Genomic DNA, 288,358 nt, shown 5'->3' with positions numbered 1-288,358 from the left:
TTTATAGGGTTCACTGCAAGACAACTCTTATGATATTTAAATTTTAAAAATTAAATGTACAGTAAGAAACACTCACAAAACCTCCAGGTGTCAGAAGTCTTTTCAGGTTACCAAGCCATAGTCTGATCAGAGTCAACCCTGCATCATCTCTCAAAGACAGGTCAAACTTTGAAAAAGGATCAGGATGCAATAGGGTTCAGTTATATGTTTAGGAAGGAAAAATTTAAATTTTATTTATAAAATAATAATATTTGAGTTTTCTGTTATTTCCAAGGACCATCATTATGACTGACATCATTAATCAAAGGGAAATACATATCAAAACCACAATGAACCCTACCCTCAGGGAAATTAGTTGGCTAAAGAGACCTTCAGAGTCTCAGGTTACAACAATCGCATTCCTGGATACAGTTTCAAGGAAGCCCCTACTGAGATCAGTAAACAAGACTATCACCTGTTAAGAAAACAAACAAATCAAGACTTCAAAGCTGCCCAAATCTAAAAGTGGATTACAGATAACAGCTGATACCAACCCAAGAAGACCTAAAAATAACACAACTGAAAACTGGAGGGAGACAACACCAAGCCTAGACTCAACCAACTCTACAAATAAAACACCCCAAAGCAGATAATGAGAAGACAAAGAAGTGCAATTCAAATAAAACCACAAGAGACACCTTCAGGAGATGAACTGAGTGATATAGAAATAATCAAACTTCCAGATGCAGAGTTCAAAATAATGATTGTAAGGATGCTTAGGGATCTTAGAACAACAATGGATGGTCATTATGAACACCTAAATAAAGAAATAGCAAGTATAAAAAAGAATCAGTCGGAGATGAAAAATACAATATCAGAGATAAAGACCACAATGGAAGGAATTAAAAACAGGATAGATAGAGCTGAGGATCGAATCAGCGAGTTGGAGGACAACTGGAATGAAGGCATGAAAGCAGAGAAGAAAAGAAAAAAGAGACTCAAAAAGTCAGAGGAAACTCTTAGAGAGCTCTGTGACAACATGAAGAGAAATAACATCTGCATCATAGGGGTTCCTGAAGAAGAAGAAAAAGAACAAGGGATAGAGACTTTGTTCAATCATATCATAACTGAAAACTTCCCAACATTAATGCAAGAGAAACTCTCACAAGTCCAAGAAGCAGAGAGGACTCCATTAAAGAGAAACCCAAAGAAACCTACAGCAAGACACATCATAATTAAAATACCAAAGCTAAGCGATAAAGAGAAAATATTAAAAGCTGCAAGAGAAAAAAAAGTTATCACCTACAAAGGAGCCCCCATAAGGATGACATCCGACTTCTCAACAGAAACACTTGAGGCCAGAAGGGAATGGCAAGAAATATTCAAAGTAATGCAGAACAAGAACCTACAACCAAGACTACTTTATCCAGCAAGGCTATCGTTTAAAATCGAAGGAGAAATAAAAAGCTTCCCAGACAAAAAACAACTCAAGGAATTCATTACAACCAAACCAATGCTGCAGGAAATGTTAAGGGGCCTGTTGTAAACAGATCAAAGTGGGAAAAGAATATAGCAAAAAAGGAATACACCTTTAAAGAAGAAAATGGTAATAAACAACTACATATCAATAATAACCTTAAATGTAAATGGATTAAATGATCCAATCAAAAGACATAGGGTAGCTGCGTGGATAAGAAAACAGGACCCATACATATGCTGTCTACAAGAGACACACCTTAGAACAAAAGATACACATAGATTGAAGGTAAAAGGATGGAAAAAACACATTTCATGCAAATGGAAATGAAAAAAAAGCTGGGGTAGCAATACTTATATCAGACAAACTGAACTTTAAAACAAAGGATATAGTAAGAGATAAAGAAGGCCACTACATAATGATAAAGGGAGTAATCCAACAGGAAGATATAACTATTATAAATATTTATGCACCTAATATAGGAGCACCGAAATATATAAAACAGACTTTGATGGATTTAAAGGACAAGATCAACAGCAATACTATAATAGTAGGGGATTTCAATACCCCACTAACATCACTAGATAGATCCTCAAGAAATAAAATTAACAAAGAAACAGCAGACTTATTGGAAACACTAGATCAACTCGATTTAATAGATATCTTCAGAACCTTTCACCCTAAAGCAACAGAATATACATTCTTTTCAAGTGCTCATGGTACATTCTCTAGGATACACCACATGTTAGGGCACAAAAGTGCTCTCAACAAATTTAAGAAGACTGAAATCATATCAAGCACTTTCTCCAATCACAACGGCATGAAACTAGAAATGAACCACAACAGAAAAGCTCAAAAATTCTCAAACACATGGAAACTAAATAGCAGGTTGTTAAATAATGAACGGATTAAGAATGAGATCAAAGAAGAAATAAAAAAATTCCTAGTAATGAATGATAATGAGCATACAACAACTCAAAATTTATGGGACACAGCAAAAGCAGGGCTGAGAGGGAAGTTCATAGAACTACAGGCACACTTTCAGAAGCTAGAAAAAGCTCAAATAAATAACTTAACCCTGCATCTAAAAGAATTAGAAAAACAACAGCAAGTAAAGCCCAAATGTAGTAGAAGGAAGGAAATAATAAAGATCAGAGCAGAAATAAATGACATAGAGGCTAAAGAAACAATACAGAGGATCAATGAAACTAGGAGCTGGTTCTTTGAAAAGGTAAACAAGATTGATGCACCTTTAAGTAGACTCACCAAGAAAAAGAGAGAGAGGACTCAAATAAATAAAATTAGAAATGAGAGAGGAGAAATAACAACTGACACAACAGAAATACAAAATATTGTAAGAAAATATTATGAAGAACTGTATGCCAAAAAACTAGACAACCTAGATGAAATGGACAAATTCCTTGAAACATACAATCTTCCAAAAATCAATCTGGAAGAATCAGAAAACCTAAACAGACCGATTACAACAAATGAGATCAAAATAGTTATCAAAAAACTCCCAACAAAGAAAAGTCCAGGGCCCGATGGCTTCACAACAGAATTCTACCAAATATTTAAAGAAAAACTAACTCCTATCCTTCTCAGACTATTTCAAAAAATTCAAGAGGAAAGAAGACTTCCAAACTCCTTTTATGAGGCGAACATAATTCTGATTCCAAAACCAGGCAAAGACAACACAAAGAAAGAAAATTATAGACCAACATCTCTGATGAATATAGATGCTAAAATACTCAACAAAATATTAGCAAACCGGATCCAACAATATATGGAAAAAATCATACACCATGATCAAGTGGGATTTATTCTGGGGAGGCAAGGCTGGTACAATATTTGTAAATCAATCAATGTGATTCATCACATAAACAAAAAGAAGGAGAAAAACCATATGATAATTTCAATAGATGCAGAAAAAACATTTGATAAAATCCAGCACCAATTCATGATCAAAACTCTCAGCAAAGTGGGAATACAGGGAACATACCTCAACATGATAAAAGCCATCTATGAGAAACCCACAGCCAACATCATACTCAATGGGCAAAAATTAAAAGCAATACCCTTAAGATCAGGAACAAGGCAGGGGTGCCCCCTTTCACCACTCTTATTTAACGTGGTCCTGGAAGTCCTAGCCACAGCAATCAGACAAGAAGAAGAAATAAAAGGCATTCAAGTTGGAAAAGAAGAAGTAAAACTATCATTATTTGCAGATGATATGATATTGTATATAGAAAACCCTAAAGTCTCAGTCAAAAAGCTACTGGACCTGATAAATGAATTCAGCAAAGTGGCAGGATATAAAATCAATACTCAGAAATCAGAGGCATTTTTATACACCAACAATGAACAGTCAGAAAGAGAAATTAAGGAAACAATCCCCTTCACAATTACAACCAAAAAAATAAAGTACCTAGGAGAAAACTTAACCAAGGAGACTAAAGACTTATACTCGGAAAATTACAAAGCATTGATAAAAGAAATCAAGGAAGATACAAACAAGTGGAAGCATATACCGTGCTCATGGTTAGGAAGAATAAACATCATTAAAATGTCTATATTACCCAAAGCAATCTATAAATTCAATGCAATACCAATTAAAATACCAATGACATACTTCAAAGATATAGACCACATATGCCAAAAATTTATATGGAACCAAAAGAGAACACAAATAGCCTCAGCAATCTTAAAAAAGAAGAATAAAGTGGGAGGTATCACACTTCCTGATATCAAGTTATACTACAAGGCCATTGTACTCAAAACAGCCTGGTACTGGCATAAGAACAGGCATATAGATCAATAGAACAGAACAGAGAACCCAGAAATAAACCCACAGTTCTATGGACAACTGATATTTGACAAAGGAGGTAAGGAAATACAATGGAGTAAAGACAGCCTCTTTAACAAATGGTGTTGGGAAAATTGGACAGCTACCTGCAAAAAAATGAAACTAGATCACCAGCTTACACTACTCACAAAAATAAACTCAAAATGGATAAAAGACTTAAATGTAGGCCGTGAAACCATAAGCATCTTAGAAGAAAACATAGGCAGTAAGCTATCCGACATCTCTCGGAGCAATATATTTGCTGATTTATCTCCACGGGGAAGTGAAATAAAAGACAGGATAAACAAATGGGACTATATCAAACTAAAAAGCTTTTGCACAGCTAAAGACAACAAGAATAGAATAAAAAGACAAACTACACAATGGGAGAACATATTTGACAATATGTCTGATAAGGGGTTAATAACCAAAATTTATAAAGAACTTGTAAAACTCAACACCAGGAAGACAAACAATCCAATCCAAAAATGGGCAAAAGAGATGAATAGACACTTCTCCAAAGAGGACATACAGATGGCCAATAGGCATATGAAAAAATGCTCAACATTACTAATCATTAGAGAAATGCAAATGAAAACCACAAAGAGATATCACCTCACACCAGCCAGAATGGCGCGCATCAACAAAACAACACAGAATAAGTGCTGGCGAGGATGTGGACAAAAGGGAACCCTCCTGCACTGCTGGTGGGAATGCAGACTGGTGCAGCCACTGTGGAAAACAGTATGGAGATTCCTCAAAAAACTGAAAATCGAACTGCCTTTTGACCCAGCTATCCCACTTTTAGGAATATACCCCAAGGACACCATAGAACGGCTCCAAAAGGAGAAATGCACCCGCATGTTTGTGGCAGCATTGTTCACAATAGCGAAGATCTGGAAACAGCCCAAGTGTCCGGCAGAGGACGAGTGGATTAAAAAGCTTTGGTACATATATACTATGGAATACTACTCAGCCATAAGAAATGATGACATCGGATCATTTACAATAACATGGATGGACCTTGATAACTTTATACGGGGTGAAATAAGTAAATCAGAAAAAAACCCCAAGAACTATATGAATCCATACATAGAAGGGACATAAAAATGAGACTCAGAGACATGAACAAGAATGTGATGGCAACAGGGGTGGGGAGTGGGGGGGAGGGGGGAGGGGTGAATAAGGAGAGAGGGGTTGGGGGAGGGGAGGGGCACAAAGAAAACCAGATGTGACAGAAGACAATTTAACTTTGGGGGAGGAGTATACAGCACAATCAAATGTCAAAATAATCTAGAGATGTTTTCTCTCAACATATGTACCCTGATTTATCAATGTCACTGCATTAAATCTAATAAATAAATTTTAAAAAATGTTATCAAAATATATCAAAAACAATTATAAAATATAAATAAATTGTGGCTTGTGAAAAAAAAAACCACAATGAGATACCTCAGTACATCACCACCAGTATGCAACCTAGAAGTTACATAATTTAGTTCAATTGCTAGGCCAAAACTATAGTAAGTGCTTTTGTATGTTAAGGAAGGATGTTGGAAATCAAAGTGCATGTGCAGTATGACAATGACACCAGTAATGATAATGATGATAATAATAATAGAGGATGAAAGGTAACTCTTATTGTGCCAAAAATGTATATTCCACACTCTAGGGAAAGCACATTGGGGTTAAATGGAAGCAATGGAGTTAAAACAACAACAACACTAGAATACTTATTATCAAGTTTCTGGATAGAAACAAAAAAATCAAGACTTTTCACTTTAGAGAGACAAAGCCTACAGTGATTAACATTTGTAAAGCTGTAAATATTTTTCCAGGCTTCATATAAAAAAAAAATTGAAGGAGCTTATTTTAAAACATTATAAAATAATTAAGTAAAATAAAAATACATATTAAATTTAAAAAGTAATTCCAATAGTGTGATATTAGCATAAAGACAAACATATAGATCAATGGAACAGAATAGAGAATTTATACATACAGGGGGTTCTTAAGTTACAACATAGTTCTGTTCCTATGACAGTGACTTAACCTGAATTTTGGTGTAAGTCAAAACACACCCTAGAGTAAGTCACTTACCTATCCTAACACAGTTGTAAAATCATAATCTAGAAAATAAAAATACAACTAAGCCACAGAAAAAGAAAAGGACATAAGTATAGGAGCCACGATAAGGGTCAAAAAGTTGCCAAACAAAGCCACACAAATGGAACACTTGCACTTTTAACAGTCCAAAATAGCGTAGGTAAGCATACTGGAGAACACTAACTTCCGCACTCATATGCAGTGTTACTACATATTCTTCCACTGTGTGCAACCAAACTAGTTTGCCAACATAGTTCATAAAGACGAGGCTAACAGCTAAGCCAAAACACTCATGTCTCAATTTCTTAAAGTTTTTGTGGGAGTGAGCTTCGTAAACTCAAAACATCATATGTCAACAAAACTGTAGTAACCCAAAGACCCCTGTATGTGGTTTATTAATTTTCAACAAAGGTGCCAGTGCTTTTCAATGAGGAAAGGATAAAATTTTCAACAAATGCTGCTGAAACATCTGGTTAGTTCTACATGAAAAAAAAACAAATCTCAAAAAAAGAAACAAACAAAATAAAAAACCAAACCTGAATCTTGACACTTAACTCATACCATAGATAAAAATGAACTCAGAATAGATAATAGACCTAAATATAAAAACTCAAACTATAAAAATTCCAGAAGAAAACCTAGGAGAAAAATCTTAGTAACTTTGAATTACTAAATGGGACACAGTTAAGAATTATTAAAGAAAAAACATCAATAAACTGGATTTCATCAAAATGAAATTGTTTGCTCTTCAACAAATACTGTTATAGAAATGAAAAGGGCAAGCCACAGATTGGAAAAACAATATTTGAAAAACATACATTGGACAAAGCACTTGTATCCAAACAGTGAATACTACTCAGCAAAAACAGGAATGACCTACTAATACATACATGGATGAATCTCAAAATACTTAGCCTGAGTGAAAGAAGCCAGACCAAAAACAGAGTGTTAGAATCCATCAGAGCCTGAAAAGAACAGTGTAACAGGCTTTATTGAAAGGAAGAAAGGAACCCTGCCAGGCTGACTAGCAAGGGAGAGTTGCGCAACAGGCAGAGCCTAGGACGGGGTTTTAAGAATTTTGGGGAGGGGGAATGAGAAGGGTTGTGGACATCATTGAATTGGCTGCTGGACAAAGGATTGTCTTTTATGGAAATTTGCCAGGACTTCTCGGCTTGTGACATCAGACATTCCTTTGCGGTTGGTCATCTGCTGCAAGCCTGAAACAGACTTACTGGCAGGGTTAAAGAGATGAAACCTAAGATTCCCGACTATTTGATATATATATAAAAAAAAGGAAGAGAGTGGTGCCTCGAAAGGCCTCAAGGGAAAAGGGATGGAGGTCATTATCTTCTGTAACTTCTTCCTGCTGAATAGGAGCGTGAAGGGGTTATGGCCTCTCTAAGGATCACTCTCAGTGAGGGGTAGAGAGATGCAGTGTTTCTTGTCAGGTAGGGGTGTATTTACAGGGTTCCAGATTTTTCTGTTTCACGCGGGCAGGTTTGAGGATTGGTGTGTAGGGTTAGGTAGATTTTTCCAATTTTCTGATTGGCAAAGGTCTGCATATGGTTCTGTAAGAAACCAGTGAACAAATGTAAGAAGCAGGGTCCAAAAGTTAAAAAAATAAATAGGAGAGTGAGTAGATTAATGAAAGGCAATAGTCAAGAAGACACCCAGTTTGTGCAAAACCACTGATTCCATGACTCGGTTTGTTTTTCATTAATTCGCTGGGCTTTAGAGAGAGAGATTGGGAATAAGACAGGGCAGTGGTCAGTCCCCCTGCCCTTAGACCGATTTTTATAGAAATTCTTAAAACAACAAGAAGAGGAATTACCTGTATAGCTCATTTGGTCCTTAGATTGACGGGTAGTATACTAGGAACTGGAAGAGGCTCATGGGGTGGGATTAGGTTAATATTTTGGGTGAGATATATTAGGGTACAGGTTTCTGTCCAATTAGTAGAAAGACACATATAAGTGTTATGCCATTTTTCTACTTTAGCAGCAGTGGAAATTGCCAGGATCACGGTGTGTGGACCTGTCCACGTTAAAGTCAGTCCTTGGGTGATGTAATGCTGGAAGCACCTCTTGGACAGTCTTTGAACAATTTGCTGAGTAACCTGTACATCCTGCAAGTACTTAGGGAAAGGGTGATTATATTTCTTTTACTTTGCAGCTAGAGTTTAAGTCCTATTGACCACTACTTCTAGCTGGTATTAGCAGCAGATCCCAGCCTACAATAGGCATGGGGCATTGAGACAAGAGGAATAAAGGAGAAAGCAACAAATCAGACTGTCAATACCCACAGTAGAGATCTTCAAGGAATAAATAAAACTCAAATATTCAGGCAAGGCATAGTAGATGGCCCTTGTGTTTACAAAAAAAATTAGATCAGTTTATATGCTACTTGGAAGAAATACCTTAGGCTTGTGAATGATGTCCTTGGGCCTTCAGTGGTGATTTCCAGCATGCTGGGCAAGGTCAGGTTACAAGTAGTTGGAGCAGGGCTAGAAGAGACTGAACCCTCCCTCCATGGAGCAAGGGGGCAGCTTACCTTCTCATGCCCCTCTTTCCATAGCAAAGACGTGTCCCTTGGTGAGGCCAAGAAGCCTTGCAGGCTTCAGTTCAATGACCTTTCTTTCCACTCTGGAGCAGGGCCCTGATGGAATTCTATGAAGACCTTTAGGGTGCTGAAGCCTTTAAGAGCATATGCCAAAAGCTGTTATTTCCTGACCTCTTTTGGGCCTTATTTGCCTTTTCTGTTACTCCCTTGGCCATTATAGATATTAAAAGCCATGCTCAGGCCCTGGCCGGTTGGCTCAGCGGTAGAGCGTCGGCCTGGTGTGCGGGGGACCTGGGTTCGATTCCCGGCCAGGGCACATAGGAGAAGCGCCCATTTGCTTCTCCACCCCTCCCCCTCTCCTTCTTCTCTGTCTCTCTCTTCCCCTCCCGCAGCCAAGGCTCCATTGGATCAAAGATGGCCCGGGCGCTGAGGATGGCTCCTTGGCTTCTGCCCCAGGCGCTAGAGTGGCTCTGGTCGCAGCAGAGCGACACCCCAGAGGGGTAAAGCATCACCCCCTGGTGGGCAAAGTGTCGCCCCTGGTGGGCGTGCCGGGTGGATCCCAGTCGGGCGCATGTGGGAGTCTGTCTGACTGTCTCTCCCCGTTTCCAGCTTCAGAAAAAAACAAACAAAAAAAAAAAAAAACCATGCTCAGAAGATCTCACTGAGGAGCTTGACTAAGATAGAAAAATTGGGAATCCAGTGTCTAAAGAAGACTATTAGACCAAGGAAAGAAAGGATTTGATCTGCAGTGGTAGATGGTTGGAGACTGCGGAGGGTCTGAGTTCAATTTAGGGTGAGACCCCAGGTGGTGGGGGTTAAGGCGATGCCCAGATAGACTACAGACTAAGAGTAAAGTTGAGCCTTAGTAGAGAAGACACATGATATCCCTTCATGGTGAGGAAGTTAAGAAGGGTGGCAGTATGTCTCCTTGAAGCAGGCAAGGAGGGGCTGCAGAGGAGTAGGTTATTTACATATTTTAAGAGAGTACTAGTTTCAAGATTGCATGCTGCTAAATCCTGAGCTAATGTCTGCCCAAACAGGTGTGGGTTGTTTTTGAACCCTTGGGGTAAGACAGTCCATGTAAGTTGCTGAGCTGCATTAGTGTCCGGGTAAAGGCAAACAGAAAGTAAGAGTCAGGGTGAGAGATCAGGGATTACTGGATGGAGGGAAACTACCACCTCATTGATTAGGCATAAGTCTTGTACGAGGCGATAAGCCCCTGAAGGTTTTTGAACAGGAAGATTGGGGGTATTGCAGGGAGAGTCTGTGGGGATGAGTAAGCCTGGTTTAGGAGGCAGATAATTATTGGTTTAAGGCCTTAGAAACAGACACAGTTATAAATTAAACAAAGATTTTATATACAAATTATGAATTAAGGAATTTAAATGAGTGTGCTTTACTGTTTCAATTAAAATTATATTAGAGATATTTTCTGACAAACAAAAAGACAAAACAGATTACTCACTCACACAGCTCAATAGACAACTCTGCTTTTTTAAGCTTTTCGAGATGGCAGGGAGTTGTCAGCATAGAGGAGAGGAAGAGAGAAAGCAGACGGATGAACAGTGTGAACAGCTGGATGGAAAGAAGTAGGGTCAGAATCTGCAGGAAGAGGAGGAGGAGGTTGAAGTGCTTGTGGTGGTGCTACATGGTCAGAGGAGTTAAAAAAGATTAGAGCCTGTGAGGAGAAGGAAAGAGAAATAGGAGGAGTCGGAAGGCTCAGTTGCAGTCTCTGAGGAGGGAGAATGGATCAAAGAAGAAAAAGGGACAGCTGAAGCTGGTGGGGAGGGGGAATGAATAAGATACAGCCAAAGCCGGTGGGGTGGAGGGATGGGTCAAAGAAGAAAAAGAGACAGAGCCGCCGTCTGTAAGGAGGGAGGAGAGGTTTAACAACACAGTGGAGAAGGGAAGGGCCCTTGGCCAGCAGGGGAGGAGAAAGAGAGACTGATATTTGCAGGTGAATGAGAAACAGGATCCTGTGAATGTAGGGGACTTTCTGGATGGAAAGAGATTTGCAGAGGAACCAGAGAGGGGTCCCGAGAGGGGGGCGCCCCCAAGGGTCAGGCAGGAGGGGAGAGAGTTGGGAGTCCACAGAGAAGGAAAGATTAGGAGCGGAGGTTTTAGGTGAGGTTTCTCTGGCCAAAAACGGCCTGCATAGAACAAGCGGCACAGAGATTAAGGACGGGAGCGAAGGGAGAAGAAAGCTTGCACATAAGGAATTTCTGAGGCTTTCCCAGTCTGGTGGCAGAAATTATCTAGGTCCTGGAGGATGTTAATATCAAAAGTTCCATTTTCGGGCCAGTGGGAGCCATTATCTAGTCTGTACTGAGGCCATGCCATATTACAGAAGATTAATTTTTTTGATTTGAGTTCTGAGAGACCAAGTTTGGTGAGGTTTTTAAAGAGGCATCCCAAAGGAGCAGTCTCTGAGGGTCGGGACTGGGAGGAGCCCATGAAGGCGGAGAATAGAGAAAGAGAAGAGCGTCCTCTGACTCTTTCAACTGTCCTTTATACTGAACGTGGAAAACGAGAAGGCAAATCGTCACCGGGAATCTCGCTTTCAAAGAGAGTGGAGCAACCTGGCTAGGCGCCTAGACTTTTGAGGAAAGCCCAGTTACAGGTTGCCCGGAGTAGAGACCTCCAAATTAGCGACCCCGAGAGGAGAGAGAGTGAGGGTGAGGAACGAATAGGGACCTACCGGAGATGGGAAAGAGCAGAAATTCCTTACCTTCTGGTCCAGCAGGGGTTCGAGACAGGGTGGGATAGCTGGCCAATCAACCTAAGTTCACACAGCCAAACAGAATCAGGGAGTTAGCCCGGGACAAGCTGCTGCTGTCCCCTGCTTCCCTGGTAGTAAGTTTGGCTGGTGAAGGGGATCGTCCAGGCATCCGGTACCCTGTCCTGGGTTTTAGCACCAAATGTTGGAATCCATGGGAGTCTGAAAAGACCAATGTAACAGGTTTTATTGAAAGGAAGAAAGGAACTCTGCCGGGCTGACTCACAAGGGGAGTCACACCAGGCACAGCCTGGGACTGGGTTTTAAGGGTTTGGGGGAGGGGGAGTGAGAAGGGTCATGGGCATCATTTAATTGGCTGCTGGACAAAGGACTGTCTTTTATGGAAGTTTGCCAGGACTTCTCGGCTTGTGACATCAGACATTCCTTTGTGGTTGGTCATCTGCTGCAAACCCTGAAACAGACTTACCCTGAAACAGACTTACTGGCAGGGTTAAAGAGATGAAACCTAAGACAGAGTATATATCATATGATTCCATTTAATTAAAATTCTAGAAAATATAAATTAATCTGCAGTGATATAAGGTAGAGCAGCAGTTGCAAGGGGACAGGGTTGTGTTAGGGATTGGGGATATATTACAAAGGGGCACAAGGAAACTTTTAGGGTAATGAATTTATTCATCATCTTAATTGTAGTGATAGTTTCATGGGTGTGAATATATGGCAAAACTTTTTATTCTGTACACTTTAAGTATGTATAGATTATTGTATGTCAATAATACCTCAATAACACTGCAAAAAAAATTGGGTCCTTTAGAAGATTCTACAAGGTAGTCCTTTGAATAAATGAAAGAATTACTATGCTTTACATAGTTAATAAGATAAGTAAACTAAGAAATTCTTAACATCAGGTTAAAACTATAAATACCTCAGAAATGTGAATTAGTACATTTTTTGTTCTTAAGGGGAGCTTAGAACTGTTACTCCTTCCATTTCAACCCTTTATCCCCACTGATGCCATGAAAGAAATGGTACCCTAGAAAACAGTGGCTGTTGCCAAAGACAATATTAAGATAGACAAAGGTCCACACAAAACAGGCATCTATTGCAATTTTGTGGATTTTCTTAGCTCACAGTGGCAGATATTATCTCTTGCACAAGGCTCATAGGTCAAAGACTCACCATTTTATGTATTGTAACCAAGGACATTACAAATCAAAAGAAATATCTCACTTGTCATGTTGAATTGCTGCCAATCTCTCAGCTATCTTCTATGTACTCTCAAAAAGCCATTTCACTACATCTTGTTCTGGACATGGGGATCCGTATGAAACCTGAGACATTGTTTATGAAGACTAGAAGACATATATATTTTTAATAAACCTAGGTTTATTAAAGAATTTAAACAGTTTCAGTCGCTGGGGTCAAAACTAGAATAAATGGTTTTTTCTTCTCCTTTTCTCCATTGCTATGTAATCACTTCTGTTTGTGGGGTCAGCATTTTCCAAGTCTACTCCAGTGGTGGGATTCAAATAATTTAACAACTAGTTCTCTGCCCTTATGACTGTTTTAAGTATAAAAAAAGATATACCAAAAGGTAATTTAATATTTCATACATTTAATACTTAAATAAGAACAATAAAAGAGGTACACAAAACTAGATTATGTTATAAGAAAGTCTTAAAATATTAATGAAAAAATATTAAATTATTATTTAAAACAAAACAATAAAATTGTTGACAAAAACAATAAAATTGTTATTTAAGATATTTCCATATTGCTTCTTTTTTTATTTTCTTCTTGATAGAGACAGAGAGAGAGTCAGAGAGAGGGATAGATAGGGACAGACAGACAGGAACAGAGAGAAAAGAGAAGCACCAATTTTTCGTTGTGACACCTTAGTTGTTCATTGATTGCTTTCTCATATGTGCCTTGACCATGGGCCTTCAGCAGACCGAGTAACTCCTTGCTCAAGTCAGTGAGCGACCTTGGATCCAAGCTGATGAGCTTTGCTTAAACCAGATGAACCCACGTTCAAGATGGCGAACTCGGGGTCTTGAACCTAGGTCCTCCGTGACCCCGTCTGATGCTCTATCCACTGCACCACCGCCTGGTCAGGTTCCATATTGTTTCTTGATTGACAACCTCTCAATTTTTTTCACCTATAGATGGAATGAACATTATTACTACAGGAACTTAGAATACACTGTTGCACAGATGAAAGTTAAAAAAGAGGAATGTAAATTTGTGATTTTCACATTGGGCAGCTGCCCAGGCACCCACCTTAGAAAGAACCCTAATTACAAGCGCCATTTTAACAATCGGTTCACCAAACTCAACAAAATATTAGGTATTGATTCTGTCGAACTGGTGCAAACCAGCTGAATCCCATCACTGGCTTTAGAGAAATGCAGAAGGCAAAAGGCCTGTAGCCAAAGGACACACTAACTGAGTCTAAGGCAGTAGAATGTTTGATATTTTCTATTTAAGTCATCACAATCTTCTATAGTTTCTAAAAGTTCCACAATCATATGTATTAATATGATTTTTTTTTTTTACAGAAACAGAGAGAGAGAGAGAGTCAGAGAGAGGGACAGATAGGGCAGACAAACAGACAGAAAAGGAGAGAGATGAGAAGCATCAATTCTTTGTTGCAACTCCTTAGTTGTTCAGTGATTGCTTTCTCATATGTGCCTTGACCAGGGAGCTACAGCAGAGTGAGTGACCCCTTGTTAAAGCTAGCAAACCCTTGCTCAAGTTGGTGAGCCTGTGCTCAAACCAGATGAGCCGTGCTGAAGCCTGAGACTTTGGGGTTTTGAACCTGGGTCCTCCACGTCCCAGTTTGACACTCTATCCACTGCACTACCGCCTGGTCAGCCTGTATTAATATAATTTTTAAAAGAAACTCTGCTACTTGGATGAAAATAAAGCAAAATCATGTTCTGATTTTCAACTTCAAGCCCTATGGGGGTAATTCACAGGATTTCCTGTTGAGCTGAATAATTGCTGAATCCCTTCTATGCCTATAGAGGCAGAAAAAGAGCCCTAAACTTATTCTTGTGGAGGTGAAGAACAATATTCTACTCCTTATTCTTATATTCCATGGTGCATACAAAGACATTTTGTGGGGGCCCTTGAATGCTATTCTTTGGAAGCAGAGGTGTTCCTGCCCTGAAATGACTTGGGGAAAATGGCAGCGTCCCACACAGCCAGGGTTTGGTGTGTAGGTGTCTGCTGCAGCTGTTCAACACACATATGCATATTTTATCCATTTTCTGGAGTTCTGCAGGGTAGAACTTAGCTCAGAATAACTAAGGAGAAATGCAAATCAAGAAATAAGCTTGGTTATAGTTTAATTCACTGAAAGAAGACAAAAGTAAAAAGTGGTATAAATTCTATTTCAACAGAGTTGATTTCTTGAAAGATGTGACTGATGAACATTTTTCTTAAGCAAATGACCTTTGAAATAGCTTGTGTTTTTGAACAAGTCAAGTGTATTTACTCTATCTGGATAATAATTTTGACCATAAGGCTTCAATCCTTCACTTACCTTTAGTAGTTAGTGCCAGAGAAAACGTGCTTACCAATAAACAAGCTCGGTGGGAGCTTCTGCTTGAAGAACCTGAACATTTTTTCCCCTCTGAATTACAATCCAGGAGCCTTTTGGTGATGGCCCTCGAATTTTCCACTGAAGAAAAGCGGGGGGTTGGTACATGGTGGTTCTGAATTGTGAGAAGGTAAATTATGTTAAAGAAGAACCAAAACCCTATCTGATTTTCAGACTTCACTTTCAACTGCTCACTTTGTATGAGGCCCTAAGCTAACATCAGGGTATTCAGAGAAAATCTCTCTTACTACAGCAGTCCTCCACAGCCAGAGATCCTAGAGTCAGCCCCACAGTCACGCCCCCATCCCAACCTCCCCTGGTTATGCTGATCTTTGAGTTCTCCCAGGGAAGGCATCAGGCTGCTTTTTACCTCCCCACCTTTATTTTCTGTCAGGAACACTCTCCTCCTGGCCTCTCAATCCTCTCAATATGGCCAGCTTCTATGCAGCCATCAGGTTTTAGCTTAGATGTTTCTTCTAAGAAAACGACTTAAGTCCTCCCAAGTTCCTCTGCCTACATTCTCGTTTAGAACTTTCTTTCACTGACTTAACTTAAAAGGCTACAAGGAGACAAAAATAAAATGACATTTATGACTATATCTTAGAAGTCTTACTTATTCAAAATGCTAGTGACATAAAACTAACAGTTATTATTATTTGGTCACCCAAACAGATTTGTTCTCCCCCTACGATGGCACCACACGATTCTACTAGCCTAGATGCTGTGCTACAACTCCCTGTGGGCCTGTCATGGCCTCCTCCAAGGTAGGGATTATGTCTTATCATCTTGTTTCCCAGCAAGGATGGGCATGGTGCTGACATGGTAAGCATTCAATAAAAATATATTTGTCAAATATAGTTAAATTTAATGACATTGAATTAACTCTAAATAAAACTGGGTGCCAAGCTTGCCCCATGAAAGACTTTCTATTCAGTCTTCCCAGTGGGGTTTATAAAATCTGATTCAAGTTCATAGTAAATATGGAGACAATACACACTTTTCCGTGACAAATTGAATAAAAACTCTAGGCCAAATAGTAAAATTGGTATCTTTAAAACCAAAGAATTTTTATAGAAATGAAAACTTGAAATCAATTGGGTATCATTAATGGACTGGCTGAGTAGCTTAAGATACATCTTTCTGGTGGACATTAAAACGGTGACACGAATCTGTATTTGTTCATGACGTAGATTTAAGTGACAAAAGCAGATTGCATAACAGTGATATTATTTGCATTTTTGAAAGGGTGTGTGTGTCTGAAGAAAAGAACAGAGGCCCTGGGAGGGCACACACCAAATATGAGCATCGGTTCTCTCTGGTTGGGAAGATTAAGGTTAATTTATCTTTTGTTCTAAACACTTTTCCTGAATATCTGTAATGAGTAAAAACAGGAAAATATTAAATTTTCATTGGAATTACAGTGGTCATGGAGAACATAACTACACCCCTGTATGAGGGCATTGTAGTGTTCTTTTTTTTATTTTAATTTATTAATTTTAATGCAGTGACATTGATAAATTAGGGTACATATGTTCAGAGTAAACATCTCCAGATTATTTTGACATTTGATTATGTTGCATACCCCTCACCCAAAATCAAATTGTCTTCCGTCACCTTCCATCTGGTTTTCTTTGTGCCCCTTCCCTCCCCCCACCCCTTCACTCTCCCCCCCCATTACCATCACATTCTTGTCCATGTCTCTGAGTCTCATTTTTATGTCCCATCTATGTATGGATTCATATAGTTCTTAGTTTTTTCTGATTTACTTATTTCACTCAGTATAATGTTATCAAGTTCCATCCATGTTATTGTAAATGATCCAATGTCATCATTTTTTATGGCTAAGTAGTATTCCATAGTATATATGTACCAAAGCTTTTTAATCCACTCGTCCACTGACAGACATTTGGGCTGTTTCCAGATCTTTGCTATTGTGAACAATGCTGCCATAGACATGGGGGTGCATTTCTCCTTTTGGAACAGTTCTGTGGTGTTCTTAGGGTCTATTCCTAAAAGTGGGATTCTGAAGAATGCACTAAGCCCTTAATCATAGTAAGTCCCTGCATTACAGCTCAATTAATAATAGGTAAAATGTTTGCTATTGTTATATGCCACTCTGCTAAGAACTTTACATACATTAATTCTTTCATTTATATCTCTCACAACAACCCTTTCCTGCTATTTTCCCTGATAGCACTTATCCTTTTCTGATACTATCTCCTTTATTGCATGTTCCCCTCCTGAGGCAGTGGTATTTGTTTCAATCACTGCCTGACACCTTACTTAGCACTGGAATCGAACAAATGAATATATGAATGAACAAACAAACGAATGAACAACCTTATGACATAAAAGCTAGTACAATTCCTATCTTAGAATGAAGACTCGAAAAGGCTGAGCAATTTGCCCAGTCATGCAGCCATGAAGGAGCAGACCCATGCCTTGACCCAGATCCACACAACTTCAGGGTCTGTGTTCTGAATCACTCTCTCATCAGTCATAACAAAGCCTCTTCCCACATGCAGTCAGCCCATGAAAGAGATAGTGAGTTGTCACAGAAGGTATAGTTTTTTTCTATTAAATTAATAAGATTGTCACAAAATGGATGATGTTCCATCATCTGCACTAGTCATCAGTGCAGGCATGATATTCTTCATATCAAAAATAGGAGGAACAGGGCCTAGAAATCTAATCAAGTGTTCACTAAATGAAGAAAACTATAGCCTGAGAAATAGTCTTGAGGTATTTATTTCTTAAATGGCAGTGTTCCCTCACAGTTCCGCCCTAGGCTGGTCTCAATGGTCGTCAGCAGGGGCTGCTCCCCTTAAAGCAAGAATTGAGTAGAGTCACAGAATTCATGGACAGAGCTGAGAAGGGGACAAAAAATGACTTTTTTTTTTCTCTCCCACCTACACTAAGCCCTTTCTTTGCACGAGCTGAGAGCTAGCAGAGGGCCAGCCCAGGGGGCCTTTAGGGAACATCTTGTTTAATGTTGAAAAGCATAATACTGCTTTTAACATTTCAAACATGTGGAAAGTCAATTCTTTGAGACTGCCATTGAATCTACTCTTCATACCTGTTGTTATTTATTTATTTTTTTATTCAACCAGAACATACCCTAAAATCCTTACTTGGCCTTTAAGGCCATTGTGAACTGGTCCCCAGCCACTCTCTGACTGTATTCATAGCATTCCCTCCTTGCTGCTTATTTCACTCTAGCCCTGCTGACCTCCTCCTGGTCCCCTATATCCCACCCCCACCTCCCCCGCTGCTGCCTCAGGTCCTCCACACTTGCTGTCCCTTCTGCCTGGATCCCTCTTTCCCCAAAGGTACTCACAGGCTTGCTCCACACTTCAGCTAGTTCTTTATTTAAACACCACTTATCTGAGCTATTTTGCCATACTACCTAAAATATACAGCTACCCCTACTTCCTATTATTTTTTATCTTTCCCTAATTTATTTTAATTTTTTATTGAGAAAGAGAGGAAGAAAGAGAGAAACATTGATTTGTTGTTCCACTTACTTATGCATTCATTGGATGATTCTTTTATGTGCCCTGACTGGAGGATTGAAATCACAACCCTGACATATCAGCAGGAGGACACTCTAATCAATTGAGCTACCTGGCCAGGGCATCTTAACTTGATTTATTTTTTTCCTAGTTCTTATTCCCCACTTATGTCGGGAGCCGATCCACAACTGCTGGCTGACAAGGTCACAGCAGGAGAAGACCCACAACTGCTGGCTGACAAGGTCACAGCAGAAGAAGACCCACAACTGCTGGCTGACAAGGTCACAGCAGAAGAAGACCAAAAACTGCTGATTGACAAAGTCACAGCAGAGAAGACCAATGGCTGTGGGATGACAAAGTCACTGCAGTGAAGACCAATGGCTGCGGGGTGACAAAGTCACCACAAAGGATAGGCACAACGATACTTCCCCCTTTGACTTTTTGAATTAATCTGGCCTTATATCCCCCCTTTTCTGGGTGTGTGCTATTATTTGTGGCACAGGGATAATAGTACCGTGCTTTCCCTGTAGATTTGTAGTAATTTCTTTGGAAATGAGACAGAAGGTGTAAGTTCCACAGAAAAGCCTGTAAGCCCCTTGAACTGGGCTCATAAACATAAGAGGCTGGCTATGATATCCCTCGTAAAGGGTTAAGTTTGTAGGAGAATTTCTTCTTAATCATGTTAGAAAGAAAAGATTGTGACTTGTGAATGGGTAGAAGGCAGTGGCTGTGTGCAGAGCACCTTTCGGCCTTCACTTAATTCATCATTTTTCCTCCCTAGCCTTTTCATGTGATAGAGTAGAGAAACTTTCCTTTCTTCTTGCTTATTTGATCTGCAGATAGTGGTACACTCTAAGAAGAATATAGCTAGAATTTACTAGTGTGTGAATATAGTAAATAAATAAAGTTTAACTAGACATTAGAATCTTAGGTAAGGTGTAATGGAATGGCCCGTTGCATGGCTTGGGATGGGAACGCAGTCAGCAAGAAAAGAATGTTTTGCTAAGAGAATTGTTTTATGACTGAAGGCAGTTGCTGGGCTTTCTTAGTGAGACACTCTCATGAGATTTATATACTTTCCCAAAATTTCTTTCTTCAGATAATGAGAGGTATGGGGGGGCATCCATAAAAGCAATAGCAATTAATGTCTTCTGAAATTATGTTGCTACTAAGCTATCTTGTGAGTGCACTCTATATATCTTTAGGTAAAAGTTACTCTTAATGTTATGTCAATTTCTTAATGGGCAAGCCTTTTGTTATCTTGTGAGAAAAGTTAGGACACTGCATAAACTCAAGGCCATTTGCCTGAGCAAGCGGTGGTCCTTTGCTAGTCCTTAATGATTTTGTCTGTTAATCTCTCTCTGCCCCTTGACTCACAACAACAGTAAAGTTGAGTTGTTAGTTAGTACTAATCCTTTAAAAGCTTTTACCGATGTTATCGCTATTCAAGTTATTTTTTAATTGTACTTTGAATGATTTGCCACCTGATTTGTAGTTTATAGATATAAATTAACTGTTATCTGGAAACATGTAAACATAGTGAAACAGAAGCAATGATTAATACCATGTAATTGTAACTTGGTGTGTGTGTATAAAAAAGGAACTGTACTAGCATTTGGCAGAGATGCCTGGCAGTAAATGCTAACCGGAGAATAAAGAGAAAGAAAAGAATTCGGCTCTCTCACTCCATTTTCGCCGACGCCGTCTCCTCCTGTGGGACCCCTGGATCCCCCCCGGGGCTGGACCCCGGCACACTTACATACCATATTCATATTTATTGTCCTCGAGAATATAAACTCTTTGAAATCAGGGATTATGTCTGATTTGATGACTTCCATTTCCCCAGGACCTAGAATAATGCCCAGCCCATAATAAGTACTCAATAAATATGTGTTGAATAAATTAATTGTGCTTATTCTTTCCTAGTTTTCTTTTTTCTAATTAGTTTATCCCTTGCTTCAGAAGTGATAAAATCTTCAAATAATACATTGACTCTAATAGGATGTCATTCTCCTGGCAGTGCCTGGCATGCAGTCAAGTCCAACACAAACTCTGGGAGCTCCAGTTAGGTTTAGAAAGGCAGTTAGAAGCCCCAGGCTTGCCCAGTCAAGGCACATATGAGAAGCAACTACTACGAGTTGATGCTTTCCACTTCTACCCCTGCCTTTCTCTCTCTCCTCTCTGTAAAATCAATAAATAAAATCTTTTAAAAAAAGAAAGGGTGCTCAATCAGTTGGTTCTACAGAAACTCACTAAAAGAAAGACACTAATGGCATTTTAAAGCCATTTTAAAGGGAGAGGAGTGTTCTTTGTTTTAGAGAATTGATTTAGTAGGCTGTTTAATTTTATAAAGAGAGGCCTAAGCCTGGGAAGGCTAGGACAGGCAGAGAGAGAATGCTCTCATTCTATTATTAAAGGAGTCTATATTGGTTAGAGAGGTTTTATATGTTGACATTTTATAGTTCCCCTGCCTGGTTTTGAAAAAAAAAAGTTTGAGCAGACCTCCTAGAAACTTACAGAATAAAGGAGAATGGAGAGATCAGTCTATTCAATATGGCAGGAAGACTGGGCTGACTCAGAGGTCAGAAGGGGTTCCTGGTAATGTTGGGTGTCTCATGTTCAGCTTTATTTTGCTTCAGGTTCTATGAAGAAATTTCCCTCATAAACCCCAAGTTTTCAAGAAAAGCTGTGTTAACCACTACCAAGGCCAGCCTTGTGTTAGCACCACCTTAAGGAATCAAAGGAGCACTGTGTCCGTGTTTTGGGATGATGGAGACAAAGTGGGCCTAGGGAAGCATGGAGAAGTATGTAGTGGTGAGGTGGCTGAGGTGATGGAGGAGAATTTAGAAGCAGGAGTTCAGAGATGTCAACCAGGAGAATGTAGCCATGTACAGAAATTTTTGGAAATTTGAGGTAAAAAACATGTCTTGCAATTAATATATCAGTGGTTAGATAATAAAGGAAAAGGGACTCTGAAATAATGGAAGATTTATGGACTCTTGGGTCATCTTGCATCACAGAATTCAGATCTGAACCTTAGTTATCTAGTTTTCTTTTTTTTTCTTCTTCTTTTTTTTCTGAAGCCAGAAATGGGGAGAGATAGCCAGACAGACTCCCGCATGTACCTAACTGGGATCCACCCGGCACGCCCACCAGGGGGCGATGCTCTGCCCCTCCGGGGCATCGCTCCACCATGATGAGAGCCACCCCAGCGCCTGGGGCAGAGGCCAAGGAGCCATCACCAGCGCCCGGGCCATCCCCGCTCCAATGGAGCCTTGGCTGCGGGAGGGGAAGAGAGAGACAGAGAGGAAGGAGAGGGGGAGGGTGGAGAAGCAGATGGGCGCTTCTCCTGTGTGCCCTGGCCGGGAATCGAACCCAGGACCCCCACATGCCAGGCCGATGCTCCACCACTGAGCCAACCGGACAGGGCTGTTATCTAGTTTTCTAACTTTATTTAACCACAGATACATTTTCATCAAATGAATTATTATTATAAGAAACTTAATACAGATAACAGCTGATACCAACCCAAGAAGACCTAGAAATAACACAACTGAAAACTGGAGAGAGACAACACGAAGCCTAGACTCAACCAACTCTAAAATAAAACACCCCAAAACAGATAATGAGAAGATAAAGAAGTGCAATTCAAATGAAACCACAAGAGACACCTTCAGGAGATGAACTGAGTGATATGGAAATAATCAAACTTCCAGATACAGAGTTCAAAATAATGACTGTAAGGATGTTTAGGGATCTTAGAACAACAATGGATGGTCATTATGAACACCTAAATAAAGAAATAGCAAGTATAAAAAAGAATCAGTCGGAGATGACAAATACAATATCAGAAATAAAGACCACAATGGAAGGAATTAAAAACAGGATAAATAGAGCTGAGGATCGAATCAGCGAGTTGGAGGACAACTGGAATGAAGGCATGAAAGCAGAGAAGAAAAGAAAAAAGAGACTCAAAAAGTCAGAGGAAACTCTTAGAGAGCTCTGTGACAACATGAAGAGAAATAACATCTGCATCATAGGGGTTCCTGAAGAAGAAGAAAAAGAACAAGGGTTAGAGACTTTGTTCAATCATATCATAACTGAAAACTTCCCAACATTAATGCAAGAGAAACTCTCACAAGTCCAAGAAGCAGAGAGGACTCCATTAAAGAGAAACCCAAAGAAACCTACAGCAAGATACATCATAATTAAAATACCAAAGCTAAGCGATAAAGAGAAAATATTAAAAGCTGCAAGAGAAAAAAAAGTTATCACCTACAAAGGAGCCCCCATAAGGATGACATCCGACTTCTCAACAGAAACACTTGAAGCCAGAAGGGAATGGCAAGAAATATTCAAAGTAATGCAGAACAAGAACCTACAACCAAGACTACTTTATCCAGCAAGGCTATCGTTTAAAATCGAAGGAGAAATAAAAAGCTTCCCAGACAAAAAACAACTCAAGGAATTCATTACAACCAAACCAATGCTGCAGGAAATGTTAAGGGGCCTGTTGTAAACAGATCAAAGTGGGAAAAGAATATAGCAAAAAAGGAATACACCTTTAAAGAAGAAAATGGTAATAAACAACTACATATCAATAATAACCTTAGAGATGACGTCAGAGTAATGGCGGAGTAGGAAGCGATACCGATAAATCTCCCCCAAACCTCAACAAGATCTTCAACCAGAAACAGAAAAACCTATCCTTGGAGCCTCCAGATGTTTCGCAATACACCAAAGGTATGATCGAGCGAAAAATTGGCTAAATATATAACCAAACCCCGAAGGAAATAGGGAGTAAGAAATGCTCTGCCTTCCTCACTAACCTAAACAGGGCGGCTTTCTCTGGTAACTGTGAATATAGAAACTGAGGCGGGCAAAGGGGGTGAATAGATCCAGGCCGCGGCACAAACAGCCGAACCAGGCTGTGGCACAGAGATCCAAGCCAAGGAAAAACTGTTCCTGTGACAACCTGGGCAATACAGCTAACACTCGCGCCAAACCCAGACAAAGAAAGACAAGTGGAGCAGCCATTTTACCTGATCCCCTGGTAGCCGCATAGTGGGCGAGAGATTCCTTCCAAAGCCCCCAGAGGGTGCACCCGTGTTACTCCACAGAGAGGCAGAGTCAGAGGCCTTTGTGTGGGCCGAAAGCCTCCAGGCCGCCCCAGCACCCGGAAAGAGCCGCACACGGGGAGGAAGCAAGAGCTAATCCCAACACTGGAATTTTTCAGTGCGGGCGGGAGGTTTCACTCAGAGGGCGAGACTCCAACCTCACAACCTGGTCTATGCGCACGGAGAGTGGGAAGGAGACTCCTCCCAGCACCTCCGGAGTGGGAGCCCATGTTGTCCCACAGAGGGGCAGAGTCGGGGGCCTTTGTGTGGGCCGAGGGCGGAGTCACGGGTTGCCCCAGCACCTTGAAAGAGCGGCACATGGGGACGAGCGAGAGCCAATTCCAACATTGGAACTTTTCAGTGCGGGCGGGGGGTTTCACTCAGAGGGCGAGACTTCCGGTCTAACATCCTGGTCTGCGCGTGCAGACCCGCCCGTGTTACCAGACAGAGTGACAGAGCCAGAGGACTTTGAGTAGGCGAAAGCCCCGGCTGATTATGCTAGCAGCTCTGACTGACTGAGCCTTACCCAGAGCCCTGTGCTGAGTGGAAATAAGAGTGGGGAGTTGACTGCTCTTTGAGCCTCTTACTATCCAGGCAGAGGCAGCAGGAACCCCATAGTTGGATTCTCAGGCTGCTGGTTGAGGAAGGAAAGACTAAGAGAGAGGCTCCTGGAACACGGACTCTCTCACTGTTGGAGCCTATAAACGCTAATGAGCCTCGACTGCCAACAAAACTGAAGCACAATACATGACATCGCCATAGAGACTTATCAACTGCAAACCTCTACCTGAGCGTGCCAAAGGGGGCAGAAACCGGGGTAAAGAGTCGCCGACCAGGAAGAGAAAGAGAAAAGAAAATGCAAGAAGATAACCTCTCAAAATCAGAATAATCCACAGACTTTATAACCTATCCCATTTTATTATATTTGTTCGTTTGTTTCTCTTATCTTCATCCTTGATTTTTTTTTCTTCTTTTTTTTCCTCCTCCAATTTGGTCGTTTAACTCCCTACTGGTCTTACTCTCTCCTCTCCTTGAACTACACTACCCATAAGTGTTACATCTCCCATTATCTTTTCTTTCCTCTTCCTTTCTCTCTCTGAGGGTTGCACTCCAAAACCCTTAACTCTCTCTCTCTCTGTCTCTCTCTCTCTCTCTCCTCTTTTTTCTTTTTTCTTCTTTTAGTGATTCCCTCTTTTTTTTCTCTCTCTCTCTTCTATTCTCCCTCTATATTAGTTTCTTCCTTTCTTTTTTACATCTCCTCTCATTCAAACCTCAAAAACAAACAAATTATTTTATCTGGGACTCAAACTTATATTTGTGGCATTTTGGGGGGGTTTTACTTCACCTTTTTAACTCACTAGCAGTGCTCCCATCCTTGGCTCTCCATTTTATCAAGCTCTTGTTCCACTAAATACAATAATAATTTTTTAATTTGTCCCCCCATTCTCCTGTTTCCCTCTTACTCCTCTCATCGTAACTCTTAGTCAACCAACACCTAAATGCAAATCATTTTATTCTTGATCCAAATTTTTTCATTATTTGCTTTTTGTGGGTCCATACTACCGCCCCTTTTATTTATTTATTATTTTTTTTCTTGCCCCTTTATTACTTTTCCCCAATTCAGGCCCTCCATTACAGGCATTGTTTGTTCTATTAAATACACTATAATTCACAGTTCAACACAAGATTTTCTCAAGAAAGAGGGGAGAGAAGAGGAGAGAAAAAAAGGAGGGGGGGAATAATTTTCTTTTTTTTTTAATTTTTATTTTATTTTATTTTTCTTTATTTCATTATTAATTTTTTTAAAAAAACAACTTTTTCCAATTTTTCATTTTTTTAACTTTTTATTTTTTATTAAATCTCATTAATACTATCAATAAAACCACCCTAAGATGCCATTAAGGAAGAGAACATCGAATATCATGGATACAAAAGAAAGAGAGGTAACACAGATAGATGAGGAAAAATCTATGGAGAAAAAATTTAATATATTGGAAACCTTGGAGTTAAATGACAGAGTATTCAACATAGAAATCCTAAAAATACTCAGAGATATACAAGAAAACACAGAAAGGCAATCAGAAAACAACTCAATGAACACAAAGAATATATTTCCAAGGAAATTGAAACTATAAAAACAAATCAAACAGAGATGAAAAACTCAATTCACAAGCTGAAAAATGAGGTAACAAGCTTGGCTAATAGAACAGGCCAGATAGAAGAGAGGATTAGTGAAATAAAAGACAAGTAACTTGAGGCACAACAGAGAGAGGAAGAAAGAGACTCAAAAATTTAAAAAAATGAGATAGCCCTACAAGAATTATCTGACTCCATCAGAAAGAATAACATAAGAATAATAGGTATATCAGAGGGAGAAGAGAAAGAAAATGGAATGGAGAACCTACTCAAACAAATAATAGATGAGAACTTCCCAAGCCTGTGGAAAGAACTAAAGCCTCAAATTTATGAAGCAAACAGAACTCCGAGTTTTCTTAACCCCAACAAACCTACTCCAAGGCACATCATAATAAAATTAGCACAAACCAATGGCAAAGAAAAAATTCTCAAGGTAGCCAGGGAAAAGAAGAATACAACATATAAAGGAAGGCCCATTAGACTATCATCAGATTTCTCAGCAGAAACCCCACAAGCTAGAAGAGAGTGGACCCCAATATTTAAAGTCCTGAGAGAGAAGAAATTTCAGCCACGAATACTATACCCATCAAAGCTATCCTTCAAATATGAAGGAGAAATAAAAACATTCACAGATACACAAAAGATGAGGGAATTTATCATCAGAAAACCCCCACTCCAGGAATTACTAAAGGGGGTTCTCCAATCAGATACAAAGAACAAAAAAAAAAACAGAGCCACAAGTAAAAGCTCCAAGTAGAACACAATAAAACCAAATTTAAACTGTGACAACAACAAAAAGAAAGGGGGGAGAGGATGGAGATTAACAGTAGCAAAGGACAATGGAGTGCAAAAGTACTCACAAAATAGTGCGCTACAATGAACAGGGTAGGAACCCTTTTCATTACCTAAAGGTAACCACCATTGAAAAAACCACCACAGAAGCACATGAGATAAAAAAGATAGCAACAGTGGAAAGATGTATGGAATACAACCAAATAAAAACAAAAGATAGAAAAACGAAAGAGAAGGATCAAACAAGACAAAAAACTAATAGAAATCAATCTATAAAATGGCAATAGGGAACTCACAAGTGTCAATAATTACACTAAATGTAAACGGATTAAACTCACCAATAAAAAGACACAGAGTAGCAGAATGGATTAAAAAAGAAAATCCAACTGTATGCTGCCTACAGGAAACGCATCTAAGTAACAAGGATAAAAACAAACTCAAAGTGAAAGGCTGGAAAACAATACTCCAAGCAAATAACATCCAAAAAAAAGCAGGCGTACCAATACTCATATCTGATAATGATGACTACAAGACAACAAAAGTACTCAGAGACAAAAATGGCCATTTCATAATGAGTAAGGGGACACTGAATCAAGAACACATAACAATTCTTAATATATATGCACCAAACCAAGGAGCACCAAAATATATAAGACAGCTACTTATTGACCTTAAAACAAAAACTGACAAAAATACAATCATACTTGGAGACCTCAATACACCGCTGACGGCTCTAGATTGGTCATCCAAACAGACAATCAACAAAGATATAGTGGCCTTAAACAAAACACTAAAGCACCTGGATATGATAGACATCTACAGGACATTTCATCCCAAAGTGACTGAGTATACATTTTTCTCCAGTGTACATGGATCATTCTCAAGAATTGACCATATGTTGGGCCACAAAAACAACATCAGCAAATTCAGAAAAATCAAAGTTGTACCAAGCATATTTTCTGATCATGAAGACTTGAAACTAGAATTTAACTGCAAAAAGGAGGAAAAAAATCCCACAAAAATTTTGAAACGAAAAAACATACTTTTAAAAAATGAATGGGTCAAAGAAGAAATAAGTGCAGAGATCAAAAGTTATATACAGACTAATGAAAATGACAATAAGACATATCAGAATCTATGGGATGCAGCAAAAGAAGTGATAAGAGGGAAGTTCATATCACTTCAGGCATCTATGAACAAACAAGAGACAGCCCAAGTGAACCACTTAACTTCACACCTTAAGGAACTAGAAAAAGAAGAACAAAGACAACCCAAAACTAGCTGAAGAAAGGAGATAATAAAAATCAGAGCAGAAATAAATGAAATAGAGAACAGTAAAACTATAGAAAAAATTAATAGAACAAAAAGCTGGTTCTTTGAAAAGATCAATAAAATTGACAAACCCTTGGCAAGACTTACCAAAGAAAAAAAAGAAAGAATTCATATAAACATCCAAAATGAAAGAGGAGAAATCACCACAAACACCATATATATACAAAGAATTATTGTAGAATTCTATGAAAAACTTTATGCCACTAAATTCAACAACCTAGAAGAAATGGATAAATTCCTAGAACAATACAACCTTCCTAGACTGAGTCAAGAAGAAGCAGAAAGCCTAAACAGACCTATTAGTAGAGAAGAAATAAAAAAAACCATTAAAAACCTCCCCAAAAATAAAAGTCCAGGACCTGACGGCTATACCAGAGAATTTTATCAAACATTCAAAGAAGACTTGGTTCCTATCCTACTGAAAGTCTTCTAAAAAATTGAAGAAGCAATACTTCCAAACACATTTTATGAGGCCAACATAACCCTCATACCAAAACCAGGCAAGGATGGCACAAAAAAGGAAAACTACACACCAATATCTCTAATGAATACTGATGCTAAAATACTAAACAAAATACTAGCAAATCGAATACAACAACATATTAAAAAAATAATACATCACAATCAAGTGGGATTCATCCCAGAATCTCAAGGATGGTTCAACATACGTAAAACGGTTAACATAATACACCATATCAACAAAACAAAGAACAAAATCCACATGATCTTATCAATAGACGCAGAAAAGGCTTTCGATAAAATACAACACAATTTTATGTTTAAGACTCTCAACAAAATGGGTATAGAAGGAAAATATCTCAACATGATAAAGGCCATATATGATAAACCATCAGCTAACATCATATTAAATGGCACTAAACTGAAGGCTTTCCCCCTTAAATCAGGAACAAGACAGGGTTGTCCACTCTCTCCACTCTTATTTAATGTGGTACTAGAGGTTCTAGCCAGAGCAATCAGACAAGACAAAGAAATAAAAGGCATCCATATCGGAAAAGAAGAAGTAAAGGTATCACTTTTTGCAGATGATATGATCCTATACATCGAAAACCCCAAAGAATCCACAAAAAGACTACTAGAAACAATAAGCCAATACAGTAAGGTCGCAGGATACAAAATTAACATACACAAGTCAATAGCCTTTCTATATGCCAACAATGAAACAATTGAGAACGAACTCAAAAGAATAATCCACTTCACAATTGCAAAAAATAAAATAAAATACTTAGGAATAAACATAACAAAGAATGTAAAAGACTTATATAATGAAAACTATAAACCATTGTTAAGAGAAATTGAGAAAGATATAATGAGATGGAAGAATAATCCTTGTTCTTGGTTAGGAAGAATAAATATAATCAAGATGGCTATATTACCCAAAGCAATATACAAATTTAATGCAATTCCCATCAAAATTCCAATGACATTTTTTAAAGAAATAGAGCAAAAAACCACCAGATTTATATGGAACTATAAAAAACCCCGAATAGCCAAAGCAATCCTAAAGAAAAAGAATGAAGCTGGGGGCATTACAATACCTGACTTCAAACTCTATTATAGGGCCATGACAATCAAAACAGCATGGTATTGGCAGAAAAACAGACACTCAGACCAATGGAACAGAATAGAAAGTCCAGAAATAAAACCACATATATATAGTCAAATAATTTTTGATAAAGGGTCCAAGAACATACAATGGAGAAAAGAAAGCCTCTTCAATAAATGGTGCTAAGAAAACTGGAAAGCCACATGCAAAAGAATGAAACTGGACTACAGTTTGTCCCCCTGGACTAAAATTAACTCAAAATAAATCAAAGATCTAAACATAAGACCTGAAACAATAAAGTACATAGAAGAAGACATAGGTACTCAACTCATGGACCTGGGTTTTAAAGAGCATTTTATGAATTTGACTCCAATGGCAAGAGAAGTGAAGGCAAAAATTAATTAATGGGACTACATCAGACTAAGAAGTTTTTGCTCAGCAAGAGAAACTGATAACAAAATAAACAGAAAGCCAACTAATGGGAAATGATATTTTCAAACAACAGCTCAGATAAGGGCCTAATATCCAAAATATACAAAAAACTCAGAAAACTCAACAACAAACAAACAAACAATCCAATAAAAAAATGGGAAGAGGACATGAACAGACACTTCTCCCAGGAAGAAATACAAATGGCCAACAGATATATGAAAAGATGCTCATCTTCTTTAGTTATTAGAGAAACGCAAATCAAAACTGCAATGAGATACCACCTCACACCTGTTAGATTAGCTATTATTAACAAGACAGGTAATAGCAAATGTTGGAGAGGCTGTGGAGAAAATGGAACCCTCATACACTGTTGGTGGGTATGTAAAGTAGTACAACCATTATGGAAGAAAGTATGGTGGTTCCTCAAAAAACTGAAAATAGAACTACCTTATGACCCAGCAATACCTCTACTGGGTATATACCCCAAAAACTCAGAAACATTGATACGTAAAGACACATGCAGCCCCATGTTCATTGCAGCATTGTTCACAGTGGCCAGGACATGGAAACAACCAAAAAGCCCATCAATAGACGACTGGATAAAGAAGATGTGGCACATATACACTATGGAATACTACTCAGCCATAAGAAATGATGACATCGGATCATTTACAGCAAAATGGTCGGATCTTGATAACATTATATAAAGTGAAATAAGTAAATCAGAAAAAAACAGGAACTGCATTATTCCATACGTAGGTGGGACATAAAAGTGAAACTAAGAGACATTGATAAGAGTGTGGTGGTTACGGGGGGAAGGGGGAAAGGGAGAGGGAAAGGGGGAGGGGGAGGGTCTCAAAGAAAACTAGATAGAAGGTGACAGAGGACAATCTGACTTTGGGTGATGGGTATGCAACATAATTGAAAGACAAGATAACCTGGACTTGTTGATCTTTGAATATATGTAACCTGATTTATTGATGTCACCCCATTAAAAAAAATAAATTATAATTTAAAAAAAAAGAAAGAAAAAAGAAAAAAATAATAACCTTAAATGTAAATGTATTAAATGATCCAATCAAAAGACATAGGGTAGCTGTGTGGATAAGAAAACAGGACCCATACATATGCTGTCTACAAAAGACACACCTTAGAACAAAAGATACACATAGATTGAAGGTAAAAGGATGGAAAAACACATTTCATGCAAATGGAAATGAAAAAAAAAAGCTGGGGTAGCAATACTTATATCAGACAAATTGAACTTTAAAACAAAGGATATAGTAAAAGATAAAGAAGGCCACTACATAATGATAAAGGGAGTAATCCAACAGGAAGATATAACTATTATAAATATCTATGCACCTAATATAGGAGCACCGAAATATATAAAGCAGACTTTGATGGATTTAAAGGACAAGATCAACAGCAATACTATAATAGTAGGGGATTTCAATACCCCACTAACATCACTAGATAGATCCTCAAGAAAGAAAACTAACAAAGAAACAGCAGACTTATTGGAAATACTAGATCAACTCGATTTCATAGATATCTTCAGAACCTTTCACCCTAAAGCAACAGAATATACATTCTTTTCAAGTGCTCATGGTACATTCTCTAGGATACACCACATGTTAGGGCACAAAAGTGCTCTCAACAAATTTAAGAAGACTGAAATCATATCAAGCACTTTCTCCGATCACAACGGCATTAAACTAGAAATGAACCACAACAGAAAAGCTCAAAAATTCTCAAACACATGGAAACTAAATAGCAGGTTGTTAAATAATGAACGGATTAAGAATGAGATCAAAGAAGAAATAAAAAAATTCCTAGTAATGAATGATAATGAGCATACAACAACTCAAAATTTATGGGACACAGCAAAAGCAGTGCTGAGAGGGAAGTTTATAGAACTACAGGCACACTTTCAGAAGCTAGAAAAAGCTCAAATAAACAACTTAACCCTGCATCTAAAAGAATTAGAAAAACAACAGCAAGTAAAGCCCAAATGTAGTAGAAGGAAGGAAATAATAAAGATCAGAGCAGAAATAAATGACATAGAGGCTAAAGAAACAATACAGAGGATCAATGAAACTAGGAGCTGGTTCTTTGAAAAGGTAAACAAGATTGATGAACCTTTAAGTAGACTCACCAAGAAAAAGAGAGAGAGGACTCAAATAAATAAAATTAGAAATGAGAGAGGAGAAATAACAACTGACACAACAGAAATACAAAATATTGTAAGAAAATACTATGAAGAACTGTATGCCAAAAAACTAGACAACCTAGATGAAATGGACAAATTCCTTGAAACATACAATCTTCCAAAAATCAATCTGGAAGAATCAGAAAACCTAAACAGACCGATTACAACAAATGAGATCGAAATAGTTATCAAAAAACTCCCAACAAAGAAAAGTCCGGGGCCCGATGGCTTCACAACGGAATTCTACCAAATATTTAAAGAAGAACTAACTCCTATCCTTCTCAAACTATTTCAAAAAATTCAAGAGGAAAGAAGACTTCCAAGCTCCTTTTATGAGGCGAACATAATTCTGATTCCAAAACCAGGCAAACACAACACAAAGAAAGAAAATTATAGACCAACATCTCTGATGAATATAGATGCTAAAATCCTCAACAAAATATTAGCAAACCGGATCCAACAATATATGGAAAAAATCATACACCATGATCAAGTGGGATTTATTCTGGGGAGGGAAGGCTGGTACAATATTCGTAAATCAATCAATGTGATTCATCACATAAACAAAAAGAAGGAGAAAAACCATATGATAATTTCAATAGATGCAGAAAAAGCATTTGATAAAATCCAGCACCCATTCATGATCAAAACTCTCAGCAAAGTGGGAATACAGGGAACATCTCATGATAAAAGCCATCTATGAGAAACCCACAGCCAACATCATACTCAATGGGCAAAAATTAAAAGCAATACCCTTAAGATCAGGAACAAGGCAGGGGTGCCCCCTTTCACCACTCTTATTTAACATAGTCCTGGAAGTCCTAGCCACAGCAATCAGACAAGAAGAAGAAATAAAAGGCATTCAAGTTGGAAAAGAAGAAGTAAAACTATCATTATTTGCAGATGATATGATATTGTATATAGAAAACCCTAAAGTCTCAGTCAAAAAACTACTGGACTTGATAAATAAATTCAGCAAAGTGGCAGGATATAAAATCAATACTCAGAAATCAGAGGCATTTTTATACACCAACAATGAACAGTCAGAAAGAGAAATTAAGGAAACAATCCCCTTCACAATTACAACCAAAAAAAATAAAGTACCTAGGAGTAAACTTAACCAAGGAGACTAAAGACTTGTACTCGGAAAATTACAAAGCATTGATAAAAGAAATCAAGGAAGATACAAACAAGTGGAAGCATATACCGTGCTCATGGTTAGGAAGAATAAACATCATTAAAATGTCTATATTACCCAAAGCAATCTATAAATTCAATGCAATACCAATTAAAATACCAATGACATACTTCAAAGATATAGACCACATATGCCAAAAATTTATATGGAACCAAAAGAGAACACGAATAGCCTCAGCAATCTTAAAAAAGAAGAATAAAGTGGGAGGTATTACACTTCCTGATATCAAGTTATACTACAAGGCCATTGTACTCAAAACAGCCTGGTACTGGCATAAGAACAGGCATATAGATCAATGGAACAGAACAGAGAACCCAGAAATAAACCCACAGTTCTATGGACAACTGATATTTGACAAAGGAGGTAAGGAAATACAATGGAGTAAAGACAGCCTCTTTAACAAATGGTGTTGGGAAAATTGGACAGCTACCTGCAAAAAAATGAAACTAGATCACCAGCTTACACTATTCACAAAAATAAACTCAAAATGGATAAAAGACTTAAATGTAGGCCGTGAAACCATAAGCATCTTAGAAGAAAACATAGGCAGTAAGCTCTTGGACATCTCTCGGAGCAATATATTTGCTGATTTATCTCCACGGGGAAGTGAAATAAAAGACAGGATAAACAAATGGGACTATATCAAACTAAAAAGCTTTTGCACAGCTAAAGACAACAAGAACAGAATAAAAAGACAAACTACACAATGGGAGAACATATTTGACAATATGTCTGATAAGGGGTTAATAACCAAAATTTATAAAGAACTTGTAAATCTCAACACCAGGAAGATAAACAATCCAATCCAAAAATGGGCAAAAGAGATGAATAGACACTTCTCCAAAGAGGACATACAGATGGCCAATAGGCATATGAAAAAATGCTCAACATTACTAATCATTAGAGAAATGCAAATGAAAACCACAATGAGATATCACCTCACACCAGCCAGAATGGCACTCATCAACAAAACAACACAGAATAAGTGCTGGCGAGGATGTGGAGAAAAGGGAACCCTCCTGCACTGCTGGTGGGAATGCAGACTGGTGCAGCCACTGTGGAAAACAGTATGGAGATTCCTCAAAAAACTGAAAATTGAACTGCCTTTTGACCCAGCTATCCCACTTTTAGGAATATACCCCAAGGACACCATAGAACGGCTCCAAAAGGAGAAATGCACCCCCATGTTTTTGGCAGCATTGTTCACAATAGCGAAGATCTGGAAACAGCCCAAGTGTCCGGCAAAGGACGAGTGGATTAAAAAGCTTTGGTACATATATACTATGGAATACTACTCAGCCATAAGAAATGATGACATCAGATCATTTACAATAACATGGATGGACCTTGATAACTTTATACGGGGTGAAATAAGTAAATCAGAAAAAAACCCCAAGAACTATATGAATCCATACATAGAAGGGACATAAAAATGAGACTCAGAGACATGAACAAGAATGTGATGGCAACAGGGGTGGGGAGTGGGGGGGAGGGGGGAGGGGGTGGATAAGGAGAGAGGGGTTGGAGGAGGGGAGGGGCACAAAGAAAACCAGATAGAAGGTGACAGTAGACAATTTAACTTTGGGGGAGGGGTATACCCAAATTGGGTATACAGCACAATCAAATGTCAAAATAATCTAGAGATGTTTTCTCTCAACATATGTACCCTGATTTATCAATGTCACTGCATTAAATTTAATAAATTTAAAAAAAGTATCAGAGTTCAAAAAGGTAGATATGAAAAAAAGAAAAAGAAACTCAATGTGTAAAACTGATCAAAATGTGGTATGGGTCCAATTTATACATACTAGGCTTTTCATTGGATCCCACATTGACCATCAGGCACTTCTATGGAATCCCAGTACTCCAGTTTAAAAAACTATAGATCTAGAACAAGGCACAAGAATCTGCTCTTTAAGAATCCAGACAGTTGATTATTCAGCCTGACTTTGAGTGCTCATTACCTGCAAAGTAGCATGCCCCTGAGCCAACAGTCACTGCTGGGGTGTTCTTCCTTCTCTTGAATCAAATTCTACAACCTGGGACTTCTACCCACTGGTCCTAGTGGAAAATCAAAATTAGCCAAATTCCTTCCACATAACAGCTCTTCACATCTTTGAAGATCTCTTATATCCTTTCCTAAGATGTCTTTGTTCCAAGTTAAACATTCTTAATCATCCAACTACTCTCAAGCTACTCTTACAGTTCATATACTATTTAGGAGTCTGAAACTACTGACATCAATTGGAAAAGAAAAATAAACTCAGCATAGAAAGAAATTTTATTTCATTTAAGATCAAAACAAGTTTACATAAAAGAGGGGCATAACCACATATATTTTGAGAGTAGTAAAGGATAGAAAATGAGAGGTATTGATCTTCTATTCTGAAACCAGCCCCAAAAATATGTTCCCTCCTGAGCACTGTGAAGAGGATTAGAAATCAGGTCTAGAGATGACGTCAGAGTAATGGCGGGGTAGGAAGCGATACCGATAAATCTCCCCCAAAACTCAACAAGATCTTCAACTAGAAACAGAAAAACCTATACTTAGAGCTTCCAGATGCTTCGCAATACACCCAAAGGTATGATTGAGTGAAAAATTGGCTAAATATATAACCAAACCCCGAAGGAAATAGGGAGTAAGAAATGCTCCGCCTTCCTCACTAACCTAAACAGGGTGGCTTTCTCTGGTAACTGTGAATATAGAAACTGAGGCGGGCAAAGGGGGTGAATAGATCCAGGCCGCCGCGGCATAAACGGCCGAACCAGGCTGTGGCACGGAGATCCAAGCCGAGGAAAATCTGATCCTGTGGCAACCCGGGCAATACAAGCTAACACTCGCGCCAAACCCAAACAAAGAAAGACAAGCAGAGCGGCCATTTTACCCAATCTCCTGGTCAGTGCGCAGTTAGTGGGCGAGAATTTCTTCCTACGCCCCGAGAGTGGGTGCCCATGTTGCCCCACTGAGAGGCAGGGTCAGAGGCCTTTCTGTGGGCCGAGGGCAGAGTCTCTGGGCAGCCCCAGCGCCCTGGGAAAGCCACGCACGGGAGGGAGTGAGAACTAATTCCAACGGTGTAGATTTTCCGTGCTGGAGGGTGTTTCACTCAGAGGGAAATGCGGCCGGCCTCATATCCTGGTTTGCGCGCGCAGATAAGGAGTGAGCAATTCCTCCGAGTGCCTCGGCAGTGCGCGCCCGTGTTATCGCACAGAGGGGCAGAGTCAGGGGCCTTTGTGTGGGCCAAAGCGGAATCTCGAGCCGCCCCAGCGCCTTGCAAAAGCCGCGCACGGGGACGGAGCGAGACTCAATTCCAACGCTGCAACTTTTCCCTGCGGTTGGGGGTTTCACTCAGAGCGTGAGACTGCTGGCCGGATATCCTGGTCGCAGACAGTGAGTGAGAGTTTCCTCCAAGCGCCACCAGAAGTGGGTACCCGCTGTGTTACCGGACAGAGTGGCAGAGCCAGAGGTATTTGAGTGGGCGGAAAGCCCGCCTGATTATGCTAGCAGCTCTGACTGACTGTGCCTTACCCAGAGCCCTGTGCTGAGTGGGAATAGAGTGGGGAGTAGCCAGCTCTTTGAGCCTCTTATTATCCAGGCAGAGGCAGCAGGAACCCCATAGCTGGATTATCAGGCTACTAATTGAGGAAGGAAAGACTAGGAGAAAGGCTCCAGGAAGACGGACTCTCTCACTGTCGGAGCCTATAAATGCTAATGAGCTTCGACTGCCAACGAGACTAAAGCACAATACATGACATTGCCATAGAGACTTATCAACTGCAAACCTCTACCTGAGCGTGCCAAAAGGGCAGAACCCAGGGTACAGAGTCACCGACCAGGAAGAGGGAGAGAAAAGAAAAAGCAAGAAGATACCTCTCAAAATCAAGAATAATCTGCAGACTTTATAACCTATCCCATTTTATTATATTTGTTCATTTGTTTCTCTTATCTTCATTCTTGATACTTTTTTTTCCTCCTCCATTTGGCCAATTAACTCTCTACTGGTCTTACTCTATCCTCTCCTTGAACTACACTACCCATAAGTGTTACATCTCCTATTATCTTTTCTCTTCTCTTCCTTTCTCTCTATGAGGGTTGCACTCCAAAACCCTTAACTCTCTCTCTCTCTCTCTCTCCTTTCTTTTTTCTTCTTTTAGTGGTTCCCTCTTTTTTTCTCTCTCTCTCTTTCTTTTCTCCCTCCATATTAGTTTCTTCCTTTCTCCTTTACATCTCCTCTCATTCAAACCTCAATAACAAACAAATTATCTTATCTGGGACTCAAACCTATGTTTGTGGCATTTTGGGGGGGGTTTTACTTCACCTTTTTAACTCACTAGCAGTGCTCCCATCCCTGGCTCTCCATTTTATCTAGTTCTTGTTCCACTAAATACAATAGTAATTTTTTAATTTGTCCCCCCATTTTTCCGTTTTCCTCTTATTCCTCTCATCATAACTCTTAGACAACCAACACCTAAAAGCAAATCATTTTATTCTTGACCCAAATTTTTTTCTTATTTGCTTTTTGTGGGTCTATATGCTCTTTTTTTTTTCTTTTTTCTTTTTTTTTTTTTTTTTTTTGGCCCTTTATTACTTTTCCCCAATTCAGGCCATCCATCACAGGCATTGTTTGTTATAATTCACAGTCCACCACAAGACTTTCTCAAGAAAGAGGGAAAAGGAGAGGAGAGGAAAAAATAAGGGGGGTAATAATTTCTTTTTTTTTAATTTTTATTTTATTTTATTTTTCCTTATTTCATTATTAATTTTTTTTAAAAAAACAACTCTTTTCGATTTTTTATTTTGTTTATTTTTTTTAACTTTTTATGCTTTATTAAATCTCATTAATACTATCAAAAAAACCACCCTCAGATGCCATTAAGGAAGAGAAAATCGAATATCATGGATACAAAAGAAAGAGAGGTAACACAGCTAGATGAGGAAAAATCTATGGAGAAAAAATTTAATATACTGGAAACCTTGGAGCTAAATGACAGAGAATTCAAGATAGAAATCCTAAAAATCCTCCGAGATATACAAGAAAACACAGAAATGCAATTTAGGGAGCTCAGAAAACAACTCAATGAACACAAAGAATATATGTCCAAGGAAATTGAAACTATAAAAACAAATCAAACAGAGATGAAAAACTCAATTCACGAGCTGAAAAATGAACAAGCTTAGCTAATAGAACAGGTCAGATAGAAGAGAGGATTAGTGAAATAGAAGACAAGCAACTTGAGGCACAACAGAGAGAAGAAGAAAGAGACTCAAAAATTTAAAAAATGAGATAGCCCTACAAGAATTATCTAACTCCATCAAAAAGAATAACATAAGAATAATAGGTATATCAGAGGGAGAAGAGAGAGAAAATGGAATGGAGAACATACTCAAACAAATAATAGATGAGAACTTCCCAAGCCTGTGGAAAGAACTAAAGCCTCAAGTTCAAGAAGTAAACAGAACTCCAAGTTTTCTTAACCCCAACAAACCTACACCAAGGCATATCATAATGAAATTGACACAAACCAACAGCAAAGAAAAAATTCTCAAGGCAGCCAGGGAAAAGAAGAATACAACATATAAAGGAAGGCCCATTAGATTATCATCAGATTTCTCAGCAGAAACTCTACAAGCTAGAAGAGAGTGGACCCCAATATTTAAAGTCCTGAAAGAGAGGAACTTTCAGCCACGAATACTATACCCATCAAAGCTATCCTTCAAATACAAAGGAGAAATAAAAACATTCACAGATACAAAAAAGATGAGGGAATTTATCATCAGAAAACCCCCACTCCAGGAATTACTAAAGGGGGTTCTCCAATCAGATACAAAGAACAAAAAAAAAACAGAGCCACAAGTAAAAGCTCCAAGAAGAACACAATAAAACCAAATTTAAACTGTGACAACAACAAAAAGAAAGAGGGGGAGAAGATGGAGATTAACAGTAGCAAAGGACGATGGAGTGCAAAAGTACTCACAAAATAGTTCGCTACAATGAACAGGGTAGGGACCCTTTTCATTACTCAAAGGTAACCACCATTGAAAAAACCACCACAGAAGCACATGAGATAAAAAAGATAGCAACAGAGGAAAGATGTATGGAATACAACCAAATAAAAACAAAAGATAGAAAAACGAAAGAGAAGGATCAAACAAGACACAAAACTAACAGAAAGCAAGATATAAAATGGCAATAGGGAACTCACAAGTATCAATAATCACACTAAATGTAAACGGATTAAACTCACCAATAAAAAGACACAGAGTAGCAGAATGGATTAAAAAGAAAATCCAACTGTATGCTGCCTACAGGAAACTCATCTAAGTAACAAGGATAAAAACAAATTCAAAGTGAAAGGCTGGAAAACAATACTCCAAGCAAATAACATCCAAAAAAAAGCAGGCGTAGCAATACTCATATCGGATAATGCTGACTACAAGACAGGAAAAGTACTCAGAGACAAAAATGGCCATTTCATAATGAGTAAGGGGACACTGAATCAAGAAGACATAACAATTCTTAATATATATGCACCAAACCAAGGAGCACCAAAATATATAAGACAGCTACTTATTGATCTTAAAACAAAAACTGACAAAAATACAATCATACTTGGAGACCTCAATACACCGCTGACGGCTCTAGATCGGTCATCCAAACAGAGAATCAAAAAAGACATAGAGGCCTTAAACAAAACATTAGAGCACCTGGATATGATAGACATCTACAGGACATTTCATCCCAAAGTGACTGAGTATACATTTTTCTCCAGTGTACATGGATCATTCTCAAGAATTGACCATATGTTGGGCCACAAAAACAACATCAGCAAATTCAGAAAAATTGAAGTTGTACCAAGCATATTTTCTGATCATAAAGCCTTGAAACTAGAATTCAACTGCAAAAAAGAGGAAAAAAATCCCACAAAAATGTGGAAACTAAACAACATACTTTTAAAAAATGAATGGGTCAAAGAAGAAATAAGTGCAGAGATCAAAAGATATATACAGACTAATGAAAATGACAATACAACATATCAGAATCTATGGGATGCAGCAAAAGCAGTGATAAGAGGGAAGTTCATATCGCTTCAGGCATATATGAACAAACAAGAGACAGCCCAAGTGAACCACTTAACTTCCCACCTTAAGGAACCAGAAAAAGAAGAACAAAGACCACCCAAAACCAGCCGAAGAAAGGAGATAATAAAAATCAGAGCAGAAGTAAATGAATTAGAGAACAGAAAAACTATAGAAAAAATTAATAGAACAAGGAGCTGGTTCTTTGAAAAGATCAACAAAATTGACAAACCTTTGGCAAGACTTACCAAGGAAAAAAGAGAAAGAACTCATATAAACAAAATCCAAAATGAAAGAGGAGAAATCACCACGGACACCGTAGCTATACAAAGAATTATTGTAGAATACTATGAAAAACTTTATGCCACTAAATTCAACAACCTAGAAGAAATGGATAAATTCCTAGAACAATACAACCTTCCTAGACTGAGTCAAGAAGAAGCAGAAAGCCTAAACAGACCTATCAGTAGAGAAGAAATAGAAAAAACCATTAAAAACCTCCCCAAAATTAAAAGTCCAGGCCCTGACGGCTATACCAGCGAATTTTATCAAACATTCAAAGAAGACTTGGTTCCTATTCTACTCAAAGTCTTCCAAAAAATTGAAGAAGAAGCAATACTTCCAAACACATTTTATGAGGCCAACATAACCCTCATACCAAAACCAGGCAAGGATGGCACAAAAAAAGAAAACTACAGACCAATATCTCTAATGAATACAGATGCTAAAATACTAAACAAAATACTAGCAAATCGAATACAACAACATATTAAAAATATAATACATCATCACTTTTTGAAGATGGCAGCGGAGTAGGCGGACACACAGACGCCCAGCTCTCAACACCAAACTGGAATACAAATCAATTTAGGAAAAATCAGCATGAAAAACCAACACTGAACTGCAAGAACAGCTCTCAAAAACCAAGGAGCAAAGAGGAAGCCACAATAAACCTGGTAAGGAGTGCCTGAATCTCCTCTGCTTACAAGAACAGCAGGGGGGGGGGTGAGGCTGAGAGCCCAGAGAGGATTTCACAGAGGAAAAAGAGCAGAAACTACTGCTCACAGCCACTTACCTGGTGACTAGGGTGCAAGGTGGGTTGAAAAGACCAGCTTATCTCCCAAGTGGAAAGGACAAGGAGAGGGACAGACTGTGAGGGGCTAAGGTATGCAAGAAACGAAATAAAAAAGCTGACTCATTCGTGCTAGAGGCGGCCATAGCTGGGGGAGGGACTGAACCTTTCACAAAACAGAGCTGAAGTGCTTCCGGATCAGAGATCTCCGGACATCTATCCAGCTCCAATCAGCACAACAAGACACAGCTGAAAACAAGAAGTGGGGAGGAGGGGCAGTAACTCAGGTCTCCATGGAGATCTGAGATACACCTCCCCCTACTGAAGCTGAGAAAAAACCCTGCCCCCAGTGAGATTAGTTGGTGGAAGAGACCTTCAGCGTCTCAGGTTACACCCAAAGCATTCCTGGTTACAGTTTCAAGGAAGCCCCCTGCTGAGATCACTTAACAAGACTATCACCTGTTAAGAAAACAAACAAATCAAGACTTCAAAGCTGCCCAAATCCGAAAGTGGATTACAAATAATAGCTGATACCAATCCAAGAAGACATAGAAATAACACAACTGAAAACAGGAGGCAGAAAACACCAAGCCTAGACTCAAGCAACTCTACAAATAAAACACCATTATGAGAAGACAAAGGAGTGCAACCCAAAAGAAACCACAAGAGACACCCTTGAGAGATGAGCTGAGTGATATGGAAATAATCAAACTTCCAGATGCAGAGTTCAAAATAATGATTGTAAGGATGCTTAGGGATCTTAGAACAACAATGGAGGGGCAGTTTGAAAACCTAAATAAAGAAATAGCAAGTATAAAAAAGGATATTGAAATATTAAAAAAAGAATCAGTCAGAGATGACAAATACAATATCAGAAATGAAGACCACAATGGAAGGAATTAAAAACAGGATGGATACAGCAGAGGATCGAATCAGTGTGTTGGAGGACAACTGGAATGAAGGCATGAAAGCAGAGAAGAAAAGAAAAAAGAGACTCAAAAAGTCAGAGGAAACTCTTAGAGAGCTCTGTGACAACATGAAGAGAAATAACATCTGCATCATAGGGGTTCCTGAAGAAGAAGAAAAAGAACAAGGGATAGAGACTTTGTTCAATCATATCATAACTGAAAACTTCCCAACATTAATGCAAGAGAAACTCTTACAAGTCCAAGAAGCACAGAGAACTCCATTAAAGAGAAACCTAAAGAAACCTACAGCAAGATACATCATTATTAAAATACCAAAGCTAAGCGATAAAGAGAAAATATTAAAAGCTGCAAGAGAAAAAAAAGTTATCACCTACAAAGGAGCCCCCATAAGGATGACATCTGACTTCTCAACAGAAACACTTGAGGCCAGAAGGGAATGGCAAGAAATATTCAAAGTAATGCAGAACAAGAACCTACAACCAAGACTACTTTATCCAGCAAGGCTATCGTTTAAAATCGAAGGAGAAATAAAAAGCTTCTCAGACAAAAAACAACTCAAGGAATTCATTACAACCAAACCAATGCTGCAGGAAATGTTAAGGGGCCTGTTGTAAACAGATCAAAGTGGGAAAAGAATATAGCAAAAAAAGGAATACACCTTTAAAGAAGAAAATGGCAATAAACAACTACATATCAATAATAACCTTAAATGTAAATGGATTAAATGATCCATTCAAAAGACATAGGGTAGCTGTGTGGATAAAAAAACAGGACCCATACATATGCTGTCTACAAGAGACACGCCTTAGAACAAAAGATACACATAGATTGAAGGTCAAAGGATGGAAAAAAACATTTCATGCAAACAGAAATGAAAAAAAAGCTGGGGTAGCAATACTTATATCAGACAAATTGGACTTTAAAACAAAGAATATAGTAAGAGATAGAGAAGGCCACTACATAATGATAAAGGGAGTAATCCAACAGGAAGATATAACTATTATAAATATCTATGCACCTAATATAGGAGCACCCAAATATATAAAACAGACTTTGATGGATTTAAAGGGAGAGATCAACAGCCATACTATAATAGTAGGGGATTTCAATACCCCACTAACATCACTAGATAGATCCTCAAGAAAGAAAATTAACAAAGAAACAGCAGACTTATTGGAAACAATAGATAAACTCGATTTAATAGATATCTTCAGATCCTTTCACCCTAAAGCAACAGAATATACATTCTTTTCAAGTGCTCATGGTACATTCTCTAGGATACACCACATGTTAGGGCACAAAAGTGCTCTCAACAAATTTAAGAAGACTGAAATCATATCAAGCACTTTCTCCGATCACAACGGCATTAAACTAGAAATGAACCACAACAGAAAAGCTCAAAAATTCTCAAACACATGGAAACTAAATAGCAGGTTGTTAAATAATGAACGGATTAAGAATGAGATCAAAGAAGAAATAAAAAAATTCCTAGTAATGAATGATAATGAGCATACAACAACTCAAAATTTATGGGACACAGCAAAAGCAGTGCTGAGAGGGAAGTTTATAGAACTACAGGCACACTTTCAGAAGCTAGAAAAAGCTCAAATAAACAACTTAACCCTGCATCTAAAAGAATTAGAAAAACAACAGCAAGTAAAGCCCAAATGTAGTAGAAGGAAGGAAATAATAAAGATCAGAGCAGAAATAAATGACATAGAGGCTAAAGAAACAATACAGAGGATCAATGAAACTAGGAGCTGGTTCTTTGAAAAGGTAAACAAGATTGATGAACCTTTAAGTAGACTCATCAAGAAAAAGAGAGAGAGGACCCAAATAAACAGAATCAGAACTGAAAGAGGAGAAATCACAACTGATACCTCAGAAATACAAAAGATTGTAAGAAATTACTATGAAGAACTGTATGCCAAAAAACTAGACAACCTAGATGAAATGGACAAATTCCTTGAAACATACAATCTTCCAAAAATCAATCTGGAAGAATCAGAAAACCTAAACAGACCGATTACAACAAATGAGATCGAAATAGTTATCAAAAAACTCCCAACAAAGAAAAGTCCGGGGCCCTGATGGCTTCACAACGGAATTTTACCAAACATTTAAAGAAGAACTAACTCCTATCCTCCTCAAACTATACCAAAAAATTCAGGAAGAGGGAAGACTCCCAAACTCATTCTATGAGGCCAATATTATTCTAATCCCAAAACCAGGGCAAGACACAACTAAGAAAGAAAGCTACAGGCCAATATCTCTGATGAACATAGATGCTAAAATTCTCAACAAAATATTAGCAAACCGGATCCAACAATATATTACAAAGATCATACACCATGATCAAGTGGGATTTATTCTGGGGAGGGAAGGCTGGTACAATATTCGTAAATCAATCAATGTGATTCATCACATAAACAAAATGAAAGAGAAAAACCATATGATCATATCAATAGATGCTGAAAAAGCATTTGATAAAGTGCAGCAACCATTTATGATAAAAACTCTCAGCAAAATGGGAATACAGGGAACATCTCATGATAAAAGCCATCTATGAGAAACCCACAGCCAACATCATACTCAATGGGCAAAAATTAAAAGCAATACCCTTAAGATCAGGAACAAGGCAGGGGTGCCCCCTTTCACCACTCTTATTTAACATAGTCCTGGAAGTCCTAGCCACAGCAATCAGACAAGAAGAAGAAATAAAAGGCATTCAAGTTGGAAAAGAAGAAGTAAAACTATCATTATTTGCAGATGATATGATATTGTATATAGAAAACCCTAAAGTCTCAGTCAAAAAACTACTGGACTTGATAAATAAATTCAGCAAAGTGGCAGGATATAAAATCAATACTCAGAAATCAGAGGCATTTTTATACACCAACAATGAACAGTCAGAAAGAGAAATTAAGGAAACAATCCCCTTCACAATTACAACCAAAAAAATAAAGTACCTAGGAGTAAACTTAACCAAGGAGACTAAAGACTTGTACTCGGAAAATTACAAAGCATTGATAAAAGAAATCAAGGAAGATACAAACAAGTGGAAGCATATACCGTGCTCATGGTTAGGAAGAATAAACATCATTAAAATGTCTATATTACCCAAAGCAATCTATAAATTTAATGCAATACCAATTAAAATACCAATGACATATTTCAAAGATATAGAACACATATTCCAAAAATTTATATGGAACCAAAAGAGGACACGAATAGCCTCAGCAATCTTAAAAAAGAAGAATAAAGTGGGAAGTATCACACTTCCTGATATCAAGTTATACTACAAGGCCATTGTACTCAAAACAGCCTGGTACTGGCATAAGAACAGGCATATAGATCAATGGAACAGAACAGAGAACCCAGAAATAAACCCACAGTTCTATGGACAACTGATATTTGACAAAGGAGGTAAGGAAATACAATGGAGTAAAGACAGCCTCTTTAACAAATGGTGTTGGGAAAATTGGACAGCTACCTGCAAAAAAATGAAACTAGATCACCAGCTTACACCACTCACAAAAATAAACTCAAAATGGATAAAAGACTTAAATGTAGGCCGTGAAACCATAAGCATCTTAGAAGAAAACATAGGCAGTAAGCTCTCCGACATCTCTCAGAGCAATATATTTGCTGATTTATCTCCACGGGGAAGTGAAATAAAAGACAGGATAAACAAATGGGACTATATCAAACTAAAAAGCTTTTGCACAGCTAAAGACAACAAGAACAGAATAAAAAGACAAACTACACAATGGGAGAATATATTTGACAATACGTCTGATAAGGGGTTAATAACCAAAATTTATAAAGAACTTGTAAAACTCAACACCAGGAAGACAAACAACCTAATCCAAAAATGGGCAAAAGAGATGAATAGACACTTCTCCAAAGAGGACATACAGATGGCCAATAGGCATATGAAAAAATGCTCAACATCACTAATCATTAGAGAAATGCAAATTAAAACCTCAATGAGATATCACCTCACACCAGTCAGAATGGCGCTTATCAACAAAACAACACAGAATAAGTGCTGGCGAGGATGTGGAGAAAAGGGAACCCTCCTGCACTGCTGGTGGGAATGCAGACTGGTGCAGCCACTGTGGAAAACAGTATGGAGATTCCTCAAAAATCTGAAAATCATACTGCCTTTTGACCCAGCTATCCCACTTTTAGGAATATACCCCAAGGACACCATAGAACGGCTCCAAAAGGAGAAATGCACCCGCATGTTTGTGGCAGCATTGTTCACAATAGCGAAGATCTGGAAACAGCCCAAGTGTCCGGCAGAGGACGAGTGGATTAAAAAGCTTTGGTACATATATACTATGGAGTACTACTCAGCCATAAGAAATGATGACATCGGATCATTTACAATAACATGGATGGACCTTGACAACATTATACGGAGTGAAAAAGTAAATCAGAAAAAAAAAAAAAAACTAAGATGAATCCATACATAGAAGGGACATAAAAATGAGACTCAGAGACATGAACAAGAATGTGATGGCAACAGGGGCGGGAGGTTGGGGGAGGGGGGAGGGGGTGAAGAAGGAGAGAGGGGTTAGGGGAGGGGAGGGGCACAAAGAAAACCAGATAGAAGATGACAGAAGACAATTTATCTTTGGGGGAGGGGTATACAGCACAATCAAATGTCAAAATAATCTAGAGATATTTTCTCTCAACATATGTACCCTGATTTATCAATGTCACTGCATTAAATTTAATAAAAATAAAAAAAAAACTGAAAAAAGAAAAAAAAAGAGAAAAAAAAAATAATACATCATGATCAAGTGGGATTCATCCCAGAATCTCAAGGATGGTTCCACATACGTAAAACGGTTAATGTAATACACCATATCAACAAAACAAAGAACAAAAACCACATGATCTTATCAATAGACGCAGAAAAGGCTTTCGATAAAATACAACACAATTTTATGTTTAAGACTCTCAACAAAATGGGTATAGAAGGAAAATGTCTCAACATGATAAAGGCCATATATGATAAACCATCAGCTAACATCATATTAAATGGCACAAAACTGAAGGCTTTCCCCCTTAAATCAGGAACAAGACAGGGTTGTCCACTCTCTCCACTCTTATTTAATGTGGTACTAGAGGTTCTAGCCAGAGCAATCAGACAAGACAAAGAAATAAAAGGCATCCATATCGGAAAAGAAGAAGTAAAGGTATCACTTTTTGCAGATGATATGATCCTATACATCGAAAACCCCGAAGAATCCACAAAAAGACTACTAGAAACAATAAGCCAATACAGTAAGGTCTCAGGATACAAAATTAACATACAGAAGTCAATAGCCTTTCTATATGCCAACAATGAAACAACTGAGAAGGAACTCAAAAGAATAATCCCCTTCACGATTGCAACAAAAAAAATAAAATACTTAGGAATAAACATAACAAAGAATGTAAAGGACTTATATAATGAAAACTATAAACCAGTGTTAAGGGAAATCGAAAAAGATATAATAAGATGGAAGAATATACCTTGTTCTTGGCTAGGAAGAATAAATATAATCAATATGGCTATATTACCCAAAGCAATATACAAATTTAATGCAATTTCCATCAAACTTCCAATGACATTTTTTAAAGAAATAGAGCAAAAAATCATCAGATTTATATGGAACTATTAAAAAACTCGAATAGCCAAAGCAATCCTAAAGAAAAAGAATGAAGCTGGGGCATAACAATACCTGACTTCAAACTCTATTATAGGGCCACGACAATCAAAACAGCATGGTATTAGCAGAAAAATAGACACTCAGACCAATGGAACAGAATAGAAAGTCCAGAAATAAAACCACATATATATAGTCAAATAATTTTTGATAAAGGGGCCAACAACACACAATGGAGAAAAGAAAGCCTCTTCAATAAATGGTGCTGGGAAAACTGGAAAGCCACATGCAAAAGAATGAAACTGGACTACAGTCTCTCCCCCTGGACTAAAATTAACTCAAAATGGATCAAAGGTCTAAACATAAGACCTGAAACAGTTAAGTACATAGAAGAAGACATAGGTACTCAACTCATGGACCTGGGTTTTAAAGAGCATTTTATGAATTTGACTCCAATGGCAAGAGAAGTGAAGGCAAAAATTGATGAATGGGACTACATCAGACTAAGAAGTTTTTGCTCAGCAAGAGAAACTGATAACAAAATAAACAGAAAGCCAACTAATGGGAAATGATATTTTCAAACAACAGCTCAGATAAGGGCCTAATATCCAAAATATACAAAGAACTCAGAAAACTCAACAACAAACAAACAAACAAACAATCCAATAAAAAAATGGGAAGAGGATATGAATAGACACTTCTCCCAGGAAGAAATACAAATGGCCAACAGATATATGAAAAGATGCTCATCTTCTTTAGCTATTAGAGAAATGCAAATCAAAACGTCAATGAGATACCACCTCACACCTGTTCGATTAGCTGTTATTAGCAAGTCAGGTAATAGCAAATGTTGGAGAGGCTGTGGAGAAAAAGGAACCCTCATACACTGTTGGTGGGAATGTAAAGTAGTACAACCATTATGGAAGAAAGTATGGTGGTTCCTCAAAAAACTGAAAATAGAACTACCTTATGACCCAGCAATCCCTCTACTGGGTATATATCCCCAAAACTCAGAAACATTGATACATAAAGACACATGCAGCCCCATGTTTATTGCAGCATTGTTCACAGTGGCCAGGACATGGAAACAACCAAAAAGCCCATCAATAGATGACTGGATAAAGAAGATGTGGCACATATACACTATGGAATACTACTCAGCCATAAGAAATGATGACATCGGAACATTTACAGCAAAATGGTGGGATCTTGATAACATGATACGAAGCGAAATAAGTAAATCAGAAAAAAACAGGAACTGTATTATTCCATACGTAGGTGGGACATAATACTGAAACTAAGAGACATTGATAAGAGTGTGGTGGTTACGGGGGGGAGGGGGGAATGGGAGAGGGATAGGGGGTGGGGAGGGGCACAAAGAAAACAAGATAGAAGGTGACAGAGGACAATCTGACTTTAGGTGGTGGGTATGCAACATAATTGAATGACAAGATAACCTGGACTTGTTATCTTTGAATATATGTATCCTGATTTATTGATGTCATCCCATTAAAAAAATAAAATTATAAAAAAAAAAAAAAAAGGGGGATGACGTCAGAGTAATGGCGGAGTAGGAAGCGATACCGATAAATCTCCCCCAAAACTCAACAAGATCTTCAACCAGAATCAGAAAAACCTATACTTGGAGCTTCCAGATTCTTCGCAATACACCCAAAGGTATGATTGAGTGAAAAATTGGCTAAATATATAACCAAACCCCGAAGGAAATAGGGAGTAAGAAATGCTCCGCCTTCCTCACTAACCTAAACAGGGCGGCTTTCTCTGGTAACTGTGAATATAGAAACTGAGGCGGGCAAAGGGGGTGAATAGATCCAGGCCGCCGCAGCAAAAACGGCCGAACCAGGCTGTGGCTCAGAGATCCAAGCCGAGGAAAATCTGATCCTGTGGCAACCCGGGCAATACAAGCTAACACTCGCGCCAAACCCAAACAAAGAAAGACAAGCGGAGCGGCCATTTTACCCGGTCTCCTGGTCCGTGCGCAGTTAGTGGAAGAGAGATTTTTTCCTAAGCCGCGGAAGTGGGTGCCCGTGTTGCCCCACGGAGAGGCAGGGTCAGAGGCCTTTCTGTGGGCTGAGGGCAGAGTCTCTGGGCAGCCCCAGCGCCCTGGGAAAGCCACGCACGGGAGGGAGTGAGAACTACTTCCAACGGTGGAGATTTTCCGTGCTGGTGAGGGTTTTACTCAGAGGGAACCGCGGCCGGCCTCATATCCTGGTGTGCGCGCGCAGATAAGGAGTGAGCGATTCCTCCGAGTGCCTCGGCAGTGCGCGCCCGTGTTATCGCACAGAGGGGCAGAGTCAGGGGCCTTTGTGTGGGCCAAAGCGGAATCTCGGGCCGCCCCAGCGCCTTGCAAAAGCCGCACACGGGGACGGAGCGAGACTCAATTCCAACGCTGCAACTTTTCCCTGCGGTTGGGGGTTTCACTCAGAGCGTGAGACTGCTGGCCGGATATCCTGGTTGCAGACAGTGAGTGAGAGTTTCCTCCAAGCGCCCCGGAAGTGGGCGCCCGCTTGTGTTACCGGACAGAGTGGCAGAGCCAGTGGTCTTTGAGTGGGCGGAAAGCCCACCTGATTATGCTAGCAGCTCTGACTGACTGAGCCTTACCCAGAGCCCTGTGCTGAGTGGAAATAGAGTGGGGAGTTGCCAGCAATTTGAGCCTCTTACTATCCAGGCAGAGGCAGCAGCAACCCCATACCTGGACTATCAGGCTACTAATTGAGGAAGGAAAGACTAGGAGAAAGGCTCCAGGAACACGGGCTCTCTCACTGTCGGAGCCTATAAATGCTAATGAGCCTCAACTCCCAACAAGAATAAAGCATAATACATGACATTGCCATAGAGACTTATCAACTGCAAACCTCTACCTGAGCGTGCCAAAGGGGCAGAACCCGGGGTACAGAGTCACCGACCAGGAAGAGGGAGAGAAAAGAAAAAGCAAGAAGATAACCTCTCAAAATCAAGAATAATCTGCAGACTTTATAACCTATCCCATTTTATTATATTTGTTCGTTTGTTTCTCTTATCTTCATTCTTGAGACTTTTTTTTCCTCCTCTAATTTGGCCGATTAACTCTCTACCGGTCTTACTCTCTCCTCTCCTTGAACTACACTACCCATAAGTGTTACATCTCCCATTATCATTTCTCTTCTCTTCCTTTCTCTCTATGAGGGTTGCACTCCAAAACCCTTAACTCTTTCTCTCTCTCTCTCCTTTCTTTTTTCTTCTTTTAGTGGTTCCCTCTTTTTTTCTCTCTCTCTCTTTCTTTTCTCCCTCTATATTAGTTTCTTCCTTTCTCCTTTACATCTCCTCTCATTCAAACCTCAATAACAAACAAATTATCTTATCTGGGACTCAAACCTATGTTTGTGGCATTTTGGGGGGTTTTTACTTCACCTTTTTAACTCACTAGCAGTGCTCCCATCCCTGGCTCTCCATATTATCTAGTTCTTGTTCCACTAAATACAATAGTAAGTTTTTAATTTGTCCCCCCATTTTTCCGTTTTCCTCTTATTCCTCTCATCATAACTCTTAGAAAACCAACACCTAAAAGCAAATCATTTTATTCTTGACCCAAATTTTTTCCTTATTTGCTTTTTGTGGGTCCATACGCTCTTTTTTTTTTCTTTTTTCTTTTTTTTTTTTTTTTTCTTTTTCTTTTCCTTTTTTTTTTTTTTTTTTTTTTCTTTCTTTCTCTCTTTTTTGCCCCTTTATTACTTTTCCCCAATTCAGGCCCTCCATCACAGGCATTGTTTGTTATAACTCACAGTCCACCACAAGATTTTCTCAAGAAAGAGGGGAGAGGAGAGGAGAGGAAAAAAAGAGGGGGGGAATAATTTCCTTTTTTTAAAAATTTTTATTTTATTTTATTTTTCTTTATTTCATTATTAATTTTTTTAAAAAAAAACAACTCTTTTCGATTTGTTATTTTTTATTTTTTTTTTAACTTTTTATTCTTTATTAAATCTCATTAATACTATCAACAAAACCACCCTCAGATGCCATTAAGGAAGAGAAAATCGAATATCATGGATACAAAAGAAAGAGAGGTAACACAGCTAGATGAGGAAAAATCTATGGAGAAAAAATTTAATATATTGGAAACCTTGGAGCTGAATGACAGAGAATTCAAGATAGAAATCCTAAAAATCCTCCGAGATATACAAGAAAACACAGAAAGGCAATATAGGGAGCTCAGAAAACAACTCCATGAACACAAAGAATATATGTCCAAGGAAATTGAAACTATAAAAACAAATCAAACAGAGATGAAAAACTCAATTCACGAGCTGAAAAACGAAGTAACAAGCTTAGCTAATAGAACAGGTCAGATAGAAGAGAGGATTAGTGAAATAGAAGACAAGCAACTTGAGGCACAACAGAGAGAAGAAGAAAGAGACTCAAAAATTAAAAAAAATGAGATAGCCCTACAAGAATTATCTGACTCCATCAAAAAGAATAACATAAGAATAATAGGTATATCAGAGGGAGAAGAGAGAGAAAATGGAATGGAGAACATACTTAAACAAATAATTGATGAGAACTTCCCAAGCCTGTGGAAAGAACTAAAGCCTCAAGTTCAAGAAGCAAACAGAACTCCAAGTTTTCTTAACCCCAACAAACCTACTCCAAGGCATATCATAATGAAATTGACACAAACCAACAGCAAAGAAAAAATTCTCAAGGCAGCCAGGGAAAAGAAGAATACAACATATAAAGGAAGGCCCATTAGATTATCATCAGATTTCTCAGCAGAAACTCTACAAGCTAGAAGAGAGTGGACCCCAATATTTAAAGTCCTGAAAGAGAGGAACTTTCAGCCACGAATACTATACCCATCAAAGCTATCCTTCAAATACGAAGGAGAAATAAAAACATTCACAGATACAGAAAAGATGAGGGAATTTATCATCAGAAAACCCCCACTCCAGGAATTACTAAAGGGGGTTCTCCAATCAGATACAAAGAACAAAAAAAAAACAGAGCCACAAGTAAAAGCTCCAAGAAGAACACAATAAAACCAAATTTAAACTGTGACAACAACAAAAAGAAAGAGGGGGAGAAGACGGAGATTAACAGTAGCAAAGGACGATGGAGTGCAAAAGTACTCACAAAATAGTTCGCTACAATGAACAGGGTAGGGACCCTTTTCATTACTCAAAGGTAACCACCATAGAAAAAACCACCACAGAAGCACATGAGATAAAAAAGATAGCAACAGTGGAAAGATGTATGGAATACAACCAAATAAAAACAAAAGATAGAAAAACGAAAGAGAAGGATCAAACAAGACACAAAACTAACAGAAAGCAAGATATAAAATGGCAATAGGGAACTCACAAGTATCAATAATTACACTAAATGTAAACGGATTAAACTCACCAATAAAAAGGCACAGAGTAGCAGAATGGATTAAAAAAGAAAATCCAACTGTATGCTGCCTACAGGAAACTCATCTAAGTAACAAGGATAAAAACAAATTCAAAGTGAAAGGCTGGAAAACAATACTCCAAGCAAATAACATCCAAAAAAAAGCAGGTGTAGCAATACTCATATCGGATAATGCTGACTACAAGACAGGAAAAGTACTTAGAGACAAAAATGGCCATTTCATAATGGCTAAGGGGACACTGAACCAAGAAGACATAACAATTCTTAATATATATGCACCAAACCAAGGAGCACCAAAATATATAAGACAGCTACTTATTGATCTTAAAACAAAAACTGACAAAAATACAATCATACTTGGAGACCTCAATACACCGCTGACGGCTCTAGATCGGTCATCCAAACAGAGAATCAACAAAGACATAGTGGCCTTAAACAAAACACTAGAGCACCTGGATATGATAGACATCTACAGGACATTTCATCCCAAAGTGACTGAGTATACATTTTTCTCCAGTGTACATGGATCATTCTCAAGAATTGACCATATGTTGGGCCACAAAAACAATATCAGCAAATTCAGAAAAATTGAAGTTGTACCAAGCATATTTTCTGATCATAAAGCCTTGAAACTAGAATTCAACTGCAAAAAAGAGGAAAAAAATCCCACAAAAATGTGGAAACTAAACAACATACTTTTAAAAAATGAATGGGTCAAAGAAGAAATAAGTGCAGAGATCAAAAGATATATACAGACTAATGAAAATGACAATACGACATATCAGAATCTATGGGATGCAGCAAAAGCAGTGATAAGAGGGAAGTTCATATCGCTTCAGGCATATATGAACAAACAAGAGAGAGCCCAAGTGAACCACTTAACTTCCCATCTTAAGGAACTAGAAAAAGAAGAACAAAGACAACCCAAAACCAGCCAAAGAAAGGAGATAATAAAAATCAGAGCAGAAATAAATGAATTAGAGAACAGAAAAACTATACAAAAAATTAATAGAACAAGGAGCTGGTTCTTTGAAAAGATCAACAAAATTGACAAACCCTTGGCAAGACTTACCAAGGAAAAAAGAGAAAGAACTCATATAAACAAAATCCAAAATGAAAGAGGAGAAATCACCACGGACACCGTAGCTATACAAAGAATTATTGTAGAATACTATGAAAAACTTTATGCCACTAAATTCAACAACCTAGAAGAAATGGATAAATTCCTAGAACAATACAACCTTCCTAGACTGAGTCAAGAAGAAGCAGAAAGCCTAAACAGACCTATCAGTAGAGAAGAAATAGAAAAAACCATTAAAAGCCTCCCCAAAAATAAAAGTCCAGGCCCTGACGGCTATACCAGCGAATTTTATCAAACATTCAAAGAAGACTTGGTTCCTATTCTACTCAAAGTCTTCCAAAAAATTGAAGAAGAAGCAATACTTCCAAACACATTTTATGAGGCCAACATAACCCTCATACCAAAACCAGGCAAGGATGGCACAAAAAAAGAAAACTACAGACCAATATCTCTAATGAATACAGATGCTAAAATACTAAACAAAATACTAGCAAATCGAATACAACAACATATTAAAAAAATAATACATCATGATCAAGTGGGATTCATCCCAGAATCTCAAGGATGGTTCAACATACGTAAAACGGTTAATGTAATACACCATATCAACAAAACAAAGAACAAAAACCACATGATCTTATCAATAGACGCAGAAAAGGCTTTCGATAAAATACAACACAATTTTATGTTTAAGACTCTCAACAAAATGGGTATAGAAGGAAAATATCTCAACATGATAAAGGCCATATATGATAAACCATCAGCTAACATCATATTAAATGGCACTAAACTGAAGGCTTTCCCCCTTAAATCAGGAACAAGACAGGGTTGTCCACTCTCTCCACTCTTATTTAATGTGGTACTAGAGGTTCTAGCCAGAGCAATCAGACAAGACAAAGAAATAAAAGGCATCCATATCGGAAAAGAAGAAGTAAAGGTATCACTTTTTGCAGATGATATGATCCTATACATCGAAAACCCCAAAGAATCCACAAAAAGACTACTAGAAACAATAAGCCCATACAGTAAGGTCGCAGGATACAAAATTAACATACAGAAGTCAATAGCCTTTCTATATGCCAACAATGAAACAACTGAGAAGGAACTCAAAAGAATAATCCCCTTCACGATTGCAACAAAAAAAATAAAATACTTAGGAATAAACATAACAAAGAATGTAAAGGACTTATATAATGAAAACTATAAACCATTGTTAAGGGAAATCGAAAAAGATATAATGAGATGGAAGAATATACCTTGTTCTTGGCTAGGAAGAATAAATATAATCAAGATGGCTATATTACCCAAAGCAATATACAAATTTAATGCAATTCCCATCAAAATTCCAATGACATTTTTTAAAGAAATAGAGCAAAAAATCATCAGATTTATATGGAACTATAAAAAACCCCGAATAGCCAAAGCAATCCTAAAGAAAAAGAATGAAGCTGGGGGCATAACAATACCTGACTTCAAACTCTATTATAGGGCCACGACAATCAAAACAGCATGGTATTGGCAGAAAAATAGACACTCAGACCAATGGAACAGAATAGAAAGTCCAGAAATAAAACCACATATATATAGTCAAATAATTTTTGATATAGGGGCCAACAACACACAATGGAGAAAAGAAAGCCTCTTCAATAAATGGTGCTGGGAAAACTGGAAAGCCACATGCAAAAGAATGAAACTGGACTACAGTCTCTCCCCCTGTACAAAAATTAACTCAAAATGGATCAAAGATCTAAACATAAGACCTGAAACAATTAAGTACATAGAAGAAGACATAGGTACTCAACTCATGGACCTGGGTTTTAAAGAGCATTTTATGAATTTGACTCCAATGGCAAGAGAAGTGAAGGCAAAAATTAATGAATGGGACTACATCAGACTAAGAAGTTTTTGCTCAGCAAGGGAAACTGATAACAAAATAAACAGAAAGCCAACTAAATGGGAAATGATATTTTCAAACAACAGCTCAGATAAGGGCCTAATATCCAAAATATACAAAGAACTCATAAAACTCAACAACAAACAAACAAACAATCCAATAAAAAAATGGGAAGAGGATATGAATAGACACTTCTCCCAGGAAGAAATACAAATGGCCAACAGATATATGAAAAGATGCTCATCTTCTTTAGCTATTAGAGAAATGCAAATCAAAACGGCAATGAGATACCACCTCACACCTGTTCGATTAGCTGTTATTAGCAAGTCAGGTAATAGCAAATGTTGGAGAGGCTGTGGAGAAAAAGGAACCCTCATACACTGTTGGTGGGAATGTAAAGTAGTACAACCATTATGGAAGAAAGTATGGTGGTTCCTCAAAAAACTGAAAATAGAACTACCTTATGACCCAGCAATCCCTCTACTGGGTATATATCCCCAAAACTCAGAAACATTGATACATAAAGACACATGCAGCCCCATGTTTATTGCAGCATTGTTCACAGTGGCCAGGACATGGAAACAACCAAAAAGCCCATCAATAGATGACTGGATAAAGAAGATGTGGCACATATACACTATGGAATACTACTCAGCCATAAGAAATGATGACTTCGGAACATTTACAGCAAAATGGTGGGATCTTGATAACATGATACGAAGCGAAATAAGTAAATCAGAAAAAAACAGGAACTGTATTATTCCATACGTAGGTGGGACATAATAGTGAAACTAAGAGACATTGATAAGAGTGTGGTGGTTACGGGGGGGAGGGGGGAATGGGAGAGGGATAGGGGGTGGGAGGAGCACAAAGAAAACAAGATAGAAGGTGACAGAGGATAATCTGACTTTGGGTGGTGGGTATGCAACATAATTGAACGACAAGATAACCTGGACTTGTTATCTTTGAATATATGTATCCTGATTTATTGATGTCACCCCATTAAAAAAATAAAATTATAAAAAAGAAAAAAAAAAAAAAAAAAAGAAATCAGGTCTAATGTCATTCAGTTCAAGGATGTGCCCAGGATCACTCACTAACAATCACCAAATCAGGGAGGGCAGAGATGGTATTGGCAACAGATGCTCAGCTCTTACTATAAGACATTAAGTGCCTAGCATGGGTTCATTTTGACAAGCCTTAATTGACTAGATGTGTATCCACAGAGCTACTGATCCTTACCCAATGCCATGGGGTCTATTAACTAAAGTGACATTCTGTAGCCATGGATCCATCAGCTGTTTCAAAGCAGGATTATTAGTCTGTGAGTATCATTTAGTGATAATCATTGGTTTTAAGATTTGTACTGGTTTTGGTGATGCCTGTGGGAGGCAGCGAGGCTAGTTTAAAAGGTTAGGGCTAGTTGCATAGCTAGAAAGTGCCTATGTGAGCAGCTCACTATGAGAGCCCCACAACACCCACTGCCAAAACCAAAATTTGGTTCTCGTTTGCTCCAATAGAAAAATATTTCCACCTTTGACAAAGAACAACATATCTATGCAGGGTTGCCCTGTGTGTATGCTAACAGAGAGAGAAAGACCACAGTGTTAATCCACATTTGTTTTTCTTCTTTTCCCCTGCAAACTCTTTCATTTTTCCCATGTATCTCTTTGAAGTATTGTCATATGAAACTCTTTTCTCCATAAATAGAATATTATAAACTCTTCTGAATCCTAACTAAGGTCATTGCTACTGAAGAAAGAATCAAGGGGAATCCCATGGCATCAAAAATAAAACAGATTCTCATAAAGGATGTCAGCTCTGGAGGGAAGGAAATGTACTATATATGAATGAATCTATGCATGCACCTGTATGTGTGCGTGAGAGAGTACCTATGTGTATCACACACATGTAATTTTTACATACTACATGTGTGTGGCAAACATGATCTGTGAAACAAAATGAAACAAAATATAATCATTTCATTCTCTTAGCTCAGGATTCGAGCTACAAATATTGATCGACTTATGACCTATGCAACTTACTACCATTCAACTTTACGACCACAATCGCTAACCACGACTACTCCACATCTGGCAGCACAAGCGTTGCCCAGCTGGGCGTAGGTCAGTGAGGACCAGCTTCCGGCAGCACTACCATCTCCGCGTGCACCATTTCAATGTTATCCCAGACTCAGTACAGCAATTTGTGTTTTGTGTCTCGGATATTTTTCATCAAACCCCTCCCAAAATGTCTACCAAGAGGAAATTGTCTTTGCAAATATTAAACCAGTGTACTGGTAATGCAGTGTTTTACTTAAACCTGATGAATGTAAAAATAAGAAACAAAATGGTGTAGAGATGATACAAATGGCATAAAATGAACAAAGAAAATTATGATATATAACAATAATGAAAGCAAATTATAATAAAATATGACTTAAAGATTTTTATAACATATTTCACAGTACTGTACATATAGCCTACTCAACTTCCGACCAAATCATGTTACAAACAGTCTGTCAGAACCAATCGTGGTCGTAAGTGGAGCACTAGCTGTAAATCCAAGCTCTGCCACCTGCCAGCTGTGACTGTGAACAAGTTATTTTAACTGTTCTGAGATAGGTTTCCTCATCTACAAAATGGCAACATTTTTTACAGTGCAAGTTTCTGATGAAGAGTAGATAGATAATGCATGTGCTATATACAAGTTACTAAACTAATAAACACTACTGACAGATTTCCAGAAAAGCAATTTTGATCAAAATTTGCTGACATCTTTTCCTCTCTCTGAGGGTATGTGTTATATGAAGATAAATGACAAGAAGAAAGAACATGGATTCAGAGGAGGACCTGGGAGGAAAGAATTTCTTGAGGATGTGGGGAAATAGTATTAACTTTACTGTACTTGTCAGTCCTAGAATAGTTCCCAGGATCCAACCAAGAGACCTCATCTCAGTCAACAGAGAAGGGTAGCTGAAACATGGGTCTCCTGACCCCGGAGTCCTATCTTGGCACCATCCACTTGCCATGAAGTCAGAGACAGAATCACCACTCACTGGGGGTGTGGTGAAGGGTTGGTTTTAGAGGATTTCTGGAATCCCTTGTCAGGAAGTTTCAGAAATTACAAAATGCTGTGCCATTTCACATGCTTTTTAATCTGATGTTTACAGTTATTCTGAGAAAAAGGTATAAAGAATCTGAGTTACCCAAAGTCATGACCTAGCAAGGGCTGAATCAAGATTCGGGCATTTGTATTTCTCATTTTCTTTGAGGGCTTTCTTGGGACCATGGGAGCCTTCAAGGAACACAACCTGGAAAGTGGGAGATGGGAATTTAATGCCTTTGGGGGAAGTACTCAACCAGTAGTTGTTGGACAGGAGTACTAAGATCCTAGCCTCTGGTTCCCATAGGTGCTCCCAGCATGAGTAAGCCCCAGGTGCTCACAGCAATAATACCCACTGGTGAAACATGTCCTTCGCCGGCTCTTCCCTTTCCTCTGTCACTTTCCCCACTTCCTGTGTATGCTTCCCATCTATGCAAACAATCAGAACTAGATCTTGTGTTCTACTTTTGGAAGAGCCCAAACTGAGACTAATTCTAAAATTACCGTTATTGTTTTTAATTATACCACTTTTTTACCAAACCCAGCAATACTGACCGTAGGTTGCTGATTATTCAGAACCTGATAACATTTTTAAAGCTTGAAAAAAGTAAAGATAACATAAAGATAACATTTTTGACAAAGCAGCAAATTATTCCTTCTGCTCCCCTAAGTACCCACCTTGCCAGCAGCTGCTCTAATTTCAGAGAACTGTAGTGATGGCTTTGAAGGGGCTCCATTAACACAGTTACAGATCCAGTTTGGATTTTCTAACTATTAAACAATAGATTTAAAAATATATTCCCAGGTCCTAGCTGGATAGCTCAGCTGGTTACAGGTTTGACCCCCCAGTCAGGGCACTTACAAGAAAACCAATGAATGAATGCATGAATGAGAGAAATAACAAATTAATGTCTCTCTTTCTCTCTCTCAAAATCAATAAAATATATTCCCACAGTAAGATAGTAAGATATTCTTCTTTTCTTTTTCTTTCTTTTTCTTTTTTTTTTTTTTTTACAGAGACAGAGAGAGAGTCAAAGAGAGGGATAGACAGACAGGAACGGAGAGATGAGAAGCATCAATCATTAGTTTCTCGTTGCGCTTTGAGACACCTTAGTTGTTCATTGATTGCTTTCTCATATGTACCTTGACTACGGGCCTTCAGCAGACCGAGTGACCCCTTGCTTAAGCCAGAGACCTTGGGTCCAAGCTGGTGAGCTTTGCTCAAACCAAATGAGCCCGCACTCAAGCTGGCGACCTCGGGGTCTCAAACCTGGGTCCTCGGCATCCCAGTCTGACGCTCCATCCTCTGCGCCACTGCCTGGTCAGGCCTTTTTCTCTTTTTTTAAATGTCCTAACAGGGGATCAAACCTACAACCTTGGAATACTTGGACAATGTTTTAAGCAACTAAGCTACTTGGTCAGGGCTAAGATATTATTTCTTGATCCAGGAAAACAAATTACTGAATTCATGCTCAAAACTATAAATATGATCCATATATTATAAAAAATAAGAGCAATCATCTAAAAATGCATTCTGGATTTATCAACTTTGCACACAAAGTTTAGGAAAATTTTGAGAAAGTTTTCAATATAATATTTAAAAATGACCTAGCACTTTCTTTTAGTAAAAGGAGATTCCCAGATTCTGGTAAGTAATTAACTCTGAGCCAAAAGAGTTTACTTTAAAATATACATGTATAAACTTATCCTGTGAAAATGAGTCACAGCACCACCCACTACAATGGGGTGTTATTTACCCTGAAGTGCGTCCCTGTCCAGAGAGGCCGGCTGGTAAGTTAGATAATAAAGTTCACATAACATGTGTTGTTTTACAGACTCTAACCATTTATTTTACAAAATGGCAATTTCTAATATCCAGCAGTCTTCTACATTTAAAATTAATTTCAGGGAAAAGGAACTCGTGTTCTACAGCAATATAGTATTGTAAAAGAGTTCATTATCAACTTAGAAGGGTTAAAACACTTTCTCTAGTGATTAGGATTTACCATCTTTCAGTGAAATGAGGTGACACTTTTCTTGTGCTTCTTGTCAGAGAAGAGGTATTACAGGCACAATCTTCTTTCTTTACTCAGACCTGTCCTCTGAGGGTTCCTTTTACCAATAGATACAGCAGGTGGATGTCCATTTTTCTATTTTGGTTCCCAAGTCTGGAACAAATCCTTTTAATGCCAGGAAGGACTCAAACATATGTGACCCACAGGGCAGAGCTTGTGTTTCCCTTCCTCTTTACTCACATGCTGCCACAGAAAGACAAGGCTTTCTTTCTTTTTTTTTTTTTTTTTTTTTTTTGTATTTTTCTGAAGCTGGAAACGGGGAGAGACAGTCAGACAAACTCCCGCATGCACCCGACCGGGATTCACTCGGCACGCCCACCAGGGGGCAACGCTCTGCCCACCAGGGGGCGATGCTCTGCCCCTCCAGGGTGTCGCTCTGCTGTGACCAGAGCCACTCTAGCGCCTGGGGCAGAGGCCAAGGAGCCATCCCCAGCGCCCAGGACATCTTTGCTCCAATGGAGCCTCGGCTGCGGGAGGGGAAGAGAGAGACAGAGAGGAAGGAGAGGGGGAGGGGTGGAGAAGCAGATGGGTGCTTCTCCTGTGTGCCCTGGCTGGGAATCGAACCCGGGACTTCTGCACGCCAGGCTGACACTCTACCACTGAGCCAACCGGCCAGGGCAAGACAAAGCTTTCTTGGTGGCTTTGCTCACGTGCTCATTGCTGTGCATGTAGATATCAATAGTGCGAATGTGTGGGAGATGTTTTGAATAATGTATAGCACCCAAGGGGAAAGAACAACAGACCCCCAACATTCAAATTATTGCTCTTTCAGATTTTGAAAGCTAGTGATCACTTGTGTCTTGCAGAATCTGGGGGCTCTATCCCCAGGTGCAAAGTACATTTTCCAGGTTTCTCCAGGGCGAAGGCAGGGTGAACACCCTCATTAAACTTGTGCCTAATGATGAAGATCAACTGTCCACTTTCAGCATTGATGAACAGAAGCCTCTGGTGGTGGCAGTCCAGCAGAATGCCCACTCTGGTGGGGTGCTCGGTCACATGGACATCGCTCACAATGCCACTGTAGAAAAATGTGTATCTGAAATGAAGCAGAATGGAAAATTAAAAGGTGCAGAAATCTTGAAGGACTGTGATAAAGAAAATCAATTGGAAATAATCAATTTTCATTTTTTAACTTCAATTCACAACAATTAGTTGCAACAACGTTGTCCCAAGTACTTTAACCAGGTCCTTCCTGATGCTAAAATGCATGACTCATTCCAACAGATGGGCATTTTTAATAATTTTTCTCCTCTACATTAGGAAGCCGTCCCAGAATAACGTATGCCTCCTCTGTGATTTTTATCAACATTCTAATTCTCTCCCACGTTTTAACTCCGCATTCATGGTGTGTCATTCTTTTGAATAAAATTCCTTTGAGACTGCCATGTATTTTTAAAAGTACTGCTGGCTTGCCTTCCATAAAATGAATTAATTTTACAGTTTAAAGATTTCTAATAACTTACATAGGGCCTTTATACAGTTTAAGAACTATTGTATTATTTTTGCCCAGTTTTACCATTTGTATAAGCCCCCTTAGTCCAAAGCAACTCTCTTTTTCATCTTAGTGTTTTTGCGGGCTTGCAGCTAAAGAGGTTGCCTGTGATTTACCCTTTCACTTGAAACAAATTTAATTCAGCGAGTAATCATTTGGGCATCTCTGTGTATCCAGTACTTTACTAGGCCCCCTGAAGGATATGAAAGGCCAGAGTGCATTGTCCTTGACCACCAGGAACCTGTGCTCCACTGAACAGGAAGGAAAACTTGATGACGACTTAAACACAGGCCAAGCTGAGACTCCAGCTCAAGGTACAGATTGGTGAAGTGTTTAGTTAACATATATAATAAACCTGTCTTGGTTGTGAGAGGAAAGGCCAGGTTGGGAAGGAGGGATTGTCGAACAGAAGAAGTTAAATCTGGAGGTTTTGCAGCCAATCATAGCAATGGAAGGTGGGCCCCAAGAGCAGGGTCAGGAGGAAATGAGGGATGGAGAGGAGGAAGGGGGACGAGGGAAAGTTCTGTGGCTATGGAAGGTCTGAGGGATGGGGCAGGACAGACTGGGCCCTTAGAATCTGGGTTAGTGACTCTGGTATGGCAGAAACGGCAAAGGACATTTCAGACCTTGCAATGGCTCTGAAAGGTCCCAAAGCTTGAGTGCGGACATACTGGGGGAATGGCAAATTGTCACCTTCATTGCAGGATGAAGCTCATGTGAAAGGGTGCACATTCATGGGAACGGGAAGAGAAACAAGACTTCTGTGATGATAAGGGAACCTGTAGAGCAGACAAAGGCTGTAGGGGGCAATGATGGGGACCAGCAGTGTGGGCTGGGGCTCTTATAGCAGGCTTGGGGGGGCAGATGGGCTCATGCTCAGCCAGAAGAATAGCCAGGCTAGATAGGCAGAAAAGAGGAAAGAGGAGACCCAATCAGTGGCAGCAGCAGAAGCAATGATGAGGTGGCAGAATTAGTCTTATGTTGTGGAAAACATCCCCATTTGCCTGATGGGTTTGGAGGGGACATGTGAATGACTTTGAGGACATTTCATGGATAAGTAGTCAGGAACTAGACTTTCCCTATTCAATACAGTAACCACAAGCTACATGTGGCCACTTAAAATGAATCAAAATGAAATAAAATTCAGAACCCTGTTGTTCAGTCCTGCTAACATATTTCAAGTGTTCAGTAGCCATACCATTTTTCTATTTTTGCAGAATGTGCTATGACACAGCATTGGTCTAGAAGGTCCTTAGTCCAAATAAACATTATCTCCAACCTTTCATGGAAGGCCGCTGGTGCCCACAGGCCCAGCCCTGGCCAGTCCCTCCCCACCATGGAGGCTAAGGAAGTAAAGATAGTCCTTGAAGATGTGGCTCTACCAGTTCCACAGGGCCTGGAATATTCTTTGTCCTGTTCGGCTTCTTCTCTAACCTGAACTCTGACCTAAAACCAATTCTGTCTGCGTGGGGCCTGACTTCTTGTCCAGCCACCGCCTGTTCCTCCTTGGGACTGTTGGTTCCAGTTCAAACAAGGATCATCCAGAAGCCTGACTCTAGGCACTTGTGTGGCCCCAGAACTGCCTTGCTAGGGCTCGCACCCTGAGCTGGATGCATCCCCGTGAATCTCAGTACTGGCCCAGACTGAGCCCACATCCCTTTCGACCCTTGTCGTTGCTCATTGCTCTGCCTAGTGACCTTCTTTCTGACTTCCCCTCTTCACTGCGATCCCACCTGAATTCTGATACCACTGTAGATGTTTGTAGATTTTGAGCAGAAAAGAATGGGATATGATGAAAATGATACTTTAGCAATAACTGCCTACTGTGACATAGAATAGCTCGGAGTGGGTGGGAACTAGAAGGAGGCTGCAGGTGTGGGGCTGTGGGTGAAACTAGTCAGGGATGTGTAGGAGCCTCGGACCAGGGTGGTAGAATTAGGAATGGACAGATTCTTTTTCCTTAAACTCTCTTCATTTTTTCCTTTCCGATGTGACTATTTAAAGCTTAGACTCTATGCAAGAAGAATCAAGAGTGACACTACTTGGTTTAAAATCATGAAGCCAGAGAAAGTGGAAAACATATCTACTTGCTCTCAGATATGAACCAAAAGTGCCATAGCACTTTTCTCAGCATCCTCAAGGCTAGTGATGCTCTATCTGAAGCATGGAATGCAGGCACGTGAGCCCTGAGCTCTCTGTGCTGTGATCACACAGGTGGGTGCGCTCTTCCTCCCAGGATTGACTGGACCTACCCTGGGCCTGAAGGAGCTAAAGACCAAAGGTGTTGAAACTGTTGAACAAAACATACAATTCTGTTTTCTAGAATCTGGAAATCATTAATGGAGGCTCGTCTTTGGTTTGTATTCTTAAGAGTTCAAGTGTCTAAGGACCTTTTCATAAAATCAATATCCAGTTTCAGCTCAATATCTGATTATAAACTCCAGGTTTGAGTAATTTTTAACTTCATGCAGGGGTTGGGCCTTTAAGCATTGCACAGTGCTTAATCCTAATTGCTCTGACTTGATGAAATGTGACTTTAAATAGCTCTTGGAGATGGCATCCTTATGAACCATGTCAGAGAATCATACTGTCAAAAAGGATGCAGGGAGAAATGTGCAGAGAGAGATGTGCAAAATCCCAACCTTTGGGCCTTTCTCATGGAAGTTGCAGGCCCTAAAGGCTTTCTTTTTAAAGCATTACATTTGAAAAATAGCCCACAATTCAAAGCTCTTCCCTGTATCTGATTTCATGTGATCCTCATAACCTCAAAAGGTAGCAGACCACACCACACATCAATGTCCCTTGACAAGACAGATGAGGCATATGCTCAAAGGGTTAACCAACTTCAGGTAAGTAGCCAAGAGGAGGATAGAACCAGGACTAAAATCAGGTTTCTGGCTCCCAGTTCATTGCTCCTTTATTAGACCATCCTGTGAGCATATTCAGATCTAAGCCCTCTGAGATGAACACAGGCTAATGGCTTTTTCACTTCAACCAACTAAACAACACTAATAATGTAGACCAGAGGTTAGCAAACCTCTTTTGTAAAAAGCCAGATAGTAAATATCTTAGGCTTTGGGGGCCATTCAATCTCTGTTGCAACTAGTCAACTCTGCCATTGTAGCACAACAGTTGCCATAGACAATTCGTAAACAAATAAACATGGCTATGTTCCAATAGAACTTTATTGTTATAAACAGGTGGTGGGTCATATTTGCCCTGCGGGCTACAGTTTGCTAACCCGTGCTATAGACCAATGTGGGAAGGGCATTAGGGTCCACTTCTTACTCACTCCTTTTGATTCCTTCTCCATGAAGGGAGCCCTTTTAGCATTACTCTGTGTCATCTCCTCAACTCCAGGGTGAGTTTAGAAGGAAAAAACTGGCCATGCATGTTCTGACATTCCTGTTCTATTCCCTATCTTTTGGTTATAAGCTTCCCAGGGAGACATGTATCCTTCTTTGCTTCTCTAGGGACCAACTTTGACTTGCAGGGTGGGGAAGATGGCCTGGCCAAGGCTCTGGGTTGGTGTGTCCAACTATTAGTAGGATTTTATATATATATTAAACCCTCTTGCTCTCAGATATGAACCAAAGTCTCTGGCTTCCTCAGTAATAAGAATAATAGTTTAATCTCTATATACTTTACTCTCTTGTTTTCTTTCTTAGTTGGATCAGAACTTGGGCAGGAAGTAGAATGCCATTTATTAGGCCCTCAGAGTTCTCTGCCTAAGCATCAACTCATGACACTTTTATGAAGGGGGGCAGAGGGCTCCAGCTTACCTCTGTGGCTCAGAGCAGTGCATGTACCATGAGGTCTCCCCTTGGCCCAGTGCACCGGCCTGCACAGCTGAGCTGGAGCAGATGCCGAGTCGATAAGCTGGGCAGTCTGTGACTGTGGTTTCCCAGTAATGCTGGCCACAGGCAGGCAGCTCCTCACCCAACACTGATGGGATTCTGTAGGCAAAATTAATCAGGATTTTCCAGGCTTTATCTCATAGACATAAACATCCACAAACTCACACACAGTCTAAGCAGGATTCTAATCTTGGGAACTGCTGGAATTTGACTAAAGACATCCATTGTTCATTGTGCCCCCAACACTGATCTGATTGCCACAGAATTCCCTAAACTCTCAATATGCATTTGACATATTTTCACTGCCACATACAACATGCATTTACTGCACACTGCATCTCTTGAAGAAGTTGGGAACCAGAAAATAACTAGACTAATGCAAGACAAAAAAGAAATGGCACAATCTCTGATTTTAAAAAGATTGAGAACCTACAAGGGGGGCTGGTGGGGAGTTCCAAGAGAGCATGACTTGCAGTTTTTTTACAGAACTCACAAAAAAAGAGTCTCCAAACGTTTTTTAACAATGAGTTCCAGTGTCTGCTGACCTAACTAGGCACAGAGACCAGTGAGGCACTGCTCTTGAACAGCAGATGGCTGGCAAGGCCAGAGTGGAGCCGAGTGTGGAAATAACCAGAGCGGTGGACGTGCTTTCTAAAAGCTGTGTCAGCACTTTTCGGGACTTGAGTAGGTGCGCCTGAGAGGTTGCTGAAAGGTCTCTTTTTGTTTCACCTTTGCTGTTTTTATAAGAGTCACAAGGAAATAAACCAAAGCTATTTCAACTGCTGACGGGTAATTTTGCTTGTATGAATTGCTCAATTTTGCTTTAAAGTGGCTGAGACAGCAAGGAAGCACTTTTAATTTAAGCAGTGCTACTACTCAGTCAGCACCTCTCCCTCTCCCCTTCGACAGAGGAGAAAATGATTAATGCAAGGGAATGTGTTTTCCTTCCTCATGTCTTGACCCAATCTCATTTCAGAGAGGTGGCAGGTTGCTCTCTAGAGCAAAGCCTGCCTGCCTCATAGCTATGAGATCATTTTTAGGTTATAACAAATAAATAAAATTCTATAAAATATATTACAGTTACCATTAGTTGTTACGTATGAACTCTCACCAACCAGTCTATCTTATTGTTGTTTTTTCTTTTTTGAGAAATTCACCAAAAGACAGAAAAGACCAATCTATTCAATCTATTTTTTAAACACTTTTTTTTCTGAATTCATTCATTTGTGTATCTTTAGCATCTCGAGTGTCCTGGGCCCCATGTTGAATGCTGGGGTTTCCAGGGTGCAGAATATAGGGCTGTCGCTCAAGCGTTATTCAAGATCAAGTGCCTCAGAAACGGCTCCACACAAGTTCTGACCTTTTCACAGATCCAGTGAAAGGCTGCCAGGGCCCAAAGAAGGCTCAGCCATTTACAGGAGCAGATAACACCTGAGCTGGGCCAGAGACAGGTGAGTAGCAACCTGATAGGAAAGCAATGCAAGTCACTGCTGGTCAGCTCAGTGCTTGGTGGGGAGAGCTTGCCAGTAGCCCACGCCTGCGCCAGCAGCAGCCTGTGTTTCATGTGGGTCACAGTTTTCAAGAGCCTCTCATGTATTTTCTTCCATTTGACCATTTTGACCATCAAAATAACCATGAGAGATTGCAGGCAAATGGCAGAGAAGTCTCTCCATGGTGCCGTCAGCTTTTGGCTCTTCCTCGCTTGGATGCTTCTTTTTGTGAGTGCTATGGGGGTTAGGGGTGAGCAAGAAAGTCTGAAAGTCCTATATGTGGCCAGAGTTAGAAACTCAACAAAATGTCATTTTCCTCTATTGCTTTTCAAGTAGATGGATGCAAAATTTGTCTTGGTATTGAAAATAATAGAAGAATTAACCCAGATTCTTTTTTTTTTTGTCCCATTAAGTCAGAGATAATACCTTAAAATAGCCTATGTTTTAAACAAACCATCTGTGCTTATATATCCAGTAAAAATATTGATACCTGCCCCAAGTTATGAACTATCTCTTTCATTTTCCCCCAAGTAATGAACCCCAACCAAACTGCATGCGTATGCACACATTTGTATCTGATAGCACACATCCAGGCATTCTCATTAAACCAAAAGGGTGCACAGTGAGGCCACAGAAAAGTGACACACCCTCAGAACTTTCTACTGCAGGGACATCTTGTATTTTCTTCTACTCACTCTGTCAGCCGTCTTCTCTCAGCGAAGCTGATCACTGTCTCATCTGAGGAAATCTGCAGAGCAGGATGAGCTGTTTCTCTCAACAAGCGAAATCTCGTTCCTATTGCAATTTAAAAGAACAGGATTATAACATTGCCACAATGTCGAGTGCTGTCCCTAGGCCAAGTTCCATACTTCAGACCTTAGTCTCCGTTTCTTCTGATATCAGTATACCCCAGTGTTCTTAAGTCCACAGTGAAAAACTTCATACGGCATGAACGAATGCCAGTGGCTGCTCACCACCGCTGGTGTGCCTCCTGTCCTAGGACTTGTGTGCTAGGCATGCTGTGCTCCTGGCATCAGCAGCATCCATGTCACTTGGAAATGCGTTAGAAATGCAGAATCCCAGTAACAACCTCAGACCTACTGAATTAGAATCTGTATTTTAACAAGATTCTCAGGAGATTCATGTGCACATTAAAGTCTGAAAATGCACAGGTGTGACCCAGAGGAGTGGTTCAAACAGTGGAAGGTACAGGCACCGTAGTGGCATTGTAGGAAATCATCTCTGGGAAGGCACCCTTCCTGTCTTCTCTTTATAAATATCAGTTGGTGCCTAACTACATCACAAATGAGGCACGTGCACAAGTTTTTGCTGGTTAAGCAACTCACTTCACATGCCACACTCAATCTTGTGCCATCTTTGGGCATAGGATAAAATAATAAAATTATTTGCCTTTCTGTTCCTCAGTTCTTTTCACAATAATTGAGAACAGCCAAACATTTTTGTTAGTATCATCTGAGTATTTTCTCCAAAATGTCATTAAACAGTTTTATCACCTCCCTGAGTTATACATTTGTTCAACAAACATTAATTGGCACAAACAATGTGGTAGGCACAAATACTAAACAAAGGAATAAGACTGAAAGCTTGTTCATAGAGTTCACAATGTTATAAAATAAGAATATCCCCTTCCCACACACACTGAAATCATAGCCATATTATCATAGCTATATCACATTGTCAGGCAAATAAGAGTCACTTAGGGAGGTTAAATACACACATCAGAGCCCTCTTCAAATTAAATAGGTCAGGATCTCCAGAGGTCAAGCTTGGGCATCAGTATTTTCAAAGTACCCTGACAGATTGCAAAGGGGTGGCCAAGGTTGTAACCTTCTAAACCAGAAAAATAAAAGAAACATGTTAACCCCTAACCAATCTTGGGTCCTCATGTCAAAAACCTAGCCCTGGCAACAGGTTTGTGTCTTTAAGAAGTTGCCTTCATGGACGTTTTCTCTGGGTGGTGGAAGGGAAAGAATGAGGATGCTTGGAAATATTTCTCTGTGTACAAAGGAGAAAGTACCTCTGGTGGAAATGAGGGCAGCTTCACTTTGTTCACTTGTTCCAAATGTATTGATGGCTCTCACATAGAAAAAGTAATTATCATTAGGCTGGAGGTTAACCTTCAGCTGGAGTCCTTTAATTCCAGAGAAAGATCTAAATACAAAGGGAGAATAATAGTTTTAAATGTAATGTCATTGCTAAAAAACTCATCATATTTCAACCTTATAGTGAATGAACATGTTTTATTAACAACAAATAACTTAGTTTTTTCTCTTTTAATGACCACTGGCATTAGCAAGCAAGATTCTACAAGATGATCATTGTTCACTAAGATTACTTTATTAAATCATTTCTACCTCTGTCAACTTTTGTCCAACAGATAGCTTTCTAAATGCTCTTTGGAATAAAATCAGACAAACTTTTTTTTTAATCCAGAAAACAGACCATCAATTAATGAATCTATTATTTTCTTCATCAATTTTTGGTTCATGGGCACATTTGGATTAAGATGATGTTGAAACAATCTTCAATACAAAGGACACTAATTATCTCATTAACAGATCTGAAATTGTGGAAAACTTAAGGTAAGTGATGATTTTGTACCTAGCTAACATGCTAAAATTATAGAAACTGAGATCTTCAAAGAAGACAATTATCTTTTAAAGCATGCTTAATCTTGGCGAGAAAAGAGAATTCTAATTGCCAAGTAAAATCCCCAAAACTCTATTCCTAAATCTCCCTTTTATAGTAAAAGAAAGTGATGGTAGTGGTGTTTTTATTTGGCAATAGGTTTGGCAAATGCACTGTAATAGCCCAACCATTTAAACACATAGGGACTTGCTGGATTTGAAGATGGAACTGTGAAGTTGCCAGGGAACCAGGACAGTTTTGTATCTTTTTTCAGTTCTCTCTAATCTGTTCGATATCATGGCCCAGAGCATTTATACAAATATATATTTGTAAAATAAATAAATAAATCACGCAAGTACTCTTCTTTTGCCTTCCATCTAGAGAGGCTTTGGAGAGAGCTACAAGTTAGGTTTTGAAATACTAACGAAAGAATTCCTAACCCAAGTGCTAAAGAGCCACGGTCCTGTTCCTGGGAGAGGTGTGTTAGACAACAGTCAATGAAAACAACACAATAGCTTTTATGTTCATATTCAGAAGGATTTTTTAAATCTCTTTTTTGCTTTGTTTTTGTATTTCTTTCTGTTTGTTTTGTTATTAATGAAGGTATCATAAAAGCTTTAGGATCAAAGAGTGGCCACTATTCATCTACAGACAGATTTTTTTTCCATGTCATATCTACTTCTGTTGATTTATTTCACTTTTCACTACCTACCTCAGAAAATAACATAAAGAACCAGGAAAAAGAAAAGGTATCATCAATCAGAAAATAAATAAATTTAGAAATTTTTAAAAGCATAAAATCTGTACAGAATAACAAATTCCTCCCACTCTATTTCTAAAAGCACAAAAAATATCAGCATGTTCTTCAGAAGGAAGGGGGGAGGGAGGGGAACACCCGGTCTACATATATATATGCTAGTTAGTGCCTGTGTCTGCAGAAGGTCAGTGTAAACCCTCAAATGTCACTGGTTGTTATTTCAGAACCTACCACTTGACCAGAACCTCCCGAGAGTCTATCTTTAGATGTGCCGAGAATGGGTCTATGCAATTGAGCCACACGTCCACAGACAACGCTCAGTTCACAACAATGCTTCAGTGAGTTAATTAAAAATAAGTCCCATAATTGACAATTTAATCCCCAACTAATATCTAGAATATTATTCTGGGGTAGATATATTGCTTATCTTATCTTAATTGATGACTGAAGAGATTAATTATAGTAAGCAATAAAATTATTGTCTCAATAAACACACTGGACTCTGACCTGCATTTCAGGACTCACTCATTAAATAAATATTTATTGATCACTTACCATACACACAGGCTCCATCTCTTCCAGAGGGGAAAGTGGCAGGGATAAGTGAGAAAATTTCATCTATAGAAACTAGATAGAACATACTGACCTCGTTTTGTAACAATGAGCAATGAGGTTGTTAAATGCTAAGGATGCTGCTTGGGGGGTAAGTATTTGCTCTTAAGTTTTATGAAGTCTGTCAGGGAGGAAATTCCATATATATAGTCAACTACATGCTATGTGTCTTATCACTCATTTAAAGAATAAAGGTTTACAAGATAATTAAGCCAAATATAGGAACAGATCCTGCTTTCAGTGCCTGAACAGGTCATGCAGACTTGACAAACACGCACAATACCCTGACTGAGTCTGTGAAATAAAAGCAGCAGGCATGAAAATAAAAGTAATACAAGATGTGGTAATGTCTTATTGTTTATAAGTTGCCATCCTATGCTCAAGAACCAAGAAAAAAGCAAAAAAACTTAGATACAAATGGTTCATTTCCATGTCTATTTATTTTGTTTAATCTCACTTAAATGTCACAAAAGTTTTCATGTCAGCTGCCCTTGCTTTTTAGCCAAATGAAGACTTCAAAAAATTTTGGAATTTGAAAACTGAAGAGTGGCATCCTCCCATAGGTTAAATTTTGAATTTTGTTAATTTCAAAAACTTGTCATAATTGCAACCAAATCCACATGAATTATAATGAACTTGCAGTTTGTAGAATTCAAATTCACCAAATATCCAAACTAAGGTAAGTGATTAGGCAGCAAATGAAACCACGGCAAGTTGCTGGTGCTTAGGAAAGAAGGAATTTTATAGCCTTATTATTAATGTGACTGATCTGACTGTTAGAAGTCTAGGGCCAATAATAAAATTCAAAAGGTAGTAAGAAATATGACTCAAATGGTCTCACTTTGAGTCATAAGTATGGGATTCTCCCTACATGTGTCACAGTGCAGTGGGAAAGGATGGCTTTTTATATGTGCAGTTTCCAGGAATACGAGGGCAAGGAAGCATCTAGAAACCCTGACCCCATCAACAGATTAGCTGATGGAGAATACAATCACAGAGCTCTGAGCCCAGTGGGTCTTCAAAGGACACTCCACCTGCTCCTCTCTCCATTGGTAGGACAAAGGCCATTTGTTAAACTCCAATTCTGTAAAGCAGAGAGAAACAATTTAAAGACCAACTGTGTCCTTGGAAGTCTGAAGTGCCACTATGTGGATGAGACTGATCTCTTATGGGTTTTTTCCCCCCAGAAGGCAAATGAGTGGGAGCCACTAGAAGGCTAATATCTGCCCAATATAATGAGTACCTTTCTAGCTTGAGCGCTTTCACACTTTAGTTTTTGCAAGGAATAATCAAAACTTTGTCATAACCAACTATGAACAATGGGGCAAGAATCATTTTACATAGACATTATAAAGAATCTTTATGAAGTAAAAAAATTAGGGACTTAATGTTTAATGGGAAAATATTAAAAGCATTTCCATTAAGTCAGAGAGACAGATAAAAGATTTTAAAAAACTGGAAGATAAGAGGTAAAATTGATACCATTTGCAGATGATATGACTTTATCTAGAAAACTCAAGAAAATAAGGTGAGACCTCTTACATAATAAGAAAATTCTGTAAGATGGCTAGGTGTGAAACATAAGAAGTCAAAAGCCTTCATATACAAATAACTAAAAAAGGATAAGAGAAAAAGCTTATTCAAATAGTGGCACCACAAAGACCCTAAATAGCCAAAGCAATCTTGAGAAAGAAGAACAAAGTGAAGGTATCACACGCCCTGATTTCAAACTATACTACAAAGCTACAGCATAAACAGTATGGAAAGGGGCACAGGATGCCCTTGCTCCTTGGCTAGGTTGGTTGTTCTCTAGGGCTGTGCCCACGCTGGTGGATGGGCTGCTGCTTGCAGTGTAGCAAGAACCATACTCCACTGGGATTTGCACAGGACAACCCCTGTACCCCCTGGCATCAATAGGGGCACTCCCTGGGCCTCAATGCCCAGCCAGGAACTCTGGCCAGGAAAGGGCTGAGCCTGAGCGACCCCTAGGTTTTCCTGTGCCCTCTTTCTCCACCCTATTTTATTTCCTACCCTTTCTACTGCTACCACTTCAGTTCTCCGTAATAGAGCCGCCATCTCCCCTCTGGCTAGAGATGACTTGTGCCCCAGAAATATGGACCCCCACCATGAGCAAGGATGTCTCCAAAAGCACCCCAAAACTGGTGGGCTGCAGGCTCCACTTCCTCAATGGCTGCATGCTCTCTCGTATCAGATGACCAGGCACATGTACAGAAAAGATAAAGTAGGTATTTTCCAACATCCAAATGGCACAGTTTTGAAACAGCGATAGCCACCTCCAAGGGGTCCAAGAGATCTAGAATTCTATAATATGGTTTATGCTGATGATTATACTGCCAGTGTTCTTTTCCAGTTATAAAAAATATTTGCCACAATATTATGACATCTGGTCACCACCTACTACACCAAATGATTTATATCTAAAACTTGAAGAGGTGATCCATAAATTAAATAAGCCCTGTATAGGCCCTGGCCATTGGCTCAGAGGATAGAGTGTGGGCCCAGTGTATGGACGTCTGAGGTTTGATTACCAGTCAGGGCACACAGGAGAAGCAACCATCTGCTTCTCCACCCCTCCCCTTCTCCCTTCTCTCTATCTCTCTCTTCCTCTCCTCCAGCCATGGCTCAGCTGGAGCAAGTTGGCCCTGGACACTGAGAATGGCTCCATGTCCTTGCCTCAGGTGCTAAAACAGCTCAGTTGCTGAGCAACAGAGCAGCAGCCCCAGATTGGCAGAGCATCACCTCTTAGGGGGCTTTCTGGGTCAATCCCAGTTGGGGCACATGGGGGAGTATGTCTCTCTGCCTCCCCACTTCTCACTTAATAAAAATAAATAAAAAAAGAAAGAAAAGATGCTGTTGCTGCCAGTATTCAGAACATTGGGAGTATCGTGCAGTGGTTTGAAACCTAGAGCAGCTTAACTTTTTTGCAAGTTCATTACTGTTTTGCAGGTTCATCTCAGCCAACTACTACAAAATCAAATGACAGAACTTTGGCAGAAAAGTTTTGTCCAAAGGACAACTCTCAAACACAGACATACTGGAGTACAATAAAAACTTTGGAGTGTTAAGTTTCACAATGAATGGAAAAATAGAGGCTTCAGTAGACAAAGCTCGTCCAAGATGTATGCTCATCACAGAAAAATATACCCAAAAAATCATCACAGTCAGATTTCATTGAAAATATAGAGCAAGACAATGGGTGGAAAAGCTTGTCATAGAAACAATTAAATGGAAATGTACTTTTCCAAGTGGAAAATGTTTTCTACCATCTTCCCACTGGTTACCAAGAGATTGCAGAAGTAGAAGTGGAAACGATAGATTTTGCTCATGTTTTCCCTAGAAACACAATAGATGAGGGATATGTTTATGGGATGAAGCATTTAATTACTGTACTGTAGAGTATTTTTGACAATTGAATCCTTTGCTGCAGTCTTTTTAAGGGGTGGAGCAATCATTGTGAAGAGCAGCTGTCATTATCTCTGTGCTTGTAATGTGATATAAAAAATTATATTGTGAGTCTACATTTTATTTGTCTTTATACTTTTAGTAGAAGGGTTAACTTTTTTATAATCTTACAAGAACTAAGTTTTTGTTCATAAGACAACTATAAAAAAATAAAGAAACTTTGGAATGTTAAGCAAGGAATGTGGTGGCAAAACAAAACAAAAGAATATGGTATGGGCACAAAAACAGCCATATAGATCAGTGAAACAGAATAGAGAGCCCAGCAATAAACCCACACTTAAATGTTCAATTACTCTACAACAATGGAGGCAAGAACAACAATGAGGAAAAGATAATCTTTTAAATAAATGGTATTAGGAAAACTGGACACCTTTATACAAAATAAATTCAAAATGGATTAAAGACTTACTTATAAGACCTAAAACCATAAAACTCCTAGAAAAAAACACAGGCAGCAAACTCTACAAAGGCAACAAAAACAAAAAATAAAATAAAAGAATGGGACTACATTACACTAAAAAATTTTTGCACATTAAAGGAAACCATCACTAGAATGAAAAGCCAATCTACTGAATGGAAGAAGTACAAATGATATATCTGATAAGGGATTAATATCCAAAATATTTTAAGAACTCATACAACTCAACATCAAAAAAAGCAAACTATCTGCTTAAAAAATGGACAGAGGACCTGAATAGAAACTTCTCCAAAGAGGACATACAGATGGTCAACAGACACATGGAAAGATGCTCAATATCACCAATCATCAGAGAAACGCAAATCAGAACTACAATGAGCTATCACCTCACACCTGTCAGAATAGTTATTATCAAAAAGTCAATAAATAACAAGTGTTGGCAAGAATATGGAGAAAAGGAATTCTTATGCAATGTTGGAATTATAAACTGGTCAAGCCATTATGGAAAATAGTAGGGAGGTTCCTCAAAAAATTAAAAATACAACTACCATAGAACCAGCAATTCCACTTTTGGATATTTATCTAAAGAAAACAAAAACAGTAATGCAAAAAGATTTATGCACCTCTATATTCATTGCAGCATTATTTATAATAGCCAAGATATGGAAACCACCTAGGTGTGTCCATCAACAGATGAATAGATAAAGAAGATGTGAGATATATATATAATATTACTTAGCCATAAATATAATGAATTCTTGTCATTTGTAACAACATGGATGGACCTAGAGGGTATTATATATGCTAAGTGAAATTAGTCAGACAGAAAGACAAACACTTTATGATTTCACTTACTTGTGGAATATAAAAAAATAAAATAAAGCAAAACAATCAAAACAGAAGCAGACTCATAGATATAAAAATTAATCGTTGTCAGAGACGGGTGTAGAAAGTGCTGGATGAAAAAGGAAAGGAGATTAAGAGGTACGAACTCCCAGTTCTAAAATAAATAAATCACAAAGATATAATGTACAACACAGAGGATGTAGACAATGCTGTAAGAACTTTGCACAGTGACATATGGTTATTAGACTTATCATGGTGACCACTTAACAAAGTATACAAATGTTGAATCATTATGCTGTATACCTGAAACTATAAATATATACCTTTAGTATTTTATTATACAAAATATATTGTATGAGATGACGGCAGAGTAATAACACGGTAGGAAGCGATACCGATAAATCTCTCCAAAAACTCAACAAGATCTTCAACCAGAAACAGAAAAATCTATCCTTGGAGCTTCCAGATGTTCTACAATACACCCAAAAGTATCCTCAAGCGAAAAATTGGCTAAATATATAATCAAACCCCGAAGGAAATAGGGAGTAAGAAATGCTCCGCCTTCCTCACTAACCTAAATAGGGCTGCTTTCACTGGGAACTGAGAGTATAGAAATATAAGGCAGGCAAAGGGAGTGAATAGATCCAGGCCGCGGCACAAACGGCCGAACCAGGCTGTGGCATAGAGATCCAAGCCAAGAAAAAACTGCGTGTGCCAACCCAGTCAATACAACCTAACACTCCCGCCAAATCCACACAAAGAAAGACAAGTGGGGCAGCCATTTTCCCTGATCTCCTGGTCGCCGCACGCAGATAGTGGGTGAGAGATTCCTCCGAAAGCCCCGGTAGTGGATGCCCGTGTTACCACACAGAGAGGGAGAGTCAGGGGCCTTTGTGTGGGCCAACAGCGGAATCTCAGGCCACCCCAGTGCCCTGAAAAAGCCGCACACTGGGAGGGAGCGAGAGCCAATTCCAACGCTGGAGCTTTTCTGTGCGGGCGGGGGTTTCTCTCAAAGGGTGAGAGATGGCCTGATATTCTGGTCTGTGTGCACAGAGAATGAGCAAGAGTTTCCTCTGAGGACCCTGGGAGTGGGCGCCCAACCACCCGTGTTACCAGACAGAATGGCAGAGCCAGAGGTCTTTGAGTGGGCGGAAGCCCTGCCTGATTATGCTAGCAGCTCTGACTGACTGAGACTTACCCAGAGCCCTGTGCTGAGTGGGAATAGAGTGGGGAGTTGACAGCTCTTTGAGCCTCTTACTATCCAGGCAGAGACAGCAGCAACCCCATAGCTGGATCATCAGGCTACTAATTGAGGAAGGAAAGACTAGGAGACAGGCTCCAGAAACACAGACTCTCTCACTGTCAGAGCCTACAAATGCTAATGAGTCTCCACTGCCAACAAGACTGAAGCCCAACACATGACATCGCCATAGAGACTTATCAACTGCAAACCTCTACCTGAGCGTGCCAAAGGGGCAGAACCTGGGGTACAGTCACCGACCAGGAAGAGGGAGAGAAAAGAAAAAGCAAGAAGATAACCTCTCAAAATCAAAAATAATCCACAGACTTTATAACCTATTCCATTTTATTATATTTGTTCGCTTGTTTCTCTTATCTTCATTCTTTTTTTTTTCCTCCTCCAATTTGGTCGTTTAATTCTCTGCCGGTCTTACTCTCTCTTCACCTTGAATTACACTACCCATAAGTGTTGCATCTCCCATTATCTTTTCTTTCCTCTTCCTTTCTGTCTATGAGGATTGCACTCCAAAAACATTAACTCTCTCTCTCTCTCTCCTCTTTTTTCTTTTTTCTTCTTCTAGTGGTTCCCTCTTTTTTCTCTCTCTCTCTTTCTTTTCTCCCTCTATATTAGTTTCTTCTTTTCTCCTTTACATCTCCTCTCATTTAATCCTCAATAACGAACAAATTATCTGGGACTCAAACTTATGTTTGTGGCATTTTGGGAGTTTTTACTTTACTTTTTTAACTCACTAGCAGTGCTCCCATCCCTGGCTCTCCATTTTATCTAGTTTTTGTTCCACTAAATACTATAGTAATTTTTTCATTTTTACCAATTTCCTGTTTCCCTCTTATTCCTCTCATTATACCTCTTAGTTAACCAACACCTAAAAGCAAATCATTTTATTCTTCACCCAAATTTTTTCCTTATTTGTGTTTTGTGGGTCCATACTCCCCTTTTTGCCCCCTTCTTACTTCTCCCCAAATAAGGCCCTCCATTACAGGCATTGTTTGTTTTATTTAGTACAATATAACTCACAGTTCATCACAAAACTTTCTCAAAAAAGAGGGGAGAGGAGAGGAGAAAAAAAAAGAGGGGGAGGGAATAATTTCTTTTTTTTCCTTTAATTTTTTTTAATTTTTATTTTTTTTAAAAATAAACTCTTCTATTTTTATTTTTATTTTTTTAACTTTTTATTATTTAATAAATCTCATTAACACTATCAACAAAACCACCCTCAGATGCCATTAAGAAAGAGAAAATCGAATATCATGGATACAAAAGAAAGAGAGGTAACACAGATAAATGAGGAAAAATATATGAAGAAAAAATTTAATATATTGGAAACCTTGGAGCTAAATGACAGAATTGAAAACAGAAATTCTAAAAATACTCAGAGATATACAAGAAAACACAGAAAGGCAATTTAGGAAGCTCAGAAAACAACTCAATGAACACAAAGAATATATTTCCAAGAAAATTGAAACTATAAAAACAAATCAAACAGAGATGAAAAACTCAATTCACGAGCTGAAAAACGAAGTAACAAGCTTAGCTAATAGAACAGGTCAGATAGAAGACAGGATTAGTGAAATAAAAGACAAGCAACTTGAGGCACAACAGAGAGAAGAAGAAAGAGACTCAAAATTTAAAAAAATGAGATAGCCCTACAGGAATTATCTGACTCCATCAAAAAGAATAACATAAGAATAATAAATATATCAGAGGGAGAAGAGAGAGAAAATGGAATGGAGAACATACTCAAACAAATAATAGATGAGAACTTCCCAAGCCTGTGGAAAGAACTAAAGCTTCAAATTCAAGAAGCAAACAGAACTCTGAGTTTTCTTAACCCCAACAAACCTACTCCAAGGCACATTATAATGAAATTGGCACAAACCAATGGCAAAGAAAAATTCTCAAGGCAGCCAGGGAAAAGAAGAATACAACATATAAAGGAAGGCCCATTAGATTATCATCAGATTTCTCAACAGAAACTCTACAAGCTAGAAGAGAGTGGACCCCAATATTTAAAGTCCTGAAAGAGAGGAACTTTCAGCCACGAATACTATACCCATCAAAACTATCCTTCAAATATGAAGGAGAAATAAAAACATTCACAGATAAAGAAAAGATGAGGGAATTTATCATCAGAAAACCCCCACTCCAGGAATTACTAAAGGGGGTTCTCCAATCAGATACAAAGAACAAAAAACCCCATAAAACTACAAGTAAAAGCTCCAAGAAGAACACAATAAAACCAAATTTAAACTGTGACAACAACAAAAAAAAAGAAGGGGGGAGAGGATGGAGATTAACAGTAGCAAAGGATGATGAAGTGCAGAAATACTTATAAGATAGGGTACTACAATGAATACGGTAGGTACCCTTTTCATTACTTAATGGTAACCACCCTTAAAAAAACCACCACAAAAGCACATGAGACAAAAAAGATAGCAACAGAGGAAAGATGTATGGAATACAAACAAACAAAAACAAATGATAGATAAACAAAAGAGAAGAATCAAACTAGATACAAAACTAACAGAAAGCAATTTATAAAATGGCAGTAGGAAACCCACAAGTGTCAATAATTACCCTAAATGTAAATGGATTAAACTTACCAATAAAAAGAAACAGAGTAGCAGAATGGATTAAAAAAGAAAATCCAACTATATGTTGCCTACAAGAAACACATCTAAGCAACAAGGATAAAAACAAATTCAAAGTGAAAGGCTGGAAAACAATACTCCAAGCAAAAAACACCCAAAAAAAAGCAGGCATAGCAATACTAATATCTAATAATGCTGACTACAAGACAGAAAAAGTACTCAGAGACAAAAATGGTCATTTCATAATGATTAAGGGGAAGTTGAATCAAGAAGACATAACAATCCTTAATATATATGCACCAAACCAAGGAGCACCAAAATATATAAGACAGCTACTTATTGACCTTAAAACAAAAACTAACAAAAATACAATCATACTTGGAGACCTCAATACACCGCTGACGGCTCTAGATCGGTCATCCAAACAGAGAATCAATAAAGATATAGTGGCCTTAAACGAAATACTAGAACACCTCAATATGATAGACATCTACAGGACACTTCATCCCAAAGCGACAGAGTATACATTTTTCTCTAGTGTACATGGAACATTCTCAAGAATTGACCATATGTTGGGTCACAAAGACAATATCAGCAAATTTAGAAAAATTGAAATTGTACCAAGCATATTTTATGATCATAAAGCCTTGAAACTAGAATTCAACTGCAAAAAAGAGGGGGAAAAACCCACAAAAATGTGGAAACTAAACAACATACTTCTCAAAAATGAAAGGGTCAAAGAAGAAATAAGCGCAGAGATAAAAAGATATATACAGACAAATGAAAATGAAAATACGACATATCAGAATCTCTGGGATGCAGCAAAAGCAGTAATAAGAGGAAAGTTCATATCACTTCAGGCCTATATGAACAAACAAGAGAGAGCCGAAGTAAACCACTTAACTTCACACCTTAAGGAACTAGAAAAAGAAGAACAAAGACAACCCAAAACCAGCCAAAGAAGGAGATAATAAAAATCATAGCAGAAATAAATGAAATAGAGAACAGAAAAACTATAGAAAAAATCAATAAAACAAGGAGCTGGTTCTTTGAAAAGATCAACAAAATTGACAAACCCTTGGCAAGACTCACCAAGGAAAAAAGACACAGGACGCAAATAAATAAAATCCAAAATGAAAGAGGAGAGATCACCACAGACATCATAGATATACAAAGAATTATTGTAGAATACTATGAAAAATTATATGCCACCAAATACAACAATCTAGAAGAAATGGATAAATTCCTAGAACAATACAACCTTCCTAGACTGAGTCATGAAGAAGCAGAAAGCCTAAACAGACCAATCAGCAGGGAGGTAATAGAAAAAACTATTAAAAATCTCCCCAAAAATAAAAGTCCAGGTCCAGACGGTTATACTAGTGAATTCTATCAAACATTCAAAGAAGACTTGGTTCCTATTCTACTCAAAGTCTTCCAAAAAATTGAAGAAGAAGCAATACTTCCAAACACATTTTATGAGGCCAACATAACCCTCATACCAAAACCAGGCAAGGATGGCACAAAGAAAGAAAACTACAGACCAATATCTCTAATGAATACAGATGCTAAAATACTAAACAAAATACTGGCAAACCGAATACAACAACATATTAAAAAAATAATACATCATGATCAAGTGGGATTCATCCCAGAATCTCAAGGATGGTTCAACATACGCAAAACGGTTAACGTAATACACCATATCAACAAAACAAAGAACAAAAAACACATGATCTTATCAATAGATGCAGAAAAGGCTTTTGATAAAATACAACACAATTTTATGTTTAAGACTCTCAACAAAATGGGTATAGAAGGAAAATATCTCAACATGATAAAGGCCATATATGATAAACCATCAGCCAACATCCTATTAAACGGCATAAAACTGAGGACTTTCTACCTTAAATCAGGAACAAGACAGGGTTGTCCACTCTCTCCACTCTTATTCAACGTGGTGCTAGAAGTTCTGGCCAGAGCAATCAGACAAGACAAAGAAATAAAAGGCATCCATATCGGAAAAGAAGAAGTAAAGCTATCACTTTTTGCTGATGATATGATCCTATACATCGAAAACCCGAAGGACTCCACAAAAAGATTATTAGAAACAATAAACCAATACAGTAAGGTCGCAGGATACAAAATTAACATACAAAAGTCCATAGCCTTTCTATATGCCAACAATGAAATATTAGAAAACGAACTCAAAAAAATAATCCCCTTCACGATTGCAACAAAAAAAATAAAATACCTAGGAATAAACATAACAAAGAACGTAAAGGACCTATATAATGAAAATTACAAAGCATTGTTAAGGGAAATCGAAAAAGATACAATGAGATGGAAAAATATTCCTTGTTCTTGGATAGGAAGAATAAATATAATCAAAATGGCCATATTACCCAAAGCAATATACAAATTTAATGCAATTCCCATCAAAATCCCTATGAGATTTTTTAAAGAAATGGAACAAAAAATCATCAGATTTATATGGAACTATAAAAAACCCCGAATAGCCAAAACAATCCTAAGGAAAAAGAATGAAGCTGGGGGCATTACAATACCTGACTTTAAACTATATTATAGGGCCACGATAATCAAAACAGCATGGTATTGGCAGAAAAATAGACACTCAGACCAATGGAACAGAATAGAAAGCCCAGAAATAAAACCACATATATATGGTCAAATAATCTTTGATAAAGGGGCCAACAACACACAATGGAGAAAAGAAAGCCTCTTCAACGAATGGTGTTGGGAAAACTGGAAAGCCACATGCAAAAGAATGAAGCTCGACTACAGCCTGTCCCCGTGTACTAAAATTAATTCAAAATGGATCAAAGACCTAAATATAAGACCTGAAACAATAAAGTACATAGAAGAAGACATAGGTACTAAAATCATGGACCTGGGTTTTAAAGAACATTTTATGAACTTGACTCCAATGGCAAGAGAAGTGAAGGCAAAAATTGATGAATGGGACTACATCAGAATTAAAAGTTTTTGCTCAGCAAGAGAAACTGATATCAAAATAAACAGACAGCCAACTATATAGGAACTGATATTTTCAAACGACAGCTCAGATAAGGGCCTAATATCCAAAATTTACAAAGAACTCATAAAACTCAACAACAAACAAACAAACAATCCAATAAAAAAATGGGAAGAGGACATGAACAGACACTTCTCCCAGGAAGAGATACAAATGGCCAACAGATATATGAAAAGATGCTCAGCTTCATTAGTTATTAGAGAAATGCAAATCAAAACTACAATGAGATACCACCTCACTCCTGTTAGATTAGCTATTATCAACAAGACGGGTTAATAGCAAATGTTGGAGAGGCTGTGGAGAAAAAGGAACCCTCATTCGCTGTTGGTGGGACTGTAAAGTAGTACAACCATTATGGAGGAAAGTATGGTGGTTCCTCAAAAAACTGCAAATAGAACTACCTTATGACCCAGCAATCCCTCTACTGGGTATATACCCCAAAACCTCAGAAACATTGATACGTGAAGACACATGTAGCCCCATGTTCATTGCAGCACTGTTCACAGTGGCCAAGAAATGGAAACAACCAAAAAGCCCTTCAATAGAAGACTGGATAAAGAAGATGTGGCACATATACACTATGGAATACTACTCAGCCATAAGAAATGATGACATCAGATCATTTACAGCAAAATGGTGGGATCTTGATAACATTATAAGGAGTGAAATAAGCAAATCAGAAAAAAACAAGAACTACATGATTCCATACATTGGTGGAACATAAAAATGAGACTAAGAGACATGGACAAGAGTGTGGTGGTTACCAAGGGTGGGGGGGAGGGAGGACATGGGAGGGAGGGAGGGAGAGAGTTAAGGGGAGGGGGAGGGGCACAGAGAACTAGATAGAGGGTGACGGAGGACAATCTGACTTTGGGCAAGGGGTTTGCAACATAATTTGATGACAAAATAACCTAGACATGTTTTCTTTGAATATATGTACCCTGATTTATTAATGTCATCCCATTACCATTAATAAAAATTTATTTTAAAAAAATGGCTATAGGGAACTCACAAGTGTCAATAATTACACTAAATGTAAACGGATTAAACTCACCAATAAAAAGGCACAGAATAGCAGAATGGATTAAAAAAATCCAACTGTATACTGCCTACAAGAAACTCATCTAAGCAACAGGGATAAAAACAAATTCAAAGTAAAAGGATAGAAAACAATACTCTAAGCAAATAACATCCAAAAAAAAGCAGGCGTAGCAATACTCATATCTGATAATGCTGACTACAAGACAGAAAAAGTACTCAGAGACAAAAATGGCCATTTCATAATGAGTAAGGGGACACTGATTCAAGAACACATAACAATTCTTAATATATATGCACCAAACCAAAGAGCACCAAAATATATAACACAGCTACTTATTGACCTTAAAACAAAAACTGACAAAAATACAATCATACTTGGAGACCTCAATACACTGCCGATGGCTCTAGATCAGTCATCCAAATAGAGAATCAACAAAGATATAGTGGCCCTAATCAAAACACTAGAGCACCTGGATATGATAGACATCTACAGGACATTTCATCCCAAAGTGACTGAGTATACATTTTTCTCCAGTGTACATGGATCATTCTCAAGAATTGACCATATGTTGGGCCACAAAAACAACATCAGCAAATTCAGAAAAATCAAAGTTGTACCAAGCATATTTTCTGATCATAAAGCCTTGAAACTAGAATTCAACTGCAAAAAAGAGGAAAAAAATCCCACAAAAATGTGGAAACTAAACAACATACTTTTAAAAAATAATGGGTCAAAGAAGAAATAAGTGCAGAGATCAAAAGATATATACAGACTAATGAAAATGACAATACGACATATCAGAATCTATGGGATGCAGCAAAAGCAGTGATAAGAGGGAAGTTCATATCACTTCAGGCATATATGAACAAACAAGAGAGAGCCCAAGTGATCCACTTAACTTCATAACTTAAGGAAATGGAAAAAGAAGAACAAAGACAACCCAAAACCAGCTAAAGAAAGGAGATAATAAAAATCAGAGCAGAAATAAATGAAATAGAGAACAGAAAAACTATACAAAAAATTAATAGAATAAGGAGCTGGTTCTTTGAAAAGATCAACAAAATTGACAAACCCTGGGCAAGATTTACCAAGGAAAAAAGAGAAAGAACTCATATAAACAAAATCCAAAATGAAAGAGGAGAAATCAACATGGACATCGTAGATATACAAAGAATTATTGTAGAATACTACGAAAAACTTTATGCTACTAAATTCAACAACCTAGAAGAAATGGATAAATTCCTAGAACAATGCAACCTTCCTAGACTGAGTCAAGAAGAAGCAGAAAGCTTAAACAGACCTATTAGTAGAGAAGAAATAGAAAAAACCATTAAAAATCTCCCCAAAAATAAAAGTCCAGGCCCAGACAGCTATACCAGTGAATTTTATCAAACATTCAAAGAAGACTTGGTTCCTATTCTACTGAAAATCTTCCAAAAAATTGAAGAAGAAGCAATACTTCCAAACACATTGTATGAGGCCAACATAACCCTCATACCAAAACCAGGCAAGGATGGTACAAAAAAAGAAAACTACAGACCAATATCTCTAATGAATACAGACACTAAAATACCAAATAAAATACTGGCAAATCGAATACAAAAACATATTAAAAAAAATACATCATGATCAAGTGGGATTCTTCCTAGAATCTCAAGGATGGTTCAACATACGTAAAACGGTTAACATAATACACCATATCAACAAAACAAAGAACAAAAAACACATGATCTTATCAATAGACGCAGAAAAGGCTTTCAATAAAATACAAGACAATTTTATGTTTAAGACTCTCAACAAAATGGGTATAGAAGGAAAATATCTCAACATGATAAAGGCCATATATGATAAACCATCAGCTAACATCATATTAAATGGCACAAAACTGAAGGCTTTCCCCCTAAATCAGGAACAAGACAGGTTGTCCACTCTCTCCACTCTTATTTAATGTGGTACTAGAGGTTCTAGCCAGAGCAATCAGACAAGACAAAGAAATAAAAGGCATCCATATTGGAAAAGAAGAAGTAAAGGTATCACTTTTTGCAGATGATATGATCCTATACATCGAAAACCCCAAAGAATCCACAAAAAGACTACTAGAAACAATAAGCCAATACAATAAGGTCACAGGATACAAAATTAACATAAGGAAGTCCTTAGCCTTTCTATATGCCAACAATGAAACATTTGAGAACGAACTCAAAAGAATAATCCCCTTCACCATTGCAACAACAACAAAAAATACCTAGGAATAAACAGAACAAAGAATGTAAAGGACCTATATAATGAAAACTATAAACCATTGTTAAAGGAAATCGAAAAAGATATAATGAGATGGAAGAATATTCCTTGTTCTTGGTTAGGAAAAATAAATACAATCAAGATGGCCATATTACCCAAAGCAATATACAAATTTAATGCAATTCCCATCAAAATTTCAATGACATTTTTTAAAAGAAATGGAACAAAAAATCATCAGATTTATATGGAACTATAAAAAACCCCAAATAGCCAAAATAATCCTAAAGAAAAAGAATGAAGCTGGGGGCATTACAATACCTGACTTAAAACTATATTATAGGGCCACAACAATCAAAACAGCATGGTATGGAAAAATCCAGAGATGACTTCAGAGTAATGGCACAGTAGGAAATGATATCAATAAATCTCCCCCAAAACTCAACAAGATCTTCAACCAGAAACAGAAAAACCAATCCTTGGAGCCTCCAGATGTTTCACAATACACCCGAAGGTATGGTTGAGCGAAAAATTGGCTAAATATATAATCAAACCCCAAATGAAATAGGGAGTAAGAAATGCTCCACCTTCCTCCCTAACCTAAATAGGGCTGCTTTCACTGAGAACTGAGAATATAGAAACTAAGGCGGGCAAAGGGGGTGAATAGATCCAGGCTGCAGCACAAATGGCCGAACCAGGCTGTGGCATGGAGATCCAAGCCAAGGAAAAACTGTGCCTGTGGCAACCCAGGCAATACGAGCTAACACTAGTGCCAAACCCACACAAAGAAAGACAAGTGGGGCAGCCATATTCCCTGATCTCCTGGTCGGCGCGCGCAGATAGTGGCTGAGAGATTCCTTCGAAAGCCCCGATAGTGGGCGCTCGTGTTACCCCACAGAGAGGCAGAGTCAGGGGCCTTTGTGTGGATGAAAAGTGGAATATTGGGCCACCCCAGCGCCCTGAAAAAGCCACGCACGCGGAGGGAGTGAGAGCCAATTCCAATGCTGCAAATTTTCCGTGCGGGCGGGGGTTTCACTCAGAGGGTGAGAGAAGGCCTGATATCCTGGTCTGCGTGCACAGAGAGGGAGCAAGAGTTTCCTCCAAGCACCCTGGGATTGGGCACCCACCCATGTTACTGGACAGAGTGACAGAGCCAGAGGTCTTTGAGTGGGTGGAAGCCCTGCCTGATTATGCTAGCAGCTCTGACTGACTGAGACTTACCCAGAGCCCTGTGCTGAGTGGGAATAGAGTGGGGAGTTGACAGCTCTTTGAGTCTATTAATATCCAGGAAGAGGCAGCAGCAACCCCATAGCTGGATTATCAGGCTACTAATTGAGGAAGGAAAGACTAGGAGAGAGGCTCCAGGAACACAGACTCTCTCACTGTCGGAGCCTACAAATGCTAATGAGTCTCCACTGCCAACAAGACTGAAGCCCAACACATGACATCGCCATAGAGACTTATCAACTGCAAACCTCTACCTGAGCGTGCCAAAGGGGCAGAACCCAGGGTACAGAGTCACCGACCAGGAAGAGGGAGAGAAAAGAAAAAGCAAGAAGATAACCTCTCAAAATCAAGAATAATCTTCAGACTTTATTACCTATCCCATTTTATTATATTTGTTTATTTGTTTCCCTTATCTTCATTATTGATTTCTTTTCCTCCTCCAATTTGGCCAATTAACTCTCTACCAGTCTTGCTCTCTCCTCTCCTTGAACTACACTATCCATAAGTGCTACATCTCCCATTATCTTTTCTTTTCTCTTCCTTTATCTCTATGAGGGTTGCACTCCAAAAACATTAACTCTCTCTCTCTCTCCTCTTTTTTCTTTTTTCTTCTTTTAGTGGTTCCCTCTTTTTTTCTCTCTCTTTCTTTTCTCCCTCTATATTAGTTTCTTCCTTTCTCCTTTATGTCTCCTCTCATTCAATCCTCAATAACGAACAAATTATTTAACTGGGACTTAAACTTATGTTTGTGGCATTTTGGGGATTTTTACTTCACCTTTTTAACTCACTAGCAGTGCTCCCATCCCTGGCTCTCCATTTTATCTAGTTCATGTTCCATTAAATACAATAGTAAATTTTTAATTTGTCCCCCCATTTTCCTGTTTCCCTCTTATTCCTCTCATCTTATCTCTTAGTCAACCAACACCTAAAAGTAAATCATTTTATTCTTGAACCAAATTTTTCCTTATTTGCCTTTTGTGGGTCCATACCCTTCTTTTCTTTTTTTTTTTTTTTTTTTTTTTTTTTTGCCCCTTTATAACCTCTCCCCAACTCAGGCCCTCCATTACAGGTATTGTTTGTTCTATTTACTACAATATAATTCAGAGTTCACCACAAGATTTTCTCAAGAAAAAGGGGAGAGGAGAGGAGAGGAAAAAAGGAGGGGGGAGGAATAATTTCATTTTTTTAATTTTTATTTTATTTATTTTATTTTTCTTTATTTCTTTATTAATTTTTCTTTAAAAAAAACCTTTTGATTATTTTAAACTTCTTATTCTTTGTTAAATCTCATTAATACTATCAACAAAACCACCCTCAGATGCCATTAAGGAAGAGAAAATCGAATATCATAGATACAAAAGAAAGAGAGGTAACACAGATTGATGAGGAAAATTCTATGGAGAAAAATTTAATATATTGGAAACCTTGAAGTTAAACAAAAGAGAATTTAAAATAGAAATCCTAAAAATACTCAGAGATATGAAAGAAAACACAGGCAATTTAAGGAGCTCAGAAAACAACTCAATGAACACAAAAAATATATTTCCAAGGAAATTGAAACTATAAAAACAAATCAAACAGAGATGAAAAACTCAATTCATGAGCTGAAAAACGACATAACAAGCTTAGCTAATAGAACAGGCCAGATAGAAGGTAGGATTAGTGACTTAGAAAACAAGCAACTTGAGGCACAACAGAGAGAAGAAGAAAGAGACTCAAAATTTAAAAAAATGAGATAGCCCTACAGGAATTATCTGACTCCATCAAAAAGAATAACATAAGAATAATAAATATATCAGAGGGAGAAGAGAGAGAAAATGGAATAAAAAACATACTCAAACAAATAATAGATGAGAACTTCCCAAGCCTGTGGAAAGAACTAAAGCCTCAAATTCAAGAAGCAAACAGAACTCCGAGTTTTCTTAACTCCAACAAACCTACTCCAAGGCACATCATGATGAAACTGGCACAAACCAACAGCAAAGAAAAAATTCTCAAGGCAGCCAGAAAAAAGAAGAATACAATATATAAAGGAAAGCTCATTAGATTATCATCTGATTACTCAACAGAAACTTTACAAGCTAGAAGAGAGTGGACCCCAATATTTAAAGTCCTGAAAGAGAGGAACTTTCAGCCACGAATACTATACCCATCAAAACTATCCTTCAAATATGAAGGAGAAATAAAAACATTCTCAGATAAAGAAAAGATGAGGGAATTTATTATCAGAAAACCCCCACTCCAGGAATTACTAAAGGGGGTTCTCCAATCAGATACAAAGAACAAAAAACCCCACAAAACTACAAGTAAAAGCTCCAAGAAGAACACAATAAAACCAAATTTAAACTGTGACAACAACAAAAAAAAAGAAGGGGGGAGAGGATGGAGATTACAGTAGGAAAGGACAATAGAGTGCAAAAGTACTCACAGAATAGTGCACTACAATGAACAGGGTAGGAACCCTTTTCATTACTTAATAGTAACCACCATTGAAAAAACCACCACAGAAGCACATGAGACAAAAAAGATAGCAACAGAGGAAAGATGTATGGAATACAACCAATTAAAAACAAAAGGTAGAAAAACGAAAGAGAAGGATCAAACAAGACACAAAACTAACAGAAAGCAAGATATAAAGTGGCAATAGGGAACTCACAAGTGTCAATAATTACACTAAATGTAAACGGATTAAACTCACCAATAAAAAGGCACAGAGTAGCAGAATGGATTAAAAAAGAAAATCCAACTGTATACTGCCTACAAGAAACTCATCTAAGTAACAAGGATAAAAACAAATTCAAAGTGAAAGGCTGGAAAACAATACTCCAAGCAAATAACATCCAAAAACACAGGTGTAGCAATACCCATATTTGATAATGCTGACTACAAGACAGCAAAAGTATTCAGAGACAAAAATGGCCATTTCATAATGAGTAAGGGGACACTGAATCAAGAACACATAACAATTCTTAATATATATGCACCAAACCAAGGAGCACCAAAATATATAACACAGCTACTTATTGACCTTAAAACAAAAACTGACAAAAATACAATCATACTTGGAGACCTCAATACACTGCCGATGGCTCTAGATCGGTCATCCAAACAGAGAATCAACAAAGATATAGTGGCCCTAATCAAAACACTAGAGCACCTGGATATGATAGACATCTACAGGACATTTCATCCCAAAGTGACTGAGTATACATTTTTCTCCAGTGTACATGGATCATTCTCAAGAATTGACCATATGTTGGGCCACAAAAACAACATCAGCAAATTCAGAAAAATCAAAGTTGTACCAAGCATATTTTCTAATCATAAAACCTTGAAACTAGAATTCAACTGCAAAAAAGAGGAAAAAAATCCCACAAAAATGTGGAAACTAAACAACATACTTTTAAAAAATGAATGGGTCAAAGAAGAAATAAGTGCAGAGATCAAAAGATATATACAGACTAATGAAAATGACAATACGACATATCAGAATCTATGGGATGCAGCAAAAGCAGTGATAAGAGGGAAGTTCATATCACTTCAGGCATATATGAACAAAGAAGAGACAGCCCAAGTGAACCACTTAACTTCACACCTTAAGGAACTAGAAAAAGAAGAACAAAGACAACCCAAAACCAGTCGAAGAAAGGAGATAATAAAAATCAGAGAAGAAATAAATGAAATAGAGAACAGAAAAACTATAGAAAAAATTAATAGAACAAGGAGCTGGTTCTTTGAAAAGATCAACAAAATTGACAAACCCTTGGCAAGACTTACCAAGGAAAACAGAGAAAGAACTCATATAAACAAAATCCAAAATGAAAGAGGAGAAATCAACACGGACACCATAAATATACAAAGAATTATTGTAGATTACTATGAAAAACTTTATGCCATTAAATTCAACAACCTAGAAGAAATGGATAAATTCCTAGAACAATGCAACCTTCCTAGACTGAGTCAAGAAGAATCAGAAAGTCTAAACAGACCTATTAGTAGAGAAGAAATAGAAAAAACCATTAAAAACCTCCCCAAAAATTAAAGTCCAGGCCCAGACGGCTATGCCAGTGAATTTTATCAAACATTCAAAGACTTGATTCCTATTTTACTGAAAGTCTTCCAAAAAATTGAAGAAGCAATACTTCCAAACACATTGTATGAGGCCAACATAACCCTCATACCAAAACCAGGCAAGGATGGTACAAAAAAAGAAAACTACAGACCAATATCTCTAATGAATACAGACGCTAAAATACTAAACAAAATACTAGCAAATCGAATACAACAACATATTAAAAAAATAATACATCATGATCAAGTGGGATTCATCCCAGAATCTCAAGGATGGTTCAACATACGTAAAATGGTTAACGTAATACACCATATCAACAAAACAAAGAACAAAAACCACATGATCTTATCAATAGACGCAGAAAAGGCTTTCAATAAAATACAACACAATTTTATGTTTAAGACTCTCAACAAAATGGGTATAGAAGGAAAATATCTCAACATGATAAAGGTCATATATGATAAAACATCAGCTAAGTCAGCTAACATCATATTAAATGGCACAAAACTGAAGACTTTCTCCCTTAAAGCAGGAACAAGACAGGGTTGTCCACTCTCTCCACTTTTATTTAATGTGGTACTAGAGGTTCTAGCCAGAGTAATCAGACAAGACAAAGAAATAAAAGGCATCCATATCGGAAAAGAAGAAGTAAAGGTATCACTTTTTGCAGATGATATGATCGTATACATTGAAAACCCCAAAGAATCCACAAAAAGACTACTAGAAACAATAAGCCAATACAGTAAGGTTGCAGGATACAAAAGTAACATAAAGAAGTCCATAGCCCTTCTATATGCCAACAATGAAACATTTGAGAACGAACTCAAAAGAATAATCCCCTTCACCATTGCAACAAAAAAAATAAAATACTTAGGAATAAACATAACAAAGAATGTAAAGGACTTATATAATGAAAACTATAAACCATTGTTAAGGGAAATCAAAAAAGATATAATGAGATGGAAGAATATTCCTTGTTCTTGGTTAGGAAAAATAAATGTAATCAAGATGGCCATATTACCCAAAGCAATATACAAATTTAATGCCATTGCCATCAAAATTCCTATGACATTTTTTAAGGAAATGGAGCAAAAAATCATCAGATTTATATGGAACTATAAAAAACCCCGAATAGCCAAGGCAATCCTAAAGAAAAAGAATGAAGCTGGGGGCATTACAATACCTGACTTCAAACTATATTATAGGGCCACGAGAATCAAAACAGCATGGTATTGGCAAAAAACAGACACTCAGACCAATGGAACAGAATAGAAAACCCAGAAATAAAACCACATATATATAGTCAAATAATTTTTGATAAAGGGGCCAACAATACACAATGGAGAAAAGAAAGCCTCTTCAACAAATGGTGCTGGGAAAACTGGAAAGCCACATGCAAAAGAATGAAACTGGACTACGTTTTTTCCCCCTGTACTGAAATTAACTCAAAATGGATCAAAGATCTAAACATAAGACCTGAAACAATAAAGTACATAGAAAAAGACATAGGTACTCAACTCATGGACCTGGGTTTTAAAGAGCATTTTATGAATTTGACTCCAAAGGCAAGAGAAGTGAAGGCAAAAATTAATAAATGGGACTACATCAAACTAAGAAGTTTTTGCTCAGGAAGAGAAACTGATAACATAATAAACAGACAGCCAACTAAATGGGAAATGATATTTTCAAACAACTGCTCAGATAAGGGCCCAATATCCAAAATATACAAAGAACTCATAAAACTCAACAACAAACAAAGAATCCAATAAAAAAGGGGGAAGAGGACATGAACAGATCCTTCTCCCAGGAAGAAATACAAATGGCCAGCAGATATATGAAAAGATGCTCATCTTCTTTAGTTATTAGAGGAATGCAAATCAAAACTGCAATTACATACCACCTCACACCTGTTAGATTAGCTATTATTAACAAGACAGGTAATAGCAAATGTTGGTGAGGCTGTGGAGAAAAAGGAACCCTCATTCACTGTTGGTGGGAATGTAAAGTAGTACAACCATTATGGAAGAAAGTATGGTGGTTCCTCAAAAAACTGAAAATAGAACTACCTTATCACCCAGCAATCCCTCTACTGGGTGTATACCCCAAAAACTCAGAAACATTGATACGTAAAAGACACATGCAGCCCCATGTTTACTGCAGCATTGTTCACAGTGGCCAGGACATGGAAACAACCAAAAAGCCCATCAATAGATGACTGGATAAAGAAGATGTGGCACATATACACTATGGAATACTACTCAGCCATAAGAAATGATGATATCAAGGCCCTGGCCGGTTGGCTCAGTGGTAGAGCGTCGGCCTGGCGTGCGGAAGTCCCAGGTTCGACTCCCGGCCAGGGCACACAGGAGAAGCGCCCATCTGCTTCTCCACCCCTCCCCCTCTCCTTCCTCTCTGTCTCTCTCTTCCCCTCCCGCAGCGAGGCTCCATTGGAGCAAAGATGGCCCAGGCGCTGGGGATGGCTCCTTGGCCTCTGCCCCAGGCGCTAGAGTGGCCCCGGATGGGCAGAGCATCACCCCCTGGTGGGCAGAGCATCGCCCCCTGATGGGCATGCCAGGTGGATCCTGGTCGGGCGCATGCGGGAGTCTGTCTGACTGTCTCTCCCCATTTCCAGCTTCAGAAAAAAAAAAAAAAAAACAAAAAAAGAAATGATGATATCGGATCATTTACAGCAAAATAGCGGGATCTTGATAACATTATACGAAGTGAAATAAGTAAATCAGAAAAAATCAGGAACTGCATTATTCCATACGTAGGTGGGACATAAAAGTGAGATTAAGAGACATTGATAAGAGTGTGGTGGTTACGGGGGGAGGGGGGAGAGGGAGAGAGAAAGGGGAGGGGGAGGGGCACAAAGAAAACTAGATAGAAGGTGACAGAGGACAATCTGACTTTGGATGATGGGTATGCAACATAATTGAACGACAAGATAACCTGGACATGTTTTCTTTGAATATATGTATCCTGATTTATTGATCTCACCCCATTAAAAAAATAAAATTATAAAAATATATATATATTATATGTCAAGTATACGTGTATTAAAAATGGAGTAGAGGCAAATATAATAAAAATGCTTAAGATTTATATGAAAAACAATTTTAAAGATGTTACTGAGGCGAAACACACAAACATCTTGAATAAAGGGAAGGCATATCAGTTCTCAGATAGGAAAGTACAACATCAAAATTTCAATTCTCCCTAAGTTAACCCATCAATTTAACATAATCTTTAAATACCAAATTTTCAGGGGCAGGGAGGTCCCAGATTTAAAATCACAATATGATTCTAAAGAATATATTTAAAAATCAACTAGGAAATAGGGAAAAAAAAGTCATAAAAGGGCAACTTAACCCTGTAGGAATTCTAAATTATAAAATTATAATAATGAAAACAGTAGAGTACTGGGGCATAAATAGATTGATGAAACAGGTTATAATGGTCGGGAACAGAGCCAGTAGAAAGTATATAATAAGGGAAGCATTTCACATCAGAAGGGGAATAATGGGTTCTCCTGCTGGGACAGCTGGCTAGCCCTACCAGAAAAATAAAATAACGTTGGATTCCCTATTTTATACTTTCTGCTAAAATAAATTCCAGATTATAAAAACTAAGTTTTTAAAAACAGGATAATTAGATACTACAAAAAAACATAAGGAGATATGAGGATTTAAAAATGTTTTAAATGTTTAAGTTTTTAGTTTAGAAAATTAAAAGCTATTTTAAAAAGAAATGTATAAATTCAACTAAATTAGACCCTGTCTGGTTGGCTCAGAGGTAGAGTGCCAGCCTGGTGTGTGGAAAATTCAGGTTTGATTCCCAGCCAGGGCACACAGAAGAAGCTTCTCTACCCTCCCTCCTCTCCTTTCTCTATATCTCTGTCTTCCCCTCTTGAAGCCAAGGCTCCATTGGAGCAAAGTTGGTCCAGGCACTGAGGATGGCTCCATGGCCTCTGCCTCAGGCGCTAGAATGGCTTCACTTGCAATGAGCAATGCCCCAGATGGGCAGAGCATCACCCCCTAGTGGTGGGCATGCTGGGCAAATCCCGGTCAGGCGCATGCGGGAGTTCTGTCTCTCTGCCTCCCCATTTTTCACCTCAGAAAAATAAAAATAATTTAAAAATCAACTAAATTAGCATTACAAAATATTCATGGGAAAGTATTTGCAACTGATATCATAGATGAGAGCTAATGTTCTTTAAAAAGCAAAGTGCCTTTCCAAATCAAAAAGAAAAAAATACTACAATTCAAGAGGATAAAATGTGTAAAGAATTTGAACATTTGCCTGACCTGTGGTGGCACAGTGGATAAAGCATCGACCTGGAAATGCTGAGGTTGCTGGTTCGAAACCTGGGCTTGCCTGGTCAAGGCACATATGGGAGTTGATGCTTCCAGCTCCTCCTCCCTTCTCTCTCTCTGTCTCTCCTCTCTCTCTCTCTCTCTCTGTCTCACCCTCTCCTCTCTAAAAAATGAATAAATAAAAAATTAAAAAAAAAGAATTTGAACATTCATCAAAAGGAAGTACATAGCTCCAAAACATATGAAAAAATGTTCAACCTATTAATAGATACACACAGTTAAAGTATAAGAAGAATTTATTTTCTGCCTACCAAATAGTCAATGACCAAAAGTTTGATCACACCCCCTGCAGACCGGGGTATGAAGTGCCAAGCACTCTTATGTGCTGCTTAGCTAGACTACCCACACCAGCAGACTCCATGGAGACAGTTTGATAATAACTATCAAAATTCAAGTTGTACACAACTTTTTTAAAACCAATTTTTATGTATGGATTTTAGTGAGAGAGGAAGGAAGAGAGAGAGAAAGAGAAAGGAACATCAATCTGTTCCTGTCTGGGCCCTGACCAGGGATAGAACTGGAAACTCCTGCGCTTTAGAATGCTGCTCTAACCAAGTGAACTATCCAGCCAGGGTAAATGTAATAGCTTTTACCCAGTCATTCTACTTCTAGGAATTGCTACTGAAGACATACTTAGACAAATGTGAAATGATAATATGCACAAGGTTTTTTCTGCAGCATTGTTTGTGATAGGAAGAGAATAAAAACAACAAGAATACCTCCTTACTGGTAAAGTAAGTTTAATAATATTCTTAAAATAGAATAGAATGAAATTGTTTTCAAAATGAGGTCATTCTATAGGTACTGACATGGGACACAAACCAAAAACTATTTTTAAACAAGAAAAGCAAGGTGTTAGAAATATCTAGTATGTTGAAAAAATATTGATACTTGTATGTGCACAGACTATCTGAAAGGATGAGTAAGAGTCAGGTACTAGCAATTGTCTCTGGCAAGGAGCACTGAGTAGGTGAAGTATAGGTAGAAGGGGACTTAATTTTCACTGCATTCCCTTTTGTATCTTTTAAATTTGTACCTCATCTATCCAAAATTAATTAAATAATTTATTTTTTAGAACGATATTATAAGCTCAGGAGTTCAGGAGTTAACTATGTTAGCAGAATACACATTAATTTGAACTTGGTAAAGTAGTTTCTCTAAATTTTGATAGTTCCACAATTCGTGTGGAATGGAAGGAAGGGATGTGAATGTGCTTATTTAAGGCAACCTGAGGGGCTCATCACATGAGGAGTGGCTGTTGTTGCACTGCCATGTCTAACACCTGGATCTCAGCATATTTTTCCCGGAGGAAGGGGGCAGCCTGTGTACAAACAATATGGAAGGATCCAGGGCTGTGACTCCTGGAAGCAGCTTAGGAGAGTGCAGTCAAAGCAGTACACAACAGATGGCCAAGTAAAAATTGTTTTTAAAAAACACAGTGGGCTCTTACTGGCATTCCTGTTGGCAGCACCAACATTCAGCCAGTTGGTCAACACCATTTAATGTGAATTGTGAACAGAGCACACTGCTGGGCCCTATGAGACCTACCAGGAACGAAGTGTTTCCCAGACCTGCCTGGGCACACTAGACCTTCTGAAGCAAGATCTCTTAAGAGAGGCCTGTGAATCTAAAGTTTAAAAAGCTTTCCAATTGATTTTTACAATCAGCTTGGTTTGCAAAACATAATCTTAAGAAGTGCAAGGTGAGAAGGGATGAGAGGGAGAAACAGAAGAAAAATCCATGAGAACATAAAGCAACATCAAATACGAAAACACTAACTAAATAATTCTAGCTGTTGAAAGCCATTTATAAAACCTTAAGTAACTGTAAATATGGAACTTTTAGCTTATGAAAAATTTTGGTTAAATCAAGATTAGGAAGAAAATTCTTTATATATTGATTCTCATTCTTTTTAATTTTGTAAAATAAAAATATTTAAACAGGACTGTTTTTCTTCTGATAAATGAGATTATTATGAAATAGTATAAACATCAATATTTGTTCATATTAGTGTAGAAACATAGCATGAGGTCTGAATGCTGCTGACCATGGGATTCAAGCTTTCCCGTAATTAGAGTTCTTGCAAAATCAAGTGAGCCAGCAGCTGGGCTCCAGCAGAAGGATCCTGGATTTTTGTTTTCTCTATAGTTACCCTCCAAAGCCCCAATGGCCCATTTATATTTTAGACAGAGAATCCCAGGAGCCTTGTAGCATTCATTCCTCTGGAACCTCTCCTCTCCCCTTTACCACTCCAAGGCCACATATATGACAGTTACTGGAGCTACCCTAGAACTACCTGCACAGATCGGTGACTTAACATTATGCTTTCAGATCCCATTTAAAAAAATGGTTACATAGGGAATGTTTTTCCATCTTTTGTAAAACTGCTCTTAAAGACAATCCCTATTATCTTGTTCAATAGCCCTTATATAAAGATCTGCATGAAAAATTCATCTTAGAGCTGACTGTCAAGAAATATAATTGTCTCTCTTAGTGAAATGTTGTACTTGCTTTTTGAAAAGAGATGAATTATGTAATCCCTTTCTTTCTTCCTCTTGCTTCGCCCCACACACACCTCCTGTTTCCATCTTGGCTGCCAGGAAGTACAGATTTAAATTTTATGTTCCATTGAGGTACTGTTCTTAACCTGCACTTCTGATACACTCTCCTCACCCCTGCATTATCCAGCTCTTGTTCTTACAGGTTTGTTTGTAAGGGTTCTATGTCTGTGTCCTTTATGCAAATACTTTTGGAAATTGACAGAACATAAGTTAGAAGTAAAGGAACAGGTTGGGTTTCCAATGACTGGAGTTTTACTATATACAACTAGGAGGTACACAGGATTTTAAATGATCATGTTAAATCCGAATCATTTGGAAAGAAAGACTTAGGAAAAGCTGAATGCCAAAAACAATGGGGATGGAGAGGGAATCATCTTCTGATTACTCACTTTCCCAAGGGCTCCTTGCAGAGGGATGTTACAACCTGGGTCAGGAAACCAACACTATATAAAGATTAGCCATGAGCTCATAATCACTTAATGAAGTTTGGCCCCATCATGTCAGTGACCCTCCTGTCACCCTGTGAAGCAACTCCTTTATCCAATGGTTACAGAGGTCAAATCACCATTGGTTACTCAGCTTAGTTAAAAGTTAAAACAAAACAAAACAAAGAAATGCTGGGATTTTTACCTCGTTCGGGCACTAAATTTATTAGAAAACTCATCCTTATTTGTTGTTATTATACAGATGGAGCAGCAAGTGGCCCCAGCTGGAACACCCTACAGTGACAGACAATTCTGCTCCTGCTCCACTACAGGTGGCCTCCAAAGCTAGAAGTGGGAGGAGTGTGAGCTCACAGGCCTAGCACCCAGAGTCCAACACCCCTTCCCCTCAAGGGTCTCCCCACAACAGCCTTGGTCAGGGTTGAGAGCAAGAAGTTCACTGCCAACTACTTTTGTGGCATACTGACTCTCAGATTTGCCATTCAATGCACAGCTTCTCCATGCAGCCCACACAGCTAACCCTGTACTATATTTCTCTCAGTTTTCCTCCACCCACAGCTCTGCTGACTTCTTTCCACACAGGAGAGACAGAACAGCTGAGGAAACAGCCAAGCAGTGGAAAATTTCTTAAAGTGTGTTGAGCCCACCCAGCCTGAGGAGAGCATTCAAAGAAAAACAGGAAAGGGTGAGTAGGAGCTCCCTCAGCCTCCGCAACACAAGCCAGGGATTGTCACTCCCGCCTACCCCACATCCCAACAGGGGCCATCTGCTGGGATGAGCCGCTGGTGCCCACACACAAAAATATGCAAATGTGTTTTCTGTGAGGGTTATGGAATGAGGCGATGGCTCAGCTATTTCAGAGACTGCGTCATGGAACTTGGGGGCACAATAGGCTTATTCCATCCACGCACCCATCATAAGACTTGAACCAGCACCTTTGGTCTTAAATTGGAATATCCTAGAGGACATCGTACTGTGAGAACAAATGCAGATCTGAAGATGAATGTTTCTGTATGTTTGTGTGTGTGTGCGTGTGTGTGTGTGCGTGCACAAGTGTCTTTTCATATTACTCATCCTTCTAATTTCCTTTTTACTTCTCTTTCTATTCCAGAACAGAGCTTTTAAGGCTGTCTTTTTAGGGTTTGGGCATGAGAAAGAGATATGAAGTCATTTAGCTCTTAGTTCTCTCTAGCTCTCTCTCTGCTAGAAATTCCAGCCAGTTAGATGACTTAGAGTTGGCAGAACAAAAGATTGGCTAATCCCATCATTCATTACTCATTCATTTATTAAACAGATGTTTGTTGAATATCTACACAGACAATGTCCCAGTCCTCACCTAGTCAAACTGAGTCGCATCAAAAGGAAGTAATCTTTGATCCCCTTACTTTTCTGCAGTTGCCTCTGGATTAATCTTCAGATCTGGTTTAACATAGGGCTTTTGCATAGAAACTAGAACCTAGGTAAGGGCTATATAACCCATGAATAAACAAGATTACAAGTGCCCTTCACTATCAATGACCCATGAAAAGATTTCCAGCCTACAAATTAAACTAGTCCTGTTTCCTAGTTAAGTATCTAAGCACTAAAATTAACTCATTCACCATTTTTCTTTGTTGGCATAATTTTTTCCTTATTTTTAAAAAAGACTTTAGTTATTGATTTTAGAGAGAGGAGAAGGAGAGAGAGGGAGGGAAAGGCTGGGAGGGAGGAGCGAGAAGCTTCACTACATAGTTGCTTCTTATATATGCCTTGACCAGGCAAGCCTAGGGTTTTGAAACAGTGACCTCAGGGCTCCAAGTCATTTGGAAACTTCAGTGGCTTTACCCACTGTACCCCCACAGACCAGGCTTTCCCCCTATTTTGAATAAGAGATTATTTTCAAAACTGGCCTAACTTTCCTTGTTGGCATCAGAATTATGTGTGCAATGCTAATTGATATTTACCTATTCAAGTAACACATATTAATTGAGTAGCTATAACATGCTAGTCACTATCCCAGGAACTGAGGTGGCAATAATGATCCCTTCACAGAGCCAACAAGTGAGTGGGATCAGATAACCATGGGCTTGCTGTTTCTTCCAAGACACAAAATAACTTTAATTATGCACTACTGAGCAGAAAACCAAAGTGAAGAACAGGGTTCTAATAGAAAGGAAAAGTAGGGATTGTTTGCTTTTGTTGACTTGTGGTGATCAAGTTTTAAGGTTCTTTATTTATCAATTCTACCGTCTGACTAGGTGTTTATGGCTGACATCTTAGAGACTGAGGAATATTATAGTTAACGTTTTATAGAGTGTTGAGCCATCACACACTGTAAGGAATGTTTTAAAGTGGTTGTAAGAACCAGATGGTCAAAAGACCAAAGACACATGGCTGTCCCAGAAGAGCAGAATTTTCCTTCCCTCCATAACTCTTAAATTGGAGAACCAAAAAATATACAGAAAAGTTCTGTAGCCCTGGGCCTCCTGGATTAAGGATGAATTATTTCAGTTTGTGGATGCCTACCTGGGGTATAAGGCATGGAGGCCTCTTAATCAATGAAGGATGACTCTATGTGGTACATCAGCAAAAGACTTAGTAAATGAGCAGTGCAGTGATTTCTGGCCAACAAAATTTTACTTGCTTCAAAAAATTATCTATTGTCAGACCAGCAGGCATGCAGAGTCATCCCTGGGCTGTTGATTGGACATACCATTCCCCCTTCTGGCACTGACAGGTCTTTTAGCATCTATTTGGAAAACAGCTCCATATTCAACACAGCTCCAAACTATCAACAAGGCTCTACATGTGGTATTTACCTTCATTTCTAAACCTGCTGGACTATATCTATTCAATAATAAAGGATGTTTGTATTGTTCCATAACTACTATAAACTTCTGCTTATCCAGCCTCTCAGATACTCTCCTTTAATGAGAAAAATAAAAACAAACCCATTGGCAAAGTCTCAAATAGAATAAATTAATGACAAATCTTATGCTTTAATAACCTGAACTTTTGTCTTAATGAAACTGGTGGGTGGTCATTGCTCCCCTATAAATGGAACCTGTCATTTCTTTCTTTGGCTTTGATAGAAAAACTTGTTTGGATTGCATTATTCATCATTAATACCAAATGAGTTTTGTTTTTGATTTGAGGACCCCAGAATGATTAGAGAAAGGAAAAACACTAATCAAAGGGGGTTTGAATGGTACTGCATTCTCTCTTTACATCTATGTTTTTCATGTGACAAAGGAAACTAAGGATACACAATAGCTGCCAGTCATGAGGCTGTTGAGGTATGCTAATTTGGTCTGCATAAGCATACAACTTTTAGAACTAATGAAAAGAATAAGACAGGTCTAAGTTTGAATGATGACTCCAAACTCTCACTGCATCATTTAACAACTTGGCCAAATCATTTAACCTTCCTGAGTCTTAATGAACATAAATCATTTCCTTCTGCCTAGGATTGTTGAGAGGGTTAAATGAGATTTAGCAAGTTCCTGGCATGCTGAAGGCCCCAGTGGATGCTGCTTCCCTGCCCACTTCCTTTCCCTTCTTCCTGTAGGCACATTTATGAGATGGCATCACAGTGCCCTCAGTGACATAGCTACTGGGTCTCAGAGTTTCCAGAGTTCTGCCAATTTAAGAATCCAGCTGTGCTGATGTTATTTATGCAAATGTTATCTAGGGACTGATGCCATAACAAGGATGAGTCATTTCAGAACATTCCTCAGAGAAAACTGGATTTTCCTCACTTATGGTAGAGAATGGTGGGAGAGATGGCCCCGATACTCAAGCACTACTGACATTATGTTCTCATAGCATCAAAAGTTTTTTTGTAGAAAGGTCCAGGACTCTCCTAAGTCACATTAAATATTAAAGGTTAGCAGCTTAGAGTTTGAAATCTAACAAAGCAGGATTTGAATAACAATTGCCACTTACTACCTCAGTAGCCTCTCAAAGCATCTGTTTTTCTGTCAGTTCTTCTGAAGGTTAAATAAGGCAACATACATAAATCATCTAGGATATCAACTTGGCACATAGTAAATGCTCAATAAAAGTCAGTTATACTCTTTCTGTGTGTCTCTGTCTCTATCTCCCCCAGTCTCTCTCTTCCTTTTCACTCTCCAGCCTCCTCCTTCTTCCCATCTCTGTCTGAGCCTGTGTTCAGTTCTCAGCTATTTGCTTCCAGCATTCAGCTAGAATAGAGAAAACTTACTCTATTCTCACTTCTGCTGAAATATCTGCATCCCACCCATACACACCCCACTCAACATGAATTCATCCTCTGATCATTATTTTGTGAAGCCAATCTTCACACACTTGAAAGAAACTATAATTATCTCTCAGTTGTATAAAAACTCACATCATAACTAAATAAATAGTTGTTGATTGGTCATGAAAAGAAGAGCTTAATAAAATATTTTATTGAAAGCTATCTAATTTTATACTATTATTTCTAAATTCCACACCTACAATAGTTTAACTCAGCAAATTTTCTTTTTTAAAAAAAGCTGCGGCCTGACCTGTGGTGGCGCAGTGGATAAAGCGTCGACCTGGAAATGCTGAGGTCGCCGGTTCGAAACCCTGGGCTTGCCTGGTCAAGGCACATATGGGAGTTGATGCTTCCAGCTCCTCCCCCCGTCTCTCTCTCCTCTCTCTCTCTCTCTCTCTCTGTCTCTCTCTCCTTCTCTCTCTCCTCTCTAAAATGAATAAATAAAATTTGAAAAAATTAAAAAAATTTAAAAAAAAAAAGCTGAAAATGACTCTATCAAAATATATTAATAATAATGATCTGAATATTCATCATGGAATATGAAGTTGTTCTAGTGCCATGGAGTGGAGGTCAGGAAAACACAGGTTCAGTAAATGAATTAACATTTACCAAATGCCCATTGGATGCACAGGCCTTTATTGATAAATTTAGCTTCATAATTTGAGTGAGAAAGCTTAACATTTTTTTTCCTGCAAAAATCTCCAGATTATTCATGTCCTTGGAGAGGCAATCTATGTGATTATATATATATATAATTACCTCCTTTAACATTAGCAACATATTACAGAGACATTAAAATTTACATTTTACATTTTTATATTATAAATACATATTTACATTGTATATAAGCTCACCATTAGTTTCCTGAGTTAGTTGGTACATGTTCTGGTAAAACTAAAATAATTATACTAAAGTTAACATAAAATATGCATCAATCCTGGCCCTGGCCGGTTGGCTCAGTGGTAGAGCGCCAGCCTGGTGTGCAGGAGTCCCGGTTTGATTCCTGGTCAGGGCACACAGGAGAAGCGCCCATCTGCCTCTCCACCCCTCCCCCTCTCCTTCCTCTCTATCTCTCTCTTCCCCTCCCGCAGCCAAGGCTCCATTGGAGCAAAGTTGGCCCAGGCACTGAGGATGGCTCTGTGGCCTCTGCCTCAGATGCTAGAATGGCTCTGGCTGCAACAGAGCGACGCCCCAGATGGGCAGAGCATCGCCCCCTGGTGGGCATGCCGGGTGGATCCCGGTCGGGCGCATGTGGGAGTCTGTCTGACTGCCTCCCCGTTTCCAACTTCAGAAAAATTCAAAAATATATATATATGCATCAATCCTGTCTGATGACTCAAGTTAAACATATTACAAAGTATGTTCTCTTATTAAAATTCATGTAATTTTTCTTATAAGGAAGTTATTATTCTTCATTGTAGTATGTGTTTTATTACAAACTTGAAGTTCACTGATGAACAATGACGAAGTTGAAAATCAAGTCAATTTAATTAGCTTAATGGGATTTTACGAAGCTTTTCTCCCTCTGTGACCATAAGCTCAGAAGTTAGCTCTGGCCCCTGAGTTGGGTTCCTGGAAACCCAGGTTCTCTCCGTGGGGTAGTGGGGTCTCCCCATAGAGAAGAATCCTTACCTGAGGCCGTCACCCTCTAGAGAGTGCTGTCTGCAATACTCTAGAGTATAAGTCTCTGTGACCTCAGGGTTGGCAGGCCGCCATCGGATGGTGGCCATGTTCCAACACACTGTGCAGTCCTCAACATGGATCACAGGGGTGGAGGGTGCTGTAGAGAGAGAATCAAGTCAATTGTGGAGCAATCGATGCCAGCTCTGTGTCTTTGAAGCCTAGGAGGAATGCTTGGTTATGATTTTATTTTAATTTTTAATTAAAAAACACATTCTGGGTTGAAAACCCCCAAAATATAAAATTTTATATAGTGAAATATCTTCCTCCCATCCTTGCTTTCCAAGTTGCCCAGTTTTCACCCATCTCAAAACAGCTTCCAATATTAGCTTCCTATAAATCTTACCTGCATTTCTTTATAATTATACAAGCAAATAAAAATAGTTTTGTCCCCTTCCTATATACAAAAGTTGCCATAATCTTGCCTTCAATAGGTGCTCAATAAATACTTGTTTCAAAAGGCAAGAAGAGGCTGACCAGATGGTGGTGCAGTGGATAGAGCGTCAGACTGGGATGCTGAGGACCCAGGTTTGAGACCCCGAGGTCACCAGCTTGAGTGCCGGCTCATCTGGTTTGAGCAAAGCTCACCAGCTTGGACTCAAGGTCGCTGGCTTGAGCAAGGGGTTACTTGGTTGTATGTAGCCCCCCCTCCCCGGTCAAGGCACATATGGAGAAAGCAATCAATGAACAACTAAGGTGTCACAACAAAAAACTGATGATTGGCCCTGGCCGGTTGGCTCAGCGGTAGAGCGTTGGCCTGGAGTGAGGGGTTTCCGGGTTCGATTCCCGGCCAGGGCACATAGGAGAAGCACCCATTTGCTTCTCCACCCCCACCCCCTCCTTCCTCTCTGTCTCTCTCTTCCCCTCCCGCAGCCAAGGTTCCATTGGAGCAAAGATGGCCCAGGCGCTGGGGATGGCTCCTTGGCTTCTGCCCCAGGCGCTCGAGTGGCTCTGGTCGCAGCAGAGTGACGCCCCGGAGGGGCAGCGCATGGCCCCCTGGTGGGCAGAGCTTCGCCCCTGGTGGACGTGCCGGGTGGATCCCGGTCGGGCGCATGCGGGAGTCTGTCTGGCTGTCTCTCCCCATTTCCAGCTTCAGAAAAAGAAAAAAAAGAAAAAAAAAACTGATGATTGATGCTTCTCATCTCTCTTCGTTCCTGTCTGTCTGTCCCTATCTATCCCTCTCTCTGACTCTCTATTTGTCTCTGTAAAAAAAAAAAAAAAAGGGCAAGAAGAAATTATAAAACTGTAGGAAGTCATTTAATCCCCTGAGGTAGTTACAATTATCTTTAAGGCAATTCAAACTTGGTTTATGCTATACCAGCTTCAGCCCCTTGTGAAAAGACTCCCTCATGAGAATGTATTCTTAGCTAATACCATTGCTAAAAAACCTTTTGGGGTCTCCTAGCATCCACATGATAGATAAAGCCTAAGCTTCTTACCTTAGCAAACATGAACTCTGTACACACTAACTAGTCTTTTTTACCTCATGCCTTTCCTCTTTGTTCTGAAGTCAAGAAGATAATAAATACCAAATTTATTTTTGTGTCCTGCACACTCCACGCTCTTTCTTACCTGAATGCTCCTGTTCATAGAATTTCTTCAAATGGGATCCATTCTGTTAACACTTTACTTCCTTAAAATTTATCCAGGCATCAGTTCTAGGAAGCCTTTTCTGATTCTGCCCATAACCCAGGCTATTTCTGATAGCCCTCTGGAACATTCTCGTAATTATCTGTGTATAACTGGATCATCTAATTCTTTAGAATCATGTTTTGTATCTGTCCCACTTGATTATGAGCTTCTTGAGAACAAGAACTCAGCCTTATTCATTGTTGTATACCCAGCATTACTCAACACCCAGCATACAATAGGTGCTTACTAAATGATTATGGGTTGATCTTAATAGTCTGTGAAAAACTGAGTGCTTCCTAACACCGCCTTAACATCTCCTTACCTGTTCTAAAAATTACCCTTTCGCTAGGCAGGCTACATCCAGTGAAGTTCACAGCCATTACCCATACTTGATAGAATCGGTCAGGTTCCAAATCTTCAAAAATGCAGTAGCTTTCTTTTACTGTAACTCTGTATTCTTCTACCAAATCTAGCATAAAACACAATCATAAGCTTTAGGGTGTCTTTCAAAGTTAGTTAAAAGTTAAAGTTATTGGGAAAATTATCTATGACTTTTTTCAGTTAAAAACCCAAACCACTAAGTTTACAGATATGTGATAGCTATCACCTTAGAATACATAAGAAAGCAGTAACATTCTGAAAAGGGATCTTTAGAATGACATAGTATTACTTGTGGATATCTGTCAAAAAATTATAGCATATTAGTAAGATTCTGAGCTTCATATGCTACAATTAAAGTAACATTTCAACAGCAAATATTAAAATTGCAGAGTTTATGTTAGTTTAAATCTCAGTAATCCTTTCTCAAGGTAATTCCTGAGAAGCAATGCCAATATATTAGGAGTATGTTATAAAATAGGACAACCTCATTTTTCCTAAACTTATGATGATATAAAGCATTTTTACAGACCAGTAAATCATTTTGGTAACTCAGTATGATCTTTAAGTTTCAAATCCTAGTTCCTTCTCATGAATTCCAGAATTCTTTCAACTGAGTATTTCCACAATTTATGTAAATGCTTAAATAACTCTGATAGGTCATAAACTATTCTAAAAAGTAACTTTGTTCAATCAACACATTTTCTAAAATTTGTTATTTTACTCTCAGTATTTTAGTAGTGAATATTACCCAATACCATTCTTAACACTGGTCCCTTTGGGCCAATCTGATTATTTTTACTGATTTTTTTTTCTCCTTAAAAAGAATTTTAAAAAATTAGCCTATGGTATTTCAGTTATCCTTTCTTATTCTTGAATGTCACATTTTCAAAACAGCTTCAGTAAAGAAAACCAAACTGCTTCTTTTTAAAGGATATTTAGGAGCTTTTCAACTCAGCAATTTTCTTTAATTGCATCTATCTTTCCCAATGAGTTATACTTTCTGGAAAGAATGTTTGGTTTAAATAATGTTATAAGGATGTATACACTGAAAAACATTTCCCCTATAGCCTATTAAATGTGACTGTCATTTTCAATAAAATCATTCTTTCAGGATAAGTTCTGTTACCCCAGTACTTGTAAACAATGTACATAATGTTACTGGCCACCTATTTCACACAGCATAGTGTCACAGTGTAGCTCATCAGGTTAATTAACTGGCATTAGAAGAATTAAAGGCACTGAACAGAATGAATGAGACACAGTATAAGTGTTTGGGAATGGTGAGGGCAGGTGAAACACTTAAAGAAAATACTCCAGGCAATAGTTGCTAAGAGGAATGTTGGAGATCTATGAAGTTCCTTGATATAACTGGGTATATAGGGAGATGAAGTGTGGTACAGTAGTCCACCACTCATCCAAGGGGAATATATTCTAAGTCTGCCTGAAACTGCATATAGTACCAAACCCTAATATACTATGTTTTTCCCTATACATACATAACTATGATGAAGTTTAATTTATAAATTGGGCACAATAAGAGATTAATAATAACTAATAATAAAACATAACAATTATAACCATATACTGTAATAAAAGTTATGTGAATATAAATGTAGTCTTTCTCTCTCTCTCTCAAAATATCTTATTGCACTATTACTCACCTTTTCATCTAAAGTAATCACTTTACAGTTTCTCTTTGGCATATCCAAATTGCCACCATTGCTACTCTTGTGCTTTGGGGCCATTATTAAGTAAAATAAGGCTTACATGAACGCAAGCACTGCAATATCAGGACAAGCAATTTGATTACCAAGACGGCAGCGACTATGTAACTAAGGGGCAGGCAGCATGTGCAGCCTGGAGACTAGGACAAAGTGATGATTACCAGGCAGGTTGGATCAAAATAGCATGAGATTTCATCACATGACTCAGAATGGCACAACCTAATTTGAAACTTATAAATTGTTGATTTTTGGAACTTTTTATGCAATATTTTCAGACTGAGATTGACTGTGGGTAACTTAATCTGGATAAGGGTGGACTACTTTGTATAACAAAACAAATGGAGTCATCAAGCAAACAAAAATGCAAGCTTTGTAGTCTGAAAGATCTGTTTGAATCCTGCCTGTCATGTATAATTTATGTGGCCTTGGGCAAATTATTTCACCTCACATCAGTTCTTTCATTTGCAAATTGGGATAATACCTTGCTGTGTTATCACAGCTATATAGTAATAGGTTCCCCAAAAAACAGAAAGTTTTTTAGAGAAAGCCAACTTTATACTATGTCAGTGATTGCTTTTTTCACTTTTTCTTAATTTAAATAAAAATCATATGATATCTCAAAAGACTTACATATTAGCAACAGCGAAATATATTATAATTAATTCTTTATTACAAATTGGGCTCCTGTGGCATGTCAGTCCTATCATATGATCATCTGGTTTCTAAAATACAGGGTGGGACAAAAGTAGGTTTACAGTTGTTTGTATGGAAAATAGTACACTAATAATAAATAATACAAGACTAAACTCTATTTGGAGTACTCACAACTGTACACTTTCTTTTGTCCCACACTGTACGTTGGTCTGTCTATAACAAGCAACACAGAATGCCAGCACTTCCAGCTCCAGTTGATCAGTAAGTACACCCTCAAACTGCTGGGCTGTTAGGTCTTGTTAGAAGTCCTACTAAACAGAGAGATACTACAGAGGCTCAACTGTAAGACATACCATCCACTCGCCCTGTTAAGCTCTTTCACTTCTATCTGCCCCTTAACATGAAACACTAGAAGACTACACTACATCTAGGCCCATGCAATGAGAAGTGTGAACTCTGAAGTAACCTTAATAGTTTATTTATAGCTTTTATCAAAAGTGGATCTGAGAAAATGCCAACCATGACATCCAATGGTGCATTTGCATTAAAACTATTGTGGAAGTCACTATCCTGTATAGCTCATTTCTTCTCCACAAGTGACAAACTTGTGTTTTGACTTCAGTACTAATTGAAACTTTTTTCTCTCTGAAACTCTTGTATGTTACTTCTTTTCTGCAAATGAGAATCACTTAATTGCTCCTGTTACCCTGAGAGCTCAAAGGCTAATTTAAACCTCAATCACAATATTTATATTGACCATTGTGATGATGTTTATGTATTTTTGTTTTCCTTAACTGGATTTCCAAGTTTTGCTTCTATGTTATATCGTTATACAGTTGTTGGTTTGTTATTGTTTTTATAAGTGGCTATGAATGCTTTATGCAAAGAGCCATAATATGTATACATTTAAATACTTCACATTAAGATGCAGAAATGTACACATGCACCTGCATTTGTATTAGTAGTCATACCGTTTACTTCTTGATCATCTTGTGGCTCTTCCATGCAGTAAACCTGGAATGAGTCAATGACATCTTCCTTGTTTATGCTCCAATAAACCGCAATTGTTGTGCTAGTGGCAGAATTTGGTTCCTGGGGTTCTAATCTAGGAGGCTGTGGAACTGGAATATAAGCAAGATTTATTATAACTGATGCTGTTTTTATTGATAGATTTCTTTTCTTTTTTCAAAAGTCACAAAAAATTCAAACAATACATAAATACACTGAATAAAATGGGGAGGTCTCTCTTTCCCCAACATACTCTCTTCTCCAACCTCAAGGATATTCTACTGCTACACTGAGTACACATCCTTCTAAAATGTTTTCTATGCATTTGTATATGAGTACATATAACACACATAGAAATAAATAAAAATAGATCCCTAAATAAGATCACTTCAGAATTCTTCTATACTCCTATATTTCAAGAAATTAACTTATATAGATTAGTGACTTGGCTTTTCTTTGAAGCAAAACCTTGAGTAGGCTTTGCTAGAGAATTAATGCTGTATCCTTCTATATCATTATAGAGTCTATATTCACAAGAGACAAATGAAGCACGTTTTAGCTATGGGTTCTATATATATGATATAAAGGCTGAAAAAGACTAGCAGGAATAAAATAACAAAATATACTTTTTGAACTACTATCTTATTTTCTCTTTCCAGCAATGACCATACCTACAAATTAAAAAGAAATTTAAACAAAACACAAAAATTACATAGGGAAAATGTACCATATTAACTGACTCAAATATAAGGTTTAGATATCTAGTATAAATCTTAGTACTCTGAATATTTTTAATTTAATTTTTTTTTATTACAGAGACAGAGAGTCAGAGAGAGGGACAGATAGGGACAGAAAGACAGGAACGGAGAGAGATGAGAAGCATCAATCATTAGTTTTTTGTTGCGACACCTTAGTTGTTCATTGATTGCTTTCTCATATGTGCCTTGACCATGGTTCCTTTAGCAGACCGAGTAACCCGTTGCTCGAGCCAGTGACCTTGGGTACAAGCTGGTGAGCTTTGCTCAAACCAGATGAGCCCACGCTCAAGCTGGTGACCTCGGGGTCTCGAACCCAGGTCCTCCGCATCCCAGTTTGACGTTCTATCCACTGCGCCACCACCTGGTCAGGCAGTACTCTGAATTTTAAAGACAGCAATATTCTCAAGTGTTTCACTAAAGATTTTAATGTTTATAATTTTGAATACTGAACATTAACACTACATACAACACCATAAATCAAGCTCCTACGTAATTCTCTCTCAAAATTTTTGATATACAAAAGCATTACATATCTTTTACAAATTAAAAGAAAAGATGCTCCCATAGTTGAAAAGATGTCATGCTTTCATTTGTTTTATTTTTTAAAGATTTTATTTATTGATTTTACAGTGAGAGGAGAGAGAGAATGGTGGGGGAGCAAGAAGTATCAGCTCATAGTTGCTCCCTTTAGTTGTTTATTGATTGCTTGTCCTATGTGCCTTGACCAAGCCCAGGATTTCGAACTGGTGACCTTAGCTAGCATTCCAGGTCAATGCTCTATCCACTGCACCACTACAGGACACACACACACACACACACACACACACACACACACACACATGTCATTCTTTCATGTTTATATTTTTTACTCAACAATTTCCTGAGAGATAAACTTACTAAAATAGTGTGAGGCAAATTTTGTGAAATTACTTTATTTAGAATCAACACTGAATTAAAAGAAAGCAAGGTTAGGTCAACAAGGTGTTTAAAATAAGGAAAAATACATGGGCCTACAGAATAGAATAAAAAGAGAAATTGAAAAGATTCAATAAAGAGATAAAGAGCTGCAGAAATACACAGTATAAAAAATGAGAAGCAGGATAGAAGAGTGGTCAAGTTCATGGGCTTGGGGCAGACTGGCCTACAGTAAAATGCCAGATTCCTCTCTTATTATTGGCTGTGTTATTTTAGCCTCAGTTTCCTCATATTTAAATTGTGAAAACAATGATAACAACAGTAATCCTATTTTCTCCCAGGGTTGTTTCTAAGAAGCAACATAATGTGTATTAAGTGCTGAGCAAAGTGTTCGACACATAACCAGTACGTAACTAACATTCAAAGGCAAATGGCCTTGGCAGGAGCACAGGGGATGGAGGGGAGAAGGCAAGAAACCCCTTATAACAGGGATGAACTAGGGATCCACCATGTGGTAAATCACAGAGGGACTTCAGAGGTCAGGCGTGCTGAGCAGGCTGCATGATGAGACAGGAAGTCTGCTGGTCAGAGCACTCCCCAGGGACTGATGATAATGGTTCAAAGATCCCTATGCTGTCTTTGACTTCACTGTTTTTCTTCCCAGCAGGATGTCAGTGTCACATTCTAAATGAGTCCATTGAAATAAATGCAGTGAAGTAAATTTTCATGTGCCTAGGTTTACTGAAGAGCCAAGCAGAATGTTTCAGCTATGGTTAATTGTCTCTGAAACAGCATTGGAGAACTCCTTGAGGCATGAACAATGAAATGTTCCTGACTTTTTTTTTTTAAATGAATTATACATTGAGCAATACCTGCTTTTTTAAAAATGGTAACATCTTTTCAAAATCACTCTGTAGCTTAACTAACTTAAAAACTAATAATTGACCCCCAATCACCAAATTTTAAGGAAGAAGCAGTTGCAGTGAATTCAGCAAAACATGTAGGCTAGGAATAATTTTGTTCTTAATATGCAGAACAACATTTTTCAGAAACAGGAAATGCTCTTACTTTTCAAAATATTCTAAAATTAAAAAGTGAATAAGAATATTTTATAGATGTAATCTAATAACAATGGCTGGATTTACAATTCCTGTGAGAGATGAACATCAGAGAACTAGATTTTATATGTTAGTAACTCTGTTTATACCTTTTTTTTAAGTGAGAGGAGGGGAGATAGACAGATTCCTGCGTACGCCCTGACCAAGATCCACCCAGCAAACCCATCTAGGCCCAATGCTCAATTGTTGAGCTATTTTTAGCACCCAAGGCTGCTGCACAAGGAAGAGGGAGAGAAGGAGGAGATGGGAAGGGTGAAGCAGATGGTCGCTTCTCCTATGTACACTGACCAGGAATCAAACCTAGGAGATCCATATGTGGGCCAACACTCTATCCACTGAGCCAACCGGCCAGGGCCTATACTTCTATTGGCCTTGAATAGGAGTAACGCCTAAAAAAGTCAAAATTGGATTTTAAGGCTTCTTTGCAAGAGGCTAAGGAATTGGTCAGAGGAACTACCCCCAAGGATTTCCTCTGTCTGATGAAGTGTCCCATAAAGAGCTGTCACACTAAGGAAAATCTAAGCTTTAGATCCACTTGGACTTCAGGACCTGTAGCCAGAAACAGATTCCCATTCAAGCTAGCTTTCAAAAAAGTCCTCAAAAGAGCAGTATTATTCACAGTAGCCAAAGGTGTACATGGATGGATGGATGGATGGATGGAAGGACAGATGGATAGATAAGCAAAACTCACTATAGACCTACAATGGAATATTACTCAGCCTTAAAAAGGAGAGAAATTCTGACACATGCTACAATGTGGATAAGTCTTGAGTACATTATGCTAAGTGAAATACGCTAGTCACAAAAGACAAATTCTATATGATTCTACTTACATGAGGTGCCTAGAATAGTTAAATTCATAGACTGAAAGTAGAATGGTGGTTGTCAGGGGCTGAGATGGAGGATGGAGAGTTACTATTTAATAGGTATAGAGTTTCAGTTTTGCAAGATAAAAAGAATTCTGGAGCTAGGTAGCAGTGGTTGTACAACACTTTGTGTATACATAATACCACTAAACTACATACTTCAAAATAGTAAATTTTGTATTGTGCATATTTTACACATTTTTTTTTTTAAAAAAAAAAGGACCTCAGGAGCCACAGTCAAGGAAGCCTTAGTTGTCACTAATCCATGGTTACCTCTCCTTTCATAGCAATGCACTCCACCTCTTTGGTGTAGAGCAGTGGTTCAAGGGTGGGCTCCGAAGCCTAACTCCCTCCCTCCCAAATAACTGTGTATCAAGAGCAATATGACAGACATTTTTCTGTTCCTCTGTCTCCTTACCTGTCAAATGGAAATAAAAATAAAACCTACCTCCCAGGGTTGCTGTGAGATTCAATGATAGGATGCGCTTGGTAGCCTCCACAGAGCAGGCGGCATGTAAGTGCGGAATAAACATTAGTGGGAAAATCGTATCCTTTTCTATTATATCTTTCATTTATGGAGAGATTCAATGAGCTTTTCAGGCACTAGGTGAGGACTTTATATCTGAGAAGTGTCATTGATCACAAAATGGGCCAAAACTATTTAGGAGCAAGTAAGCACCCTGGGTTCCAAGCTTGTGAAGCAGATTCACAACCTGCAGCGTTTACCTCTCAGAGATCAGTTTCCTCAGCACAGCGTTGAACTACTGAGCCTGCCATGGCACTATTTCAGAATAAAAACTGAACTCTGAATACCAGCATATAATGAACGCCTTAAAAGCAAAAGGTCTACTCTGTTTATCAGAATTGTTCAGTTTGTGATCACTGCTCTATTTAAATGCCTCTTATAAGACATTATAAGAAAACACTCTTTTGTTTTGAGATATTTCTATATAAGATTCATAAGGATAAATGCCTGCGTTTTTCATTTTCTATAGGGATGATAGTTTGGGGTCTTTTTTTTTTTTTTTTTTTTTTTTTACAGAGACAGAGAGAGAGTCAGAGAGAGAGAGAGATAGGGACAGACAGACAGGAATGGAGAGAGATGAGAAGCATCACCTTAGTTGTTCATTGATTGCTTTCTCATATGTGCCTTGACCGTGGGCCTTCAGCAGACTGAATAACCCCTTGCTCAAGCCAGCGACCTTGGGTCCAAGCTGGTGAGCCTTGTTCAAACCAGATGAGCCCGCACTCAAGCTGGCGACCTCGGGGTCTCAAACCTGGGTCCTCCGCATCCCAGACGCTCTATCCACTGCACCACCGCCTGGACAGGCGGGTTTTGGGTCTTGTTAGGACACAGTAGCCTTTCCCTAAGCTAAAACTCTGCTTACAGGAATGAAAGTTACTTGTCAATTGAAAAGCAGCAGGTGTCTTTAAGGTGGTTTTGAAAGAACATTAGCATCTTTTAAGAGGACATCTGCATACATTTTACAGTAAATGACACTTGGCAACGTAAGTGAAACAGCAGCTTTGAGAAATTTAAATTTTTCATTGTCTGTTTGTTAAAATAGCACATCAAAAAATATTTTGAAGAGGTGAAAAGATGCTTCTGACAGCTGAATGGGAGGCTCCGAGTTACAGAGCATGATGCCAGTGGTTAGTTCTCTAAGCTAATCTGTTCAGTTTGAAGAAAAGAAAAAAAAAAAAGAACTCAATTGAAGAGGGGAAAACTACTCATAAGGAAAGATTTGTTCAATACATATGAAAATACTTGATTTATTTTTCCTTCTCTAGCTGGCTGCTGGCATGAAGCACATCATCTCTAGAAGAGAGGGAAAGAAATCCTATTTGACAAAGAAAAGGAAGAAGGGACCTTTCAGTCCATTACTACATCCCCCCACCACCTCAGTATCCCAGCCCAGTCATAAGGCTTCAAATGGAAATGCAGATTATATCTGAAATGGTATACTAGTCTCAGGCTTTATTTCAGAATCTAGCTTTAAATGTCTACAAAGACCTTTCCTTTCTCCAGTTATATTTCCTTACATTCAAAAACTTTAGCCCTGGCCGGTTGGCTCAGCGGTAGAGCGTCGGCCTAGCGTGCGGAGGACCCGGGGTCGATTCCCGGCCAGGGCACACAGGAGAAGCACCCATTTGCTTCTCCACCCCTCCGCCGCGCTTTCCTCTCTGTCTCTCTCTTGCCCTCCCGCAGCCAAGGCTCCATTGGAGCAGAGATGGCCCGGGCGCTGGGCATGGCTCTGTGGCCTCTGCCTCAGGGGCTAGAGTGGCTCTGGTCGCAATATGGCGACGCCCAGGATGGGCAGAGCATCGCCCCCTGGGGGGCAGAGCACCGCCCCTGGTGGGCGGGCCGGGTGGATCCCGGTCGGGCGCATGCGGGAGTCTGTCTGACTGTCTCTCCCTGTTTCCAGCTTCAGAAAAATGAAAAAAAAAAAAAGAAAAAAACTTTACAAACCAAACATGGGAAAATCACCAAATTTCATCAAGCTATTTAATATATTAAAATTCCTACCAGCCACTTGTTTTAACATCTGGTCACTTCTTGACGAGCTGTCATCATAATGTTCAAAAAGTGAAAATGCAGCAGGCATTTTCTCTAAAGAAGCAGTACTCTCCATTGCAGAAAGCAACCTGTTTGGGGAAAACATTTCTATTTAAGTCAAGAAATTATTAGCGTACAGAATTAAAGCTAAAACAGTTGTTCAAAATGAAGTTGTTGGTGGTAGCTTTTATGAGGCAGTGTATCCTAAAAGGATTTAAATTATTTCAAAGTCTAGAAATATATGTCTAAAATCTATTTATTCTTGGGATTTTTTGGTGTAACTGCTAATATTAGAAATTCCATTCCCATATCATCAAGTCTGAATAGATTCCACCAAATTATACAATTTTTCATTTTGCATTTATAAAACTAGTCCTAAAAATTGCTACATTTTAATGATTGTCTTTTGTTTGTTTTCAAAGCTATAAAGGTTCAGAACCAGTCTGGAAATTCACACACTGTATGATGTCCTTGCTATTCTTCATCCTCATTGTTATGCCTCTAGATGTTTAGCTTTTCAAAAAATGTGTTCACTTACTATGTGCCAGACACTGTTCTGAGTAGCGGGCCTACAGCACTAAAGAAGGATAAAGTCTATTCATTCCGAAAACTAAACAAGCCACAACTTATAAATTAAAGCTTCTATAAATTCAAGACCCTCTAAGGAGAGATGCCAACAAATACTAACTTTTCACATTTGTACCTAGGTGAAATCTGGGTGTTTTAAAAAAAAAATCTTGATTCTGCAGAGGGCAAAAGATAGTGCAGAACATTTATCTTTAGAGTGAGAGCCTGAGCTTCGGTTAGGAGCCTCTTCTGTGCACCTGCCTCACAGAGGACTGGAATTCTCTCCCAGCAGCTGAACAGCTTCGAGAAATTCCATTGGCTTCAGCATCATGGATTTTTTGGGTTTGCTGGCAAAAAGCCACAGTCTTTGCACTCACTGTTGGAACCTTCATCTTCTGTATGCTTTGTATGAACTTTCACCTTCTCCCTTCACACTTAATTTAGATCTCTGTTCAAAGGTCAGCTCTTCAGAGAGGCCAGCTCTGAGCACGCTGAACACTGTGGTTCCTGCCCCTCTACCCCTGGCTCTGATGTTTTACTTCCTCCATCTTTCACGACCTACTGAATTGTGTCTGTCTTTCGAACCAGAATATAACTACATGTAGGAAAGGACTTTGTTTTGTTCCTTGCTATATTGTAACATGTTACCTGGCACACAGTAGGCATTTAATACAGATACTGTGAATAAAGAGAGTAAATTTTATTTGGGTGGAATCTGAAGATCTCAGGTCTGGTAAAAATTTTTATCAAGGTGAGGGAAAAAATTACAAACTATAACTGAAATATTTTTAAAAGTGCCTATTAAGCTCACTAGTGTTAGGAATAATCAAATTCATTATCATTTCCTTTAGGGAAAATGGTTCCAGTAGGGGCTTCAAAGAGGAAGTGACATTTGGCTGAGTCTTAAAGAATGAATAGGCACTTCCTAGGCAGACCAGGCGAGAAAGGAGGCTGCAGATAGAACAGCTTGGATAAAGGCACAGGGTATGAAACGGTATGGCACATTCAAGAGCCAGAAGTGACCCTGGGCTACCTTCAGAGTTCAGAAATGGAGACAGAGAAGAAACAGAAAAGTGGTTTGTGGTTTGATTGTAAAGAGCCTTTCACATCCACCAAGAGTTTCCATTTTCCCTTTTAAGGCACGGAGAGCCACAGAAGTGCTCACTCAGGGAAGTTTAGGAGAATGCCCAGGCACAAGTCTGAGGAGGATCAGAGCACACAGCTGGAGAGGCAGCAAGGCTGGCTGAGAGGACCCACAGTGCTCCAGCTGAGGGAGAACACGCAAGCCTAACTTAGGGCTGTGAGATGCAGAGGGACCAATGAAAATCTCGGAATCCTCAGACAATGGTGACTAGTATCTATGCTAAGGCCACTCAACACGTGTCACTAGTGGAGGGCTTTTTGTAGCATAAAAACTCTGTTTGAAGATACCAAAAGTAAACTGTTTGTGTGTTCCCTTATGCACTGACCTGTTCAATTTTAACATCAATATATAAAAGGGCAAGTAAACATCTTTTCATGAGCAGGCCCTACAATGGTTGTGAGCTCCTTTCTCATTATTAAGACACAAAAGAGACAACAGAGAAAAAGAATGCATCTTCTCAACAGAACAGCATTAACTAAACAAATGTGTTTCTCAAAATATGCAAAGTTTGAATCTAAATATGGCTGACAGCATTCCTTAATTTACATACTTTCAGTGTTGAAAAAATAATTTACTATGCCTTTAGAGATACAATGTAAAGGGAGAAAAAGTAACAAAGTAAAAAAAAACCCACAATAAAAACCAGATAATTAGCACTTCTCATAGAAAGGAACAGCGGTAACATCGACTGAGACCTTGAAGTACAACTTGTCTTAAGGACGTGAAACGTGTCTTCTTAGTGGAACAATCACGCTTCGTCATGTATACACATGGACGTGCATGTTCAACAGGGGGCTTTTAAATCATTTTCTTTACCAAATCCCAATTTTTGCTGTCTTTTTTCTTTACAGAAAAATAATGGTTAACCCAAGCATAACCTCCTTTAGGTGACATGCAGCTTTAGCAAAAATTAGTTCATTATCCAAAATTAATTTTAAAATCACACAGATGAACAAGTTCAAGCACAAAACCAAAGAAATAGTAATTAAAATTAAATTGATGTCAATTTATATTATTGGCAAGTTAATAGTCTAATGTTTAAAAGAGTAAAAATGTACTAGAGCATTTTTTCAGGTAAAAGCATTTGCAAGTTTTCATTCAGCAAATTTTCCTGCCTATCCGTGTTTCCCATGAGTGGATAAAATATAAATAAGCAAATATGCATCGACACTGTCCAGTGTCTAGGGAATGGCACTGTAACTTCATATTATTTTTGGATAAAAATAAATATCAATAGTATGTAGAAGCTATGTATAAGTTTGGTTTTTTTTAACAAGAGAAACTGGGTATCAGTTTCTAGATCTGCCTGGTGAGCCGCAGGCTCCTGCGTAAATAGACAGATGCCTGGGCCCACCCTGGACTCTCACGCAGTAGGCCTGGGGGGCTTCCGGAGCTCCGCTTGCACCACCTGCACAGCTCACTCAGGCACAGCCAGTCTGGGAAAACCACTGAGCCAGAGCACAGATCGTTAGAAACCAGAGGTTCTCAACTCTGGCTGTGCATTAGCATCACCCAGGAAGCTTTAAAAATGCCCAGGCTACCCTTAGACTAATTAAACCAGAATCTTAGGAGGTAAGATTCAGGCATCAGCATTTTTTAAAACTCCCTAGCTAATTCTATTTATAACAGAGTCATTATAATAAAACTATTATTGATTAATGCCAATATTAATGTACAAATTATTTTCTTAAAATTTATTGGCAATATTCTGTTGAATAGATTTTTTAAAAAAGATAAACAAGGTTATCTGTACTGTTTTTATTGTCTAAAAAATTAGGTTTCTAATCCAAACCCATTTTTCCATATTTTAATATATCACAAATATAAATTTCTGATTTTACTTTATGGTAGTTTTACAATCTGGCACTGAAGTAAACTGAAGCTAATATTTACAAGTTTAGAAATTTACATTAAAGGGGTAAAAAAAGATAAAACATTAGGCTCAGCCAGTAGGAAAGGCCTCAGGTCTTGTTATGGGCCGAAGGGGAAGTGTGTCAGGCCAGCAGAAGCATTTCAGTAGCAGAGGCTCCGAAAGGATAAACAAAGATCTGGATGTTTCCATAGACAACATTTCTTAATTTCATGTTGATACTTTGACTTTTAAAAGAATAAAGACTTTCTCTTATACTGACTGCTAAGAACAACAGCAAAACAAAACAAATCAAAAGAGGATGATTCTTTTAGGCTAGCTGAACACAAAGAGAAGATAAATACATGCCTATCTTTTGAAGAGAACATGAGGAAACATTCCATTACTATTACATAAAATCATAAAATTACTCAAGGCAGATATGAATGATTTTTTCAAATACTCATATTTAACTAATGAGTCTAAATATCTACAAAATGTTCAGTATGAAGTGACAGGAAAGATAGTCTAGATTAGTTTAGAAATACAGATAATATCTCAAGAAAGCAGTTAAAAATCTACTTTATGATAGTTGTTATTTAACTAAAGCACATGCAATTTTCTTTCAAAGCTATCATTTAGCTTTTAAAAGCACTGTGTCTAAGAGTGAAAACCCAGTAGCTCACTAAATGTATGTATTTTTTAATTGGCAGCTCATTTTCTATAAAGCATCAAAATATTAAAAATAAAGCATAGTCATGCTATTCTCAGGTGCTACTACATTGTGCCATGTTTTATATACCTTTCATTGATTTCCTCAAACGACTTATGAGGGAAGGAGAAGGAGAGGAGGAGGAGAAGGGGGAGTAGGAGGGGGAGGGGGAAGGGGAGGGGTAGAGGAGGGAGAAGGAGAGCAAGAGGGGAGGGGGGGGGGAGAGAGGAAAAAAAAGAGCAAGAATTAACCACAACAGAAAGCCAACCTAGAGCATAAGGCTATGCATGTTCTAAAATCTTCACTCCGCATTTACCCCTGAGGCTGACTCTCTTGGGCAGCAAGGAGATTAGTGCTCAGAGGGATGGGGAGGGTGGAGGTCAGGGCGGGGCAGAGGGCTTAGTGTACAGTTCTGCTCTGATTCCCCTGAGAGCCAGGCCCCAGGAGCTGCTTCTGTTTAGCTTCCCTCTATTCATTAACAAATGGACTCCAGAATAAGTTCTCCAAAGTAATAAAAATGACTTAAATTTGTTCAATGTGGGATATATCCCAAAAATGTAGTCAGTAGTTATCTTTGGGTGATAACATCTCTGGGCTTTTCTCTCTCTTCCAAATTTCCTAAAATGGATATATGTTGCTTTTATAAGCAGAAAACAATTCTTTCCTATTCACAATTTGTTCTTCTAGAGAGAAGAAAATATTCTTATCAAACAAAAGTAAGATTCATCAGGAACACAAAACACTTTGCAAAAGGCGCCTAATTTTAAAATATTAAAACTTTGCCTTAATTGAACATAAAGTGACTGAATGATTTTCATTTTGTTTGAGTATGCCATGTCTACCTCACCCACATTTGCCCTGGCTGGAGGTGTCCCCAAAAGCAAATGAAAAGCCTAACATGGGCCCATTTGGCCTTGTTCCAGCTGCAAACCGTACTAGCAAGCTGAGTGGACTGGGGAGCTTTGAGAGGGTGTTCCCCCTCCTCACGAGATGGTGCTTTCATTTGCGTTGACAATTAGGTTTGGGACTGCCCTCCAGGAAAATACCTCCATTACTCCTGCTTCCTCCTGGCTCCAGGGGGAACCAGTATCTTACTGGAATCTGTATCTTGGGGATCTGCGGTGCAATTTGAGAAGTACCCAAGGGACTTTCAGTCCACAAGGTACTTGTCTCAATTTAGGAATCTGGTCCCCAGGAAGACCCTTATAAAAAACATCAACTTGTCACCCAAGGGAGTTTCACATCATGCCATCTTGTTGCCTGCTGAAAGTGGACCGCATGTTGCTGTCAGCCACCTGGCCAGGGAACGGTGCGGCTGAGAGGTCCCGTCAGATTAGGGAGTGGCAGTGGAGAGCGCAGGCCCAGGGGCAGCATAACAATGCCAGGCAGTGGAAGACCCCGCTGGCCCCCAAGGGAGCATGGCAGAAGACGGTTTTCAGGCTGCTATTCCTTCCTCTTTCTTAGAGGTGGACCAACCCTTTGTGACAGAACAGATGGCTCTGTGCCCTCCCTTCCACCGGTTCTACAGCTGGACCTGGGAGCTGAGGTTTGCTGGGCCTTTCCACAGGCATCAAGCATGCCCAGTAATTTTTCAATATAGAAATTATATTTTTTTAAAAATCCACACAGGTATATAAACGATTTCGGGAATATTGAAAAATAAAATTTGTAACGCAGACTTGGGCCAGAGTGAGTGTGAGCTGTTTGGGCTGCTGCGGTCAGTGCTTACACTCAGAAAAACGGTCTCATCGAGCTCTTCCGCCTCTCTCACAATAGTCTCCAGGGTGTCCTTGGCCGCGTCCATGCTCTGCAGAAAGTGGACCATCTGGTCGTGCAGGAACTCCATCTTCTTTTTCTTCACTTCCTCAAAGGTCTGGGCCTTCTCATCATACTGGGCCAAAACCTTCTTCATCATTTCTTCATTCTGTTCTTCCAGTTTTTTCTCATTTTTACTACAATTTTCCTAAAACAAAACAAAAAAAATCTTCTAAATGAAATGAGAAGTGCATGTTTTTTTGGTTTGTTTTTTTTTCAAGAGAAACACCATCCTTTTAAATAACTGACCTCTGGCCTCCTGATAAGAGAATCACAGATTATGTGTACAGTCTAAATTTCCAACCAACCCCCTTTGACAAAGTTAGCTTTGCAACAGAATTCACTCTAAGAGCATTGTCAAGAAGGATTTCGTTAATGAAAGCACAAAAGAAGATATTTATACAGAATTCTTTCTCACCTGCACTCCCATGTGATAGAACTTGAAAATGGCCTCACAGTGAATGAAGATTTGTGGCCTTCAGGCAGAGGAGAGGGTTTTGTGCCATTTTTGCCACTCCACCAAAATCACAGCGTGAGGAAGGGGCAACTAGGATATTGGACACAGTGCTACATTCATAAATGTTCACCAGGGAGGGGGAAGCTTCCCCATAGTAGGAGAAGTTTTATTGCCTATCTGGAAAAACCCATGCCTGGTTACCCTTACCAGAGACCTAGTGATAAGGTGCTCATATAATTTACTACCTAAAGGGGACACTTTGCTGTGTGCGTAGGGAGGGGCTAAAAATAATTAGCAGGTGTTAATTGAGCTATAATTGGAGTTTAGCACCCTCTCACAAGCAAAGTAGGATGTAGAGTTGCTCTTGTGTTAAGGACCTGTGCACCAGCTTTCTGTAGGGGCCCTTGGCCACTCCTTACTGACAAATGAGGATGCCAGGGCCACCTCAGTATATGAATGGAGAGTTGCTATGCCCTCCCTTCTATGCAGAGGGAGCAGGGGCCAGCAGCTAGGAGGGCACAAACTCATCAAAGACAGTGGTACCATGAGAAACACTTGCTTGTCCTGGGCATGGGACACTGGGCAATGACTTAGAGTTTCTGCAGGGCAAACTCAGTGAAAGGCAGCATGGTGGAGCAAGTAAGAACTCATATCTGAATTCATATCTTGACTTTCGATGTACTATGACCTTGGGTAACATACTTAACTCTAAGTCTCAGTTTTTTATCCATAAAATGGGAACAATAATAATCTATCTCATATGGTTATTATGAAGATTAAATTGGATAAGCATGTAAAGCATTTGCCTTATTATAGTAAGTGCCCAATAAATGTGTATGTTTTTAAGGGCTGGTCATTTATCATTAAATAGAAAGTAGTCTCCCTGATTATAACAAATGGAAAACTTTAAGGATCTTCCATTCTAATGGAAATATCCTTTAATGGAAAAATCAAAAATGGCGAACCACACTGCACACACAAACTTCCCTTCAATTCTTTTAGATCAGAATCATTTACTTGTGATACCATGAACAAACCAGGTAAAAGTGAAAGGGATATGGAGACTTACCTCAATGGTATTAAAAAATGATTCTATCTCACTAACAAAAGCTTCAATCCTCAAGGACTTCTCTTGTAAATTTTCTAGAAATTCTGCTAACTGAACCTGAAGAAAAGAATTAAGATATCTTTAGTATATGGCATTTGAGGAAAAAACTTGAAGGAGTAAGCTCCAGTTTCCTTATAAATTTAGTATGTTCGGTAGAGATTTGTTATACCATGTTCACTAACAAGTCAGTCTTTAAATTTTCTTTGCTGCTTCACCTAAACTGACTGGAAATAATTCTGTACAATGAACAATTAGGAGGTCTGTGAGTGAGAGCAATACAAAGACAATTTTTCTCATAAAGAGGAAGGACTTCTTGGTAAGTTGGTGAGTTCAAAGAATACCTGTTTTCATGGGCCATAGATTTGAATTATTTCTCCTTAGCAAGACATCGATTTTTTACATATTTTCTTTATTCTAAAAGCATGCTGTTTGCTGAACTGGTCCAACATACCTGAATAGTCTCCTCATATTTGTGCCAATGGCCTCAGGCAAGCCTGGAGCCCCTGAACCTGAGAGGTGATCAAAGTGTCACCAGGCCAGAAGTCTAGCATACAAAAATGACAATAACCATCTACTAAAGAGACATAAAGGTCCTAATGATCTTCAAAGGATTAAAATATTCTAGGGGCAACAGTCAACCAGAAAATGCATGAGTGGTAGGGGAAGATGGTGCCTACTTTAGCTATAGTTACAAACCTAGCTGTAATCTATCCTGCTGAACTTCACAACGAACAAAGAATAACAGAGCTTCAGCTGCCTGACTCATTACTCACGGAATGATGGAAAAATAAACACTGATGGAAGTCCCTTCAGGATCTGGCCTCTGCTTCCCTGTCCAGTCCCTGCTTCTCCATAAGCGCCCAGGCGCCAGTCACACAGCCCCATCTTCCCTTGGACTCTTTCTTACCTACGTGCCTTTTCCCATGGTATTCCCTATCTCTAGAATGACCTTCTTGCCCTTATTTGCTGAAGAAACGCTATGTCATTTAAGGCTCACCCATGCTTCCACTTTAAGACACTTCCCCTAGCGCTCCCAGTCTTATTCCACCATCCCACCCACTCCCAAAAGTTCATTCCTCAGAACACAGTTCCCACAATGCTATACTGATTTGGGGGAGCTACAAATCCATCTTCCTTTTTTGTTGTTGTTGTTTTGTTTTCATTCCCAATGATTCGCACAGTTCCTAACAGAATTGGAGGTTAGTAAACAATGAGAAGAAGGAAGGGAGAGAGTTAAGAAAAAAAATCAGTGACAGACAGAAGATAAACCCCCACAATGGAGATGGAGCGGGGGCAGAAGCAAGGACCTGGCTGATCTGGAATTGCGGCTATCAGTTTCTAAATCATCACAAATGCCCTACTCATGAGATGCTAGAGAACTCCCAAGTTATAACTTTTAAAATAATAGATCTCTAATTTTTAAAAGTTGTCAACCAACGCTTTATTTCCACACTTGATTTAATGAAACAAAGATGCCACTTTGGCTTTAGTCAACTAGTTTTCTACTTTCTCATACAGTTTGGAAAAGATCAGGGAAAGGGAAAGCATCTTTTAAATGGTTTTAAAATAGGAGACATCATATCTTTCTGCTTTTGAAATGTTTTAAATTAAGAATATTTATACAGGCCCTGGCCAGTTGGCTCAGTGGTAGAGCGTCAGCCTGGTGTGCAGGAGTCCTGGGTTCGATTCTTGGCCAGGGCACACAGGAGAAGCACCCATCTGCTTCTCCACCCTTCCCCCTCTCCTTCCTCTCTGTCTCTCTCTTCCCCTCCCGCAGCCAAGGCTCCATTGGAGCAGGGTTTGCCCAGGCGCTGAGGATGGCTCTGTGGCCTCTGCCTCAGGTGATAGAATGGCTCTGGTTGCAACAGAGCGAGGCCCCAGATGGGCAAAGCATCGCCCTCTGGTGGCCATGCTGGGTAGAGCCCGGTCGGGTGCATGCAGGAGTCTGACTGCCTCCCCGTTTCCAACTTCAGAAAAATACAAAAAAAAAAAGAATATTTATACAAAATAACTTTTTAATTTCTAAAACTTACAGAGATAAACAAAACATAATTATGAAAAATGAAAAAATCTAATCTTCTTTTTGCTAACAGTACCCAGTAGTGGTTACTTAACAAAACCAAGTGTCATCAAAGAATGGGGCAGGTATCAGTGATGCTAATGCATCCACTGCCTGAGATTTTATAAAAGAAATAATTCCATTTCCTAACCTCAAACTTTACCAGGTGAAGTTTAAGCAAAGTTTCATCCTAGAGAAATAGAATCAGACAAGTTGAGAAGAATTAATTTTCTAGTGAAAAAAGGCAAAAGGTCCTAATATGTTATCTCATTGGCTCAAAATGAGCCTGGCAATTACTTAACAGTGACCTAGCTGAATAATCATATTGAAAATTGCTACAATTCGGAAGTTACTGAGCCCAGCAATATGGATATACAGTCAAGAGTGTAAACTCTGGCGCCAGACAGACCTAGGTACCAATTCTACTTTTATCTTCCACGACCTTGGGCAAGTCACTAAACTACCTGAGCCCATTTCATGATCTGCAAACTGATGATAATGATAGGGTTGTTGTGAAAATTAAAGATTTTTTTATATAAAGAATACAGTGCCTGGCAAAGAATAAGTGCTCAATTCTTATTCTTTGCATTTTTAGGTCATTCTGGCAACTGTATGGAAGATGGATTGAAGTGACAAGAGTGAGGCTTCCAGTTAGAAGGTGACTCACAGGTAGAGGGGCATCTCAAAAACTAAACGGTTGATCTCCAATAGCATCTGTGAGGAAATGGAGTTTTTATAGTCACATCCATGAGGATATGCATTGTGACTAACTTTCTAACATTAGGAGTGTTTAGCCATAACCAGAAAGAATGCAAAAATTTTCCATTTCTAACATCAATTTGATAAATAAAAAGAAAATATGGAGTAAACCAAAATTCAAAATCTTACTCTCTATTTTATAAAATGCAATAAAATTGCTCAATGTAATGTAAATGTGTATTTTTAAAGATAATATTGCAGATAATAGAAAATAAATGTTTTGGCCCTGGCTGGTTGGCTCAGTGGTAGAGCATCGGCCTGGCGTGCAGGAGTCCTGGGTTCGATTCCCGGCCAGGGCACACAGGAGAAGCACCCATCTGCTTCTCCACCCTTCCCCCTCTCCTTCCTCTCTGTCTCCCTCTTCCCCTCCCACAGCCAAGGCTCCATTGGAGCAAAGTTGGCCTGGGCACTGAGGATGGCTCTATGGCCTCTGCCTCAGGCACTAGAATGGCTCTGGTTGCAACAGAGCAATGCCCCAGATGGGCAGAGCATCGCCCCCTGGTGGGCGTGCCGGGTGGATCCCGGTCAAGTGCATATGGGAGTCTGTCTGACTGCCTCCCAATTTCCAACTTCAGAAAAAAACAAACAAACAAAAAAAAAGAAATGTTTTTATGTTCAAAAATATTTTTTTAAATTTAAAACTACTTGGATTTTTTGGATAATGTTAAGGGCTAGTACCATAAGATAAGATCCTCAAAGGCAGTGACCCTCTGTTAGTTATGCTGGTATATCCAGAATCTGGAAAAATACTTGGCACATAGTATTTACATAATAAATGTCTGTCAACTGATCTTAACTAAATGCCTGGGGAAATGTGCCTAGTTTTCATTCAGACTAATTGTTATGCCTAAAGATGAATGTATAAATATTGATCATTTTTTAAATTGAGGAAAACAAATGTGTACAGAGATGGGCAAAAGTAGGTTTAAAGTTATAATACAAACATACAATGTAGTCTTCAATCTTTAATATAATCTTCAAATAAGCAATAATACAAGAATAAACTATTTTGTATACTCACAATTGTAAACCTAATTTTTCCCACCCCTGTATGTATTATTACATATTTATATGCTTTTAAATCTATTTACCTTTACAGCCTGACCTGTGGTGGCACAGTGGATAAAGCATCATGCTGGAACGCTGAGGTTGCTCATTCGAAACCCTGGGCTTACCCAGTCAAAGCACATTTGAGAAGCAACTATGAGTTGATGCTTCCCACTCCACCAATCCCCCCTTTCTCTCTCTCTCTCTCTCTCTCCTCTTTCTAAAAATCACTAAATAATATCTTTTTAAAAAAATAAAATAAAGTCTATTTACCTTTACAGCACTTATAGCTGTATCAAGTGTTGAAACCTCATGGTCCTTGTGGGTACCAAACATCTTGTCAACAGCAGAAATTGGGCTTTTGCAAGTATAGCAATATGTGTCAATCTGGGACTTTTTCGGTTCCTTTTGATCCTTCTCGGTTACTAACTCTGATGATAATTGGTCTTCTGTCCTCTCTCTGTCCAACTGTTTCTGTTCAGCAGATATACCTTGTTCCACCTCACTCACAAATTCATTTCCACTGACGTATTCAAAGGATTCCTTTCCCTGAGATAACACATCTTCAGGGGTGGATTCTGAATACAGTTCTTCTGATAAAGTATCTTGAGTAACTACTTCATAATTCAAGGATTCAGCAAATTCATATTCATCCTGAACAGGACTACTGCAGAGCCTATCTTCACTTGGCTCAGGTGGGACCATTATTTCAGGTTCTACTTGCACTGTTTCTTGAACACAAGTTGCTTCAGATGCAAATTCTTCCTCTGGGATGGACACTTGTACTGGGACATTCAGACTGACCTCTGGAGTTGCATTTGCTGCTTCATTACTCTGGCTGCTTGTTTCATCTACTCTCTCCAGAACATGAAGGGTGTCTTCAAATGGAACTGCATAGCTTATCTTCTGGGTAGCCACGTTGATGTCCTCAGTGATGGGAGCTTTCTTCTGCGCAGCTACATTGTCAAGTGTCTCCACATGGCCTACTGATTCTCCTTCCTTATAAGCAGCTTCTTGTTCCTCTTCCAGATTCTTCTCCCCTAAAATAGTTCCAAACCTCCCCCAAATTTCTCTTTCTGCTGCTATTGGTTGGTATGAATCATCTTTACCAACAGGTTTTTCTTCTAGACCTTGGCCTTGGTCCTTTTCAGCTACAGATGTGCCATGGAGAATGTCATCTTTGAGAATGTACTTCTCAAAATATATTCCTGTTCCATCATCAGTGTCAGAATTCCTGTTTGGAAATGATGCCTCAGAATTCATACTGTCACCTTCAGAAGCTGTCTCCGCTTCCTTCTTTTTCTCTCCAACTGCTTCTTCATACAGGTCCTTATATAAAAACGCAAGTGCAGGTGGTTCTTCCAGAAGTTCAGGATTAATGGCTTTGGCAGTTGTAGGAAATATCTGGGTTCGTGACAAAACTCCTTCCTCAGTATCAAATAAAGGCATCCCAGATGACTTTGAATCTACATCTAGATTTGTGCTCTTTGAAGCATCTCTGTCAGCTGATTTTTGGGTAACTAAAAGCTTTTGGGTCTCTGGGTAAAATAATTTGCTGTAATCCTTTTCCGGTCCATAAAAGCTTTCATCTAATTTCACCAAGTGATGTTCATGTTCTAGGGCACTGTCCTCTGAACTTTCTGGGAAAGAGTTAATATCTACTGTAACTTTCTTTGAGAGTTTCATGTCAACATTTACTTTTCCTGGAGCTTTCTGTTTTTCTGGGTCTGGGCAGATGTTATAATCAATCAATGTATATTTTTCAAAATAATCCTCTTCACTGGGAATTGTGGACTGATTCAAGTCTAAATCACCAGTTTCTGAATCTGTGGATATCTCCTCTTTTGTTTTATGAGTTTCCTTTTGTTTATTTTCTATCAATGATGTAACTTTTTTAGCAAAATCTTCTAACTTACTCTTTAACGTTTTATGGCCAACAACTGCCTCATTATCACCAGGGAAGGGCAAGGCCTTCTTTTCCAAATATTCCAACTTATCTTGCATTTGTTCACTTTCTTCCTGATCAGCTGAAGATATAAACGCAGGATCATGAATATTCAATATCTCGCAGCCTTCAGAAATAATACAGAAGGCACTCTTTTGATCTTCTGAAAGGCCAGCTGGCTTACTAGTCATTGTAAATTCTTCACCTTTAGGCTCCTTGGCTATTTCTTTAGTAGAAACCATTTTATCAGCATTGGTTGTTGAGGCACTTGTTATAAATTGAGCATAGTTGCTGCTTAACAAAGAGTGGGGTTCATTTACATGGGAAGCTTCTACAGCCTCCAAGTGGTGCTTTGAAACAAGTACAGATTGCTTAGACATTTCGGAGGTTTGCTCCTTCGACGTTTGAACAGTATGAACTGTGTGCCTATCTGGGGTAAATTCTGGAGTGGCCCCTGAAACAACTGTTTGTGGTCTCACAGATGACAACAAATCTGGCGGTGTTTCTAAGCTCTTTGTTTCATCCAAAGGATGGTCTAAAATCCTATCAGATTCTTTAGATGGAGGTCCTTGTTTGATACTGTCTTTTGTGGTATCTATTGAGCCACCTTTTGACTGCTCTGACACTGTAACCTGTCCCTTTTCTTCATTATGACTTACCATATCCCTACTTGGTTTTTTCAGTACCAGATTTCCTGTCTTGGGACAAGAGTGGCCATCTATTTCATCATGGTAAGGACGATCCTCCGGAAGGGAAGTCTTGGTTTTCTCCACCAACACTTGATTTTCTTCTAATACAGATGGCTGGGTTGCTACTACTTTTGTTTCCCTGATTTCTGGGTGAGCCTCTGAGGTCAAGCTTTCTGATTTTTCAGTAGTTGATGTAGTTTTAATAAGTGAAAATGGCTGAGTTTCACCCAGAGAATGACTTAAAGAGACATCTGATTTTTCAGGCATAGACCCGGCTACATTCACAGAATAAGGCGGAATCTCCTGCTGCTTCTCTCCTTCTGAAAATACTTGCAGCTGCTTTTTTTTTTCTTTTCCTTTCTCTTCCTCAATAATTTTGTGTCTTTCTTTGTGGTATTCATTTTGATAGACTTGCTGTACAGCAGGAGCATTTGATCCTTCCAATTTATCAGGGTGAGATCCATGTGTAATTGGTGCCTTTCCTATTTCATTATTATCTCTTAACTCTAATGGGGCCACAGTGTCTTGTTTTTCTGCCAGCACCTCCTTTTCTGCCAAAGAATGTGATCTGATTTCCAAGTTATCTTTCTCCTCAGTTGGGCTAACAGACCCGAGTTCTACTTCCTCTTCAGAAATTTTCAAGGAAGTAGGTTTTGGCATTTCTTTCTTTAGTCTGTCTTCACCAAGATCAATTAAACTGCTCTTAGATTCTTCTATTGGCAAAGTTATCAACCCTGACTTCCCTGATTCCCTTGTGATATTTTCACTTGTGAAGCTAGATGAAGCTGACTTTGGCTGTTGTGGTACCTTATCTACTGCAGCAAATGAAAAGAGTGACTTTTCCTTTTGATCACTTCTTGGCTCCTCATTAAGACTAGAAATTCTCAATTTAGATGGAGGCAAGATTTCTGGCCTCTGGGCTCTTTCGCTATCAGTGACAGGAAGAGGAACAGCATTTCTGGCTTCTTCCATAATGGAGTTCACACCCAAGGGAGAGTAAGATTGAGTTCTAAAATGTTCCTCACCATCAGCAGAAGTAACTACTGAGTTTAGGCCCATTTCCTCTGAATAGTCTAGGATTTCTTTCTTCTCATGATGGTCACTGGACACCTCAAAGTTGGACTTTGGCTGTTGTAAAACTTCTATATTTGATAAAAGTGTAGGTTTGTCCTTAAAATGTTGACTTTCACCAGGTTTAACTGAAGTACCTCTGGGCTCTTCCACAGTGAAGAGTCTTGCCTCTGGCCGATGGCTGGCTGGTCTCTCGGGGGCATTAGCATCAGCTGGAGCTGTGCCTTCAGGCTCTAGCACAGTCACTGCTTCTTCTACAGAGGGGCTTGGCTGAGTTTCTAAATCTTCTTTTTCAGCAACTTTGTTATCTAGAGTGCTTGATTTAAAAAACAAATTGGACATCCATGACGTGAAAGATGAAATGCCTTTCTTTCCCTTTGCCTCAGAAAGGCCTGGTTTAACTGCCTTGGGCTGCTCAGGCAGCTTTTGTGTCACTTCAGGTGACTCTGGGGGTTGAGGTGTTTTATTTTCTTGGATTGAGGAGAGGGGTTTTATCTGTGTGGGTATTTTCACTTCAGATGCTGGCTTCCCTCTCTCATGAGCATCATCTACAACCTCTGACTGAGCCATTTTTGACTCTTCTAATGGCTTCTCTGCAGGTAAAGGAGATACACTCCTGTGTGCTTCCTTTTTATTGTCCACTGCAAGTTCTACATCTTCCGTCAGGAAAAGAGCTGCTTTGGAACAAGAGGGAGGAGTTTCTGATTTGACCTGTTCCATCAATGAGCCAGACACTGGTTTCTGGAGGACTCTTTCAGAAGGTGGAGTGACTTCGTCCTGGCTGCCTTCTTTGCAAGGCTTGGAAAATTCTCTGTTTGCTTTCTCCATTGTTGAACTTTCACTCCCCATGAAAGAAGATACCTGTTTCCCCTCTGCTTTGTTTCTCTCTACATTTTCAGCTGGAACTAAAGACTTGGGTTTGGGGGCCAGCTTTATTTCTTCAGAAGGAGATATTTTGGTTGATAAGGTCTCTACCTTAGCACTGGGGATATGAGTAGGTCCTGGTTCTTGTAATGACAAATGAGATTCTTCAGCAGAATGTGACCGAGCCTGCTTTCCGATCTCATAGGTATGGTCCTTCTCCCACAGTGCAGCCTGGAGTGGCTCCGTCAGCAGGCTGCTGCTGTCGGAGGGGCCCAGCTGCACAGACCCCAGTGCTCTCTCTCCATGATGACTTGCCAGGTCTCTTTCTGGCTTTTCCAACACCCAGTTTCCATCCTCTGGAGAAATAAGGGCCTCTTTCCTTTGTGTTTCTTTCATATCTGCAGGCTCAGTTGTTGAAAATGATTTTGATTTTTCCAAAGGCAAATTCTCTTTCAGAACTGAAAGTTGTTGAATACCCAGATCTTGTTTATCCACAAAAGATGTGCTTACATCAGGTAATTTAACAGCCCAATCTGAAGAAAGGGTGTTTTCAGGCTTCTCTTGTTCCATAAGGAGGTCAGAAGAAGCAATCTTCGGTGGTTCGGTTATACTCTGGGGTAGAGGGAATGAATTTATTTGGTCTATTTCTTCTTTTAGTGTAGTTACAGTAGCTCCTGTCACTTGTGCCTTCACATTTCCTGTTGGCAGTAATGAGCTTATTTCTTGTTTCTCCCCTCTTTTTAAGTCAACTGAATGGCCCAACTCTTTTGATAATCCTTTTAAAGTAAAAGTATATGGCTCAACTGCTTCAGTATTGTCTCCTTCAACTAGAGAAGTGAGTGCTTCTTTTGACCCTAAGCTAACTATCTCAGGAGAGACAGGTTTAATTTCTTGGTTCTGAGGTCCCCCCATAAGGCATGACGAAACTACTGAGATTGCAGGCCCTGTGGTGGACACATGACATTCTTCTTCTCCTTCTCTGCTTCTAACCTCAGCAAGGCCCTTTTCAAACACAGAACCCCCTCTTTTGGTTATGGGAGATTTTCCTTGTTTTGTGTCTACAGATCCACTTTGCCTATCTAAGCCACGGATGAGTTCCGACTCAGCAGTTGGTAATTCTGATGCTTTGTGCAGCTTGTCTTTCTTCTCAGGTCCCAAAGAGGGCTCTGCCAGAGCAAGCTCTTGTTTTCCTGACAGGCAAGCTCCCTGAGCTGCAGAGGATGTCTCCACGGCCTGTTTGCTCTTGTCATCACTGAGGGTTGGTAATGTTGGTGCTAAATCTTCTGACACTAAGTTTTCCAACCTGGGAGAAGAACTGGCCGTTTTCTCAGTTTTGCCTTTTGGAACTGCATGTTTGGATGCAGGTGACACGCTTTGTGAGAAAGGAAGTTCAGTTTCTTTTTTCTCTATCTCACCATCTAAGTTGACTGAAAACACATGTTGGGGCCCTGACACCTCTGAGGCAGACACAGAATTCTTTTCCTGTGATAAAGCCAAACATTCAGAGTCAAGGGCTGTAGAAAATGAAAGACCTTGTTTGTTTTCCACCCTTGTTTCCATAGAAACATCTGCATGCTGAGAAGATGGTGTTTTGGTTATTGGCAACCTAGGTTTAACTTCTTCAGTTTCTACCTTTGACAAAATAGAATGCTCTGATATAAAGGATACACTTGGAGATGAACTCAACCTAATTTCCTTCTCTGCTTCTGACCATGCTGGATGTTTGGATGCAGCTGTTTCAGTGGGAGAAGAGCTAGCTTGATCTGCTACCTTTTCTTCTTCTTTAAGTAGTACATGCTCATCCACAGATGTTACCAGTGGAGACAAACCACTTCTAAATCCACTCTTTCCTGCTTTTAAGACTGGGTGTTCTGCAGGGGTAGTAAGAGAGAACTCTGTTGGGATTTCTTCTTTTGTTAATTTAGTTAAGTTTGAATCATGCTTAGCTACAGAGATTGTGGTTACTGAAGAACTGGATTTAATTTCTTTCTCCGTTTCTTCTGACAAAGCTGAAAATTCTGGTGAGGATGGTCCATGTTCAGCTCTCTTTTCCACTCCAGGTGAAGCCAAATGCAGCAATCTCGGTGTACCAGTAATTTTGGAATCATGTTCCACTTCCATCTTCACTGCTGATAAAATCTCAGGTCCAGATAAAGATGTTTCCTTTAGAGGTGAAGATGGTTTTATCACTTCAGGCTCATTCTCTGACAACATTTTCTGTTCTAGTTCAGATGTCACAGTTGGAGCTAAACTGAGTTTGACACCCTTTTTTGGCTCATCTACCAAGTCAGACAGAACTGAGTATTTCATTCCAGACCCTGGAGCACTTAGAGGCTGAGGCTCCATTTCCTGATCCCACGACACATGTGCTGTTGCTTCTTGAGGATCAGGCACAATTTCTTCCTCACTTTTAACTTTTAAGAAAGCCACCTGTTCATTTGCAGCTTTTGGAGTGAGCAATGCTTTGGGTTCTTGCTCTTTCTTAAGAACTGAATCAGGTGCAACTGAATGCTGAGATGAAGGTGAAACAGGTGTGGTTTTTTCCTTTACCACGGATGATTGTGCAGGCACAGAAACAGGCGTTGCCACTACTGACGAACTACTCTTCATTTCTCCCTTCTCCAATTCACTGGTTAAATATGGCAAAATTAGGTCTTTAGACTTAGGTTCTAAAAATGCTCCAGTTACCTGTTTTTTTGCTGAAATGAGGTATTCAGATACAGATGCTGAGGTTGTTTGACCATTTGCTTTCTCTGCTTTATTTGCTGCAGGCAGCAGACTCGAGTCTTCAGGTGTGGACCTCGGAGCAGAAGGGTCAGCTTGTTGTTTCTGAGATGAATTGAGGGGTTCAGGTGCTGGGGTAGCAGCTGTTGGTTCCATTTCTTCCTCCTCTGCTTCTGAAAAGCAGGAGAATCCTGAAGCAGACACTGCTGTTAACAGTGAATAGGGCTCAATTTCATCTTCGTTTGTTTCTGGGGTTCTATATGGTGGGACTGAAACTTGTGATGCTGAGTCTGGAGAAAAAAGGTCAGCTTCTTCAGTGTCTTCCTCTGACAAGATAGTGTGTTCCGATGGTGATGTTAAACATATTGGAGAATCACACTCAAACTCTCTTTTCTCGGTCTCCTGAGTTGTATAAGGTGGGAATGAGAACTCTGACACAAATGCAGAGTCTGGAGAAAAAGGCCCAATGTCTTGCTCTTCTTCTAAAAAATTCATGGATGAGGAGGCACCTTTTAGATTTAAAGGGGATCTACGAACAATTTCTTCCTCCTGTGATTCTGGTGCTGCATATGGTGGTACTGAAACTTCAGAAGCAGAGGTGGAAGAGGGTGTGTACCGCTCCATGTCTACTGTTTCCTCTTCTGATAGCCCCACGTGTTCTGACGGGGCAGCTGGAAGTGCTGGGGCGTGGGATTCAAAAGTTGTCTCAGTTGTGCTTAGGGGGAGAGAGTTTTCAGCCTCAGAGGCCACATCTGGGGCATGTGGCCTGCTGTCTTCCTTCTCGTCTTCTGACAGAATCATGTGCTCAGGAACACCTTTTGATTTTAAGGGGGACATATCATCAATTGTTTCCTTTGGGGACTCCTGTGTTGCACTTGGTTCAATTTCTTCTGCATATTGGGAAATCGATGTAGAATCTGGTATGAAATGTTCACGTCCTAGGTTCTCTTCCTTCTCTTCTTCAGACAGAATCATGTGCTCAGAAACATCCTTTGATTTCAATGAGGACTTATGGTCACTTTTTTTCAGTAACTCCATTGTTGCCTGTGATGGAATTGAATATTCAGAAGCAGATGTGGAATCTGGTGTGTGACGTCCACTTTCTGAGGCCTCTTCTCCAGACATGGCCATGTGTTCCAATGCAGCTGTGGAAAACAGTGGGGATTGGCCATCAGAAGTCTTCTCGGTTACAGATGACAAGAAAGAATGTTCAGAAGCAGAGGTCAAAGCTGGGGAATAAGGCCTGAATTCCTCTTTCTCCTCCTCTGAGAAAACTGCATGTTCAGACATAGCTTTTACAATGGTTGGAGAAACTTGCTCAACCCCTTGCTTTTCTAGTTCATGGTTCATATCGTGTGGGACTGAATACTCTGATATAAACGCAGAGTCAGTAGAAACAGACTCATTTTCCTCTCTTTCTTCCTCAGACAAAGCAACATGTTCAGGTGTTGATGTTATCAGTGATGGTAGCACAGTCTCCTCTTCATTCTGCTCCACTTCAGGGGCCATACGTAGTGGGAAGGGCTTCTCAGAATCAGGACTTTCTGCGTAATCAAGTTCTATGATCTCTTCTTCCACTAAATTAGAATCTTCAGGTTCAGGGGTAGCAGCTATGGGTAGAGAAGTTTCATTTTCTTCTTTCTCTGACACTAAAGGTTCAGAAAGAGAAATGGATGACTCAAGCACATTTGCTTCCTTCTCTCCCTTGACATCAAGCTGAGGAAAGGTCAGTTGTTCAGAAACTGGTTCTAGTCTTTCTAGTGAAGTCAGGTTCAGCTCTTCTCTCTCTGGGCCAAAATCTTCCTGAATAGATGCTGCCAGACCTGGTGGACCTGTTTCCAGGGAATCCTTCTCGGCCCCTAGTGAAATGGAATGGTCAGCAGAATACATGTCTTCCTTCTTTACCGCATCCACTAGAGGTGGGGAGACTGAAAATTCAGGCTCTGAAGATACCGTTTCTTGTGAATCAGGCTCAAATTCCTCCTTTATTGTTTTCAGGAACACGTTTGCAGATGTATCGGGTGTAAGAGAGGAAGGCTCCAGGTTATGAGGTTTTGCTTCAATGCCTGGCTGTTGCAGCACTGACCGTGGGAGGCTGAGCTGTGTTTCTTGTTCTGCTGCGTCATTACTTGTATAAGAAGAAACTGTGTGCTTCGTGGCAGAAGCGGCCTTTAGAGGAGAATCAGCATAAATTTTCTTTTTATCTTCACGACTGAATAAGGAACTAAGGGGCTTTGATCCTTTGCAGAGTGCACCTCCCCAAGATGAAGCAAGCTCTTTTACTTTATCATCTTCTATGCTTTGGGCTACTGATTTGCCTGTTTTGAAAACTGTATTAGAATCACAACTGCCCAAATCTGGCTCTAGACTAACAGATGCATCTTTCCCCTTCCTATAATGTATTTCTTTAATTACATAACCCTTTGGCAATGTTCCATAAAATTGTAGAGGGATTAATTCTTCTTTAATTGAATTGAACATCTTAATTTTATATTGTACTGTTCCTATATATACTGGCCGTATCACTAATGGCTTATGTTCTTTGTATATTGCCCCAGTAATAGGAGGTGTATTTGAGGTGGTCTTCTTTTTTCTCATTTTATCATAACTGTCATTAGATAACTTCTCTTTCTGGGTGTTTAGTACCTGGCTTTCTGAAATTAAAGTATTATCATTTTTGTTTGCTGGAACATCTTGGAATTCAAAAGAATTTCTTTTTTTGTTGCGTTTCCCACGCAATGATGGTGAGCCATGCTTTGACTTAGGTGTCCTTTTCCGGACCTTTTTAATTTCATCCACAATAAAGGAAACATTCCCTGCAGTAGAATTCATAGTTGACCCTTCCGGACTATACACACCAGAAGTCTGACTTTCTTCTGAAGCCCAAGGAGTGGAAGACCTACTTGAATTGGTCTCCCAGGTTATTCCACTATCTTCCCGTTGAACTGTTGCCATGGAAAAGGAGGGGTCAGATATGATGCACTTCTGCTCAGTTTTACCCTCTTCATCCTGGTCTGATAACCTAAAGTAAATAATAATAACATTAATAATTACATATAGACTGACCAGGAAGTGGCACAGTGGATAGAGCGTAGGACTGGGATGCGGAGGACCCAGGTTTGAAATCCTGTGGTCACTGACTTGAGTGTAGGCTCATCCGGCTTGAGTGTGGGCTCACTAGCTTGAGCGCGGGGTCACTGGCTTGAGTGTGGGATCATAGACATGACCCCATAGTCACTGGCTTGAGCCCAAAGGTTGCTGGCTTGAAGCCCAAGGTCACTGGCTTGAGCAACGGGTCACTCACTATGCTGTAACCCCCCAGTCAAAGCACATATGAGAAAACAATCAATGAACAACTAAGGAAACTAAGGAGCTTTAAAGAAGAATTGATGCTTCTCATCTCTCTCCCTTCCTGCCTGTCTGTCCCTGTCTGTTCCTCTCTGTCTCACTGTCTCTCTGTAAAAAACAAAATAATAATAATTACATATAATATAGTAAAAATACATTATATTGATGCTTATTATAATAAGTAGATACCATACCTTTACCAGATAAAGTATTAATGTAAAATTAAAATATAGAGATAAATATTATCATACATACCAAAAATAGAGAAGTAAACAAAATAAAGTTCTAAAATAGTCAAATATAATAACACATCCCAGCCTGGAATGAAACAATATCCCCAAACTTAAAAAAAAGCTAAAGTTAAATTCATTACCTCCCTTAGCTCACCTAGTCACTGAGGCTCACTCTCTGGTCACCTGAACTTTCCTAATGGCTCTTGTGTTGTGCCCTCTCTGTGACGACGCCACCCTGACCCAGGTTTGTTTTGTTTGTTTATCTCATCACTTCTAGATTATTGCATTACTTTCCTAACTGGTCAGCTGGTATCCTGTTTGCCTCTTATCTTCCCCCATCCTTCACTCTTCCTGCTCATCTTTCAGGCCAGTTTTACTACCTCATGCCATTCCCTGCTCAAAAAGACCAGCAAAATCCTTGTATCTGTAGAGGAAAAGAAGTTCAAATATCCTTAGTTCTTTGATTCCTAGATCGCTTTACTTCTAAGTACCCACCTCCAGCCTACCCCTATATGATACATTGCTGTTTTAACTCTAAAATTTGCAATCCAGTAAATATATCATGGGAATGCTGAGTCTAGGCTATAAAGTGAAAACCCATCACCGAATACAGGGTGATCACAAAAACTGTCAGATTACTGTGCTGCACTTTCCTCATTTGTAAGCCAGGGGTAATAACAGAACCTCCCTGGTGAGGTCAATGTGAGGATTAAATTAGTTAATGAAATGCTTAGGAAATGAGCCTGGCATGGAGTTAGTGCTCAATAAACATTATGTGTAATCAGACCTTCCATACAGTCCTTGGACTAGAGATCAAGGGAGGCTGGACAAGGTCATTTTCAATTGCTAGAGGTATTTGAAGGTCTTTCTCTTGACTTCTCTCATTTCCTATCAAGGGACGTGTGCCTTTGGCTGCTCCTTCAATTGCCACTGGGGCCATGTCTTCCAGGGGTCCCCAAACTTTTTACACAGGGGTCCAGTTCACTGTCCCTCAGACCGTTGGAGGGCCGCCACATACAGTGCTCCTCTCACTGACCACCAATGAAAGAGGTGCTTCTTCCAGAAGTGCTGCAGGGGGCCAGATAAATGGCCTCAGGCAGCTACATGCGGCCCGCCGGCGTAGTTTGGGGATGCCTGTAGACTATGCAATACTCTTCTCTAGAATTTTACTATACCTTCTCCTCCCCTGTACTCATGCTGTTCCTCCACTTAGAATGGTTATCCCCCACCTTATTCTACCCTTTCTGCCTGTCTAAATTCTATCTACACTTCAAGGTCTAAACAATCCTAGCTATGGAAATTTAAAGGGTATATGCCTTTCTTGCTTGATCTGAACCCTTTCTAATTTGTTGGGTTATAGGCTGATAGCCAAGAGTGGCAGAAACATTCTACTTCCTTTTCTTTCTTTTTTTTTTTTTTGTATTTTTCTGAAGCTGGAAACGGGGAGACAGTCAGACAGACTCCCGCATGCGCCTGACCCGGATCCACCCAGCACGCCCACCAGGGGCGACGCTCCGCCCACCAGGGGGCGATGCTCTGCCCCTCCGGGGGGTCGCTCTGTCGCGACCAGAGCCACTCTAGCGCCTGGGGCAGAGGCCAAGGAGCCATCCCCAGCGCCCAGGCCATCTTTGCTCCAATGGAGCCTTGGCTGCGGGAGGGGAAGAGAGAGACAGAGAGGAAGGGGGGCGTGGAGAAGCAAATGGGCGCCTCTCCTATGTGCCCTGGCCAGGAATCAAACCCGGGTCCCCCGCACGCCAGGCCGACGCTCTACCGCTGAGCCAACCGGCCAGGGCCTACTTCCTTTTCTTAAATGTCTTAAACTCCTGAATTTTCAGCCCACTGAGAAGGGCTGGGGACTGCTGAGCTCATGATCTCCTTAGTTCTCACCATAGCCGGGTAGAGCCTGAAGCAGCCAGAGCCCCAGGCCACTAGGCTTCAATAACAAACAGCCTCAACCATTCACCTCAGTGTGCTATAAATAATATTTTTTATACATGCCACGAATAAAAAGGGCTGAAAAGCAGTGGGATGAGCTGGTTTCTCCATTTCCCTGGCAACTCTGCTCTCACTTATTTGCTTTGATATTAAACTACTGAGCTTAATTAGGAATTAATACCCTATCTTGGTTCTAGACAGAATCTTATTTTAAAATACTTTTTTTCAGGCTCTTTTAGATGCCTAATTTAAATTATTCCTCAGACTTTTCCATTACTATACTTATTCTCCTTCTATTTAACTTAACAGAACCAGGATGAAATTAAAAATTAAGGTTATGATGTGTATCTGGGAAACCAGCATTTTGAATGCCCATGATTGTAACAGTATTACAAAAGCAATTATAAATTCAATTTAGAGTTAATTATTGATTGAATGTACTCAACCAGACTAGTTTTTCATTACCAACTGAGATGAGCTCCTGAGTACTTAGCAGAACATCCAAATGGTGATCATAGGGAGACAGAGCTACTGAGGTGGGCTCATTCAGTCATTTCTTATTCATTCACTCATTTCTTTCATTTAGTAAAATTTTATTGAGTTTATTGATTTGAGAGAGAGAGGGAGGGAGAGAGACAGAAACGTTGATCTGCTCCTGTATGTGCCCTGACTGGGGATCGAACTGGCAACCTCTGTGCTCCAGAGCAAAGCTCTAACCAACAGAGCCATCTGGTCAAGGCTTACAGAGTTTATGTACTAAAAATACAAATATAAAGACACAGAGTCTTCTCTAAAATATTCAAAATCCAGCCAGGAGACAGCTAAACATTTAATACAGCGTGTTAAGTACTGTTACAGAAGATAGGCAAGATACAGTGAGAATATAAAGGGAACGCTTCACCGAGGAAAGATACTTTACTTGGATTTTGAAGAAGAAATAGACATTTGCCAAACAGATGAAGAATGGAAGTGGTGTGAGGATAGGGAGATGGTTCCAGAAAAATGTCACAAGATATGCAAAATGTTTGGGTTGAATTTGCAATCATATTTTTATATTCTTGAGATAGAATCTTACATCTTGAATTTGCACCTTTCTCCTTTTCTAATTTATGAATTTAAGGCTATGCACTTCTCTTCAAGCAAAGATTTACATGTCTCATATAAAAATTGGTACATAGTATTTTTATTATCATTAATCTCAAAATATTTTAATTTCCATTGTAATTTCTTATCTGACCCAGATTACTTTAAAATGTATTTCTCAATTTCAAAATACTTGGGGATTTTCCAGTTATCTTTTTATTATACTTTCTAATGTAATTGCACTGCAACCAGAGAATTAATTTTATATTAAGCTATACTTTGAAATTTGTTAAAATTTGCTTTATGGCTATATGGCCAAGTTTCTTTCCCTCCTTCCCTCCCTCCTTCCCTCCCTCCTTCCCTCTTTCCTTCCCTCCCTCCCTCCTTCCTTCCTTCCTTCTTTCCTTCCTTCCTTCCTCCCTCCCTCCCTCCCTCCCTCCCTCCCTCCCTCCCTCTTTCTTTCTTAATTAATTAATTAATTAAGCAAGAGGCAGGGAGGCAGAGAGACAGACCCCCATGCACCCCAGCTGGGACCCATCTGGCAAACCCTCTACCATCTGGGGCTGCTGCTTGGTTGCTTGGCAGTCAAGCTATTTTAATGCCTGAGGCAAGGCCATGGAGCAATACTCAGTGCCCGAGGCAACTTTCCTTGAACCATTCAATCCATGGCTGCAGGAGGAAGAGAGAGAGAGAGAGAGAGAGAGAGAGAGAGAGAGAGAGAGAGAGAGAAAGGAGAGAAAGGGGAGAGGTGCAGAAGCAGATGGTTGCTTCTCCTATGTGCCCTGACTGGGAATCAAACCCAGAACTTTCACACACCTGGCTGATGCTCTACCACTGAGCCAACCAATCAGGGCCCGGAGTCGTTGTTTCTTTGTTTTTGTTTTTTAATATTTATATCTTCTTGAGGAACACTGTCCTGCAGTTTTTCAGCCGTGTTCTATATATGTCAAGTAACTCAGATTTCTTAGTTGTGTTATTCAAGTCATTTTATATTTAGTGATATTTTTTGTCTGCTTGCCCTGTCAGCTACCAAAAGAGACTTGTTAAAATTTCATATTATAGTTATGAATTTAACTCCCTTTGTAGTTTTGTTAATATATGATGTATATATTTTGAAGCTATATTATTAGGGATAAGTAAAATTAGAATAGTACTATTTTCCCGAAAATTTTAACCTTTAATCATAATGAAATGTCCCTTTTATCTGTAAATAAAAATGTTTGCCCAAGTATACTTTGATACTAATAAAGCTTTGCTTTGATATTAATAAAGCTATTCCAGTTGATTTTGACTAATGTATGCCTGGTATATCTTGTTGCATTTTTACTTTTAGCCTTTCTGTAGACTTTTATTTCAGATGTGATTCTTATAAGCAGCATAGAGATTTTAAAAATGAGCCCTGACAATTTAAATGGAGCACTTAGTTCATTTAAAGTTTCTATAATGAGCCTGACTAGGCAGTGGTGCAGTGGATAGAGCGTCGGACTGGGATGCAGAAGGACCCAGGTTCAAAACCCCGAGGTCGCCAGCCTGAGCACGGGCTCATCTGGTTTGAGCAAGGCTCACCAGCTTGAGCCCAAGGTCACTGGCTTGAGCAAGGGGTCACATGGTCTGCTGTGCCCCCCCCAAGTCAAGGCACGTATGAGAAAGTAAACGATGAAAACTAAGGTGCTGCAATGAAGAATTGATGCTTCTCATCTCTATCCCTTCCTGTCTGCCTGTCCTTTTCTGTCCCTCTCTCTGTCTCTGTCTCCATCAGACACACACACAAAAAGTTACTATAATGACCATATATTTGGGCTTAAATCCTCTGTCTTTTTACTTACCTTCTATTTGTACTACCTAATCTATGTTCCTTTTCCCTCTCCTTTCTGGCCTTATTTTAGATTGAATATTTTTATTCCATTCCCCGCCTCCATTGGCTGGGCAGTTATATTTTACTATTGTTTTAGTGATTACCATATAGATTACAACATGTATCGTCATTTCATTAATGTCTACCATAAATTGGTGTTTTTGTCTCTTCCAAGACAACCCAAGGATCATAAATCACTTTAATTTCAACTTATATTTCAAATTATAATTGTATAGTTTAATTCTATAAATGTTTTAAATCCCATGAACATAATTTTACTGCTTTAAACTGTCAATATTTATTTATATTTACCTAGGTACTGAATCTTTTTATTATACTTTTTTTTTTTTTTTTGTATTTTTCTGAAGCTGGAAACAGGGAGACAGACAGATTCCCGCATGTCTGTGACCGGGATCCACCCGGCACGCCCACCAGGGGGCAACGCTCTGCCCAACAGGGGGCATCGCTCTGTTGCGACCAGAGCCACTCTAGCGCTTGAGGCAGAGGCCATAGAGCCATCCCCAGCACCCGGGCCATCTTTGCTCCAATGGAGCCTCGGCTGTGGGAGGGGAAGAGAGGAACAGAGAGGAAGGAGAGGGGGAGGGGTGGAGAAGCAGATGGGCGCTTCTCCTGTGTGCCCTGGCCGGGAATAGAACCCGGGACTTCTGGACGCCAGGCTGACGCTCTACCACTGAGCCAACCGGCCAGGGCCCCTTTTTATTATACTTTATTCCTTCCAGATTTCATCTGAACTCACTTTCCTGATCTCTGAAGCATTCCCTTTAGTATTGTATTTCCTTTACATGTGAATCTGCTGGCGACAAATTCTCTGTACTTTTTTATTAGTCTTTTTACATCTCCATTCTTAACAGTATCTTTACAGGGTATAAAATTCTAAGATTGGCAGGTATTTCTTTCAACACTTTATAAAGATTACCGTCTTTTCTTCCATTGTTTCATTGATAAGTCAGCTGTCAGTGTAATGTTGGCTTTCTGAAGGTAACCTGGATTATTTCCCCCTACCACCCAGCTGTTTTTAGAATCCTGTTGTTTTGAGTTTTCGGACATTTGACTATCATGTGCTTAGTAACCTTATCCTGCTTAAAGTTTGTATGGCGTCTGGAGTCTGTGCATGGGTATCTTTCATCATTTTAAAGAAATTATTACTTAACTATATTCTGTTCAAATATTGCTTCTGTCACTTGTCTCTTTTCTTCTGCGATTTCAATTTTTTTGTAGATTATAACTTGTCACTGTGTCCCATCGATGCTCCATTTGGCTATTTCTTCCAGTCTACCATCTAGTAATAATTCTGTCTTCAACTGCATCTAAACTGCTACTAAAATCATCAAATATGCTATTTTTTTGTTATTATCCTTTTTGGTTTTAGAATTTCCACTCTTTGAATTGTTCCCAATTCTCTGAAAAAGTTCTCATCATGTCTTTCATTTCCATATCCCCTCTCCCTATAAATAAGTCATGCATTACATAAGCACCATCCCCCTCCAAGAGCCCTTCACTTTACATAGCACTCCAGCTTTGCCCTCAATAAGTATGACTCCTCAGATGAGAGCCTGAAGGATCTGTGTGCTCTATTACTGCTTCATTTCTAGATTTTCCCAATAAATTCTAATTTATATTTGCATCATATGACATAGTAGCTTGTATATCCATGCCCCTATGAATAATGAGTAGGGAATGTGCTAATGCCTGAATGGTGTTTTGGTATGCTTGCTAGTAATAGTCTTATATTCTTCTGTTAACCTGACATCATATTTTGTAAGTTTATTTTTGTGTGTGTGTGAATTGTATTAGTGTAAATCACTTCTCAAGAGATTAATTTCATTAAATGTGTTGAAAAAAAATCTAATTTCTAAAGTTTTAAAATGAAGTATCAGGTCCTAGACTATGATGACTAGATTTTTTTTAAAAAATTCCTCTTTTCCATTTAAGTAGTGATCACCCTCCCTAGATATACCCTCTCTATCTTTATTTTATTTTAGCTGAAGCAGATATTAGTAATATATTGAAAATTAAATTATTAATCATAGATAGAAAGAACTTTGTGGTTTTATATTTCTCATTTTATAAGTGAAAAAAAAAGAAAGATTTTAAAGAGAAAATGACTAGTCATGAAAGAGGAGCTACCAAAATAAGTTTTCCTTATTTCATCAACATCTTTGTTTTAAATTGGTACTCTCATTTTTTACTTAAGAAGTAAAACAGGTCCTAAAACTATTTTATTCTGAAGGGCACAACTTATAACTATTACCTTTTATTTCTATTAAGCTCAAGATATGTATTCTAGGAACTGATTATACCTTCCTATACCAACAGCTAACGTTATATTAAAATTCCATATAGTAATATAATTATGAATAGCTTAGATTTGCATGTTTCTTTTCTTTTCCTTTTTAAGTGAGAGGCAGAGAGGCAGAGATACAGACTCCCACATGTGCCCCAACCAAGATCCACCTGGCAAGCCCCTTGCAGAGTGATGCTCTGCCCATCTGGGGCTACTGCTCCATTGCTCGGCAACAGAGTTATTTCAGCACTGGAGGTGAGGTCATGGGGCCATCCTCAGTGCCTGGGGTCAACTTGCTTGAACCATTGAACCATCGGAGCCATGGCTGCAGGAAGGGGAGAGAGAGAAAGAGAGAGAGAGAGAGAAGGAGAATGGGGAGGGATGGAGAAGCAGATGGTCGCTTCTCCTATGTGCCCTGACCAGGAATTGAACTTGGGACTTCCACATGCTAGGCCAAGGCTCTACCGCTGAGCCAACCAGCCAGGATTGCATGTTTCTTCATTCTACTTTCTAGCAATTACAGTACTTTAACCAGAAGTGTATCCAACAAAACAAGGTAATGAGTAGAATTATTCCCAACTAAATATGTTAAATTGCATTAAGTATCAATTGTTATTACACAGCAATGAAGTCACTTATAATCCTGCTTATATGGCAAACTTTGAACACATGTTTTTAATGTATGCAACACCATGCAAGCTTTGATCTTGCAATACAAGTTGTTACTAGTTTATGTGGGCCTTTAAAAAAAAGTTGAGAGTTCTTAAAAGCATAATCACTAATTTTAAAATAAACATTTCATCAAGAATTAATTAAATCTTTATGCCCTTAGCACCAAATTAATCATATGTACTGTTGAACAAAAGTTATATAAAGTAGCTTAAATTAAAAGGTGCTTATAAGTCATTTGGGAATTAAGAAAAAGATCCATGAAACTATGAATGAAAAAATATGAACCAACATTATCATGCTCTAATATTAAGTGCTTGTTTTGTAGATATACTAAAAACCACAGAAGTTCATTGTGGATAAAAGGAATATCTTATTTTTACACTGACCAGACATTTCATAAGCCTGGAAGTTAGGGCTCTCTACTATTTGAAACCCAGTTATCTTTCACTTGGTCTCAGCCAAAAGGCCAAGAAGCAATAAAACCCAGTTATCTTTCTATCTTTACCCTCCATTCTTCCCCTTCGTAAACCCTGTGCTCCAGCCAAACACCAGCCTTGCCCCTCAGATCTTTGTTTATAGCCTTCTCTTTACTTGGAATGAGTCATCTTTCTTTATCCTAACTTTATATTCTTCAGAGACCAGCTCACCTATCAACTTCTCCATGTAGCCATCACTGACGCTATAAACCAAAAGTAATTTTCTTTCCCTGAACTTCTGGAATTTTAATGTTAATCTTTTCCTATGGCATTTACCACCCCACACGAGAGTTATTTTTACATATATCATAGCTACACTACAAGGCCATAAACTACCTGCGAGCAAGGATCGTGTGAGTTATGGTTCTTTTAAGGGCTCTCCGTTCAAAAGTCTTCCTAAAACATTTGCTTTCATCTTCAGGGGAACAACTCTTTTACTTTTGCCACATATTTCAACAGCTTTAGTAATATTTACTTAAATCATGTAATAATAACTAGTGCAACCAGTACTAAAAGGTTTGGGAATAATCACAACTGACCCTTAGTAAAAAACCAACTCAAAATAATGGGTATCAGACAGCAGCCTCCTATAGAGAGTAGCTAGCTTGCCTTGGGCATCAGTCATTTTTCAGAGAAAATGGGGAACTTTGGCTATTCCAGTTAATCAGGTTTAGTGGAAAGTAGTGCATTTCTAGTTTCCATTCATTAGTGTTTACACCATGAAATTTTTGTTTCAGAAGTGCAAAACTAATCATCATTGACTTTCAACTGACTTCAAATTGAATCCTAAAGTAAAATTGATTCACTGAACAAGTATTTATTAAACTCCAATTATATACTAGGCACTACGCTAGGCAGGATTTTTTTTATAGTAAAATAACCATGGCCCTAGCCAGGTACCTCAGTTGGTTAGAACGTTGTCCTGATATGCCAAGGTTGTAGATTTGATCCCTGGTCAGGGCACAAACAAGAATCAACCAATCAACCAATGAATGCATAAATAAATGAAACAACAAATCCATGTTTTCTTTCTCTCTCTCTCTCTCTCTCTCTCTCTTTCTCTCTTCCAACCCCTTCTCCCTCTCTCTTTATATAAAACAAACAAACAAAAAACAAGAAAGAACCATGTGGTGCAAATTTTCTAAAAGCTTTTACAGTTCACTTCAAATTAACCAATTTGGTCTGAGCTATAGAGTTGTGGTAGATCTATAAATTAACTTTATTTTATTTTCTTTGGAATCTAGGATGTGTTTGCATGTTGACACAGGAGGAAGCCCCACAGCAAAGCAAATGAGGTCCTTGCCTAAGCCCTGACCTGTGCAAGAGCATCACGAGACCCAGTCAGCAGTCTCCCAGTCTAGCTTGAGCACACTTAGTTTAAATATTTTCCTACTTCATTTAAACAAGGGTGCAAGGCCCTGGCCGGTTGGCTCAGCGGTAGAGCGTCGGCCTAGCGTGCGGAGGACCCGGGTTCGATTCCGGCCAGGGCACACAGGAGAAGCGCCCATTTGCTTCTCCACCCCTCCGCCGCGCTTTCCCTCTCTGTCTCTCTTCCCCTCCCGCAGCCAAGGCTCCCTTGGAGCAAAGATGGCCCGGGCGCTGGGGATGGCTCTGTGGCCTCTGCCCCAGGCGCTAGAGTGGCTCTGGTCGCAACATGGCGACGCCCAGGATGGGCAGAGCATCGCCCCCTGGTGGGCAGAGCGTCGCCCCCTGGTGGGCGTGCCGGGTGGATCCCGGTCGGGCGCATGCGGGAGTCTGTCTGACTGTCTCTCCCTGTTTCCAGCTTCAGAAAAATGAAAAAAAAACAAAAAAACAAAAAAAAACAAGGGTGCAAATAAACTGTATGATTTAAAGATTCATATTTTTTTAGCTTTTATAAAGGAGTTCTTTTTAGCTATAAAAATCCCAAAATACATGATTGCAATTTATTTAACATTATATGTTGAGATATTAATTTCTCATTACAGGTGTTTCTTTTCACGGTGGAAGAATGTCTGTCAGTATGATAATGCTTCCTAGCCCAGCTTCCCTCTATTGCTCTTCCCTATTTTACTCTGTTACTTGTGCTGTTAAGTATTCACAGCCCCTGACTAGGGATATAAGTCTGGCTATTTCTGAGACTTATTAGAAAGCATGTTGTTGTCCTATACCTAAGTCATATTGTCTGATATCATCAGATTTATCCATTATAAAATTGACATTTTGATCTCTCTCTGCCACCATTCCTTTGATTTATCTATCAATTGCTTCATAATTTAGGCAGGGAACAGAAGGTGCTACATAGCAATTCTACCTGCCAAAGACCAATATAAATAAATGACCTTATATTTATAGCACTTAGTAAAGCCTAAAGGACATCACTTGACAGCAAGAACATATGTGATAGTAATCTACGTGCTTGCAAATATTCACCGTGAAGTGATATGTGGACCAACCAGACCAAGAGAAATTCACCTGTCAGAACTCAGCAATGGCTTGATCACAGATGAGTCTCCTTCACAAGCACATAGGCATGTGCACATTCTTATATGCACAAGCTTTCAAATGTCCAGAACCACAATGGCTGACATGATGCTTCATAAGCAGCATAGACCAATTTTATCCATGGTCAGCGATAATATCCATGGCAAAAATGTCTATACACTGCAAAGAATAAGAGTTGACTATTTGAGTAAGATGGTATAAAAAAAGTAAAAGTTGATGTTCATAAATGCCTCATGTTACTTTATCCCGGGACAATGATAAGCCTAAGGTTACTCCTGCTGCCTTCTGCTAACAGGAGAAAGGAGACCTGCATTCTAATGCTTCCTCTGTCACTCACCCAGTGTTTTGTTTTCAGCATGGAAATAAAACACAGTCTCTCATGTTCCTTAAATTCGAGGAGAGGGGAAGACAGAAAAAAACAAAGCGAATGAACAAATGTTAGATGATAGTAAGTACTATGAAGAAAATAAAACAGTAAATGGGACAGAGGGGGATGGTTATGACTTGGGGTGGTCAAGGAAGATCTCTCAAGTAAAGAGATATTTGAGCAGAGATTTGAAAGGAGTGAGGGAGTAGGCATGCAAATATTAGGAGAAAGAGCAGAGACAACAACAATATTATTATCACTGAGATGAGACTGGCCAACACAAACAGCAAAGAGAAGAGAGTGCTGGAGCAGAGCAAGAGACGGGGGGAGAGAGAGAGAGAGAGAGAGAGGGGGAGGGAGGAGATTAGGTCAGAAGGGTACCTGGGAGCCAGTTCACCTGGTCTTATGGGTTATCAGAAGGGTTTGCATTTTACTTTGAATGACATAAAGTGCCATTGGACTGTCAGCCCTGTCATCTTCTAGAAGCTTAGAGATAGGCAGCTACTCAGGCTAAGCTGATTGAGACCCATCTACCCACACTGCCCTACCCCAGTCAGGAATTTAAATCTTAAGCAGAAATGACTGAAAGGCTGAAAATCCAGGGCACTTGGGCCGGATAATCAGTCCTTCTTGTGCCCTGGGCTCCACCAGCACTCCCCTGGTTCCTGTTCAGTTTGCCAGTCTACCATTCACTCTATGAGCTCTTTAAAATTCTCCTAATTGATTCCATTTTCTGCTTGGTACATAGAAAATTGTTTCTTTGCTCTGTGTTAGAGATGGCTAGCTATCACCAAGCTTATTTCTCTTCTTTCCAAGCTTATACTTGTTCTACATTTCCCAGCCTCCGAGTTAGGTGTGGCCACGTGGCAGCCAAGTGAAATGAGCAATGGTTCTAGCCAATGGAAAATGAGCACTGGTGATATATGTTATTTCTAGTCATACACGATTAAAATCTCCACATGCGATCCTCTGTGTTTTATCCCACGCAAAGCTTGAAGCATAGCAACCTTTCATGTCACATACTGGGCAGGCCACACAGGTAAGGTGTCTCAGTCCCTGAGTCACTACTTAGAGGACAACATCCAACCAGAATACCTGCACTAGACTTTTAAACAAGCTCAAATGAAACATTCATTGTGTTAAGTCACTGAGATTTGACTTGTTACAGTATCTAGCATTATCTAATACAAACCCTAACTACACCTCTCAGTCATCACTCCAACATTAAACATCTGTATTCCTTGGCACAGAGAAGTCTTTGTTTTATCCAGACAGATAGATGATATAGATAATAGATATAGATATAGAGATAGATATAGATATAGATATATAGATATAGATATAGGTAGATATAGATATAATTTTAATTTGGATTATACAAGTCAATGAAAACATTCTTGCTTTAAAAAATTAATATAACATTGATAATAAAAGCAAAGTCTGCTTTAACTACCACAACCCCTATTTCAGTTCTATAACCAGAAATAACACAGTTAATCAAGAACATTTTCAAATTAAAAAAAAAAAACAAGCCTGGCAAAATAAATAATAGAAATTCTTTTTTAAAATTCTAACAAGTATGCATAATGTAAAAATTAATGGGAATATTAAGAGGAATAACACAGTTCCAGGAATTTGGAGCCTAGCATGGACAAACACGTCATAGTACAGTGCGTCACATGTGATTGCAAAAAAAAAAAAAATGTGCAAAAGGCATAATTGGCAGATTTTCAGAGAAAGAAACTGTTAAACTTTGTGGTGGATTAGGACAGGCTGCATGAACATATATGTGAGAGGAGACATGTGGAATATATTCGCAGAGTATAAAAGGCTGATGTAAAGTTTTGAAAGATAAAAATGAGTTTTCTAGGAAGACCAGGTGTTTGGAGGTATTTCAGTCAAAAGGAACAATATGTGCAAAAAGAGGGAGGTGTGATTTGGTGATTTGGGGGGATCTTCACAAAAGTCTGTAATATTTTTTTTGAGAAAGAGAGAGGAAAGGAGAGTGAGAAGCATCAACTTGTAGTTGCATGACTTTAGCTGTGCATTGATTGAGCTTCTCGTACTTGACCAGGGTGTGTCAGTGTCCTCTTGCTCAAGCCAGTGACCTTGGTTTTTCATTACAGCAACCTTTGGGCTCAACCCGGTGAGCTTTGAGATTGTGTGGACAATTCCCCTGTTCAAGATAGCACTCTGCACTCAGAGCCAGCAAACTGGGACCTCAGCATTCTGGTTGACACTTTATACACTGCACCACCATCAGTCAGGTGAAAAGTCTATAATCTTTCAAATCAAAACACCCAGTGGCATATGTGTTACTATTATGCAGATGGTTCCAAAATACTACTCTAAGTCCAAAAAGATTGAAAAATACCCATCATCCTGTCTTTCTCAGGGCTTTAGATGGTCCTGACTATGAGTTAATAATGGTTTACACATATACTTGCTATTAACAGCTGAGGTAATGAGTTACTGAGTGCCTAACACATGTGCTTTAACTTACAATCAGGATTAGACAAAGAAGTGATTCATTTAAAAATACAAGGTTTAGGCCCTGGCTGGTTGGCCAAGCATGTAAAAGTCCTGGGTTCGATTCCCGGCCAGGGCACACAGGAGAAGCACCCATCTGCTTCTCCACCCCTCCCCCTCTCCTTTCTCTCTGTCTCTCTCTTTTCCTCCCACAGCCAAGGCTCCATTGGAGCAAAGTTGGCCCAGACGCTGAGGGTGGTTCCATGGCTTCTACCTCAGGTTCTAGAATGGCTCCACTTGCAACGAAGCAATGCCCCAGATGGGCAGAGCATCGCCCCCTGGTGCACATGCCATTTGGATCCTGGTTGGGCACATGCAGAAGTCTGTCTCTCTGCCTCCCTGCTTCTCACTTCAGAAAAATATAAAAAATAATAATAATAAAATAAATAAAAGTACAAGGTTTCAAAATAATATCTTCCTTCTTTCCTATGCCCATCCTTCCCCAACCAAAATATTACCATATTTCCCCATGTATATGTTGCACCATTTTTTGAAAAAATTTGAGGTCTAAAAACTGGGTGTGTCTTATACAGTGGTTGTAGATTTTTTACTTGCATTTCCCACTTTTTCGAGCAGATAAGGAGTTGTATGAATTTTATGATGAATAAAACTTGAGTGCAACAACTTTAGGTAATACATTTTTTTTCAAATTTCAGGCCCCAAAATTAAGATGTGTCTTATACATGGGAGCATCTTATACCTGGGGAGATATGGTACATGTGAGCCACTTGCATAAACTTCTCCATTTACTTCAAATAGGAAATGTCAACATAGTTGTGAGTAAAAGTATTATAGAACCCATCTGAAATCTGAAATTACTAAATTATCCACTATTATCAGAGACATATTTAACTGCGGGCACACCGGGCGTGTGCCCTGGGCCCCAACTTCTGAAGGGCCCCCTAAAACCCCAACTTTATACTTTTTTCTAATGACTCCAAGTTTGGTTTCATATATGCAATTTTAACATTAACAGTACATAATATTTTTTATTTATTTAAAAATATGGTTAATATGTATTTTTATTTTTCCTCTTTTTTTTAAGAGGCCCAATATTTTCTTCTGCACCTGGGGCCTCAATTGACCTTAATCCACCTCTGACTATTATAGAAAACTAAAGACAAAATGATGCCAAGTCTAGAGAACCAAAATAAATCAACTACAGTTGACAGGACTGCTTCATAGCTTAGTGATACTTCCAAAAACATGGGCAAGTCAAGTATGTGTGGTCTTAATAGTTCCTCAACATTTTGGGCTACATAAATTCTTTGTTGCTGTGGTGGGGGGGGGCTATCCTTTGGGCCAAGGATATTTAGTAATATCCCTGGTTTCTATCACTAGATGACAATATACCCCACGCCCAGTTATGACAACCAAAACTGTCTTCAGAATTATACTAGTTGAGAGCCATTGGTATAGGTAGACCCAAGAGTGAGGAAAAAAACAAAACAAAACAACGATCAACCATGGGCATCATTACCCTGGCTGAGGAAGTAAGCGAAAAACCATGGAGGATAAGAACATTTGTGCTTTGAGATTCCCAGCTGAGGAGTTAAACACAAGCTTAGCTCTTTAGCACTAGAATTCTTTAGCAGCTATTGAGTATTAGCACAAAACAGAACACCCCACCAGACACTGCTGTGAAATTTCTGTGGAGGTTGAGTGGTGGTTACTAAGAGACAGAACACTTGATCTGAATAGAATGTGTCAGGCTGAGGATCTTTTAAAAATATATCAGTGAGTCAGGAGAGACTTCTCCTCTGCTGTTCTACTTTTTTTTCTTACTACAACTATGCAAACCCCATGAAAGAACAGAGAACAAGGGCTAATTGGTCCAAAAAATAGGAGGAACCTGACTGGGTTTCCTTATATCCTTAATGACCAGCCCTTCAGCAATTTTTCTTAGGTTTCCAACAGAGAAAGAGCCTTAAATTGTAGCCTGGAAAACAACAATAATACATTGAAATACAAAACCCAGCTCCTTCATTAGACAGAATGAGGATTTGTCCCTATGCCTAGTATGGTATGTGGCATTTATCTTTCCTCTATCATTTTTTAAATGATATAATTATAATAAAACCCACTAAGATCTCACTCCAGTAGATGCTGCAGAGATGAGCAGGGAAGAGTAAAAACCTCCCAACCCTGGGCTTCCTGAGGGAGGACCCTTATGTCTGTGCCAGTAGAGAGGTGTGGGGGATAGTGGGTTGGCTCTCCTAGGCATATTTGGATCAACCTCACAGAGATACTTCTGAAGGCACAATGAGGGCACCATCCAACCAGGGAGAGAACATCCTTGAAAATCTTCTTCACTATATATAGAGAAGGAATACAAGATGGGAGGGAGAGAGGGGTTAGATCAGAAAGTTCTGATGGAACCACAACCACACACCTTCTCTTTAATTTCCATTTGCTTAAGTACTCCACTGTCTTTTTATTTATTTATTTATTTATTATTTTTTTTTTGGTATTTTTCCAAAATGAGAAGTGTGGGGGAGGCAGACCGACAGACTCCCACATGCGACTAACCAGGATCCACCGGCATGCCCACCAGGGGGTGATGCCCGGCCCCTATGGGGCGATGCTTGGCCCCTCTGCGGCATTGCTCCACTGCAACTGGAGCCATTCTAGCACCTGAGGTGGAGACCATGGAGCCATCCTCAGTGCCCAGGCCAATTTTGCTCCAATGGAGCCTTGGCTGTGGGAGGGGAAGAGAGAGATAGAGAGAAAAGAGAGGGGGAAGGGTAGAGAAACAGATGGGCGCTTCTCCTATGTGTCCTGGCCGGGAATCAAACCTGGGACTTCCACACTCCAGGCTAACACTCTACTGCTGAGCCAACTGGCAAGGGCCAGCACTCCATTGTCTTTTGATCTAGTCCCCAAACTAATGCTTCCAATAATCCATCAAGGAAAATTAGTCACAATGTCACAGTTACTAGACATTTTATGCTAGATCAGCTCTAGGTGATAACTCATTACCATTAATTTTGTGGTTTCTGCAAGTGCAGTATTAGAAAGTGTGCTCTTCTGTGTATACATAAAGTTTAGAAAATGTTCCAATATCCATTTTTTTATTATCAAGCTAATCATCTATAAAGAGTGGGGTGGGAAACTTTGTCTTCAATGCAGTTATTTCTCTCCAGTGTAGCCTTAAAACTGGACAAGACCTTACAACCTGAAAGATTCATCTCTCAAGAACACAATTTACAACATCTGGGAATAAAATCAATATAGATAACTAAACTATGCATCTCTCCTCTTCAACTTTCTAACCAATTGTCTAGGTATTTTACATTCTTATACTTGTTCTACCACCTTTAGTGATTATTACACTTTAATCAAATTCTGTCATGTTAGGTGGCAGGGGTACCTGGTGTCTACAAAGTATTAAGGACATCAGCAGCAGCCTGGCTATACCCAATACCACTAGTGACAAACATCCAAAGACCTAGCTGGTGGTCCAATACCACCTTTAGAAAAAAACAAGAAACTACTTACCTATAACATAACATAGATAGTAAACCAACATCATAAAAGGAAGCCTCTCAAATTCCAGAAGGAATAATAAACAAAATATTAAATAAAATTCCTGTTGGTACACTAGGACATGATTTGTCAGTAGTTTGCTCTAGTCTTTTTGTTTCCAGCTGAAAATATCAAAATTGAAAGTCAGAAAAAGATTCAATAGTTTAATTCATTTTTATGAGAGGCTACATTGGAATAAATAGGATTCATGTAAAACTCTGCATCCCTCAAATCATTTTTATAAATTTTAAAGTACTTAGCTCTCCTTTAGCAGTTCTAAAAATTAAGATAAATATCTCATAATATTGTCTCATTCTTCACTCACAAAACGTCCAGCAAATAAATAAGTGAAATGATATGTATGTTATCTAGTGAAATAGTCTTAAAAACATAATATAGGCTAATACTTTTCTCCCCATTTCTCAGTTGAATTCAAGTGAAAATTGATGAATTTTAAAGAACTCTCTTTAAATATAAATCTTTTCCTAATTGCCAAATATAAAATCCAATGTAGAATATGTAGGAAAACAAAAAAGCACAAAAAAAGAAAATTAAAATAATCAGTACTCCCAACACTCAGAGCTGACTACTTTTAATATATTGGTTTATTGCCTTCATTGTGTATTCTGTCTTGAGATGTGCTCTTTTATTATTTTTTTTAACACAAATGGTATGTTTTGTACTGTGCTTTGCTAATATCAAAATACATTCTGGCATGACCAGGCAGTGGCACAGTGAATAGAAGAGCATCAGATTGGCACACGAAGGACCCAGGTTCGAAACCCTGGGTCTCCAGCTTGAGCCCAAGGTTGCTGGCTTGAAGCCCAAGGTCATTGGCTTGAGCCCAAAGTCACTGGCTTGAACAAGGGGTCACTTGCTCTGCTGCAGCCCCACCCCCCATCAAGGCACATATGAAAAAACAATTAATGAACAACTATCGAGACTAAGGAGCTGCAACAAAGAATTGATGCTTCTCATCTCTCTCCCTTCCTGCTTATCTGCCCCTATCTGTCATTGTCTCTCTCTCTCTCTCTCTGTCACAAAAAAATACATTCTGAACATTTTCTTATGCTCGTAAATATCCTTTTCCTGACCAGGAGATGGTGATGGAGTAGGTGGACTTTACAAATCCCACCTCCCAGAACCAAAGTGGATTACAACTTAACTTGGGAACAATCATCTTGAAAAACCAACTTTGGACTAAACTAAGAGAAACATATAACAAGGATCACCAAAGAAACCACACTGAGCTGGTAGGAAGGGTGGAGATGCGGAAAGGGCTGCCCCGCTCCCAGAGTGAGCGGTGACCCAGAGGGTCTCTCAGAGCAGGGTGGGTTGACCTCAGCCCCAGGACCAGAGCCCCAGCCTAGAGCCCCAGAAACTAGAAAAGGCATATGGACAGTATTTAGCTGAAGAACAGCCAGGTTACTGTTTGTGAGAGAAAGAGAGAACTCTCAGACCCAGGTTCCATCTTAAAGGACCGCACAGAAAACCTCATTCACACTCACTTGCCCGGGGCTCCAGGAGCAGGGAGTGCTGAGAAAACTGGAACTGCAAGAGGAGAGTGTAATCTCGGAGGCACAGGGAGAAACTGTGGGAGACAGCCACCCTAACCCCTGTGCTAACTCACTCCCCAAATCTAAAGTGGCCATTTTTTTCTGGGAGAAGCAGCACCAGCAAAGGGAAGCAATTACCCCACCCACCAGAGGCTCTCCTACTCTAGAAGAGCAAAGAGTTGCTTAGAAGCAGGGGGCACATCAGAGACACAAGTTTTGAGTGTTGAGGTCTGGGCTACACTGCCCTCCCCATGCTGCTGAGTACCCTCCGAAGAGCAGGCAGGCACAGCTGTGGTGGCGGGGGCCGCGGCACCTGGCAAGGTGGCTCGCGTGGCAGTAAGGGCAAGACCCTGCGAGGCGGCCCATGCAGAAACCTCAAATGCCCGGTGGTGCTGGTGCCTTAGTGTCCGAGGACATGGCAGCAATAGCGAGCTGGCAGACAGACCACACCTCAGAAATACAGAGGCTACAACCACTGGCCAAGAATAGATAAAAGCCAGCCTAGGAGTGCAACTGATATTTACAACAGCACCTGGGCCCAGCAGAGGCAACCACAAATTCTGGATTGCCTGTAGCTCCAAGAAGGTTGCTAAGGGCCAGTCAGAAGCAGTGACCCCCACTGGTCTGCACCAGGTTCTGACCAGGGAGGTCCAGGGCTGGCACATCCAGTGACCAGATACAGAGAGCATCAGCTCAGGACCTAACAAGCCTAGTTAGAGTGGTATCTTAAGAAAGGGCTCCTCACACCTGACCCAGCTAAGGCATAGCAAAAGCCGACAAAAATAGCAAAAAGAACAGTAGCAGCAAACAAGTAGCCCACAGTGGGTTACAAACAACAGCTGAGGCCAACCGAAGAAGATCTAGAAACAACACAATTGGAAACTGGAGGCAGACAACACCAACACTAGACTCAGCTAGCTACACAAACAACACACCCAAAGGAGCAGTCTATACACAGACAAAATGGGAAGACAGAGAAATGCAATCCAAATGAATCAACAAGAGAAATACCTGGAGAAAGAACTAAATGAGATGAAAATAACCAAGATACTGGATGCAAAGTTTAAAATAATGACAGGATGCTCAAGGATCTTACAGCAACAATGGATGGACATAATGAGCACCTAAATAAAGAGATAATAAGCATCAAAAAAGACACTGAAATCATAAAAAAGAATCAGACAGAAATGACAAATACAATATCAGAAATAAAGACTACACTAGGAATAAAAAGCAGGTTGGACGACACAGAGGATCGAATCAGCAATTTAGAGGACAAGATAAATGGAAGCAGAACAGCAAAAAGAAAAGAGGATCGAAAAGTATGAGGAAACTCTAAGAGAACTCTGTGACAACATGAAGAAAAATAACATCCACATCATAGGGGTTCCTGAAGGAGAAGAGAAAGAACAAGAGATAGAGAACCTGATTGAAGAAATCATAGCTGAAAACTTCCCTAAATTTATGCAAGAAAAAGTCACACAAGTTCAAGAAGCACAGAGAATCCCATTAAAGAGGATCCCAAGGAGGTCTACATCAAGACATATCATAATTAAAATATCTATCGAAGTTAAGAGATAAAGAAAGAATACTAAAAGCTGCATGAGAAAAGCAGTCAATCACCTACAAAGGAGCCCCCATAAGAATGACATCTGACTTCTCAACAGAAACACTTGAGGCTGGAAGGGATTGGGAAGAAATATTCAAAGTAATGCAAAACAAGAGCCTGCAAACAAGACTTCTTTATCTAGAAAGGCTATCATTTAAAATTGAAGGAGAAATAAAAAGCTTCCCAAACAAACAAAAAAAAAAACCTCAAGAAATTCATTATAACCAAACCAATGCTACAAGAAATGTAAAGGGGCCTGCTGTAAACAGAACAAAGAAAAAAATTTAGAAAAAGAGCAATGTAGATTTAAAGAATAAAATGACAATAAACAACTACATATCAATAATAACCTTAAATGTAAATGGATTAAATGATCCAATCAAAAGACACAGGGAAGCTGCAGGAAAATAGGACCCATATGTATGCTGTCTACAAGAGACACATTGCAAAACAAAAGATACACATAGACTGAAAGTGAAGGGATGGAAAAAAATATTTCATGGAAATGGAAATGAAAAAAAAAAAAAGCTAGGGTAGCAATACTTATATCTGACAAAATAGACTTTAAAACAAAGGCTATAGTAAGAGATAAAGAAGGTCACTACATAATGATAAAGGGAACAATCCAACAGGAAGATATAACCATTATAAATATCTACACACCTAATATAGGAGCACCTTAATATATAAAGCAGATTTTGATGGACATAAAAGTGAGATCAGACTTTGGGTGATGGGTATGCAACATAATTGATCGACAAGATAACCTGGACATGTTTTCTTTGAACATATGTACCCTGATTTATTGATGTCACCCTAGTAAAACTAATAAAAAAAAATCAAGACAATTTTACACACACACCCCCGAAAAAAGGTGACATCAACAGCAATACTATAATAGTAGGGGATTTCAATACCCCACTAACATAAATGGATAGATCCTCAAAAAAGAAAATTAATAAAGAAACAGCAGCCTTAAAGGACACACTAGATCAACTAGATTTAATATATATCTTCAGAACCTTTCACCCTAAAGCAGCAGAACATACATTCTTTTCAAGTGCTCATGGCACATTCTCTAGGATAGATCACATGTTAGTACACAAAACGAGTCTCAAAAAATTTAAGAGAACCCTGGCCAGTTGGCTCAATGGTAGAGCGTCAGCCTGGCGTGCAGGAGTCCTGGGTTCGATTCCCGGCCAGGGCACACAGCAGAAGCACCCATCTGCTTCTCCACCCCTCCCCCTCTCCTTTCTCTCTGTCTCTCTCTTTCCCTCCCGCAGCCAAAGCTCCATTGGAGCAAAGTTGGCCCAGGCGCTGAGAATACCTCCATGGCCTCTGCCTCAGGCACTAGAATGGCCCTGGTTGCAACAGAGCAACACCCCAGATGGGCAGAGCATCACCCCCTGGTGGGCGTGCTGGGTGGACCCCGGTCGGGCACATGTGGGAGTCTGTCTGACTGTCCCGATTTCCAACTTCAGAAAAATACAAAAAAAAAATTTAAGAAGATTGAAATTATATCAAGCATCTTCTTGGATCACAATAGCATGAAACTAGAAATCCACTACAATAAAAAAAACTGAAAAACATTCAAACACATAGAAACTAAAGAGCATGTTATTAAATATAGAATGTGTTAACAATGAGATCAAGGAAAAAATTAAAAATTTTCTTGAAACAAATGAAAACGAAATACAACTCAAAATTTACGGGACAAAGCAAAAGCAGTACTGAGAGGGAAGTTCATAGCACTACAGGCATACTTTAAAAAAGCAAGAAAAAGTTCAAATAAACAACTTAACTCTGCATCAAAAAGACCTAGAAAAAGAACAGCAAGTAAAGCCCAGAGCTAGTAGAAGGAAGGAAATAATAAAGATCAGAGCAGAAATAAATGACATAGAGGCTAAAAAAACAATACAGATGATCAATAAAACCAAGAGCTGGTTCTTTAAAAAGGTAAACAAGATTGAAGAACCTTTAACCAGACTCACCAAGAAAAAATGAGAGAGTATAAAATAAACAAAATTAGAAACATAGAGTGGAGAAGTAACATCTGACACAGCAGAAATACAAAGGATTGTAAGAAAATACTATAAAAAACTGTATGCCAAAAATTTAGACAACCTAGGCAAATTCCTTGAAACGTATAATCTTTCAATAATCAATCTGGAAGAATCAGAGAACCTAAACTGACCTATTACAACAAATGAGATTGAAACGATTATCAAAAAACTCCCAATAAACAAAAGTTCTGGGCCAGATAGCTTCACAGGTGAATTATACCAAATATTCAAAGTTGAATTAACTCCTATCATTCTCAAGCTATTTTTTAAAAATTCAAGAGCAGGGAAGACGTCAAGCTCCTTCTATGAGGCAAGCATAATCCTCATTCCAAAACCAGGAAAAGACACTACAAAGAAAGAAAACTATAGGCCAATTTAGATGCTAAAATTTTCAACAAAATATTAGCAAACCGGATCCAGCAATGCATGAAAAAAATCATGCATCATGATCAATTGGGATTTATTCTGGGCAAGCAAGGCTGGTACAATATTCACAAATCAATCAATGTGATTCATCACATAAACAAAAGGAAGGAGATAAATCACATGATAATATAAATAGATGCAGAAAAAAGCATTTGATAACATCCAGCACCCATTTATGTACAAAAATCTCAGCAAAGTGGAAATACAAAGAACATATGCCAACATGATAAAGGCCATCTATGAGAAACCCACAGCCAACATCATAATAAATGAGCAAAAATTAAAAGCAATCCCATAAGATCCAGAACAAGGCAGGGGTACCCACTTTCACCACTCTTATTCAATATAGTTCTGGATGTCCTAGCCACAGCAATCAGACAAGAAGAAAAAATAAAAGGCATCCAAATTGGAAAAGAAGAAGTAAAGCTATAATTATTTGCTGATGATATGATACTGTACCTAGAAAACACTAAGGTATCAGTCAGAAAACTACTGGACCTGATAAATGATTTCAGCAAGGTGGCAGATATAAAATTAATATTCAGAAATCAGAGGCATTTTTATTCATCAACAATGAACTGTTAGAGAAATTAAGAAAACAATCCCCTTCACCATTGCAATAAATAAATAAATAAATAAATAAATAAATAAATAAATAAATAAAATACCTAGTTGTGAATTTAACCAAGGAGATTAAAGACTTAGACTCAGAAATTTCTAAAACATTGATAAAAAAAATCAAGGAATCTACAAACAAGTGTAAGCATATACTGTGTTCATGGATAGAAAGAATAAACATCATTAAAATGTTTATATTACCCAAAGCAATGTATAAATTCAGTGCAATTTCTATTAAAATACCAATGACATACTTCAAAGATATAGACCACATATTCCAAAAATTTATATGGAACCAAAAGAGAACACGAATAGCCTCAACAATCTTAAAAAAGAAGAATAAACTGGGAGGTATCACACTTCCTGATATCAAGTTATACTACAAGGCCATTGTACTCAAAACAGCCTGGTACTGGCGTAAGAACAGGCATATAGATCAATGGAACAGAACAGAGAACCCAGAAATAAACCCACACCTTTATGGACAACTGATATTTAACAAAGAAGATAAGAGCATATACAATGGAGTAAAGACAGTCTCTTCAAAAAAAATAGAACTAGGCCACCAACTTACACCATTCAAAAAAGTAAACTCAAAATGGATAAAAGACGTAAATGTAATTCGTGAAATCATAAGCATCTTAGAAGAAAACATAGACAGTAAGCTCTCCGACATCACTTGCAGCAATATGTTTACTGACTTATCTCCACAGGCAAGTGAAATAAAGGAAGGATGAACAAATGGAACTAGATCAAACTAAAAAGCTTTTGCACAGCCAAAGACAACAAGAACAGAATAAAAAGACAAACTACACAATGGGAAAACATATTTGACAATACGTCTGATAAGGGGTTAATAACCAAATTTATAAAGAACTTGTAAATCTCAACACCAGAAAGACAAACAATCCAATCAAAAAATGGGCAAAAGAAATGAATAGTCACTTCTCCAAAGAGGACATACAGATGGCCAATAGGCAGATGAATGAATGTTCAACATCACTAATCATTAGAGAAATGCAAATTAAAACCACAATGAGATATTTCCTCACACCAGTCAAAATGGCGCTCATCAACAAAACAACACATAACAAGTGCTGGCAAGGATGTGGAGAAAAGGGAACCCTCCTGCATTGCTGGTGAGAATGCAGACTGGTGCAGTCACTGTGGAAAACAGTATGGAGATTCCTCAAAAAATTAAAAATGAAACTGCCTTTTGACCCAACTATCCCAGTTTTAGGAATATATCCTCAGAATACCAAATCACTGATCCAAGAGAAGAAATGCACCCCCATGTTTATTGCAGCATAGTTTACAATAGCCAAGATCTGGAAACAACCCCAGTGTCTCTCAGTGGATGACTGGATTAAAAAGCTATGCTCAAATAAACAACTTAACCCTGCATCTAAAAGAACTAGAAAAAGAACAGCAAGTAAAGCCCAAACATAGTAGAAGGAAGAAAATAATAAAAATCAGAGCAGAAATAAATGACATAGAGGCTAAAAAAAACAATACAGAGGATCAATGAAACTAGGAGCTGGTTCTTTGAAAAGGTAAACAAGATAGATGAACCTTTAACTAGACTCACCAAGAAAAAGAGAGAGAGGACTCAAATAAATAAAATTAGAAATGAGAGAGGAGAAATAACAACTGACACAACAGAAATACAAAATATTGTAAGAAAATACTAAGAAGAACTGTATGCCAAAAACTAGACAATCTAGATGAAATGGACAAATTCCTTGAAATATACAATCTTCCAAAGATCAATCTGGAAGAATCGGAAAACCTAAACAGACCGATTACACCAAATGAGATAAAAACAGTTATCAAAAAACTCCCAACAAAGAAAAGTCCTGGGCCAGATGGCTTCACAAGTGAATTCTACCAAATATTCAAAGAAGAACTAACTCCTATCCTTCTCAAGCTATTTCAAAAAATTCAAGAGGAAGGAAGACTTCCAAGCTCCTTTTATGAGGCAAACATAATACTAATTCTAAAACCAGGCAAAGACAACACAAAGAAGGAAAATTATAAGCCAATGTCCCTGATGAATGTAGATGCTAAAATCCTCAACAAAATATTAGCAAACCGGATCCAATAATATATGGAAAAAATCATACACCATGATCGAGTGGATTTATTCTTGAGAGGCAAGGCTGGTACAATATTCGCAAATCAATCAATGTGATTCATCACATAAACAAAAGGAAGGAGAAAAACCACATGATAATTTCAATAAATAAAGAAAAAGCATTTGATAAAATCCAGCAGCCATTCACGATCAAAACTCTCAACAAAATGGGAATACAGGGAACATACCTCAACATGATAAAAGCCATCTATGAGAAACCCACAGCCAACATTATACTCAATGGGCAAAAATTAAAAGCAATACCCTTAAGATCAGGAACAAGACAGGGGTGCCCCCTTTCACCACTCTTATTCAACATAGTTCTGGAAGTCCTAGCCACAGCAATCAGACAAGAAGAAGAAATAAAAGGCATTCAAGTTGGAAAAGAGGAAGTAAAACTATCATTATTTGCAGATGATATGATATTGTATATAGAAAACCCTAACATCTCAGTCAGAAAACTACTGGACCTGATAAATGAATTCAGCGAAGTGGCAGGATATAAAATTAATATTCAGAAATCAGAGGCATTTTTATACACAAGCATTGAACAGTCAGAAAAAGAAATTAAGGAAACAATCCCCTTCACTATTACAACCAAAAAAATAAAGTACCTAGGAGTACATTTAACCAAGAAGACTAAAGATTTGTACTCAAAATATTATAAAACATTGATAAAAGAAATCAAGGAAGATACAAACAAGTAGAAGCATATACTGTGTTCATGGTTAGGAAGAATAAACATCATTAAAATGTCTATATTACCCAAAGCAATTTATAAATTCAATGCAATACCAATTAAAATACCAATGACATACTTTAAAGATATAGATCACATATTCCAAAATTTATATGGAACCAAAAGAGAACATGAATAGCCTCAGCAATCTTGAAAAGGAAGAATAAAGGGGGAGGCATCACACTTCCGGATATCAAGTTATATTTTAAGGCCATTGTACTCAAAACAGCCTGGTACTGGCATAATAACAGGCATATAGATCAATGGAACAGAATGGAGAACCCTGAAATAAACCCACAGCGACAATGGATATTTGACAAAGGAGGTAAGGGCGTACAATGGAGTAAAGACAGCCTCCTTAACAAATGGTGTTGGGAAAATTGGACAGCTACCTGCACAAAAATGAAACTAGACCACCAACTTACACCATTCACAAAAATAAACTCAAAATGGATAAAAGACTTAAATGTGAGGCATGAAACCATAAGCATCTTAGAAGAAAACATAGGCAGTAAGCTCTCTGACATCTCTCGCAGCGATATATTTGTTGATTTATCTCCACGGGCAAGTGAAATAAAAGACAGGATAAATAAATGGGACTATATCAAACTAAAAAGCTTTTGCACAGCCAAAGACAATAAAAACAGAATAAAAAGACACACTACACAATGGGAGAACATATTTGACAGTATGTCTGATAAGGGGTTAATAACCAAAATTTATAAAGAACTTGTAAATCTCAACACCAGAAAGACAAACAATCCAATCAAAAATGGGCAAAAGAAATAAATAGTCACTTCTCCAAAGAGGACATACAGATGGCCAATAGGCATATGAAAAAATGCTCAACATCACTAATCATTAGAGAAATGCATATTAAAACCACAATGAGATATCTCCTCACACCAGTCAGAATGGCGCTCATCAACAAAACAACACAGAATAAGTGCTGGCGAGGATGTGGACAAAAGGGAACCCTCCTGTACTGCTGGTGAGAATGCAGACTGGTGCAGCCTTTGTGGAAAACAGTATGGAGATTCCTCAAAAAATTGAAAATCGAACTGCCTTTTGACCCAGCTATCCCACTTTTAGGAATACACCCCAAGAACACCACAGAACTGTTCCAGAAGGAGAAATGCACCCCCATGTTTATGGCAGCATTGTTCACAACAGCGAAGATCTGGAAACAGCCCAAGTGTCCGTCAGAGGACGAGTGGATTAAAAAGCTTTGGTACATATATACTATGAAATACTACTCAGCCATAAGAAATGATGACATCAGATCATTTACAATAACATGAATGGACCTTGATAACATTATACGAAGTGAAATAAGTAAATCAGAAAAAACTAAGAACTACATGACTCCATACATAGATGGGACATAAAAATGAGACTCAGAGACATGGACAAGAATGTGATGGTAACAGGGGGTAGGGTAGGGGGTGGGGAGGGGGTGAGGAAGGAGAGAGGGGGAGTGGGGGAGGGGAGGGGCACAAAGAAAACCAGATAGAAGGTGACAGAAGACAATTTGACTTTGGGTGAGGGGTATGCAACATAATCAAATGTCAAAACAATCTGGAGATGTTTTCTCGGAACATATGTACCCTGATTTATCAATGTCACTGCATTAAAATTAATAAAAATAAGATTAAAAAAAGCTATGTTACATATATACAATGAAATACTACATGGCCATGAAAAAGATGGAAATCTTACCTTTTGCTACAACATGGATGGACCTGGAAACTATTATGTCAAGCAGAGAAAGTAAAATATCATATGACCTCATTCATTTGAGGAATCTAACAAACAATGTGAATTGAGGAACTGAATAGAGACAGAGGTGGGATCAAAGGGACCAGAGGGAAAGCGGACAGAGGGAAAGGGGATGAGAGGATGGGATCAGAGAAGGGAAAGAGATTAGTGAAATTAGATATACATAACACAGGGTTATAGAGAGCAGGACAGCAAATCCTGGAGGGAAGGGGGAGGGCATTGGGGGAGGAGGGCAAGGGGGGTGTCGAGGGGAATATGGGGGTGGGGGGACATATATTTGGTGGGACGCTTGAATCTATATAAACACAATAAATTAAAATCAATAAAAATTTTAAAAAGATTTCCATAGACCTAAGAACTCTAGCACTAGTCTCTAGACTTTCAGTACCGGGAAATATGGTGAAAATAAAAACTATACCTCGGGTTCTCACAGAAAAAATATCTTTTCCAACAACCATTCTCAAATTTTTTGGTCTCAGAACCACTTTATGCTCTTAAATATTATTGAGGACTCAAAAAAGCTTAAACACTTCATTTTAAAATAAAGCAACTTATTATATGTCAACATTAATAATGTGTAAACAAAAGTCAAAAAACATTTAGTGAGAAAAGTGACATTATTTTGTGTGTGTGTGTGTGTGTGTGTGTGTGTGTGTGTGACAGAGACTGACAGAGAGAGGGACAGATAGGGCCAGACAGACAGGAAGGGAGAGAGATGAGACGCATCAGTTCTTCGTTGTGGCTCTTTAGTTGTTCATTGATTGTTTTCTCATATGTGCCTTGATGGGTGAGCTTCAGCTGAGCCAGTGACCCCTTGCTCAAGCCAGTGACCTTGGGCTCTAACCAGCGACCTTTGGGCTCAAGCCAGCGACCATGGGGTGATGTCTATGATCCCACTCTCAAGCCAGCAACCCCGCACTCAAGCTGATGAGACCATGCTCAAGCCAGATGAACCCAGACTCAAGCCAGCAACTTTGATTTTTCTAACCTGGGTCTTCTGCATCCCAGTCCGACGCTCTATCCATTGCACCACTGCCTGGTCAAGCATTTGATTTTTGCAAATATATTCAATGTTTGGCTTAACAAAAGAGAGATGAATTATCATATCCACTTCTGCATTCAAAATGCTGCTATGTTCTTTTAGTAGACGTATACAAAGAAAATCTAGCCCCACATAGATATGTAGTTGGGAAAGGGAGAAGCAATTTTTAAATTATTATAAATTATATTTCCTTATACCATACCAAAATATGACAAGTGGTAGTGTTTTAAAGATTAGTTGCCATGTGGAATCTTTAATAAAAAATCAATGAACTTTTAATACCCTATGGCCTCACAAGAAAATAAAAGTGGAAAATGCAAATATCTCAGTATTACAATGAAAATAGTTGTGGCCTTGAGGACACCCTGAAAGGGGACGACCCTTTGAGAACCACTGTTCTACAACTTCATATTTAATGGCTAGCATAACATTCTATCATAGGCTATAACACTTCACCCACTAGTTGTCAAATATTTAGATTGTTTCCAAGATTTTGTTATTATAAAAAATGCTATGACAATATCTTTATAAATACCTCTTTTGTTCACTTGCTTTCTTAGAATAACACCTTATAAAGTAGAATTTGAGGGTTAAAAACAAAGTTATTTTTTCAGGATTCTTATATATATATATATTGCCAATTTTTCTTCCAGAAAAGTTTATTAATTCGCCTTCCTATCAGTAGCCTGTATAAGAGCCTTCTGTTCTTACCCAAACTTATCAACACTAGGTACCACATAAGCCCTATTTTAAGAGTTACTTTTAGAAAATCAAAGTGTGACTGAACTTGCTGTTAAAGCTCACTCTCCTATATGACATATGATACTTGAAATTCACTGGAGTTCTCTACTCACAGAGTACTTCTCTGGTAATTCTACCAGTGTTTATTTACTGCTGGTTAGCATTATTACAGTGTGCTTCTACTTGACAGGTATTTTGTTGTTGTTGTTGATAAATTATTTTTTCAATTACAGTTGACATTCAATATTATATTAGATTCAAGTGTGCAGCATAGTGGTTAGACATTTATATAACTTATGAGGTGTTCCCTCTTACTCCACACCCCTTGATAAATATAGTACCCACCTGGCACCATACACAATATTATTGCCTATATTCCCTATGCTGTACTATTCATCTCCAGCAATAAGTTTCTTGAAATAGAAACCATGCCTCATTATCTTAGTATATACTACAGAGCAGCACATGGGGTAGAGGCAGTATGAGGTAATGGTGCACATAGCATTTTCCACTTCTGAGAGACCTACGTTTTCATCACATCTTCACCACTTACTAGCTGTGTGAGCTTGTGCAAATTACTTCCCCTTCCTTTCCTGAGTTTGGTCACCACCAGTTAACAGGTAGACTACTATCTACAGTACTTCATACTATAAAATGATATGTGTAAAATACTTTATCCAATGCTTAGCAAGTAGCAAATCTTCCATGTTTGTTCTCTCCTTTTCCTTTTCAATGTTGAATTAACATTGTGAAGTCCAAAGTTGGATGATCTCGAATCCACTTTGATTTACTAAAAAGGCTATACTGAATTAAGACAGAAGTTACCTCTTTAACTATGATTTCCTCTGGAAAGTGTAACAAAGCAAAATTGATAAGTTTTCTAATTATTCTTTCTTGCATCACTCAATAGGTACTCACTCTCAGTCAACATCTATGAGTGTGTCCTACATGTTCCAAAGAAAAATTACACAGTGTCACTAAACAAAACAGAAATATAAAATGAAACCCTTTCTAGTGCCAGACTGCCTCTGCTTTGATTGTGGTGATACCTAAATTCAGAGAAAAGCCATTCATCAAGTCATGCTGAGGGGGCTGTTCCAACTGTGCATCTCAGTGGCAGCTGGTTTACCATTCCTGGTCCTGTTCTGGTTCAAAGCTGACAATTGCAGGGGTCTCCAAACTTTTTACACAGGGGGCCAGTTCACTGTTCCTCAGACCATTGGAGGGCTGCCAAATACAGTGGTCCTCTTACTGACCACCAATGAAAGAGGTGCCCCTTCCAGAAGTGCAGTGGGTGCTGGATAAATGGCCTCAGGGAGCCGCAGTTTGGGGACACTTGTGTAGGGGTTTTGAAGACTGGTATATTTTAATGTGACCCTGCAATGTCTTCAAATACTAATGAAAAAGCTTTGACATTTTCTGACAACTCAACCAAGAAAATTAGAGAAAAGACACTAGTGAGATAGATGCAGTTTAGGTTGAAGTTCACTCCTGATTTTAACTCAAAATTAAAACAAAGCAGAGTCAAGGAGAGTTGTTTGTACACCTGGAAGTATACCCCCAATTAAGGGTGTGGAGAGAGTAGGGGTCATTAGGGAACAGCATTGCTAGAGACGGCAGGATGAACCCATGAAACTGCTCAAGTCAGCAGTCCTGGCAGGTTATACTGAAGAGAGGGAAAGGGAACTGACACTCATGCTCTACTCCAGTGGTAGTCAACCTGGTCCCTACCACCCACTAGTGGGCGTTCCAGCTTTCATGGTGGGCGGTAGCGGAGCAACCAAAGTATAAATAAAAAATAGATTTAACTATAGTAAGTTGCTTTATAAAGATTTATTCTGCCAAACTTAGCAAAAGTCCGACATAAAGTACTTGGTAAGTAATTATTATTATATGCTTCAACTTGGCTGTAACTCTGCTTTATAAATTTTATAAAGTAAAGTTACTTCCCTACTTTATAAATCACCATTACTGCCGAACCGGTGGGTGGTTAGAAAATTTTACTACTAACAGAGATACAAAAGTGGGAGGTAGGTATAAAAAGATTGACTACCCCTGCTCTGCTCTGCTCCAGGATCACATGATACCCTTGTCCATTCATGTTCTCATTCCTTTATAAAATTTTTTATTGATTGATTTTAGAGAGTGAGGAAGGGAGAGACAGAGAGAGAACATTGATCTGTTGTTCCACATAACTATGCATTCATTGGTTGACTCTTACATGTGCTCTGACCAGAGATCAAACCCAATATTGGCCTACAGAGATGATGTTCTTTTTTTTTTTTTTTTTTTTTTCATGAGTAATATTTTTTTTTCTTATTTAATTTATTGTGTTTAAATATATTTTAGTGTCACCCTAAATGCATCCCCCCTCCCCTGTGTTCCCCTCAACATGTCCCTGCTCCCTTCCCAACATCTCCCTCCCCACTTCCCTTCATTTGGGTTTCAGGTTTACAGAGATGATGTTCTAATCAGTTGAGCTACCCAGCCAGAGCTCGAAAGGTAGCTTTTTGTTCTGGATATCATCTCAGAGATCAAATTATGCCCTATAATTTAATAATTTTCAGAAAAGATAAAAACCAATATTCTATCACAAGATACTGCAAAGATCAAAATAAAATTGAATAGATCTCCAAAATGTTCCCACCTGTCCCCAAATCCTTCTTTTCTAAAACTAGCTAAATGTAATCCATGTCTCCATTTCCAAGTTACCAGAAAACAGAATTTGACATTATAGAAGTCTCATCTCTCCCTTGACCAGGGTCATAGTCACCCACCTTGTGAGTTGCAGCACGATGCTCAAAGGAAGAGTGACCTAGATACACAGACAAAAAGGATCAGAAGACAATTAACTTTCTGACAACAGCAAACAGATAATTAAGAGATTTCAATAGAGTTTAGGAACCCCACAGCAGAAATATCTAGTTGTATAAGACAGGTCATGTTGAGGCCTAAATTAAAGAACTGTTCATTTTATCATAAAATGAAAAATCAATGCTAGAATAAGCAGTGATAGTCAGATTTAGCTGATAATTAATGGGAAAAGGTACTTCAACCTAATATATGGTTGTATTAGGTCATTGTTTTGTGTTGTATTTTCAATTAAATTCCTTATGGAACTATAAACTAGTTGATTTCCATTGTTTAAATAAAGTGTTGAGCCTGGCCTGTGGTGGTGCAGTGGATAAAGCATCGATCTGGAACACTGAGGTCACCAGTTTGAAACACTGGACTTGTCTGGTCAAGGCACATATGGGAGTTGATGCTTCCTGCTCCTCTCCGCCTTTTCTCTTTCTCTCTCCTCTCTAAAATGAATAAATAAAAGAAAAAAAAATAAAGTGTTGTATAGCTACAGAAAAGCAAAGTCTCCTGATTATTTGTTCAGTGTTCTGAGGACCAGGTAATGACGCCTGGGTAAGTCCAGTGCCCCATGCTGTTCTAGTAGACATTTGACATCCTTTGGACAGTCCAGCACCTGATCTCTCCCTGTTAGGTGAGTTCCCTACCTGGTAGGTCCTGCAAGAAGCCGAGCTGACAACGTCAGGTACTCTCCCAGTGATGACCTCACTCCCATTCTAGACTGGCCTGTAAGCTACTGATGAAAGAAATAGAAGGCGGAGCTCCTCATTCTCTCTGGCCATAGCAGAGGTTGCCATGATTGCAATACAGAGCTCCTGGTATGCAAGTGGCAACAGTTCTAATTGTTGACATGGCAACCATTTTCTCACCAGAGGACTATGATTTTAAAAACAGCTTTATTGAGATATAATTCACATGCCATACAATCTACCCATTTAAAGAGTACAAAATTAGCTTTTAGTATATTCACAGAGTTGTGCAACTATCATCTCCACAATCAAATTTAGAACATTTTAATTATCCCCCAAATAAACACCAGATCGCTTATATATCATCCTCTAATCTTTTCCCATCTCCTTCTCAACTCTAGCAACCACTAATATACTTTCTGTCTCTACAGATTAGTCTATTCTGGACATTTCATACAAATGGAAATATACAATGCGTGCTCCTTTGTGTCTGTCTTCTTTTACTGTTTTCAAGGTTCATCCATATTCATGAGTCATACATACTTTATTCCTTTTTATGGCTAAATAATATTCCATTGTATAAACATACCATATTTTTCTCTACCCATTCATTAGTTGGTGGACATGTCAATTGCTTACACTTTTTGGCTATTATGAACAATAATCCTATGAACATTTGTGTATATAAGTTTTGGGGGTTTTTTTTGTATTTTTCTGAAGTTGGAAACGGAGAGACAGTCAGACAGACTCCCACGTGCACCCAACCGGGATCCATCCGGCATGCTCACCAGGGAGCGACACTCTGCTTATCTGGGGCGCTGCTCTATTTCAACCAGAGCCATTCTAGCGCCTGAGGCAGAGGCCATGGAGCCATCCCCAGCACCCGGGCCATCCTTGGCTCCAACGCAGCCTCAGCTGCGGGAGGGGAAGAGAGAGACAGAGAGGAAGGAGAGGGGGAGGGGTGGAGAAGCAGATGGGCACTTCTCCTGTGTGCCCTGGCCAGGAATCGAACCCGGGACTCCTACACGCCAGGCCGACACTCTACCACTGAGCCAACTGGCCAGGGTTTGTGTGTATATAAGTTTTTATGTGGACACGTGTTCCTTTTCATGGGTATATATTTATAAGTGGAATTGCTATGTCACAGAGTAACTCTATGTTTAACTGTTTGGGGTACTATTGGTGTTTTCCAAAGCAGTTGCACCATTTTAAATTCTCATCAGCAGTGTATTATGATTTTTCCACATCCTCACAAGCATATATTATTAATTGCCTTTTTTATTATAGTCACCCTAGAGGTGTGAAGTGATATTTTATTGTGCTTTTGATATGTATGGCCCTGACAGCTAATGGTGCTGAGCATCTTTTCATGTGCACATTGGACATTTGCATATCTTCTTTGGAGAACTCTCTATTCAAATTATTTTTAACCCTAAAATAACCCTATTTTAATTAAGAGACTTGTTAGAAATAAGAGCTTGGTCCGACATCAGAAAATTGGTGAATAAATGTGTCCTTCTGTTTCAAGTTAAAATAAAATGCTTAAATAATTAAAAATAATAATAAAATAAAATAACCCTATTTTTAAACTGGGTTATTTGTCTTTTTAGAATTGAGTTGCATAGCTCACCAGACTATTTTTGATGCATGATTTTAAGGGTTGTTCTTGGCTAGCAAAGCCTACTTTTCCACACTTCATAGTTTTGATGCATGATTTTAAGGGTTGTTCTTGGCTAGCAAAGCCTACTCTTCCACACTTCACATGATTTTATGAGTTACCAATATCCTTTGAATAAAGTCATTTTCTGCTTATGTCAGTCATAGTTAGTTTCTATTGCAATTTGAAACCCTGACTGACAGAGTCTGGAATGGAAGGCAGCCCCCTTCATCTAGAGAAAATCACTTACATAAGGCTTTACTGGAAAATGGAAACCTGTTCAGTGGCAGCATTGAGTTTCTGAATTCATGATTCTAAATTCTTAAATTATGCAAACTCAATCCAAGGGAATTTATGGGATTGACAAGTGTAAACTTTGTAAGGTTGAGCAGCAAGGAGGGACTGGAGCAGAGAGAAATAGAAAACTAGGAAGTGGTTGCCATTTCTTGTTATTTTCCCCTAAGATAAATTGGGCCATTGACTTGTAAGTTATTTAGATAATAAGGCTGTATTTTCTGATGCCGGCAGTCCTCTCTCTGCCGGGGTCCTGCAATCATAGAGGTTGTATAACCCTGCATCTCCCTGCCAACCAAGTGTCTAGGCTGGTATCTAGGGCCTCCACAGGACTTTCTTCTAAAGGGTCATGTAAATGAAGTAGGAGTCCTAATTCTATCAGCTGATTTAACCACACATTTGGTTATTATGCTATTTTAGTTCATATATCAACATTGTCAACTTTGAGTCTTTCCCAGAATTGATAGTGATCGGAGGCCAGAGGTTTGGAGAAAGTTGTTTTCCGGTTTCCTGGGTAATACCTTTGGCTTGCTGCTCTGAGCAGGACAGACCGAGAACATTAGTGGTGCCGACTGCCTTTGGTTCCCCCACTCCTTTCTAAGCACCTACTTTCCCCTCTGATGCCTTCTTCTTCCAGGAGAGTATCTTAGATCCTGCACTTAAAGGGATTAGTCTGCAAAGCAATTCAATCTAAAACAGACCCTTATAGGTTCAAACAGTGTATAAGGCAGTTAGGCATGAGCAGAGTAGGAACATAGGCCAGGTGTGGAACGTCACCAGGGTTAAAAGCCTTGGATGCCTAGAAATGAACAATTGTAAGTTGGTCCTCACCTCCAGGGTCACCTCTCACCATCTAGCATATTGCAGGTCATTCAGTTTGGACACCATGACCTTTCTCATCACTGGTCATGTAGTTTGGACTCTCCCCCAACATTTCCTTCCCTGGCATGTCGATAGTCTTGTGGTGACTCCCTTAGAAAAGGAACAAGGGGTCTGGAGAATAGCCTCCTATGATTCTCACACAAGCCCTTGCTAAAAACCCCTTAAACCCTCAAGACAATGAGGTTCTGATGCACATCAAATAATCTTAGAAACAAATCCTCAGGTCTATTGACAACAGAGACAGAGTTTTGGTCAAACTAGAGATAATATCTAGGCCTCAGTAGTGTTTGAGCCCCAGGCCCAGAAAAGCATCAAGACCAGGCAGGGTGACACCTGGCTGACATCAGGACTAGCTGTGATGACTAATGACCCCCTGCCCTAGTGCCAACCAATCAATAGAAACCATGACCCTGGAAGGACACACCTGGACAGCCGATGAATATTCCACTGAGATCCTCCCCTCTGACCTCCCCTATGACCCCCACCTTTAGAGAGGTCATAAAAACTCTTAGGACAGCAGAGCCAGTGCATTCTCTTTCTCTCTCTCTCTCCCTCTCTCTCTCTCTCTTTCTTGTTGCCACATCTTCTTCCCTTAGACATGTCCAGTGATGGGATTCAGTCAGTTTGCACCAATTCATCAGAACTGATACCTAACTTTTTGTTGAGTTCAGCAAACAGGTTGTAAAATGGCACTGGTGATCAGGGTTCTCTCTAAGGTAGGCACCTGGGCAGCTGCCCAAAGTGGAAATCAGAAATTTACATTTCTTACTTTTTTTTAGCATTCATCTGTGGTATGGCATATTCTAAGGCCTGTAGTAATGTTCATTCTGTCCATAGATGAAAAAAATTGCAAGTGAGGATGTCAATCAAAAAACAACATGGGGGAGATGACGTCAGAGTAATGGCGGGGTAGGAAGCGATACCGATAAATCTACCCCAAAACTCAACAAGATCTTCAACCAGAAACAGAAAAACCTATCCTTGGAGCCTCCAGATGTTTCGCAATACACCCGAAGGTATGATCGAGCGAAAAATTGGCTAAATATATAACCAAACCGCAAAGGAAATAGGGAGTAAGAAATGCTCCGCCTTCCTCACTAACCTAAACAGGGTGGCTTTCACTGGAAACTGAGAATATAGAAAGTAAGCGGGCAAAGGGGGTGAATAGATCCAGGCTGCGGCACAAACGGCCGAACCAGGCTGTGGCACGGGGATCCAAGCCAAGGAAAAACTGTTCCTGTGACAACCTGGGCAATACAGCTAACACTCGCGCCAAACCCAGACAAAGAAAGACAAGCGGGGCAGCCATTTTACCCGATCTCCTGGTTGGCGCGCGCAGATAGTGGGTGAGAGATTCCCTGGGAGTGTGCGCCTGTGTTGTCCCACAGAGAGGCAGAGTCAGAGGCATTTGTGTGGGCCGAAAGTGGAATCTCAGGGCTGCCCCAGCACCCTGGGGGAGCCACGCACAGGGAGGGAGCGAGAACTAATTCCAACACTGGAACTTTTCCGTGTGGAAGGGGGTTTCACTCAGAGGGTGAGGCCACTGGTCTGATATCCTGGTCTGCGCATGCAGATAGTGAGCAAAAGATTCCTCCGAGTGCCTCGGCAGTGCCTGTCCATGTTATCCCACAGAGGGGCAGAGTCAGGGGCCTTTGTGTGGGCCAAAAAGCAGAATCTCGGGCCGCCCCAGTGCCCTGAGGGAGCCACGCACGGGAAGGGAGCAAGAACTAATTCCAACACACACTGGAACTTGTCTGTGCGGGAGGGGTTTCACTCAGAGGGTAAGGCAGCTAGTCTGATATCCTGGTCGGTGCGCATGGAGAGTGGTCAACAGACTCCTCCCAGCACCTCAGGAGTGGGAGCCCGTGTTATCCCACAGAGGGGCAGAGTCAGGGGCCTTTGTGTGGGACGAAAGCAGAATCTCAGGCTGCCCAAGCACCTTGAAAAAGCCGCACACGGGGACGGAGCGAGAGCCAATTCCAACGCTGGAACTTTTCAGTGTGGGCAGGGGGTTTCACTCAGTGGGCGAGACTTCCGGCCTGACATCCTGGTCTGCGCGCACAGATAGTGAGCGAGAGTTTACTCCAAACGCCCCGGGAGTGGGTGCCCGCCCGTGTTACCAGACAGAGTGGCAGAGCCAGAGGTCTTTGAGTGGGGGGAAGCCCCGCCTGATTATGCTAGCAGCTCTGACTGACTGAGCCTTACCCAGAGCCCTGTGCTGAGTGGGAATAGAGTGGGGAGTTGACAGCTCTTTGAGCCTCTTACTATCCAGGCAGAGGCAGCAGCAACCCCATAGCTGGATTATCAGGCTACTAATTGAGGAAGGAAAGACTAGGAGAGAGGCTCCAGGAACACAGACTCTCTCACTGTCAGAGCCTATAAATGCTAATGAGCCCTCGACTGCCAACGAGACTGAAGCACAATACATGACATCGCCATAGAGACTTATCAACTGCAAACCTCTACCTGAGCGTGCCAAAGGGGCAGAACCCGGGGTACAGAGTCACTGACCAGGAAGAGGGAGAGAAAAGAAAAAGCAAGAAGATAACCTCTCAAAATCAAGAATAATCCGCAGACTTTATAACTTATCCCATTTTATTATATTTGTTCGTTTGTTTCTCTTATCTTCATCCTTGATTTTTTTTTCTTCCTCCAATTTTGTCGTTTAACTTTCTACCAGTCTTACTCTCTCCTCTCCTTGAACTACACTACCCATAAGTGTTACATCTCCCATTATCTTTTCCTTCCTCTTCCTCTCTCTCTATGAGGGTTGCACTCCAAAACCCTTAACGCTCTCTCTCTCTCTCTCTCCTCTTTTTTCTTTTTTCTTCTTTTAGTGGTTCCCTCTTTTTTTTCTCTCTCTCTCTCTCTCTCTTTCTTTTCTCCCTCTATATTAGTTTCTTCCTTTCTCCTTTACGTCTCCTCTCATTCAAACCTAAATAACGACAAAATTATCTTATCTGGGACTCAAACTTATGTTTGTGGTAATTTGGGGGGATTTTACCTCACTTGTTTAACTCACTAGCAGTGCTCCCATCCCTGGCTCTCCATTTTATCAACCTCTTGTTCCACTAAATACAATAGTAATTTTGTAATCTGTCCCCCCATTGTCCTGTTTCCCTCTTATTCCTCTCATCATAACTCTTAGTCAACCAACACCTAAACGCAAATCATTTTATTCTTGATCTAAATTTTTTCATTATTTGCTTTTTGTGGGTCCATACCCCCCCTTTTTTATTTTATTTTATTTTTTTTTCTTGCTCCTTTATTACTTTTCCCCAATTCAGGCCCTCCATTACAGGCATTGTTTGTTCTATTAAATACAATATAATGCACAGTTCACCACAAGATTTTCTCAAGAAAGAGGGGAGAGGAGAGGAGAGGAAAAAAGGAGGGGGGAATAATTTCCTTTTTTTAATTTTTATTTTATTTTATTTTTCTTTATTTCATTATTAATTTTAAAAAAACACAACTTTTTTCAATTTTTTATTTTTTTAACTTTTTATTCTTTATTAAATCTCATTAATATAGACACCAAACCGTCGGGCAGTTAGGATGCCGCGTGGAAGCCGAAGCCGCACGTCCCGCGTGGCCCCTCCGGCCAGCCGGGCACCTCAGATGAGAGCTGCACCCAGGCCAGCACCAGCAGTTCAGATACCAGCCCCTGCTCCACCGTCTGCTGTTGGCTCGCCTGCTCCCCGGCAGCCAGGTCTGATGGCCCAGATGGCAACCACTGCAGCTGGCGTGGCTATGGGCTCTGCTGTTGGCCACACAATAGGTCATGCCATCACTGGGGGCTTCAGTGGAGGAAGTAATGCTGAGCCCGCAAGGCCTGACATCACTTACCAGGAGCCCCAGGGAACTCAGCCGGCATATCAGGAGCAGCAGCAGCAGTTTGGCCCATGCCACTATGAGATGAAGCAGTTTTTGGAGTGTGCCCAGAACCAGGGTGACCTTAAGCTTTGTGAGGGTTTCAGTGAGGTGCTGAAACAGTGCAGATTTGCAAATGGATTAGCCTAATTAAGAAGTTCAGATTGAAGAAACGGAAAATCATCTCTCATGACCAAGTTAATTTAGTATAAAAATATAATTGATAGTGAAAGTATAAAACTACCAGTTAAACCTCTCTTCTATCATTAATAGTTTCCTTGACTCAGAATTGCAATGGAAGAGGGCCTTCATTCTGTAGAAATTCATTGAGTTTGGGGCTGGGCAAATGTTTGGCCTCCTTAAACCAGCTTTTGTGATGTTACTGTTTGTGAATTAATTAGAATAAAGTGATTTTCTTCCAAAAAAAAAAATCTCATTAATACTATCAACAAAACCACCCTCAGATACCATTAAGGAAGAGAAAATCAAATATCATGGATACAAAAGAAAGAGGGGTAACACAGATAGATGAGAGAAAATCTTTGGAGAAAATATTTAATATATTGGAAACCTTGGAGCTAAATGACACAGAATTCAAGATAGAAATCCTAAAAATTCTCAGAGATATACAAGAAAACACAGAAAGGCAATTTAGAGAGCTCAGAAAACAACTCAATGAACACAAAGAATATATTTCCAAGGAAATTGAAACTATAAAAACAAATCAAACAGAGATGAAAAACTCAATTCACGAGCTGAAAAACGAGGTAACAAGCTTAGCTAATAGAACAGGTCAGATAGAAGAGAGGATTAGTGAAATAGAAGACAAGCAACTTGAGGCACAACAGAGAGAAGAAAGAGACTCAAAAATTTAAAAAAATGAGATAGCCCTACAAGAATTATCTGACTCCATCAGAAAGAATAACATAAGAATAATAGGTATATCAGAGGGAGAAGAGAGAGAAAATGGAATGGAGAACATACCCAAACAAATAATAGATGAGAACTTCCCAAGCCTGTGGAAAGAATTAAAGCCTCAAATTCATGAAGCAAACAGAACTCCGAGTTTTCTTAACCCCAACAAACGTACTCCAACGCACATCATAATGAAATTGGCACAAACCAATGGCAAAGAAAAAATTCTCAAGGCAGCCAGGGAAAAGAAGAATACAACATATAAAGGAAGGCCCATTAGATTATCATCAGATTTCTCAGCAGAAACTCTACAAGCTAGAAGAGAGTGGACCCCAATATTTAAAGTCCTGAAAGAGAGGAACTTTCAGCCACGAATACTATACCCATTAAAGCTATCCTTCAAATATGGAGAAATAAAAACATTCACAGATACAGAAAAGATGAGGGGATTTATCATCAGAAAACCCCCCCTCTAGGAATTACTAAAGGGGTTCTCCAATCAGATACAAAGCACAAAAAAAAAAATAAAGCCACAAGTAAAAGCTCCAAGAAGAACACAATAAAACCAAATTTAAACTGTAACAACAACAAAAAGAAAGGGGGGGAGAGGATGGAGATTAACAGTAGTAAAGGACGATGGAGTGCAAAAGTACTCACAAAATAGTGCGCTACAATGAACAAGGTAGGAACCCTTTTCATTACTTAAAGGTAACCACCATTGAAAAAACCACCACAGAAGCACATGAGACAAAAAAGATAGCAACAGAGGAAAGATGTATGGAATACAACCAAATAAAAACAAAAGATAGAAAAACGAAAGAGAAGGATCAAACAAGACACAAAACTAACAGAAAGCAATCTATAAAATGGCAATAGGGAACTCACAAGTGTCAATAATTACACTAAATGTAAACGGATTAAACTCACCAATAAAAAGACACAGAGTAGCAGAATGGATTAAAAAAGAAAATCCAACTGTATGCTGCCAACAGGAAACTCATAGAAGTAACAAGGATAAAAACAAATTCAAAGTGAAAGGCTGGAAAACAATATTCCATGCAAATAACATCCAAAAAAAAGCAGGCGTAGCAATACTCATATCTGATAACGCGGACTACAAGACAACAAAAGCACTGAGACAAAAATGGCCATTTCATAATGGCTAAGGGGACACTGAATCAAGAAGACGTAACAATTCTTAATATATATGCACCAAACCAAGGAGCACCAAAATATATAAGACAGCTACTTATTGACCTTAAAACAAAAACTGACAAAAATACAATCATACTTAGAGACCTCAATACACCGCTGACAGCTCTAGATCGGTCATCCAAACAGAGAATCAACAAAGATATAGTGGCCTTAAACAAAACACTAGAGCACCTGGATATGATAGACATCTACAGGACATTTCATCCTAAAGTAACTGAGTATACATTTTTCTCCAGTGTACATGGATCATTCTCAAGAATTGACCATATGTTGGGCCACAAAAACAACATCAGCAAATTCAGAAAAATCAAAGTTGTACCAAGCATATTTTCTGATCATAAAGCCTTGAAACTAGAATTCAACTGCAAAAAAGAGGAAAAAAATCCCACAAAAATGTGGAAACTAAACAACATACTTTTAAAAAATGAATGGGTCAAAGAAGAAATAAGTGCAGAGATCAAAAGATATATACAGACTAATGAAAATGACAATACGACATATCAGAATCTATGGGATGCAGCAAAAGCAGTGATAAGAGGGAAGTTCATATCACTTCAGGCATATATGAACAAACAAGAGAAAGCCCAAGTGAATCACTTAACTTCACACCTTAAGGAACTAGAAAAAGAAGAACAAAGACAACCCAAAACCAGCCAAAGAAAGGAGATAATAAAAATCAGAGCAGAAATAAATGAAATAGAGAACAGTAAAACTATAGAAAAAATTAATAGAACAAAGAGCTGGTTCTTTGAAGAGATCAACATAATTGACAAACCCTTGGCAAGACTTACCAAGGAAAAAAGAGAAAGAACTCATATAAACAAAATCCAAAATGAAAGAGGAGAAATCAACACGGACATCGTAGATATACAAAGAATTGTTGTAGAATACTATGAAAAACTTTATACCACTAAATTCAACAACCTAGAAGAAATGGATAAATTCCTAGAACAATACAACCTTCCTAGACTGAGTCAAGAAGAAGCAGAAAGCCTAAACAGACCTATTAGTAGAGAAGAAATAGAAAAAACCATTAAAAACCTCCCCCAAAATAAAAGTCCAGGCCCTGACGGCTATACCAGCAAATTTTATCAAACATTCAAAGAAGACTTGGTCCCTATTCTACTCAAAGTCTTCCAAAAAATTAAAGAAGCAATACTTCCAAACACATTTTATGAGGTCAACATAACCCTCATACCAAAACCAGGCAAGAATGGCACAAAAAAAGAAAACTACAGACCAATATCTCTAATGAATACAGATGCTAAAATACTAAACAAAATACTAGCAAATCGAATACAACAACATATTAAAAAAATAATACATCATGATCAAGTGGGATTCATCCCAGAATCTCAAGGATAGTTCAACATACGTAAAACGGTTAACGTAATACACCATATCAACAAAACAAAGAACAAAAACCACATGATCTTATCAATAGACGCAGAAAAGGCTTTCGATAAAATACAACACAATTTTATGTTTAAGACTCTCAACAAAATGGGTATAGAAGGAAAATATCTCAACATGATAAAGGCCATATATGATAAACCATCAGCTAACATCATATTAAATGGCACTAAACTGAAGGCTTTCCCCCTTAAATCAGGAACAAGACAGGGTTGTCCACTCTCTCCACTCTTATTTAATGTGGTACTAGAGGTTCTAGCCAGAGCAATCAGACAAGACAAAGAAATAAAAGGCATCCATATCGGAAAAGAAGAAGTAAAGGTATCACTTTTTGCAGATGATATGATCTTATTCATCGAAAATCCCAAAGAATCCACAAAAAGACTACTAGAAACAATAAGCCAATACAGTAAGGTCACAGGATACAAAATTAACATACAGAAGTCAATAACATTTCTATATGCCAACAATGAAACAACTGAGAACGAACTCAAAAGAATAATCCCCTTCACGATTGCAACAAAAAAAATAAAATACTTAGGAATAAACATAACAAAGAATGTAAAGGACTTATATAATGAAAACTATAAACCATTGTTAAGAGAAATCGAAAAAGATATAATGAGATGGAAGAATATTCCTTGTTCTTGGTTAGGAAGAATAAATATAATCAAGATGGCCATATTACCCAAAGCAATATACAAATTTAATGCAATTCCCATCAAAATTCCAAGGACATTTTTTAAAGAAATAGAGCAAAAAATAATCAGATTTATATGGAACTATAAAAAACCCCGAATAGCCAAAGCAATCCTAAAGAAAAAGAATGAAGCTGGGGGCATTACAATACCTGAGTTCAAACTATATTATAGGGCCACGACAATCAAAACAGCATGGTATTGGCAGAAAAGTAGACACTCAGACCAATGGAACAGAATAGAAAGTCCAGAAATAAAACCACATATATATAGTCAAATAATTTTTGATAAAGGGGCCAAGAACATACAATGGAGAAAAGAAAGCCTCTTCAATAAATGGTGCTGGGAAAACTGGAAAGCCACATGCAGAAGAATGAAACTGGACTACAGTTTGTCCCCTTGTACTAAAATTAACTCAAAATGGATTAAAAATCTAAACATAAGACCTGAAACAATAAAGTACATAGAAGAAGACATAGGTACTCAACTCATGGACCTGGGTTTTAAAGAGCATTTTATGAATTTGACTCCTCTGGCAAGAGAAGTGAAGGCAAAAATTAATGAATGGGACTACATCAGACTAAGAAGTTTTTGCTCAGCAAGAGAAACTGATAACAAAATAAACAGAAAGCCAACTAAATGGGAAATGATATTTTCAAACAACAGCTCAGATAAGGCCTAATATCCAAAATATACAAAGAACTCATAAAACTCAACAACAAACAAACAAACAATCCAATAAAAAAAATTGGAAGAGGACATGAACAGATACTTCTCCCAGGAGGAAGTACAAATGGCCAACAGATATATGAAAAGATGCTCATCTTCTTTAATTATTAGAGAAATGCGAATCAAAACTGCAATGAGATACCACCTCACGCCTGTTAGATTAGCTATTATTAACAAGACAGGTAATAGCAAATGTTAGAGAGGCTGTGGAGAAAAAGGAACCCTCATACACTGTTGGTGGGAATATAAAGTAGTACAACCATTATGGAAGAAAGTATGGTGGTTCCTCAAAAAACTGAAAATAGAACTACCTTATGACCCAGCAATCCCTTTACTGGGTATATACCCCAAAAACTCAGAAACATTGATACGTAAAGACACATGCAGCCCCATGTTCATTGCAGCATTGTTCACAGTGGCCAGGACATGGAAACAACCAAAAAGCCCGTCAATAGATGACTGGATAAAGAAGATGTAGCACATATGCACTATGGAATACTACTCAGCCATAAGAAATGATGACATCGGATCATTTACAGCAAAATGGTTGGATCTTGATAACATTATACGAAGTGAAATAAGTAAATCAGAAAAAAACAGGAACTGCATTATTCCATACGTAGGTGGGACATAAAAGTGAAACTAAGAGACATTGATAAGAGTGTTGTGGTTATGGGGGAAAGGGAGAGGGAAAGGGGGAGGGGGAGGGGCACAAAGAAAACTAGATAGAAGGTGACAGAGGACAATCTGACTTTGGGTGATAGGTATGCAACATAATTGAAAGACAAGATAACCTGGACTTGTTGATCTTTGAATATATGTATCCTGATTTATTGATGTTGCCCCATTAAAAAAATAAAATTATTAAAAAAAAAACATGGAAATGTCTTAAATACAGTTTTATTGTTTTCTTGTCAGTATTATTTAATATTTTTTCATTAATATTTTAAAATGTTTCCTTATAACAGTTTAGTTTTGTGTATCTTTTATTGTTCTTATTGAAGTATTAATACCTGAAATAATAAACTACTTTTAAGTATGTGAGGTTGGTTGGCAATGGGGAAGGTCATGTGAGGAACCAGGCCCGGGAACTTTGGCTGGAACCGCCCACACCCATGCACGACAAAAGAAATTTCCCAAGAGCTCTTTGAAAAAGAACAGCTATCTGTCAGCCAATGAAATCTTGCCATGTCATATCAGCCCGACCACCCTACTGATGCTATAAATTACCCCCAAACAGGGGAGACGGTGCGACTTCTCTGGCCCCCGTCTCGCAAACCAGAGAACTTCATTTGAGAAGCACTCTACTAAATAAAGCTTTTGCTATTCCACATTTTGTGGCTACACCCTTCTTTCTTCCTCAGTGGGAAAATACCTTACATTTGATACTGAAACCCAGGAGGAGTTTGAACCCGCTGGGACTGCTCCTCTCCCCTTCCTTTCCGAGTAAGAACCAGGATCTCCAACCTCCCACCCACTTCGGCACATGGTGCAGTAAGTCCCCTGCCTCCAGCCTCCCCTCAGTTCTTTCCGCTGAGACTCCCTGTCCATAATCACAGCTGCGTCAGGGATTCCATTCCAAGTGTGTGTGTGCCTGTGGAGATGTCCCGGACACTCCCACTCTACCTAACCATCTGGTAGCCAGAGCTTGAGTTGCAGGACGCCAGTTCTCATCTCTGATCACTCCGAGGACTGAGGGTGGCCATAGAGGCTCAGGAATCCAAACCTGACTCAAAAACACTCCTGGAGTGCCTTATCCGGAATCTCCCCCTCCCTAAAGAAGAAATGGATCTTCTTCTCCAATGTGGCCAGGCCACAGAACCTACTAGATAATCGAACCAGGTGGCCTCCTGAAGGGACTTTCAGTTTTAACACCCTTACCAATTTAACTATCGCCAAAAGAACTGGGAACTGGTTGGAGATCCCTTACATTCAGGGCTTCTGGCATTTGCGCTCCTGTCCTAATCTCTGTGCCACTTGCTTTACACGCAGGCCCTTTTTTGGCCAGAGAAACCTCAACTAAACTCCTGATCTTTCCTCCTTCACTGACCCCCAACTCTCTCCCCTTCCTGCCTGACCCCCGGGGGCGCCCCTCTCTCGGGACCCCTCTCTGGTCCCTCTGCGGACTTCTTCTGCTCAGATCTCTTCCCTCCAGGAAGCCCCCTCCCCTGCCGACCAGGGGCCCCTCCTTTCTCTGCTGTGTTATTAAGCCCCTCCCCCATCAGGCCCTCCTCCACTGGCCATTGGCCCTCACCCGGGTTTACAGGGCTCCTGACCCCACGGCCCAGCCCCAATCTTCTTACAGGAAGGCCTGGCCCTGTCCTGCCTCTGGATCCAGCGTTTCCTGCTGGATCTGGGTGCTGGGCTTCCTAGGAGCCCCCTCCTCTTATTCTCAACCCCCAAACCCCTATCCAAGACCTGTGAACATGGCATTTAAACTTTTCAATGGTCACGACTAGTAGAAAAAGGTCAAGGCTACTCGCCAGGCCCACATGCAGCAGAAGGTAACACTCCAAACCCAGGCTCTTGTGGCAGCCCTGAGGCCGGCAGAGCGACAGGGGCAAGGCACAGGAAGTGTCCGACCCAAGTCCACACTACAAAGAGGATCCCCACCAGGAGCTTGCTTTAAATGTGGCAAAGAGGGTCACTGGTCCCAGCAGTGCCCCTGCCCGAGGCCACTAAGCCCGGCCCTAATTGCAAGCAGCCCAGTCACTGGTGGAGCTATTGCCCCTTTTGGGCAACAGGCTCTTCCTCAATGCCTCCAAGTGGAGGACAAGCCACTTAAATGGGAGGCCAAGCTAGTCAGGCAGGTCTATCACTCAAACTCCTCGGCCTCATGGAACTGCCCACACCCAGGCACGCCAAAAGAAACTTCCCAAGAGCTCTTTGAAAAAGAAGGAATCTCTGCCAGCCAATGAAATTTTGCCACGTCAACCCGACCACCCTACCAAATGCTATAAATTACCCCCAAACAGGAGAGGCGGTGTGACTTCTCTGGCCCACGTCTCCTGGAACAGAGAACCTCATCCGGGAAGCACTCTACTAAATAAAGCTTTTGCTCTTCCACACTTGGTGGCTATGCCCTTCTTTCTTCCTCAGTGGGAAAATATCTTACAAAGTATATCTTTTATATATATATACTTAAACTGGTCATTACAGCAGAGAACCAGTTGTTAAATTATTTGAATCCCAGCACTGGGCATGTCTCTTTGCTTTCTTTTCTCTAAGCTCCAAAGACCCCTCTTTTGCCTCTGTAATTTGTTTCCGCCCATACAGCCCAGTTGGCTCACCTATTCACGGCTCACTTGTTCTACCTCTGTGACTTTCTAAATAAATTTGTTTGTATTTGAATCTCGGCTCTGCATTTTGTCTTAGCCAGAACTCGAGTACTGAGGTTGCTAGGAGAACTGAGGTCCAATTGCTGGTTATATCGGTGCCATTTTGCTACTAACAAAACTATTAACCCTTTAAAACGCGGTTCTCAACCTGTGGGTCGCGACCCACAGGTTGAGAACCGCTGCTCTAAAAGGAGTTTGCATTTCTATGTCATTAATCTCTCTATATTGACTTGCATTTTGCCAAATTCAAAGACCACTTCTCAGTTCTCTTTGCCCCTGGTTTGGCACCTAAGAACAAGATGATTTGTTAAGAGCGTGAGCATATAAGTAGTAAATATCTGACAGAAGGAAACCTAAGATTCTGCGATAAAATGTTTTGTGGTGGCCCTAGCTGGTTGGCTCAGTGAAATGGAGCTTCAGCCTGGTGTGCAGACATTCCAAGTTGGATCCCCAGTCAGGGCACACATGAGAAATGACCATCTGCTTCTCTTCCCCTACTTCTGCCCCTTCTCTCCTTCTTCCCTTTTCACAGCCAGTGGCTCAACTGGTTTGAGTGTCAGTCCCAGGTGTTGAGGATGGCTCAGCTGATTCGAGCATCAGCCCCAGACGGGGGTTGCTGGGTGGATTTCAATCAGGTTGCATATCTCTCTCTCTCTCTCTCCCCCCCCCTTCCTCTCACTTAAAAAAAGAAAGGAAGAAAGAAAGAAATGTCTTGTGGTGAGACTCAACTACTGATTTATTTAACAATCATTTATTAAGCACCTACTGTGTTCCAGACATGGTTCTAGCTGCTGGAGATGCAGCAGAGAAGCAAAGCCCCTTCTCTCATAGAGCTTCCTTACTAGTGGTGACAATATACTATAAATAAATAAAAAGATACCATTTCAGATGGTGCTAGTGTTAGGATAGGTAGCTAGTTAAGACACGAGCCAAGGCAGGCAAAGGGAAGGAAGGGGTAAATTGTCCTCTTGCACATCTGCAGGGTCTAGACAAATCTTGAAGCTGGAAAAGGCCTCATCACACCCAGACATGTGGTCATGAGTTCTCTGATATGGTCTCAGCTGCACAGCACACATGCAGTAGAGGTGACAGCTAAGTGAAAGGGAGGAGCTGGAAAAGTGGGAACAAAAATCCAAGAAGTAAAAGCCCATAAACACCCAACCTCTGTAACTAATTGGGGTACTCATTCTCTCAAGCAAGTTGCCCACTCAGTCCCTTCTGAGTATATTCTCACACAACCAATAAATTCTTGCTTAGCTTGCTGCACTTTTTCTCTTGACTGAATTCCTTCTTCCAAGAAGAACTGAGATCTCAGAGTTTCATTGATAACATCTTTTTGGTGCTGTGACGCAAATCGTCTCGTTACTGGTAAAAACCGTTGTCCTTGCTGCCTTAGCTTGAAGGACCTGACTGACTGTGCTAATTGTGCTTTTTTCCCTCCTTGCATCTTCTCACCCAGCCATGAGGTTCTTGTTCTTTCTCTTTCTCTCTCTCTCTCTGCAGAGTGCTGTACCACCACCGTGAACACAGGTTGAGTGCTTAAGAGCCATTAGGGCGCTTGCCACTAGAAGTCTTCCATGACAGGATAAGTTGGTTATGAACTGGGGAAGTTTGCACTAGGTGAAAGACAATGTTCATGCACCTGGGAACACTGTAAAGGTACACAAGACCCTTTCCTGCAGCTCTCCCCTGTAGGTTACTAGTTTCAACAGAGAGAGAGCTATACTTGCCTTTTGCCTATAAGGATAGTCTTTTCTACCCATTTCTTCCTTTCTTCATGTCTGGAGTTAAACTCAGGCTGACCTGCCGACAAGGTTGTTTTCCTCTAGCAAGAGTTGTTGTCTCGTCTCCCTCACTATTCACTGTGCCACCGCAGGCATGCTCGCGCACTAAGAGCTGTTCGAGTGCTCACTGTCACTAGAAGACTCCTGTGACAGGATAAGCAGGTCATGGACACGAGAAAGTTGCTCTATGTGCCCCACCAGCTGCAAGAAAACATTCATGCAACAAGATACACTGTGTAACCAATGAAGTCCCACCCCCATGGCATTTCTCAAGTTAGGAAATAAATAGAGTGATGGGAAAAGACCTCTCAGAAATATAAGCCAGCCTCCTCGCCAACTCCAGACTTACGCCCGTACACCGCAACACTTCACAGAAAGGCAGTGGGAGACCCTCATAATATATGTACAAATCTTAATCCCAATTCTCCTGAAGGGTATATGATTATGAAGGATTGGCTTTTAACACAAGCTGCTCCTGACATTTGAAGGAAACTCCAAAAATTAGGAATGGGGCCAGGCACCCCCTTCCCTGAAATCTGAAAGGCATCTCTACCTTGGTCTTTCATAATTGAGACCAGGAAGAGGAGAAGAGAATACTGGATAAGGAAATGTCAGGCACAGCTCCTAGCTGCCTGACAAGGCCACCTGTCTCTCGGGAACACAAAGCAGGCCCCTCCCAGTAACCACCAGTGCTGTGGGCAGATTGGACACTGAGCAAGAGAAGGCCATGGCAGGGGGAAATTTCCCCTATGCCCTGTCCCCTCTGCCAGAAATCTGACCACTGGAAGCAGGACTGCCCTGAGGGCCAGAGGGCTCCCAGGTTGGAATTTCAGGCTGTGTTGTCCTTGAATTGAGGGCTCCCTACACCCTGGCTGGCTCTTGAATCAACTATTATAATTAAAGGGACAGAGCCAAGGGTAACCCTGGACATGGCACATAGGACCATAAGTTTTCTTTTAGATAAGAAAGCCACCTACTCTGTGCTACTCTCCTACTCTGAACAGCTCTCCTCTCAGACTAGCCAGGTGATGAAAGTGAACGGGGTGCCTACCCAAAAAAGATTTACTCTGCCTCTATGTTGTCTCTGGGCCAGATTACATTCTCACACCAATTTCTAGTAATAGCAGAAAGCCCACTTACCTCCATGGGAGGGATATTTTAAACAAATTAGGCATGCGAATAACTTTCTCTTTGGCTCTGGGATTAATGTCTCCCCTACTGGCTTACCTTGTAACACACCAATTTTGCCAGTCAAAAAGAAAAACAAGCCTGACTGGGCAGTGGCACAGTGGATAGAACGTCAGACTGGGATGTGGAAGACCCAGGATCGAGACCCCGAGGTCTCCAGCTTGAGCGAGGGCTCATCTGGTTTGAGCAAAGCTCACCAGCTTGAGCCCAAGGTCACTGGCTCGAGCAAGGGGTCACTCGGTCTGTTGAAGGCCCGCGGTCAAGGCAAGTATGAGAAAGCAATCAATGAACAATTAAGGTGTTGCAATGCGCAACGAAAAACTAATGATTGATGCTTCTCATCTCTCCGTTCCTGTCTGTCTGTCCCTGTCTATCCCTCTCTCTGACTCTCTCTCTGTCTCTGTAAACAAAAAGAAAAAGAAAAACAAGGAATATAGAATAGTTTAAGACTTGAGAGCCATAAATGAGGTCGTAATATCCATTCATCCAATGGTTCCCAACCCATATACAATTCCTAGAGAAATTTCCCCAAAGATGCAATGGTTTTTGTGTTGGCCCTTAAGGATGCCTTGTTTTGCATTCCATCAGACCCATCTTGCCAATTTTTATTTGCTTTTGCATAGACAGATGAACAACAAATAAAACACCAACTTACCTGGACAGTACTTTTGGCAAGGGACCTGAAGGACTTATCCCTTGAGGGGGGTGGCCAGGTCATTCAATATGTCGATGGTTCACTCATGCATTCCCCCACCAAAGAGCTAGGCCTACAGCATATCACTAGAACTCTAAATTTTCTTGCTGAACATGGATAACAGATAATTAGAGACAGGTACAAATGTTACAGCAAAGAGTAAATTATTTGGGACTCATTCTCACCAGTGGAGAATGAAGGTTATCCCCAGAAAGAGTGCAGGCCATACAATAGATCCCAATTCGCACTACCTGAAAGCAGCTCTGAGCATTTCTCTGACTGACAGTATAGGACTATGGATCCTAGGATACAGGGAAATAGCAAAACCTTTATATCAGGCTTTCAGATCAGAGCCTGGACAAGAATTCTCTGCCTGGGGACAGGGAACAAGAACAGGCAACCACTCAACTAAAGACAGCTTTTATGGAGGCACCTGCTCTTGGTCTGCCAAATCCAGAGAAACCTTTCTCCCTGTCTGTAACTGAGAAGCAAGGGGTAGCCTTAGGGGTTTTAACCTAAACTCTAAGGTTAAACAACCTATTGGATACTTCTCCAAGAATCTGGACCCAGTAGCACAGGGATGGCCCCACTGCCTTAGGGTAATGGCAGCAGCAGTCCTGCTGGCTGAGGAGGCATCCAAAATCACTCTTGGACAAGAAATCATTCTTTATACCCCCCACCAAATTAACTCCCTCCTAGAGCCCCTGGCTGGTAGCAGGATACTAAAGTACTAAATGTTAATGTTAGAAAAACCCAAGGTCAAGATAGAGAGAGCTGTTCCACTCTAAATCCAGAGGACAAGGAGCCCCTCCACTCCTGCAGTAAAAACACTAACCAAACTTACGCTAACAGGAGAGAGTTGAAGGACAAGCCTCTAGATAATATGGGTGAAGTCTGGTTCACTGAAGGGAGTAGCTACTTCTGGGTGTGCAATTGTCACACCATGACAGGTTACTGAGGCCTGAGCCTTGTCTCCCGGGACTTCTGCCCAGTTAGCTAAACTGATCATCTTAACAAGGACCCTTGAACTAGGGGAAGGAAAAAGAATATTTACAATGACTCTAAATACACAATTCTAGTACCCCATGCTCATGCTGCTATCTGGAAAGAAAGAAGATACCTCACAGCCAGAGATGCCCCTATCAAGCATGGGCTTCAGATCTTCAAGTTACTCCAAGCTATAAACTTACCCAAGGAAACAGTAGTTATACATGGCAAGGGACATCAGAAAGGAGCAGATGAATAATTCAGGGAAATAAGTTTGCCAACATCTCTGCTAGAAAAGCAGTTTCTGCTCACAGTTCCCTTTTAGGGCCTTTAATTCCAACAGGCTGGGAGGAAACCCCAACTTCTCGGTATACCCAAGGGGAAATTAATTGGGCCAAACAACATGGATATACTAAAAATACTCAGGGCTGGACCCAGCAGGAAGATCTCACTCACCTTCCAAAAGCTCTACAATGGAAGGTTATTAGAGGGCTACATGACTCTTCCCACTTTGGAAGGGACAAATTAGAGAGTCTGCCAATGCCTTTTTACTGGAAAGGGCCTAAAAAAAACCATCCAGTAGGTTTGTCAAAATTGTGCCCTGTATGCTATAAATATTCCCCAGGGATCAGGGCCTCTTCCTTTAATAAGACCAGCTGAGAGGAGAGGAATATACCAAGGGTAAGACTGGCAAGTTGACTTTACTCAAACGTCCTCATGTCAAGGGCACAAATATCTACTTGTCTTTATTAACACTTATTGGTTGGATAGAAGTCTTTCCACCAGAACAGATAGGGCCCAAAATATAGTCAGGCTTCTAAAATAAATTATTCCTCCTAGATAAAAGTTAAGGGTTATCAAGGGAGGGGCATGGGGGGGAGGAAAGCAAAGAGGGACAAATACAATGACAGAAAATGATTTGACTTTGGGTGATGGGCACACAATACAATCAACAGTTCAAATGCTATAAAGATGTTCACCTGAATTAAATTTAATTTCTAAGTAAAAAAAAAATTTTAATGAAAAATAAATAAGTAAATTGTTCCTCCATTCGAAGTCACTACAAAGTGACAATGGACCTTCCTTTACCTCCCATATTACAGAGGAAGTCTGTAAGGTTCTTGGGGTCAACTGGCACAAAGCCTACAGATCTCAATCCTCAGGAAAAGTAGATAGGGCAAATCAGACTGTTCAGAGAAACATTAACACGCTCTGCCTAGAAACCAAACAAAACTGGCTGCAAGTTCTTCCTATTGCTCTTTTAAGGACTTGAGCCAGCCTGACCACTCATCTCCAGTGAAGCCCTTTGATGCCCTACATGGGAGACCCTCCTTTACTCTGACCTACTACTGTTCGATGAAGGGATAGCTAACGCCACTCTCTATTGCATATCGCTAGCCAAATTTCAACAAACCTTACAAGATTATGGTCACCAAATAAGCCTCACAGCTGCTAATACCTCTTCTTTATATGAGCCTGGCTCCCAGGTCCTTATTAAAACTTGGAGGGATGGATCTCTCAGATCTCAACTCACATCCTATGGAAGGGACCGTATGTTGTCTTGCTTTCCACCCCTCCAGCCATCAAAGTAACCGGAACTGCCAGCTGGAGGAAAAGCCTTACTGTCACATGGAGCCAGAAGAGCAGGCAAAAGAGGAAAAATCTGAATGGATCAGTGAACCCGTGGAGGACCTTAAGTTTCTTTTTAACAAAAAGGAAAACAAAACCACCGATGCAGGATAAGTAATGAATAAGTGGTGAATAGGATTCTCTGTGAGTTTTCTCATTTTACAATTTTCATACTGTTTTGTAAACACTCCAAGGCTCTAGGAAAGGAGTACTTCCCAGTGGGTTTAAAAAGGGGGCAAGTCAACATGTATATGTCTTTACTAGTTATTATCACTCAGTTCTATCCATCTCAAGCTATGACCTGGCAGAATAAGTCTTTTCTTGACAACCCAAGGGATATTATCACAGGTGTCTAAATCCGACAGTTGGGTATGTCACCAACAATGTACTCCAGGAGCACAGGATACTGTATTAGGACAACCCTCTGATCCTACTGATATACTTCTAAATCACCCATATCGGTGCCTTTGTCTACCCAATGTAGTTATTCAAGTTTCTACAGTTCCGATTAACATCACTAAGCACTGGTGCTTTGAGCCCTAACCACCCTCCTTTACACTAATCTATATGCTAACTTTCCCCCACTAGAGTTTTTAATTGTGTAGGAGACTCATTACAATCCAATTTGGTAGAAAGTATACTCGATATACATGTAACCCACAACAAAATGCCATACTTCAAAGATGGGACATCATTTCAAGGAACTTGTAATGGGAAAAAAATTAATACTGGGCAGAATGCCAGCAATTACACCATAAAACCACTTAATAATATCATCAGTATGTGCAGTGACACCACACAAGGCCTAGTAATAAATAAATAAATGGAACCAGATAATCCACTTTTTGAAAGGCAATGCAATCCTGAGAAGTAACTATCTTAACTGTGACCTCTATGCCTTACCTAATATACAACAGTGGCTAAATCACTCAGTCTTAATCCCACTGATTAAAAAACAAGCTGAATATTTATGCATACCACAGGGGTTCATGTTTCTAGGCAAAACCTCATAAGAGGGTATTTGCTTTACAATGCCTTAACCCAAGGTCCTGGGCAGTAGATTATGTTATCCCCTCAACAAAGAATATTCAAATATTTACTCCAATATGCAGTCAAAAGAAATGTTCAGTTGGACTTGCAGTTGCAGGTGGTATAGACTTAATGCGCAGTCTTAGAGGACTTGCAAGTGGAATAACATAATACCATAACTGCAAAGAATATAACTGTGTCCATGGCGGTCATTGCGCATGAGGGAAGAATTTCGAACTGCTTTCAAAGTCTTTAGACTCGCTTGCCAAAATGACATTAGATAACCGCATAGCTCTAGACTACTTCCTGTCATCACAAGGTGGAGTTTGTGCTATAGCAAACACCTCTTGCTGCTTTTATATAAATACCACTACACACCTACAGCCAACAGGGCACTGAAAACACTGTTTGGGACTCTATACAAAATATGCTTCCCAAATTGACCTGTTTTTTTCTTCTACTAGGCCCCTTAGCATCAAGCCTCTTTCTGTTACTTCTTGGCCTGTGCATACTTAATTGTTTCATTTGTTTATCTCATCCAGGATTCAGGCACTCCAACTTCAGGTGATGGTCATGAAAGAATTTCAAGCCATTCCCTCAATAGAAGACCTAAACAGTCTCCTAGATCTCATGGGTATCTGGTCCACCCTACCTAAACCTTTCCTGTACAGTCAGCCAGAGGCTGAGACCCATCAGTCTACACCCACCAATAGCAGGAAGAAGTTACAGAAGCCAGACCATCACCCTTCAACTTCCCCAAAACTTTTGGGTCCCAGTTTCTTGTGTGGGGAATGTTAGGATAAGGAGCTAGTTAGACATCAGCCAGGACAGGCAAAGGCAGGAGGAAGGGATAAATTGCCCTCATGCATTCCTGCACAGCTGGAGGGTCTAGATAAATGTTTAAGCCAGAACAGGCTTCACACACCTGGACTTGTGGTCATGAGTTCCCTAATACACTCTCAGCTGCATAGCACATGCTCAGTACAGTATAGACAGCTAAGCAAGAGGGAAGAGCTGGAAAAGACTGAACAGGAAAAATCTGGGACATAAAAGCCCATATACACCCAAACTCTTTAACTAATTGGGGCACTTATTCTCTTGAGTGAGCTGCCCATTCAGCCCCTACTGAGGTATTCTTGCATGGCCAATCAATTCTTGCTTAGCTTGCTGCACTTTTTTTGTCTCTTGACTGAATTTCTTCTTTCAAGAGGATAAGAACCGAGGTCTCATCATTTTGCTTGCAACAATGCATGCTATGAAGAGCAAAGTGAAATAGGGAGTAATGTAATAGTGAAGAATGCCCCTTAGGCAGGGTGGGTGAGAAAAGGCTCTTTAAGAAAGTGACATTGTAGCCTGACCAGGCGGTGGCACAGTGGATAGAGCGTCGGACTGGGATGCGGAGGACCCAGGTTCAAGATCCCCGAGGTCACCAGCTTGAGCACGGGTTCATCTGGTTTGAGCAAAGCTCACCAGCTTGGACCCAAGGTCGCTGGCTTGAATAAGGCATTACTCAGTCTGCTGAAGGTCCATGGTCAAGGCACATATGAGAAAGTAATCAATCAACAACTAAGGTGTCTCAACGAAAAACTGATGATTGATGCTTCTCATCTCTCTCTGTTTCTGTCTGTCTGTCCCTGTCTATCCCTCTCTCTGTCTCTCTTTGTCTCTGTGAATAAAAAAAAAGTGACATCGTAAAAGAATGAAATGCTCCGTCTCTGACTCCATCTTATCCAATCCTGCATTGTTCCCATGGCCTTCTGGCTGGTAGCTCTGGCTTTAGACATGCTAACCATTAGAGGAATTCTTCTTGGGACTTGAGCTTTCCTTGGAACAGTCCTTCCCATTTTCCTTTCTTTGACACAAAAGAAACCTGAACTCTGTACCTTCTTAAGATGGATTTCAGAAACTACTAACTAGATCTTCTATCTTCTCCATTGGTACCTTCTCAATTAATAAACCTCTCCTTACTCTAAGCTCTGATCATTTGGAGTTTTGGCCTTTTAAAGTGTCAAGGGTCAGGCTCAGGGAGTTTAGAACAGTAACAACATTTACTTAGAAACCTGAAGAGTGAATTTGGGGACGAAGAGTTTCAGGCAGGAAGACAAAATGACAAGGGTGAAGGCATGGACGCAGGAACAGGCTGGTGTGCTGGGGGTTCAGAGAGAACCAAGAATGGCTGGAATGGAGTGAACGTAGCAAAATGGTATGAGACAAGCTAAGAGAGGTAAGCAGGTTATGTAGGGCCTTGAAAGCTGTAGTAGAGATGCAGAGAGGTTAAGTATCTTGTCCCAAAACATAGAGTTAGTAAGTGACAGAGCCAGGATGATAACCCAGGTCTTTTCAATCCTGTCAGGTTTTTTTGCACTGGAGCCTGCTTCATGCTCAAAATGGTGCTGGATGAAGAGGTGATTTACTGAAGTCCTTCTTGGAGACCCCAAAACTCCAAGAAGAGGCAAAGACTGCTGTCTCACTCTCTTCTCATTCTCTCTTGGAAAAAAAAAGGAAAAAAGCACTAGATATGAAGATTCAAAGTGCACTATGTTAAGTCTAACACAAATTACATCTATTAAACACTGGATCTAAATTTTATAGATATTATGGTAAATACCTATTCAACAGTTATCATATGATCCCATAGAGCATGTAGAGAAGTTATTTTGATGTTGCTATGTTTGACATTATGAAACTAATCACATTGGATTGCCTAATGTCTATTTTTAAACATAAGAGATACTCTTTCTATTACATATTAGGAAACATTTTTTTTTTACTATTAAGTGAGAGGCTGGGAGGCAGAAAGACAGACTCCTGCATCAGCCCTGACCAGGATCCACCTGGCAAGCCCACTAGGAGACAATGCTCTGCTCATCTGGGTCACTGCTCCATTGCTTGGCAACTGAGCTATTTTAGACCAGAGGTGAGGTCATGGTGCCATCCTCAGTGTACGGGGGCCAACTTGCTCAAATGAGCCATGGCTGTGGGAGAGGAGAGAGAGAAGGGGGAGGAGTGAAAAAGCAGATGGTCGTTTCTTCTGTGTGTCCTGACTGGGAATCGAACCCAGTACTCCTACACACCAGGCTGATGCTCTACCACTGAGCCAGTCAGTCAGAGCCCACAGGGCAACTTAATATAACTAAGGTGCTGGTCAAGATTAGCTACTATATAGATTTTCTGGGTCTTCTATGCTTTGCTTTTAAAATTAGAAGTAAATAGAGGAAATTATTTTTAAAAGTAAATTTATACTCAAAAAGAAAGAAATTGGCTAATAAAGACCAGATATGTATATACTATGTGTGTGTGTGTATGTATATGTGTATGTGTATCTGCCATTAGACTAGCATACTTACTAGCTGTCTGACATTAGGTAAACTGCTCAATACTGCTAATCCTCCATTTTATCTTCCATAATATGGAGATGAAAACAATGCCTATATCATAGAGCTATTATGAAAATTACTCATAATAACAAGTGACAGTCCTTAAAATACAGCAGCTATTCCTTGAGTAAGCACTGGTTTCCCTTCCCTTCTCTGTGTCTGTTCACTCATCAGAAATATAAGTGGGTCAGGAGTATGAATGCTAACATCCCTTCGAGGATAACTGTCATCAGCAGCAAGGCTTTCCTGCCAGACATGGGCCATGGGACAGTGAAACCTTTTGCTGTAGGCAAATAGAGAAGCGCTAGCAGGACAGACCCAGAGCTGACAGAAAGCTCCCGGGGGTGAGCAAGAAGGGTTCAGGGACTGGGACTTGAAGGACCAGGGTCCAAGTAGACCCCTACTTCTGCCCCCCAGACCCAATTCCTTTCACCGGTGCATTCATTCCAACTACTCATTACTTGTGGTATTGTGTGTTAAATGTCTGCCCTCTCCAGAGACCAGGCTCGAGAAAGAGTAGGAACTGTTAAGTTCACACACTCCCCATTTACACCGCTTCATACACAGTAAGCCCTCGATAAGTATCTGTCGAATGAATGGACCTCTTTTTTTTTTACAGTAGATGCATTTCTATAACTGGAGGTGTCACGAGTTTAGCTAAGCTGTTCCATGCTGCCTCTGCATCCATTTTGTTTGGCCAAGTGGCCTGTGGGGGTCCTAAGCTGGCACTACCCCCTGCAAGTGCATACCTTACTTAACCGGCAGAGCCACAGCAAATGTTCCTGATATGACTTCTCTAACAGTCCTTGTAATCACCAATCTCTCCGACACTACCTTCCAGCACTTTCCACTTGTGTGCCCCTTAAGTAAGACACCCCCCATAGAGCTTACTGAAACCTCACTCATTTTGCTTTGAATTGACTTATCCAGCAATAGCCTGGGAACCCCAAAATACTCCATCCATGAACCTTATAAAGGCATGGGTCTCAGGACCTGTCAATCTCTCTGCTAGTATTCTGCCTTGGCCTCCCTGTGTGGCTCCCCAAGTTATGCCTTATACTTCCTCTAGGACTTCTGAGTAATAAACTTCTTTGTTTCTATTTCTCTAGTTGAACTGAGGGTCACCATCAGGCACCCTAAGTTCCACTTAACAAATGTTAATTTAACTGAGCCATAACAAGAGGAAATTAATTCCATTTACAAATCAACAGTTTTAAGTGCCTTAGTGAAATCAGCCCTTAAGAGGAAATTTGTGGTAAATGTAAATTACTGGTTAGCATGTGGATTTTCTTTTAAAGCAAAGCACACCCAAACTAAGAAAACATCATGCCTCCATGAGAGGGCTTTGATCATTCAGAGTTTGGTAGAGTGAACACAGGCATCAATTAATCTTCCCACATATCTTGGACTTTATCAGATTAGGGTGTGGAATCTTGGAACTGAATACACCCAAATTGCCTAACAGAGGATTTTTCTCTGGGCAACAAGCAAAGTCTATTCTCATCCTTCTAGCTATGATCTGGCTCAAGGGTCTGTCTAGAGGAGACTTTCTGACAAGTCACAGAATGTGGGAATGGTGATGCAGACACCCTATTGAGCAATCCCTCAGTACTTATCACTGTCCCCTCCAAGCTACTGTTTCCAGAGTCACTGGACATTGTTCATCCCTGGTAAACAAACAGGCAACAATCAAAAAAATTCTACCTAATCTAACAGGTTCAACATCCCAACTAAATTTGCTTCTTGCAAGAGTATGGATGACATTCACTTGCTCATTCATTTGTTTATTAATTCATCTGTTCATTTATTTGTTCTACAAATATTCTCAGTCTAAGAAACCCCGAGTTATTCTGGATGTGAAAAAGAAAGCTTAGAAAGAACAGCAATAAGTAGCACAAGAGCTGGAACCAGAAACTAAAAAAGTATCTAACCACATATTGTGTCCAGCTGTAGTGCCACCTCTACAAAATCTAAATCTTAAGAAGAATATATGTCTTTTCTCTATCCCTTTGTTAATACTTAGTGTAGTGCTTGCTTATAAAATTATGTTGAAGTTAACTGCTTCTCCTTCACCTGACTGAGCACTCCTTGAGAGAAGCAATTATGCCATCTAATCATCTTTACGTCCCTGGTGCCTAGCATGGGCCTAGCACATAGAACTCATTATCAATGGAGCAGTTCTGTGGAATCCAGAGAAGTTAATAAATTTCTAAAAATTATCAGGTCTGCATTGTCCAATATGGTAGCCACTAGCTACGTGTGACAATTGAGTACTTGAAATGTAGCTAGATGGGGGATGGGGATATTAAGATGTGCTGTAAATGTAAAACACACATTGCATTTCAAAGACTTAGCACAAAAATATAAAATACCTCATGAGGCCCTGGCCGGTTGGCTCAGCAGTAGAGCGTCGGCCTAGCGTGCGGAGGACCCGGGTTCGATTCCCGGCCAGGGCACACAGGAGAAGCGCCCATTTGCTTCTCCACATCTCCGCCGCACTTTCCTCTCTGTCTCTCTCTTCCCCTCCCGCAGCCAAGGCTCCATTGGAGCAGAGATGGCCCAGGCGCTGGGGATGGCTCTGTGGCCTCTGCCTCAGGCACTAGAGTGGCTCTGGTCGCAACATGGCGACGCCCAGGATGGGCAGAGCATCGCCCCCTGGTGGGCAGAGCGTCGCCCCTGGTGGGCGTGCCGGGTGGATCCCGGTCGGGCGCATGCGGGAGTCTGTCTGACTGTCTCTCCCTGTTTCCAGCTTCAGAAAAATGAAAAAAAAGAGAAAAAAAAATACCTCATGAATAGCTTTTATATTGATTACATGTTGAAATGATAATACTTTGGGTATTGGGTTAGATAAAATATTAAAATTAATTTCACCTCTTTTTACTTTTTTAAAATGTGGCTATTAGAAAACCTAAAATTATAAATGTGGCTTACATTTTATTTCTTTTGGATAATGCTGGACTAAACCAAAGATTTATTATTTCAAGTACAAATCATATCTAGTCTCTTAAACCTGATTCTCTAAGTTTTGGTAGAAAGGAGAATTTGGTTATCTTGTCCAATTGAGTCAAAGCATTCATTAAGTGTAGGTTCAGAATATCCAAGGAATATAAGGGGTTTTTTTTTTGCAAAATTTTATCAGTCCATATGTTCTACACTTAGGTAGGTCTGCTGTTTTAAAGGAAAAAATAATTACGACTCTTACTGTATCCCCTACATTGAGTCAAAGTCTCATCAAGGGCATGCAATACCCATGCAGTCAGGACTTAAATAGCTCTTCAATTTCTGGCCACCAACAAGCACCTCTGTTTAATCCTCTCCTCCCTCGGTCTCCGGTCTCCGGCATCCTGAGCAGTCACCCCTCCTATCTCAGCTCTTTCTGCTGACCTTAAAAGGGGGCTGGCTCAAATAGCACACTTGTCAAAACACCTAGGTAAGCACAGCCGGGGGAGATATATAAATAGATATATGGAAACAGTGCTCTGTTCTGATAACAAAAACTATTTACAAACTCCCTTCACCTTCCAGAAGTTTTCCTACAATAATTAGTTAAATCTAAATGTGACTAATAATTTTAGTTCTATCAGCCTAGACAGACTTATCTTTTACCAACACTGACAAAGTTGCAATTGAAGGTGATTTTTAAGTCTTGGGTATGGCTATGGCAAAAATCCTCTGTGATCAGCAGAAAATGAGCCAAAACAAAAAATACTGAAAAATTTCTAAGTCATCTATGGGAAAGACTTATATAAGAGTCAGGCTTCGTGGGTCTACAGTTAGAAAACAAATAAACAAAAACAGTGTCTATTTACATATCTTCCTCCACAAAGAAAATCATGAGTTTGAAATATTTAGCACAGCATTTTGGCACATAGTAGGTATTCAATACATATTATCAATATTAAATATATGACTGTATGGCACTGCTATTTAAGGGAATACTGCAGTTATCATGTTTTGTTGTTTTTTAAAACCCTGAGTGGTAGATAAAACATAGCTTCCTATTTTACTCAGAATAAAGTTTGAAGTCCTCACCATGGCCTACAAAACCCCACATAATCTTCCACCCGACTGCTTCCTAGACTCATCTACCGCCACTCACCCCCTTTTCCACTACGTTCAGCACCCTGCCTCCAGCAGCCAAAGTGGAATAGGATCATTCTCGATACTGAAAACTGAGACTACCCCTCGCCCTTTGTTGATGAATGGTGGGCAGCAGGTAAAGCTTTGCTGCCAATAAGTTATCTGAAGGGATATAAGAAACTAAAATTTACTGGGAACCTACAAAAGTCCAAGCATGCTTACACACATTCACAGAGTTTATTTCATTCTGACAACCTTATGAATAGGAATGATTACTACTATTTTACAGATGAGACAACTAGGACTCAGAGAGGATAGGGAATTTGCCCATGATAGATGAATGGCTAACAGGATGCACAGTCAGGGCTCTTCATGCTACGTATCAGATTCATATCAGTAAATGATAGAGCAGAAAGTTGTTTCTTTGGTCCAGCGTAAGTACTGGCATGGGTAATGGTGAGCTTTCCTGCACTAGAAAAGCATTTTTACAATTAAAGGGTTTTCCCCCCTTGATTCAGAAAGATAGCTATAGATAAATTTAGTATATATTATTCCTGAAAAGGTAAAAAAGAGACTTACAAGCAGATTGCACTTTGTACCTTTTGAATTTTTAAACATATAATTTATATTTTCTGAGAATAAAATGCATTATCTGCTGATTATAGAAAAACTGTAAAATACAGCTAGATATAGAGAAAAAACTTGAATCAACAATTATCTCATGACTCAGAGACAACCACTATTAACCTTGTAAAACCTTAAGGTTACTAAAGTTTACATTAACCTTTATTATATTCTTTATTATGTTAACTTTTAACACCTTTTTCCAATACATATTTTATTTTATAATGAGATCATTCTAATTTAAGCAGTATTTTAAAATATGCATATAACGCATTATCTATTTTGTTTGAAATCCTCATAAATAGCATTTTAATAATGGCTTAATATCACAATAAATAGATGCAATAATCAATCCTCTTATTATTACTTGGGCTCTTTCCATTTATTTACTTTTATGTGTCTCTGAATTTTAAAAAAATCAGTTTGTAATTCAATTTCTGAGAGTTTCTGACTTTTGAGAAAATGCAGAGATAAGAAGGGTAAAAATCTCTCCATTCAAAAAGAGGGAAAAATTCTCACTAGTATCCAAAGAAATGAAGTCTTTACTTTTCCTCTAATATTTCTTCTAATAACCCCCAATTAGTTGGAGTCATTCAAGTTTCACCTACAGTAAGGAACAGAGGCAATAAAAATCTAGAACAGGGGTCCCCAAACTACGGCCCCCTGAGGCCATTTATTGGCCCCCGCCACACTCCCAGAAGGGGCACCTCTTTCATTGGTGGTCAGTGAGCAAAGCGCAGTGTCGCTCACGTACAGTACTACTTCCATTTTGTTTTTTTACTTTAAAATAAGATATATGCAGTGTGCATAGGGATTTGGTTCATAGTTTTTTTATAGTCCGGCCCTCCAACAGTCTGAGGGACAGTGAACTGGCCCCCTGTGTAAAAAGTTTGGGGACCCCTGATCTAGAAGTAGCTTGGAGTAAACAGACCCAGGCTCATATCTTGGTTTTTACAGTTACTTGCTTTATACCCTCAGTAAATTATACAAAGCTTCCATCTCTTCGATCTTTAACTGGAAAATCACCTCACAGTGTTGCTGCAAGTGTCTAAAATCAGAAAACAATTGTAAACACAGCACTGAAACAGGCACGAAGTAAATAGGCCTTGTCATAACTGTACAACTCTGGTGGGAGAGCTGAGAGGACATCATTCTTACCTCTTTTTTTGTTTTTCTCTTGATAGAGACAGAGAGAGAGAGTCAGAGAGAGGGACAGACAGGAACAGGCAGGAAGGAAGAGATATGAGAAGCATCAATTCTTCGTTGCTGCTCGTTGTTCATTGATTGCTTTCTCATATGTGCCTTGACCAGGGGGCTACAGCAGAGCGAGTGACCCCTTGCTCAAGCTAGCAACCTTGGGCTCAAGTCAGCGACCTTGGGCTTCAAGCCAGTGACCTCGGGGTTTTGAACCTGGGTCCTCTGCATCCCAGTCCAACGCTCTATCCACTGTGCCACCACCTACCTGGTCAGGCTCTTACCTCTAATTGATTAGAGAATATGACAACTTCTTACCTCTAGTCTCAGAAGAAAAAAGAACTTTAGGCTACATTTGTAAACTCACACAACAAAATGGTTTGGTTCCTGACAACACTTTGCGGTAGGAGAAATCTGGGGCCTCCCAGTTCTCCTAGGTGTTCCTCCCCACTGACATTTCTCCTTACCTCTAGCTACAGATACCAGCCCCATGACCATTCCCCAACAGTGGTTCAAGCCCCAGACATCTCCTTTCTTTCTCTCTTACTGACTCTCTGAGCCCTCCCCACATCCAGCTTTCCAATCTGCCCATCAGTCTAATTTTCCAATAACTTCAGTCTCATCTCCTAAATCCTGTTCAATTTATTGATTTCTTATTAGCAATATCACCAAAACCAAATTTTAAACAAATGTAATGGTTTTCAAGGCTTCCACCATACCTACCTGTTCCCTCGTGTTTCCCTCCACTCTCCTCACTCTGGTCCCCGGCCCTGGTGCTCTACCATCTGTAGTCAGAGCAGCCTAAGTTTACTGCAGGTAAATCGTATCTTTACCTGAAGATGTGACCTTTGTCAAAGGGCAATGCAACCCTAAACTGGTGTTTTGAATCACTGTCGGTTGCTCATATTTTAAAGTAAATGAGTTTTCCGATACTTGGGAGGAGAGGCTGGGTAAATTATGGTTGGGCAAGAACCTGAGGATCCCACACACCATTAAGGGGAAAAGGTTATAAAGTCTGGGATCAACAGATTTCCCCTTCTCAACAGTCCCTATTTCTTGTTCCATTTCCTACAGGTGCTTCCTCTTCTGCTTTTCCTTTCTGCATCTGCTGCCCATTCTTTAAGGCGCCTAGGTCATGACCACTTCTTCTCGAGAGTGGTCACAGATCTGCACACAGTCTTCTGACCTTCCACAGAACTCATGGTCTGTCCTCCCCACACTCTCACTTATTTACTACATAATGTCATACCCCCCATATGGCTCTTCAACTTCTTCCATGAAGTCCTTGAGGACAGGGAATGTGCCTGCTTCCCACTTGACAGCTGATTGGTAAATATGTGACCGATAATCTGACCATTCACATTAATCAATGCCCGTCTAGGGCTTTTTCAACTTCAGCTCTGCTGACTTTGGTTGGGCAACACTTCTAACTTTGGATTAGATGGACATTCTGAAATGCTGTATACACATCTGTCACCTATCAAGTAGGCCTATTGATAGTAACAGAAATAGAAAGGGACATCACTGACAGACTAAACAAACGACAAAACTAGTACCCAGAGAGAACATGTAAAAGTAGAAATAAATCTAAATAGAGAGGAGATGATGCCTAATCATCTCGTTTCAGGGCCCCCATGAAGGGAGGGGAGGGGAAGATGCAGGTAGAGGAAAACCCGTAATATTATCTAACTGCACTCACATTCATTGAAGCATTGATATTTGGGACCACAAAAAAAAGGCGTTTTAGAACAAGGGTTACTGAAACTCGTGCTTCTTTTCTCCAAAGAATTTATGGGCTTCTGTACCTTGTAGCAACCCAGTACTAGCCATCCACGATACCTCCAGTCATTGGAAGGTTCCAGAGTAGCCTTCAACACCCCTACCCCCACCCCAAACCCCTCTCTCTCTCCTATAGATGAGGCTTTTAAGGTTGTTCCTATGCACTGGGCCTAAAGTCAGCATTTCTGCACATTCTGCAGTTGGGCAGAACCCTAAGTACATTCTCAGAAATAAACAAGAGCAGCAGGTCACCGGAGCCGGGCTGGGAGGGGGCAGGGTGGCGGGGTGATGGAAGGAGGAAGCGGGGGCGGGAGGGATGAACTTTGCGCCTGCAGGCGCGCCTGTCACTCCAGCTGACAGAAGGCACCTTCACCCGTAAATTCTTAGCAGGGCAGTGCCCCCAGAGAGCAAGTACTTGGGTCGAAGGAAATGAGCACTAGCGCTAGAGAAGCGAGACTGCTGAGTGGAGCTGCGCAGCGCCGGCCGGCGGATGCCCCGTTCCCAGGACCGCTGCGCGCATTCCCGCCCGAGCAAGGGCGCACGCTACCTGGCATCTGGCTCCTCCTCCGACTCCGTAGCCATCTCTTCCTCTTCGGTCTCAGACTCCTCATCGCTCTCCAACCCCCGAGTCGCCTCCTCGTCTCCATCGGAGCCGAGGAAACTCTGGGCGGCGTAGGTGCTGTCGCTGCTCGCCATCGCGTCTTCCTGGAGCCGGAGTCGGAGCGAAGCCGCCCGCCCGCACCGCGCCTGCTGTTCTCCCTCTGACTGCGCCTCTGGCCCGGTTGGCGCGGCTCGGGTTCCCAGCGAGGGGGGGGGGGGGGGCAGAGCCCCGCTACTTTAAATAGAAGGCGTCAAAAAGTTTCGCCACGAAGCTTCTGAGGCCCGGACTCTGCTTCTCGTCCCCGTGCCAACTTCCCCGAGCCCTCCCCGCCCCAGTTCAGGCAGATGCCCCGCGGGCCGTGGGGCTACTGAAGATCACCACCACTCTTCAAGAGCACAAGAAAGAAAAAAAAGCAGCTTGTATAGGTAGCTTGCTCAAGGTCTAGAGCAGGGGTCGGGAACCTGTGGCTCTTTTGATGGCTGAATCTGGCTTGCAGCCAAATCTTTAATAAAAAAAAAATGTTAAAAATATACATTTTCATGTATTACAATCCGTTTCCTACAGCTCATGTTCACGGTTGCGGGTGGCTGGAGCCAATCACAGCTGTCCTCCGGGACAACACCAAATTTTTATTGGATAATGCGTAAGGTACACGGGTCTTTGTATGGCTCTCACAGAATACTTTTTTTTTTTTTTTTCTTAATTTTTCTGAAGCTGGAAACGGGGAGAGACAGACTCCCGCATGCGCCTGACCGGGATCCACCCGGCACGCCCACCAGGGGGCAACCTCTGCCCACCAGGGGGCGATGCTCTGCCCATCCTGGGCTCGCTCTGTTGCGACCAGAGCCACTCTAACGCCTGGGGCAGAGGCCAAGGAGCCATCCCCAGCGCCTGGGCCATCTCTTGCTCCAATGGAGCCTCGCTGCGGGAGGGGAAGAGAGAGACAGAGAGGAAGGAGAGGGGGAGAGGTAGAGAAGCAGATGGGCGCTTCTCCTGTGTGCCCTGGCCGGGAATCGAACCCGGGACCCCTTGCACGCCAGGCCGACGCTCTACCACTGAGCAAACCGGCCAGGGCTCACAGAATACATTTTAAAGTATGTGGCGTTTATGGCTCTCTCAGCCAAAAAGGTTCCCGACCCCTGGTCTAGAGGCTAGTAGTGACCCAATGGGAAACAAAGCAAGGTTACCCATTTCAAAAGCGCAGTTTTGACCCATTGTGCAGCACTGGCTTTCCTTTTGTTTGAAAATCAATAAACTTATTTTCTTCCTCAGTCGCCCCTGGATTGCTCAGCCAGGAAATTTTATCTCCCCTAATCTTAAACATTGGAGAAAAATAATTTTCACCTCATTGGCCAAAAGCTAAATTTCGTCTGAAATTCAAACCATTCCCAGACCTTTGGTTGGACCCTGTCATGTCCATGCTTAAAATTCCTCATTGGCTTCCTCCTCAGGAAGACTGTACACAAGCAGCCCACACCTCACCTGCCTGCACTGATCTGCAGAAGTCAGAAGTTCCCAGCATTTACCACATCACACCACTGTGCCTTTAGCCACACCATCCCTTCTGCCTGAAAAGTTCCTCTCACATTGATTTACTGGTTACTCATCACTCAAGATCACCTCTCTCTGAAATCCCCAGAATAAATTCAGTACCCTCCTTCCAGTTTACTACAATCCTATACAGAGGGTCCTCAGGTTAAACACAGTTCAGTTCCTACAACAGTGATATAATCCAAATTTTGGTGTAAGTTGAAACACTCTAGCCTGAGTCACTTACCTATCCTAACAGTTGTAAAATCATAATCTAGAACACAGAAAACTTTAACCTACAGAAAAAGGAAAAGGACATAAATACACTATATTGTATACTGTACTATAGTAACAGAAAAAATGACAAAGCAACACAAAGGGAACACTTACGCTTTTAGCAGTCAAAAACAGCATAGTTAAGCATACTCCCAGGGAACTCCAACTCCAGCTTAGAGTGTATTCTTCTGCATACACAACCAAACTAGTTTGCCCGTGTAGTTCCTAAGTACCATACTAACCTCTTAAGCTCATGTCTCAATTTTTTAAAGTTTTTATGGGAGTGAGCTTTGTAAACTCGAAGCATTGTATGTTGAGACTGTCTCAACAGTGGACCCCCTGTATTCAAATTGTTTGTATCTCTTTCCTTAGTAGACTGTGCAAGTTTGATTATCTCTGTCCCACCATCTCCATCTCTTACAAGCCCAGAAGCTAGCAACCATGTACTTAGTACATAGTTGGTGCTTAATGAATGTATTGTGAACTAAGGCAACAGACTAGACTTGTTGAGTATGTATAACAGGTAGAGATAGCTTTACAATTCATAGTCTTCTTTTCATGAGGATGATTTTATCCAGATGATTGTAGCCAGAACAGCTAACATTTATTTTTAATCATGGCAAACTTTATTCTCAGAGTTGTTAAATATGATGAATGTAAATGAGGTGGTATTTACCAGTTACACAAGCTTGTATGCATGCCATAGGTTTGTGGGCAAAGAACTGCAGATAATGCAGATATAGTACAGAAGCATCAGCTAGTGTGTATGAGAAGGGAAGACAGCAGAGTCCAGGGTTCACTAAACCAAACTGATAAGCAGCAACATTCATTTTCTGAACACTCAAAATTTCTTGGGAACACTAACTAAAGTCACTAAAATTTATCTGCAAAGATTCTAATTCAAACCAATCCAAAATCTGTTGCAATACAGATTGCACATTTTTAACTGTTATTACTTTGACTAACAACATACAAATATATAGAAGTAGGCAGATCAATATAAACAGAAAATAAAACATACTATTCATATGATTAAATAAGTAATTCACATTGAAAATAATTTAAAAGGCTAAAAATACTCATACATTTACAACAGCACACAATAAATGGTGTTGGGAAAATAGGTGTATACCAAAAAAAAAATGAAACTAGACCACCAACTTACACCACACACAAGAATAAACTAAGAATGGGTAAAGGACTTAGATGTAAGTCACAAAAATCATAAAAACCCTAGAAGAAAATATAGGCAGTAGTCTCAGACATCTCTCATAGCAATATTTTGGCTGGTATTTCTCCTTGGATAATTGAAACAAAGGAAAAAATAAACAAATAGCACTTCATCAAACTAAAAAGCTTTTGCACAGCAAAAGAAACCATCAACAAAATGAATGGGAGAACATATTTGCTGATACAGCTGATAAAAGGTTAACATCCAAAATTTATAAAGAACTTGTAACACTCAACACCAGGAAGACAAACAATCCTATTAAAAAATGGGCAAAGGACCCAAATATAACTTTTATAAAGAGGACATATAGATGGACAATAGGCAGATAAAGAAATGCTCAATGTTATCAATCATCAGAGATGCAAATTAGAACCACAATGAGCTATCACCTCATACCTGCCAGAATGGCGCTCATCAACAAATCAACAAACAAAAAGTGCTGGCAAGGATGTAGAGATAAGGGAACTCTCATGTACTATTGGTGGGAATGTAGACTTGTGTAGCCACTGCGGAGAACATTAGAGTTTCCTCACTTCTGGGAATATTCCCTAATAATCCCAAAACACTAATTCAGAAGAAGATATGCATCCCCTGTCCATTGCAGCATTGTTGTTCACAATAGCCAAGATCTGCAAACAGCCCAAGTGTCAGTCAGTGGACGAGTGGATTAAAAAGCTGTATGTTTATACAATGGAATACTGCGTGGCTGTAAAAAGGAAGGAAATCTTACCCTTTGCAACAACATGGATGGACTTGGAGATTTTTATGCTAAGTAAAATAAGCCAGGCAGAGAAAGACAAATACCATATGATCTGACTTATATGTGCAATTTAATGAACACAAAAACTGATGAACAAAATAGAAACAGAGTCATGGACACATAGAAAACAGATGAACAGCTGTCAGAGAGAAGGGGAATGAAAGGACTGGATGAAAGGTGAAAGGATTAGCCAAAAAACATATATACATAACACATAGATACAGACGACAGGGTGGTAAACAGCCAGAGGGAAAGGAAGGCAAAGGGTACAAGATGTAGTAAGTAAATGGTAATATACTAAGTTAGACACTTGAAACCTGTTACGGTTTGGCAAACCATGACATCCCAATAACTTTAAAAAATAAATTTTTTAAAAAGGAAATAATTTAAAAAGCTAAAACCTCTCATATATTAACAACCCACTTATCTGACATATTTGGCTGTCATAAGATACATAATCTTAGGCTTAAGTTTATTGATTTTGAATTGGATGTAACTTTATTAACTGATCTATTTTTCAGCAAAACGGCTGAAATGCAGCATCAGTAAAATGAGCTATGTACGAGGGAGGGGGATCCTTTGAAAGCTGAGAAAACAGTGGGAGTGAAGGAGTATACACCATAGTAAATTGGGGGGGGGGGCTTTATTTGGAAACATCGTAACACTGTAGAGAAGGATGCCGCAACACACTTCCCATCCCTGAGAGCTGCACAGAATTACTATAGAGTACTATGTCTACTGGTTATTGTTTATGATTATCCAAGTGATTACTAGAATTTTAATTATACCCAAAACATTCTGATAAAGAGTTGCAGTGTGTAATACACTTTAGGAAAATTTCCAAAAAAAGGAATATATAAAACCTAATTGCTTCAAAAGTGTTAAACATCAGTAATCTAAAAAATTCACCTATGTAAAAAGGTTCATTCCCAATATTGCTCCAGAAATTGAGTGTCGATAGTTAGTTAGCTTAACAATGCGTGAACCTGACTCCAAGACTCTTTGTATAATCTAAATAAACAAGCAGAATAACTGGATTCAGTTCAGTTCTAGATGGTAACTACATCTCAAAAGTAAAGACTTGCACACACACACAAAAAAAATTTCCATATATAAATTTTATTCCATTTAACATCATAGAAAACGTTAAACTTAAAAAAGAAAATAAAAATATGCACCTTTTACAAGTCAAAGAAAAGCAAGTCTTAGCATTTGAATTGGTCTGCAAAAAACAAAAACAAAAAAACCCAAATACATTACAGGTACAAACTGTGCTACAGCAAGTCTAAAAGAAGTTGTACAGAGTCCTTTTGAAAAAGTTAAAATTGATTCCAAGAATACTTTTCATATTTAAATGTACAGGCACTGACCAATTTACAAATATTTACAAAACTCCAAACAACCTTAATAAAGACTGTAGCTTTTTTGGCAGCCACCATTCCTTGCTCATGTGGAAAAGAAACACTAAAATAGTTATCTTTACAAATATTAAGCTTTTATTTATAATAATTGTCTTACCCTAAAACATTTTATAGGGGCTTACTGCCTAAAAATTCCAGTTTACATTACAATCCTATAATTGTACAGAGGAAAAATCTGATATGATCATTTGGTTATAATCTCAACTTGATCTTTCAGTTTCTGCTGCTTCATGTCACAGGGAAAATAAAAGCACAGAAATGGGAAGTAAAGCTAAGTGCATATTGCACTAAGCTACCTACCATAAAGCACAGGGGACTTAATCTTTTCAAAATGTCTATGCTGAATGAATGTTTTAAAACAATTCACTAACCACTGTATAATACAGAGTTAGCACTTCTATTACTACAGTGCAAAATATACTGTTACACAAAACTTAAAGCAATCTCAAGAGTACATCAAAAGCAGGTGAGGTACTAATGAAATGCTAATACAGACACACCCAAAGCCTCTATCCTGGTGAGTCAAGTGAAGACTTAAGGCAATTGTCCAGTATTTCATGCTTCTGCAGTGATTTCACTGAAATAAAAGATTTCATTTTGCTTCAAGTAACTGAATAACTGACTTGAATCTTCACTTTGCTAGGACAGGCAACAAACTATCTATTGTAGATTGTACTTTCCAAAATTCCACAAATCTCTTCAGTATTAGCATGTGGTACAAATAAATTGAAGTTATATCAAAAACATTTTATTTGTTCAGATTAATTCCCCAAAAAATAGTTTATCTGACTGAAAATTTATGCCATAATATTACTAATCATCAATGTAAACATTTTCAAAAATACATCTTTAAATCAAAGGGTTTTATTAGGAAATGTCATATAAAATATGCAATCTTTATATAAGTATGTCCTCTTAAAAATAAAACATGAAAACAAGAACAATGAAAAGAAATTATGTTGGAGGTAAACAAAATGCATTATGGTGTTACTATTGTTCTTTATTTCTCAGAAGAATTTATTAAGAAATAGAGGCCAATCATCTTTTCAGGAGAACAGCTCTTAAAGGTAGTATACTGTTCAAATCTCTCTTATTTTTCAATCTGTGCCATGACTGTGAGAGAAAGAAAAATCATTCTTAAAACCTAAAATATATTTAGAACAAAGACTGAAAAGAAAGTTACTAGGATATTAATAGTAGTTCTCAATAAGTAATAAAATTTGGGGTGATTTTTTCTTCTTCGTGCTTTTTTATCTCCCAGGTTTTAACACAGTCCAAGTACTGTTTCTGTCATCAGAAAGAATATATTTAAATACTCTATACCTGTGCTGCTTCAATTCCTTAATAAACAAATGGCATATAGGTGGTACAAAAACATACAGCTGACATTAACATTTATTCACAGAGTTAAGCAATTTCATCTACAACAGCAAGGTATAAGGTAATTAAAACAAGACCTTTCCATTTGAGAGAACAAAGGAAAATTACTTCAATTATTTGACTATTTGGCTTCTTAGTAAGCCTTTTCAATAAAAATGGTATTTATGAATGAGACAGTAAATCTATAACAAAGCACTTTTTATATGCCTCTAAAAAAGACAATGAAGGAAAAAAAAGGAACTAAAAGAAGCTCACTCATCAATATGAACAGCAATTTAAGCAATGCTATTTTTAAGTTTTCAATTTAATCTGATAGACAAAAATATTCCCTCTTGAATATTTGTTTTGTACTGCAGCAGTTCCATTTATTTAAAATTTTCTATTCTGGTTGACAATTGAGAGGGCCTAATTTGAAGAACTGGTAATATGATACACTTGCTTTTTAAATTATCATCAAACTAAAGTTCAACTGTATGCCTTGATAATGAAAAAGTATGCCTCTAAAATGATCTTCACAGTTTGTTGATCTTTTTCTTCTATGAAGCATTTCTCCTGTATATCACATAGTGCATATTTCTATCCGTGTGTTTCTACACTGGACTGTGGAATTCCTTGAAGACAGAAACCACACCTAGCAAAATAACTGATGAATCAATTCATAATGTGAACTGAAGAGCTAAGGAATAAACTATAGCATGTATATGTGTATATTTATGTGTATATATATGACTGAAGTTTATATATAATGTGTTTAAGTATACAAATGTATTTTAACTTCTCAAAATATAAACAAAGATAAAAGGGAACCCAAGTTCCTGTTACAGCCAGGTATACAAGGAAAAAATATCATGAAACTGACATCAGCTTTGTTTTAAGGTTACATTAAGTTCCCCAATATTTTTGGAGGCAAAAGAGTCCTTCAGGCTTCAGTCACTCATTTTGAAAGTTTAATAAGTCACTATAGAAATACTATTTCCATGGCCTGACCTGTGGTGGCGCAGTGGATAAAGTGTCAACCTGGAAACACTGAGGTTGCCGGTTCAAAACCCTGGCTTGCCTGGTCAAGGCACATATGGGAGTTGATGCTTCCTGCTCCTCTCCCTTCTCTCTCTCTCTCTCTCTCTCTCTCTCTCTCCCCCCACTCTTTAAAATGAATAAAAAATAAAAAATTAAAATTAAAAAAAAAAAAAAGAAATACTATTTCCATGAAAGTGAAAGCCATTTGAAAACAGAGCCAGGTCTCTCTGAAGGAAAAGTATATCTAAATTCAAGTAATAAATTCCTACTGTGCCACATTAATGGCTTCACAACACAGAAACCAAGGCTATTCTGCCCTATTACATACATATGTATTTCATTTATAAGCACACTCGTCCACTAATATTTTTTTATTTCCACTAATATTTTAAGAGTTAATATGATGCATTGTTTACCTTTAAAAATTCATCCTTTATCATGTCAAACTTCTGCTTTTCATGTACAGCTCTGGCTGTATTTGTTCCATCAAAAGGTTCTGCAATGTTAAATGCACAAATAAACAAAAAATTATTAAAATAAGAGCTTCTGGGTTTTTTTATTTGGTTGGAATATATGAAATTATCAATATTTAATAGTTTTTACCTAGAAAATAGTAATTGCATATGGTTCAGCCTAATATCTTATTAGATTTATGCATATTAAAAGTAGTTCTATATGCTTATGAACGGTCTAATAAGGTAGAAAGAATTCAAAAGAGAAGATAACTAAAAATGAAGTCATCAGTGTAAGTATGTTAAATCTACATCATGAAAGTGGATATGATTTCTGAAGAACTACAAAGGATGAGAAACAGTTAAGAGAATAAAATTAAAGTTATCAAAAACAATAAAGCACTATATCTAAGAGAGGTGGTCAATGTCAAATATCACAGAAAGTTAAATTTAAAAGACCATTGATTTTTCAAGCAGGCAAAAGGTCAAAATCTTCTAAAGTAGAGGCTTAATATTGTTGAGACTGGAAGACAGTACAGAGAGTTATGGTGTGAGTGGTTCAGAAAAAGATTCAGAGAGAATAGTAACTTGTATGAGAAAGTCGACAGTGAAAAGAAGAGAGAAAAACAGGATAGCAATTCGAGAAAACAGAAAGAAAACAAAGAGCTTTAGAGAACAGAACATTCCGTTCCACGTCTTCACCCCCACTCCACTCACCCTTCACCCAATGTCTTATATAGAAGATGAGGAAACTGAAGATAACAGTGAGAAAAGGAGGGTAACTAAAGGCATTAGGCATAACATGGATAGCTGAAATAATGCTAGTAGTAGGTAAACATTACTAGAGTTTTAAAATTTTGGCACTGAAAACGAGAGTAAAAGTACTTAGAAAAGCCAGTAGGATCAAGTTAAGAGTATTTTTCAAAGATAAGAACTATGTGTGCCTTAAAGCTGAGAATGAAGTTGCTATAATAAAGAGGAAAGGTAACTAAAGGAAAAAGACCTAGAAAAAGATGAAAACTGATGGGGAGGTTAACTGCAGATCTGTCATACAATCTAAGGCCCATAATTTTTAAAAACTCCTTTCGTTTATTTTTTATTGCTTAGAAAGGCTAGTTTTATTGCTCAGTACTGTTCTTTGTTGTTGTTTTTTATTAAATTTATTGAGGTGACGTTGACTAATCAAATTGTATAGGTTTCAGGTTTACAATTTTATAATATATCATTTGTAAATTGCAGTGTTCACCATCCAAAATTAAGTCTCCTTCCATCACCACCTATCCCCTCTTTATGCTCTTCTACTTCCCCCACGTACAGTCCTGTTTTTTTACTAGAATAATGCCATATACCAAACTATCAGATCAAACCATGCATAGCAACTTACAACAGTCAAGTGTTTAATATTCAAAAGAATACAAGTAACTAAAATAATATATACCCACTGTATAGTTTAGCAAACCAAACACCAAAGCAGGATATCTAATTTCATATTCACAAACTCTTAAAATGTTGCCTAGAATCCAAAATAAAAATATTCTAAATTTGATCTTTTCTGACAAATGCTGAATCTCAACCATTTATTCTTTTTTACAAAAGTCAGCAACTCAGCACTTTTGAGAAAAACTATTCAACTACATGTAAATTAATTTTAGATAACACAATACACCTAAATTCATGTTTATTTCCTACAAATGAAAATTTCAAATTTATTTTTAAAAATTAAATTAAAAACATAGCTAAAGACTTGTAATTCACTTAGAACATAAATTTGTTACTTTAAAATAATATAAGATGAAATTAATTATTCAAGTAATTCTCTCAGTACCACACAATAATGAGAGAGAGTAGTGGGAAAGCTACCTTCTACACAGATGTATTTAGTTCTCCATTCAATACCATCAGGTCTGGGAATGGCTTTGGCTTCACGAACTGAAATCATTTGACTGTTCCAACTATTAGAAGAAAAACATTAATTATGTTAACTATTTTAATTTCCTTTCATTATTTGTATTATATAAGTAATAAGGCCTACTCTGATTTTCTCAAGAACACTGAAACTTGCCTAAACCCTCTGCAATACAATCCCCACTTTCCCTTCTCTACTTTTTTTTTTCTCCATAGCACTTAAAGTCTAACAATTTGCTGTTATTGTTGTTTATGGTACACCTCCAAAATGCTAAATTATTTCTGTATTTTTTCACTGTTCAATTACTTGTTTAGTACAAACTAGGCACTTGATATTTACTGAATAAAGTAATATAAAAAATAAGAACATGTAAGAAAAAAATATAAAAACTGTATTCATTATTAATACCCCATTAAGAATTTTTTATTTAGGAAGAGGTGATCTTCCTGTGCTATTTTCTTTTCTTTTTTTGTATTTTTCTGAAGTAAGAAGCAGGGAGGCAGAGAGACAGACTCCTACATGCACCCCACTGGGATCCACCCGGCATGCCCACTAGGCGGCAATGCTCTGCCCATCGCAGGCGTAGCTCTGTTGCAACCATAGCCATTCTAGCGCCTGAGGCAGAGGCCATGGGAGTCATCCTCAGCATCCAGGCCAACTTTGCTCCAATAGAGTCCACTGTGGGAGGGGAAGAGAGAGACAGAGAAAGAAAAGAGAGGGGGAAGAAGCAGATGGGCGCTTCTCCTATGTGGCCTAGCCGGGAATTGAACCTGGGACTTCCACACGCTGGGCTGATGCTCTACTGCTGAGTCAGCCAGCCAGGCCTTCTTGTGTTATTTTCTGATATTATTAAGTAATTTTTGTTCCAATGAATATCTCTTTGTATAATTTGGGAAAAAATTTTGAAATTTTCCAATAGAAGCAAATAAATGCTGGTTTAGGGAAGCAAAATTAATATTCTGTGAAAATAGTAATACACTGAAAACATGTATTGCTATATATAGATATAGCAGTTACTAATGAAGTTTTATTCAAGTAAAATAATATTTTCTGTGCGTCTGAGGTAAACTGAACAGTCTTTAATATGTACTAACTACATTGTTTTTTATAAATTTCTTTACAATAGTTCTATATAAGTACTACTTTATTTTTTGCAAAAATCATTCTAACATGTATGACTATCAGCCCATAGACAAGAGAAAAATTAGTTTGGGAAACAGCTGATTACTTTTTTTCAGCTCTATTTAGATTTCTCCACCATTTCAGTAAGAAGAGAAAAGATCCTGGTTTTGGGACCTTCCAAGTCCAACACTTGCCCTACTCTTCTCATATTTATTAGAGAATTCTCAAGAATATAATTGTGAGTCCAGTATGGTATTTGTTTCTGGAAAATTGATTAAAATCTATGTTAAATATTCAAAAAAAATCTTGTATCTTGTGAAGCTTGATCATTGAAAAGAATCACCAAAGTATGGTTTTCTACATTTGCTTTTCAAGAGTACAGTTTAAAAATGCAGGGTGGGACAAAAGTAGGTTTACAGTTGTTTGTATTAAAAATACAATAATTAATAAAAAAGAATGCAAGAATAATCTGTTTCATGTACTCACAATTACAAACCTACTTTTACCCCACCCTGTACTTTGCAAAGACAGCTCTAAGTTATTTAAATTATATATATAAATATATATATATATATCTCAGAAATTATGCTTTAAAAAATAAGTGGGTTGTCAAAGATATTACTGCTTATAGTAAAATGTCTTCAATCCTCTGTCAAAGGCCCAGTGACTGGAATCCACGCGGACCAATGCACCAGTGGTCAGCTTTTAGTTCTCATTTTAAACTTGGGCTATCTAAAATGTGACACAGATAATCACTCCCTTCTCCACAAAATAGGTTTTCCCCTTGAATTTCAAGACACTACATTATATTGGCTTACCTCCTACCTCAACAATTCTTCCTTTTTAGACTCTCTTCTCATCCCTAATCTCATTTTTATTGCATCTTTGTACTGACATTTTTCAAAGAGAAAAACTATAAAATTCAAAAACAATTCAAAAGTTAACATTTTGCTGCATTTGTTAGTTTGTGTATATGTATGTTCTAAACTGAACCATCTGTTAAGCTGTAGCTATCATAAAATTTCATTTCTTTATCCTTTGGCATTTATCTTTTAAGAATAAGACCATTCTGGCCCTGGCCGGTTGGCTCAGCGGTGGAGCGTCGGCCTGACGTGCGGGGGACCCAGGTTCGATTCCCAGCCAGGGCACACAGGAGAAGCGCCCATTTGCTTCTCCACCCCCCCCACTCCTTCCTCTCTGTCTCTCTCTTCCCCTCCCACAGCCAAGGCTCCATTGGAGCAAAGATGGCCCGGGCGCTAGGGATGGCTCCTTGGCCTCTGCCCCAGGCGCTAGAGTGGCTCTGGTCGCGGCAGAACGACGCCCCGGAGGGGCAGAGCATCGCCCCCTGGTGGGCAGAGCATCGCCCCTGGTGGGAGTGCCGGGTGGATCCCGGTCGGGCGCATGCGGGAGTCTGTCTGACTGTCCCCGTATCTAGCTTCAGAAAAAATACAAAAAAAAAAAAAAAAAAGAGTAAGACCATTCTCCTTTATAACACCAACAGCACCTAGAAATTAACAGTACCTCAAATGCCTTTCCGCACTATAATGTGAGCTTCATGAAGACAAGGATTTATGCCTGTTTTGTTAACTGCCGTATCCCCAGTAGGGAGGAAAATAGCTTGGTATACAGTAGGCCAGTGGTAGTCAACCTGGTCCCTACCACCCACTAGTGGGTATTCCAGCTTTCATGGTGGGCGGTAGCGGAGCAACCAAAGTATATATAAAAAGATAGATTTAACTATAGTAAGTTGTTTTATAAAGATTTATTCTGCCAAACTTAGCAAAAGTCCGACATAAAGTACTTGGTAAGTAATTATTATTATATGCTTTAACTTGCTGTAACTCTGCTTTATAAATTTTATAAAGTAAAGTTACTTCCCTACTTTATAAATCACCATTACTGTGGAACTGGTGGGTGGTTAGAAAATTTCACTATTAACAGAGATACAAAAGTGGGTGGTAGGTATAAAAAGGTTGACTACCCCTGCAGTAGGCATTCAATGATTTCTCAAATAAAGTGAGAGAAAAAAGCAGAGCAAAAAAGGAGATTAAAATATTGTACCTTTGTAATTTCCCTTTTAAAAAATGCATGTGTTTAAGTATATAAAAAATGCATGTGTTTAAGTATATATCTATACACACACACACACAGACACACACAGACACACACATTTCTTTTTTTAAGTGAGAGGATGGGAGACAGACAGACTTCCATATGCACCTCGTTCAGGATCTACTGGCAACCCCTGTCTGGGACCAATGCTTCAATCAACTGAGCTATCCTCAGTGCCTAGGGCTGAATCCAGAACCAATCAAGCCACTGGCTGCAAGGGGAAGAGTGAGAGAAGGGCAGAGAGGAAAGGGAAAAGCAGCAGATGGTCACTTTTCATGTGTGCCCTGACCAGGGATGGAACCCGGGATGTCTGGATACCAGGTCAATACTCTATCCACAAAGCCAACCAGCCAGGGCTTATAGGGATATTTTTTTTTTTTTTTTTTTTTTTTTTTGCAATTTTCTGAAGCCGGAAACAGGGAGAGACAGTCAGACAGACTCCCGCATGCGCCCGACCGGGATCCACCCGGCACGCCCACCAGGGGGCGACGCTCTGCCCACCAGGGGGCGATGCTCTGCCCATCCTGGGCGTCGCCATGTTGCGACCCTCCTGGGTGTCGCCATGTTGCGACCAGAGCCACTCTAGTGCCTGGGGCAGAGGCCAAGGAGCCATCCCCAGCGCCCGGGCCATCTTTGCTCCAATGGAGCCTTGGCTGCGGGAGGGGAAGAGAGAGACAGAGAGGAAGGCGCGGCGGAGGGGTGGAGAAGCAAATGGGCGCTTCTCCTATGTGCCCTGGCCGGGAATCGAACCCGGGTCTTCCGCACGCTAGGCCGACGCTCTACCGCTGAGCCAACTGGCCAGGGCCTATAGGGATATATTTTTAATTTAACAAATAAGACTAGCGCCTGACCAGGCGGTGGCGCAGTGGATAGAGCGTCAGACTGGGATGTGGCGGGCCCAGGTTCGAGACCCAAGGTCGCCAGCTTGAGCGCGGGCTCATCTGGTTTGAGCAAGGCTCACATCAAGCAAGGGGGGTTACTCGGTCTGCTGAAAACCCACGGTCAAGGCACATATGAGAGAGCAATCAATGAACAACTAAGGTATTGCAACGAAAAACTTATGATTGATGCTTCTCATCTCTCTCCATTCCTGTCTGTCCCTATCTGTCTCTCTCTGTCACTGTAAAAATAAATAAATTATAAAAAAAAACAAATAAGACTAGCAGTAATAATGTGTGATTACACATCCAGGAAAGGGGATTCACAGACTCTCTAGTATGTATGTCTGTAATACTTAGAACTTAAAATTTTTGTTTTGCTAGAATACAGAATGATTAAGCTTTGACTGTATTTTTTTCAAGATACCTTGAGCTTATCCCCCCCCCCCTTATTTTGTCAGTTCTCTGTTCCCAGGTAAGGTTTTAGAAGCATGGCTTCATTGGAAGAATTTTCAGCAGCAAGGTTTAGGAGGAACTATGACTGAAATAGGTAAGAAAATCTTAGTAATTTTTAAATGGCTACATAAAATGTCTGCAACATTTATACTGTATACTCAAGCATCTCTTAAGAGGCACTTAATTCTTGTCTTCAAATACAGAAAATTTTCAACTGAATATTTCAGAGTTCAGAAGAAATACGGGCCCTGGCCGGTTGGCTCAGCGGTAGAGCGTCGGCCTGGCGTGCGGGGGACCCGGGTTCGATTCCCGGCCAGGGCACATAGGAGAAGCGCCCATTTGCTTCTCCACCCCCACCCCCTCCTTCCTCTCTGTCTCTCTCTTCCCCTCCCGCAGCCAAGGCTCCATTGGAGCAAAGATGGCCCGGGCACTGGGGATGGCTCCTTGGCCTCTGCCCCAGGTGCTGGAGTGGCTCTGGTCGCGGCAGAGCGACGCCCTGGAGGGGCAGAGCATTGCCCCCTGGTGGGCAGAGCGTCGCCCCCTGGTGGGCGTGCCGGGTGGATCCCGGTCGGGCGCATGCGGGAGTCTGTCTGACTGTCTCTCCCCGTTTCCAGCTTCAGAAAAATACAAAAAAAAAAAAAAAAAATTAAAAAAAAAAAATTAAAAAAAAAAAAAAAAAAAAGAAGAAATACGTACAAATATTTCTAACAGTTCTCAAAATTCTGCATAGCACCAAGTTCATTACCATGACTACATTCTTGGCTGTGTTCTCTACAAATTTCTGAAAATATCTAGTATGAAACAATAATGCAGTTGACAAATGAACTATATGATGAAAGGGGAAGATGGCTCCTTAACAAATACATACAGAAGTTCAAAACCTCTTTCAAGCATCAGCATACTAGCCAGTATCATTTAGCATAACAAGCTGGTTTCTGCTAATACTAAACTATGTAACACACAACCTACAAAACCTACCGTCTTGTTTTAGTCCAACAAAGTGGAGATTTTGCCCTGGCCGGTTGGCTCAGCGGTAGAGCGTCGGCCTAGCGTGCGGAGGACCCGGGTTCGATTCCCGGCCAGGGCACATAGGAGAAGCGCCCACTTGCTTCTCCACCCCTCCGCCGCGCCTTCCTCTCTGTCTCTCTCTTCCCCTCCCGCAGCCAAGGCTCCATTGGAGCAAAGATGGCCCGGCGCTGGGGATGGCTCTGTGGCCTCTGCCCCAGGCGCTAGAGTGGCTCTGGTCGCAACATGGCGACACCCAGGATGGGCAGAGCATCGCCCCCTGGTGGGCAGAGCATCGCCCCCTGGTGGGCGTGCCGGGTGGATCCCGGTCGGGCGCATGCGGGAGTCTGTCTGACTGTCTCTCCCTGTTTCCAGCTTCAGAAAAATGCAAAAAAAAAAAAAAAGTGGAGATTTTCAAGGTGCCTGTATGTTAAGTATTCCAATCCTAAATTATACATGGCAGAAATATACTTTCCCCCACGAATCCTTTTCTCTCTATGAAAAATTCTCCCAATCCCTAATTTATATGACACAACACAATGCCAATATAGTCTAACAATTTACACTGTGGCTTTGTAGTCAGACCTGAATTTGAATACTAGTTCTCTCACTATCTGTTGTATTGCCATGGGCAAGTTTCAAATACAAAATTCCCTAAGCTTGACAGGGGGTTATTTTGAGGATCACTTGAGATAATACATGGGAATGACTCAGCATACCCTAAGGACACTAGATAAAGAAATATTTACTAAACATTAGCTATGGCTATTGCAATATCTGAACTCTAGAATAACCTTTACAGTTCCTTATGTCCCATGTTTCATAAAGCTTTTTTTCCCTTTTATTGAATTCTTTGGGGTGACACTGGTTAACAAAATTATATAGGTTTCAGGTGCATAATTTCAAACACCTCATCTACACACTGTATTGTGTTCACCATCCCAAGTCAAGCCTCTGTCCATCACCATTTATGTCCCTTATACTCTCCTCTATCGCCCCCCCACCTTACCTCCCTCAGAAATCACCATAGTGTTGTACATGTCCATCAGTTTTTTCTCCTTTTTGCTCAATCCTTCCACCACTCCCAGCCCAATGCCACAAAAACAAAAGCTGTCAGCCTGCTCTCTATCTATGAATCTGTCTCTATTTTGTTAATTCATTATGTATATTAGATTTCACATATGAGTGAAATCATATGATACTTGTCTTTCTCTGACTGGCTATTTCACTTAGCATAATGCTTGCCAGGTCCATCCATACTGTTGCAAAGGTTAAGATTTCCTTCTTTTTTACAGCTCAGTAGTATTCCATTGTGTAAATGTACCATCGCATTTTTATCCATTCATCTACTGATGGACACCTAAACTGCTCCCAAATCTTGGCTATTGTAAATAATGCTGCAATGAATATAAGGTGTATACATTCTTTCAAATTAGCGTTTCAGGTTCCTTCAGATATGTCCTCAGAAGTGGAAATGCTTAATCATATGGCAGTACCATTTTTAATCTTTTGAGGTAACTCCATACTGATTTCCCTAGTGGCTGCATCAATCTGCATTCCTACCAACAGTACACGAGGTTCCCTTTTTGCCAATATTTGCTGTTTATTTATTGATGATGGCTATTCTAAGAGGTGTGAAGTGATACTCCATTGTGGTTTTAATTTGCATTTCTCTGATATTAGTGACTAAGCATCTTTTCATATGTCTATTTGCCATCTATATGTCTCTTTGGAGAACTATCTATTATAATCATGTCCTCTGCCCACTTTTTGATTGAACTAGGGTTTCTTTTGGAGTTGAGTTTTAGAAGAATTTTGTAAATTTTGGATATTAACCCCTTATCAGATGTATCATTGGCAAATATATTCTCCCATTCAATGGGCTGTCTTTTTATTTTGTTGCTGGTTTCCTTAATTTGCTCTGCAAAAACTTTTTAGTTTGATCTAGTTTCATTTGTTTATTATTTTTTGTTTCCCTTGCCAAGATGATGTATCAGAAAAAAATACTATGAGAGGCATCTAAGATTTTACTATGTTTTGTTCTAGGATTTTTATGGTCTTGACTCTAACTTTTTTTTTTTTTTTTTTCCATTTTTCTGAAACTGGAAACAGGGAGAGACAGTCAGACAGACTCCCGCATGCGCCCGACCAGGATCCACCCGGCACGCCCACCAGGGGCGACGCTCTGCCCACCAGGGGGCGATGCTCTGCCCATCCTGGGCGTCGCCATGTCGCGACCAGAGCCACTCTAGCGCCTGAGGCAGAGGCCACAGAGCCATCCCCAGCGCCCAGGCCATCCTCGCTCCAATGGAGCCTCGGCTGCGGGAGAGGAAGAGAGAAACAGAGAGGAAAGCGCAGTGGAGGGGTAGAGAAGCAAATGGGCGCTTCTCCCGTGTGCCCTGGCCGGGAATCGAACCCGGGTCCTCCGCACGCTAGGCCGATGCTCTACCGCTGAGCCAACCGGCCAGGACCTTGACTCTAACTTTTAAGTCTTTAATCCATTTTGAGTTTAGTCTTGTGTATGGTGTAAAAGGTGGTCTAATTTCTTTTTTTTTTTTTTTTTGCAAGGATCTGTCCAATTTTCCCAACACCATTTATTGAACAGACTGTCTTTACCATTGTATGTTACTGTCTACTTCGTCAAATATTATTTGGCCATAAAGTCGTGGGTTTATTTCTGGGCTCTCTATTCTGTTCCACTAACCTCTATGTCTGTTTTTATCCCAGTACCATATTGTTTTTATTACTATGGCTTTGTAGTATAGTTTGATATCAAGTAGCATGAGTCCTCCAACTTTGTTCTTCTTTCTCAAGATTGCTATTGCTATTCAAGGTCTTTTGTGGTTCATATACATTTTTGGAAATTTTGTCCTAGTTTTGTGAAATACATACACCACTGCTGTCTTAACAGAAATTGTGTTGACTCTATAGATTGCTTTAGGTAGTATAGACTTTTTTTTTTTTTTTTACAGGGACAGAGACAGTCAGAGAGACGGATAGAAGGGATAGATAGGAACAGACAGACAGGAACAGAGAGAGATGAGAAGCATCAATTATCAGTTTTTCATTGTGACACCTTAGTTGTTCATTGATTAATTTCTTATATGTGCCTTGACCGCGGGCCTTCAGCAGACCAAGTAACCCCTTGCTTGAGCCAGCAACCTTGGGTCCAAGCTGGTGAGCTTTTTGCTCAAGCCAGATGAGCCCGTGCTCAAGCTGGCGACCTCAGGGAATTGAACCTGGGTCTTCCGCATCCCAGTCTGACACTCTATCTACTGCGCCACTGCCTGGACAGACAGTATAGACATTTTAATTATGTTAATTCTTCCTATCCATGAGCATGGTACAGTGGTACCTTGTCACACAAGTTTAATTCGTTTCATGGCTGAGCTCATGACTCAATTTGCTCGTGTGTCAAATCGAATTTCCCCATTTAAATTAACAGGAATGCAATTAATCCATTCCAACCCCCCAAAACCACACAAATTTTTTGTTTTATATGCTTTTAAATAAGAAAATGTATTTTATAAATAACAAATACATATACATATACATAATAAGGGAGAATGTAAAGAAATAAACTGGTTTATGAAGTGTATTTACCTTCAAAGTCAGGCGAAGCTGCTGGCAGAGGGGGAGACATTAGTATAACAATTATTCTTCCCAAGCAGGAAGGTCATTAGCAATTTAACGGACAGCTGCCCAGCACTATTTTTAACAATAGAACTGAGGAAACTCAGAAAATACAAACTTTACAAACTCATTTACCCAACAATCATCATTTCTTTCATTGACTTTTGGCTTTTTCACCACACTTTTCTCACTTTCACTTAGAGGCCATTTCAACAAAAACCTCTACATGAAAGTCTGTTTCTTCCTCCCTTTCAGAACGTTCAGCAGGCCATCTAGTGGAGGGTGGTGGAAGCTCGTGATTCAAATATCCGCTCATGACTTAAAGCAAAATATCTCCTGCTAACTGCTCACGATTTAAAGTGCTTGTGTATTGGCCCTGGCCGGTTGGCTCAGCGGTAGAGCGTCGGCCTGGCGTGCGGGGGACCTGGGTTCGATTCCCGGCCAGGGCACATAGGAGAAGTGCCCATTTGCTTCTCCACCCCCCACCCCCTCCTTCCTGTCTCTCTCTTCCCCTCCCGCAGCCAAGGCTCCATTGGAGCAAAGATGGCCCGGGTGCTGGGGATGGCTCCTTGGCCTCTGCCCCAGGTGCTAGAGTGGCTCTGGTCGCGGCAAAGCGACGCCCCGGAGGGGCAGAGCGTCGCCCCCTGGTGGGCGTGCCGGGTGGATCCCGGTCGGGTGCATGCAGGAGTCTGTCTGACTGTCTCTCCCCGTCTCCAGCTTCAGAAAAATACAAAAAATAAATAAAATAAAAAAATAAAATAAAGTGCTTGTGTATCAAGGTACCACACTGTGTATGTTTCCACTTATTTGTATCTTTTACATACAATTGCTTTCTTCAGTGTCATATAATTTTCTAAGTATAGTTCTTTTACATCCTTGGTTCAACTTATTCCTAGGTATTTTATTCTTTTTGAAGCAATTGTGAATGGAATTATTTTCTTAGTTTCTCTTTCTGATAGAGTTCATTACTGGTATATAAAAATGAAACTTACTTCTGGATATTTTGTATCTGGCAACTTTACTGAATTTATATATCAGCTCTAGTAGTGTTTTTTCTGGGGGGGCAGGGGGTGGGGTTTGATGGAATCTTTAAGATTTTCTATATACAGTATCATGTCATCTGCAAGTGATGAGTTGTATGAGGTAGTTTCACAGTCAGTCACAGGTAGGGATGAGTGGTGGTCACCAGGTTGATACAGGTTCATATTTGGTACCAGTGTTGGGTCTGAGGCCATTCAACAGATGTCCTGGGGTGTACCAAGTCTGTGGAGATGGAAGTCAGCAGCGTGGGGCTGTCAGAAGTAGGATGAAAGAGGCTAGTGGGTCTCAGATAAGGAGGAGGTACTGGTGAAGCTTGAGGAAGATGTGGGGTTTGGCCTCCGCCTTAGAGCCACAATACTCAATCTGTCCTGGATTTTTCTGGACCTTGACAGGGCAGAGTCACTAGGAGCTGGGTGGGTGGGGCCTCATGAAGCCCAGAAGGTGATTCTAGAGGATCTTCCTTAAGTGGGAAGTGATGGCCAGGTTCACAGGAAAGTAGGGGGAATGGCCTCAGTCCCAAAGCCACACAACTCAAGTCACTAATATACTGCCTGAGTCTGCCTAGACCTCTATATACTGGCTAAGGAAGTTGACTTCTCAGCAGGACAATCTCCACAGGGTGAGGTGAGAGGCAGTCCAGAGATTGGGGCTATTGCTTCCCCCAGGCTGATGCCACCCAAGAAAGATGACATCTATGATATGAGAGAATGAATTAGCACTGGGATCCTGGTGGCTGTCCCTTCAGGACTCATCCCAGAGACAAATCCCAGACTCTCCTCACATGACTATTCTGCTTTGCCCTCTCTCTGCCAGATCCCAGGGTAAGTGGCTACAAACAAAATTTTGAGTATTGGGCCTTTAAGAGTGTGCCTGTCTGTATCTCTAACACACTACTGTCTTTCACTGGCAAACAGAAACCCTAGTGCTTTTCAAAGCAACATGTTATTTATGTGCTCTGAATTAGGGAGCCCAGCTTGGGGTTAAGACCCCAAGCTTTCTAAGGGGAACACCCCCAAACACTGCAGCTGAGATATCCCTTTGGAATCTCAGCCACAACTCTTGAGAGTAGGGCCAGCCCTTTTTACATCTCTGCCTTTTCTACCAGTCTTGATGTTACTTCTTCTATAAATCCTTGGTTATAAGACTTATCTTCAGCTAGTCTTCAGATGGTTATTCAGGATGATTGTTCTATATTTTAGTTGTAATTCCAGTTTGGTCCTGGAAGGAGATGAGTATAGCTTTCACTTACACCACCTCCCATGTTGCATATAGTCTTAAATCTTTCTTCATCTATATACAAATGAAGGATCCTTCCTTTCTATCCTTGTTGCCTGGACTTATATGTAGGACATTAAAACTTCATTCTTACTGAATTACTTTCCTCCAGCACTTTTCCTATTCATTTTCTTAACCTAATTCAGTAATTTTAGTCATCTTAAGGATCTTTGAATCTTGTTCATAATCTTACTTTCTGCTTCAAAATTTATTCATTTACAACAAGTATTTGTCGAGTACCCACTATTTGGCACTGAGGTAGGTCCTAGACACAACTGTAATCTAATAGATATAAACAATCTGATATAACGTTTACTTTTAGAAATTTAAATAACATTTCATTTTTCATGCCCTATGCCAAATTATTTTATATAACTCTAGTTTTCTTCAGAACTACTACTATATCATCACAGATAAGACAACAGCAACAGTAAAGTATCACAGTAAGGAGTGTGAATTTTTCAGTCAAAACTATCTGAAATACTCCCCTTATAAGCTGTGTGATCTTAGGGCAAGCTTCTTAACCTCCCTATATGCCTCACTGGTAAAATGGGCATAATATAATACTATCTTATATGGTTATAATGTTAACTGAATGAGATAATACCTATAATTTTTTAGAACAGTTTTTCCCACCAAGTAATATTAATTTGTTACTATTACTATTGCTATTCTCTCTTCAAAGTGGGACCTTTGCACCCTCCTTATCTACTTTGTATAATTCCTAACTCTTTTCTCTTCCTCTTCAAGCTTTTCTAAATTGATCAGAGAGCTATGAACAACCCCTAATCCCACTCTATGAACTAAGAACTCCCATAAGAACTTTCAGTTATGTCTAGTCTGATTATACACTTTAATTTTTCATGTTTACATATCATCCTCAAGAGAAAAAAAAAAAGGAAAAGAAGTATTCCTTGATTTATTCAACATATAACAAAACTATTTAATTCAGATATCAGGTATTAAGAAAATCTTTCTCGCCTGACCAGGCGGTGGCGTAATGGATAGAGCATTGGACTGGGATGCAGAGGACCCAGGTTTGAGACCCCGCGGGCTCATCTGGTTTGAGCAAAAAGCCCACCAGCTTGAACCCTAGGTTGCTGGCTCCAGCAAGGGGTTACTCGGTCTGCTGAAGGCCCGCGGTCAAGGCACATATGAGAAAGCAATCAATGAACAACTAAGGTGTTGCAACGCGCAATGAAAAACTAATGATTGATGCTTCTTATCTCTCTCCGTTCCTGTCTGTCTGACCCTGTCTATCCCTCTCTCGAAAAAAAAAAAAAAGAAAAGAAAAAAAGAAAATCTTTCTCCAAGTTTGTCTTAGCTGTATTTTTTACTAGAAATTTAAGTATCTAAAAAAATAGATGTTCCAAACTATATCGTACCTACATAGAATTAATACAAACATTTACTGAGGCCCTACTGTGAAAAGAAGAAGCTAAAATAAAATGGGATCACTAATAAAATTAACTAAAACTGGATTAATAAATTGTAATTTTTTATTAACTAGTAATATGAATTCTACTTAGTTTCTAATAATTAATCTTTAAGTATTAAATTTTATAAACTATACATTTCTGGACAAGTTTACAGCACTGAAATTGACAAATACAACTTCTTGACCAAATCTGTAGCATTCACTTACATATAAATGAATAAATACAATTTGAGGTTTCACTTACTCAAATTCTGTAGCATAATATTTAAGAAAGCCCAGTAAGAGGTCCCCAAGACTTGATTCATTTTTTGAGAGGTAAGGAGGAACATTACATGGAACTTGATGTATAAGGTGCAGCTGTATAGCAGGACTAAAAGATTCCTGTCAGAAATAAAAAGGGAAAAATGTAAAGCCATTTGGAACACACACTAAAAACTTTATAAACCCTGATTTAAAGCTATCTGAAGAAGAGAGAGGATTTTTTTTTTATGTTGGTAATATAAAAATTTGAGGAATTTTTACATCTAAGATTTCACCAGTGTCTGGAGTAGGCCAGAAAGCACTTCTAATCCTTGGCTGAGATAGAGCAACCAATGGATCCATACTGGCAGCAAAAGACTTTCTAACCCATTAATAAAACCTTATTGTACATAACAAAATTTCATCTAATAACATAGCTTTCTTTACAAATGTATCTCCTTAATTATTTCTACTTTATATGTTTATATTTTGTATCTTAAAATAAAAAGCAGACAGACATCTGAACTTGTAAAGACAGAGAGGGCAGGGAAGATAGGAAACATAGCAACAAGCAATATTCAGCACATTTTTACCATAATATTCTTAAAGGAGGTTATCATTTGTTCACAATCCAGGACCAAACAACATACTTCTTTTAGAAAGAATACTAATGGGTACTTATTATTTTGTCTTTCATAAGCCATTCACTTTCATATCTAATCTTTCCTCTAAAAACAGCAAGTTCTGGCTCTAAAATACACTAAATGAACTATAGAGCTTCAAGTAATACATATCCATAACTTAGAAAATAGTATTTCCAAGGTAATTTGTGCAGTGCCTTCAAAAAAGGGTTTTCTTTACTCCCCTTGATCATTAGAGTAGAAATAGATATATTTTTTAATGCAATTGGTTAAGGTAGTACAATGACAACTACACTTAAGGTTCCCAACTCTAAGAAATCTTAGGTGTATTGCTAGCAATCCAATTAATATCTAATAAGCCTGACCAAGTGGTGGCACAGAGGACAGAGCATCAGCCTGGGATGCTGAGGACCCAGGTTCAAAACCCCAAGGTCACTGGCTTGAGTGTGGGCTCATCTAGCTTAAGCGCAGGCTCACAAGCTTGAGTTCAGCGTCGCCAGCTTGAGCGTGATATCATAGACATAACCCCATGCTCAGTGGCTTGAGCCTTCAAAGGTCACTGGCTTGAGCAAGGGGTCACTGGCTTGGCCGGAGCCACCCCAGTCAAGGCACATAGGAGAATGCAATCAGTGAACAACCTAAAGGGCTGCAACTAAGAGCTGATGCTTCTCATCTCTCTCTTTTCCTGTCTGTCTGTCCTTGTCCGTATTTCTATCTCTCTCTGTTCCTTCCTCTCTCTGTGTGTAAGAAAAAAAAAAAAAAGTCTAGATAACTCCAACGTAACTACATTGTAATACAGGGAAATGGGGTATTGTATCTATTTAATGGTAGCCCTCAAAAATTATCAGTAAAAAACAAAGGAGCAAGAAAAGAAAAATTCCCCTCATTCACTCCATTATCTATAATTCTATTAATGATTTTTAATTCCACGAAGTGACTCTCTTAGAAGTAAAATTCTACACCAACCACAATTCATAAAGCTGAACTCCTAAACTTGAGACCTCCCCTTACACTTGTAACAGATGTAGTATTACAAATAGATATCTCAATTATCTCTAAGACTAGGGAAAGTAGGAAAGAAGTCTTGATTTAAAATAAAGAGTAAAAGCAGGACAGGTGTATTGCTTCCACCACCTTTTATCTCTTACCTGTTAGGTGTAAAATTGAACTTAGGACATTATCTAAAATTAAAAATTTTAAATATTGTTTTCTAGCAAACTAAAGAAAAAGGTATAACAAGGTGAAAAGAAAAGAAAAAGTGGGTCACTGTTTAATAGTTTCTGCTTTCACAGCTACCATTAATTTTTATTTCTAGCACCTAGCACAGTAAACATACAATTTATGAACTGATACTGAAATAATAGAAGTAATTTTCTCACATGAAGTTTTTTGAACCTCCTTTAAATTTATTTTCTTCAATATTTTAAAGAAAAAATATTAGCAACTGTGAAATTAAAACTGAAGTTATGAGACCTATTCTAATCAAATACTTAAATTATGTGGGACCAACATGGCCAGTCCCTTCCTGGGTCTACTGTTCTTTTTCACATTCATATACAAAAAGGCCTTGCTATACATACTGAGTGAGAACTCAAGTAGTTTATAAAAATAAACTCCAAAAGAAACTACAAGTTAGAAGGAATTCCATATAACCTTAGAAATCCCCACTTTTGGTTCACATTAAAGAAAGATTCTGCTTTAAGAAAAATTCCATCAAAGATATTTTTTAAAAGGGATCCCTCCATTGCACTTATGTATTTAATAATAATATACGCTACTTTGGGTAGAATGGGGGTGGGCAGAATTTAAGCTAACATCAGAAAGCATATAAAGAACCAAAGGGAGGAAAAAAGCAGCCTTAAAATACAATCTAAATTCATGGAAAAATAACTGATACAATGTAATATACTTTTTTGTTTATTTTTGGTTCTTTTTTTAATTGGAAAAATATTTTTATTACTTTTTAAGGTTATATCTTATTTTGGGCTTCTAATAACCAAATGTGTAATGACTCGATTCAAGTGATATTTAAATATTGATACTTTTAAAGATATATAGTTTCCATTTTTCTTCAATCGATGCCAACGTAAGAAAAAAATTTTAAGGTGATTCCTTGAAAAACATCTGAGAAGTCTCACTGTTTTGCCAATACAATTGCCTACCAAAATAGGCAAAAACATCTTTTATCATATTCCATCATTTTTTTAAAGCTTAAAACAATATATAACATAAATGAAAGATGACTGTTTTCCATTTCCAGGCAAAGAATTTAAGTTGCATAATTTTTCAACAATTTGAAATATTAGATCCTAGAAATAAATGTTGAGAAAGGTCTCAAAGAATAGCTGGTCAGAAATACTAAAGTAGAGTTTTACCTAAATAGATAAAGAACTAAATAACATTAAAGTTCTACCAAGCTTTCTTAATTTTATGCAGATCACCACCAATCTGGTAATGTATGTTGAAGACTGACCACTAAATTTCCTTTAAATTGTATCCAATTTTAGGGAGATTTTTATAGTTTTGAAATCAAGAGACATATAACATAAAGTATAAGTACTATAATTAGGTGTTCAAGAACATGATCTTTGGAGTCAGATAACCTAGGTTTGAAACACTGCTCTTCTATTAGTTATGTGAAGTTACCTAGCTTTGCAAAGGTTTGTCTTCTTCATCTACAATATAAAGAAAATAATAGTACTCATGGGGTTGTTATAAAGGACTAAATGATATAATGTATATAAATCTCAGCAGCAATAGTATTACTTAAATATTCATTATTTAGTATATGCCAGGCATCGTTATAACTATATTTATACAATAATGCAGTATGGTTATATTTCAAAATTAACTTCCTTATGCTTTTTAAAGTTTAAGTATTGTCAACTTTAAAACAATGGTTTTATTCTTACTTTTAAAAAATAAATCCTCAATTTTTTTTATCTTTTCAAAGGTATACAGTTATAACCAATTATCTCTCTATTATACTCATTTGAAAACTGAAAATGTTGCTATATGTGTATGTATAATACATATGTATGTATATATGTTGTATGTAAATTTTAATGTATTTTCAATATATAACAGTATAGAGAAATTCTAAGAATTCTTTATTTCACAACTATAAAAAAGAGGCTTATATTATTCTCTATTCTGTTAACATAAATACGGTTCTCCAATATGAAGACACCATTAGGGAAGGAAACAAATATAAGTGTCTTGATAAATCTACCTAGCAAAAATCTAGGTAAATTTCATAATAATATGCTTCCATTAAAATAAAGACCCCTTCCTAAGCTTAATCTGAGTTTATATACTTATACTATCTCAACTTCACTGCTTTAACTCAATAGTAAATACTCTTCCCTCTGTCACTTATGTTGCTTTTTTAAGTCAGTAAGAATTAAGTAGTAATAATCAGTAATGCTGTACTACTATATAGCTTTTGAAGATAAAAGTATATTATCTTTCCTTTTCCTTCATAAGTTAGTATTACAACTGAATTGAAATAGTGTATCAATTCTGAAAAACCTTTAATCATAAATTTTGAGAAAATATATAAAAGTACTAAAAAGGGCAATAATATATTTAAAATTTTTCATTCTATTCCAAAATTTTTTAAAATCTTATTTTTAACTACATTAAAAAAGCTCAAAATTTAAAAGAACCCTCTTCCTTGTAAAGTAATGAAGATTTTTTTAGATAAAGTTTTAAATTATTCTCAAACTTATTTATACAAGCTGAAAATCTGTCATATCTGCTTTTCTATATAGGAATAATATTATACAAATAACAAATAAAATGTAATAAACAACAGCAATCAGATAAAAAGATATTTCAATGAATACTACTATCATTATTCCTTTCCTCAGGCAGCACAGTATAATGGAAAAAATACTAGTTTCTTGATCCATAATTTGTGACTACATAGTCTGGATCAATCATATTACTTTTTAAGACTTAGTTTCTTCATCAATGAAAAAAAGATCCTACCTTACATGCTTATTTGCTTAGAATTAAAGATACTGTGTAAAATATTTACAGTGTGCTGATACAAATAGATGCTAAATATAGCCATCTGCTTGCTACATCAGATGGATGACTGAGGAAAGCTCTGCTTGCTGATCAATCAGCTGACAGACAGGTTTTAGATAAAACAAAAAATCCTGTTAAGAGGTGGTAGTAATTTTTACCCATGTAAACATCAATCTTATAATAATAAAGATAATGTGCTTTAAGTATTTATGGCTAAGTGAGATTACTGTAGAAGCATCTATTCGATATATAATAACAGATTCATTAAAGAATAGGTTTAACTATTAGATTCTTTGCTGAAAATTACATGCAGTTCTTTCTATACCGAAACATGCATAGGAACTGGGAGATTTTGAAGATGGCAGCGGAATAGGCGGACGCACAGACGCACAGCTCCCAACACCAAACTGGAATACAAATCAATTTAGAAAAATCAGCATGAAAAACCAACACTGAACTGCAAGAACAGCTCTCAAAAACCAAGGAGCAAAGAGGAAGCCACAATAATCCTGGTAAGGAGTGCCTGAATCTCCTCTGCTTAAAGAAACGGAGGGGGGGAGGTGAGGCTGAGAGCCCAGAGAGGATTTCGCAGAGGAAAAAGAGCAGAAACTACTGCTCACAGCCACTTACCTGGCGACCAGGGAGCAAGGTGGGTTGAAAAGACCAGCTTATCTCCCAAGTGGAAAGGACAAGGAGAGGGACAGACTGTGAGGGGCTAAGGTATGCAAGAAACGAAATAAAAAAGCTGACTCATTCGTGCTGGAGGCGGCCATAGCTGGGGGAGGGACTGAACCTTTCACAAAACAGAGCTAAAGTGCTTCCGGATCAGAGATATCCGGACATCTATCCAGCTCCAATCAGCGCAACAAGACACAGCTGAAAACAAGAAGTGGGGAGGAGGGGCAGTAACTCAGGTCTCCATGGAGATCTGAGATACACCTCCCCCTACTGAAGCTGAGAAAAAACCCTGCCCCCAGTGAGATTAGTTGGTGGAAGAGACCTTCAGCGTCTCAGGTTACACCCACAGCATTCCTGGTTACAGTTTCAAGGAAGCCCCCTGCTGAGATCAGTTAACAAGACTATCACCTGTTAAGAAAACAAACAAATCAAGACTTCAAAGCTGCCCAAATCCGAAAGTGGATTACAAATAATAGCTGATACCAACCCAAGAAGACCTAGAAATAACACAACTGAAAACTGGAGGCAGAAAACACCAAGCCTAGACTCAAACAACTCTACAAATAAAACACCATGAAGAGAAGACAAAGGAGTGCAACCCAAATGAAACCACAAGAGACACCTTTGAGAGATGAGCTGAGTGATATGGAAATAATCAAACTTCCAGATGCGGAGTTCAAAATAATGATTGTAAGAATGCTTAGGGAAAACCTAAATAAAGAAATAGCAAGTATAAAAAAGGATATTGAAATATTAAAAAACAATCAGAGATGACAAATACAATATCAGAAATGAAGACCACAATGGAAGGAATTAAAAACAGGATGGATACAGCTGAGGATCGAATCAGCGAGTTGGAGGACAAATGGAATGAAGGCATGAAAGCAGAGAAGAAAAGAGAAAAGAGACTCAAAAAGTCAGAGGAAACACTTAGAGAGCTATGTGACAACATGAAGAGAAATAACATCCGCATCATAGGGGTTCCTGAAGAAGAAAAAGAACAAGGGATAGAGACTTTGTTCAATCATATCATAACTGAAAACTTCCCTAAATTAATGCAAAAGAAACTCTCACAAGTCCAAGAAGCAGAGAACTCCATTAAAGAGAAACACAAAGAAACCTACACCAAGACACATCATAATTAAAATACCAAAGCTAAGCGATAAAGAGAAAATATTAAAAGCTGCGAGAGAAAAAAAAGTTATCACCAACAAAGGAGCCCCCATAAGGATGACATCCGACTTCTCAACAGAAACACTTGAGGCCAGAAGGGAATGGCAAGAAATATTCAAAGTAATGCAGAACAAGAACCTACAACCAAGACTACTTTATCCAGCAAGGCTATCATTTAAAATCGAAGGAGAAATAAAAAGCTTCCCAGACAAAAAACAACTCAAGGAATTCATTACAACCAAACCAATGCTGCAAGAAATGTTAAGGGGCCTGTTGTAAAAAGATCAAAGTTGGAAAAGAATATAGCAAAAAAAGAAATACACCTTTAAAGAAGAAAATGGCAATAAACAACTACATATCAATAATAACCTTAAATGTAAATGGATTAAATGATCCAATCAAAAGACATAGGGTAGCTGCGTGGATAAGAAAACAGGACCCATACATATGTTGTCTACAAGAGACACACCTTAGAACAAAAGACACACACAGATTGAAGGTAAAAGGATGGAAAAAAACGTTTCATGCAAACGGAAATGAAAAAAAAGCTGGGGTAGCAATACTTATATCAGACAAATTGGACTTTAAAACAAAGGATATAGTAAGAGATAAAGAAGGCCACTACATAATGATAAAGGGAGTAATCCAACAGGAAGATATAACTATTATAAATATCTATGCACCTAATGTACGAGCACCCAAATATATAAAACAGACTTTGATGGATTTAAAGGGCGAGATCAACAGCAATACTATAATAGTAGGGGATTTCAATACCCCACTAACATCACTAGATAGATCCTCAAGAAAGAAAATTAACAAAGACACAGCAGACTTATTGGAAACACTAGATCAACTTGATTTAATAGATATCTTCAGATCCTTTCACCCTAAAGCAGCAGAATATACATTCTTTTCAAGTGCTCATGGTACATTCTCTAGGATAGACCACATGTTAGGGCACAAAAGTGCTCTCAACAAATTTAAGAAGACTGAAATCATATCAAGCACTTTCTCTGATCACAACGGCATGAAACTAGAAATGAATCACAGCAGAAAAGCTCAAAAATTCTCAAACACATGGAAACTAAATAGCAGGGTGTTAAATAATGAATGGATTAAGAATGAGATCAAAGAAGAAATAAAGAAATTCCTAGAAACGAATGACAATGAGCATACAACAACTCAAAATTTATGGGACACAGCGAAAGCAGTGCTGAGAGGGAAGTTCATATAGCACTACATGCATACTTTCAGAAGCTAGAAAAAGCTCAAATAAACAACTTAACCCTGCATCTAAAAGAATTAGAAAAAGAACAGCAAGTAAAGCCCAAATGTAGCAGAAGGAAGGAAATAATAAAGATCAGAGCAGAAATAAATGACATAGAGGCTAAAGAAACAATACAGAGGATCAATGAAACTAGGAGCTGGTTCTTTGAAAAGGTAAACAAGATTGATGAACCTTTAAGTAGACTCACCAAGAAAAAGAGAGGGAGGACTCAAATAAATAAAAATAGAAATGAGAGAGGAGAAATAACAACTGACACAACAGAAATACAAAATATTGTAAGAAAATACTATGAAGAACTGTATGCCAAAAAACTAGACAACCTAGATGAAATGGACAAATTCCTTGAAACATACAATCTTCCAAAAATCAATCTGGAAGAATCAGAAAACCTAAACAGACCGATTACACCAAATGAGATCGAAACAGTTATCAAAAAACTCCCAACAAAGAAAAGTCCAGGGCCCGATGGCTTCACAACGGAATTCTACCAAATATTCAAAGAAGAACTAACTCCTATCCTTCTCAAACTATTTCAAAAAATTCAAGAGGAAGGAAGACTTCCAAGCTCCTTTTATGAGGCGAGCATAATTCTGATTCCAAAACCAGGCAAAGATAACACAAAGAAAGAAAATTATAGGCCAATATCTCTGATGAATATAGATGCTAAAATCCTCAACAAAATATTAGCAAACCGGATCCAGCAATATATAGAAAAAATCATACACCATGATCAAGTGGGATTTATTCTGGGGAGGCAAGGCTGGTACAATATTCGTAAATCAATCAATGTGATTCATCACATAAACAAAAAGAAGGAGAAAAACCATATGATAATTTCAATAGATGCAGAAAAAGCATTTGATAAAATCCAGCACCCATTCATGATCAAAACTCTCAGCAAAGTGGGAATACAGGGAACATCTCATGATAAAAGCCATCTATGAGAAACCCACAGCCAACATCATACTCAATGGGCAAAAATTAAAAGCAATACCCTTAAGATCAGGAACAAGGCAGGGGTGCCCCTTTTCACCACTCTTATTTAACATAGTCCTGGAAGTCCTAGCCACAGCAATCAGACAAGAAGAAGAAATAAAAGGCATTCAAGTTGGAAAAGAAGAAGTAAAACTATCATTATTTGCAGATGATATGATATTGTATATAGAAAACCCTAAAGTCTCAGTCAAAAAACTACTGGACTTGATAAATAAATTCAGCAAAGTGGCAGGATATAAAATCAATACTCAGAAATCAGAAGCATTTTTATACACCAACAATGAACAGTCAGAAAGAGAAATTAAGGAAACAATCCCCTTCACAATTACAACCAAAAAAATAAAGTACCTAGGAGTAAACTTAACCAAGGAGACTAAAGACTTGTACTCGGAAAATTACAAAGCATTGATAAAAGAAATCAAGGAAGATACAAACAAGTGGAAGCATATACCGTGCTCATGGTTAGGAAGAATAAACATCATTAAAATGTCTATATTACCCAAAGCAATCTATAAATTCAATGCAATACCAATTAAAATACCAATGACTTACTTCAAAGATATAGAACACATATTCCAAAAATTTATATGGAACCAAAAGAGGACACGAATAGCCTCAGCAATCTTAAAAAAGAAGAATAAAGTGGGAGGTATCACACTTCCTGATATCAAATTATACTACAAGGCCATTATACTCAAAACAGCCTGGTACTGGCATAAGAACAGGCATATAGATCAATGGAACAGAACAGAGAACCCAGAAATAAACCCACAGTTCTATGGACAACTGATATTTGACAAAGGAGGTAAGGAAATACAATGGAGTGAAGACAGCCTCTTTAACAAATGGTGTTGGGAAAATTGGACAGCTACCTGCACAAAAATGAAACTAGATCACCAGCTTACACCACTCACAAAAATAAACTCAAAATGGATAAAAGACTTAAATGTAGGCCGTGAAACCATAAGCATCTTAGAAGAAAACATAGGCAGTAAGCTCTCGGACATCTCTCAGAGAAATATATTTGCTGATTTATCTCCACGGGGAAGTGAAATAAAAGACAGGATAAACAAATGGGACTATATCAAACTAAAAAGCTTTTGCACAGCCAAAGACAACAAGAACAGAATAAAAAGACAAACTACACAATGGGAGAACATATTTGACAATACGTCTGATAAGGGGTTAATAACCAAAATTTATAAAGAACTTGTAAAACTCAACACCAGGAAGACAAACAACCCAATCCAAAAATGGGCAAAAGAGATGAATAGACACTTCTCCAAAGAGGACATACAGATGGCCAATAGGCATATGAAAAAATGCTCAACATCACTAATCATTAGAGAAATGCAAATTAAAACCACAATGAGATATCACCTCACACCAGTCAGAATGGCGCTTATCAACAAAACAACACAGAATAAGTGCTGGCGAGGATGTGGACAAAAGGGAACCCTCCTGCACTGCTGGTGGGAATGCAGACTGGTGCAGCCACTGTGGAAAACAGTATGGAGATTCCTCAAAAAACTGAAAATCGAACTGCCTTTTGACCCAGCTATCCCACTTTTAGGAATATACCCCAAGGATACCATAGAACGGCTCCAAAAGGAGAAATGCACCCGCATGTTTGTGGCAGCATTGTTCACAATAGCGAAGATCTGGAAACAGCCCAAGTGTCCGGCAGAGGACGAGTGGATTAAAAAACTTTGGTACATATATACTATGGAATACTACTCAGCCATAAGAAATGATGACATCGGATCATTTACAATAACATGGATGGACCTTGACAACATTATACGGAGTGAAATAAGTAAATCAGAAAAAAAAAAACTAAAACTAAGATGAATCCATACATAGAAGGGACATAAAAATGAGACTCAGAGACATGAACAAGAATGTGATGGCAACAGGGGCGGGAGGTTGGGGGAGGGGGGAGGGGGTGAAGAAGGAGAGAGGGGTTAGGGGAGGGGAGGGGCACAAAGAAAACCAGATAGAAGGTGACAGAAGACAATTTAACTTTGGGGGAGGGGTATACAGCACAATCAAATGTCAAAATAATCTAGAGATATTTTCTCTCAACATATGTACCCTGATTTATCAATGTCACTGCATTAAATTTAATAAAATAAAAGAAATTATAAAAAAAAAAAAGAAACATGCATAGGTCTTAAACAAAAATAAGGTTGACACAATAAAATAAAATAGTAGCTTGACCAGGTGGTGGCGCAGTGGATAGAGCGTTGGACTGGGATGCAGAGGACCCAGGTTCAAGACCCCAAGGTCGCCAGCTTGACTGCGGGCTCATCTGGTTTGAGCAAAAGCTCACCAGCTTGGACCCAAGGTCGCTGGCTCGAGCAAGGGGTTACTCGGTCTGCTGAAGGCCCGCGGTCAAGGCACATATGAGAAAGCAATCAATGAACAACTACGATGCTGCAACGCGCAATGAAAAACTAATAATTGATGCTTCTCATCTACCTGTCCCTGTCTCTCTCTCTCTCTGACTCTCTCTCTCTGTCTCTGTAAAATAAAATAAAATAAAACTTGTAAAAAAATAAAATAAAATAGTAAATACCAAGTCACTATCTTTGACCTCTGAATATGAGCTAAAGAATCAATACTTAATAGAGGGAGAAAACCATTCAAGAATAAGACCCAAAAAATTCAAGTTACTTCCATTTCTGTACTTTCTAATGCTTCCATTTTTCATGTTTAAAAGCATAAATACTGGCCCCTAGTGCTACTAGAAACTCGTTTTAATGGTTCTTCATAATAGCATAAATTAGTTTTTAAAAGGAGGTAAATAAAATATCCAAATTTCAAATGGTTCTTGTTATGAATGGTGTCTTCTAGTAGAGGACCCACCACAAACTAAGAGGTCCCTACTATAGCCTAATTCTATTACAATAAACTCTTTCTTATCCAGTACCTTTCTTATCCAATTCTGTGTATTGAAACACAGAAACATCAGTTCTTCTCAATTATCAAGGATTAAATTATGTTTAATTTAGGTTCCATGTCAAGTATATTTATATTTTGTGATACATGAAATAGATAAGTTCTTTTAACACTGATTACTCAAGCTAGATACTGTACTATGTTTTTCTCTGTTACATAACCATTTAGTAAGTTTTTGAAACTAATAGGTAAAAATTATGTGATTACAAAAGGATGGTCAAACATTCTAAACAATTAGCTTAAATATTGTTTCCAAATAAAACCAGGAACAAGGATAACTATGGAGAAAAAAAATGGTAGGACTATAAAACAGGAAACAGAATTCTGGAAAGAACACAAAATACTGAAATAGAAACAAAAGTATTCTTATATATCATAAATATGTACGTTACCTAGGTTTCTCTAAACTCAAATTGAGTACATACTACACTTTTTCTAGTAGATACACTTCATTTCTTGATTATTTCCAAACAGCTTCAGCAAGATTCCTAATATTATGCACACAAGGATAGAATACTAATGTTACTCTTGCTGTATATTACTTAATAAGATCAAATGAAAGATACAATGATCATTTGATCATTTAATTTATTTTTCCCCCTATTTTTAAAGTATTCATACATTGGATTGAAAAACTTCTGAGTTAACTAACTAAACAAATGCTGTAAAACTATATTTTAAAACAGCATGAAGAAAACTGGAATGAGTCCAAATGGGACTCAATTTATTCCCACTAGTGATAATCATGAGCATCATGCAAAAAATCCCACCATTAATAAAAACAACCAGATTGTCTGCCAATAACCAAATAAAATATGAGTCTTCTGAGAAAGTATACAAAACATTTTTAATGTCCTAATGGCCAATGCCTCAGCTTATACAGAAACTGTTACTAATACTTTGAAGGTTACATAACTATGACTACTTTTTAATTCACATTAGTACTATATATAATAAATAGTCCCACATATACTTGTCACAATATGTATTATAATAATTTATAAGAAACACTTACTGGGTAAATTTTTTGGATGGATGGAAGGATGGGTTCAGGTAGGGCTATAAAAAAAAAAGTTCAAAGCTTCTGTGATTCATGTAATTCATTTTACAAAGCAATAATTTGTCAGTTAAGACCCTCAGGTATAAAACTATAAGGGTTTCTGCTAAAAGTCAACACTTTTCATATAATTTTGTAAAGTTAATTCTGATCTCTAAAAATTTTTAATCAGAATATATCTAAGTTTGCAATTTAAAGTTTGTTAATAAATTATGTACATTTTTATGTAAACTAATGTTCCTTACATGGTTTCAGAATAATAGGCCATCAATAGACACACATCATTTAGTCCAACATCAGAGGCACACACACACAAAATATGCAAGACAAGGATTGTTGTACAGATATTAAACGAACATTGTTAAGATGAATGTAGCTATCAAAAAATATTTTTAAGTACAGTCCAACAATGGTCCTATCATAAATGTGCTTTTATTATTTAATTTCTTCTAACAAACAATTATCACAAAAATAAATATAGTTTCTGATCTGCCAAAAAAGAAACTGAAAGAAATCTTCACTTTATTAATTTTTATAAAGTAGGCCTCAGTAAACTTTAGAAATCTAAATCAGAAGATCTGAACCAATCTTCTATAAAATAAAATTTCATGCAAAGGAATCATTTTCTTCATATGTTACTATATTTTTAATTGTAATTCTCCATCTTTCAATAGCTTTACCCAAATTCAACCTCACTAAATGCATTAATAGTCATTTCACATCATTATATAGGAGATTACATGGGAGGCAAAGTACCCAGTATTCAATAATATAATAAATAACTAATATATAATGTCTGAAATTAAGACACAAATAATGCATTTTCAAGATTTTTTTAAGATTAAAGACCAATATAGTACCATATGATAAACTATGATAATTTAAGAATTACAGATACATAGTATGTAATGAAATATTATACTTGGTAATAATCTTTAATTCACTATTTACTGGCTATTTAGCAAGAACATTTTTAAATGATTTCTGGAATGCATTACATACATATAATTAATTATTATGACCAACTTACATGGTCTCCAACTATGATTCTACCACATAGTATTTAAATTTAACTCCTGCATCATGCTGCATTTCTAAGTTGAAAATTGGAATAAAGTAAAATTCCATGATAGCCTGGAATGTTCACAGTGTATGACTAAGAATATTAGAGGAAAAAACTCACTCATCGCCTACAGAAGCACTCTTAGAAAATAAGGATACATTTTTCCCCATAGGCATTCAAATGCTCAAAATTCTAAAGTCCCTACAAACTCAAACCCAAGTCACTTTAGTTCTAAAAATCTCTGTAATTGTTTAACATTTTAACAGCTGCTTTCTAAGAATTTTTGTTATAATGTAAAAGTTAAATTGGAAAATCTCATTAGAAATTAGTTTAATTGATCAAAAACCTGAATTCCTTTCCTACTGAATACTCCTAATAAATTAAAATTATAATTTAAAGGAAGATGAAGAAAAGATTACAGAAAATTGTTTCAAGTTTATCTCATTCTAGAATTATAATTAGAATGCTAGGAGAGTAAAACAAATAGTAATCACTGGTTTAAGATCTTTTAACAAAGAGCATTCAGAACTAAGCAATTTGGAAGCTTTTCAGGACAGGAATATCATTTAATAAATCCCTGCCTGACAAATTTAAAGATTTAAAACCACCAGTCATTTCAGAAGTAATTAGTATACTATAGCAGTTACTAAATAATACTATATTGATAGCAACCTCAAAGCAGTTAAGTTTTTAAAATGCTTATTTAACTCTAAAGCAACATACATTCTGGAAGAATCTGGCTATAACATTTATTTTGATTTCAAAATTTTGTACTTTGATCTTTAAAATTTCTTTCTCAAAAGCAAAATAAGACAAAACAAAAGCTTATTATTGCAGTTTGTAAGCAATTGATAACACCTTGAGTATAGGTAATCTGTAAGATTTTACTTTGCCTGCAGTTCATACGAGAGTTTTCTGGCCAGGCCCCCACAAATTTATATATGGTGTAGGCATAAGTGGGTCTACAGTTGTTCGTATGAAAAGCAGTAATTAATTATGTTTAATAAAATCTAATACAAGAATAAACTATTTTGCTTACTCATAACTGTAAACCAATTTTGCCCACTTATATTGTACTTATAAACATTCTATACTAATTCATCAAACGTTCAACTAAAAAAAAAAAAGCAGATGTTTTCAACACTAAGCAACTGTTAATTATAAAAGAGCAAGAACAATTTAAAAATGCCTAGAAGACAGTTCTGTACCTGGTAACATGATAAATATTCCATTCATATTATTATTTCAAACCAACTGATACTTTTGCTTAATTATTCACTCTTTCTTTATTATTCACTGTCATTAAAATCTGTTCTTGATGGGTTTTACCCCTCCTGCTTTCATCAGTCAGCTTGCCTTCTCAAGCTACGTAGTCTATCACTGACTCTTGAAATTCATTCTAGGAAATGTTTTAATGTTTTCAACCTTTCTACATAGAACCTGTTTCCTTTCTCTGTTCATGGCAGAAAAAATATTAAAGCACTTAAGAAGTTAAATGAAACCTAAGTGTCATCTAAGCCAACTATTCCTGTTACTGATGAGAATATTAACGCCAGAGAGGTAAAATAACTGGGCCAAAATCATAAACATTAGTTCATTATGGTAGACCTGGAACTGCTCAATACACCTTGTAGACTCTTATGTAACAACAAAAAGCAACTACTTATTTCAATCTCTCTAATTTCTTCTATGGAGGAGTGGCTTCAATTTGCCAAAGTACAGAGTCACTGAGGTCCTTTAAAAAAAGCCTAGAACCTAAAAATGGTGTATGATAGTGCCATTAATGACAAACCAATTCAGTAAATGAAACCACTGTCAAGAATAAAATACGTTTAACAAATCTAAACCAAATGTTAGCATATAATTGCACACTGCACTAGTAAAATACTAATGTTTGAATTTTCAACTTGCTTTATAAAACCACCTTGGCTTGACCAGTGGTGGCACAGTGGATAACATGTCGACCTGAGATGCTGAAGTCCCAGGTTCAAAATTCTGAGATTACCAGCCTGAGCGCGGGGTTGCCTGCTTGAGCGTGGGATCATCAACATGATCCCATGGTCACTGGTTTGAGCCCAAAGGTCACTGGCTCAGCCTGAGCCCCCCAGTCAAGGCACGTATGAGAAGCAATCAATGAACAAATAAAAGTGACACAACTGTGGACCGATGCTTCTCATCTCTCTCCTTCCTGTCTCTCTCTCTCTCCTTCTCTCTCCCTCTCGCTTAAAACAAAAAAGGTAAAGTAAAACCACCTTGGGACATTCGTGATTAAAGTACATTCTTCTAAAGAAGGAAATCTCAAATTAAAATTTTTAGTGTAATGCATCAAGAATGGAGCTATAGCCCTGGCCGGTGGCTCAGCGGTAGAGCATCGGCCTAGCGTGCGGAGGACCCGGGTTCGATTCCCGGCCAGGGCACACAGGAGAAGCGCCCATTTGCTTCTCCACCCCTCCACGGCGCTTTCCTCTCTGTCTCTCTCTTCCCCTCCCGCAGCCGAAGCTCCATTGGAGCAAAGATGGCCCGGGCGCTGGGGATGGCTCTGTGGCCTCTGCCCCAGGCGCTAGAGTGGCTCTGGTCGCAACATGGCGACGCCCAGGATGGGCAGAGCATCGCCCCCTGGTGGGCAGAGCGTCGCCCCTGGTGGGCGTGCCGGGTGGATCCCGGTCGGGCGCATGCGGGAGTCTGTCTGACTGTCTCTCCCTGTTTCCAGCTTCAGAAAAATGAAAAAAAAAAAAAAAAAAAAAAAAAGAATGGAGATATAGGGCACATAGGGATGTTCATGAATGTTAAATGCTTCAGTCAAATCTAATTTTTAAATCACAACTAACACTACTAAAACTTATAAGTAGACAGCAGGTGGTAGTACATGAGGTATGTCATATTATTCTTCATATTTTAAAAGAAATATTTCTAATCTGTTCAATTTTTAATAAATTTGAAATGGACAGAGTTCACTAAAAAAGCATCAAAAGTAAATACATGTTTCAGATTGAACCGCAAAACTGGACAAGAAATGATTAGTAATATCTAAAGTAGTATCTAAAACAGCCAACACTATGTTTCAAATCCTTTTAGAGGAGCAGATCATCACACTAATGTATATCTAAAATTGGTCAGCAAAAAAAAAAAAAAAAAAAAAAAAAAAAACCTGTGGTGGCGCAGTGGATAAAGCGTTGACCTGGGAATGCTGAGGTCACCGGTTCGAAACCCTGGGCTTGCCTGGTCAAGGCACATATGGGAGTTGATGCTTCCAGCTCCTCCCCCTTTCTCTCTCTCTCTGTCTCTCCTTTCTCTCTCTCTCTGTCTCTCCCTCTCCTCTCTAAAATGGATAAATAAAAAAATAAATAAATAAAAAATAAAATAAAATAAAATTGGTCAGCAATAAAAACATATGTATTATAATTAGCTGAAATTTTTTTTACTTCAAAAAGGAAGATTATCCTTTTTTTTTTTTTTTTAAAGGGACAGAGAGAGAGTCAGAGAGAGGGATAGACAGGGACAGACAGACAGGAACGGAGAGAGAGGAGAAGCATCAATCATCAGTTTTTCGTTGCAACACTTTAGTTCAGGGGTCCCCAAACTTTTTACACAGGAGGCCAGTTCACTGTCCCTCAGACTGTTGGAGGGCCAGACTATAAAAAAAACTATGAACAAATCCCTATGCACACTGCACATATCTTATTTTAAAGTATAAAAACAAAACGGAAGTAGTACTGTACATGAGCGACGCCACGCTTTGCGACACTGCCACATACAGTATTCCAGGAGCACCAATGAAAGAGGTGCCCCTTCCGGAAGTGTGGCAGGAGCCAGATAAATGGCCTCAGGGGGCCACATGTGGCCCGCGGGCTGTAGTTGGGGGACCCCTGCTTTAGTTGTTCATTGATTGCTTTCTCATATGTGCCTTGACTGCGGGCCTTCAGCAGCTCGAGCCAGTGACCTTGAGTCCAAGCTGGTGAGCTTTTTGCTCAAGCCTGATGAGCCCGCACTCAAGTAGGCAACCTCAAGGTCTCGAACCTGGGTCCTCAGTATCCCAGTCTGACGCTCTATCCACTGCACCACTGCTTGGTCAGGCAAGATTAACCTTTTTGATGGCTGATTCATAAAACTCTGACCCATTTAACTATTTTAAGTCTCTCATCAAAATATCTGATTTTATCATTCAAATAAAAACATACTCTTGTTTAATACATAAAACATCTATTAATTACAGCCACATACAAAAGAAACAAATCCTACTGTTATAACCGGAGAAATTTTTGGCACATATCATTTTGATATTTGTTATAAATATATGTGTATATTCACACTTCTAACAAATATTTTCATTTTTTGAGTTTTCTATATTCACTTTTGTATTCAAAGAGCTTTCACCACCCGTAGGGGTATGAACACACAGTAGAGTTCCAAAGATGTGTTGTAGAATTGTGCACCTAAAACCTGTTTAATTTTGTTAACCAGTGTTTACCCCAATCACTTCAATTAAAAACAAAAAATAGTAAAAAATAATAACCTTTGCCAAGAGGTAAAGAAAACCTCAACTATAGTTACTATTTTTAATTAAAACTGGTATCTTGTTGTATATGACTTAGTGTGTCTCAAATATTTTCTTCTATCATTAAATATCTGAAAAACATGATTTTTTAGTAGCTCTGTAAAAATTTCACATTAGGATAAACTATAATTAATTTAATCATCCCCCATTCCTAAAAATTTAGATTATCTCTGATCTTTTATTATTTCAATGAACACCATGAAAAAGAGCCTTATAAATAAATCCATATAACCATCCCTGATTATTACCTTATAATACCTAGAAATGAAACCATTGATTCAAAGGATATGAACATAAATATTACAACATCGCTTTCCAAACTGTGGCAATATCATTAACCTAGGACATAACAGATCCTAGACATCCTGCTAAAAGGTCTTCTATTACATTAACACCAAGTTTTTTTTACCCTATCTCAATGCAAGCTCACATGACATAAAGCTTCTTTTACCAACAAGAAAATCATTTAATTCCCATCTCAAGAAAAAAACCACAATGAGTGGTATGTGACCATTTTTAGGTGTGTGAGCCTATTTTATAGGCCTTCTAAACATTCATCTGCCTCAAGAAAATGGTTTCACAATACAGTGGTGAAAGTTTTTTTCCATATTGGCAAAGATTATTATTATTTTTATAATTTTTATTTTTAATTAAATTTATTGGGATGACACAGGTTAACAATATTATCCAAGTTTCAGGTACACAATTCTACAACACACATATACCACACTGTGTATTCACTCTCCCACCAAGGGTGGTGAAAATTCTTTGAATACAAAAGTGAATATAGAAACTTGTCAAAAAATAAAAACACAGTGAAACTTCTTTTTAATGCTTTCCAGGAAATAATATTTCTAAAAACATTAGTTCAGAGCAACAAAATTAAAAATCTGGTCTAATGGGCCTTAAAAGGAAACTTTTAAAACAATGCTTTTTGAAGACAGGGCCAATAGAAAAGATACTATATTAAAATTTAATGACATTTCCATTTTAAAAATTGGGGAAAACCCATAATACTTACTTTGTAAATAGTGCAAAACCATCAATACAAGACTATAGCTGCTTAAAGTACCACGACTGGCATCATTTATTTCATGGTGACTTGCCCACTTCTTAATCACCAGTACTAATGGACGAACTCGATTTTCAACTGAAAGTAAAATTAGAACTTAAAAATGGTAAGAAGACATTATAGTTTCTTTGAAAGTTTACATAATTTCCCAACTTCATGCTAATAAAAAGAGCACCGACTCCCTGTGTATTAAACATTGTTCACCATAAAAGTGTCTTACTTCCAAAGCATACCTCAGTTATCTTTTTAAAAACTGCTAATTATTGAAATTAACTCTATTAATTTACAACTAGTAGTATATAATTTTAGTGAACATTTTACATATTGTAAAATAGGATACACATAAAAGCAATTAAAGAGATGTCCATGTTTACTACAAACATCTTTAAAAAGGAAAAACATGATAGATAAAAAGAAAAGCTGATAATTATTTGGAAAGAAACAAAAACTTACGGTATGCATAAGTTCTGAGAAGGAATGTGTTTCTTATTCCAACAATATTGTTTACATTCAAGTCAAATTCCACACAACTATTAAAAAGAAATAGAAGAAACTTTAACTTAAGTACAAATTAAACTCCCTAGTAACTAAATTAATATCCATCCATCCAATGGTGCAAAAATAACACAAGCAAAAAGGTCAAAGACCATAAAGTGAAGCACTAAAAAAATAAGAATACGTACTCAGTATATCATTTTAATTTTAGTATGTATTAAAAATATAAAATAGGATTACTGTTGAAATATACTGGTAATATATTGGTAATATACTGGCAAGACTCCAATTTTCCTTAACAAAAGAAATTTCAAAGTTTTGCAATCCTTTCCAGATAACAAAATTATGTAACCGAAAACATTTCTAGGCAACGTATGCCACTGAGTTATAGATTATCAACTAATTTGGAATTACACCATCATTTGCTTTAAAAACAAAGAAATAAAAAGTCAAAGTATAGGTGAAAAAAAATAAAAGCTCTGTCTATACATTATATTCCCACCAATAAATTGGCAAATTATAATAGCATGCCAAGTTTAGCTACTGATATCTGGGGAAAACTATAACAAACAAACAAACAACAGAAGAGACGCTCGTTTAAAAGTAAAGTCGGAAAGTAAAGATATGCAATTTACAGTTTAGGGCAGGGGTCCCCAAACTACGGCCCGCGGGCCGCATGCGGCCCCCTGAGACCATTTAACCCGCCCCCGCTGCACTTCTGGAAGGGGCACCTCTTTCATCGGTGGTCAGTGAGAGGAGCATAGTTCCCATTGAAATACTGGTCAGTTTGTTGATTTAAATTTACTTGTTCTTTATTTTAAATATTGTATTTGTTCCTGTTTTGTTTTTTTACTTTAAAATAAGATATGTGCAGTGTGCATAGGGATTTGTTCATAGTTTTTTTTATAGTACGGCCCTCCAACAGTCTGAGGGACAGTGAACTGGCCCCCTGGGTAAAAAGTTTGGGGACCCCTGGTTTAGGGCAAGGGTCCCTAAACTGCGGCCCCCTGAGGCCATTTATCTGGCCCCCGCCGCACTTCCAGAAGGGGCACCACCATCTCATTAGCCAAAAGCAGGCCCATAGTTCCCATTGAAATATTGGTCAGTTTGTTTTTTTAAATTTACTTGTTCTTTATTTTAAATATTGTTATTTGTTCCCGTTTTTGTTTTTTTTTTTACTTTAAAATAAGATATATGCAGTGTGCATAGGGATTTGTTCATAGTTTTTTTTATAGTTCGGCCCTCCAACGGTCTGAGGGACAGTGAACTGGCCCCGTGTAAAAAAGTTTGGGGACCCCTGGTTTAGGGAAAAGGGTAAGGACCAGGTTGACTACCACTGAACTAGACTATAAAAAGGACAGTCTGAGAGCTCAAATAAGGCAGAGTGTCACATTATTTAGCTGTCAATTGTTTAGCTGAGAACATGCACATTGAGTGACTCAAAAATTTCCAAACTGAACATTTCTAGGAATGATCATGAAAATGATAAAAGAATTAACTCAGGGGGAAAGGGGATTACAAAATAGATTTCATTAAATAGATGAATTCACAAATAGAGAATCCATGAATAATGAGGATCAACTGTGCATATACTTACACTTATATTTCATATTACTTTTATAAAACTGGGCTAGAAAAACCTAATGTATCAAATCCTTTTTTAACCAAGGAAAGAGTCAACACCTAATATTTACATTTCATATTCAGATATTATCTAAAAGATTCTAATTCCTATACCCATAAGAAATTCAGAACCCAGGCTGGGAGAATATATAAGCAGATTTATAACAACCCCTTTGATACATGATATTTCATCACTTAGGACATGCTCTTAATGCATTCATTATATTTAAAAAAAGCAAGTCATCATTTAAAAATCTGAACTATAAATATGTATATATTTCTTAAATTGTATAGCCCCAAATACTCAAAATTTCAAGCAGAATCACTACACATAGTTAACCATAAAAAACTGCTAAGACAATTTTTAAAAATTATTTCAAAGACCAAATCAAATGAAAAACTAATGAAGGTAAGCTATTATATTATAGCACAAATTTCTTATATACATCAAAAACAATCTAAAAATTATCTAAAGCAATTGAAAAAAAAAATCAATTTACCTGACTTTATCCCTGAACTTGACAATTGGCACTTTTGCTCGAATCAGCTGAGGTCTCTCAATGTAGCCAGCTAAAGAAGAACAAACAATAATGTGAATATCTGTATATACTTCTCAAATTCATAGTGTATCAAGGTACAGTTTTTAAAAATAATTTTACTAAGATGAAATAATTTAAGAAAACATAATCTTTGAGAAAGCAAAGAGGACATTATTGAATTCTAAGACTAAAATTTTCAATACCTTATTTAAGTTATTTTCAAAAATGTGGTCTAATATCTGATAATATTTATTTTAAAAGTTCATCAGGGCACTATAAACATTAAAAAGATCTATGCTAGCAGCAGTGGGATTACTGAATTCTGGTTCAACACATGGCAAGACATTATGGCAGCCATAAAAATTCTATCTACAGAGTCTTAAATGTGGAAATGTCTGCAACATGATACATGGGGAGGTGATACCTTAAAATAAGTATGACCTTTAAGGAGAACATTTACCTACATATTTTTTATTCCATCAAAGTTGGACGATACAGAAAGGCATAAAAAAGAAAATCTGTAAACTATTCGAAATGAGTAATTTCCTAATGTTTTAACTGAAGAAAAATGTAATACCAGATTCAAAAACTAAAAATTTCTGTTATATAATGCTTTATCCCCAAAATCATAAAACATACCAAGCTTCAAACAGAATTTATGTGTAAGCATTCAGTGAGGAATAGTGAAAAATAAGGAGTAAGAAGTTTCCAAGTTCCAAGTACAAGCTAACACCAATAACAAAAAACTATATTCCTCCTGCAAGTTACTGAGCCTATGCATCACCAGTCTCCTCAATTATTAAAAGAAAAAAAAAAACCCTTTTATTTGAGTTAGATGATCTCTAAGGTCCCTTTCATATTTAATATTTTATAATTCTAATACTAGCTATTAAAAATCCACTTAAGATATGAATTAGTCCATTACTTCACATAACTGAAAACTTAAATTCACTAAAATAAAACAACTGATTAATGTATCTCCTTTAATAGATGTAAGTTGATCAAGGGTAATAACTTTTTACTTGACTTTGAATTTTTCACCTCAAAATCTGACACATGAGGAATATCTATCTGTTAAAGAAATGCAAAAATGCCTTTCCAACATTACAGTTAGTGTGACTTTGTCCACAATATTCTGTGGAAGTGTAAAATAAATTGAGATGGCTCAACATGTGAATTAAAATCTGCTTAGTTAGCTTACTCAAAGAATAAAATCTTACAATAAAATTGCCTAAGTCAACAATTTTGCTTTCTATTGGAGTAATTCATTCGGGCTTCATGTTCAGTGATCATATTTTTAAAATTTGATGTCATAAATTGAGTATCACTGCAAAACAGATGAAATTCTCTCTCTCACCTGAATAAGACTTTATCTGTGTCATTCTTGGTTTTTTTACAGATCTTTATATTACTGCCATTTATATTTATGTCTTAGTTTCCCTAACAGTCTATAATCTTTTAAGAAAAAAACCTGAAGCTTATATATCTGAGTTCTCCACTGCACTCAGTGTGGTAACTTGCAAGTAAACCCAATAAAAAACTGATGAAAAAATGATTATTCTTTTTAATCAAAACTTCAACAAATTCCTTTAAAAATTTTATATATAAGGAGCCACATAATATCTATCCTGACTAGGAAAGAAACAATTCTTACCAGAAAATAAAGTGAGAGACATATTTTAAATAAATAGTTATGTCAGATGACATATGAATTTGAGGCATATCAAACTTACAAAGTCTAGTACAGAAGTGTTTATGGACTAAGGTGAGTATATGCCGTGCTTCAGTCTTCTGATTTACCTGAAAAAAACACTGAAAAGTTAAAAAATAAAATGTTTTTTCATTATTTTTCTAAACTTAATGTTTTGTCTTCTTAATGTATCTCAACAAAGAGAAAACATATGTATTATACTTTTCTTTGGAGTTACTTTTCAATTACACTAAATTGTATTATAGAAAAAGTCGATTTTTATGTTATCTTTCACACTAACATTTCTAAATCAATTTCTGATTTTAAATCTAAAGCGAAATTTTAAAAGAAATATGGAAAGAGCCCTGGCCAGGTAGCTCAGTTGCTTAGAGCACTGTCCCAGTATACCAAGGTTGCAGGTTCAATCTGCAGTCAGGGAACATACAAAAATCAACCAATGAATGCATTATTGACTGAAATTTAAAAAAATTGCTGTCTTTCTTTCTCTCTCTCTCTCTCTCCCCCCTCCTCTCTCTCTAAAATCGTAAATTAAAATATTATTTTTAAAAAAAGATATACTGAAAGAGCTATATGTCATGTTTTTCTTTATTATAAATGTACAAAAAAGCAATGTTTGTAAAGAAAAATTAACAAAATTTAAAGTTTCTGTTACCTGTTTTATTTCCCCATCTAGATTATGAGTTGCTTAAGGATAAGTAAGTTAAAATCTATGGAGTCTTGGCCCTGGCCGGTTGGCTTAGCAGTAGAGCATCGGCCTGGCGTGCAGAAGTCCCAGGTTCGATTCCCGGCCAGGGCACATAGGAGAAGCGCCCATTTGCTTCTCCACCCCGCCACCCTCCTTCCTCTCTGTCTCTCTCTTCCCCTCCCACAGCCAAGGCTCCATTGGAGCAAAGATGGCCCGGGCGCTAGGGATGGCTCCTTGGCCTCTGCCCCAGGCGCTAGAGTGGCTCTGGTCGCGGCAGAGTGATGCCCCGGAGGGGCAGAGCATCGCCCCCTGGTGGGCAGAGCGTAGCCCCTGGTGGGCGTGCCGGGTGGATCCCGGTCGGGTGCATGCGGGAGTCTGTCTGACTGTCTCTCCCCGTTTCCAGCTTCAGAAAAATACAAAAAAAAAAAAAAAAAAAATCTATGGAGTCTCACTATAAATTGTGACAATGTGATTCAGACACAGGAACAAGATTGAAAGGTTAGTGGGATGTGCCTGAGTATAATATAATTACATGACAGAAAGTTTTAATTAAAATTCTGGTCTTCTCCACTATATTTATTATTTCTAAGAGGTTTTTTTTTTTAACTTTCTTTTGTATAATTTCAAAGTCTAGAAAATATAGTTTCTAATTTGCAGTAACTACAAGCCAATTTTGTTAATGGAATAATAGGAAGAGTAAACATATATTACCATTCAATAGTTTCTCTTGTATTTTTAAAGAGGTAAACTATATAAGAAGGCCTTTTAAAATTATACTGAAAGTAATTTAATTTTTGGTAATTCAGAAGAGACCTCAGTATATTAAAGACGCTGCTTCAGCAGCAATTACAGGGGTATTAAGAATACACACGTGCCTGACTAGGTGGTGGCACAGTGGATAGAGCGTCGGACTGGGATGTGGAGGACCCAGGTTCGAGACCCCAAGGTCACCAGCTTGAGCGTGGGCTTATCTGGTTTGAGCAAAGCTCACCAGCTTGGACCCAAGGTCGCTGGCTCGAGCAAGGGGTTACTCGGTCTGCTGTAGCCCCATGATCAAGGCACATATGAGAAAGCAATCAATGAACAACTAAAGTGCCCCAACGAAAAACTGATGATTGAGGCTTCTCATCTCTCTGTTCCTGTCTGTCTGTTCCTATCTATCCCTCTCTGACTCTCGCTCTGTCTCCGTAAAAAAATACATAAAATAAATAAAAAATAAATAAAAAGAATACATACATATCAGTTAACAGGGAATTCAAATAAAGATAATACTAAATAACAAAATTTAATAAAAAGAAAAAAAATAAACAAAGTCAAAGTATCAGAAGAAATACATTACAATAGTCTTATTTTAAATTTCAGCAAAATCTCCCTTTTTGTATTCCCAAAATATGTAATAACTCCAAACTCCATAGCATTTCCAAAGGGGTAAAAAAAATAAAGAGTAAAAATAGAATCACTGAAAATTCAAATGGAAAGGAAATATATCAAGAAGATAATGCTGACACATGCTCTTTTCTGCTATATCCTGGTAACATATCTAACTTAATGATGATTCAAACCGAGGCAGAACTCTTTTCTTTTTTTAATGTTTATCTTATTGATTTTAGAGAGAGAGGAAAGGAGAGAAAAAGAGAGATGACAGGAACATTGATGATCTGCTCCTGTATGTGCCCTGAGCGGGTATCGAACTGACCACCTCTGTGCTTCAGCACGATGCTCAGCCAGTCGAGGGATCCCATCAGGGCAAGGAAGAACTCTTTAAAAACACAGTAAAGCCATCTCGCTTAATAATGTCAAAACAAGTTAATACTAAAATTCCTGTTACGTTTATTGTTTAAACACCTTCAAAGAAAACAAAGTATTTCCTGGCTTTCCTTGAATTACTATAAACAAAAAATAAAAAGAAGTAAAACAAGTTATTTTCCTCAATGATTTTTATATAAAACATATTAAATGATTTAACATGAGAATAAATGTTTCATTACTTACTGGTTCCTCTTTAACAACTAGACATAAATCACCATCACTGCTTCGGGTTCCAAATCCATTTAAAGAGGATCCAACCAAAAAGAGTCTGCTTTCTACAGAAACAGAAGAGAATTATAAGGTATTATTTATAATTTAGAACAGAAATTCATATACATAATAAGCATGAAAAACAGGGCAACATACGTGGAAATAACAGCTGAATTTCCCTCTGCAACTGTGTTCGACAGAGTTCTTTCTTCTTTAAATCACTTACTTGTTGCTGACATGCTTCAAATAACTCCAGTATCTGCTGACTCAACTTGAATCCACCACAAAAAAAGTAAAAATTTTGTTCAGAAATGAAAGTAATTACGATAGTGAGAAGTGTAAAACAATAATACCAATAGCATTTTAAAAATACATTTATTTTCTCTTTAACACTTTCTAATCAAAACTACTGTTACTCAACTAACAATAGTTACTTTAGTAACTGAAATAGTTATTAACTTTTACAAAGTAAAGTACCACTCAAGTCACAGAAAACTCTAGTCACAAATAATTCATAGTAAATATAATCCACAGGTCAGCAGACTTCAACCTTCTGTTGCTGTTTTATACGGCACGTGAGTTAAAAATGGTTTTCATATCTTTAAAAGTTATAACAACAGTCTGACCTGTGGTGTTGCAGTGGATAAAATGTTGACCCTAAATGCTGAGGTCACTGGTTTGAAACCCCCAGCTTGCCTGGTCAAGGCACATACAAGAAGTTACTTTGAGTTGATGCTTCCCGCTCCCCACCCTTCTCTGCCACCCTTCCTCCCCACCCCTCCCTCTCTCTCTCTCTCTCTCTCTCTCCTCTCTAAAATCAATAAATAAAATCATTAACTTTTTTAATTTAAATTATAAAAATAAATAGATGTGACAAAAAGCGTAAGTGGCAAAATCTAAAATATTTACCATCTGCCCCTTTAAAGAAGAAGTTTGCCCAACCCCTGGTATTCATATCAGAAATACCAAATATAACAGACTTTACATGAAAAGTCCTGGGTCATCTATGCACATGCAAACCACTCCCTTCCCCATTCTTAAAACAATGCCCTGAATCCTGATGTACTGTCATCTGCAGATAGATCTCCCTGTTTATCTACCTATCCGGTTCACACTTTCCCCTACAACTCAACTGTTGCTATCACCACAGGTGATTTCCATATCTATAATGAGCTACATACAACTTATTTCCACTGTTTCTGAACTTCTTTTATTCCAATATTTCTCATCAGCATTACACTCCCATAGTCACAACATCGTCTTTGTAATAAAACAGAACTTCTCTGGCTCTGGAATTTTAAATTCCATTATACTATCTTGGCCTCAATCTCTTGTCCAGTTCTTACTTTCTTAGCCCCTCATACCTGCTCTAGAACCACAAAGACCTGGACTCCCTTGAATTCTCTCTTTCCTCCCAATCCATCAGCACCTGAACAACACAATTTCTGTCCCTATTAAATCTATATACCCCATAATGCATTCCTTGAGCCACTCTTTTATCATTTCTTAAAAACATTATTCTCTTGTCATAGTCTAACATCTGTCCTGCAAAATCTTACTCTTAGGTCAACACAATCATCTTCTCTGCTTTTATATCCAAGATGCTAAGAGATAAAACTGAAAAAAATTAAAAATCCCAGAACTGGCATCTTTTAAATTTATAGTTTAAGGACTAGCCTAATGTTGGAATCACTCAGCAATTACTTCAATGCTTCTGGATATTGTGCTCATTTTTCATCATCACCGTTCCAAAATCTTTACTACTTTCCTCAAACTCCCTATACATATCTCACTTTCTTTAGTACATAACTTCATATTAAAGTTTACTAAGAAAATTGAGGATACCAGATATGATATACCTCAGCTTCCTATCTACAAATTAACATATCTGAATGAAATGTCATCTCTTTACCTCTCCTGTCAGACACTGTGAGACAAACAGTCCTCTTAACCCTGTTCAAAGCTAATCCCTCCACCAATACTTTTGTTTCCAAGCTTTAAGATTACCTCCATGACACAAATACCTCCATCAGTTTTTCAATCTGTCATTTTCAGCCTTTCTCTTTCTAGGCATTCCCCAGAGTTCATGACAAGGCATAAGTTTCACCCATCACTTTTACCATGTTTAGAATACTCATTTTAAAAAGGCAGAGGCAGTCTGGGCAACTTGGCAATGAAAGAGATATAATTCTTTTAATATTCCTGAACACTCCCCCCAAAAAACACAGCAACTAGGAGAATAAAGCAAACAGATCATACCAAAAAAAAACAAAAAAATGGCCAACAATATTTAACACAATTAATTGACTATTACTCATTAAACTGAATATATGAGGAGTTGAGACCAAACACCAATTGCAGTAAGACCCACATGGTATCAGAAACATTAAGAATAGAGGGATTTTGCCTGACCAGGTGGTGGTGCAGTGGATAGAGCATCAGACTGGGATGAGGAAGGACCCAGGTTCGAGACCCCGAGGTCGCCAGCTTGAGCGCGGGCTCATCTGGCTTGAGCAAGAAGCTCACCGGCTTGGACCCAAGGTCGCTGGCTCCAGCAAGGGGTTGCTCGGTCTGCTGAAGGCCCCCGGTCAAGGCACATATGAGAAAACAGTCAATGAACAACTAAGAAGTCGCAACGCGCAACAAAAAAACTAATGATTGATGCTTCTCATCTCTCTCCATTCCTGTCTATCTCTGCCTCTGTAAAAAAAAAAAAAAAAAAGGAAAAGGAGTAAAAAGGAAACTTTAAAAAAAAGAAAGAAAAAAAAGAATAGAGGGATTTTAGACAGCCATAAAGCCAAAACATCAAGAAATCAAATTGCCTATAGGTACTACTTCCCACTCCCTTCCTTAAATTGAGGGGTTCAATTTGGTGTCCAACAGCAACCAAAACTGAGGGGGAGTTCCACAGGCTACCACCCACAGGCAAACGCAAGAGAATCACAGAAAGATCAGAAACCTCAAAACTAAGTGAAGCATCTCAGTACCCAGAGTAGAAACTGCCAGGAGGAGAAATCTAAACTAAGCAGTTCAAGCCATTAGAAATCTAAACTAAGCAGTTCATGATGGGCGGTAGCAGAGCAACCAAACTGCACCGCGATTGGCCCACCATGAAAGCTGGAACGCCCACTAGTGGGCAGGAGGGACCAGGTTGACCAGCACTGCAAAAGTGGGTGGTTTTTATAAAAAGGTGGGCCAATTGGGGCGTCTTTGAATTTTGAGATGAGTTTTGGCTGAGGCTTTCTTGGTACTGATTATAAAATAAAAAGATGATTATGAATAAATTATTCAAGATTTCTTGTGTAATGTTTAATTTTTGAAAAGGAGCAAATTTTTTGGAGTCTCTTAGTACCCTTGGAGGAGTATTTTGTAGACAGTTATCTTACAGATCTCTCACAGGCTTTATCTTAATATATATTTTTTAATTATAGTATTTCATTTTATTTAGAAACAAAGAACAAATTGAAAAGAGGGATAAAATATATATAAAGCATTAGCTCACTGAATTTCAATACTTAAGCTAAGTTTATACCCACATCTCCTGCCAATCTTCCAGTTTAGTGAGATACATGTAACAAAAACTTAATCTATTTAAGATGTAAAATGTGATGATGTTTGGTGGATATATATATATATACATTGTGTAATTACCATAATCAAGCTAATTAACATGTTTATCACCTCATATAGTTACTATATTTTTTGTGGCAAGAACACTTGAGATCTACTCTTGGCAAATTTTACATATACAATGCGTTATTATTAGCTCTAGTCACTGCCTGTATATTACATCTTGAGAACTTATTCACTTTATAACTGTTTCTATTTTGTTTGTTAGTTTATTTTGTTCATCCTCAATTTCAATCAATCTTGGATCTGGCTCTCTTCTCTCCCTGGACAATCATATCCATACTCTTGGCTTCAATTATCACCTATATGCTGATGCTTACTAAGTGTACATTTCTAGTCAATACCTTGTTCCTGAATTCCAGATCTGTATATATTAAATTACCACTTCTAAATACCTAATTTGATATTTCAAATGCACTTTAAAGGCAACATGTCCACAAAACTCATGAGGCCCCTGATCATCCTCCAACTCCTTTTAAAACAAACACACACACACACACACCCTTATTCCTCTTCCATTTTATTGGTTCTCAACCAGGGGCAATTCTGTACACCAGGGGACATTTGACAATGTCTGCAGACATTTTTGGTTGTCATAACTGGGAATTAGTGGCATCTAATGAACTGAAGTAGGAATAGCCACATACCTTAGGATGCACAGGACAGACCCTTCACACCAATGAAAGATGGTCCAAAATTTCAATACCACAAAGGCTTAGACAACCTAATTATCTAGCATCAAATCCCATCAGTTTCATTTCCCAAATATAGCTTAAATCCCTCAATTTCTCTTCATCTTAACTACTAGGACTTCCCACCTTTCAGGTGGGAAATCGCTGCTTTAGAGAGAAGGAACAGCATGTTTGAAGGTCCTAATGTAGAAAGAAGAACAAAATATGCAAAGAACTGAGAGAGACCAAGATGGCTACAGTTTGGGTGATTAAGAAAAAATGACTGAAGTGTGGTAGAAGTTGAGAGAGGGGCAGATCATGCAAGGACTTGGATGTCCTTTTGGTCTTTAGCTTAAGTACAGAGGTGAATTTTTTTAACCAGAAAAGAGAAATGAATTAAAATTACTCTGACTTCACTGTATGAAGTTGAGCAAGTGTGGTTGTAATGTAGGGAAGTTATTGTAAGCCATCGGAAATACATATTTTATTTAAAAATGTATTGTGTAGGCCCTGGCCGTTGGCTCAGCGGCAGAGTGTTGACCTAGCGTGCGGAGGACCCGGGTTTGATTCCCGGCCAGGGCACACAGGAGAAGCGCCCATTTGCTTCTCCACCCCTCCGCCGCGCCTTCCTCTCTGTCTCTCTCTTCCCCTCCCGCAGCCAAGGCTCCATTGGAGCAAAGATGGCCCGGCACTGGGGATGGCTCTGTGGCCTCTGCCTCAGGTGCTAGAGTGGCTCTGGTCGCAATATGGCGACGCCCAAGATGGGCAGAGCATTGCCCCATGGTGATTGGATCCTGGTCGGGCGCATGCGGGAGTCTGTCTGACTGTCTCTCCCTGTTTCCAGCTTCAGAAAAATGCAAAAAAAAAAAAAAAAAAAAAATTTATTGTGTAATAAATATGTATTTTCCGATGGCTTTAGGCGACCCCTGTGTTTTGGTCATTCAACCCCCACCGGGGTCGCGACCCACAGGTTAAGAACCACTGCTCTAAAGCATTCTCTCCACCCCCACCACTCTTTCACTAGTTACACCTATTACTCTTTGGATTTCAGCTCAAATACTACCTCCTTTCCCATCCCTCAGCACTCTGTAATTTTCCTTCATAGCACTTATACACATATAAAAAATAATTGTCATCTCTACTGTCGTTTTTTAATGAATTTCCCTCTCACTACACTGGATGTCCATGGTAAAGAGATCACATATATTTAGCACAAATTTACGTCATAAAGCTAGCACTCAGAAATATTTGTTGGTACTAAATAAATATAGAACCTAATCTACTCCAAGAGTTTCAACTGTCACCTTTATTGTAGGCGACTTCAGAATTTGTATCTCTGTCCCTGACCTTGCTTCTGAAATATATACTGCCAGTTCAGCTATAACACATTTTTATGCAATACCAATTAGCTTACAGACAATTGGCAAATAGAATGGTATCAACTTAACATGTCAGTGGGTTGATTTGTATGTGGAACTGAAATTATGAAATTATAACCTTCAAAAGAAAGAAAAAAAGCCTTCAGAGCTTTACTATACAGGCAGGAGTCCTTATAGATCTAAGACGCCTAAAAAGAAGCATCCGTACCCAGGATTCCCAACCAATAAAGCATCCCCCAGCCTCACACAACTCTCTGCTGGTATATTTCCTTTGTGTCTACCTCAACAAGCCTCACTGACTCAGAGCTCCATTTCTAACTGCCTTAACTTAGTGCCTACACCAACCCAATCTCAACTCTATTCTGTATATTTTAATACCCTGTGTAGCAGCATCCAGCCATGCTAAGCCATTTACCTGATCTGTCCATCTTGTTAGTGTTCAGTTACAAAATTATTTAGTCTGCTCCAGCCTTACTTTCCCACAGCCCTATACTCTTAGTGTACAATTTACAGAACAAGAGGTTTTTCAAGGGCACAAATATTATATCAGATTTTCCAACAGTTTCAAATAGCTTTTGACTAGTTCCTCAATTAGCTTACGTACACCAAATCTAGGTTCCTTATGATAGTCCAGAATCATCTTAAAGTTAGTGATGTCTCCCTCTCTCTCGCCTTCGTTCAATACATTCTATTAGTTTTCCTTATGCATGGTATCTCATGTCTTTTCCATTAGCCACAACTGAAAACTTCAGCACCTCTCATCTGAATAAATTTAATAGCCTTCAAGGTAATTATCCATCTTCCAGGCTTTCCTATTTCAAACCAAACTCCAATATCTTCCACCAAAAATCTTACTGTGCTATATTCCTCTACTTGAAAACCTTCAATGGCATTGCACTGTGAATCAAGGCTCCAAACTAGTGCTCCACTTTCATTACACACCAAATCTCCCATTCAGTTTACTCTGTTGCAGAGATAAACAGAGGTAAACCATATCAACCATTAAGCACACTGCTGGGTAAGACTATCAATAAATATTAGCTATTACTGTCATAGATTACCTGGTATTAAATACAATCAGTTCTAAGAATGTTACCTCCCTATCCTTGATTTAAGCATCTTATGTCCCTTCTTTTTGTATTATTAGAGACAAGGGTCAAATCTTGGTTGTGTCACTTACTAGCTGTGACCTTGACAAGTTATTTCGTATTCTGAGTCTCAGTAAAATTAGGATAATATCCATGTTTGGGGTGGGGACGGGAGCATTGGAAAGACTAAATGACAAAGTATACATAGAATGCCTAAAAAAGAACAGACATCAATAAATGTTAGTTTTCTTAAAAATGTTCACTTAGGCCCAGGCCAGGTGGGTCAGTGGACAGAGCGCAAGCCCAGCGTACAGACGTCCCAGGTTTGATCACCGGTCAGGGCACACAGGAGAAGCAATCATCTGTTTCTCCTCCTTTCCCTCTCCCTCTTCTCTCTCTCTTCTCTCACAGCCAGTGGCTCGGTTGATTTGAGCATCTGCCCCAGACAAGGGTTACTGGGTATACCCCAGTCAGGGGACATGTGGGAGTTTATCTCCCCTCCTCTCACTTTAAAAAAAAAGCGTTCACTTAAATATATAATTAGCACAAAACTAATTGCTTGCCTTCTTTCTCCCACAAATAGGCAGTACAGAGTAATACTCAAAGAAACTAGTTTAACAGAAAAATGTATCTTTATCCCTTTGATATAAACGCTTATCTTAAAAGCATAAAATTTAAGAGAATCTTTTCCTATTCTACTAAGCAAAGAAAAAGTTACTGATATGGAAACATACTTTACTTGATCTTAACTGAGTAATATGAATTATGTTATTAAATTTATTGAGACTCAACATATACCTAGTTCATATGTAGAACTAGTAATTTAGTTAGTTCTAATAGTTAACTGTTATACAGTGTGTCTATAAAGTCATGGTGCATTTTTGACCGGTCACAGGAAAGCAACAAAAGACAACAGAAATGTGAAATCTGCACCAAATAAAAGGAAAACTAGCCCTGGCCGGTTGCCTCAGTGGTAGGGCGTCAGCCTGGCGTGCAGGGGTCCTGGGTTCAATTCCCAGGCAGGGCACACAGGAGAAGTGCCCATCTGCTTCTCTACCCCTCCCCTCTCCTTCCTCTCTGTCTCTCTCTTCCCCTCCCACAATCAAGGCTCCATTGAAGCAAAGTTGGCCCGGGCGCTGAGGATGGCTCCTGTGGCCTCTGCCTCAGACACTAGAATGGTTCTGGATGCAACAGAGCGACGCCCCAGACAGGCAGAGCATCGCCCCCTGGTGGGCATGCCGGGTGGAGCCCGGTCAGGCGCATGCGGGAGTCTGTCTGACTGCCTTCCTGTTTCCAACTTCAGAAAAATACAAAAAAAAAAAAACAAAAAAAAAACTCTCCCAGTTTCATACCTATTCAGTGCAGTTCGATGTGGGCTCACACACAGATTTTTTAGGGCTCCTTAGGTAGCTATCCCATATAACCTCTACAGACTCGTCACTGACTGATGGCCTACCAGAACGGGGTTTCTCCACCAAACTGCCGGTTTCCTTCAACTGCTTATCCCACCGAGTAATGTTATTCCTATGTGGTGGTGCTTCGTTATAAATGCGCCGATATTCACATTGCACTTTGGTCACGGATTCAAATTTAGCGAGCCACAGAACACACTGAGCTTTCCTCTGTGCCGTCCACATCTCAACTGGCATGGCTGTGGGCTGCTCCGCTGTATACACGGTGTTACGTCATCATCTGCACATGCTGCCACAACATCCTACAGAAAGCTGGGAAGGTTTTTCTTTTATTTGGTACAGATTTCACATTTCTGTTGTCTTTTGTTGCTTTCCTGTGACTCATCAAAAGTGCACCATGACTTTACAGACACACTGTATAAATACATGCAAAATACAGAGCTACAATACTATGGATAATAAATTCCATAAAAATGAGTCTAACTGCAAACTCATAATTAAAATTCCTTATATAATAAAAAAATGTTTACATATTCATTCAAAAAATTGGTCTGACTTCATTTATATCACAGGCTTCCACATTATAGCACTACAAGAGTTTCTTATTTAGAATGAGAAACAGAGGAAGGAATAGGAGGCAGAGGAAGAAATGGTACCAAAACATCCCAAATTAGTCTTTTCCCATTTTTCTTTGTTTTTTCCTTCCTCCAATTGGTTTAGCCTAATTGTCTTTCCTATTTCATAGTAAGAAAAGAATGAGTCCTTTTTAATAAATAGTGCTGCAACAACTGAACAGCAAAAGAATAAAGCTGGCCCCCTACCCTACTTCATATCATATAAAAAATTAACTCAAAATGGATCAAAGACCTAAATCTAAAAGCTGAAACTATAAAACTCTTAGAATAATACATATGAATCAATCTTTGTGACTCTGGATTAGACAATGGTTTCTTAGACACAATCCTGAAAGCTTAAGCTGCCAAAGAAAAACAGATAAACTGGATTTCATCAAAATGAAATGCTTTTGTGCTTCAAAGGACATCATCAAGAAAGTAAAAAAGAAAAACCGCAGAATGGGTGAATACATCTCCAAATGCCATATCTAATAAGGGTCTAATACTGTATTCAGAATATATAAAGAATCCTTAAAACACAACAATAAAAATAACCACCCAGTTAAAAAATGGGCAAAGTATCTGAATAGGCAGTTCTCCAAAGAAGATGCACAAATGGCCAACAAGCAACTAAAAAGATGATCAACATCATTAGTCATTAGGAAATGCAAATCAAAATTCCAACGAGATACCACCCACTTGAATAGCTATAATCAAAGATAGAAAACAAAGTTTTGGCAAGAATGTGGAGAAACTGGAATGCTCATATACTGCTAGAGGGACTATAAAGAAGTACAACGTCTTTAGAAAACACTTTGTGCGGCCCTGGCCGGTTGGTTCAGTGGTAGAGCATCGGCCTGGCGTGCAGAAGTCCTGGGTTCGATTCCCAGCCAGGGCACACAGGAGAAGCGCCCATCTGCTTCTCCACCCCTCCCCCTCTCCTTCCTCTCTGTCTCTCTCTTCCATTCTCCTGCAGCTGAGGCTCCATTCGAGCAAAGATGGCCCAGGCGCTGGGGATGGCTCCTTGGCCTCTGCCCCAGACGCTAGAGTGGCTCTGGTTGCAACAAAACGACGTCCCGGAGGAGCAGAGCATCACCCCCTGGTGGGCAGAGCATCGCCCATAGTGGGCGTGCCGGGTGGATCCCGGTCCGGCGCATGCGGGAGTCTGTCTGTCTCTCCCCGTTTCCAGCAAAATACAAAAAAAAAAAAAAAAAGTAAACACTTTGTGGCCCTGGCCTGGCAGCTCAATTGGTTAGAGTGCTGTCCTGTTAAGACAAGTTTGCAGATTTGGGCCCAATAGGGCACAAATCAGCCAATGAGTGCATAAATAAATGGAACAACAAATAGATGTTTCTTTCTCTCCCTCTCTCCTCCTCCTCTAAAAATCAATCATTTTGTGTCTGACCAGGCAGTGGCACAGTGAATAGAGCATTGGCCTGGGACAGGTTCAAAACCTCTAGGTCACAGGCTTGAGCAGAGGCTCACCAGTTTGAGCGCAGGGTCATCAGCTTGAGGGTAGGATCACAGACATGATCCCATGGTCACTGCTTGAGCCCAAAAGTTGCTGCCTTAAAGCCCAAGGTCCCTGGCTTGAGCTCAAGGTTGCTGGCTTAAGCAGGGGTCACTTGCTCAGCTGGAGCTCCTCCCGTTCCCGCCAACCCCCATCAAGGCGCCAACCCCCATCAAGGCACATATGAGAAAGCAAACAATAAACAACTAAAGTGCTGCAATGAAGAATCGATGCTTCTCATCTCTTTCCCTTCCTATCTGTCTGTCTCTCTTGCTTTAAAAAAAAAAAACCTCTGTCAGTTCCTTAAAAAGTTAGTTTCCTCATAACCCAGCAATTTTACTTCTAGGTATTTACCCAAGAGAAATGAAAATATGTCCACAAAAAACCTGTACACAGATGTTCATAGCAACATTATTCAAAATAGCTAAAAAGTAGAAACAACCCAAGTCTGTCAACTGAGGAATGCATAAACAAAATATAGTATATCTACAAAATGATATGTTATTGAGTAATAAAATAAAGAATACATGCTATGACCTGGATGAACCTTGAAAACATGCTAAGTGAAAAGTAGGAAGACCACTTATTGTATGACTCCATTACACAGAATGTACAGAACAGGCAAATCCAGATAAAAAAAATTGACTTGTTATTGCCAGGAGGTAAGGGGGAAGAATGGGGAAGGGACTGCTACTAGGTACACGATTTCTTTTAGGGGTGATTAAAATGTACTGGAATTAGATAATGGTGATGGTTTCACAACTTTGTGACCATTTTTCTTCATAGTAAGAAAAGAATGAGTCCTTTTTAATAAATAGTGCTACAACAACTGAACAGTAAAAGAATCAAGTTGGCCCCCTACCCTACTTCATATCATATAAAAAAATTAACTCAAAATGGATCAAAGACCTAAATCTAAGAGCTGAAACTATAAAACTCTTAGAATAACACATATGCATCAATCTTTGTGACTCTGGATTAGACAATATACACTTTAAACGAGTGTATTTTATCTCAATTAAAGAAAAAAAGAATGAATAAAAGCAGCACAACTAAGTAATGAAGCGAGTGTTCCTTTTCTGACCCAACATTTTCTGTACACATGCTCTAAACCTATGCCAGTTGCTGGGAACTCAAGATGAGTAATACAAAGTCACCACACTCTCTTCAAACCCATTCTCCTTAGCATACAAATATTGTATTTCTCAAGAGTGAAACAGCTTTGAAAATGCAAAGAGTAAATATAAGCCACAGACAACCCCAAGAGAATGCAGATATTTATATTATAAACGCTTCTAAATTACCTTAGAATTTTTTATTTTTAGTTTTACTAAATATGGGAGATGATAAGAAATACGCTTCTAATAATGGTGTTAACTCGTTCTACAATGCTGATAATGTCATTTTCCAAGAACTATTATTTAAATAGCTTCAATTCGCCTGACCAGGCAGTGGTGCAGTGGATAGAGCATCAGACTGGGCTGTGGAGGACCCAGGTTCGAGATCCCAAGGTCGCCAGCTTGAGTGCAGGCTCAACTGGTTTGAGCAAAGCTCACCAGCTTGTACCAAGGTCACTGGCTTGAGCAAGGGGTTGCTCGGTCTGCTGTAGCCCCACAGTCAAGGCACATGAGAAAGCAATCAATGAACAACTAAGGTGTCGCGACAAAAAGCTAATAATTGATGCTTCTCATCTCTCTCTGTTCCTGTCTGTCTGTCCCTATCTATCCCTCTCTCTCTCTGTCTCTGTAAAAACAAAACAAAAAAATAAATAGCTTCACTTTATTTATTTGAAATATTTTTTACAAATAATGTTTTTGAAAAATCTTTCTTGATTTGAATGTATTATTTCATCATAACTCCTGGATTCTCTATTTGTGACATACAAACACAAATATCCAAAAAGAAAATACTTTTTAACACTTTATTACACTATCCATATGAAAATTTATCTTCTATAATAAGCAATAACACAGTTCTCTAAACTAGCAAATCAGATTTTTATGAAACAGAGAATATCTCATTTCATAAAATGAGTTGTACTTCCATAAAAAAAAGCTAACAAAAACCAAAAATTCAAATTTTGATAGAAAACTGTATTGAATAATACTTTAAATAGTGCAAAAAAAGGCATATTCTATTCAATCCAAGACATGAGATATTTTTGATACTTTAATATGTTATTTCTATTAACTTCCTAAAAGGTAAAACTTACATTATTATTACCTTATCTTTGGCCTCAGGCAGTGTGATTTCTCTAGGTTCTAAAATCGGTGTTTCTCGAAAAGGTAGAACACATCTGACTATATCTGGTACATAGTGTGTATGAAACAATGGTGGCATTGAGTATCTTCTTTCACCTGATAAAGGCACTATGTGGTTAACTATAGTTGGCTCTTGGTGGGGTGAATGGAAACGTTGCCGTTTACCGTCAAGAGGAAGGTTTTTTTCATCGCTTAATCTCCTGAAAACAAACAATATATCTTATTAAATGTATAACTCCCTGAATACAAACAGAAAACAATTAAGAATATACAAATAAAATGACAATACTGACTCAGCAAGGTCACATTAGCTCTATATAAATCTTAAACTATCCATTTTCAGCAAAAGATGACTTAGAAAAATAGAAAAAATGAATAGTAATAATGCATATTTTAAAAAACTACAAATATACATTATAATTAATCTCCTATTTCTGAACTATCCCAATGTTTCATCTCAGCAGTGAAAACTTTGTAGGAAAATTTCTATTTAAAGAACCACTAACAACTAAAGATCCAAATCTAACACGAAGAGGATAAAACTAAGTAAATTGAGTGCTCTACATAAAAAAAAAAAAAAGGCTCTTCAGCCCATTTATCTTCTGTCTCATCAGTAAGAAAGATCAAATTAAGAGATACAATGGCCCCTCATCTCTCGCGGGGGTTAGGTTCCAGAACCACCTCACCTCCACGATAGGTGAAAATCTGCAAAGTAGCGACCTTATATTTATTTTATTATTTATATATATTTTAAGACTATGGTCGCTGAGCCAGTCAGTGCCCAGGATACAGAGCACAATGCTTTGGTTGGTAGCCTTCCATCCATCAGCCAATAGTCTGCCATGTACGATCGCACGTGGGCAAACTAGCTCAAGCAGAAGCGGCTGTAAGCTGCATTTTCCATATGCACGACGAGTCTTTGTCTACTCATCTGCAGTACACTAAGTATTTTGTTTCAATTTAATATTCTTTTAATATTTTTTATATTGTTTTCAATTTTTAGGCTAAAAATACTTATTTTACTGCAAAAATAATTAAAATAATAAATATGTAAAAATACCTATAAACTGCAAAATCCTGCAATATAGGAAAAATCTGCAACATAAAATTAGATTTATACAACTTAAAAATCCACAATACAATGAGACCACGAAGAGTGGTCTCAGCAATATGGCTAGGGACGACTGTAGTTACCTTTCAAAAAAAAACTATAAAACATTTTTATAGCTTTGATCATTTTATAGTATTAGACAACTAAGAAAATTTGAAAATGAACTACATTTCAGATTATAGTATATTACTGTTAAATCTCTTGGACATGATCCGTGTACTTTTGGTTATTTAGGAGAATATCCTTGTTTTAGGGAGGAATGCCATGGTATGTATTACGGGAAAGTGAAATGATGTCAAAACTTACTTTCATATGGTTCAGAAAAATATTGGATAGGGAGAAAAAGAGGCAGAAAAAGCAATGTAGCAAAACTGATGAATTTAAGTTAATGTAATACAGGTATTAGTTCATTCTTTAAATTTTTTAGGAGGCTTAAAATTTTTCAAAATAAAGGGGATAATCATTAAAAAGTAATAATTTGTTGAAAAAAATTACTTCATTGATATATTAAGTTGTTCATGTAGGTAATACTTTATGCCATAGGAAATGGTCCAAGTCCTTTTAAGGCTCTAAAATTCTACTGGTCATAGATACCTCACGGTTTTTATTATAATACTCCTTTGGGATTATGCTGATTTCTCTTTCCTTGTCAGACCCACAAAAAACTGGAACTCCAACACCTATTCACTAAAAGTGAACAGTACTAAAAATATAAGAAGTATACTTAATATTTTTTTAAACATTGAAAGTAATTTAGAGCTTTACATTTTTAATTTTTTCTTTTGAAAATACCAATTTTAGTTTTTAAGATATATATAACTATGAACTAATGGAATTTACTTTTATTCATGATTCACAAATTGGCTATTAAGGCAATTTCCAAAAATTTTAAACCTCAAAGTCAATACTTTTAGCATCATTATATAGCTTTCCACAATGACAACTCTGAAGAACAACTCACAGTGCTTCTAAGCATGAGATCTAGAGCCAGATCACCTGGGTTCACACCATATTTATGCCAGATCTACTTGAGTAGCTAACTGCTTAATCTCTGTATGCTTCAGCTTTTTCCTCAACAAAAGAGGGATAATAGTACCTACCTCATAAAGTGTTGTACAACTTAATCAAATTATTATTTGTAAAGACCTCAGAACAATGCCTACTATATAATGTGATAAATAGTTCTTAGGTACTATTTTTTTTCACTGAACACAAAAATTATGAAATGTTTATATAGGCTTTAAATAGCAACATCTTTCAAATATTACCAAATCATATTTTTCAACAATCATCTCTAAAGCTCTACCATACTTATTATGTGAGACAATAATTTCTTTTAACCAAAACTGGTTAAAATTAATTGGTTCTTGATTTCTCTATAGAAATCTTTATATCATGTACAAATTCTCATTATTAACAATATTTATCATAAAATCTTACCTGTATAAAATTTAGATAAACCAAACAATTGTAAACTTTACTAGAAAGAAGCTGTTATGGTCTGAATTATGTCCCCCTCAAAAGTCTTATGCTTAAGCCCTAACCACAGTATGCCAAAATGTGACTGTATTTGAACATAGGGCCTATAAAGAAGTTAAAATGAAATCATAAAGGTGGGCCCTAATTCAATATAACTAATGTCCTTAGAAGGAGAGATGAGAGCACAGAAAACACACATGCAGGAATGACCATGTGAGGGCACAGAAAGAAGGCAGCATTTACAAGCCAAGGATAGAAGCCTCAGAATAAGCCAAATCCGCCAAAATTTTCAACTTGAAATTCCAGCCTCCATAATTAGGAGAAAATAAATTTCTGTTGTTTAAGCCAACCAGTTTGTTGTCTTCTGTTATGGTAGCCCTAGCATACAAGTACAGAAAGCCATCTGATTTAGTGAAAAAAATCTTAATTAAAAGTAGTTTTCTGCCTGACCAGGCAGTGGCGCAGTGGATAGAGTATCGAACTGGGATGTGGAAGACCCAGGTTTGAGACCCCGAGGTCGCCAGCTTGAGCACGAGCTCATCTGGGTTGAGCAAAAAAAGCTCACCAGCTCAGACCTAAGGTCGCTGAGCAAGGGGTCACTCCATCTGCTGAAGGCCCACGGTCAAGGCACGTATGAGAAAGCAATCAATGAACAACTAAGGTGTTGCAATGAGAAACTGATGATTGATGCTTCTCATCTCTCTCCGTTCCTGTCTGTCCCTATCTATCCCCCTCTCTGACTCTCTCTCTGTCCCTGTAAAAAAAAAAAAATTTAGTTTTCTGAAGAAATATTACTTTATTCCATCTAATAATTATAATGGCAGAAATAAATCAACAAAGTATCCCTAAAATTCTTTAAATACTACATAGAAGTTTTAAAATTCTGTAACAGGACTGATCCCAGAAAAAAAATTTAGCACACAGTGTCCATACAATTTTAAAAACACACTGCTATACAATTCTAAGAAATGTATAATTTTCTTTTAAAATAATTAAAAAGTACTTACTTCCTTCCTCGAAATAATGGGGAAGTTGAAGTCTGTATTGGACTAATATTTCCATATGTCAACTGCTGTAATGACAGAGCTCTAGACAAGCTACCAAAAACAAAGAACAGGAGTAATAAACATTTTTTACTTAAGAAAAAATATTTCACTGATCAAAAGAACAAATCATGATATTTTCTCTAACTTCAAATGTTTCATATAAAAAGGGTTTGCATCAAGTAGAAAACAAAATTTACAAGTTATATGGGCCAAAATATTACCATACTTACTCTGCATTCTGAAAGTTGAACTGTGCATCTATAAGCTGCTGGTGTGAATAAAGAGTTGGTGACAGAGCAAAGAAGTTATGTTGTTGATGGTTTGGAGTGAAAGGTGGGTGACCCAAAATTGAGTTTGGGAACATGCTCTTGTTCACTAAAAGTGAACATGTATTCTTCCACCTAGAATAGTTTTAAAAGACAAATTATTATAGTTCAAAGATATTGAACTCTTTGGTAACTAGTATCCACTATTTAAAACAATTAGTTACCAAGTTACAAATTTCATTTTTAAAAGTTTAACTAGACCTCTTCACCCTGGACATTTCACTCAGTGGATAGAGCATCGATCTGGAGCAGGGGTCCCCAAACTTTTTACACAGGGGGCGAGTTCATTGTCCCTCAGACCGTTGGAGGGCCGGACTATAAAAAAATTATGAACAAATCCCTATGCACACTGCACACATCTTATTTTAAATTTAAAAAATAAAATGGGGACAAATACAATATTTAAAATAAAGAACAAGTAAATTTAAATCAACAAACTGACCAGTATTTCAATGGGAACTATGGGCCTGCTTTTGGCTAATGAGATGGTCACTGTCCGGTTTCATATTTGTCACTGCTAGTTGTAACAAGTGATATGACGTGCTTCCAGAGCCGTGACGCATGCGTCCTGTGTCACCAGAAGTAGTACTGCACGTGAGCAACTCAGTGCTTTGCGGCGCCGCCACATACAGTACTCCAGGAGCACAGGTTGCGAATGCTCCTCTCACTGACCACCAATGAAAGAGGTGCCCCTTCCGGAAGTGCGGAGGGGGCCAGATAATTGGCCTCAGGGGGCCGCATGTGGCCTGCAGGCCGTAGTTTGGGGACCCCTGATCTGGAGTATGGATGTCCTGGGTTCAATTCCTGGGCAGGGCACACAAGAGAAGCAACTATCTGCTTCTCTCCCTCTCCCTCTTTCCTTTCTTTCTCTCTTCCCCTCCTGAAGCCAGTAGCTCAATTGTTTTGAGTGTTGGCCCCAGGTGCTGAAGATAGCTCAGTGGTCCAAGCGTAGGCCTCAGGTGCTAAGAATAGCTCAGATGATTCAAGTATCCGCCAGGTGGATCCTGGTTGGGACGCATGTGGGAGTCTGTCTCACTATCTTCCCTCCTCTCACTTAATAAACAAACAAACAAACAAACAAATATACATCTCTTAAATCATACTATAAGTAACAAAAAAATTACAAATAATGAATTTTAAATCTAGATTAACCATAGCATTATTCAAATGACAGTACTAAGTTTTGAGTTTTCTGATGAATCTTCCATAATAAATTTACCCTAATATCAATAAATCTTTTAGAAATCAAGTTGTTACTACACACTCTGTTAATAATAACAAAAACCTACCCAAAAGAAACATTTGATAACGCCCTACAGGTAATTATATTTATTCCTAATATAATTTATGTACTGGTATAAGCCATCATATGACAACCTGATTCCTATGACTAAGAGCTTAAAGATCTAATTAAACAAGAAAAGGAATTTTTATTGCCTAAAAACTTTATAAAATTGGCTTCCCCGCACACCATGGCCCGCCTGCTAGTGTTGCTGGGCCACACGGGCAGGGTGGGCGTCCGGGTAGCGCTTCGCGCTCCTGGCTCCTGAGTGCCGCTGCCCCCTGTGCCCCGCCGTCCCGTCCCCGTTCCTGCCGCTGTTCCGACCCGGGCCAGACGCCCGGCTGCTGTGCGAGGCCCGCGGGGACTGCGGCGGCCGCCAGGACCCCAGCAAAACCGCTACAACAGGTAGCGGCGTCAGCAATGCCGAGGAGAAAAACCAAAGCAAGGCGCAGCGGCTGAAGAAGGTGTTTCAAGAATACGGAGCCGTTGGCGTGTCTCTGCACATTGGAATCTCGTTGGTCTCCCTGGGCATGTTCTAACTACACGGTCGTTTCCAGTGGTGTGGACATGTCTGCCATCCTGCTGAAGCTCGGATTTAAGGAGTCCCTAGTGCAGCCCAAAATGGCAGCGGGGACGAGCACCTTTGTGGTGGCTTATGCCATCCACAAGCTGTTCACGCCAGTGAGAATCAGCATTACCTTAGTGACCGTGCCCTTGATTGTCAGATATTTCCGGAAAGTGGGATTTTTTTAATCTCCTGCAGCAAAGCCTTGATGAACGCTTCAATTCTGGGCCTGAAAACCTCTTTCTTTTAAATTACACATTTTGGATTGGTTTTAGGGTTGTAGGGTTTTGTTTTGTTTTTGGTGGGTGGGGGCAGGGGTTACTTTCTGACCTCATGGTTTTACTTTTGCAAGCAAAATTCACGTTTGAGTAATTATGGGTTTTTTGTTTTATTTTGGTTTTTGTTTTTGCTTTATAAATTTTGTTAGTGCTATTCATCAGAGGGCTTCTGTACATATCTAGAAAGCCAGCAAAACATCCCAGCGATTAGCTCATTGCCAATTTGAAGTTGGAACTGCCTTTCTGGATCTAAGTTCAGGGACATCCACACAGCTAAGAGACGCGGGATACCAGTGTGAGGTCATTCCTCCTGTAAACCAGACCAGCATTTGCATCTCGTCTAGTCTGGTCTTCATTTGAGTCACTGGTCTCTGGGCTCCTAACCCCCTTCTATACCAGTCTCCCTACCTACCAGGTCCCTAGTGATGCCTATGCAAAACAAGCTGACAGTGACTCCTACAGGTTTAAGGGCTTCAATCTTAAACTTTGATTGTTTGGAGTAATGGGAGTGAGTTGAAGGGGCAAGCAATAAAACAAATTATCACATCAAATAGCCATAGTCTCTTCTAAGCCCCAGCACCACTCCTGTGCCAGTGGTCAAACCAGAACAGCACTGGGGGAGGGTGGTGGTGGTAAGGGAATCAAAGGACCGTTATGTCTGCTCACCAGCAAGATGTACAAACTGCTTGTATTTACCGTTTTTATGCAACTGGGAATAAAACGAATGGTCTATTTTAAAAATGTAAAAAAAAAAAAAACTTTATAAAATTGTGAGAATCCTTTTAAAATCTAAATAATTTATATAAAGGATTTCCATTCTTGAGAGTATGTTCCACAAGAATGGGGAAAACTTGTATACAAACCAATCAGAACCATTCATTCAATGACCCAGGCAAAAGACTAGATATTTGTTCTTTTGCAATGACTAATCCCGAAAAGCTACAAATTTGCAAATAGTAGAGGAAGGTAACAAACTGAAAACAAGTATTAAGTGAAGTTTATAAAGTGAAACTAATCCAGACCCGGCAGGTTGGCTCAGTGGTAAGAGCACTGGCCTGGCATATGGATATCTTGGGTTCAATTCCCAGTTATGGCACACAGGAGAAGCAATCATCTGCTTCTCCAAACCTCCTCCCCTTGCTTCTCTCTCTCTCTCACTTTCTCTCTCTCTTCTCTCCTCCTGCAGCCATGGCTCAATTAGAGCAAGTTGGCCGCAGGAGCTGAGGATGGCTCCATGGCCTCCACCACAGTGCTAAAAAATGGCTCCCATTGCAATGGAGCAAAGGCCCCAGATGGGCAGAGCATCGCCCCCTACTGGGCTTGCCAAGTGGATCCTGGTCCCAGTGCATGTGGGAGTATCTCTTTGCCTTCCCTCCTCTCACTAAAAAAAAAAATAAGGAAAAAAAATAATCCCCAACCCACCTTATCTATGAAATAACAAAGAAAGACACCCTATAACATAGTAACCAGAGTACCTATATAATATAGAAAGTTTTCCACCAAGAAAAGCTAAATCTGCTAGCAAGTACAATGAAGCCTACTATTGAATTGCCAACCCATGCACTCAGAGCTTCCAATTAGATTTCTAATAACTCTTTTAAAATAGACATGGGCCCTGGCTAGTTGGCTCAGTGGTAGAGCGTCTGCTGGGTGTGTGAAAGTCTCAGGTTTAATTCCTGGTCAGGGCACACAGGAGAAGCGACCATCTGCTTCTCCACCCCTCCCCTTTCTCTTGCTCTCTCTGTCTCTCTCTCTCTCCCCCTCCTACATACAGTCAAGCAAGATGGCCCCAGGCTCCATGACTTCTGCCTCAGGCACTAGAAATAGCTCGGTTGCTGAGCAATGGTATAAAGCCCCAGATGGGCAGAGCACTGCCCCACAGGGGCTTGCTTGGTAGATCCTAGTCCGGGGGCATGTAGGAGTCTGTCTCTCTGCCATCCCTGCTCTCACTTAATTAAAAAATAAATAAATAAATAGACATCATGAATTACTAGAAGAAATAATCTAAGAACAAAAAGAAACAATGCCAAAAACAAATTAAAACTAAAAACAAAAACTCCATAACTAATAAAATGTAATGCATGTACAGAACAAGAATGCTGTTTAAAAATAGAAAGCATTCTTGGAAATTACAAAACTGAAAGCAGAAATCTAGCAGAAAATTAAAAGATAACATTGAGGAAATCTCTTAGAAGGAACAAAAAAAAAAAACTGATGAGAGCAGGACAACAGGAGAAAAAACAAGAGAATCAAACTACGTGTTCCAACATAACAGAAGCTCAAAAAACAAGAGAAAAATATTACCAAATAAAAAAAAGAAAAAAGAATTTCCAAGACTGAAGAACACCAATCTTTATATTTAGAGAACTCAATGAGTGCAAGCAGTTTTTAAAAAAATGAATATCAAGGCATATTATGGTAAATTTTCAGAATATCTGGAAAAAGAAACTTATAAAATATTACAGAGAAAAATGTTATAAACAAAGGACAAGTAATCAAAATGGCTTTAAAGTAACAAGAGAAACCACAAGACAATTAAGTCAATACCTTCAAGTTTCTGAAGGAAACACTTTCAAGTGTTTCTCTCAAGTAATTCTATCTCCAGCTATACTATCAATGCAGGGGAGAATGAAAACGTTTTTAGACATGTAAGGTATCAAAATAGAAAAATAAAACTTGGGATCTAGGAAAAGGAAGATCCAGCACAAAGCAGAGACATAGTGAATTCTCCAGGAAGATGGTGAAGGGAAGCTAACTTAGAGCAAGAGGGGAGAGGGCATCAAGAAGATACCCAAGAAGAGCCTGACCTGTGGTGGCGCAGTGGATAAAGCGTCGACCTGGAAATGCTGAAGTCGCCGGTTCGAAACCCTGGGCTTGCCTGGTCAAGGCACACACAGTTGATGCTTCCAGCTCCTCCCCCCTTTTTTCTCTCTGTCTCTCCCTCTCCTCTCTAAAATGAATAAAGAAAAAATAAAGAAAAAAATTTTTAAAAAAAAGATAGCCAAGAAGAAAAGAAGTTAACTATGTATTTGACCACTGAGCACAGTTCTACTGACAGAGCAGCAATAAGGAACAGAAAATCACCAAGTTAAAAAGAAATTACTCTTCAGAAAAAAACACAAGGGTCATATAAAAAAGTACAATTCTACTTGGTTCCTACAATAACACAAACATTAAAAATATATTACAATCCTACTTGGTTCCTACAATAACACAAACATTAAAAATATGTTATAATACTTTTTTTATTTATTTATTCATTTCAGAGAGGAGAAACAGCAACAGAGAGAGAGAGAGAGAGAGAGAGAGAGAGAAAGAGAGAGAAAGTGGGGAGGAACAGGAAGCGTCAACTCCCATATGTGCCCTGACCAGGCAAGCCCAGGGTTTCAAACTGACAACCTCAGCATTCCAGGTTGAGGCTTTATCCACTGCACCACCACAGGTCAGGCTATAATACATTTTTATTATTTACTACATACTATACATATCCATATATTATTATACCATTATATATTTACATGCTTATATATATCATAATTTATGAGAGTATATAAAGGTGCTAAATCTTTATTTTCAGCCAATATAAATCCAAAGAATGAGCTATAAAAGTTTTTTTAGAACAGAGGAAAAGAACATTTAAGCAGCTAAAAAAATGGTAGTTGCCAATAGGGATTAAGACCAGATGGCTGGAAAAACTAAGAGACAACAAAAGAGAAAAAGAGAAAGATCTGTAAAAAAATTAATCACTCTCACAAACTTTGTCCCTTTTTCCTCAACTCTGTAAGATTAAAATTCCCTAGCCTGGCCACAGTGAGATTCACCAGTCCAGGGTTCAAACAGACTTTGGACAAGAGTCTTTGGCCACCATCAGATCTCATTCCAAGTGACTGACTTTCTAATTTGAACCAAAGACAAACATCACCTCCAGAAAACAAGTTTGTCAACTTTATTTAGTAGGTCTTAGATTTTTTTTAAAAATCAATCCTATCAATTGACTATATTGTACTGATATTTTTTATATTCTTTATTAATTTTTATTTTATTGTGTTTACATGGATTCAAGTGTCCCACTGAATATAACTCTTATATTGTACTACTGATTTTAACTGCACAGAGGAAATAGAAAAATTTTTGAACCAAGCAGGATTCCAGAGAATTCTTTATTAAAAGTATGCTCAATAATCACAGAACACCAGATTCAAGACTGGCAGCTAATGTCTTGTTGCCTCGTTCCAGCCTTTGTCCAGGTTCACACTCTTGCGTGGCCTTTATTACTCTGCTTCTCTGACCCGAATCTCCATAAAATATAATTCCTACTTCATATGATCCAAGAAAATGACATTAAATACAAGTCTTTATAGTAAAAAATGTTTGCTATTTCATCTTCTTGTTATACAGATACTACAGATATGACCAACAAGGAATGGAATCTGTATTCAGAAAAATTAAGATTAAAATGTTTTACTTTCTGAGGAGTGCAGGCGCAGACCCTGGGCCTGCGCTCCTCATCCCTCAGTTTTCCCCCCTGTGCCTTCACTTGGCCCCGCCCTCTGTCCACACCTCCCCACTTGTTGGCCTCTCTCATGCCTGCAAAAAGAAAAAAAAAATTCTATTTTCAGATTTATTTATATTAGTTCATAGTTAAAATTCTAAGACATTTTGCTTATACCGATAAATAATAAATATTTCTTTTTCTTCAGACCCAAGAAAGTCCTCTACACATTAATTCAGAATTGAAGACCAAAAATGACTTAATAGTTTACAGTGTACACCTCACCTATTCCTATCCCATTACAAGGTCAGATTCAAACTAAGAGTAAGTCAAAAGATGTTTCATGTCCCAGAAGTACTCTACAAAGCTAATTACCAAATCATCCAAGGCTTAAAAGCTTCTAATGATTCCATAGCCAAAAGTTTACTTTAGGGCTGTGGTAGTCAACCTGGTCCCTACCGCCCACTAGGGGACGCTCCAGCTTTCATAGTGGGTGGTAGTGGAGCAACCAAAGTATAAATAAAAAGATAGATTTAACTATAGTAAGTTGTTTTATAAAGATTTATTCTGCCAAACAGCGAAAATCCGACAAAAAGTACTTGGTAAGTAATTATTATTATATGCTTTAACTTGCTGTAATTCTGCTTTATAAATTTTATAAAGTAAAGTTACTTCCCTACTTTATAAAATCACCATTACTGTGGAACTGGTTAGAAAATTTTACTACTAACAGAAATACAAAGTGGGCGTTAGGTATAAAAAGGCTGACTACCCTTGCTTTAGGGTAATATTGAGTTCAAATCCCAGAATTCCCAGATAAGCACTGAAGTTTTTGGAGTCCCTCCAAAACAAAGTACTAGTCATATTCTCTCCAGTATGAATCTTGGACTTCAAGTCTGGGTCTTACCAGGTAAGCCCTCAAAGTAAAGAGGAACATTTCTAGGGAATATAACCAATGACACTCAATGCTCCCCAACATAGGTACCCTGCATGGTACCTTTGGTCATGGTACCTATGACCAAAGGAAAGGAAGAAAATGAAAAGCCCATGAATTTCAATTCTTCTAACATTTTTCTAATACATTTCAACTATGATTTTTATAAAGATAAAAATGACACCAAAATAATAATAATCTATCATAAACAAAGGATCATTTTTAAAAGAGTATAGTTTTAGCAAAATTATTATGACACAAAAATTAAGGGGACCTCCATAGAATGTTAAAACTTTTTTCTTCATATTCTGAATGAAAGGCTTCACTAAATAATGATCTACACTGTTCACAAAAATGAGGGGGATCAGGGAATGTACAGATACTGCAGTACTTTCAGCCTTTTATACAGTGCATTTTCACCAATGAAATAAGAGTTGGTTTTGCATTTCATTTGCATAATCAAACAACTTTCTTTGACTTTCTTTGTCATTTGCTTTTCTGATGTTCTTGTTTAATTTTTAAAAAGTCAAATGCTTCTTTTTTTATCACTTCATATTCATTTTGAAATATCCCCCAAGTTTTGTGAGTATATATAAAGTACTATTTCACATTAACTGTGGTAGCAGGAATAAGAAATTTTATGAAAGATAAAATCCAGATATTGGTGTTATCCTATTTCCCTTAGCTTGAAAGTTATGTTTCTCAATCTATTCTTGAGTATAAAATAGAATAATCTAGGTAAATTATGAACTGTTTTAAAGCCACTGCATTGGTTCCTGACTAAGGATTGCTTCCTGACTAAGGCTGACGCAATGTGAAACTATACAGGTTTATTTGTAGATCAATCATGTATGAGATAAACTGTAACATATTAGCTTGCAAAGTAATTCCTAGTGCTATATTTGATCTTGTATCTTACGACCTGGAATTTGTCCTACACTTGACCGCTCCTCCAAGAAATTAAAGAACACTCAAGGTTACATAATTTTCTTCATCAGAATTCCCTGGAAAGCAGAATCTACCTAGTATAAAAACCAGAACTGTAGTGGCTAAATCAAGTTATCTGTGCACTCTGTTCAAATGCCTTTAATCTATCCCCTAAATTCATTTAGTTTCCACATTGTAAAAAGTCCAAATCCTAAATCTTGCTGACCCACTGCCAAAACCACCTGCAGGTTCTGAAAAGGCCACTCCTTTTTATCAAGAATTAGATTCCATCCAAATGTTGGAAAATAAATCTAGTCACATGGTTTGAAATGGAGATTTCTTAATTGGCCCGTTTCTTGTGCAGCCTGTTACACATCATTTCTAGATCAGACTTAAAAAAATAATGTTACTATTATTGGCTATCAGTATACACTGAGAGCCTTTTGGCTGTTAATCAATACATGTTAATACCCTGTGATAATAAACCATACAATATGATGGCATTTACAAAACTGGCATATTACTTGTAATACAAACACAAACTTAGTGTTCAGTTAGGATCTATTGACTCACAAAATCATACTACACATCAATCTGTTAACGAGTTGACAAGGTAGCTTGAGTTTTAGTTTCTCTGTTTCTTTTTTGTTCACCCTACCGGTACACGCAAACTAACTGCTATTTTAAACAAAAAGCTGAGAGAGCTTCAACAAGACAGTTACTTGGACAATCCAGAAGTTGTGAGAGACAGAAATCCCTCATATTCTGGCTCAGAAGAGCAGATGAAGATCCCCCTGCGAAGGCCGCACAGGAGAAGGGAACGCACAACCGGCCAGTCCCGGTCTGTGCCGTTCTGGACAGTGGAGGACCGAGGCGACGTCAGGCCCACTGCAGCCGCCCTGGAAACACCGACACCGAGACAATCTTCCTCTTCTGGTACTAAACTAAGGACGGGCACGCGGCGGAGAAACAAATGAAAGAAGTAAACGGTCCCAAGAATAGTCATAAAGGACAGCAGCCTGGGGGCCGCCATAAGCCTGGGAGAAACATTGCCGGAACCCCCCCCCTCCCCCCCGCAAAACGAAACTAGTTTCAAAAGTTACCGGCGCCCCCCTCGACCCGGCCTACAGGCTACAGGGCGCGTCCCTCTCTGAAACTCACTCACCGGCGTCCTGGGGCAGGCCCAGCTGCACTGGCCGCCCGGAGCTCCGAGGCCGCGGCAGCGACGGCCCCGCGCCCGCTCGCAGCCCTCCCGGAGCCCCGAGAGGTGGCGGCCCGGGAATGGTGAGGCCCGGCTCCGGACCCCGCTTCGCCTTCCACACCGGGGACTCGGAGGCCGGAAAGGACAGACTCGAGAAAAGGCAGCGACAGCAAGGGTGTAAGAGGTTGAAGACGAAGGCAAGAGGCGGAAGACCAAAAAAGTCACCCAAAGTGCGGCGCAGAAAGCCCAGTCAGAAACACCCGGAAGAGCGACGTGACCCCGGAGCGGAAGAGCAAGAACGAAAAGCCACACTTCCGGCAACACGCCCGAGCCTCCTCCAGCGCTTTGCTCGAATGCGCAGGCGCGCGCCTGCAGGGACCGGGTTTGGCGGGAGATAGCGGTTCTTGGGCTGTGCTGGTGGACTGACGGTTGAGACTTCCCTGAGGCTGGGAAACCAAGCAGTCGGCAGAGATGGCCCATGCAGTTCCACACCGAGCGGTTCTTCCTCCAATAAAGACTTTTTACTGCACCTTCTTGTCTCAGCTTGTGACTGCTCCCCAGAGAAGGCTTTCCTGACCCAGTTACCCCTCTTCCACGCCGATCTGTATCAGATTTAATTGTTTCTCCATCCCAACCCCACCACCGAACTTGGAGCTGCTTGGACATGAACATCCGTTACTTACCGCTTAAGCCTGGACTCAGCATCTCACCTATAATAATAGCTGACATTTCTAATTAAACAAATATTTCAATATTTTTTCTTGACTGAGCTTTCATAGTTATGAAGATATCTAAATTGTTGAATGAATTGCTGTAAATCTGTTAACAGTATTCCTTCATTGTCCTTTTATTGTTATAAAGTACTGTACCCCAGATTCTGAAAGGCACCATACCTCACTCCATCAGGTTTACATAGAGACACCCAATCCAGATGAATTTCTAAGAGTTTTATTAAAGGAGATTTATTAAATATGCCCACTGCATATGGCTGACATGGGGCAGCAGACCCAAATCGTGCAGTTCCTAATATATCTCAGGGGCCGGTTTATACACCCTCTGAGGAGCCACTGAGCCATTTCACCCGCAGGTGTTGTAAAGTACCAAAGGCTACAGAATTAATATTAATATTTTAGGAGGCTTGGAGAACATTTTATTAATTTGGGTTAAGGTGTGCAGAGAAATTGTGAGAATAGTCTCTGTACTGTGTGATTGGCATAACCAGGATGGCCCTTGGCATTGTATTGTAAATGCAAAGGGAGGAAAACATGGATTCCCAGACATTCCACCACACCTGTGGGGAAAGGGGTGAATGGCTAGCCAAGTGCAGGAAGAGAAAAGCCAAAATAAACCTTTACTTATAGCAATGAGCCATTTGCGGGCATTTGTCCCCACTGAAACTACCTCTCCTATGTAAATGCGTGTGTGACTCTGGACAGAGAGATAGCAGATAAACACTAGATAATATAGGAATGCCTTTAATATGTAAAGAGACATCTTTCTACCATTGTGTTGGCTTGTAAATTTTGTTTTCTCCAAAATGATGTATGGTTTGCAAATTGAATGTGGTCCTATCATGTTAAAGGACATATGACTATAACCAATAGGGGTAAAGGGCTCCTAATTGCAATTTTTGCTTCTGTACTTCCCACTTACAAAACTATAAAAACTAAGTAGAGCCTGACCTGTGGTGGCGCAGTGGATAAAAGTGTGGACCTGGAATACTGAGGTCGCCGGTTCAAAACCCTGGGCTTGCCCAGTCAAGGCACATATGGGAGTTGAAGCTTCCTGCTCCTCCCCCCTGCTCTCTCTCTCTCTCTCTCTCTCTTTCTCTCTCCTCTAAAATGAATAAACAAATAAAAAAAGTAATAATTTAAATTAAAAAAAAAACTAAGTAGAACAAAGGGCCGGCACGCTCTCCGTCAGATTTCTGTCGGAGTTCCCGCAGCTTGGCCAAGCTAGACAATAAAGCTTTGATGTGTAAACGACGGACCTTGCTCCTGTCTTCCATATTTCGGGTCCCTCCAAATTTGGATTAACACCCTCGATCACAGGGGGGAGAGGGGTGCATGACCTCACGGTACAAGCTGACAGCATTTGTTTAGGGCAGTGTTTTTCAACCAGTGTGCCACAGTACACTAGTGTGCCGTGAGACATAGGTGTGAGTATAAATACATTTAGAAATTATATTATTAACTATATGTATAATATGTACTGTGTTAGAGCATCATTTTGTGTCATTTTGGTAGGTGGTGTGCCCCAGGATTTTGTAAATGTAAAAAATGTGCCGCGGCTCAAAAAAGGTTGAAAATCATTGGTTTAGGGGATACACAGAAACATTGAGACTTTCAAGGTAACATAATCAAAGATGTTTACAAATCTTTCAGGATTCATATTCCCTCACTAGCCTAGCGATACTTTATTCTCAAGATTCCAGGGAGGGGGAGGAACTACAGTCAATGCAAGGTGGTATGTAAATTCTGTCTCCCATTGAAAGAGAAGAAGTTTCTAGGTTAACCTTTTTTTAGATTTAAAACTGAATGACCCATTGTTCTTGTAAGCCAGAAACTTCCACATTCTTCTCCCTCTTCTCCCCAAAAGAAGGACAGGACAGGAAAGCCTGACCTTTCCTCCTAAAATATCAATATTAATTTTTCAGCTTTTTGGTACCTTACAACATTATGACCCATAGAATCCTCTCTCTTGTTCCTGAAATTGGTAATTTGTGTCATCCTTTTTGCCTCATCAGTCTGGGGAGAGGCTTATCAACTTTACTGAGCTCAAATCTCAAAACCAGTTTTTATTTTCATAGATTTTTCTCTACTGTTTTTGTTTTCTGTTTCCTTTATTTCTGCTATGTTTATTTCTTTCTTCTGCCTTTAAATATTTTTAAATTTTTTAATTTTATAGCTTCTTAACTTGAAAACTAAGATCATTGATTTGGTAGCTGTCTTCATATATAATTTGTTGGGATGTGTTCTTAAAAGTACTGCTTTAGCAGCATCCCACACATTCTGATATACTGTATTTTTATTCTCCTTCATTTCAAAATACTTTTTCATTTCCCTATAAATTTTTTTTTCTTTGACCCTGTTGGGCAGATAAACTATATTATGCTCACTTTGTTAAAGATGGTACTGCCCACATGGAAGCCCGTCGCCCAGATGATGGTATTGGTTGCCCCTCTTGCTTGGGATGCGCATGATTATATTAATGTGTGTTGGGGGTAGGCTGTGGGCAGGCAGGAACCTTGTAGCCTGGGGCTTGGTTTTGAGACTCTTTCCAATCCCTTTTTGACGTGAGGTGGCTCACTCTCATGAGGAATCCCATTATGCCTCAGATAAGTGACTTTGTATCAGAGACTTCCTTGTTTGTATATTGGATTAAAGGTTTTGGTTTCTACACTATAAAGTGGGGCAGACCAAGAGCTTGCTCTCTCTCCACAGAGAAAGGCCACTTGGAGGAGAGGAGAAGCAGCCAAGATGGCGGAGTGCTGAAGGAGAAGCCAGTTTGTGCAGAGTTTGTGCAGAGAAAAGGAGATGGGAAACAGAGGTGAATAAGGCTAGTGAGGTAGATAACTTTGATTCTAGGAAACTCGGATAAGTCAGAGGCCTTGTGAGCACTGAATGAGTGGGTTTTGGAGCCCAGAGTGTGTTTTTACTTGCCTGCTGGGTGAAAGCTAGGATTAAAGGTAATGGCTCACCAGCTCTTGGCTCTGTTGTTTCATTACCGTCTGTCCGAATCCAATGCAAACGTGCATGGGCCAGGCAGCTGAGATGGTGGCTGTGGCTACTGGCTTTACAGACCCCATGGATTTTTTGTGTGTTATGTGGTTTCCAAATATTGAGGTATTTTCCAGATATTTTTTTGTTATTGATTTCTAATTTAATTCCATTATGATCAGATAACATACTATGTGTAAGTTTGGTAGATAGTGGGGGAAGGTCACGTGGGAAACTCAAGGCCCGGGTACTTTGGCTAGGACCACCCACAACCAAGCACGCCAAAAGAAACTTCCCAGGAACCCTTTGGAAAAGAGCCACACCTCTGTCATCCAGTGAGATTTCACTACATCATATTACCTCGACCACATTAGGGACCCTTTAAATATCTCTCATAGGGGTCACAGCTTGTGACTCCCCTAGCATCTGTCCCCGGAGCTAGGGAGCCTCATCGGAAAGGATGTGGTCTGTACTCAATAAAGCTTTTTATTATTCCACACTTCATGGCTCCAGGCCCTTCATTCTTTCTCTAGAGGGAAAAATACCTTACACTCTGTATAATTTGAACTATTTTAAATTTATTGAGACTTGTTCTGTGGCCCAGAATATGATCTGTCTTGGTAAATGTTCAGTGTGCATTTAAAATGAATGTGTATTCTTCAGTTGTTGGATGAAATATTCTACAAATGTCAATCACATCAAGTTGGTTGATACTATCTTTGTTCAAATGTTTGAAATCCTAGGGAATTTGGAACATAGTAAATTTCCATCTACTTACTGTATTAATTATTAAGAGAAAAGTATTAAAATATCTAGCTGTAATTGTGGATGATTCTAGTCATCCATGTTCTTTTTTTATTGATTTAAATTTATTGTGTTTACATAGATTCTA

General features: G+C 38.9%; 2 protein-coding genes and 3 pseudogenes across 6 annotated transcripts; 3 read left to right on the top strand and 2 right to left on the bottom strand.

The window, feature by feature from the left end:
* Window positions 1–62,105: 62,105 nt before the first annotated feature.
* On the bottom strand, window positions 62,106–208,258 carry CMYA5 (cardiomyopathy associated 5). Its single transcript, XM_066273653.1, has 13 exons — window positions 207,721–208,258; window positions 129,711–139,752; window positions 125,534–125,629; window positions 123,922–124,155; window positions 122,283–122,305; window positions 117,891–118,009; window positions 111,670–111,819; window positions 108,262–108,408; window positions 106,260–106,407; window positions 70,780–70,913; window positions 69,437–69,536; window positions 67,177–67,350; window positions 62,106–62,938 (listed from the first exon to the last, which is right to left on the bottom strand). The coding sequence occupies exons 1-13, from the start codon at window positions 207,867–207,869 to the stop codon at window positions 62,692–62,694; spliced, it is 11,763 nt and encodes a 3,920-aa protein (XP_066129750.1). The 5' UTR covers window positions 207,870–208,258; the 3' UTR covers window positions 62,106–62,691.
* Window positions 73,656–76,193, top strand: LOC136334039 (inositol polyphosphate multikinase-like; annotated as a pseudogene).
* Window positions 180,162–180,931, top strand: LOC136333939 (coiled-coil-helix-coiled-coil-helix domain-containing protein 2 pseudogene; annotated as a pseudogene).
* A 4,414-nt stretch (window positions 208,259–212,672) lies between the features above and the next one.
* Window positions 212,673–284,026, bottom strand: TENT2 (terminal nucleotidyltransferase 2). 5 transcript variants are annotated; one of them, XM_066273645.1, is made up of 15 exons: window positions 283,712–284,026; window positions 273,973–274,143; window positions 273,704–273,793; window positions 270,069–270,306; window positions 257,698–257,812; window positions 257,515–257,606; window positions 254,860–254,938; window positions 253,088–253,157; window positions 250,923–250,999; window positions 250,419–250,547; window positions 243,738–243,781; window positions 230,952–231,088; window positions 217,702–217,793; window positions 215,806–215,885; window positions 212,673–214,105 (listed from the first exon to the last, which is right to left on the bottom strand). In XM_066273645.1, exons 2-15 carry the CDS (start codon window positions 274,104–274,106, stop codon window positions 214,031–214,033), a joined length of 1,452 nt encoding a protein of 483 aa, XP_066129742.1. In that variant the 5' UTR covers window positions 274,107–274,143; window positions 283,712–284,026; the 3' UTR covers window positions 212,673–214,030. The 5 variants fall into 5 exon arrangements, with proteins under 5 accessions (XP_066129742.1, XP_066129744.1, XP_066129741.1 ...); XM_066273647.1 differs by having other exon boundaries at window positions 254,860–254,926; XM_066273644.1 differs by lacking the exons at window positions 212,673–214,105; window positions 283,712–284,026 and adding exons at window positions 214,145–214,279; window positions 279,001–279,125.
* On the top strand, window positions 275,541–276,225 carry LOC136336221 (protein FAM210B, mitochondrial pseudogene; annotated as a pseudogene).
* Window positions 284,027–288,358: the final 4,332 nt, after the last annotated feature.

This window comes from Saccopteryx bilineata, chromosome 4 (genome assembly GCF_036850765.1).
Source record: "Saccopteryx bilineata isolate mSacBil1 chromosome 4, mSacBil1_pri_phased_curated, whole genome shotgun sequence".
Lineage (NCBI taxonomy): Eukaryota > Metazoa > Chordata > Mammalia > Chiroptera > Emballonuridae > Saccopteryx > Saccopteryx bilineata.
The sequence above is the reverse complement of the archived record's forward strand: the minus strand, read 5'-3'. Positions and strand labels throughout refer to the sequence as shown.

What these genes read in the sequence shown, in the direction of transcription:
- CMYA5 (XM_066273653.1), bottom strand. Translation starts at nt 207,869, where the DNA reads ATGGCGAGCAGCGACAGCACCTACGCCGCCCAGAGTTTCCTCGGCTCC. An exon ending in TTTGAGGAAATCAATGAAAG is followed by an intron (nt 118,010 to 122,282) that starts GTATATAAAACA and finishes TTCCCCAAACAG; the next exon opens with GTTGCTTTCTGCAATGGAGA. An exon ending in TGCCCTCATTTCCACCAGAG is followed by an intron (nt 69,537 to 70,779) that starts GTACTTTCTCCT and finishes AAATTGCAATAG; the next exon opens with GAACGAGATTTCGCTTGTTG.
- TENT2 (XM_066273643.1), bottom strand. Translation starts at nt 274,106, where the DNA reads ATGTTCCCAAACTCAATTTTGGGTCACCCACCTTTCACTCCAAACCAT. An exon ending in AAGTTCAGGGATAAAGTCAG is followed by an intron (nt 251,000 to 253,087) that starts GTAAATTGATTT and finishes TCTTTTTAATAG; the next exon opens with TTGTGTGGAATTTGACTTGA. An exon ending in TATTATGCTACAGAATTTGA is followed by an intron (nt 217,794 to 230,951) that starts GTAAGTGAAACC and finishes TTCTTCTAATAG; the next exon opens with TTGGAACAGTCAAATGATTT.